Raw genomic sequence first — 288,358 nt, 5'->3', positions numbered from 1 at the left:
ATCAAACTTTCACAGGTCTTTCATACTAACTAAATGAATAAATAAATATACACCATAATTTATAGGTAGAAATGTAATGAGCAGTAGTTAGATATTAACTCTTTCCCTGCCATTTTCACAAAAGTTTAATTCCCCCCAGAATATTTTATTGTATTATTATCTGAATATGCAATATATCAAAAGAAAGAAAATGTGAGCAAGTTTCATAAAAAAGCAACATTTTGAGCAAAAAATGTGAAAATGTTTTTTTTTTTTTTTTTTTGGTCAAAGACTACATTCAGATCAATAATCAAAACACAGATGGACACCCCCAAAGCTTCACAGTCCTATAGCTCGTCCTGGGTCGACATTTCATTCTGTAACATTAGGCAGTTTTGATTTATGTGCTGTTTAATGTTGATCACGTTATTTTGCATATGCATTTGTTACATATGCTATTGCTTGTTTCTGCTTCTTCTTCTTCGCATGTCTTTTGATCAGGAGATTCAGTACTCTTTCAGAAGATGTGTAATAGCGCCCCCTACCGTATAACAGTGAAAACACAGAAAGCCGTAAATTTCGGTCGATGGCGGGGAAAGAGTTAAAAAGAAACCTAAATGCAGTATAGTTATTTTATTCAGTGAATCCTGATATTTTATGAACTGCTTCACTTGAATGAATCAGACTTTCCAGTGCCACATGTGAGAGGACTATTCATCAATAACAGTAGGCTACATGAAGCCATGTAAAATGGTTGTTTAAAAACAATTTGCAACACAATTTTAAAAGTTAAGTGACTAATGTTGTTAAGATGTTAGTGTTGCTACTTTTAGCTAGTTACTCCCTTACACTGCCAGTGTTGGTTTTGCATGCAGCTTTAAAATCACACAAGCTCTGGGTGTGTTGAGTTTATGGAATGTATCTGTGAACCACACCTGCTTCTGAGACTTATTTTCAGAAGAACCTGTAGGTTTAGCCATGATCATATATTCGTGCCTTAATCACCATGGGGACACCGAAGGATCACTGATTAGGGATCACCGTACTCACGCTAAGGTGTGGTGAAGTCTTTCCCCAGAGCGCTGGCGTCCTGAGGTTACACGGCTTGTTATTGTGAGCAGGTGAACCACTCCAGGAATAATACTCAGAGAGGTGTGCCTCTTTATCCATGAGGGACAGTGATGTTGTTAATGTCATTAGTGGTATAGTAGGTGTGCATGAGAAATAATCCAGAGCAACAGTGCTTGGCAACATCTAATCCACAGGAAACTAATTCCCTCAACCCTGAAAGTTCTTTTAAGGCCTTTTTCTGCTCCATGTTTCTCACACACACACACACACACACACTCACACACACTCACACACATACACAGAATTTCTGTAACCAGTAGAAACCGCTGTGCTTCCCTACTGTTACTTTTCTAAATGGATGCACTTGCTCTGGGCATGTGGAAGGTGTATTACTTGAAGCACATGTCCGGAATTTATAATGAGTCTTTCATCCGAGCCTGGCCATTACTGGGACATTGTTACTGAGTTCTGGCAAATTGGAACCCATTTTTCTATTCAGTGGGTTTAGACTTACATGTTTTTTCTTCAGTGGCGCTGGGTAAAGAATAATTGTGTGATTTTGAAACGCATTTTTGGCTCCTCTTCACAAAAGTTGCCAAGGCAGAAATATATAAAAAAGAAAACGTATAAAAGACAATGATTTGTAATTGAATTGGCAATGTATTTTCAGTCATATATGGGTTCGGTATGAGCATTTAACAAGTTTGCAGACAAGTATGGACAAGTATTTCTCCCACGGAATAAAAAAATAAAAAGGGTAATTACGACTTGATCTGACATCTCAATTGCAAGTTTATAGCTTACGATTCTGATAAAATAAATAAAGGCTTTATTTGTTAAAAATAGAGATCACGATTCTCCCACGATTCTGAATTGACAACTTACAAAATATCATGTCATTTACTAGAGGTTCTGACAAAACATTAACTGCAGCAGTCTATTTTTAAAAAAAAATATTTAATTAATATGAATAAAATGTTTTAAAATCTGATTTGAATGAATGATTCAATGACTCACTCAAAGACTTCACTTGTTTCATTACTAAATGAATCCGCATTTTTGAACAAATCTCTTGAATGAACGATACAATAGCAAATATATTTTTAACTAACTTGTCGCCACCTACTGGTGTAACTATGTAATTAATACAATCTTTATTTGAAACATCATGTTACTAACAAAAGGTGATTCACACTTTGTTGATCGCTTCCATAGACATCAGTGTTTAAACTTTTATCCAAGTACTTCTATGATCATTTGAATTACTTTAACAGAGAAATAATGATACTGTGTGTTTGAAAAGACGTTTGTGAAGCTTCTTTCATACTTGTACATGATAAGTGCTCTCTCTGGATCAGCGGCAGCGCCAATGCAGATCTGAATGTCCGCTGTAATTGTACTTGTCAAAGGTTTAGTAGACGTTTAGTTTAGCCGAATCATTGTAATTTTGGATGTTTGAATCGAGATCAGGATCTTTTAACAATTAATTGTGCAGCTCTTAAAATAAAGTCAGAATTATGAGATATAAACTTGAAATTGCAAGAAAAAAAAGTCAGAATTGCGAATTTATATCCGAGTGGGTTTATAACTCCGTTTTGACTTTTTTTTCCTCACAATTGCAAGTTTATGAAACAATGTCAAAGAATTGCAGTCATTATTTTTTTATCCTGTGTTGGTAATCCCTTTTGACACTGTGTGTTTTAACGTTTATTTCAGTGAAGTGCCTTGCTCATTGTACATGCATTTCTGCATATTTGCTGTTTTTACAAACTGAAGGACATGTCTAAATAATTTTCTGTAGTAATCAACCACATGCCGCAATGCTGTGGATGGAGCTTAAGTTGTATTGAACCCGAAACGTCCCTTTGAGGGGATGCGCTGTTCTCGCACCACTGAGTGACACTGATCCAGCCAACAGGACCATCAAATGCTCTGTTATCCCAGCAGGGAAACAGAGATTGCCTGCTTCGATTGACAGCATCTCTACTGTATTTTTTCTCCCTTTTTGCACCTTCAAAAATACCTGTTCACTTCCCACTTTCATCATATGGAGAGAGCAGCATGACTATGAGGGATCTAGTGATATATATAAAAATACAGATACAGACAAGCTGATAATTATGATAACCGATAACTAATTTTATGGCCTATTAAAATTAGATTATATTTTATCTGAAGAAATTGAAAATGACTTAAAATTAAAATAAATAGTTTCAAGTGAATTTCTGAATAAAAACACTATAATGTATAGTATGAACAATGGATATTTATTTTGACATTTACTAAAAGCATTTTAGGATTATTTATGAAAATTAGCCCTAAAATGAAAATTAGCCCATGTTTTTTTTTTTTTTCAATTTAGTTATAGTACTTTTAGTACTTCCAACTTATTTTATTTCAGTTAGTTGCCGAGGAAAAATGTAATGTTTATTTTTTTTACTTTATTTTAGCTTTATTTCAATTGACGAACATGATTGTTAATAGTTTTATTGTGGTAGTTGACAATAGCAACAGAATTTACCAGTGTTATTAAATTATTTGTATTTTATCTATATAATTATAATTATCTAAATATTTTTCTATAAATATGCGAATAGTGAATATTCCAGTTCTTCTTGTTTAATGTTCCACAGAAGAAAGGAAATCAAATGGTTTTGGAGTGACATAAGGGTGTGTAAATGATGACAGGATTTTCATCGTCTGTCTGTTGTTTTTTTCTCATTGCACGATTAGTCAAAAATGGCTCACTTAAAGACTGTTGTTGTTTCTTTTTTTAGCTATGCTTATTTTGAATACGGGTATAAGCACACATGAAGGTGTGGAATCATCCTCATTTAGGAAGTCACAAGAAGTAGAGAGAATTAAAGACCGGCAGAGAGACAAAGACAAAAAGAGCTTTAGTACGTTGTCGCCTGCCTGCCTGACTCGGGGTGTTATCATGGAGTCTGTTTCACACGTTGTGTTTGTTCTTGCTTTCAAGGCTGCTAGCTGCTCTCACCTCATGCATTATGCATGTAGCCGGACGCTGTTAGACAGGGAACGTGGCAGTAAATGTGATTCAATGAGTTTGCGTGATTCAGTGAGTTCGCCACAGGCACATTTCTGTATGTCGAAATTCCTAGGGGTAGCGCTTTCCTTTCAGGTATACGAGTCCATTTTTGGTGTTAATGGACAGAAAAGTGGACACTGGACCAAGATCGAAATTTTAGAGCTGTTAAGTAATATTTCACGGATCTTATTTGCCACGTAAGTGGATAAAAAGTGATGTTGGAGCTCTAGGGTTGATTCGCCCTCTACAAATCAAATAGCTCTATAAGATGCATTGGGCGCATAAAGATGTTTGAATGGCTGTCTGGGGACTGCTGTATAAAATATAGCTGTAATGCAACCCACAATAGGATGGCTGAAAATTGATGTGTGTGTGTGTGTGTGTGAGAGATGTTTTATTCTCATTAGTCTATTGGGTAGCAGATGGTCTGACATTTGTCTGTTACTTGCAAATCAGCACAGATGTTCAACACACAATTAACACATAATTACAGAAATTCATCACCAATATAATGTGTGTCATAATCAAAGATCTAAATCTTTTGTTTTGTATGTTTTGTATCATTTGTATTATAATGTGGAAGCGAACAATACCTTTAAATTATCCTTTAAAGTGTGCTATTACTTTTTAAATGATTGGCTCATGGATTTTCTCCAAGCAAACAAAAAAAATCACACAGACTTATACTCAAATTAATATTTAAGGTATGTTTACACATTTTTTACAGTTAATTTTGCACACAAATGGCAACGTTATCAAAATGGATCTGTGAAAACGACTAAAATCGCTGGACTATTCTTCAGCCAGGCCAGTAGTTGGCGTTGTCACTTTGTAACGCAACACTACGCTATAGACAGAACACGTAATATGCATGCATATGACAACACCGTTTTTACAAATTCGGCTTTTAGTCGATTAAACGGAGACGATAACAGTCTCGTTTTCAAAAATTTGCATTTTCGGGCCCCCAGAACGCCGTTGTCGTGTAAATGAACGGCAAACCTGCATAAAAAGTTATCATTTCTAAAGATTACATTTAACAGTGTTATTAATTATTGTTTATTGTATTATTATTGTTTTAATAGATTCATTTTAATTACGTGAATTTTAGATTACATTTTAGATTACATTACCAATGCTGATAGACGATAATATCTAATATCAACCAATAATTGATATGTTACTGATATATGCATCCTTAATGCAAATGGATGTTTTTGTGACATGATCTATGGGTGGGCGGCACACTGTATACAGAAACTGAATTTTCATATTAGGCAAACTGAAAACATTTTTTTTACTTCACATGCTATATATTACCTGTGGAGAACTTTATTATAGGTATACCCTATATTTAGTTTTCTGTGAGAGAGTGGTGACAAAAAAAATAGAAGGAGAGTGTAGGAAGAGAGCGAAAGCGACAGAAAGCCTGTCACCTCATCATATGCAGAGTTCATTAAGACCTACTTCTGCACATAAAGATGCTTCCTCTCTCCCTGTTCTGTCATCATTAAACTCCATCCTACAGAAGGGCTGGAGAGGTGAAGATGTGTGTGTGTGTGGCTTCACAGCTTCCCCTGGATGTGTGGATTAACTAGCCACTGCGACATCACTTCCTAGTTTGCGTGCGTGTGCTTGTCTTTGTGTGACTTTCCCTGCCTCTATCTGAGCGTGTGCGTGTCCTTGCCTTTCCTCCGCGTGTCCTGATTGATTTATCCTCGGTGGAGGGGCTTTGATGACTCCCTTCTGATCTATTTGGTTGAAAAATAAGAGAAATTGCGCCATTGCTCTTTATACTCGAGTAAAAGAGAGGGAAAATGGGCCACAGGGGGAACTGCGCACATGTACACACACACACACACTGTTCAGGGCCGAGCATGTGTGCTTTACTGCTGTTGTTGAAACTCATTTACTAATGTATGTTTCATCCTTAATGCATTGGTGGAATGTATTTTGTATCCGCATCCCTATTAAAATGCATATGATGTGATTCCAGACTCCTGTGTATAGAAATATAGACTGGATTCAGAATGTGTTAATTTAGTCTCAAGACCTCTTCTAACTTTCCAAGCATTGGTTAGCTTTCTGTCATCTGCCATCTGCAGAGGTGGTTTTACTTCACCTTGTGCTCTAGATGAGATCAGACTGCTCAATGATGATCTCAAATAGATGTTTATTTAATGAGAGTGGTGGTCTGAAGGTTGTTAGTGCCATGCTGTGCTGTTTGAGCTACAGGAACACCACATAATGCCTATGCCAGGGTGCCAGTATGAATGAACCAAAGGTTCACAGCTGAATCCATCATATCTTTCTACAGAGCATTATTTTACATTACTTATATTATGTTATTGTACATCATTTTGTACATCTTTTTTTTTTAATACATTAAAATAAGTAAATACTGTAGTTAACTCATGTTAACAATTGGAACCTTATTGTAAAGTGTTATTAACCTTTGATTTGATTTTTTACACCGCATATGACATGGAAACAAGATATTGTGGCCTCTTCATGACCATAATTGATCTAAAATAAGGGAATGAATAAAAAATAGTTGTGGGAGTTAATTATTAATTCATTGCAACCATATTTATTTTTTCTTCGACATATGATGTGCCTGGCTCCATAATGTTTCAAACTTAAGACACTTATTTAAAATCTAGTTGTCATTTGTGACTATCCAAAAAACTGTGTCCCTATGAGGGTTCATTAGATATTGTCTAATTGTATCTTTCAGAGTGTGCAACAACAAAGTTGTGATATCTATATTTTTAACAAATAACTTCACATATATGTATGTGTATGTATATGTATGTATGCATGTATATATGTGTGTGTGTATATATATATATATATATATATATATATATATATATATATATATATATATATATATATATATATATATATTTATATATATATATGAAAAGTCTCAAACTGGTTAGCAATTTGAAGCAGACTCAATCAGCAAGTCAATTGTTCAGAAGAGTTTTTAGGAACACCTCATTGAATCGTGAATCATGTCCATTTCAAATGTCCAAATCATGTCCGTTTTTGAATTTGGAATCATTACTTGTAATTAAAGAAATATATTCACAAAGAGTATGCTAGTATGCTGCTGAAAGTTGACACTGTTAAGCTTTCACAGACAGGCTAAAATTTCACAGACAGACTTTCTGTTCTGGGAAAATGGAGGAGAAATATTGATGACTCATCCCTCTCTACAAAGATTTTTGTTCAATCAGATTCCCTCTATAATGAGAGCACAGTGCTCTGTGATATAGACCTTATGCTCCAGAGAAACAAGCGTCTGTGTTTGAACTTCTGTTTTTGCGGTATATTTGTATTGCATCGCAGTCGAAGAGTGATTAGCTGGTGAAGCAGATTTACTTATTTTAGAGTTAACGAAAGTTATCATGAGCATTGCAGTGTTTGAAGCGGATGTCATATTTACTTGTTATTAAGGAAACATTTTCACGAGATTTATTTTTGTAATAAATGGTATTCTAAATAAAACGTTCCCAATTTATATTACTGGTTATTTGTTAGCATTGTAAGATCCAGTTGTAACTTAATCTATTTTAAGAGATGCTTGGCAGTTAGACTGTAAGGACAGTGAGTGACATGTTGAAACCATAATCAACACAATATTTGACTTTCTTCAATCCGGCAAAAATATTATTTAGAAACAACATGATCAATAGCCAATCATATTAATTCTGGATGCTAATGCAGATGCTAACTTTCAATTGTGTGTTGTCATTTCTCCTCAGTGTACGTATATGGTTTGTGCATCTCCACTGGTGTCTGGAGAAGAAATTATCTCATCTTTGTTAGGTAAGCAATCAAAGACTCTTCTCCATTGAGTTGTGGTCTCTCCATCTCTGCACAGCTTTCATCCTTTCATCCGAAACAGGAACTATCAAACGGACACTCACACACTTAGAGTATTTCTAACCGCATTGATAATCTCCTGTCTAGTACAGTCTCTAATGACTTGTAAGGCACCTGTGGGGCGTCTTGAGGTCTACTTTTCTCGCTCATTGATGACCCTTGTTGTGTCTTCAGGCTGTTGCCTGGATACTAGGGCCGTAGAGGTGGCCTTGACCGTGAGGGAAATGAAATGGCCAGTGCTAATGGCTATCGGGAGACAAGCTTCAAAGCCTCCAGGGCCCAATCTGATGAGTGTAAACAGCTTTCTCATAAACATGAAAAATGTCATCTCCTCACAAAACCATCCTCTTCTTCTAAGTGACAAAATTAGGCACAAACAAAGCTCTGAGTCTTTTGCAGAATCCAGAATCCAATGATCACAGCGATGAGCTGGAGATGTTGTATTGGTTGAAAGGGACTAGGTATATTTAGCACTGAAGTACTACACTTGCATATAATCAAATAGAGTAAAATTATTTGATATTTGTATATTTAGTTGTAGTTATTTGTACAGTAGATATTTCTATAGCATCACTGTTGAAGAGTATTTAGCTGGTGAAGTGGATTTACTTATTGTAGAGTAAACGAAAGTTATCATGAGCATTGTAATGTTTGAAGTGGATGTCATAACAAATGTCAGTATACTGGGAAGATTTTAAAACGAGCGGTTCATTCATAAATCCGTAAGATCTTACCTTCATGCTGTGGAAACACAAACTGGAAGACAGAACACAACAAGTGCAGCGCTGAAAAGTGACGGGGCAACACAAGGTTTGTGAAAAAGTAGAAATTCATGGCAGGCTTTTAACTAAAGTTTAAAAACAACAACAACAAAAGATGAGCCCTTCAGTATGACCTGCCCAAACTTCCTTCTTTTAAGAAGTGCTAGCATGTGAAAAGTTCTCAAGCGACTTACTGTATGCATTACTAATCAGTTTTTTTTCTCACTCCTGTTACTGTATTTATCTATCTCACTTAGTTTGTTTCACACATACAAGCACACCTGAGTCAGATGGCTGTGAGAAACTTAATCTCTTACAAAAGTTGCCCTCAGAGGGAATCAGTGTGAATCGTAAAGTGAGAAGAACCATCTTTATTTTAAAACCAAATGTATAAGCATTGCGTAGGTTGGTGACCTGATGTCTCATAAAGTAGGAGGCCTGTGAATTGCTTTAGGCGCACATCACACACTGAATTCGACAGAAAACATGTTGAAAATAGTTCTCCAGTAACCATTTTTGAATTTTTGGTCATTATTAATTGAAATAATCAGCGCAGTAGCCCAGAAATATTTTTTTTTGCATCGAGACACTGTTGGTTTGATATCACAAATCACCATGAGAGCCTGCTTATCTGAACTACACGGCAACCCTTGCGCAGTGTGTAATTTCAACACAGCTAATATAGCTTGACATCTTCCCTGGAAGATCAACAGAGATGTGGGCTTGTGTACATGGTTGCCTAAACCCTAATTACCATAATTACACGTATGAGGCACAGTTGCGGTTCTATTGTACAACAACCAGTGTAAATGGATGGGAAAATATAGGCTATTTGTTTTAATTCCCTCTTTTAAGATGCTTGCGTTTCTTGAACGGATGGCTGCACAAATCTTCGCCTCTAGTATTAGACCAAAGCCATTATTCAGCCATTAGTCTAAATGAGATAAGCTCTGCTCTTTGTTTTTCGTCTCTGTGCAAACCTTTGCAGAAAAATGGAGGGATCTTTTTGACAAGGCTGTGTTTTACGTCCAATCGGATTGGTTTGAAGGAAGCTGTTCAAAATTGCAAGCCATCTGTTTATTCAGATCTTAGCGCAATCATCAATTTTTTTATCTTATTCTGAAGCAGAGGGGAGACGAAGAGAAAGAGAGAAAAATAAATCACTCCATCCGTTTGCTCATAACCAGCCTCCCCTTCTGCATTATTAAACATCAGACCATCTGTTAATATTGATTCTTTATTAAAACAATACATCCCCTAAAGTCAATTGAGCATTAATAATCTGAATAATGGGCATAATGGTGTTTTTTTTTTTTTTTTGGTTTAATTCATAAAATTGCATGGCACACTGCACTCTGCATTCTCACATATGGTAATCCGCATCAGATCTCTGCGGCCGTTATATAAATTTCATAATCTCTTTCATAGTTTATGAAAGCAAGCGGGAGGTTGGCCAGATGCCCTATGGGCTGTTCTGAAACACAGGTTATGAAAATCCAAAAGCCAGGAGGTTTTACAAAGAAGAGAAAACGGACATCTGCAGATGAATTCAGTGCACATAGTGCTTTGGAGTTGTGTCGCATGTTGCGTTGGTCCGGATTTTGAGCATATCTGGATTTATGTCAAGTGTTCATCCTCCAAGGTGGTGGCGAGGTAAAGAAACTGAGGAGGAAGAAAGAGAAAAACAAGGGAAGTGGTAGGAAGTCGCTTGAATGACAGGAAGAACTTGAACCGTGTTGCACACCCTGGTAAAGACATCCATCAACAGATTTAATGCTGTGCTGTTGTTATTCTTGTCATTGTTTTCTTTTACATAATTTATCAGACGTCATGTTTAGCCCTGTAAGAGAAGTGACCTTCCCTCAAAACCACAGGGACGTGGAAACAATAGCCCTTTTTTTATTTCATGGACATTCTTGTTTAGTGGGAAACAAACCTACGTATTCAGGTGAAGATGTATATAAAGCAGCTTGCTCTCTGACCCTGAATTCCACCTCTGAGAGGGTTTTTTTGGTAATTGTTACTTAACCCTTTAAGTAGCCTAAGTGCCTTTTACACTTAACCATTTGAATCACACCAGTGTTTTTTGCTGTTATACGATATGGGGTACATCCTCTGAAAGACTACAGAATCTCTGGATCAAAACATAGGATAAAAAAGAAGCAGAAACAACTGATAAATGCATTGCTTATGCAGGTTTTATGCAAAAAAAATTAGTTTAAAAGTAGAGGCTCTGTTCTTTCTTTTCATATATTGCATGTTCAGATATTCACACAACTAAGTATTCTGGGGGCCTTGAAATTTTGTCCAAATCAAAAATGCTAGCGGTGACTAGCAACTTTTTTTTTTTAAAACACTGGCTCGGAAAGAATTAAATATCACATTGTGATATAATTTATCATGCAATGTAACGTTTTGTAGAAAGATTAACAGAAGATTCACAAGTGCATAAATGAAATGCTCTTTTTACAAAATTTCTCTTTTAAAAAAACTAATTTCACTGTTTATATGTGGTATGTTTAATTCTCTGATGTTTTTGTCTATCTTTACCTGTTGAAAGGAATAGCCTAATTCCACCATTTCGATCAATCGTTCATCCACTGTCCCCGCTGATAAAATATAGACAGAGAGCGAAAGCGAGAGTCATTGATTTTGTCACCTAACTCATTCTTAATGATTTGTCAGTGGGAGACACTAAGCTTTGTCAATAAAAGGCCACACACTGTTCAAGAAATGCCACCGTGGCGACATTCTAGATGATTACCGTGAATCTGTCCCTGCAGAAATGCATTATGGATCAGCCACGTGAGGCTTAATCCTTCTCATTTGTCTCCAGTGTTTGGCAGCTAGTTTAACTACATTTCTCTGTAGTGAGGTGGTAGTGCTGTTGTTTTTAAAACTATGTAGCTTTTCAATTTAGCAATTTTGATGATTTTTGAGTCAATTGTTTCATTTGAATAATTTTTCAATGAATTTGTCACTGGCTATGGTGGGGCCAATGTAGGCACAATATGGGCTTGAGATATGGGCCCTACATGGGTTTCTCTATGGTTTTTATGTCAACCCTATTTGCAATAGTCCCAGTATGGGCCCTACAGTACATGGGTTTGTCTATGGGTTCCATGGGGGCCCTATCTGAAATAGCCCCGGTATGGGTCCTACAATGGTTTGTCTATGAGTTTCGTGTCGGCCCTATCTAAATTATCCCCAGTATGGGCCCTACATGGGTTTGTCCTAATATGGGCCTTACATTGGTTTGTCTATGGGTTCCATGGGGGCCCTATCTGAAATAGCCCCGGTATGGGCACTAGTATTGGTTTATCCATTGGTTTCATGTCGGCCCTATCTTAAGTAGCCCCAGTATGGGTCCTACATTGGTTTGTCTATGAGTTTCGTGTTGGCCCTATCTAAATTATCCCCAGTATGGGCCCTACATGGGTTTGTCCCAGTATGGGCCCTACATTGGTTTGTCCATTGGTTCCATGTCGTCCCTATCTAAATAAGCCCAGGTATGGGCCATAAATGAGTTCCATGGACACTGAAGCTAAGAAGGGTTGTCCCTGGTGTGTACCTGGATGAGAGACCTCCTGAGAAAAACTAGGTTGCAGCTGGAAGAGGTGTCCGTGAAGCCAGAAGGGGGTGCTCACCCTGTGGTCTGTGTGGGTCATAATGCCCCATTATAGTGATGGGGACACAATACTTTAAATAGGTGCTGTCCTTCAGATGACACGTTAAACTATTGTCCTGGCTCTCTGTGGTCATCAAAATTCCTATGGCACTTCTCGTAAAGAGTATGGATGTAATCCTGCTGTCCTGGCCAAATTTCCATCATTGCACCTTATCAATCGTGGCCTCCTAATAATCCCAGTCCATTGAATTGGACACTCTCTCTCTCTCTCTCTCTCTCTCTCTCCACCTATAGCTGGTGTGTGGTGAACACAGTGGCATCATCCAAGTGGATGCTGCACACTGGTGATGGATGAGAAGAGACGATGGTATGATTGTAAAGCTCTTTGGGTGTTCAACAGTGTATAATAAATGCTTCCAATAAATGCTTCCTTCCATCCATCCATCCACCCACCCATGTCGACCCTATCTGAATTAGCCCCAGTATGGGCCCTAAATGGCTTTATTCATGTGCTCTGTGTTGGCCCTATCTGAATCAGCCCATTAGTATGGGCTTAACATTGCTTCTTCTCTCTGGTACTGCAGGTGATTGGATTCAATGTCCCAGTTACTGTAACAACAGTCATCTTAATACAGTCTAATTACACTAGTTATCCACTTACATGCATCTGACAGAGCGTAGGGGTGATGGCAGGGCCTGACGACATATGGCAAGTCCTAGACCCTGTGTGTTGGTCTTTTTTGTGTCTCGTCTTGTGTGTGCGCAGTGCCAATTAAGTTTGGAATATTCATTTAAGAAATTCTTCTCAGACTGTTCTGTTAATACAGCTTCATATTGACTCGAAGCCCAGGGGTTTTAGCGAGAGAAAGAAAGAGTGAGAAAACTGAGACAGGGGAAGTAACTGACAGAGGGCTGCATGAGCAGAATATGCTCTCTGTTGTCAAGGTACTAAATATAAGTCTTTCAAGTGTCTGTGAGTATGTGGGTGTTCATGAGTGCATATGCTCACAGGCAAAAATCTCCCACAAACCCCTTCTTTCACTCTCCTGCTGATAACCTAATTGTTTAATAGATTTAAGTAGCGATAAAGGGTCTCGACTGCAGGCTAATGAAGTAGCAAGGAACTTCAGTTAAGTGCCTGTAATCTTCTATGCCTGTTGCAGGAAATGCTAACCTCATCAGAGATTGCGCAGATAGGTGTGGGCTACTGTGATGGGTTGCTGATAGGCTGAGTTTAGCAACAATGTGTGTGGGAGTTGGAAAACATTTTTAAATGCAAGGTTACCGTGTCCGTGAATCAATTAACATTTTATGCTAAGTGTGAACTTATAAGCTTACTTGATTGGTACGGAAAAGGTTTTATAATGTAGCAAGAACTGTTTTGAAATAACTTGCGATTTGCCCAATGTGTTTTCAATAAGTGTGACCACTGATTTTATTGAGAAAGGTTGTGATGAAATCAGAATTTTCAATTTGTCTCAAAAGCTATGGTTGGTATTTTTTTGTATTGGATAATTGCAGAATTATATGGTCTAACATGCTATTAGTATTTCATTACAATGTTGTTCTCTATTCTGCGGCATTTACATGCGGCTCCAATAACATACAGCTGACACGCAAACACACTTCCCATTACTGTGCTGAGCTGTTTGAGGTGGACTTTGCTAGAGATTCGGCCAGATTTCATCCCTTTATGTCTTTTTCCTCAGTTCTATTGCTTTCGCCAACTTTCGTCACGTCATTTATTGTTCATCATAATGCCTCTGTTCTCCCTCTCAACTGCAAATATTGACAGATGGATGGATGAAGTGCTGAAAGAATTTACGGGTGAGCAAATAGATGTGTGGAGGAAACGGCACGTGTGTTGTGTTTCCCTGTATTTCACACTTACATCTTTGAATGTAATTCCACAAAAGGAGAGCAAAAGAGAAAGCTTCAGAATAATATTTTGAGGAAGACATCTCAGGATGGGAAGTTATAGAGAGAGAGATGTGGAAATATTCACACTTACAGTATATCTTAAATGGATGAATGGATGAATGAATGAATGAACGAATGAATGAATGAATGAATGAATGAATGAATGAATGAATGGATGAATGAATGAATGGATGAATGAATGAATGAATGAATGAATGAATAGAGGGATGGACGGACGGATGGACAGACAGGTGGATAGACAGACATACACTTGTTTTATCCTGCTTTTTATACACTCACAGAAGCACATATGGAATCGAGGAGAGGAAAAGTGTGCAAAATTATTCTGGGTTGGGCTGCTAAAAAACCGAGACCTTTAAATTGCCATTTGAAGTGCTCTCTTGCCATCCAGGAGAGAGTGATTGTGAAATCTAAGCAATGAACTGACCCAAAGCATAACGGCATGGCGGAGAATGAGATGTAATTATGGCTGGGCAATTTGCCGTGGTTAATGTGGGCCTCGGGCACAGGGGTGAGGGAGAGAGGGATGATGGGTAACAGGATGTGATCACAGCTTTGTGTCATGCAGGGGTCATAGAGTAGGCAGTGGCTGAATCACAGAGAGAGAGAGAGACAGACAGGCAGAGAGAGAGAGATTGCTGTGTGTGCACCTGTTGAGATTATTGAGCTCTTGTGTAACACCTCTCTATCTGTCCTGGTTCTTGCACTGTTAATCTTTCGGGTCAGTCATGAGAGTTCAGATCTAGTGCAACAGATCGCTGGAACAATGACAAAAAAAAGAGGATCACAACCGTTTTACCACTAGTTACATTCACCAAAATGTGAATTATGGGTATTAAATATAAACCCTTTCACCTTTTAATCTTGTGAATCTCACAGATCACAGCTCGTGTTTTATACAGAGCGATAAAACAAATCTTATCCCTGTTAAAAGAGGACTTAGTCTAAGCGCTACAGTCTCTCTTCATTTCCAATAAAACATGCTAGATTTCCGTGAACTGAGCGTAATCTCGTGTGAAACATCATTGTGCTCCATTATGCTTATATCACAGCAACATGTGTCACATTGTTTGCTTATTCTGAGGCAGTAGGAAGGCTGTGGGATCGTTGTGGGATAAAGAGAGTGTTTAGAGAGAATAGTTTGTACATGTTACTTTTTTAAATGAAAGGGAAATACTATATCTGTGTTTGAAATGGAATCCTAGCTAGGATTTGAAGTAGTTTGTAATATGCAGCAAGACATGTTTGTAATCTTTAAATTTAGTAGCATGCTAAACTTTTGTCACATGACCTCTAGTTAGCAACTCAACAATAAATTTGAGGGAAATTTTCGATTTTTATTTCAATTTGATGTAATGACCTCATTGAATTTTGGCAGTCCAAATAATACACTACAGTTTAAAAGTACTTTTATTCAGCAAATATGTATTAAATTGTTCAAATAAATGCTGTTTTTTAGCTTTTTAAAACATTTTGCTTTACCATCACAGGAATAAATTACATTTTGAAATAGAAAACAGTTATTTTAAATTGTAATAATATATTATAATATTACTGTTACTGTATTTCTGCCAAATAAATTCAGCCTTGGTGAGCATAAGAGGCTTCTTTCAAAAACATAAAAAAATCTCAATCCTTTGAAAGTTGAGCACATTGAGGCTACGTCTACATTAATCCGGATACGTTTGAAAACTATGTTTTCGTTTAAAAACGCTCTCCGTCCACACTAGCGTATTCACGCGTTTTCCGACGTTTCAGTGTGGATGAAACTTTTGGAAAACGCCTGAAAACGCTGAATTCACCTTACTGCACGTGCGTAAAACCTCACAAAAGCTCACTGATATGATACAGATGGAAAATAATAAATAATAAAGTTATCGCACAATTCTTCTGACAGGATAATTTTATTTAGCAAAATATCTCACCATTCACTGATGCGTGCGTCCAGGTCGCACTCAGTCACCATGTTTGGTCTAAACCGCAAAAAAGCTTTGTTTCCATTAATAAAAACACTGTCTCAGTGTGGATGGAAGGCCAAAACTGAGAGAAAAACATGTGTTTTCAACTGAAAACGTATCAGTGTGGACAAGGCCGGAATTATGAGGCAGAGTCCCACACGAGTGTGCGCTGCTGTTTTGCTCTGCATTTTGAATAATATACTGTAGTGTATCATGCGCGCATTTCATGCTCACAGAAAATCTGCATACTGTACGTGTTAATGTTTGCAAAGAGCACACTACTAAAGTAGAACAGAGAGCACTCATGTAAGAATGAAAGCGGAGGAATCATAGAAATCTTTTCATCTTTCAGGCCACACTTCTCCCTCTTTCCCTCTCTCTCTTTTCTTCCAGACTGTGATATAATTACACAATCTGTCCTGCCAAAATGGGGCATTATTTTCCGGGTTATAGCTACCTGATCCTGTAGGGAAAAAGTGTGTGTGTGTGTGTGTGTGTGTGTGTGTGTATGTGTGTGTTTTATAGGCAGACTATAGCCAGTTCTTGCCATATTGGGAAGCACTACATACAGACACACACAATCTTATATGAGCTCATATGATACCTGCATCACACTCTTGTATTTAAAGCTTGCTGCTATTATGGCATGGGCTTTTATATTTGAATTGAGTCATTCACTCTGCCTTTTAAAAATCAAAAGAGAAAATAAACAACGGAACAAAAATACCTTGAAATATGAGATCAAATAGAGTGTTGTTGAGATGCACAAGTGTGGCATGAATGTGAGGTAGTGTAATTGTGCTCTGATTGGCTGATTCCTCTGTCAGTTGAGCCTTTCCTCCTCGTTTCAGAAGTCCAGTGCATGCCACTGCTCTTAAATTCATCCTGCAAACTCTAGAGTGGGATGCTGGGAAATGTTTGTATCAATCATCGTGTTATTGTGTATGTTGTGTTCAAGAGCTTGTTTCTCTGCTTGTAGTACAGCTTGGCAGGTCTCCCATGAGGTGTGAATGTGTTCTTGAATGCCTGAGTGACCCTACAGTTACACACAAACACACTCATGAGTGTCGCCTGCTTCTGTGTGTCAGATCTGCTCTGTTTCCTGTGCCTTCCTGACACATACTCGCAACATTTACAGCACTATAGCTGTTGTTGTTTGTTTTGCTTAGTTTTCTGTTTTGGTTTTGTTTTGTTGTATTTGTTTTGTTTTTGTTTGCTTTGTATGATTTTTCGTTTGTTTGTTTGTTTTGAATGAATTTGTACGGTTGTTTGTTTTTGTTTTACGTTCTTTGTTTTCTATTTTGTTTTTGTTGTTTGTTTTTGTTTGCTATGTATGATTTGTTTGTTTTGTATGAATTTGTTTTGTTGTTTGTTTTTGTTTTGCATTGCTTTGTTTTCTTTTTTGTATTATTTTGTTGTGTTGAGTTTTGCTTTGTTTTCGGTTTTGGCATGGTTTTGTTGTGTTTGTTTTGCTTTTTGTTTGCTTTGTATGATTTTTTTTGTTTGTTTGTTTTGTATGAATTTGTTTAGTTTTTTTGTTTTTACTTTGCTTTTTTCAGTTTTGTTGTTTGTTTTTGTTTGCTTTGTATGTTTTTTTGTTTGTATGGTTTGTATGGAATTTTTTTTGCGTTGCTTTGTTTTCAATTTTGTTTTTGTTGTGTTTGTTTTTATTTGCATTCGTATGATTTTGTTGTTGTGTGTTTTGCTTTGTTTTCTGTTTTGGCATGGTTTTGTTGTGTTTGTTTTGCTTTTTGTTTGCTTTGTATGATATTTTGTTTGTTTGTTTTGTATGAATTTGTTTTGTTTTTTGTTTTTACTTTGCTTTGTTTTCTGTTTGTTTTGGTTTGTATGAATTTGTTTTGTTTTCTGTTTTAGTTTAGGTTGGTTTTTGTTGTTTGTTTTGCATTTTGTTTTGTTTTTATACTGTTCTGTGATGTGCCTTTTTTCTGCTTCCCACAATGAGGTTTTGTCAGGGTTTTCTGTTCCTCAGGGGACATTTTCAGAAATCCAGAAAGACATTTTTTTTTAAAGAGGGAAAACAAAACCTGCCCACACACAGATTTAGGGATGTTTACAGTGTCTCCTTCTTTCACTTCACTCTCTTTTCACTGGCACACAGGACTTTAAAGTTATTCAGTGATTTGTCTGAACTGATCTCAGAGCTGTGTAAAAGCTCAGTGCTGTATGTGTTTGTGCTGGACGGCTGCTCTGAGTGCAGTATTTGTTTTCCGGATAACATTTTTAGACTCACGACAGGATAAAAGGATCTGACCAGCTCTGCTGATGTTTCTTTGATGTCTGCCTTTGTTCTGCCCGCTGTGTGTGTGTGTTTGATGTGGGACTGATGTCTGTGTGTGTGTGCCTCCTACTGCACAGAAGAGGTAGAAAGCATCAGATTAGAAAAGTGTGTACCGTTTGTGTGTGAGTAGCGTGTGTTTGTGTAGGATAGTTTGAAATTGATCTGTGGTTTTCATTTTTCCGCCAAGGGCATAGCCGTGATGTCGGAAAACTGAGGCAATTTCAAACTAGAATACTATGAAAAGAAATCTGATTGATTTGTTCAAGGCTTGCACCAATATCATTTTTATTTTAGGACTTTTTGCCGCTTGTGTTCATAGTGGTTGTGTGGAGAGGACAGGAAATGATGGAGAGAGGCTAAGGGAATCAGATCAGGAAGCTGGACTTGAACCTGCATTGCCCACATGAGCACCACAGCTTAATGAGTCATGAACATATCAGGAAAAAATACTTACTGACCATTTAAACCTGTTACATTCAAAATGTTTCATTAGCAACAAAATTATTTATTTATTATTCACAATCAATTTGTACTTTGGGCCAAGAAAAAAAAAAAGAAAAAATCCCCATAAGTTAATACAGCTACCTAGTTTAACATGTGTAATCATAATGGGATTGTTTATAACATAACATAACCTCTTTATATTAATTGTTTTTATAATCAACATAATGAGATTAGCATAATAATATTTATCTAATTGTGGGATAATGTCACATTGTTGAACACTGCCTTTTTATTAAAATGCACAAAGCTTTTAAAAAACATATTTAAAGGGGTACTTTACTGCCGGCACAATCGGCTTTCAATAAAGCTTGGCTGATAAAATGCGAAAAGGCAAAAAATAGTTGTTTTTAAATCAGTGCTACCTGACTAGAAAACAGAGGGAAAAAAGGCTTTCCTTTTTCCAAATAGGTAGGAAAACTTAAACACCCATACTGCACTGTTGCCGTCCAAGGCCACTCCCACCAGTCTGCTGTCGATATACTTAATGATAATACTTATCAAACTTTGTCAAAATGGTGTCAACCTGTATTGTTCCCTGGTGCAAGAATTTAAAGAGAAAATGTTTAGCGAAAGAGAGTTATTTTCGGTTTCCAGTGAAGGATCCAGCACGTTGTAGGCAATGACTAAAGGCTGCAAAGAATCGTAAATACAGAGAGAAATTTTCAGTAAATCTGAAAAACATCTGTGTTATTAGTCAACATTTCAAACTGGACGACCACAAGCACAGTGTTTTAGGCGGAGGGGAAAAACTGAAAGAAACTGACTTGCTCGCTCTCCACAATATTGCCAGAATTACATTATACATCAATTACATTAATTGCATGAATTACATATGTAGACACAGCATGTATATAACATAATTTTTTCGCTGGAAATGGTCTGAGTGTTTCTATTTTACAATCACACCTCTTTCCGTCTTTGATTATCAAGAAACAACCCTGAATATTTCAATTAAAAAATCAATCAGGAATGCTCCACACATGTAGGCTATTTAATGTAAAATTGTTTAGTTGGTAATTAACAGCATGTTGCAGTTGTTGTCAGTAGAGGTTGAATAAATCTAAACCTGCAATGCTTCTTTAATACAGTCTATTGAAGGTCATTGTTACATGGCTTGGTTGAGAGGGGATTGACATCGCTGTTTCACATTCTGCCCCTCTACATGCGCTGATACGCTCTCTGGGACTCTATAATAAAAGTAATAAGACTTTCCCAGACACACAGACAGACTGCTGGGAGAAAGCGCTAACTCAGCGTGGCCTCTTCGATGTCTTTCTCCTGCTCCTAGACCTTTGAGCTGATGTGACGATCGCCCAGGGCACACACTGCTTCCTCTCTGTCTGTCTCATTCTGTCCTTCTCTGTCTCTCTCTCTCACACACACACACATGCTGTTGGCTTGAGTCAAGGCAGATTGCATAAAAACTGAATAAAGATAGATGTGAGAATTGGGAACGGGGAGAAAGGAATGGAAATGGTTTTGAGGAACCCCTTTAGGTTCTGAATGAATATATAATTGATTTTGCGCACTGACATTTTACAGACATATTAGTTTCATGTCTGTTTTGACCTTATTATCATGCCTAATCTGAAGACAGTAATGATCAATGTTTCTAGGTTAGATTTTACTAGTGGTGAATAAATGCACAGACTTCAAATGAGAGTAGAAAAAAAGGCTTGATAAAAGTCGACACTTTTAGGACAACTCCTCGCTCGCTCTCTCATTCTCTAGAGAGGAGGCGAAAACTCCCCTACGAGTCGACACTCTTTTCACAATCCAATTTCACCTCAAAATCAAATGAGAAGAAAACAAAATTATATTTTGCATAAAGAACATGAAGGTCTATTTTAGGACCATTGAGATTATTGCTTCTGGAATACTCCGCAGAATATATGCTATATAAATATTGGCAAATTAAAATGCTATGTGTGAGATCAGGACGTTGAAATAAGTAATAAAGTCTGCTGTATATGATATATTTTCTCCAAGGCCTTGCCAAGCTGTCAGTTTCGAATCAAGATCAAAGGCTGTCCAGGAAGGCAATGATCCTAAATCTAATTCATTGTGACACTTGAAAAACATTACAGGTGCAGGTTCACTGACGCAAGATATTAGCTGTCAGAGCTTTGATTGAACACAAACATACGTTTAGGGTAAAGGTTTCATTTACATGATATTTCACTGAAATGTATATGTGTAACTATTTAGTATTTGTTTTTTTTTTGTGTGTTTTTTTGCCCTCCAGAGCTGCTAGAGCTCAATGTGAGAATTCCTCAGAGGAAAGTGGTTTGGCTCAATAGAAGTCTAGACCATCTCCAAAACCACTTCTGTTCTCTAATAGAATCACAACCAGGTTTATTCAACATCAAGAGCCGCCCGTCAGATATGTTTAAGGCTATGTGTGAGATTCATGACAGCAGCTCTGTTTTTAGTGGAGTTTTTATGTTGTGTTTTCATGTTTTATTTGGACTTTCCATAGACATAAAGGTTTTTATACTGTACAAACTGTATATTCTCTCCCCTTTCACTAAGGCCCAATCCCAATTCTATTTTATACCCCTTCGCCTACCCCTTACCCTTGCCCCTTGGCAAGGCGTAGGGGTGAAAATATTCCCCTAAGAAATGGGACACCACTACTACACCGTTACACATCATTATACGTCGTTGCTAGCGCCTACGTCACAGGAGATGCGCCAATGTTTATCACAAACTTCCAAGATGCCGTTGTCAGCTATTTTTTTGCATTTTTCTTCTGAAGTTCGCAGAAAACAACGGAGATGACGATATCTTCGACGCCTAAAGCTGCGTTCACACCAAACGCGAATAGAGCGTCTGGGGCGAGTGATTTCAATGTTAAAGGAGAACTTGGTAACTTTTTTAACTTAATAAAACTGTCTAGAAATCATTTGGATGGTTAAACAACCTGTTCTGGTGATATTGGTGACTTTCCCCGCTCCCCCCAGCGTTCCCAGGCGGAAAACCAACCTTGCAACATGGGGACTACCGTCCCGGCAAAATAGAAATTGGAAGTCTCGTGAGAAGCGAGAACGAGAATGAGAACGAGCGCGAAACACGAATCGCTTTATGGCAATTCAACATAAACACACACGCATGTATGATGCATTACCAGATTACCCACCTCGGTAGATATAGCTCCACACGATTCAGTTGGGTTGCTCCGATCAAAACAAACGCACATGAGCAGTGGTAGAGAGGGGGAGGAGGCCGCCGCAAGTGAGTTTTTTACGACCGTGTTGTGACATATACGCCCCCCCACAGCTGTAGGGGGAGCTCGTGGGGAAAACATGCGACAACATAAGGGAAAATCAGCGAAGAAGTGACTAGAGTTCGCTAGAGTTGCCGAGTTCTCATTATAAGACGCGTTTACGCGCGTCTGGAGGTCTTGCGGCGCGAATGAGGCGTTTAGCGCGGCGCGGTGGACACGAATTCTCCTCATTCGCGCGTCCACTTTGCTTCAAACTTTTGCTTTTTACACGCGTCATATTGTTAACGAACTTTAGCGATTTTTTTGCAACCGTTTCTTTGAAGAACATGACCGTAAATATGAACACAAGATAGAATTTGACATAAAGAAAATGATTATTGGCAGTCATGTTGCCTCTGTAGCCGGTGTATGCAGGTACATTTCTCATAACCCTTCGTTTGAAGTGCGGTCCCGAAAAATCTTCGTTTCAAGGGCTATCTGGCCCTTCACCTTACCCCTACCCCTCCAACCAAAAGAGAATCGAGACAACCCTACCCCTTCACGGGAACGCGCAAAATGGAGGGGTAGGGCCAAGGGGTGAATTGGGATTGAGCCTAACCCTACCCCTAAACCTACCCATCACAGACAACTTTCTGCATTTTTACATTTTCAAAAAACATCACTAACAATGATGTATAAGCTTGTTTCCTTATTGGAACCAAAAATGTCCCGACAAGGACTTCGGATATTGCCATCTTTGTGGGGACATTTTGTCCCCATAAATGTAGGGCTGACCAGGCCACACAAACTACAGATTTAAGTTAATTTGTAAAATAAATTAACACTTTTGTTCTGCAAGGATGCATTAAGTTGATCTAAAATGACAGCGAAGACATTCATAATGTTACAAAAGATATATAGTGAGTGTAGCTTGTTTGTTTGCTCTAAACTTGCAAGTAGCTTCTCCAACACTGATGGGTTGTTTGTAATAACTAAACACAATGACTCCAACCGCATTGTTAGTGTGAGTGTGTTTGTGTGTGTATCATATTCATACAGCATGTAATTTGGCAGCTGAGGGCAGCCGCGGGGAGGTGAAAGGGGAGGGAAATGAATGAATGTGCTCCGCGACGGGAGTTTCATCCATAAGCTCCCCAAAGCGCTGTAACAGACATGATTTAGCACCTTTTACCTTCGCCTCTCTCCCCACCACAGGCCACTGCATTCATCCTACTGTCACCAGCCTGCTTCATCAGCACTATCCAGTGTCTGTGTGTGTGTGTGTGTGTGTTTCCATTGAGAAGGATATGAGCAAGCAAAGTGCAACAGTGTGTTAGGTGTAGTGACAGCTTAATAACAGAAGGATGAATAGCTGATATGTGTGTGTAGCATATGGATGAAACAGATTTCCCAGAATAGCTCAGTGGCTAATAGGGTGTCTGCCTCATCAGCGTACACCCTATGACAGTCTGTTAATGGTTTAAAAATAAAAATGACTTAAAAAGATAGAAAATCTGTAATAAAATCTAGTGTTTCTGCATGCAGTGTGTGTGTGTGTGTTTCAGAAAGAGTGGAGACTGTTGGGGAAGCTACATTGAAACTGTAGCTTCTCGAGCTACAAGCTAATGACAATATGAAGCTGTGAAGCTATGTTACAAGTTACTAACTGATAAAGCTACTAACTAAACAGCTAACTTAGCTAAACAGCTAACTGTAGCTACTAAAACCAGTCTTACATGTGAAAATGTTTGGGAGACCACATTTGATAATGTAGCATTATGCTACATCACTTGGAAACAGTAGCTTGATACTTTTGGTTAGTAAGACTGGCTTAGATTAATATGAATTTGGTTTTGTGAGAAAGCAATAGTGAATGGACAGAAAATAGAGACAGATAGGCTGAGTGAAGAGAGGGGAGCAGGTGGGTTTTTTCATTGCAGTTATTTCAGTTCGACAATATGACTCTCTCGAGCTCTCAATCTCGCATATGAGGTCGCAGCATACAGCTGTGCAGAAGCATTAAACTTTACTGTGGTTTTCAGGGAACATGTGGTTTTTGTACAAACATGTGTTCACATCACAGCAGAGGCATTATTCTTTTAATAATCTTGTGAATAGGAAGATCCTGCACTTAAGCATTCATTTTAAGAGTACAATTATTACTAAAATAATATACTTAAAGGGATAGTTCACCCAAAACTGAAAATTAGCCCCTGATTTACTCACCCTCAAGTCATCCTAGGTGAATATGACTTTCCTCTTTCAGACGAATACAATCAGAGTTATATTAAAAAATGTCCTGGCTCTTCCGAGCTTTATAATGGCAGTGAATGGTCGTTTCTGTTTTGAAGTCCATTTTGAAGTGAGATCCCTTAACTGGCTTTTTTTATTCATATTATATTATAAGCCAGTACAGTTAAAAAAAAAAAAACATACTTAAAATTGTAAAGGGATAGTTCACTTTGAAATTAAATTTTGGTATGTTTTAGCTTACCTCAAGGGCATCAAAGATGTAGGTGTTTGTTTACGCAGTAGTTTCAATTTTGATATTTTTAAGTCAAACCGTTCTTGTCTGTCAGTCATATAATGCAGGTCTATGGTCACTGTCTCAAAGAGCATGTACAGAGTCCAAATTAAACAAACGATATAAATACTGTTTGTTTTCTCACACAAACCGCTCGTTTCGTGTCTTAGGCCATCAATGTGTACTTTCCTTGAACAGCACAGTACAGTATATCTAACTCACACACTTACTTCATATCTGTTTCTCTCATCTGCATCCTGATTAAAAAAAATAATAGAGAAAACCCTGAAATCATTTTCTGTAAGATCTGGATGGATGAGCTCCTTACCACTGTCTCTCTCTTTCTATTTCTCTCTCTCCGTAGGGAGTGGATCTTGTTTCTGTGGCGCCTGGGAGACTCAGTGTTTGTCTCCACTCCGTCCTCGTGCTCTCTTCATCCCTTACTTCAATTTGCTGTCTTTACACTTTCTCATTCTCCTTAAAGGGATAGTTCGATCAAAACCGCACATCCTGTCATCATTTAGTCACCGGAATATCATTTCAAACCTGTGGAAGACAAAAGGAGAAATTTGTAAGAATTTACAGGTCGCTATTTTCCATACAATAACAGAATGCTGCTTTTAATCTTTTAAAAAGGACACAAAAGCCCTATTAAGTTTAAAACTTATGCATTTGGCTGGCGATTTATACACGGCGGAGGAGCGAGTTCTGTGATCCTCTGATCCCCTGAAGTGCGCTGCAAACGTGGTCCGCTATGAACAAAATATCTGTTATTGCTTGAACAATTGATAAATTCATGTTTAATTAAATAATAGGAGAATAATTCTGTAAATAATCCTGTCTGTTATTCGATTCATTAAAAATAGGAAAGTGTACGTTTAAATTGGGTAACACTTTATTGTATTGTCCTTGTTACACGTTACATGTAGTTACTGTATTAATAACTATAAATTATCCATAATCACATGCAGCTAAACCTAAACTGAACCATAATCATAAACCTAACCCTATAGTGAGTACATGTAGTTAATTATTTTTTATTCAGTACCTGAATGTATAATTAACACCTTAAAATAAAGTGAAACCACACAATTATTTGCATTTTATCTCTCAAAATTATTGGTCATTTAAAAAAATTGGAAATTAACAGAAATAAGTTACTAAAAAATTAATACAGACTCTCATTTACACAAGGTAAACATTTGACTCTGTTACATGTTTAGTAAAATGATTAGTAATGCAAGCCCTAATATATATATTAAACTTAAACTTAAACTTCTTCTTAACAGCTCCCAGTGGAGCGGTGATGTGATATTATTCCTGTAAACCGTTTACAGCATTTCAATTCGAGAACAAATTCCTAAATTATTCATTCAGACCAGTTTTGTAAATCACATCAACAGATTAATATCTTCCTCATAAGAAAGATTTTGCATGAATCAGACATACTTAAATCTCTCATTAACACAAAAATGAGAGCTAGTGTAGAGGTCAACAAGTTCACTCAATTAAAATTAAATTGTATGTTCTCTTTTTTGAAGCTTGACATCTCCACTACATGTTTATTGTAATTTCATGGAAAAAAAGCACAAAATAAATTTCTCAGAAGAAAGAAAGTCATATAGGTTTGGAACAACATGAGGATGAGTAAATCATTTTTATTTTTTGGGTGAACTGTCCCTATAAAAATTCACTTTCAGGAATTGAATTTCAGGGGTCTCATCTATATGTAATTAGTTTTATATCGAATAATGTCTATTCGTACCCTGTCGAAGTGTGTGCATACATGCGGAATGCCATTGACCTTCACATGTTAAATAGGCTTGGAAATGATTCATTACGAAATTACACATCCCACATTTTGTGTTTCATTTAAGTGTTTGTGTGTACGTGTTCTGTCGTGTGTGCCGCGTCCCTCGCTTTGGCTATGGATTTCACTTTAAACCCCTTCTCTGCTGGGAGCGACAAATCATGGCAATTAGGCTGATGCGGACGAGGTTACGCTATGCATTATTAATCAGTCTGGTCATTAGTGCTCCAGGAGCACACCCAGAAAGCAGATCTTATATCAATAGGCTAGCGCCAGGGCGTTTTGGCTTAGCGCTGGCTGTAGCAGCAGGGTTTAGAGGGAGACCTGGGGCCAAAAGTGGTTAACCCCCCGGTGGGCATTTGGGGGAGAGGGTTAAACCAGGGTAAAGTGTGTGTGATGGGCTCAATATGTTAGCACTTGTGTTTACATGTGCGCACCCTCAGGAATTTCTGCATACTGATAGAACCTCAAAACCTATGCTGTGTTGATACAAGTGTTGAGATGAACAATTTTTAATTTATTTTTTTACATATTTTGTAAGTGTAAGGAGAAAAAGTAAAGAGATTGTAATAGGTCAAATTCACAATCCTCTTCACATATCTATCTATCCATCTGTCCATCTATCTATCCATCCATCCATCCGTGTCTGTCTCTTTCTGTCTTTCTTCCTTTCTTTTTTCATTGTTCATTCACATTTGTTTTTATTGTTCATTTGTTTGTTCTTTTCATTCATTTGCTTCCATTAATCTTTCTGCTTTTTTATGCTTTTTTTGTCATAATTCTGTCATTTCTTTCTCAATTTCAGAATAAACTGGTCTCCTTACCTTCTCAAACTGGTGCTCAGCTTGTTTAATGGTCAGAAAGCAGCCTGACCAGCTGAAAAAGTGCCTAAAACCATAAGCATATTGTCACGTTTATGTTCAGTTAGTTTCACTTTCATGGACTGTTAGATTGTTTGTCTTCAGTCACGTTTCATTTGTTCTCATTTCCTGCCACTCATCAGTAACCGTGGACATTCGTTCATCACAGCTGTTCGTCGTTTAGTTCATCAGCGCGTGTATTTAAAGTCCAACTGAAATCAAAATTGACCCTATTCACTTTGTTAGCACATATTACTAGTCTTGTGGTGAAAAATTAATCCGTGCAAGTTAATAAACAGGAAAAAATTGTTTGCCGTCGTAATCTTTAATCAAAGTCTGATAAGTTACTTCTGGTCTGGAATGGCTGATGATGTAGGTTTGACGGCTTGGGTTGGGAAACGCTTAACCACTCCCCTCAAACCGTTAGTCTGTTATGAACGAGAGATGGAGAGGAGGAGCGCTAGAGTAAAACCCCTCCCTCTGTTCAATATTCCGTTTCACTGGGAAATACGTCACAACACTGGAGAAAAGTCGTTTGCAACTTCCGGTTCACGCGGACTTTAAATTCCTCACCTTCACCCAGTGTTTGTCCGGTCTTGTTTAAGTTACACAGTGTGTAGGTTGTGTTTTCTTCGTTTACATGTTCCTGGAATGTCCTCTAAAGCTTATTAAAGTACTATTTATCGTCGTCTTCGTGTGTTTTCCACAACTCCATGCTTACACATGTAAGGCATGTACAGCGACATCATCATGAGGCACAAATGTTCTTCACACATGCAAATACTTGAGTGATCAAAAGCACTCGCCTGTCAAACAGCGTGCGGGAAACATTATTAGGATCTGCTTTTTTAGAAATTTACAAAGGCAATAGATGTTTGGTAGTCTGTTTACAGATTTTAGCTGCATTTTCACACACAGATTATGTAATTATCACATGTATATTTGCAATTAATTAATGCTTGATTTGCATTCTTTTTGGCATGTAAACGCACATCAGTGAGCTGTTAGCACTGAATGTGTCAGCTCTGAGCTTGACCACCTGTTAGCAGTAGCACTGTTTCCAGATCATGTCTTTAATTCGAGTTTGCGCTGTATTATAATTGGCTACATGCCGCTCCACTGACCCCAGGTCAGCCGCTCACCGTCATGAGTCACAGCGCAGACAGGATTACAGCTGAGCACAGCCACCCTGGAGGGCCAATTACTGCTTGTTTAAACAGCCGCATTGACTGATCCAGGATCTGTGTAGGAGCACACGTAGAGGTAATTTAGTCCACTGGTGCTGGTTTGAATTTCGCCACTTTTCGCTGATCCAGGGACTGAGGTGGATTTTGCTAAGTTCGCGGAAGTGTTTGAGTGACTTGACAAAAAAGAAACACTCACTCCTGCACACACTAATCATTTCCCAGGTGTTGTCGTGCGGATGATGGGCGGCAGAGATGAGAGTGTAGGCTGGGAATTTTGCTGAGTTTGAGAGTGTGTGTGTGTGTGTGTGTGATGTAGTTAAAGACATGATAAATATGCAGTGCAGGCGGAGTGACAGTGGTGCATGTGTCATCAGAGCTGTGCTGTTAACAGGGGCCTCTATAATATTCTCTTATGTATTCTCATACAACCATAAACTACTGTTACCCAGGAGAAGTCTTTATCTCAGACTCTCAGACATTGTGTGAAAGCAGGTGTAAGATTTCTTAAGTCGTAGAGTTATACTTTATCTTTGTTTGTTCATTAATTCATTTTCATTCTTTTCATTGTGCATATTCAGTTTGTTTTGATCATTTGTTTGTTAGTTTGTTTTTTCTTTGTTAGTTTGTTTTTTCATTTGTTAGTCTTTTATTTTCTTTCTCAATGCATTTGTTTAATAATTGTCTTTCATAATTATTAATAATTTTGTTCATTCTGTCATTGTTTTTCTTTCTTTCATTCACTTCACTTTCTTTTGTTCTTTTTGTTTCATTCATGTATGTTTTTACATTGTTCATTTGTTATATTGTTATTTATTTTGCTTGTTTTTTGTTTTTATTTACATTTGTCAATATTTTAGTTCTTTTACTTTGTCTCTCGATTTATTGTTTGTTTATTTGTTCGTTCTTTCCTCCTTTCTTTTATTATTTTCTTTCCTTTTCTTTTTATTTGTTGGTTCTTTTGTTTTTCTTTCATTTGCTTTCTTTTGTTTTTTTTTCAGCGTTCATTAATACTTCCTGTTCATTAGTTTTTTTTCGCTTGTTTTTTGTTTTCATTTGCATTTGTTAATTCTTTTGTTCTTTTTCTTTTATAGATTTTTATTATTTATTCCTGCTTCTTTTTGCTCATTTGTTCGTTCTTTTTTCTTTCATTTGTTTTCACAAACATTTTTTATTTTTGTCTTTTATTTTTTCTCATTCATTTGCTTTCTGTCATTCCTTTTTTCTTAGTCTGTTAATTTTTTCCTCTTTTTAGTCTTTCTTTCTTAAATACAGTTTCATTTGTACTTATGGCATGTCCTTGCTGACATTTTTCTCTCTATACATCATAATCCAGTCTGTCATTTCACTGGCATTTCGGTGAGCCTCTGGAGACCAGCCAATCTCACCAACACTATCAGACTTAACTAACCACACACACACACCGAGAGAGAGAGAGAGAGAGAGAGAGAGAGAGAGCTCCATGCGGCACAGATTAAAGATGATGAATAGGTGTGTAATGGCAGAAGCGTTAACCCTACTGCTATGACTCTCAGATTCACGGCCCTCCATATAAATAATGACTACATCAATAGCCCAAGGACTATAGAAAGGCAGTGTTCAACAACACAGTTAGCCGTTAACCAATCGTGACTCAAATTCACCATGCATGGATCACCATACTATGAACACAGCACAACACTTTCCCCACATGAACCCAGACCTTTACCTAAAATATAAAAATATACTTAATGCAATCAGGCGCATGCCAGAAAAACTAGTTTGATTTTAATAATACCAAGCTTTTGACTGAAGAATCCCTAGCAGTGTTTCCAGTTGTGGTTTAATCTTCTTGTGATTGTTTAATATGTCTTCTGATTTTATTTAATTTGTTACTATGGTGAGGTGAGACACGCGACAGCACAATACATCTTAGACTCTGAAGATTAAACAATCTCTGGCTTATATTTTTAGCACAGCTATAGCACCTACGAGAAATTGAGTTTTTAGCATCAAGGATTAATAAGAAGCCACAATTCACATACCCATTAGTGTACCCTAAATCATATTTAAAATAATAATAAATCATAGCACCTGTAAGTATGTACACAGGTATGCATACCACTATGAGGTTTGTGGCAGTTCTCGACTTTATTAGTTGTCAAAAAGAAGAGGTGGTGAAAGATGCCACATGAATTCTTAAACCTATACGGGAAGTAATACAAATTAATTTTAAGATAATTGATTGGACTAGCTAATAAGGATAGATGCTAATGCAAATGTGCTGCTTGGGGTCTGTAGTGCAATTTTACAAAGTTGTACCATACTAATATTGTCCAACTACTGGTGAACTTTACATATAAACATGTGCTTACCATCACCAAAAAAGTACATCATTTTAGTGTTTATAATTATTCAAATTGGCCAGTGCAGCCATTCTAAGGAAACTTCACAACATCCTGACTAGCAGGTACCTCAACTCGCTGTGTAATGTGCTTGTAATGTGATGAAAGGGAGAATAAAAACAGACATGGTCTAAGACATACGGGAACACTGTTTGGGTTTGTGGCCATGTGTTAGTCTATGAGCTTCTGTCTCTTTCGTGACAGCATGATTAATGACTATTTAAGTGTGAACGCTGTGTATCCAGGTTGAATAGACGTTGTGCTTGGAGAGAAAATGAGAAAGAGTGAGAGATGGAATTAAAAAATCAAAACAGTACTGCATTGAGACACCTTTCTCTTTTATAACACTTAGGGCCCTATCTTACACCCAGCGCAACTGACTTTTTACACCGACGCATGTATCATTCCTATTTTGCACCCGACGCACAGCGGACTTTCCCTCCACAGAAACACGTCGGTAAATTAGGGAATGAACTTGCGCTCCCGGGGGCGGTTCAGCGCAAAGAGGAGGCGTGTTTCGGCGCAAACGTTCCCTGGTGCTATTTTGCAGTTTCAGAAAACAATTCCGCAACAGACCAGGAAAAACCTCGTCTAAAGTCAGTGCCGCGTTATTCATGTGCTATTTTAAGGGCGCATGCTTGGCCATAATGTAGCGTGTGCACAACGTGCATACACTTTGCTTCTCTCATCTACACAGACGCAGCAGTTCTCATTTTTGCAAACCATACATAATTACAAGGAAAATATTACCACACGAGGGAAATCATTGTTGTGTCCATGAAGATGTGAAAAAATAGGCATAAATCTAGCTTACACATTTACCCAAATTATCATACGCCTGTTTAACCGAAGTTAATTTGGGTGGGTTTCTCCATCCCCATACAATGTCACTTCTCTGTGTTTTACGGCCCTGACGAGAACGTCGGTCTCCTCCTCCTCCTATGAACCACTGCTGGCGTCCGCCTGTCAAATCCGCCGTTATAATAGCAATCCGCCATGGAACAAGTGCGCCTGCTTTTAAAGGGAATGTGAGATGACGCTCTGATTGGTTTATTTCACGTTATGCCCAAACCACACCCGTGAGTAATGTAGCTACTTCAGACCAACCCATTTTAGATTTGTGTCGGACGCAAGAGTCACTTATTCCGCCAGTATAATAGCAACAGCACCAATTTTTTTTTTTTTTTTTACAGTTTATTACTGTTAAAATAAGGTCTAATTAAAACTATTTTCATACAATGCATTTTCATACAATTTGTTTTTAATTTGTTGTATTTTGTCAGAAAATTATTGATTCTGCATTGACTTCACTTTAAAATTCTGAAATGATATTTCATTGTCTGTTATTTTATTAGAATTCCTGTTAGATCATATAAAATCCTGGCAGTTTTTCCTGTGTGTGTGTGTGTTCTCCTTCAGAGCTGAACCTCCCTGAACTTTCAAGACTGTTTCATGAGCAAGAGAAATGAAATAATGAAATATACAGAAATAATAAGATGAAAGGCTCTTTGTGCCGCCGCTGGATTAATATTTCACACTTTTGTGATTGAAGAGAACATAGAGTGTGTAGTAATTAGTTTTCTCCACAGCTCCTTGTAGTGGAGACTACCGGACTATGACAGATCATTAAAACACACGCACACACACACAGGGAGAGATGATGGGGGATGTGATTGAGTTTGACAGCTGACGATAAGAGAGACACTGCTTCAGTGGTCGGTCAGTAATGAAATCTCTTCACAGGATCCCATGACAGAGAGGGAAAGCTGTTACGTGATCTAAACAGCGCTGTCAGCTCAATATTCACACACAGTATGCATATGAGGTATGTGTGGTAGCTGTGCTTTGGGAAACATTTAAAGGAATATTTCATGCTGTAATGACAATTTTGTCATTATTTCCTCTGCCTTGTGTTGTAACAAACCTGTATGACTTTCTTTTTTCCACACTGTAAGAAAAAAATAATCTGTAGAAAAAAACCCGCAAGAGGTACTGGTAATTTTTATGGACAACCCTAAAGCAGAACACTATGTGTAATTCAAAATATGGCTGAGACACCTGTGAAAAATCAATACGGAAAATTCCTTCATATTAACACAGTGTCACAGCTATGTTCTGTCCGAGTTCTAGTCATTAATCTGTTGTCATGGTTTCTCATTAGTTAGCACCTGTTCCCTGTTCTGTTGATTACCTTCCTTAGTGTATTTAACCCTTCACTCTTCCTCAGTTCTTTGTCTTGTGTTAAGGTTACATTCCCATGTTTACAGTTCTCATTCCTAGTGTCTGTTAAGGCTGATTTATACTTCTGCGTCTGACCTACGCCGGAGCCTCTACGCTGTAGGCAACGCGTTGCTTTTCATTTATACTTCTGCGTCGTTGTCCGCGTTGACGCGCAATTACACTTGCAGAGGGAGCATGTGAAACCCGAGGGAGCGGTCCTAGCAGACCAATCACAGCGCTTGCGTCCGCGTAGAGTTGACGCGTTGTTAAATTTTTGGAGAGGTGCACGTCAGGGTATGCGCGCTACACACAGCCTACGACGTAGCTACGGCGTAAGTTTGACGCTGAAGTATAAATTGGGCTTTAAAGTTATATAATCATTCGTTCTGCGTCATGCATCGCCGTTGATACCCGTTACACACAGTACATTGGAGCCTTTTTTTTTTACTTTTCTTAGTGTGCAAGGCAATATTTTACCTACAGTTTTGGTTGACATCAGGGACATTTGGTAATAAGACACACAGAAACCAATGTCATTTGGCATCAGTTTTTGTAACTCAGAAAATATGACTTTACATTTTTAAGAATAGACCTGTCACTATATTTTCACTACATGATTATTGTGGTTGATAACGATATTATCACAATACCCTTGCATAAAAAAAATCACATGGATTTTGCACATGTGAAATTTAACATGTGAAAATGTTGTTTGTTTGGCCTATGAATCCTAAAGCCTTTGCCTTACAGATGCAAGTAAACACTCCAGCTCCAAATTTAATTTGGATGGAAAGGCTATAGTACGTGTTGAATGTGAAATACTTTAGGCTGTGGTCTATCATGAAGAGCTGCTAATCTGTTTATGGATAGTGGAAATAGTAATAATTTGTGAGTGGGGATTTCCACTTCCTCCCTCTCTGGGACAGAGAGATGGTCAGGGCTCTTACACACTAGAGAAAGCTCTGCTGGAGCATCAGACGGATAGGAACGTATTTGTACTAAACTGTCATGTCACACTCGCTTATAGTTGCAAGAATTTTTTGCTTCAGGATTCTTCTTGTAGCTCACCATCCTCAAAGTCAGTAGATTTGTAGCATGTGTAGGTGTCCTAAGGCTGAAATGAGTTGTGTTCCCTGTGCTATTTGGTAGTTTTGAGCTAACAGCTGCCAAACAAACATTCTACATACACATCTTTGTGTCCTCCATCAAATCCATCCTGTCTGGTTCCCACATCTCCACCCACACATGTACATCTCTCTCATTCTCACCCAGCGCCCAAACACACACACACACACACAGGCTACAGTAAACCACCGTTGTGGGCGGTTGTCCTTTTAATCACACATCTCTCAAGTGATTGACTGCTCCTTTGGTGATGTAATAAAATCCCTGATCCCAGTGCTGCCACAAGCCTCAGAACACACGTACAGACAGAGAACACGAGATGGAAAGAGCAAGCCTTGTCTTTCTCACTAAGCTAACCTTTGTGCTGGAAGAGGTGTAGAAACCTCCCTTAGTTTCTTCAAAGAGTTTGATTCTTTGCTAGGAGTAGAAAATATTTAATGAGATAAATCATAGATTTTAGCACATTGCCACAATGAGCGCTTTCAAAGACGGGTGTTGGATTCGTCAAAGTTTGCCAACTTAATGACTGCAAGTATTTGAAAGATAGTCCAAAGACTTTACATGCTGAATTATGGGTTACACTTTATTTTACAGTGCGTGCACTTAGAAGTACTTGCCTAAAAAGGTACTGGGTAATATAAGGTAACTACATGGGTTAAAGTTAGGTTTAGGGGTAGATTCACGGTTAGTACAGTTAGGGTTGGGCCGATAGACAATGCCATCATCCATCGCGATGGCTGACAGACCTCAACTTGATGTTGAGCCAGCATCGCGATTACCCCCCGCCCCTGCTTACCATGTCATCAACTATCTTCTGTTCTGATTCTCAAATACGTGTAAGTGAGTTTGTTTTGTCGTTTAAAAACCTTTATAACTTATCTTTATCTGTAACGGGAGAGGCGCCGCCATGTTTGTTTGGGCCACAGTTCAGAGATTCCTGTCTGTTGGATTTATTAAAGCACGTGAATTCATCTCCCATCTCACAGTTTCTCCCGAAATACAGGGCGATGGCCGGTGAACTGTGAGAAGAATAGAGTAAACTTTATAGTTATTACACTGTGTATCTGATATGAATAAAACACGTCGGCAAATATATTTGAATGGATTGTTATTTCTGCTTCCATAGACACCATCGTGTATTTTACGAACTATAAATGTATTGTTTATACTTTAAATCTTTAAATGATATGTATTTAAATGTCTGAAACCTAAAATAAACGTTATGTGGTTAAACACACTGAATAGTTGTGATATATTACAAGCGCTGAGCACGTCCGTCTTTGACTCAGTGCCAGCCATAGTGCGAAAGCACAGTTTGAATCTGTCTAGCAGTCATGTCACGTCACTGTACATTTGCTCCTTAGTGGTCAGCTCTCGGGTGCTGCAGAGTGTGCTAAAATCGAAATTGCTGATGAGATGTAGAGGAAAATATCTAGTGGAAAATGAGAATGTTACGTTACGCCCAACCCTAAGTCCAGTTATTGCAATTACTGTAATAAGTACATAGTATGTGCATGGGGAACAGGACTGTAAAATGAAGTGCTATGTTCATAAAAAAGTCTGTATGCGTTTTGAGTAGTAGAACAATCTAACCACAAAGTCAATGACAAATAAGAGTGTCAAAGATTAAGAATAATAATTTAAAGTAAAATAATAATATTGTTTTAAAAAGTTCTGAGGAATTACTCTTTATGCAATTTATACCATTTTCAAAAAAAAAGTTAAAATTTCACGACTCAAGTACCGTCAAGTAAAAAATAATGACATTTTAATTATTTTTATTTTTTATTTTTACAAATATCATAAATTGTTTTTTGGGGGGTGGGGTTAACCACAAAACCTTTTACAATCTGAACTAGCCTTGCCTTGTAATTTAAAAAAGTCAAATTATTTGATATTTTTATATATTGACCTTGTCTCGAGGGTCTGCAGGGGTCCTCAAGATGATATAATTTCCTGTTTTATGTTTTTTTCTGCATGTTTCTTTTTGACAGACAAAAGTTTTTCAAATATTAATAATTGTTTTTAACTGCTTCACTCCGTATTTTGTTTCTATGAAATAATAATGAAATATTATACAATTTTCTTTAAATTTCTTTCTTTTAAAGAAGCGTTTTCTTCTTCATGATATCAGGACAGGTGCATCACCCTGACGTTTTGACTTGATGCTCTAAAAATACCTAAATCAATTATAAATCAGAAATAAAGATGTGTTTCTCATAGATTAGGTGTATTTAACGCATTATGTGTGTTGAATTTTTGATGTATTTTTTAAATATTAGTGCTGGGCAACGATTAATAGTGATTAATCGCATCCAAAATAAAAGTTTGTGTTTACATAATATATGTGTGTATACTGTGTATAATTATTTTGTATGTGTTATTTATAAATAAAATATTTATATTTATATACAATATATGTATAAATATACAGTATATACATGCACATATTTCATAAATAAATAAATAAATGCATATGTGTGTATTTATATATACAAAATAATTATACACAGTACAGTATGTAAACACAAACTTTTATTTTGGATGTGATTAATCGCGATTAATCGTTGCCCAGCACTAATATTAATATATCCAAACAAAAAATTAGGGTCATGTTATTGACCCCTGTATGTACAGTTCCAGTCAATTCCAGATTGACCCACCACTTTTAGTCACTTAAAACAATAACTATGGTTGGTCAGATAGTCCCTTCTCTTCTAAATGCGTGATTCTTGCTCAGAATAAGCTTTTATTCCGAATAAGCTGTAGTAGACAAGCCTTGCTTTGAACAATCTGGTCTTGCAGAGCTAGACAATCCTTTATTCAGCATTCATACAACATTAAGCTGCTAGTAAATGTCACAAACAATTACAAAGAAAGGCAAGAGCACATTGAATTGAACATTAAATTTTGAAGTAGAAAAACTCAGATAGTATTTTCATGTAAAACGTCTTTTTTACAGTGTAAAAGCTGATATTCCATATGTACACTAAACTATACAGTACTCTGGGACCTGAGGAAGAATGTATGGAGTGAGAGAGGTGTGGGTAAGAGGAAGATGTCAAAACGGAGGGCGCTTTGATTCTCTCTGGCATCTGTTTCTCCTGTGTGGGAGGCAAAGGGCATCTGTCATGTCCAATCACAAAGAGAAAGAGCAAAAAGCATAATCGACTGAGAAGCTGTCTGACAGTATGTGTCCCTCTCAACACAGAGAAAGCGGTGTGTACTGAGACGTCTTTCTTTTAAATCATGACTTTGGTCTTGCTGTGGGCTTGTTGTGTGTTTGAGCCGTAGTAACACATTCTCACACGAGTTGTGTTTGAAAAGTTGTAACAATACTGTTACTATAGTACAAATAGTAACTAATTACTAGTTACTTGTAACTAGCCATCATTTGGATCTCCACCAGTTGGATCTATTAGATGTAGCTGCCTGTCTCAAGTCAGGATAAAGGAGGAGAGTTGGGCGTGGGGCTAGCAACCCCACATCTTAAAAACAAGCTTGCTACAGAAAAATCAACAACAGATATAACAGAGATCTTGGTCCTGGACGAGGAAGGTTCTTCAATTCGAAGACACTTGACGCAAGGTGGGGAGTCACCAAGCCGACTTCCCTTGTTTCGAACAGGATTATAAATATTGGTACGTGGAATGTACAGACCATGTACAAGCCAGGCAAGACCGCACAGGTTGCAGCAGACATGAGGAACAACAACCTGACCCTGCTAAGCATACAGTAAGTGAAACAAGATGGACACTGTCGGGCCAGAGGCGCCTGAAGACAGGGAGCTGCTACTGTACTCTGAGCATGAAAACAGCGATGCACCCCATACCCAGGGAGTAGGCTTCATGTTGTCCAAACAGGCGCAGAGGTCACTGACTGGTTGGCAGACGCATGGATCAAGAATAATTACAGCATCATTTAGGAGCAAGAAAATCAATTTAAACTTCATCTGATTCTACACTCCAACCAATGACAGTGAAGAGCAGGATAAAGACCAGTTCTACAGTAGACTGCAGAAGATCCTGGGAACATTCACAGACCGAGACATCACTATCGTTATGGGTGACTTCAATGCCAAGATTGGATCCGATAACATGGGATATGAGCAGGTCATGGGGACTCAATGACTGCGAACTATGAATGAGAAAGGAGAGAGATTTGCAGACGTGTGCAATCAACAACCTGGTCATTGGAGGTAGCATCTTTCCCCACAAACGCACCTGGGTATCTCCAGGCAGCAAGACAGAGAATCAGATAGATCATATCTGTATAAGTAAGAAGTTTAGGAGATCCCTGCAGGATGTTAGAGTTAGAAGAGGAGCAGATATGGCGTTCGACCATCACCTGGTGGTGGCCAGAATGAAGCTTAAATTGAAGAAGAACTAGACAGCCAAGGCTGATAAAAGAGTGACATATAACATCAGCCTTCTGAAGGACCCCAAAACTAGAGCAGAGTTCGGTCTGATGCTTAGGAACATGTTTGAAGTACTGAAGAACTGCATGAAGAAGACAACGACAAAATACTTGGTGGATGGCAGCCAGTGAAAGAGGCACTAAGATCAGTATGCCAGGAAGTAGACCTGTCAAGTAGACAGAAGACCTGTCAAGGACAAACAGGGAAAGACCATCAAAGAGATCGAAGAGCAGATGAAGAGATGGGCCGAGCACTTCGAAGAACTCTTGAATAGACCAGCTCCACCAAATCCACCAAACATCGACCCAGCCATCTCAGACTTACCCATCAACTATAACAAGCCAACCAGAGAGGAAATCAAGAAAGTCATCACTCGGTTGAAGAATGCGAATGGGGATGGACCTGATGACATCCCAGCAGAGGATCCCTGAAAGCAGACTTGAATGCATCAGTGGAGATGCAGTATCCTCTTTTTGAGATGATCTGGGAAGAAGGGGAGATTCTGACAAACTGGAAAGAGGGATACCTGGTAGAGATCCCTAGAAAAGGTGACCTCAGCAATTGTGCCAACTACAGAGGCATGACACTTCTGTCTGTACCAGGGAAGGTTTTTCAATCAGATCCTCCTGGAGAGAATGAAAGACATTGCTGACACACATCTTCGAGATCAACAAGCAGGCTTCCGGCAGAATAGATCATGCACGGACCAGATTGCAACATTCCACATTATAATCGAACAGTCCCTTGAGTGGAATTCCCTCCTGTTTATCAACTTTGTCGACAATGAGAAGGCATTTGACAGCTTGGATCGAGAGACCCTTTGGAAGCTCTTTTGACACTACGGCATCCCAGTTAAGTTGTTTAACCTCATACGAAAATCTTATTATGGAATGTCTTGTAGAGTCATTCATGGAAGGCAGCTCACTAACATCTTCCAGGTGAAAACTGGTGTGAGACAAGGATGCCTGCTTTCACCCTTCCTGTTCCTGTTTGCCATTGAATGGGTTAAGAAGGAAGCCACAAGAGAGCGAAAAAATGGAATTCTTGGAGGACTTGGATTTTGCTGATGACCTTGCACTTCTCTCCCACAACAAACAGCAGATGCAAGAGAAGACAGATGTAGTGTTAACTATCTCATCTCAGACTGGCCTCAACATAAACAGAGATAAGACCAAGATCCTAAAGATAAAATCTTCAATCAAGGAACCAGTCATGCTGAATGGAAGTCCCCTGGAATAAGTTCAGTCCTTCACCTACCTGGGCAGTGTCATTGACCAACAGGGCGGGAAAGACGCAGACATCAAGGCAAGGATTGGCAAAGCAAGAGCGGCCTACGTACAGCTCAGGAACATCTGGAACTCAAGAGACCTGTCCTTAACAACAAAGATCCACCCAACGTGATTTAACTCCAACGTGAAATCAGTGTTGCTGTATGGAGCTGAAACCTGGAGGAAGACCAAGATGACCATCAGGAAGGTTCAAACCTTCATCAAAAGCTGTCTTAGAAGAATTCTCTGGATCCGATGGCCTGACACCATCAGCAATATCAACCTTTGGGAAAGGACTCACCAACTCTGTGCAGAGGAAGAAATCAGGACGAGAAGATGGGGCTGGATAGGGCACACTCTTCATAAAGAATCAACCAACATCAACAGGCAGGTGTTGAAGTGGAACCCCCAAGGAAAGCAGAGAAGAGGCCATCCAAGAAACACCTGGCGACATGACCTCGAAGCTGACATCACCAAGATGGGCTACACCTGTAAACCAGCTGGAAAAAATGGTCAAAGACAGAATAATCTGGAGATCTATGGTTGGCGGCCCATACCCTGGCAAGGGTGACGGGCGTAAGTAAGTAAGTAAGCCAAAATTTTTAATTACCCTCATGTTGTTTTCAAAAGAAGATATTTAGAAAAATAGAAAAATTTTAGTATTTTTTTCCATACTGTAAAAGTCCAGTGTTGTTTTGGACCCCATTGACTTTCATTATATGGACAAAAACAGTTATTTTGTGTTCCACAATAAATGAGGGTGAGTAAATGATGACCATTTATTTTTTATTTTTTTATTAATAATCTTTAATATTATCCTATTTCTCCCAGAAAGGGGTGGATTTCAATTCTATTTTCCAGAGATGGGGGACTCGAGTCACATGACTTGACTCGAGTCAGACTCGAGTCGCAAATTTAAGGACTTGAGACTTGCTTGACTAAATTAAGAAAATGACTCGACTTGACTTTGACTTGAAATCCAATGACTCGAGACTTGACTTGACTTGAACTGTATGACTCGAGAATGACTTGATATAGGCCTACATTTTTATATAAATCATCGCAACATCAATTGATGAACAAAATGAAAGCAACGGAACCATTGACGCCAGTCATCAGATTCTGCGCGATTGCGTGACGCTGCACAAGCCCAGAAAAAAACACATTGCGGTGAGCGCGGTGAGCGCGCGCTAAATACAAAAACATCTCCCAGCATCGTTTCTTTTTGGATATAAAGACTAAAATTGACCATATTCATACAAGAAGATTTGCTGTAGGCTACGCATAATAACTGGCATGGTATATCGGACGACCATCACAACCTCGAACAGTCGAACTTCATTCACCACGTCTAAAAGTAAGCTATGGCTTGTTTAACCTGTTTGTTAATTTGACTTTCTTTAAAACTAAATCTTTAAATCTAGAGAAAATATTGGTAAAAACAGCATGCCTCTTTATACACAATTATTTTTTCAAATGTAGCTTAAAGTTGTCAATATTCAAATGATAATTAATGATGGCATATGTTTTGTATAACATTTGCCACATTTCTTTCCAATCATGCTTTAAAGCCAAATATGTTGTTCTTTCCAATGACAAAAAAACAACATCAAAAATGTTAATGTTTTGTCGTGTTTTATGTTAAACATAAAAACTCCTCTTATAGCAGGGTTAGATGTTATCAGGGGGTTGGGGGCAAAATGGCAGCAGAATTAATATGCACCCAAAATTCAAAAAGTGGTGGAAAAATTGCCCTAGTATGAGTTATTTTTATAATTAGCCTAGGCGGATTTAACTTCATATTTAAAAATATATAACTTATATAAAGGGGATGCCAGTTTGAAGAATACCATTTGGTGGCATAGGAACCATTATACTTTTTGTGAATTGTTTTAATACCTTTTAATGGTCTTCTGCAATGTTTGAGGCATATTTATTTTTTCATGCTTTAATGTTGGCCTAGTTTCAGTTACATTTACATTTTAGGCTATGTAGTTTGAAATTTTATTTTTTTGATTTTTATTGTAGTAATCACTCAGCTGTAGGCCTATGTGGAAATGCATATTTAAAAAAAAACGTTGCAAATAAAACCATAGTCCACAACTTCTGTCGTTTTAACTTATTTTAATATATAAATTCAGTGAAATCATCAAACGTTGACTTGCCAGTGACTTGTGACCCAAGCTACGACTTGACTTGACTTGCTTGACATAAAGCAATGACTTGACTTGACTTGACTTGCTTTTCTAAAAATTGACTTGGACTTGCTTGAGACTTGAAGGTTAAAGACTTGAGACTTGCTTGTGACTTGCACATGTGTGACTTACTCCCACCTCTGCTATTTTCGTTAAAACAAACATTTATTTAAAACTAAGTTTTCTTTCAGTTATCTACAATATTATAATATTTTTTTGCAAGCACTGCCTGAGATTTCTCACCCCTGCTATTCGGTTTTTAGCACAGCTTGCAGTGAAAGATGTGTGTGAAAGCGCTTGGTGTCTGAGGCCTGTCCTGCGGTCAGTGCTTGTCACATCCTCGTTCACTGGGAAAACACACTCACACTGGTTAATGATGTGTGACAGAAATTTAACACATCCCACTCTGTTTCACCGCTCACACACACACACCCATACCGTACACACAAACTTTTCAGGAAAGGAGATAAGTGTTTAATCGAGCTCATAACACACTGAAATAATTAAATAATAAATTAAAAAAAAAAATACCCATCACCCTCTCGTTACCCACTGCAGATATTCCCGTTTCCACGTCTATCCCACTAGAACACTGTTCAATCCAAACCCAAGCCTGAACTGCTTGGATGTGTCTGGCCCAGTTCAGCACAGATGTGCGTCTCATCTGCCAAACATGCCTCACTGCTCTTCCAGTGCCAGATTTCACCGATTTGTTTAACTTCATCCAGCCTGCCGCAGTGTTTCACGAGGCCCATATTTTTCAGTTATTAAATTGTTCTCATTTATGTTTTTGGTTCATCAGTGTGAGTGGTTTCCCAGTAAACTACTGACAGATGTTGGTGCTCATGTTTAGCTGCCACCATGAGCACAATCTACAGTATATTATTATAAGTTGCTTTCAACAGATTGCAGTAATTTAAAAAAATATACTGTTTGCGGCTCTCAACATGCTCACAATTGAATTACTGGTGATGTACAAGCTATCTCACTGCCTCAAAGATGCTGTTCCTCATTGTGCTGCACTATTACACGTCAAATAAGCTTGACTACCAGTACCATAAAGTAGATTGTAACAAAACAAAACTGTCTGGCTTTTTCCTTACAAGGCAGTTCTGTGATAAATAATACCATGGTATTACTTTTTGTTGCTGTTTATGCTTAAACCCATTGGGTAAAAACACTTTATTTCGATGGTCCACTTCAGACATTCTACTGACTATAAGTAACTTTGCAAGTACTGTACATGTCAGCCTATTCTACTAACTTGAAACCTAATCCAACCCTAACATAATCCTCTAACAGCCTACTAATATTCTAATGAAAGTTAGTTGCAAAGTTACTCATTGTAGTAGAATGTCTAAAGTGGACCATCGTAATAAAGTGTAACCGGAAATTGGTAAGTAGTGGTATTTGCTGAGGTACAACCATCTAGCATTGTCCTGGTGTTAGAATACTCCAACAACTGAATAACAATAGCAACACCCTGGCAACCAGCTAGAACACACTAGCATTGCCCTGGCAACCACACACACAATAACTGCATGGCAATACACTGAAAACATTTCAAACAGTAGCAACACCTTGACAACCACATAGAATACCCCATACACCACAGAGGAACACCCTGGCAACCACCTAGCATTGCCCTGGCAACAACCCAGAACACTCTACCAACTGCATAGCAATATCCTGATTTTTTTTTAAAACACAATAGCAACATCCTGGCAACCACCTAACAGGACCCTGGTACCCATCAGAACACTAACAACTGCCAAGCAATGCACGCAAATTAGAGACTGCATAGAATAAGATACTTAAAAAGCCCTAGCAACCACATAACAACACTCTGGCAACTGCATAGCCTCATATTGTAAAATATTCAAACACATTAGCAACTGCATGGCAACTATGGCATAGTGAAAGCAAATTTTGCACCACTTACATTTCTTCAGAAAATGTAGAAATTTGTTTTCAATTTGTCAGTATTTTAGCAACATTTCTGGTTAGATTGGTAATTTTTCTGGTGAGAGTCTGGAAGTAATTCTAAGCAATGAACCAAAGCTCTAGCCGAGTGCTTGAACCTGTTGTCAGGAGATGAGAGGATGGAGCGGATGAATGAAAACAGACAGGATGTATGAGAGCGAGAGTCATGCTTTCATCTATTAAACGCAGCGTCCATAAGCTGACTTACTGCGTCCTCTCTTTTGATCTTCCATGGATCTTTATTTATTCAAAAGACTGATGCTTTCTCTCTTTTTTGCTCTTGCCTTGTTCCCTCTCACATGTCACAACACCTTGCAAAATATAGTGCACAGCTATAACTCATGCTCACATGGTCAGATGAATGGAAAGAGTGGGCCGCACATGTGAAAAATATAATATGAAAGCTTTGAGTGGGTGCATGTGTCTGGAAGACACAAGCAAATGCCTCAAGCTTATTATGTGGTTCCATTGGATTTTAAAAGAATGGATCTTAAAAGCTTGGGAAAACCTAATGGTCTACATTTCAAACAAGCCGTATCAGTGCTAATATTTTCTATTATAGCAATAAGTACTCTTATTCAGCACTACAGGCAAATACAAATGTCTTTCCAGACTTCACATCAACAAAGTTCACTCACAGACAGTTATCTTCTATCTATCTGTCTGTCTGTCTGTCCATCGTTATATTGTTCTATCTGTCTATGGTTCTGCCAATCTTGTACTTGTGCACTGGAAGCTCGTGTTACTTGGACTCTAAGACAGATTCCTTGTTGTTGTTATTATTATTATAGATATATTCTACTAAATGAATTTTTTCAAATAAATAATATTTCAAAATGATCTCTTTGCTTTTGGAGGCAATGGATGGATTAGTACGGTCAGAATAGTGGATGTTGTTCTACGATCTCGTTTTTACAGTTTTCTTGGATTCTCCCTCTAGGGCAGCATTTGGTATTGATGATAAAACAGGTAGAGCGGTCAGAGTGAAGGAGGAGAGATGGCACTGGGGGGGAGAGAGTGATGGATGGAGTGTGTGGGTCAAAATGGGGTAATGGAACAATGACGGCAGCAAGGCTGGGTGAGAGCACACTTTGACACAGAGACCTAGAACTAACGTACTGTGACACACTCACAAAAATACAAATGAGAAAGACGAATGAGAATTTGTGATACAGCGCATTCACCCTGCTGAGAGTTTAGCCTCTTCTGAATGAGTCCATCACAGAGAGAGAGAGAGAGAGAGAGAGAGAGAGAGAGAGAGAGAGAGAGAGAGAGAGAGACCTGTGCAGTTGTACGAGCAGACGTGCGATGTTGCCATAGCAATGGATCTGGAAGTAGTGGAGGTCCATCTGAACTGTTACTGTGCGCATGATAATGAGTGTGGTTCACTTCAGGGTGTAAGCAAAGAGGGTCAGGGTTTATGTTTTGTGTGTTTATTTCTTCTGTGTATCCCTGATCAGGCCCACACAGAATCTGCACGCGCAGAATCAAAACGCCTGGTAAGATCTGCACATTGACCTCTTTGCGTATTCGTTTAGATACTTTGGTTTACTTCCAAAAACATGGCTGCATTCTCTACTGCATTGAACACATTTTACCATGATGAAATCCACTCTACAGTACATACAGCTTTGCTGCAAATTGTCCAAATATCAGTGCAAAGTACATGTATTTCATTATTCCATGCTGATTATTAGAAGTGTGCATAGTCAACATGACATCTAAATATCAATATGTTTTAAAGGAATACTAAATTGAATTGCTCAACCTTGTGTTGTTTCAAAACCCTCATTTATCATTCACGTGTCGTCATATTCAAATGAATACCAAATGAGCATCTTTTATGTTAAACCGGGAGTGATGCAACATTATTTTTGAATGCACACAAGCATTTTTATGTATTTTTGGGGGGTTTACAGCTTCAGTCTCCATTCACTTTCATTGTATGAACATCCTACAAATTTTGTTCTTTGTGTTCCATGGAAGATATAAAATCATATAAGTTTGAAGCAACATGAGGGTTAAAACATCAGTGTCACATGATTCATGATTCAGTGTCACATGATTGAACTGTACCCTACCATTCAAAAGTTTGAGGTTGGTAAGATTTTTTATGTTTTTGAAAGATGTCTCTCACCAAGGCTAAATTTTTTTGATCAAAATTACAGCGAAAACATTACTATTGCGAAATATTATTACAATTCAAAATAACTGTTTTCTATTTGAATATATTTACAAATGTAATTTATTCCTGTGATCAAAGCTGAATTTCCAGCATCATTACGCCAGTCTTCAGTGTCACATGATCCTTCAAAAATCAATCTAATATGATGATTTGATGCTCAATAAACACTTCTGATTATTATCAATAGTTGTGCTGTTTAATATTTTTGTGGAAATCGTGATACATTTTTTCCAAAATTCTCTAATTAATAGAAATTTTAAAAACACTGTAAAAAAAAATTACATCCCCAAGTCAAAAATTTCAAGTGACCGATAACATCTACATTTTTCAATTAGTCTGACGTATTATTTCTCATTGAGCCAATGTTAACAGACTATTGCAACAAGAATTTCACCTGGGCCAATTTAAAAATTTAGATGTTATCGGTCACTTGAAATTTTTGATTTGGGAGGGTTAGAAATTTTTTACAGTGAAAACTGTATTTGAATTAGAAATCTTTTAAATCTTTATAAATGTCTTTACTGTCCAAAAAAAAAAGCAAATGGAGTGTTATTTCATGGGATAATTCTTTTTGATTATTATTATTATTATTTAATATCCTTTTTATCCTGTTATTCTACCAGGGAAACCTATTGATACCCTAGTCTGTTTTATTTTTATCAAGCTCTCAGTGATATCAGCTAGCAGTGTGCGTAATCCAATGCCATAAGTGTTCAGTGTGCACACAAACACACGCATCACACTGGCGGAAACGACTGAGATTATTTAATGGGATTCTAATATGAGAGAAGGATAGAATACAACATCCCCTCTCCTCTCTCTCTCTCTCTCTCTCTCTCTCTCTCTCTCTCTCTCTCTCTCTCTCTCTCTCTCTCTCTCTTTCTCTCTCTCTCTCTCCCCCCATCTGCCTTTCTCCATTTTTAATGATACATCTGCAGGAGAAAAGAGGGGGGGAATGGTTATTGTCAGGGTAAATGGCTTGTCATGGAGCGATTTGAATCTGAAAGCATTTTTTTGTTGGTAAACTGAATGGAGTTCGGGAAGGAATGGAAGCAGCGCTGTAGAGTTTGGCGTCTCAGTGGTCTGATATACCCAGAAGGCTTCAGACTCCCTTTGCATGTCGAGACAAGCAGAGGCATATGTGGGAATATTCGTGAGGGCATCGCAAAAAGAGTATGTACAGTACATCACTGCCATATCCGTTCTAACACAAAATACAAGTGCTTTCTCCTCCCGTGTGGGACTTAAGTTTAAGTATAGCACACACTCATTCCTGCCTCATAATGTCTTTTTTTATTTTACATGCGCACTGAATCCAGGGGTCAAATTAGTGCATCTATATTCTGTAGGGTTCCTCCTTTCCTCGTTCCCTGCAGAAGCCCACAGGAAAGAGGCTTTGTGAAGTTTTTTAACTACCTTTCTCCATTAATATTCTGCAAGCTGAGATGAAGCGGGTGAGGAGGCAATGTGAAAAGAGAACATGAAAGTGCCGTGGCCCCGACGGAAAGCCAAAGACAAATGTTAGCTCAGGAGTTTGTGGGAGTCGGTTTGAAAATTGGCCCCCGCCAGGGTTACCGCAAGCTTTTTATTACCGTGCTCAACCGCAAGAGCTTCTCCCATCTTACCCTGAGAGCAGAAGGAAACTGTAACACACCAGTGGAATCGATCAGCTTGTGTTTTAGCCTTGAATTTTCAGCGGCAAAAGGGGGTGAACTGTGATCCTCAACTGCTCTGCTTAAAGATAAAGAGATTCTTTAGGGAAAAAGAGGTAAATTGGTTCAGAAGAAACTGCAGTGCTTAGAGCCTCACAGGCAAACTAAAATTCACTACTAGCAGCTAATAGTGAGCAGAATCTCAATAATAGAGCTACAACAAGGCAACTCTCTGTAAACTTTGCAAATGAAAGGTAAATTGAGTTAAATAATGACCCTCTTCACTGTAGAATAACCACTTTCCAAGCGTTTTAATTCATAAGGCGTATTGATTCATTGACTCAGGTAAGGGACTAATGAAGGGGTTGTTCATGCAATTTGACAGAAATTTTAATGACAAAGTGAGCGGAATGCATTCATTTTCAATGAGCGACAGAGACTGTTGGTGATGCAATAAAATTGGGCTGATTTCAGACTGATGCACATCTACAGCAATGCAGTGTGGCAACAACCAATCAGAGCGCACACTAAGAACTTTAACTATAATGATAACTTTTTAGTGTCCACACCAACGCACAATAACGCTCTGTTTAATATAAACGTCTGCCTCATTAATTGCTTGAGCTCTTGGATTCTGATTGGCTGTCAGTGTTTTTAGCGCTCATTAGCTGAAAAGAATCGTTCAGAACATGATTCCAATATCGTTCCCCTGTGTCGTGATCATTAGAGTTGTGATGAGGACTCTGCTATTCTTTTACATTTAGTTAGATTTTTATTTCTTTTTCATTATCGTTATAGTTATTGTCCTCGGTGTGAACAGACATTAAAGCTTCCCTTGCAAAGTGGAACAAGACATTGCGTCATGGAGTTGATGCTATCATTTTTGGCTATTAATGTATTTGTATTTTGGGATTAAAGTTACATTTCTGTAATGAGAGGTGAAAAGGATTGAGTTGTCGCTTAGTGAAGTATGCAGGTTTGAGTGGTCGACAACATACCCTCGAGCTTGGCTCCTGACTCCAGGTTCCTCCAGAGGGATTGTCATTTTACTTAGTGCACCATAAGTCGTTTTGGATTAGTTGGTGTCAGCTAAATGACTAATTAATTAGCAAAGCAGCAGCAGAAAAGCAGCACTGAAAACAGAAGGGAAAAGGTCACACTTCATTTAAGTCACTTTTATCTTTTTTTGCACATTGCCCAGTGAGACCTGGGAATGATTAGCAACACTGAATAATGTATAATAGAGCTTGACGTGTTAAACAGAAATCACACTAAAACCTTTACACAGTGTAGAGAGAACTCTTGGAATGGTGCATTTTATTTTACAAGAAGTCATGTGAATAAGGCAAGTGTTTTCATTCTTTCGGTGTATTCATGCACACACACTCACACGCAATTGCACACATTTGGTTAATGTGCAAATTAATTAGCAGCCCTGGCACATACTCAATGAGAGCATGTCAAGCACACACACACACACACACACACACACACACACAGGCTAATGGAGCAGTGATAAGTTGCAAAAATACGTTGGCGGGAGTTCTTGAACATAAGTTGTTGTTTTCCAAAGTGCTTCATCATTTCATTGCATGAGTGAATAAAGCATGTTCTTCCGTTTTATTTCTCTCTCTCTCTCTGTCAATCAGGCGTGCACACACACACACACACACACACACACACACACACACACACACACACACACACACACTTCTTCAGCCAAATCTGAATATCCTCTGACTGTTTATTCTAATAGTTGTAAATCACTAGATACACAAGAGGAAGCAAGATGTGTGTCATAATTACACAGCAAACATTAATTTATTGTTAACAAGCCAAATGTTTATGTTGGGTGTTGAATTTGACTGATGAAGAAGAATATATGCTGAGTTTTTTTCTCATTACCGCTTCTTTATAAAGCAAGGATCGTTATTACTGTTATTGATCATATTTGGTGTTTAGGGTTTTTTGTTGTGTTGGGTCCGAGTCCACCTTGTCGAGTCCAAGTCTTTAACCAATTGAGTTTTAGGGCCCTATTTTAACGATCTGAAACGTAAGTATCAAGTGCGAAACGCAAGTAACTTTGTGGGCGGGTCTTGGGCGCTGTTGCTATTATACCGGCGGGATAAATGACTCTTGCGTCCGACACAAATCTAAAATGGGTTGGTCTGAAGTAGCTTCATTATTCATAGGTGTGGTTTGGGCGTAATGTGAAATAAACCAATCAGAGCGATATCTCACATTCCCTTTAAGAGCAGGCGCGCTTGTTCCATGGCGGATTGCTATTATAACGGCGGATTTGCCAGACGCATGACAGGAGCGGTTCACAGCCGAGGAGACCGACGTTCTCGACAGGGCCGTAAAAGACAGAGAAGTGACATTGGGGATGGAGAAACCCACCCAAATTAGCTTCGGTTAAACAGGCGTATGATAATTTGGGTAAATGAGTAAGCTAGATTTATGCCTATTTTTTCGCATCTTCATGGACACAACAATGATTTCCCTCGTGTGTTAATATTTTTCCTTGTAATAATGTATGGTTTTCTAAAAATGAGAACTGCTGTGTCTGTGTAGATGAGAGAAGCAAAGTGTATGCGCGTTGTGCACACGCTACATTGATTATGTGCATGTGTCCAGGCATGTGCCCTTAAAATAGCATATGAATAACATGCGCAACGCGCCATTGACTTTAGACTAGCTTTTTCCTGGTCAGTGGCGGAATTGTTTTCTAAACCTGCAAAATAGCATCAGGGAACGTTTGCGCCGAAACACGCCTCCTCTTTTCGCTGAACCTGGGAGCGCAAGTTAATTTCCTAATTTACCGACATGCGTCTGTGGAGGGAAAAGTCCGCTGTGCGCGGGTGCATAATAGGAATGATATATGCGTCGGTGTACAAAGTCAGTTGCGCTGAGTGCAAGATAGGACCCTTAGTGTGAGATGTTTATTAATGTCTTGTCATCTTAATTTTATGTTGGTATTTTTCATATTACAACATGACGTAGATTAGACTGTAATCTGTAAAATAAAAAATCCAAAATGTCCAAGTCCATGTCAAGTCCACCCGAGAGCGCACAAGTCCGAGTTCATTGCAGTCTGAGTTCAAGTACCCCAACTCTATTTTTTTTGTGGTGATTTTTGGCAAAAAATAAAAATAAAGTATACGAGGAAAGACTTGGGCCAGTAATCAACTACCTAGCAACCATTCGTAACACCCTAGCAACCACACTGCAATCCACTCAACAACGTACTCCAGTCTTCAGTGTCACATGATCCTTCAGAAATCATTCTAATATGCTGATTTGCTGCTCAATATACATTTCTTATTATTTTCAATGTTAAGAAAATGGGTTTGCTGCTTTATTTTAGTGGAAATCTTAGTTTTTTCACTGTTTTTTTTAACAATAATTCAGCAGCATATATTTGAGAAAGAGAAGAATGAATTTTCTAACTAACCCCAAACTTTTGAAAGTTTTTTTGAAACACAGTCCCTTGATGCTGTTTTTTTTTTTTTTCATCAAAGTGTTTTCATACATCTCTTCAGTGGATTGTAATTACCTTACACAAACTCCAGCAAAAACAGAAGACTGTTGTGTGCTTGTTTACACAAACCATTTAGCCCACACTGCTTCTCTCCATTAAACAGTTTTACACCCTATTTCAACGCTCCCTGCCTCATAATTCACATAATTTAGTGCATTTGTAAACACAATTCATTTTAAATGACAAACCTTTCCCTTGACGACACTTTGGTCGGCAAATGCATCAAGTCTGCATGATGGCGATGCAATTCTGAAATGAGTTTAAAGAGTTTTTTGTCATATTTTTAAAATGGTGTAGGAGGAAAAGATACGTCAGCGCTCTAATGCAGAGCAGCGCGGAGAGAAAGCGAGAGATGAATTATAATTAGCAGGTGTAATTAGAGGATAGCAGACACTAATGAAGAAGGATTAATTGCTGTTATCATCAAGGACTCTGTATTAATGCCCTTATTTAATATTAGTTGTCCTCATGTTCGTGACGGCAATGAACTGCAGACCTGAAATAGCTCTCAAGTCTGTTTGGCTCAATGATGTTGAGATATTGAGCTTGTGCTGTTGTTCTGATATGTGTGCATCAGGTGTTTTGTTGAATTACTGCTGCTAATTACTGTCACCCTGTAAAGGCAGGTTTGTAATTTGAGGTTCATTTAGTTTAATTTTTCATAATTTATTTCTGCTTTATTGTTCTAGTGTGTTTTATTGGATATCTGAGGCCGGGACGTTTTTTATCCACTGGTTTTAGAGCTTTGTGTTTTATTTTATTGTTTTTTTATGATGTGTATTTTCTGTGTATTTGTATGCTATGTATAAAAAATATTCTTCTATTTCTTGTATTCATTAGTTCCTCTGACTGTTTTCAGTTGTTTTTATGTGAAATGTTTGTTTTTTTTTGTTTTGTTTTTCTCATTCATCGTCATCTTAATTTTTTCTTAAGAAATACACCTACAGTATATTAAAATTCTGCATATAGTTAAATGTGCTCTAAGTGATGTCACGCGTTTTTTAGGCCAAAACATTTTTTGTCACATCCAGCAAACATCTCCTCACTATACGCTAGCTGCCTGTCCTCTGAACACACTGTAAAAAAACGCAGTCTATGTAGACAGCCCAGGCTCCACAAACGGCAACAAAAACAAACTGGCCCAGCCTGGACCACGAAACATAACAAACAGTGTTCCAGCCAATAACCGACAAGAATGATTTAGGGGTGGGGGTTGGAGGGTTAGTGCGCGTGCACATGAAGGGGGGGGGGGGAGTGGAGGAGAGAGAAGCATGAAGAGGGAAGTTAGCTAGAGGAGAGATGTCCTAACAACAAGTAACGTTAAAATTGTATATTCTTGAGAATTTTGATATGGCCGACACACGACCAAAGAGACGACGTTCCGATGAACAAATAACAAAGAATAGGGAAAAGGAGAAGGAACGCGAAGTCCCGAATTTACATTGGAAAAGCATCCAAAAGGTGGCGAGAACTCCGCCGGCAGAAGGGCTTCAATCCGACATTCAGTGGGCTCTGTTTTTGCTGGACAGGGTAAATCCAGTTTGTTTAGTTTCAGGAAGCACAGAAGGGAGGGGGAGGGATAAGGAGGAGGGAGGGTCGTTTAGTTTAACAATACTTCGAACAACAACAAGAAGTGATGTCACCCGACATCGCTTAGAGCACCTTTAAGTTGATAATTATTTATTTCATATTCTATTATATTCTATATATTAGTGTAGTATATTCTATGCTATTTGATCTAAATAAATACTAAAAATAAAAAATGTTAAACTAAACATCACAACATTGTAATCTACAGTATGAAAAGTGAATATACACTTTCGCTGCAAATGTATAACTAACAGGGTTATTAAATTGTTAGCGTGATTAAATATCAACTTTAAGTAGGCCTATGTATAAAATTACAGCAAAGGTAACTTAAATGTAAACATAGGGGAATGAGCTGCAAATTAAATACTGAAAGAAAAAAAAGAATTAAATCTCTAATATCGGCTAATAATCAATATTGTACCGATATATCATACCGGTAAATAAATCTCCCGTCCCATGTTTTTGGTTGTACCTGGTTGACTAGTTTGTTTACTAGTTGCTATGTGCATCTGCCATGCAGTGAGTGACAATGGGTTCATTGGATCTTATAAGCGGCATGTTATTCATAAGAAACTTTTGTGCTTAACCACACACACACACACACACACACACACACACACACACACACACACACACACACACACACACACACACACACACACACACACACACACACACAATAGCATGATAAGAAGAGCAAATGGACAAAGTTAATTAAAAAAGGCACAGACAATTTGACAGTTCTTTTTTTCTTTCTCTCTTTCTGTCTCTCTGACAATAACAAAGCCACGGTCTGTTGAGCTCCTCACAGTGGAACTGTAGCAATTTTTTCTGGAAATTCATTGCAGAATAGTTGTGGAATTAGCTGGGAATAACGAAATTCCAGTTGGCTTTGTGGTCATAGACAGATGTCTGAAGTGCGTCTGGCCTGTCATCATTTCTGTGTGTGTGTGTTCATGTGTGCGTGTTCATGTGTGTGTGTGTTCAAGTACGCATGTTGAATCAATACCTCTCTGCCCCAGACGGCCATAGTCCATCAGTGTCTTTACACACAAAACCTCTTCTGTTATCTGGGCTTTATCTTGTATGGTTGTCTTTTACTCAGACCACTTTACAACACACATTTATCTCCTGTTCATGAACGGCAGTATTTAGCTAGTAGTAAATGTCATACTAGTAGTCAAACACATGAAATGCTTTTGGGATTTTAACACGTCCTGCGGTGTGGCAAGGTATACTTAATCTGAAACCATTTTATTTTTTTCTTTGTGCTTACATTAATAAAATAAAAAATAAAAAACTACATTTTTCAAACCACAAATCGATTTAAAATTAACTATGGAAATAAAACGAAAGTGCTTAAAAAAAGTGGACTAAAAAGATAAAACACACACACACACACACACACACACACACACACACACACACACATATACAGGTGCTGGTCATAAAATTAGAATATCATCAAAAAGTTGATTTATTTCAAGAATTCAACTTAACAGTTGAAACTAATATATTATATAGACTCATTACATGCAAAGTGAGATATTTCAAGCCTTTATTTGTTATTATAATAATTATGATGATTATGGCATACAGCTTATGAAACCCACGAAATCAAAATCCCAGAAAATTTGAATATTACATGAAATCACACAGTAATTACACAGTAATACCATGGTCATTGAACCAGGTTTTGGTTCTTTTGGCGGTGTGGGCAGGTGCAAATCCTGCTGGAAAATGAAGTCAGCATCTCCATAAAGCTTGTCTGCTGAAGGAAGCATGAAGTGCTCTGAAAATGTCCTGGTAGACGGCTGTGTTGAGTGGACAGCACAGTGGACCAACACCAGCCGATGACATGGCTCCCCAAACCAACACAGACTGTGGAAACTTCACACTGGGCTTCAAGCATCTTGGATTGTGTACCTCTCCATTCTTCCTCCAGACTCTGGGACCTTGGTTTCCAAATGAGATGCAAAATTTGCTCTCACCAGAAAAGAGGACTTTGGTCCACTGTGCTTTATTAAATCCAGAGTCAACGCAGCCGTCTACCAGGACATTTCCAGAGCACTTCATGCTTCCTTCATTTTCCAGCAGGATTTGCACCTGCCCACACTGCCAAAAGAACCAAAACCTGGTTCAATGACCATGGTATCACTGTGTAATTACTGTGTGATTTCATGTAATATTCAAATTTTCTGGGATTTTGATTTCGTGGGTTTCATAAACTGTAAGCCATAATCATCCAAATTATAACAAATAAAGGTTTGAAATATCTCACTTTGCATGTAATGAGTCTATATAATATGTTAGTTTCACCTAAGTTGAATTCTTAAAAATAAATCAACTTTTTGATGATATTCTAATTTAATGACCTGCACCTGTATACTGTATATATTTATATATATATATATATACACCTGTAATTTTGACTTGAAAAGACCATGAACATATTATAAATATGCAAATAATAATAATTAAATAATCCAAAAAATTTAATATACAAATATAATAAATTTTTATATACTTAGAATTGTATATATATATATTTTTTTTTTATGTTATTATTATTAATAAATGTAACTATTGAAGGAAGAACATGAAATTAAATTTTATGTATACATATGTAAAATATAAATAATTATAATATATATTATCAACAAATCTGTGCATAAATGCAACTTGCATGCTTTAAACACAGCTGGCACAGTGATTTTCAACACCAATTGCATACATTTGCATGCAGTTTGCACACACAAATCATTGGTAAGTTAATATAAGCGCCGTTTTTTTTTCTGCAAATGAAACTGCGGCTATTGCAGTAATTCATCTAAATTTAAATGTGGCGGGCTTTCATTTAGAACTCATGTAAATATAAATAGCGAGGGCTTTGGTTTGAGGTGCTTGTTAATATAATGTAATGTAAATTAATGTTCTTGTATGCAGAGCAGCGTGGTCGGCGGAGCATAAACGGGACGCAGATGGGACCCTCGTCCTCGGTTTTTGTTACGTCGCGATGCTCCGTTAACCCTTACAGAAGATGGGAGATGGGACGGGATGAGAGGGATAATAAATTGAAAGCAGCAGAGCTCAAGGTTACAACACATCAATCCTGAGAGAGTGGATGCCGGAGATGAGACGAGTGGGAAAGGAATTATAGCAGGGGAGAGAGAGAGAGAGAGAGAGAGGGTGCGATAAAGCTAGAATGAGAGAGCCTGGGTGGGGGGGGGAGAGAGAAGAGAAGTGCAGAGAGAAGAGAGCGCACACAGAGAGAGAGAGAGAGAGCGAGAGGGATATAGCTACAGCACAGTGACCTACAGTGAGACAGATGAGTAAGTGCTGTTTGTGGAGTGTTACCACTGTATCTTGTTATCGAGGATCACATTAAGATGGTCCCGTAGCCCTCGCGCTGCGTATCTGGATATTTCTTCTTCCATGTGGGATGAGCAGCTGTGCTGAGCGAGACCGAGGATCTGACATCAACACCATGAGGTACTCACGGAACAGGGGGATCGAGACGTGAGAGAGGTGTTTGAGAGTAGAAAGAGAGAGGGATGACAGTGACAACAAGCGGGAGATGCTGTGCAAGGTGGTGAGAGAAGAGGAAAGGAGATGTAGAGGGATGAAAGAAGTGGAGGAGAGGTGTTTTCCTGAAAAGTGAAGTTAGGGGTTTGTGCCTCTGTTGAGGGACGGACCCTACATTAACCCAGATTCTGCTCACTTCAGGCTAGTAAGTTGTCTATATTCTGCTCCTTTTCTATTTTCTTGTATTTTGTCCTCTTAAACACTTAAAGCTTTAAACTTAAATGTATGTTTAAACCCAAAACAATTTCAAATGTATAATTAAATGGAAATCTAGATGCAATTCTGATTTACATTTAAATCAAAGTCTGAATATAGTTCTGATTTGTATTTACGTGAAAAGACACGTCTTTTCTTAAATTCAGATTTAAGTCACTGTTCACATTTAAATCCAGATGTCATATTTACATTAAGTGCAAATTCAGACACAACTCAGATATATATTTAAATCAAAATCAGGATACAATTCGAATGCATATTTAAATCCAAATTCAAATACAATTTGAGTTCACTGTTCACATTTAAATCCAGATGTCAAATTTACATTAAATGCATATCCAGATACAATTCAGATTTATATTTAAATCAAAATCAGGATACAATTCGAATGCATATTTAAATCCAAATTCAAATACAATTTGAGTTCACTGTTCACATTTAAATCCAGATGTCAAATTTACATTAAGTGCAAATTCAGATACAACTCAGATATATATTTAAATCAAAATCAGGATACAATTCGAATGCATATTTAAATCCGAATTCTGATATTTTGAACTATTATGAGTTCACAGTTCACATTTAAATCCAGATTCAATTCAAATTTAAATTTAAATCCATATTCCAGATAAAATTCAATTGCACATTTAAATCTACAGTAGATCCAACTCACATAATATACAAGTACATAACAGTTTTTGTTTGTTAATTCCTTGAAACATATCTGTCAGTGCTACATTAAATTTGAATCGGAATTTGATGTGTATGAGGATATAAAGTCAAACATTTTCAAATTCAGAGCAGAATATAAAAACGGATATCCGACTCTAATTTCTGACTGTAAAAGCACTGTAATAAACACACTCCTATAAATGCACATTCTATATAAATGTGGCAATTTGCTGCTGCTTTGCAACCACAAACTATATTATTTGGCTGAATGGCAGATTATGTCAATAACAAATGTAACTCTTTACTGAACATAGATGTTTATAGCATATGCTGCTTTGTGTTGCCTGAGAACATGCCTTATTTTAACGCAATCTTCTCATAGCTTATTTTGACATTTTCCGCCTGTTTTGTAAATGGCAGAGTAAACGCTTCAAAAGTCTCTGCTCAAGCCGTAATAGCAATATTCGGTATATCCTGTTCTTTTGTATATAGTTATTTGAGTAAAACCCCTGTCTTTACTGTTCCTGTGAGAACTGGCAGTAAAAGAGACTGTCTCGGTCTTTCTCTCTCTAGTGGCTATGAGCTCAGTATCCATATATTGTGTTTTGGACAAAAGCAGCTGTAGTGTGAAATCTCTAGGAACGCAGAGACAGTGTACAGTATAATGTAAGAAAGCCAAGGGAAGAGCGAGAAATATCCAAGGGAATGAGAGTGTTTGAATGTGAAATGTGTTTTGCAATAGCATCAGATCTCTTGAATCGTGGATCTTCTCTGATTCATCTTATGTTAGACTCCAAATACACACGTAAGGGTCGGTCGTATCAGCTGGACGTTCCTCACGCTAATTTGATCTGTGCCGTAAAATAAGAGAAGCGCAGACCATGTCGAACGAAAATAGAACGTAATGACTGAACGCAAGCCACTTATTAGGCTCTATTATGTGCTTTATAATTTCCCAGAATCCTTTAAAAATCATGCTATGCTGTCATTGTGAGTATAATTATATTTAGTGGACCTTGACGACCCTGGTCCAACGTTTCAAACATCAGAAATCAATTGCCAGAAATCAATTCTCTCTTCTTCTGTTGGCCGTTCTCGCGGTGTTAAAGGGGCTTCGCAATCGGAGAACACCGGCGAGTAAGAGTTTTATCAAAGAGGAATCTTTCTATCAATACACTATTGGTTATGCAGAGAATAACACTGCTTTACGTTAAGTCCTGCATGGTTGCGTTTGACAGGAAATGTGTTGTATTTGATGGCAAACTCGTGAATCAGGCTGTTTGAATAGAGATGGAGGAGGTGTTTGTGTGGCTGTGTGATTTGGGGTTTGTGATTTGTCTCCTCAGAGACCAGTGTCTGTTTTCATCCCTCCTTTCTTTTTCTTTCTTTCCTTCCCTTCTTTTTAAATGTTTTTCTTGAGGCACACAGCTGCCTTGGCATGAAAAGCAAAAAAAGTCAGTTGATTACAAACAAGCGTAATTTGTACAGATTGATATGCAATTTTTGTGAAAATTATCCTATTTTGCATTTTTCCTAATTTAATACAATCTAATTCAAATTATAAAATCAGCATGGCAATCTGAGTGAAAAGTTGAATTTAAAATAATGTGAATATCAGAGTATTAATAATTAGTACTTCGCGCTTTTGCTTTAATGGCGGCAGAATCCACAAGTTTAAGTGTAAAACCTGATGATCACATGATTTGAGAAGTATCTTGTGCTTTAATGGAAGAACATCTGACCACATGATTAATATCACAAGTTTACTTAAAGGATTAGTAACCAAGGAAAAGAAGCTGAAATATTTCTATTCGTTTGGCATCATAATGTTTCTTTGTTTTATTTCCAGCTTTGAATTCAAATTTGAATCTCAGTGTTTTTGCAGGTTGGCACAGAGTGTATGGTTAATTAGTCATTTACCCTTTGGCCACATCAAATTAAAGGGGATAATTTGTTGTTCTCATTCAGTGTAAATGTGAGTCGGCTAACTTTTGAAAGTAAAGTCTGTCATGCAGTTCTGTGTTTGAGCGTAATTAAGGGAATAAATTCAGTTCTGCCATCTGTGTGTCAAAGCAACAAAGCTTTTAGTTTAGTCTGATTTAGCTTGAATTAAGCAGTTAATAAGTGTAGGCTGACATCTGTATGTTGAGTTCAGGATAAGAACTGGTACATGTTCAGACAGTCAGGAGCGAATTCACAAAAAAACGTGCCACTCAATTATATTTCAGTGCAAAAACCTGCGTCTTGTTCACAAACCATCCACAGTCCAGTTTAACCAGATGGTTTCTGCACTGCTTGGTGTATGATTCATTTTTTAAGTATCAAATTAAGTAAGGATACACAATATTTTGATACCATAGTGGTTTTCAGATTTTGGCGTTGGTAAATCAGTGTTAGATTTTTCATGCTCGTTTCCTCCTATGCTCGCATAGTCTTTGCCATCACCTAAAGCTCATTCAAAGTTAATTATTATAAAATATTTTAAAACAATAATTTAATCACACTGTTAAATGATCCAGCCTTTGTGATGATTTCAGGTGATTCAGATGATGGCAACTTTGGATTGACATACAAAATTATTAAATATTATTCTTATATTGTAATATTATGCTTATATTGTAATCATTACGAGCACAAGTTGTAAATGCTCTCCAACATGTTCACTATGTCTGCTTAACTGATATCTTTATCCAATTATTTCTCAGAATATCCATTTTTTCATTCTGTACAGTATAATGTTGCAATGCCTAAATTCACGCGTAGCCTTTAAAACAGTTGATTTTAGTTTTTAGTGTTTTATTTTTAATAAACTTTTTGACAAAATCAGATAGAATTTTTATATCAGGCCATTTATGGAATTATTAAAATCACTTTCACGGCCCTAACTTAACCCGAGCTGCCGAGTCTTTAGCCATATTTATTTATCATTATTATTGTTCTCCTCATTTGTAGGTTGCTTTGGATTGTAAGTGTCTGCTAAATTATTAAATGTAAATGTATCATAGTGGCCAGAATTCAAATTTTGGTACATCACTATGGGTAACTCTAGTTATTATATTTGTGCGTGACTGCCGGCTTCTCTTGTGTTCACCTGCACAACAGTATCAGAGGAGTATTACAATATTAAAGAGTCGCTGTGCGGGATAATTGTGTGAAAGTGAAGATCTCAGCATGGATTTGCTCTTTGACATCTTCACGTCCTCCACCTCTCACTACACCTCTTCAGCTCAGCCCGAGTCCTCGGGTTATTGCTCTCAGGCTTGTTCATGCTCTCCAAGTTTACCCCCCTCACACAGATTAGTCCCTGCTGTGTGCGCGGTGTGTGTATTTAGCTCATGGTGGGTAGCAGTGGGTGGGGTTTTATTTTCCAACACAGATTAGCAGCTGAGAAGGGGATTCCATCCTATTAAATTATTCATGCTCAAGAAATGATTACAGTGCATGAAACAGCATTGTGCATCAATAAAAGCCTTACCCTAGATAGTGTGTGTGTGTGTGTGTGTGCGTTCCTAATTCACTGGGTTCAAATTAGATGTCGACCATAATATAAATTCAGTGAGAGACGGCTTATTCCAAATACTGTTAATCATCTCTCATGGTGGAAAGACAGTGGACTGATATCTTTAAGTTAAAGGGATTGTTCACCCAAAAAAGAAAATTGTCATCATTTTCTCGTTCTCATGTTGTTCCAAACCTGTATGATTTTCTTTCTGTAAGATATTGTGAAGAATGTTGGTAAGCAGATAGTTGACTTCCATAGTATTTTTTTCCTACTATTAAAGTCAATGGGTGTTTGGTTACCAACATTCTTCAAAATATCTTCTATCTTTTGTGCTCAGCAGAAGAAAGAAACTCATACAGGTTTGGAACAATTTGAGGGAGAGTAAATGATGACACAAAGACTCGTTTTTTCTTGGTTATGCGAATGCTAAAGGAACATTCCATTTTGCAAACATTATGAGACTGTTACTTTTGAATGTTCTCTGGACATTCTGTAACAAGTAACATTTCAAAATGTTAGACAAACATTTTCAAACGAACGTTTCTGAGAGAGAGAAAAAAAAGAATCATGTATGGATAATGTTTTTATGCTAATGTTATGTTTATGGCTTGAACAATTAAGGTTATTAAAACTTTACCATAAATACAATCTTCAAACCGCGTGCGGTCACAACCCCAATGTTGAGAGTCTGAAATTTCTGCCTCATTTGGGGTTTAAAACTGAGTAAAATGAACTTGTCTGTTTCTCGTTTTCCCTACAGGTGTCACAAGGTGAAATCAGCATAGTGAGCGTGAGCCCTGAGAGGGTCCTGAGAGTTTCTGCCCATGGCGACGCAGGGGCTGGTGTCCCGGCTCCTGGTGTCCCGGCTCCTGGTGCTGCTGGTTGTGTTAGCGGTGGCTCATGCTTCCGTCTTCCAGTCCAATCAGAGACTGAAACCACGGTTCCAGCGAGACCGGCGCAACATCCGCCCCAACATCATCCTCATCCTCACCGATGACCAGGACATTGAATTGGGTGAGTGGAAAAAGAACATTCAGATACCTTTTTATGACAGACCTCCACAAGATTATTTATTTTTTTATATATATATTTTTTGGAGCTTCCTTAAACTCCCTTAACCATTATTAAACACTTTGGGCCTGATTTACTAACAACTTGCTTCAGCGCAAACCCTCTTTTAGCATTAAAAAACTACTGTCAGGATTTATTAAAGACACGCAGTAAAAAAAATGTGCTGAAAATGCGTGGACAGGGTTATTTTTGCGGCTGACCTTATTGCATATGCATTTGTCGGAGTTTCCCTTTCAGATGCAAAATTTATGGAAGGAGAGTTTTTGATTGAATCACGCAAGGTGATTTACCACATCTAAGCTCTTGGTAGATTGCGTTGGTCATTATTGAAATGATCCGGCTGAATCTTGTGTTCTTCAATTTGCGTGTCGTCAGTAGATCACGCACAGAACTTTCCACTCCCATCGGAGCTTTTATGGAATTGCGCTCTCACGCTAATTTGCCCTGTTTAGTAAATCTGGCCCTTTATATGGAAACCGCAATACAATAAATGACACCAATGTTCATGATTTTTTAAAATAATAATTGTATTTAGCTATTTTTCAACCATACAGTTACAGCTTAACTTTGCTATGCACCTTAAAGTGGAATTTAACTGGCATTTTTAAATGTGTATTTCAGCTTTTTAAACGCAGCTCATTCAATCATATTTTAAAGCCAGAATAATTTAAATATACACTTCTGTTAAAAACTTTGTTCAGTAAGATTCTTGAAAGAAATGAATACTTTTATTCAGCAAGGATGCATTGAATTGATCAAAAGTGACAGTAAACACATCATAGTTGCAAAATGCTTTCAAATAAATATTCTTTTAACATTTTTTGAAGGTCACTGAAGGATCATGTGACACTGAAGACTGGAGGAATGATGTTGAAAATTCAGCTTTGGATTGAATTACGTTTTACAATATATTACAATAGAAAACAGTTAGTTTAAATTGAAATAATATTTGGTTTTACTGTACTTTTACTGTATTTTTTAATCAAATTAATATTGCCTTGGTGAGCATAAGGGACATCTTTCAAAAACAACCTTTTGAACGATATTGTATTGCTACTCCTTTAGGTTTTTAATTCAATGCATGTTAACCAGTGTAATCTGAACTAACTGCTTGTAAAAAAAAAATTTTTTTCAATGTCACACATTCTTGTGCTCCAAAAACTGAGCAGTTCTTTAAGATCTCTAATGGTTTTAACAAATGAGATCTCTCAGTCCAAACAGGTTTTAGGTATGAGATGGAACTAATGCTGAAAGAGCATTTGGTTCTGTTGAATGCATTTGAGTACTGTATGTGAGAGCTCATTTATTTTTACATTTTTTACAAGCAACTGTGTCTATGTGATCAAAAAGAGACATTTTTGGCTTTGTCAAAGCGGAAGACGGTGATTCAATTAGGAAGGAAAGTCCCCACGGTTTATACCCACACACAATTTGTGTTTTCATATTTTATGGGGACTTTCCATAGACATAGTGATTTTTATACTGTACAAACTGTATATTCTCTCAACTTACACTAACCCTACCCCTAAACCTACCCATCACAGAAAACTTTCTGGATTTTTACATTTTCAATAAACATCACGTATGATTTATAAGCTGTTTTCCTCATGAGGACCAAAAAATGTCCCGACAAGAACAAGGATTTATAATATTGCCATCATTATGGGGACATTTTGTCTCCTATAAGTTATACCTGAACCACACAGACACACACTTGTGTAATCTTTAAAGATGAATGTGGCAGAGAGACGACTGTCCATATGACGCCTCGTCTCCTCTTGCACACTTGTCTGTGTGAACTCTGATTTGTGTTGCCCATCCATACTGACATTTGGGTGTAAAGTTCACAGAGGATTTTTGACGCCTGTATGTTTGTACTGTATGTGCTGACCTTTCTGCATGAATCTGTAGAGGTCTGGAGATCCTGTCTGAAAAGGTCAAACTGAACTAGACTTCCTGTCTCCGATTATCAATTGAGCCAATCAGGGTGTAGGTTGTGTGGGTTTACTTAGCTATACTTTGTTTCCAGACATCATTTATATTGTGTTAATCTATTAATAAAAATGAATTATTGTGCATTTTTTACTGTCAATTTTCAAAATTGTCTCTATTGTATATACCACTTTACATTTTTTTAATGTTTTGGAAAGAAGTCTCATGCTCATCAGTTATATTCATCGGTTTATTTGATGAAAAATATTGTAAAAACAGTAATATGTCATACATTTTATTTGAACAAGAGAAGGTCAAATAAATGCCGAGAAGGAGCAGAAACAAAGGTGTTTATATTCTGTAACTTTTAATAAATAGTGTGTGACTTGAATATAAAGCTTGTATCATATATCTCTAAACATACACATTCACACACACACCACTGGTATCGTATGATTTCCCATGTTGCAAACAATCAATACATTTCCTCTTAAAGGCTGGAATGTCACAAACAGAGAATTAATGAAAGAACTGGTATTTTTATCCTGTCGATTTCATAGTGTTTTGTAGAGGAAGAGAAAGAGAAGAAGCCAGTTCTCTTTGAACTAGGGCAGTTAGTAGAGCTATGTCACCTTTAGTAATAAATGATAGATCCTCTCTCTCTCTCGCTCTCTCTCGCTCTCTCTCTCTCTCTCTCTCATCCAGGCTCCATGCAGGTCATGAATAAGACCCGGCGGATCATGGAGCAAGGTGGAACGCACTTCACCAACGCGTTTGTCACCACACCCATGTGCTGTCCGTCACGCTCCTCCATGCTGACGGGGAAGTACGCCCACAACCACAACACCTACACCAACAACGAGAACTGCTCTTCACCCTCCTGGCAGGCCCAACATGAGCCGCGCACTTTTGGAGTTTACCTCAACAACACTGGCTACAGGACAGGTGGAGACCATACAAAACACACAATAAAAATAATTACTTGGTTAAATTGTCATGTTATTATCACATGTAAAATATAGTGGTGTGGAGTGCAGTATAGCAGAGTAATATAAGGCATTGTGATATAGAGAAAAGCATAGTGCATAGTATTTTAATAGAGTAGGGTATGAATGTAGAGGCATTGTCACATGAAACAGGGTAGCATACAGTATAGTAGTGTTTGAATGTTATTTTCACATGACAAAGTATAGCATAGAGTAGTGTAGACTAAAACAGTCGAGTTGAATGAAGTGGACTAGAATAGCATAGAGGTGAACAGAGTAGACTAGAGTGGAATAATGCTTAGTAGTAGCTTACTGGAGAAGAGCGGAAAAAGAATTGGTAGACTAAAGTGAAGGGAGATTGGCCTAGAGATGAATAGAATAATGTAGAATAGATTAAAATAGAGTGGCATAGATGGAAGTAAAGTAGAACTGAGTTTCGTAGACTAGATTAAAGTAAAGTAGAATTGCTTGGAGATAAGGTAGAATATAGACTATATTAAAGTAGAGTAGCATAGAATGAAACAGAGTAGAATAAAGTAAGGTAGACTAGAGATGAGTAGAATAATGTAGAGTAGCATAGAATGAAGTAGAGTAGAATAGTTAGGTAGACTAGAATAAATTAAAGGAGAATAGCCTAGAGATCAGTTGAATAATGTAGACTAGATTAAAGTAGAATAGCATAGAATGAAGTAGAGTAGAATGGAGTTGAGTAGAGTAGACTAAAGTAGAGGAGATTGGTCTAGAGATGAGTAGAATAATGTTGACTTGATTAAAGTAGAGTGGCATAGGCTGAAGTAGAGTAGAATAGAGTTGAGTAGAGTGGACTAAAGTAGAGGAGATTGGCCTAGAGATGAGTAAAATAATGTAAACTAGATTAGATTAGAGTAGCATAGACATTTTTGGACTAGACAAAATCACAGTGTGTCAGCAGTTTCTTTAAGATCACCCGTTCATATTCTTATACCCTTTGATGATTTCCATCTGAAAACCTCTAAAACATACACCAAAGCAGTGTGATGCATAATCTATTCCTAATAATAACAGCCTGACATGACTGTAGAATTAATTTAATAGATTGAGCTCTCATTCATCTGTGAGCTGTTTCATCAGTCAGAGTTGTCTGTTGGCCTTTTCACACACTTTCACCAGAGATTCAGTGTGGCAGGCCCCCAGGTCTCTCTCTCTCTCTCTCTCTCTCTCTCTCTCTCTCTCTGACACACACACACACACACACACACACACACACACACACACACAAAACAGTCAAACACACTCTCACAGGCTCTTGCACGAACATTGACATAATCTGTCTCTAACAGATGATTTTCATTAAACAATTCCTTTGGGCTGTAATAGCTGTGTGTGTGTGTGTGTGTGTGTGTGTGTGTGTGTGTGTGTGTGTGTGTGTGTGTGTGTGTGTGTGTGTGTGTGTGATGTGAGATGTAATGTGATCTGTTTGTGACACAGAGATTATCCACAACTACTCTGTGCATGTAAACATAGAATCACCAGCTGTGAATGGTATGCCTGTATACACACACACACACACACACCTGGCAGCAAGTCAGGCTTTTAGTGGTAACAGTGATCCATTAGAGCACACTTCCTCTTGGAGAGAGACCGGCTCTGACCAGAATCACCTCTAATGTAACATTTCCAACTCAAATCTTCATGCAGCTCTATGTCCTCGATTAATCTACATGCCTAATGTATTTTAAATGTTCAATGTATTTTTAGTATTAAAAGTTTCTCTATTCTATTCTATTCTATTCTATTCTATTCTTAATTCAACTCTGTTGTTCCCATCTCTTCTCAGCCATACTGTACTAAATTCTGTTCTTCTCTACTAAACTACACCATACACTATTCTACTATACTCTTCTAACCTCTTCTCTACCATACTCTACTGTGCTTTGCTATAATTTACTTTGTTTTACTATACTCTACTCAACTCAATTCAACTCTATTTCACTCTATTCTGTTTGATTCTATCCTGTTCTACAATATTTAATTATATTCTACCATACTCTACTATACTGTACTTCTGCTCTACTGAACTGTACCCTATGCTATTTTACTCTTTATTTTACTCTATTCTATTCTTCTTTACTCTGTTCTACTCTACTTAATTCTTCTCTACTGTGTTCTGTTCTGTTCTGCTCTACTCAACTGTACTATACGCTTTTCTACTCTTCTGTTTTGCTTTACTATATTTTACTCTTCTCTGTTCTACTCTACTCAACTCTGTTTTGCTCTGTAGTGTTCTACACTATGCACTATTCTACTCTAGCGTTCTCTGCTCTTCTCTGTTTTTCTCTATTCTGTTCTACTTTACTCTATTGAATTATTCTATTCTATTATGTTCTACTTTACTTAACTCTACATATACTCTACTGTGCTCTGCTCAACTGACTCAACTGTACTATATGCGTTTCTACTCTTCTGTGTTACTATACCATACTATTTTACTTTATTCAGTTCTACTCTACTCAACTTTATTCTGCTTTTCTGTATTTACTCTGCCTTGTCATACTCTACTGCACTCTGCACTCTTCTGTTTTACTCTATTCTACTCTAGTGTACTCTTTTCTGTTCTGCTCTTCTCTACTATATTTCTTTCGCTTGTACTCTACTGTTCTCTCTGAAACACTGAAATGATAACCATGCTCTCTTGTGTTTTCCCAGCATTCTTTGGGAAGTATCTGAACGAGTATAATGGTACGTACATTCCTCCGGGCTGGAGGGAGTGGGTCGCCATGGTGAAGAATTCCCGCTTCTACAACTACACCCTGTGCAGGAATGGTGTCCGAGAGAAACACGGATCTGAATACTCAAAGGTCTGTGTGCAAGGTGCTCAGTGATGTGGAACCCTGTCTTTTCTTATTGCATCTCCTCTATTCATTTCTTTCCATGTTTTCATCCTTTCTTGACCAGTTTGATTGATAGTCTTGTTAGTCTGATTTATAACAAAGTCAGACCTTTCCCTGTCTGTCTCTCCCACTCTTTCTCTCATTGGTTCTCCCTCAAAGGTCGGTCTCTTTTGTCAGGGTTCATCAGTCTCTCTTTTGCATAATCTAAGCTCCTTTTTTTTACCATTCATTGCAGTGACTGGCATTCAAGCTCTCTGGCAACAGAAATGTTTGCTTATGAGTGGGCTATATGTGTGTGTATTTTAAGCTTTTGATTAACTGATACTAAAATATTTTAAATCAGTAGATTAACGATCCGATCTCTGTATCCCTTGTAGGACTACCTGACAGATCTCATAACCAATGACAGCATCAGTTATTTCCGCATGTCAAAGAAGATCTACCCACACAGACCCATCCTGATGGTGATCAGTCACTCGGCCCCTCATGGCCCCGAGGACGCGGCTCCTCAGTACACCACTGCCTTCCCCAATGCATCACAGCACATGTGAGTCCAAAACGCTATTGCAGGGGTGTCCAAAACACTGTCCTGCAGAATTTAGCTCCAACTTGTTTCAACGCACCTGCCTTGAAGCTTATTCAGAGATGGTCTTATTATTGGGAGATACGAGGTTCCATGGCTCTACCATTGGAGAAAGCGTAACGGCTAAACTGGATCACGTGTGCCTTGATAACCAATCATATTACAGCCTTGACGTCATTGAATTTTTTGGGAGTTGTGCGACAGTCAATCTCTGTTTGCGGATACCATAGAAATGAAAGAGATGTGCCGTAAACTGAATCATACCTGTCGCTCAATCGGCCGTTACTTCTCTTATAAAACAGCATTATTTTCAGTGTAAACTCTAAAAATAGATCAATCCAAAATGAATGTTTAACAGCAAACATGTTGAGACTACAAGATCTACAAGATTAGCCAAAGGGCTCTCCTCACAAAAGCGGTTTATTCAGCGTGAAGGCTCTCCTCCAACATCCATTAAAAAACGGCCTCTTGTCTCCCTCCCTGGTTGCAGGCTTGTTTTCAAGTGGCTTTGTTCTAGTATGCCTAGTAAGACCCCGATTAGCTGGTTCAGGTGTGTTTAATTGGGGTTGGAGCTAAACTTTGCTGGACAGTGGCCTTCCAGGAGCAGGAGTGGACACCCCTGATCTATTGCATAACATTTATTTTAAAAAGGTCTGAAAAATTGCAGGATTTTAGAATGTCTTGGTATTTGCTTGCATGAACTCCACCGCTGAAACCTGACGATCATGTTCTCCAGCATGATTTGGGATGATCCAAAGACCAGCTTCAACAGAAGAACATCTGACTGACTGTACAAAGAGTCACATGATCAATGTCACAGATTTGTTTACTTATTTGATTATTAATCTCAGGTCTCAGACTTATGGAGAAAGACATGTAAAATGTCAGTGGTAGCTCAGATGAACAAGAAGAATCAGCTGAAAACTCATGGATAATGGAAATCTCATCCCACATTTCTGTCACTCAAGTGCTACTCAATAGAGTTGTTATAATGGAAACAGTCCTCTTTGGTTCACAGTAATGTAGCCACATACACACACACTTGTTTTTAGTTTTTTTGTCTTGCTAATTCCCCATCAGCTGCTATCAGACATTTTTTTCATTGTCTCTTTCTTTCCCTTCGTTCATCTCATCTCTCCACTTCTGTAGATAAATTCTCCTGTCTATGTTTTTCCCAAGGTCTGTAATCCCCCTTCCTGAGAGACACTGCTATTCTTCACACACATGCTGAATACATACATGATGATGAAAAGAATATTTGTGCACACTCACATAGTCTCGGTTAAATCCTGTCTACACGTGATGTTGTTTTTAGGTAGCTGGATCTCCTAAACCTCTATAACCCCACTCTCACTCTGTGTGTACACCAAGTAATCTCAAAATCTCATTTTATAGTTCTCAGTGTCTATTGTTTTACCTGCTAATCTTATAAATTCAGCCTCTGTACACCAGAAATCTCTGGCCAGGGGCTGAGTTAAATATTAAATTTAAGATGAATGATCTTTTTTTGCACTTTTTCTTAAGTTAATGCATCCAGTATCTGTGTGTCTGCGTTCAGTGTAATTTGCCGCTAGCCTCAAAAAACAGCAAAATTACTAAGATAATAATGAATTTTCCAGCACTCCTCTTGTCTGTCATTGGTTGGATAAAAAAAGATAGCCCCTCCCCAACCTCATGCAATTGGTTGAGCCAGTATCGCAACTTTCTGGGTGATAAACATACGAATGGCTTACGCTAGTAATGCGGGAAAAAAATACACACTTCTGATTTAATGTGTGTTTTTGCATTTCTGTGGTGGTGGTAATAAACTAAATCCCTCAAGAACAAAAATTATCTTTAAAATTCAGTGCCAATAAACCAGATGTTATTATTTACATAGCTCACTATAAACATATTAACAGTTAACTTAACTAGGTGAATAGAAAGAGAAAACTGACCAAAGAAGAAGAGAGTTTATGCTAATGTCTGCCGTAGCTCCTCTTATGGCAACTCCACTTGCACATACTTGCATTGCATTATAAATTGCACATTTCATACACATAAAACAAAACATAAAACAAGCTTAAAGGTTTACGTTTCTGTACTTGTATACTATATGTTACGTGTCATAGAAACACGGAAGCACACGCATAGATATATTATCTAGTTAACACACCACAAATGAGCAAACAAAAAGCCTGTAATGTACTAAATTCTCTCTCTCTCTCTCTCTCTCTCTCTCTCTCTCTCTCTCTCTCTCTCTCTCTCTCTCTCTCAGATTCGATTTGCTTTCAGGACATTGTGTCTCTAAGCACAAAACCACACAAACATGAGCTCCCATTTCTCTCGCCAGAAAAAAAAAAAAAAAAAAAAAAGAGAGAGAGAGAGAGAGAGAGAGAGGAAGAGAGAGCAAAGAGATACTGTCAATGAATATTACCATCTTTCCTGAAATATTGAGGCGTCAGGAATGAAATCAGACATTAAAGGGACAGAATGTCCACAAATGCGCATATTCGCTATCTCATACAGCCTGATAAAAACCCCTGATGAAAACAAAAACAGATGAATATTTTTTCATTAGTAGATGGGAAGCTCTTCAAATAAACTAATGCCGTGTGTGTGTGTGTGTGTGTGTGTGTGTGTGTGTGTGTGTGTGTGTGTGTGTGTGTGTGTGTGTGTGTGTGTGTGTGTGTGTGTGTGTGTGTGTGTGTGTGTGTGTGTGTGTGTGTGTGTGTGTGTGTGTGTGTGTGTGTGTGTGTGTGTGTGTGTGTGTGTGTGTGTGTGTGTGTGTGAGAGAGAGAGAGAGAGAAGATTTTGGGGGCTTTTATAGTTTAACAGGCGTTTCATTCAGCACTGGAGTAGATAAAATCCAAAGATGCAAACCTGCCCACTTTATGACTTAAATAAAATATCCATCATCCTTTCAAAGTGACTGCTCAAGGCAGCGTGTGTCTGGAATTCAACGTGCTTTTATTATTTTTCTCATGTCATCTCGCTTTCACCAATAAATACAAACAGCCTTGCTCCTGTTTTGCATATTAAGTCTTTTTTGCACACAACTCTTCGTAAAAGCATGTTTTATGATTCATATTCACCTATATTACATCTCCACCTGTCTGATTGTGCATACACTGCAATGAATTACGCCTTATTTTTCACCCCATAGCCATAAAAAATGTCTGCGCTCCACACACGCATTCATATGCATGTATCATTCGCCTGCTGTCAGGAGGGGAATGCCCCAGAATTCCTCTATCCTCTTTTAATTTTCCATGAAGAATTCCAGGGACCGCTCTCATTCTCTCCATTCAGTCCTCTGCAAACCACCCGTCACCGTCCACAATGGCCTCTCGCTAGTCCTGTATTTCTCTGCTCCTTGCCCTCGTACAGTGCTGTATGTGATTAACCCCTCGCTGCCCCTCGGACTGGCACAAGGCCACTGGAGAGATATTGTCCAAATCCTTACAGACAGTCCGAGAGCGTGTATTATTCGGTGGGAAAATCCCCATGTTCTCATCGCCGCGTGAGCCCGCTGCACCTGTTTCATCTCCAACACTACTGAGATGGAGGGAATAATGAAAATATGATCGGAAAAGAACAAGAGAGGGAGAGAAAGAGCGTCTGGAGAGGATTAAAAGGATTATATGTAGAGCAATAAAGAAGATAAAACCAGAGAGAGAGCCAAAATGCCGTTTACTGTCTACATAGGCAGCTGCCTTATGAGGCAGTGGTGTAACCGTGATGGAATCTCATGTGACTTATTTGGAACACTCGATATAGGCAGCAACTCACACCACACAAGAAGCATTACTCACGTCACGCACACCAGAGACTCAGTTTACAATTAATTCAACTTGAGTTTACATTAGCATGATGCTAAGCTAACTCTTTGATATTCTAATAAGCGTGAGAAATGCAGAGCGCGCACACACAGATAATATTGGGTAAAATAGTGTGTTGTTAATCAGATTAGAACTATTTTTACTCAGAACAGTTCTGTATTAAAATATTTATAGTCAAGCTTTCTGTTTACTCCGTTTACAGGTAATTCCACTTGAGTTTGATGTTAGCATGTTGCTAAGCTAATTCCTCGATTAGTCTAATAAACTAAGCACACACAAATATTGAGTGAAATAGTGTGTTGTGAATCAGATTAGAGCTATTTTTACTCAAAGCAGTGCAGCGTATGTGGATTACGAGAGTGAAAGGAAGCAAAAGAAACAGCTGCGATTTTGACCATAACCCATGTATTTCTGTATAAACCACTTTATAAACACAACATGTTTCCCACAATGATCACGCATTAGGTCAATATGTGGTATTTACTGGCTTTTCGTATGCATCCGACCACTTGAACGTCTACTCTAGAAAAGCAATCCTGTTTAATGCGTTTTCAACTACTTCTGAAAGTGGTCAAGCTCAAAAGTTTTAGACCCTTGTATTTAGCATCTTCAGCTTGTGATCGGATCGACGAAAACGCATCTTAATGCTGGGTGTAAACGGCCAGAGCGACACTGAATGAAGCATCATGTTTTGAGTGAATTGAATGAACTGGGAGGTGATAAAATGGAGGATAAACTATATATCGATATAACAAGGTGCAATGAGCGAATCAGTGATCAGTGTATGAATATTTTTAGTAAACTGATTGAAATCACCGAGATGAATTAAAATCCCTAACACTACTCCATTAGTAGGAAAATACTCATTAAAATGTCATGTTTTATTACCTTAAAATGCTTAGGTAGAAAGCACATTTAGAGCTATTGTACAGACAAACAAGTGACAAAAGAACAGCAGTACACATCTATTCCTCTCAGGTCCCAGTATAGACACAGAAATAGACAGATACACCAATGAGAGAGAGAGTGTGAGTTACATCCCTTGTTGTCACTAAGTTGTTATCAGTTTAAATATACGACACCCACAAAGCAAGGCCAGGCAGAAAGCAGATCAGCGCGATGATGTTCACATTGATTTGTCTGTAGATGGGCTTTAAGTAAAGGCTGTTAAACAATAGAGCTGGGGGCTTTTAATCACAACCGTAAAGGCTTCGAGTGCAAGTGCTGTTTGTTTCTAATAGGCCTCGATCTCACGCCTGTCACAGGAGGAGGAGCTACAAACACTTCTCGCTCTTTTTGTCCCTCAATAATGGTTGAACAACCATTACATTTACGGAGTGTCAGTCTGTCAGTCAGAGCCTAAGAAACCATGAGGCTGTTAAATTGCAATGTGTCATTTTCGAGGAGACGGGAGAGAGAGCGTGCAGTCGATTGCTGTCATTTGTAATTCTGACCATGCAAACACACACGCTCACACTTCACACATTCACACAGACACATCATCCCAGCTGTCAAAATCTGTCTGTGTGCTTTCCTCCAACATCAGCAGAACGCAGTCGACAAACAGTGTCTGGAGAAGCTCTGAAAACTTTCGATTTCTCAGTCATGCTCCAGCAGGTCCACTGACTGCCACTCTTTTCTTCTCCTTTCAGAACGCCCAGTTATAATTACGCCCCTAATCCAGACAAACACTGGATTATGCGTTACACCGGCCCCATGAAGCCCATTCACATGGAGTTCACCAACATGCTGCAGCGCAAGAGACTGCAAACGCTGCTGTCCGTGGATGACAGTGTGGAGAAGGTACATGATATGGAATGTTTATGAACCATCCTTACCCCTAAAATAAATGAGCATTTTTTTAAATGGGAGAGAAAATATATATTGTTTTATTTATTTTATTAGTATTTTTTTTAGTACCAGTTGAGGACAGCTCCAAATGTCCACAGAAGGAGATCTGTACACACTTCATTCCTTAGGCAAAAGTATGACAGTACCATAGTACATTTATGGTATCAGATTGCATTTCTATGGTAGTTCTATGGATAACATGTACCGAATAATTCTAATATTCTAAAATAATTCAAAACTTATGTTTCAATTTTACATTATGGTACTTCAAAGATGATCAAAACATACATTTTAGTGTTATTTTAGTATTCTTCATATAATATTATGCTGTTTGTTAATGTTTAGCTTTTATTTTTATATGTTAAGTTTAGATTTAATGTTAATTTTACTTTAAGTTTTAGTATTTTTATGTTTTGTATTTTTAATGTTTTTTTTAAAAGTAGCTTTATTTATTTAGTTTAAGCTTTATTTCATAAATTTATTTGAACAAAAAATATTTTTCATTGTTTTATTTTTAGTTAACAATAAGAACACAAATTAGAATGGTGCATTTTACAAAACAATATTTAAAAAATGGTTTTGTAAATTTACAATTTCCCCAGGAAAAATAAAATTTTAGCGAGCCATGACAGTGCATAATATAACATTCATATTCTGTATGTTTTGTCTTGCATTTCTGCAAAATACCACCCCAAAATGATCTATAATTTATTCTACCATTGTCATGTTTCTTTTGTTTGGATATAGATATATAACATGTTGGTGGACACTGGGGAGCTGGACAACACGTATGTAATCTACACGGCTGACCACGGATACCACATCGGTCAGTTCGGACTGGTCAAGGGGAAATCCATGCCCTACGAGTTTGACATCAGAGTTCCCTTTTACATCCGCGGCCCAAATGTGGAGGCAGGAGGCATGTAAGTGTTTGAGTTGTGTATCTGATGGTGCTATCCAAGAGAACAGAACCTGATTTCACCAAGTGTGACGTGTTCCTGGATCTACATTCCAATCAACCAATCAGATTTTTAGGGACAAGTTTACAGTTTATGTCAAGTTTAGGCTGACATCCAGGGTTAGGTGCTTCTACATCAGTGTTATTCACCTATCATTTCCATCTGATTTTAGGATAAGTTAGGGTAGCGGTAGGAATAGGGTTAGGACTACATTTTTGGACAAGAATGTTGTTCCAGGATCAACAAAATATGTTGACCCAGAAACGCGTATAACATCCAAGAGACATGCTAAATACATTGCTCACAAAAAAAATGTGTCAAATATATATGTGTATATATATATATTAGACAACATAACATTTTTCTAGTGTCCTGACTGATTTGCTGAAAGCTCTGCAGAGACTTTTGCTTGGTCTTAAAGCTTTTTACACGGTCGGCTTATTTTCAATGGACTGCATTGCAGAAAGGCTCTGAAAATATAACAATTATTTCCCAAAAGTATATATTTTTACTTTTTATGCAAATAATTAGGTAGCATGTAATTTAGTAACTGATTTATGTCTATAGCAATTGCTCTTTGTTTAATGTTTTTGTACAGAGGCTAATGTTACTTTTTAATGAGGTCTGAACTGTGCTTCTTGATTTATGGGCTTTTAATGACTTTCCAATGCCCTGGCACATATAGAGAGGGGGAATGAGATCAGCACTTGTTGCAGGCCATATTTGAACCTGCATCCCCAAGGGAGCACCAGACCAGACCTCTTTTTAAATGTAGAAAACTCAATCTCTCTTTCTCTCGCCAGTATTCAATATGGTATTCTTGTTTACCACTGCTGTGTGATCTGGCTTCGCTCCTTCTCAGAAAAGCTGATTAGCAGCAGTAAAGTCCACTCATGTGAAGACCACAAGACTTTTTACTGTGAGAGAAGGACTTAAAAGAGGATAAAGTGTTTGGCAAGAGACTCCGAGGGAGAGAGGCACAGCTGGGCTCAGTTCAGCATCAGATGAGCCTTTAGGCAATAAAATTAGAGCCAGATGAGGCTAATTTACTTTTGGAAATCAGTTTTGAATATTTTTTTTAAATCAAAATTAAAAGCCTCAGTAGGTCTAAATCACATTGAGGGTGTTTGGGTTTGATGTTTACTTCTGTGTCAGAAAGTGAAAATGTTTAATATATCAGGCAAAGAGGCGAGCTCTAGATCTGTTACAGTAGTTCACAGTGGTTCTCAAACAGGGAAGATGGTTTTCAGTTATTTAAAATAAGACAAAACAAGCTTTAAAATAAACTAAAACAGCTAAAAATCAAGATGTAAGATGATGTGATATTTCTTATTTTAATTAGTTCCCTCAACTGTCATTTTTATTTAATAACCAAAATCCTTTAAAAACCTGGATATTTGAGGAAATTGTAAATATACAATATAAATATACAATATAATACATATAAATATATATATGTATATATATACTTTTAAAATTCCCTCAAATATCCAGGTTTTTAAAGGATTTTGGTTATTAAATAATTTGGTTATTAAATAATTTCCAGGTCTATACTCTATATGTAGAGTATAGACCTGGAAAAGTCATGGATAATAATAAAATCCAAATAAGCCAAGAACATTTCTATAAAGAATGTACATTACTCTGGTTTTTACTCAAGATCTAAAATATTTTATCCAGTAGAAATTAATATTTGTGAGATAAAAAACATTTTTAAGAACCTTAATCACAAAGTGGAGAAGCCATTTAGATTAAATAATGAACCATGAATAGCATTCAGTTCTTGAATCTTCTGAATTGCCTAATTTAATTATAATTATTTATTTATTAATTATTTGTAATGTAATATAGTTTTTTATCATTATTTTCTAAGATTATTTTAACATATTGACACTCCTAGTCTCTTTAAATAAAAAGTAGCACCACAGCAGAAGTACCTGAAAATATATTTAGGGCCTTTGAATATGAGGGGTCTCGCTTGGAGTCAAAATGTTTGAGAACCACTGTGTTACCATTCACATTCTTCTCAATGACAGTTGCTTGAAATGCGAGTGCAGCCCTGTAAGTATGTGCCATCACATCTGATTTCCCAATACTTCAGTGGGTATTCAACCGTCCTATGTGACATCCCAAATCCTATGAGCCGTATATGTTTAGTCTAAAAAACACTGCAAACGACATAGGGAATAAGTGAACATCAATGTATAGTGGGTAAAATTAACCCACTTGTCATTGCATACCACCTCAGTGGATGATGAAATTTCAAATAAAAAGTATATTGTTGTATAATGCATACTGTTTCACATACTACTATTAAAAATAGTAAAGAGAATACAGTGTATATACTGTATTCAATAGAGTATTCAGTAGTAGTAGCTGAATTCCAAGCCCTGAATCTCTCTATTTCTCTCACTGTCCTTATCTTATTATCAGTCAGTGTTCATGTGCTGGTTTCTGACCATTATGTCAAATGGCGACCCCTTCTTCTGTTTCCATAGCAACCCACACATCGTGTTGAACATAGACTTGGCCCCCACCATCCTGGATATTGCAGGGATGGATGTTCCACCAGACATGGATGGCAAATCCGTCCTCAAGCTCCTGGACACAGACCGTGTCATGAACAGGTGAGATTGTCTCCTGAAGTGTGTCATTAAAACAAAAAAAGTTGAAAAAAAAGTGTATTTCCTACACTGAGTGGGCAATAATATAGAGCGGTACTTAATTTTTTTTTACCTGACTGTATTGTGGAAAGTGGAAGTACTGTATGAGTTTAGTGGTCAATGTTATTGTGTCTTTGGTTACATTAGTAGAATAGAAAGTCAGATCAGATTACTTTTTTCCAGTCACTAATAATAATAATAATACACTTTATTTATTTATTTGGATTGTGAAGAGCTCAGTCTGCGATTTGGGATTTAGGAATTTAACAATTTAGATAAATAATGTGAAGCCAAGCCATGCAATGCTTTATATGTCCGCATTATAATTTTAAAAATCAACACGAAACCTGACTGGGAGCCGGTGTAAGGACTCCAAAACTGGAGTAATATGATTGCATATCCTGGACCCAGTCAATAACCTGGCGGCCAAGTTTTGGACATATTGTAGTTTGTTAAGTGTGAATTTCGAAACTCCAGCTAAAAGGGCATTACAGTTATCTATCCGAGAGACAACGAATGAGTTTTCACCTTTTCAGCTACAGAGAAACTTAGCATAAGACGCAATCTTGCTATATTTCTGAGGTGAAAAAAGGACGTTTTAACTGTACTATGAACAAAAGAATCAAATAAAAGTCTAGCATCAAATATAACTTCAAGGTTCCTCTCTTCAAAACAGAACCATCAATAGTCAGAGACAGTGTACCAGCTTTGGAAATTTGATGAAGGGAACCAATGAGCATGAGACACAAGAAATTATTACTCATCCATGTTTTTATCTCAGAAATACAACCAGAGAGAAAACCAACATCAGGGTGACCACCAGATTTTGATTGTTTATCAACAAATGACCAAGTGGTGACAGATAAATATTAAAGAGTAAAGGGCCCAAGACTGAACCCTGGGGAACACCAGTGAAAACAGAGCTAATCTCAAACATGTAACCACTCGAAATGAACTGAGAACGGTCAGTAAAATAGGATTTAAACAACTTCCTTGAAAATCTTTTTCAAGGCGGATGAGTAATATACTATGATCAACAATATCAAAAGCGATGATATCTTAAATCAAAAAGGATCCGAATAAATATTGCTCCAGAGTCAGAAGTCATTGGTAACTTTGACCAAAGCCGTTTCAGTACTGTGGAATTTACAAAAACCTTACGAAAGGGGTTCAAAGAGGATATTAATTGTAAGATGGTTACACAAATGACAGACAACAACACACTCAAGTATTTTTGCAAATAACGGAAGATTAGAGATCGGTCGAAAATTGTTAAAATCATCCAGGGCAGCTTTTTCTTACTTGTAAAGTAATGCATTACTTTTAAATGTACAACAAAATATGGGAGCTACTTTTTCAAATAAGTAACACTAGTTACTTTGTTTTCTCATTTGTTGACTGACAGCTCTCCTGTCCCCATGTTGAGAGAAATGAGGAATAAGTGCAGAGGCGTTGTGTGTGCTGTGTTAACATGATGGTTATTGTAGTTTTAGAATAAATGTGAGCAGACATTTACTCATCTCACTTGCCGTGCAAACTCAGAGCATTACACAAACCTGCAATAATTAAATGTTAAATAACACAAATACACATATGTATTAAATCTTATTATCCAATGTCTTTGCTGCTGACCTTTGATGGCCCAAGTTAACCACACGAATAAGCAAAAATTACTTCAGTTAAACATAACATTTGTAGTAACTAACGCATTACTTTTAAAAGTAACCTTCCTCAACACTGATTTTGAAGTAAATACATGTATATTAAAACATGAACTGACAAACTGTGCATAGTATGGCCAGAGATTCACAGTATTCACAGCCAATGTTATCTTTTTAAGTAACCTTCAGAATCAACTTCGCTATATTACTTGATCCTATTTGTAATGCTGAGTTTCCTGAGGACAATGACACATTGCATTTAGCCTAATCCTGAGTCTGTCAGAGCTGCAGGAATAGCACCTCGCCTCACTTCATTGTCATTGAGTGGCAGCAGATGGCAGTCTGCCAGGCGTCCTCCTGGCACAGAACCCCTCATCACCATGACACCTGCTGAAATCTCATCTCTGCACTCTTCCGCTAGCCTGCGTACCTCTTTTATTTTAGATGAGAGGAAGAGATGCATATCTCAGCAGGAGGTGGGGGGACAGGAAATAAGAAATCCGGAGGGAAGAGGGTCTTTCAGGAAAACTGGCCGGGAGTTTGAGGGCTACATCTCTCAATCACCTCAGACACTAATTAAACAATTAGATATTTACATTTCATCTGCTTCCACATGTTCTAGCTGGTTTTTAAGGCATCTATAAGCAGTTGTTAGGGTCTTACTACTAATCAAAAGAAACAAGATCTTCTGGTCATAAATATGTCTAAAAATAGTGTTGAGCAATATGTCTAGAACGTCTCCACAATCTGCCTTTGGGAGATTGTTAGTATCATGCTACAGCGCACATTCTATCAGTTGCAGTTCAATGGATGTTTTAATTATTATTGTTTCTGCTTACCATCTCGATCGTGGTTATGCTAATGTGACATTGATTTTCTTTATCATCACAAAAGTTTTAAAGTCTTTGCCAGTTTAAACTTTCAAACGATTTTACTCGAGCGCTGTTCCTCAACTAACAGGAAAGGTTCTTGGCGAGGTTCTCTCAAAGTTATGAATAAACATCATTCCAGCAGTGTTAATAGAACGTTTCTTCAGGGTTATCTGTCCCCTTTAACATTCGCTGTAATCCAAGAAAAAAAGTTTTTTGATGTTTTTAATGTTCAGATAACATTCAGAAATAACATTTTCATAATTTAATGGGAATGTTAGCAAAATGTTCTTAGAACATATTTTTGTCAGCTGGGTCTGATGTACATTTGACATATTACGCTTGAACTGTCAAATACATACAAGTTTATGTCAAAAACATAAGTAAATGAATGCAAAGTGAATGTAAACAGTTTTGAATGCGAAAATATAATACGTGTCAGTATATCAGATCCATGCATTAACTCTGCATGCATTAAAGTGACAGCAGCCTAATATACAGCACATGCAGGAATTCACTCGCTGCTCTTGATTGAGGAACTTTTGTAGCTTTAATAAGAATTAATGCATATTTAATTCATACAGTGAAAACTATGAAGCGTTGAATTTTTACCACAAAAAAAAAAATAATAACAATTGAAACATTCCTTAAAAATGGTAGTTTTCAAAACCAAGTGAAACCAACATGAATGCAAGGAATACATTTCTAAGAACTTGGCACATGAGTTTAAAACTTTCTTTTATTGTGGACACTAATACATCATTGACCCAATAGCAAAACTTTCTTCAATAATCCCCATGATTTTAAAGTATAATTCGTCTTTTATGCAAATGGCATGGGGCAAAGTATGCATAACTTTAGGTTTGGGGTTTGTGTAATAATGCTACCTTAGTACCACTAACAAGTGCAGTGTGAATAGGAGAAAAGGCCAGCCAGAACACTCTTAAATCTGTCTAAAACTCCTGCGGAGATCAGAGAGTGTGTGTGAGAGCACAGATCAATAGCTCATATCTGTAGAGAAGGTCAAGAGGTGCACCTCCATACATCCTTCTGTTTTTCAGTAGAGGGGAGAAAAACACTTTAAATCGCAGGCTGGATTTCTGTTTAAGCCGTTTGTGAAAAAAAAATCTGGTTTGCTATTTTTTCATTCTTTTTCAATCTCGGGCTCAATTTGTCGCTTTTAGTCATCATTCAAAAACGCTGAGAGAAGGCCAATTTCTGGCCAATTTGCTGTTCCAGATGATCAGTAACAAAGCCGGTAAATCAATATTCACCTGTTTCTCCCAATTGCAGGTTCCAGCTCAACAAGAAGGGAAAAGTGTGGAGGGATTCGTTCCTGGTGGAGAGGGGGTGAGTCAGCACAAATGAAGCCTGAAAACAGCCTGAGAGCCTCTGGGTTCTTGGTGTGAAAGGTCAACAAATGTTTATTCAGGTTTTTCTTTTCTTCTCTGGTGACAGGAAACTGCTGCATAAAATACTGAATGACGAGAAAGATATGGCCCAGGAGGAGAACTACCTGCCCAAATACCAGCGCGTTAAAGACCTGTGCCAGCGCGCAGAGTACCAGACGCCGTGTGAACAGATCGGTCAGGTACAACAACATACACACAGGAGAATCTTTGTCTTTCCTTTTTATTTTTCCTGGCAATCACAATTAATATATATATATATATATATATATATATATATATATATATATATATATATATATATATATATATATATATATATTAAAAAAATACATTATTTTTTAAATATAATTTAAATATTATTATTGTGATATATTATTACAATTTGAAATAATTGGTTTTCAATTTATTATTCTTTAAATTATCATTTATTTCTGTGATGCAAAGCTGAATTTTCAGGATCATTACTCCAGTCTATCACATGATCCTTTAGAAATCATTCTAATGTGATGATTCATTATCAAAGTTGGAAACAGTTCTGCTGCTTAATATTTTTTTCATAACCTGTGATACTTTTTTTGGATACTTTGATGACTAAAAAGTAAAAAAATAAAAAGAAGCAAATTTTTTAAAAATATAAATCTTTTGAAACAGCAATATACACTACTGGTCAGTAATTTTTTTCTTTCTTTTTTTTTTAAATAAATCAATACTTTTATTCAGCAAGGATGTGTTAAATTGATAAAAAGTGATAGTAAAGAAAATTTATATTATTAGAAAATATTTTTTTATTTTGAATAAATGCAGTTCTTTTTAACCTTTTATTCATCAAATATATTAGGCAGCAGAACTGTTTCCAACACTCATAATAAATCAGAATATTAGAACGATTTCTAAATAATCATGTGATAGACTGGATATCACATGTGACACTGAAGACTGGAGTAATGATGCTGAAAATTGAGCTTTGCATCACAGGAATAAATTATTTTTTAAAGTATATTCAAATAGAAAACTATTATTTTAAGTTGTAATAATATATTTTACAATATTACTGTTTTTTTTTTCTTCTGTATTTTTGATCAAATAAACGCATCCTTGATAAGCATTAGAGACTTCTTTCAAAAATATAAAAAAAAATTGTAATGTTTCCAAACTTTTGACCTGTACTGTATATATACATATACAAATGGGTGCCCTAAGCAGAATTGTATTGTTGTAAGAAAATAAATTGTAATTATTTACATTTGTAACTCTACAGCATAAAATACAAACTAAAATTATTCGTATTTAATAGAAACTAAAGATTATTTTGCTAATCGAGTAAATAGTCGATTATTTTGACGATTAATCAAGTAATCGGAAAATATTTTTGTGGGTAATGAAGTGAACCAGTAAAATTACTTGAACACATCTATAATAACAATGAGGCAATAATAAATGCTTCAAAGAAAGTATCAAAAGCAAGTAGTTTTATGGTTTTATTGAACAACACATAATGTAATATACATAATATAAACAATTATCTTATGTACATTACGTATTATAACAAACATAAAGTATTAGTACTCAACACGGTTTAATTGCAATCGATTTAAAAAATAAATAAATCGAACATATAAAACATATTAAAAAATTTAAATCGAGGAATCATGATAACCCTACCAGTATCTTTACTGTGGCTCAAAATACATGGTGCCCTACGCAAACTGCGTACTCTGCATATGAGTGGCAGCTCTCTTGGAAAATTAGCAAAAACTCTATTGCTGACCTCAATATGTCATAAAGACTCTTTAAAACACTTTAAAACACATGTTCAATCGTTTGTGCATAATCTAATAAATATTCATGAGCCATGCCTTCACCAGTTAATGGGCATCACCAAGCACGTCTGTGAATCACACAACTTCCCGCCACCCATAAATATATCTATCTGTTATAAAAAATACATATATATATTATTATTAAAAATATAGTAATTTTTTTCATTATTAAAATACACAATTTTGCAGGGGGGATGCAGTGTTTCTTAAAAAACTTTAATACCATAAAACCATAATATTACCACGGCTCCTGGTAATACTAGCATGGTAATGCTTTTTGGCATATTCTGTCACTATAGGCCCTCACACAAGTACGGGTAGGTGTGTGTGTGAGCCGTCTGTTGAAACAGAAGTGAGAACAGAGAGATGTCTGGGCTGTCAGATCAGACACCTGAAATTTCATGCTCTCCCTTTCAGCCTAACCAGACTGGCCCACTGTTGCCCTCCAGGGACCCGCAGCCCATTCCTGCATTATCTATCCTCTCCATCTCTAGCTCTTTCTTTCTTTTTCATGTCAGTCAGGCATTATTCCTACATCTTCTTTTCAGTTTTGATCAAGGAGTTTGTCTTTAAGCACCTTCACAGTTTTTCAAAGCAAGAAAAAATTGAATTTTCAAAACAAGATAAAGGGGAAATTGCTCCCGCCGACAGTGTTGTTTATGTGCACATGCTTTCTGCATTGATTTAGCTCCTGATTTACTTAGAATTATGTGAATCAGGTAAAGGTTAAAACTCATCTAATTTGCACGGCACAGATAAGGAAGCACCTGGTACAGTTTGCTGGATTGGCCTTTATAAGTTCAAACCCACATTCTTTCATTTACCAGTCTTTTAAGTCAGCATGAAACAGAAGTTGCAATACTCGTTTCTTCCCTATTATTATGTATAATCAACTGAAATGTCTTCTGGAACGTGAAAAAAAGCAGGGCGGGACTTGATTATGTCCATGGGAAGCTGATTTGATTGTTGTGGTTTGCTATTGGTCGATCTCATGTGAGTGACAGGTTGCCCCGCCCTCACGCCAGGGACATCGTTAAAGAAGAGACGAGATGAGCTGCAAGAGGGAGGGAAGTTATTTTGATGAAAGTTTACGAGGGCATGCGAATTTAAAATAATAATGATGATGTGCACGGATAAATCATTCATAATAAATACTGCTATATTCCATAACAAAAGAATTGTTACTTTTGGTTTCATGGGGCCACCTCTGACCGTGTGCAGTTCAGAGCGCGGTGTAACTTGTGCTCCTCTTTAACAAAGCTTTTAACGAGGTGGATTTGTGATCATTTCAGCCGAGTAAGATTTCACACACTAGGCAGGGGTTTATTTTCACCTTTTACTTCCGGTGTATAAGCACACACACACACACTCATCAAGGTGAAAAGTTAATCGGTTGTGATGGTGTCAAACAAGTTGTCTTCATGAGCAGACACTGTCAAATACAGTTCAGTTACAGAGGAATGAGCTAAGATTATTTTATAAGAACAAGATTAAGATAATTTCCCTTGAGTCATATCAAGAGAGCTGGCTTGTTATATAAAAAATATGGTATGGTAATAGATGGCATTACTTTAATGTACCTTGGCATTTACACTTCAATCAAAAAAAAAACCACAATGTTATCAAAGGATCAATGCAACAACAAAAAAAGGTATTGATATACAAAAAAAAGGTATACATGGTATTACCATGGTACCATACCTAAACAGCTATGGCACTTTCTGTTATTGTTCTGTTAGTGTATGCATCATCTTTCAGAGTAAGAACGCATGAAGATGTCCTCCCCCCCCCCCCCCCCCCCTCTCTCTCTCTCTCTCTCTCTCTCTCTCTCTCTCTCTCTCTCTGCAGAAGTGGCAGTGTGTTGAAGACGCCACAGGGAAGCTGAGGTTGTCTAAATGCAAAGGCATGGCCAGTCTGTCTGCAGTGCGGAAGCCGTCTGTATCCAGCATCAAATCCCAGCTTTATCTTCAGAGCATGAGCGCTGATGTCAGCGTGAACTCTGAGCCTCAAGCCTGCGACTGTGAACCCAAAAGCTACAGCACCTTCTCCAAGAATAAACTCTTCTCCAAAAAGAGTGAGTACGACTAGATATACTGCACATCTACAGGCACACACAGCAACAAGTCCTCCACAAAAAAACAACACAAAAAAATTATTCAGGATGCATTCAGTCAATTATTCTGTGTGCCTCTGCTGCCCTCCAGTGGAGGTAAAACGCACACGTACACACACACACACACACACACACACACACACAAAAAAAAGACTTTTCTGTAATATTGTTATATATTAGGCTATATATATATATATATATATATATATATATATATATATTTGGTTTTTTTTTATTATTATTTTATTATTTGTTCTTCTGATTTGTATTAATATAAGTATTATTATTATCAGGATTACTCTACTTTGTTTACTAAATTTAAGGAAATTTGCTCTTAAAGGTATAGCGGAGGATCTTTCCGAATTTTAGATAAGAACCGCCCTCTCCACTTTTTGAAAAAATGCACATGCTCAACACTCTACCTGCTCCCGAGAGGGAACGCCTATTAAACGTGTGCGAGGTTCTCCTCGTGCACGCTCTGTTTACAAGTTGCTGTCGGCATCACTCATACAAGATTACTTTCCAAAAGAAGATTTGCACTTTTTCACCAAATAGCATGCCAAACTTTACCTGTCGAGTAGAAACTTCGCGACTGAGGCATCAGTGGGAAGCCCAACCTGTGTTTTCAGCGCACGCCATCGTGTGAAACAATCTCCCAAAAACACTCTGATCTTGTTTCTCTCTTCTGAGGCCTTTCTCTTCTTCTCATACAGTTCGTACAAACTTTTTCTCTTGCGACCCTCAGACATTTTCAAAGGACCCGGTGAAACGGCGAGCTTCAATGAATGGCTTAAACCGTAACTCTAGCTCACCACCACACATAAACACCTGAAAGTGCGCATGCGCAGAAAGCGAAAACTAAGGGACGAGCACGTACGACGGCCTTACGGAAACATATCACCAGAATGATTGACACTTAGGTGGACCAATAGTTTACACTACCCACCCGGAAAAAGAAAATCCTCCGCTATACCTTTAACTTGCAACAAATACTAGTGATTGAAATAGTTGTTCTATATTTGTCAATTTTATCAGTAAGATTTATTTAGTATAGTAAACTAAGTTACTGTTAAAATTATTAGTAGTAGTAGAAGTAGTTGTTTAATTATAATAAATCATGTATTATTTTTTATATATAATTATTATATTTTAATTATTAGAATCATTTATTGTTATTTCAAAAATGTATAATAATAATAATTAATAATGATTTATTTAATATTATTCTAACAATTATTTATTTTTATATATATATATATATATATATATATATATATATATATATATATATATTTCATAATGTATTTTAGATAATAATTATGTTTGTACGCTACCGTCCAAAAGATTTTGGTTGTTAAGATATAAAGTCTCTTCTGCTCATCAAGGCTGCATTAAATTGATCAAAAATACAGTAAGATCAATGATATAGTGAAATTTTAATTTAAAATAAATGTTTTCAGGAAATAACAAGAAAATAGATTTTTTGGGAATATTATATAATAATAATAATAATGTTAATAATGTTATTATCAGAGACACTTTATTTTCCATTTTGTGAAAAACACCATTACAATTTATAAAAGTATTTTTCCTTTTTATATGCATTAATATATATATATATATATATATATATATATATATATATATATATATATATATATATATATATATATATATATATATATAAATAAATAAATATATATATATATATATATATATATATATATATATATATATATGTGTGTGTGTGTGTGTGTGTGTGTTATATATGTTTTTGTCCTGGACAAGTGATAATGTCAAGCCCTGCGTTTGACTGACAGAGCTGAAGTCACTGAAGAGCTACTCCAGGAACCGCTTTGCCCGAGCTGTTTCCATGGAGATGGGAGGAGACCTGTACGCAGTGGACCTGGATCACGAACACAGACCCGCGGGCCACAGGAACCTCAGCCTCCAGCAGAACACAGCGGATGAGGACGAGTTCAGCGGGATGGGTCCCACTGCAGACGGCCAGACCAGCAACAGCCTGACTGTGCCCTCCTCCATTAAAGTCACTCACAGGTGTGTGCCTCACGAGAGACACGTGACTTGAGAAAAGAGGGACTGTAGTGTGCTGAGGATGTGTGTGTGTGTGTGTGTGTTTCAGATGTTCCATTTTGGCCAATGATACAGTGAAATGTGACGGTGGTCTGTACAAATCGCTGCAAGCATGGAAGGACCACAAGCTCCACATCGACCATGAAGTAAGACACGCTGCCACCCTTCTGTCGACATGTTGTCCCAAAAGGGGACGTTTAGCAGAATGTTCACGTTGCTTTTTTCCATACGATAAATATGAACGCTGACCAGCTGCAAGCTCAAAAAATCTACTTTTACATTTGAATGTAAAAAATTACAAAAAAGCATCAGTAAAAGTTCATAAAAGTTACTTATATTTCCAGTCTTACAACGTTAACATATGTACACTGTCATCTCTTTCCCAGATCGAAACACTCCAGACCAAGATTAAAAACCTGCGTGAGGTCAGAGGTCACCTGAAAAAAGCACGACCTGAAGAGTGTGACTGCAACAAATACTAGTGAGAGTGACATCTGTCAATCATCTCTGCATCACTAATGGACCATTTTTGTCAATATTTTTATGTCTACTGTTTACTCAGATTCATTCATTTTTAATACGTATTAATTAAATTAAAATAAATTATATACAAATTTATCTAATTATTATTAATCATTTTTTAATACATGTATAATTAAAGTATTTAATACAACATATACCTTCATTATACATTCCTTATATTAATTAGTGGTGCTTGCCAAAGGCAAGGCATATATTAAAAGGCATATATATATATATATATATATATATATATATATATATATATATATATATATATATTAGTGGTGGGCCGTTATCGGCGTTAACGCAGACTCTTATCGCGCGATAAAAAAAATATCGCCGTTAATCTATTCTCCAAGTTGGGTTGGGAGCTGGCTCTAACTACACAAGCTGATGACGCAATCTACCCGCGGCCGCAAGGAACACCCGGCTGTACCGCATCATATTCGTCGTCATCTTAAGTAAACACGGCTGAAAGTGAAAGCTGGTGTAAAAGATCGGTGCGTAGACTGTGTGGTGTAACAGTTCGGTAAGTTAACACACGACTAATCCGTTCTACCACCTCAAATTCAAAACGAAACATATCACTGAATACCAGCGCGCGCGTATTATTCCCAATATATCTTAGTGAGTGGTGTAGCACATAATCTCTTTTTATTAAAAGCGCCCGATTTTAAGAATCGTTGTTGTGTTTCTTTTTAACTGAAAAGACATCAGTTAGACAATATTCTAATTTTAAATTTGGGGTTTCATAAGCTCCAAGCCATAATAAACATTAGACCTACTTAAGTCTCTGCAGCTAGTGTACTTAAATCTTATTTATTAAAATTATGTTGTATACTTACAGTTTTGCACAATATTTGTTCTCAAAACTACATACATCCTTTCAAAAAAAAAAAAAAAATACATTTAGCAGTTGTTTAGCAGGGTCTGTGTAACCTGTTCTGAAATAGTTTTATTATAATATCGTTATCGCAAGAGGCTGCAATGTATATCACAATATGGATTTTAGGCCATATCGCCCATCCCTAATTGATAGCCTATAGTAGTTGATAATAATAAGGCCTACCTAATGTTACCTACGGACGGTAACAGTACAGTAGTAACCTTTTACAGTCTATGAGTAGAACAGCTTTCTCAAGCAGTTTGTGATGCATTTTGGAAACAGGAGATGAGCCCCTGGTCTAATGCGCCACCTGGCTTGAAGACTTACTTTTATAGTCATTATTTGGGTAGCACACATATTCTGAATGCCTTCGGCAGAATTCAAATGAACCATTTTAATCTAGATTAATTTAGATTAATTTCAAAATTAAAATTTAATGTGTGTGTGTGTGTGTGTGTGTGTGTGTGTGTGTGTGTGTGTGTGTGTGTGTGTGTGTGTGTGTGTGTGTGTGTGTGTGTGTGTGTGTGTGTGTGTGTGTGTGTGTGTGTGTGTGTGTGTGTGTGTGTGTGTGTGTGTGTGTGTGTGTGTGTGTGTAAACTGGATCTACAGGGTTTTTTTACGCTTTTTTTTTTTTTTGCGGTTCAGGGCTTCCGTATGAAATAAATATAAATAACTAATTTTAATATTTTACCAATAATAATTAAAATATAGTTGATATGTAACAAAATATATAAAATATATGTTTGATACAGTTGTATTAAAATATGCTTAATAAAGTTTTATTATATTTTTCTTCTCTTTAAGTTACAAATCAAAGTACAAGAGTAAACTGAGGAAATACAAAGCAGGAGGCGTCCATCCGTTCAGGTGGGTTTCTGTGTCTACTGTGTGTGTGAATGCATGTGTTGATTATGGTTTTGATTGTTCTTTCGTCCTCTGTAGGAAAGGAAAGGACAAGGATAAGAAGGCCTGGTTATTACTGGAGCAAAAGCGCAGGAAGAAGCTGAGGAAGTTACTGAAGCGCCTGCGTAACAATGACACCTGCAGCATGCCTGGCCTAACCTGCTTCACACACGACAACCAGCACTGGCAGACCGCCCCCTTCTGGACACGTAAGACACACACACACACACACACACACACACACACACACACACACACACACACCTGCTTCACACACGACAACCAGCACTGGCAGACCGCCCCCTTCTGGACACGTAAGACACACACACACACACACACACACACACACACACACCTGCTTCACACACGACAACCAGCACTGGCAGACCGCCCCCTTCTGGACACGTAAGACACACACACACACACACACACACACACACACACACCTGCTTCACACACGACAACCAGCACTGGCAGACCGCCCCCTTCTGGACACGTAAGACATACACACACACACACACACACACACACACACACACACACACACACACACACACACACACACCTGCTTCACACACGACAACCAGCACTGGCAGACCGCCCCCTTCTGGACACGTAAGACACACACACACACACACACACACACACACACACACACCTGCTTCACACACGACAACCAGCACTGGCAGACCGCCCCCTTCTGGACATGTAAGACACACACACACACACACACACACACACACACACCTGCTTCACACACGACAACCAGCACTGGCAGACCGCCCCCTTCTGGACACGTAAGACACACACACACACACACACACACACACACACCTGCTTCACACACGACAACCAGCACTGGCAGACCGCCCCCTTCTGGACACGTAAGACACACACACACACAGACACACACCTGCTTCACACACGACAACCAGCACTGGCAGACCGCCCCCTTCTGGACACGTAAGACACACACACACACAGACACACACCTGCTTCACACACGACAACCAGCACTGGCAGACCGCCCCCTTCTGGACACGTAAGACACACACACACACACACACCTGCTTCACACACGACAACCAGCACTGGCAGACCGCCCCCTTCTGGACATGTAAGACACACACACACACACACACCTGCTTCACACACGACAACCAGCACTGGCAGACCGCCCCCTTCTGGACATGTAAGACACACACACACACACACACACACACACACACACACACACACACCTGCTTCACACACGACAACCAGCACTGGCAGACCGCCCTCTTCTGGACATGTAAGACACACACACACACATTCTTGGCATTTCAATCCAGCGTTTTTTATCTAATATCCCAAAATGCTCATAAAATTGGTGGATGGACACTTACTGTCTGTAAGTTATGTCTTGATCTATGTCACTCTTTATTGTGTTTTTTTGTTTTCAGTGGGGCCGTTTTGTGCGTGCACTAGTGCCAATAACAACACCTACTGGTGCATGAGGACCATTAATGAGACGCACAACTTCCTGTTCTGTGAATTTGCCACTGGATTTCTGGAGTACTTTGATATCAACACAGATCCGTATCAGGTCAGTGGTCATATATAAAGACAACATAAAAACACCATGGATCGGGTTTACTATTACTATTACTCAGTCAAACTATTACATGTAATTATGCAAGTTGCATGTAATTATGTATGTACATAATTCATCAGTGCATTATACTATATGTATATATATATATATATATATATATAGCTACGTAACCTCATTTCAGTGTGATGAAAATGACACCAAGGGCCCTATTTTAATGATCTAAGCGCATGGTCTAAAGCGCAGGATGCACGTTCACTTAAGGTGTGTCCGAATCCACTTTTGCTAGTTTAACGATGGGAAAAATGGTCGGCGAGCTAGGCGCATGGTCTAAAAGGGTTGTCCCTATTCTCTTAATGAGGAATAGGTGTGTTTTGGGATTTACGTGCGTTAAACCAATCAGAGTCTCATCTCCCATTCCCTTTAAATGCCAGTTGCGCTGGCAGATTTGCTATTTACTGTACATGACGGAACAAGCCGGATTCCACCATATCTTTATGTACACAATAATAATCTTTTACTTTATAATCCTTTTATTTTAAATATCTGGCATGTTTGTGCTCTGCTGGGCGTCCCTGTGTGTTTAAGAAGCAGAGTGTGCGCACGTTGTGGACCCGCCTATAGGCGCACATTACTAACGCGCTCATTAAATAACAAAAAAAATACTGCGCCATTGACTTTAGACCAGGTTTCAGTTAGTCAATGGCACAGTCTATTTCAGTTGCCTCAAAATAACAACGTGCCATCAATGTACCAGAACACACCTCTTTTTCAGACCAGCACGCCCATGGGTGCACAAATGGGCGCAAATGCATTTGCTATTTAAACAACGTGGCGCAGGACATGAAAATGATAACTGCGTCAGGCTGAAACTAGCAAAACACACTTGCGTCGCGCTTGGCACTGCATTGCACCAGGTGTAAGATAGGGCCCCAAATCTTGAAATTGTTATGGAAGTAAAATTTTGAGGTAATATAATTTTATATTGTGAAAATATTTAGTAAAAAATTGTATCAGAAAGGAATATACTATATTAATTGCTGTGTCATGGTGCATCTCTCTCTGTATGTGTGTGTAGTTGGTGAATGCGGTGAACACACTGGACCGGTATGTTCTCAATCAACTGCATGTGCAGCTCATGGAGCTCAGAGGCTGTAAAGGACACAAGCAGTGTAACCCTCGCACACGCAGCCTCGACATGGGTGAGTCACACACACACTCATATAACACACACACTCTTATACTTATGCAAAGACACAGCTGCTAGGCATCCGGCCCAGAGGTTGCGATACACTGACTGATACGTGTGACTGAAACACAAACACACACACACACACACAAGGCAACGGGTGACATGGAATATCACATCTTCATCATCATCATCCTCACCTGATCCCTGGCCCTGCCTTGCTTCCTGTTTTCTCCTTGTTTTTATATGCAAACAGAAACTCGTACCGTCACCTCCTGAGCTGCTGTCCTGAAGGGTAAACATGATGTGCCACAGCATGCTGTCTGAAGATGTTACCGTGTCTTTAGTGGTCCCTGCTCTCAAAACTTGAAATTCATTTTCAGCAGAAGATCATTCCAGTGATAAAAACAAATTTATTGATTCACTTATTGATTTATTCGAAATGAACTCAAGGACAGCTCATGTCATGTTAAAACTCGCCAGTGCTTGCGATCGGATTAAATATGTCGAAAGGTCACATTAAAATATGATTTATATTAGCATAGAACTTCTTATCAGATTGGAAAGGAAATAATTAATTTTTTGATTATTTTTAAATACATTTTGTCCAAAAGTTTGGGTTCGGTGAGATTTTTTTTAACACTTTTCATTTTTAAAATGTAATTTATTCATGTGATGCTAAGCTGAATTTTTAGCAGCCAATAAATTTAGTTTAAAAAAAAAATCTATTTGACCCCACATTTTTGCGTTATGCAACCTGTCCACGTTTGCATCTGCATAATTTGGTACGATGACAGATAAATGTGTAGATTTTTTTTTTTTTTAACAGACCTGTTTGAGAACCGCTGTTTTACTGAACAGATAAAAAGTCAGTTGAGTATTTTATTATGTATAAAAATCATCTGAAAGTGATCAGAATAGCTCAAAATGAACAATAATACTCCGCATCTGCATATTGAGCCTGCAGATGTATTATTTTCCAAAAGATGACTTTTATCCGGTTCATTCATTGAAGCTCGCTTTGCCCGACCCTTGTGACTTCACTCATAACAATGAAAGATCTTATTTTGGCACTGCGACCCTTGGACAGAAGCCCAGTGATGCTTTCCTGAGGATCTTAAACATGATGGGGTTGTAACATCACATTGTTTTTAGACTCTCTAACTAATGATATTGTCTCTTCTTCAGGGGGTAAAGAGAGAAGCAGCTATGATGAATACAGGTATCACTGACAAATTAATTTAACCCCATTTTAGACTAGAAGGCTACTGTAAGATTATTTTGGATGAAGATACTAATCCACTTTTGCAGTTCTGTTGTAGACAGCTTGAAGCTTAAACGTGAATGTTGAAGTAGTCTGTTGAAGTAGTCACACACACACACACACACACACACACACACACACACACACACACACACACCTAAAGGCATCACGGGAATTCACTCCTCAATGTGAAATCAAGGAGAAGACCTCTCTGTCACAGAGAAACTAGAACTGATTTGATGTCAGTTTGCTGTTCAAAGCTCAACTGTAGAAATAAAAACGAGTTTATACACTTGCAATGCAAGTCTAGGAATTTAAAACAAAAATGGGCAGCTTGTATTTTTTAAAGATATTAATTCTTCTCTACAAAAATGTGTGTTGATTGAGCTGTAAAGCTGTCTAAAATGTCCTTTACTGGAGAGACTACTATATATAAGCTTAAATATAATACTATATAAAAGCTAAGTTTACTTCCTTGACATATCAGATGTCTTCTCCTTCAGATTCTGTACTCTCTCTCTCTCTGTGTCTTTGTCTCTCTTGTTATGTCTCCCTCTCTCTATCCCTATACTGTGCCTTGCATGTATTCAGCCTTGGGTTGTGTTGTGTGTATGTGAAAGTTCTCTGATTGGCTCTGCCTCTGTCACATGCTTGAGTTTGGGGGCGAGGTAACAGTTTGTCTTATCGTTGCTTGTCGCATTAGGCAGTTTCAGCGCCGGAAATGGCCTAAAGTGAGGAAGCCTGTCTCCAAATCGCTGTGAGTTTGGACAATAATTCTGCTTTTCGTCCATAGGATACAATGCCACCAAGCCACTACTTTGTCTGAATCACCGTTCTCTCGCTCTCTCTCTTTAATTTCCTTTCTCTTGAATGCATTACGTTCTGCCTGGCCTGCATGATAGCTTGATTAGTTTGTAGAGGCATGGAAACTGTTCAAAAACAGTTTTGTTTCTAAGCACGAGGGAAGATTCCCTCCACACACCCCCATCATCTTCACCTCATCTCACTCAATGCCTGAAACATTTACGTTCTTCCTGCCTTCACCATCCTTTTCAGGGTTTTTCGTTGTTTTTTTTTGGTTCTTCTTTTAACATGAAATCACAAGCATCCATCTCCATTTTGATGCATCCACTTTTAATCAGTGCCTTAAATCATTTTGTCGCTAGACGCAAATGTTTAATTGTTGTGGCCGTGCTTGTGTGTGCGATGTTCCCCCACAGAGGACAGATTTGGGAAGGATGGGAAGGATAAGGACGTCCCGGAAGACACCGACCTGTTTCCCGGCGAGTCGAACTGGTCCGAACTTGAACCTTTGTACAGACTTGATGAGCACGCCTACGATCTCAAACTCAACTTCACCCTCAGCCTCGAGGACTGGGCTCATTTCAGCCGCTCCGTGGAGCACATGTTCACGCTCCTCAGCAACGACAACCAGCCGTACTCTCCGCCCCGTCCCGAGGACAAACACACTGGGAGAGGACACGCCCTGGTGTCCTCCAGCCAATCCGCTTCAGCCATCTACTTGACCACTCTGGCCACCCCCGCGCTTTTACTGAAGGAAGCTGGCGCTGAGGTTTTGAGGGATGCTTTGGGGCTGAACCAACAGGAACGTCCCTCTTCGTCGTCTTCATCACGTCCCGTGGACAACGCGGGCTTGGACGCTCCTCTTGGAGAACTGAAAGGGGACAGACTGAGAGAAGGGAGGGACGGCGATGAGGAGGAAGAGGAGGAGTTTGTTCAGAGACGGACAGGAAAGTTAAGCTCCACCCACTGCGACTGCAATGACATTTTGCAGGAAACGGTTTGACTCTCATGTAATATTCCTCGCTCACACCGTCCCTCGTCAGAAAGACATCGCAAAATACTTCTACATTTGACGGGAGCGAAGAAAGAGGAGGGTTTATGCCAGCACACAGTCCTTCAGTTCATTTTTCTTCTCTCACATGTCCACTCGCTCCGTCATCGACTGGCCTCAGAAGCGCGGCGACATTTCCAGCTACAGACGGACCGTTTTCCCAACTTGTCCATAAGATAGGCTAGGCTTTGAACAGATCTTTTAATCTTTTAAGATTCTTCATCGTTTTTGTTTTTTTCATTTACCTTGTCTTGAATGGGTTTGGGAAGGTTGGGGGTTAAAATTCAAAGCAGTAAAACTTGGGAATGGGAATGAGATGTTGTGTCCGTTCATACTTGATTCAGTTTGAAACCGGTTTTGCACCACAATCTTTGATGGCTGCTTTTCTCTTGCTTGGAGTCTCTAGAAGGTGTCTCACTTTATGGGACATTGTCTTATACAGCCTTACAACTTCACTGAAAATCACCTCAGATAGGTCAATGGCGAATGTGTGTGTGTGTGTGTGTGTGTGTGAACATGCTGTACCTAAGTCAAAAGTGAATACGAGTGTGATAAATTGAAGCTTTCTGATTTAATTTGTTGCTCCCAGTGTATGTTATAGCATTATTTTGTTTATGCTTAAAATTAGTTTGACAAGTTGAAATTTCTTACACAGTTTCTTTGCTGCTTATTGAAGCATTATGAGTTGAACAACCTAACCACAAAAAAAAAAAAAAAAAAAAAGGTTAATTTGATGTATCGGTCATTATTTGTGTTTGACAAAAAAAATTTCCCCCAAGCACACTGAGAAAGACATTTTGCCACGCCATATTTGTAACAGCTTGTTCTTAAACTTTTTGCTATACACAGTGCTACTAATATCAGAGCAAATATATGAAATGGATGTATGTATTTTAATGTGTGTTTGCAATGTAAATGGTTAAAGGATATTTTTACTACACATTTGAAGCAAAACTGACCGCCAGACATAAACAGACATCCCTCCAGCTTCAGGTTTTATTATTTATGCTGCATTTTCTTTTAACAGTTCTTTAATACACATTCATTTTTTTATGGTGATGTATCTGAGATTGTTTAAATTATTAATCCGCCTTCCCGATGTGTTTCATCCCTGTTTTGAGATCAGTTCGGTTCTTAGATGATTGTGATTGAGATTATTATGTTCAAGAGGGTAATCTGATCCCTGATCAGTCCGCTTGCTCTGGGATACTACATCAGTACAGGTCATTGTGTTCACATATTACATATCAATGTACAACATCCACCCCTCACCTCTCGTGGCTGTACTTAAAGCTGTTTCGTCTGAGATTGTGTATGGTTGTTTCGAAAACCACCATGATTATTGTAAAGATGTACTGTGTAGAAACTGGAGGATAGGAGACAACTTGGAGAGGAGGAGAAATTTTCCTTTGGCACTTTCAAAGGGAGGGCTGTTTTTGAAATAGGAATTTAAAAGAGATGAGATGGTTTTAACAAAGTCTTGTACAGTTCTATAGATTTATCATACCTATATTTTTGTTTTGGTTTACCAGTGAACATTTGATAGTGCTCATTACTTTGTGAATAAATTGTTGAATGCCCAAATTGCTTTCTATTGTTGTTGTTTTTCATAACCCAACAAGTTTTTGCCATGTGGTATGATATCACACAAAAGGGATTGATAGATATATTTAAGTCAGTTAAATATATTTTAACATTATTGTAGTGCATCAGAATACATAGCTGCATAAGTTTATTATTATTATTAATCTTTGTCTGTGGGTTATGCCAGTAGTTGCCAATATTGTGTGTATTATGAGTGAATCACTTTAAAGACATTGATTCATTCAGAAACTCTACTGTGTGATGCTCAGTGACACATATTGTCTTCGTTTGGATCTATTTTCATTGATTTGCAAATACAGACAAAGTAACTCAATATTGTGTCTAAAATGTTAGTATTGAACTTCATAAAGTCAACATAAAATTAAATTGATGGCGACAATTATTATTTTTAATGGAATATAGCAATAATTATTGTAAATTATTTATCTGTGCTATTTATTATTATTATTAATAATAATAATTTTATAGAATTTATTAATGTGCCCTCTTAATCTTTAATCAAAATAACTTGATGATGACGTGTTTACTGGCGCGTGGGCGGGGCAACCTGTCACTCACATGAGGTCCACCAATAGCAAACCACAACCATCCAATCAATTCCCCATGGACAAAATCAAGTCCCGCCTCACAATTTTTCTTCTTCGAGAAGCCGTTTAACTCGGAGATGGTGCTTTTAAGTGATTTGAACATGAAAGAAACATGGCGGAATAGGTATTCAGCAGTGGCATTGCCAGGCTTTTTTTATTTACAACAAAATAAGATTATGCCTGCACAAAATATGATAACATTGTAGTAGGCTATGTAACGATCAAGTTTACAGTGGCATCTTAAATTGATTAAACACATTAAAAAACACCATTCTTTGTTTTCATTTTCTAGAAGTAGTATAGTGTGTAGTTAATTAAAAGGAGGTAGCCTACACCGCCATTGTTCCGATGATAGTGACTTGACGTCGTAAACACGACATCCCAAATCGGAAATACGAACTTCCTAGGAGGACTTGAACGCACTACAATCACTGATCTATATAATGTCATTCTATATAGATCAGTGACTACAATAGACTATCAAAACTTCATGCTAACTTTTTACTGTTTCGTTAATAAAAATAAAAATCTATGCCATGCTCGCAAATTATCACCGATATTATGAACAACACTCTTACTCATTACTTTGTATATCATTATCATAATAAATGAACAGCATTATCCTCTACAATGGAATAAAATGAACCTCCAACTACAACATTTACTGTACTGGAGATTCTGAACTATCACCATAGTAACACAGGTACAATGTAAAATTATATATTAAAAGACCAAAAACAAGCTTTTATTTCCATATATTTTATATCAAAACATTAACATATTCGCTAAATATGCCTCGACTCTCCACAAGATGGCGCCTCTCCTCTCCTCAAACGCTGAGCACCATAGACCGTGTGAGCGATCATTTCGTTTCAGCGACACTACAGCAGGCTGCAGTAGAGATCAGGTTACTCGAGCATGGCCCAAACTGAAGAGGGCGGGGGAATAACCCACTCCAATGTCTGCCCCAAACTCCAGAGGGACAGAAAGCCTGAAATCCACTTTCACAGGCTCAGTGCAGTCTGCTCGGTTTCTGCCAGAGGACACATCTCACTGCTTTCACTCTCATTCGTCCAAACAATGTGAGGAACATGGCTGACAGAAGGTAAGATGGATCATTTTGCTGAGTTGTGAATACATGTTGCAGTTGCACAGTGCAGTTCAGCCCTGTTTGCTGGATAACTTTGATATTTAAACAATGTTTGTTCATTTTAAACCGTGGCACGATACTGGGATGTAACTTCATCAAACGACACTGTTGCTGGATTGACAAGGTGTTATTCACGGGATGTGATGTTGCCACACAAGTGTTTGCATGAGCAAAGTTCACTAAAAGCTACTTTGAAACCAATTATGATGTTGTTCTCCGATTTGAAAGTGATTTAATTGATGTACAGTATTAGATAACTTAATAACTCTTAGTGTCATCATTCCATGAGAAGTATACTTTGTTTTGTGTCCCTCATGAACATGAAAACACTGACGCTACCAATGCAAAACTGACAGCAACTTTTACTACAGTATGTCCTAATGTGGGCATTTTGTTTCCTTGCTATTAGCACTTAATATGTTTTAGCGAATATGTTAATATTTTGATATAAAATATATGGAATAAAAGCTTTTAATATATAATTTTACACTATAGTGAGCATAATACTGTATTAAAAGGACGTCAATTTGGTTCCCCATGTTAAGTATCAACCTTGTCCTCATTATTATTAAATTGATCATCCATTGATGATAAAAATCTCCCTGACATCATTCTTCAAGGACATGTAATTGGCTTTTTGTTATTTTATCTTATTTTGATTATCAGTAGGGGGTGATTTTAAATACAATTTATGAAAACTGGATTTAAGTATTCTTAAACTGATATATCAGCATTAAATTGCATATTATCAGCATAATACACACTTTGTACAGTCTGGACCTTGAGCAAGTTGCTAATAATGATAAATTAACTGTAAAACTGTCAACTGTTACCTTCTACCTTGTTACTTTAAAGAAAAAACATTACTTTTTGTCATTTTTTTTGTTTAAAATTAGCTTCAGATGGCACAATGCAATTTATTAACATTTAAAGTCATTTTGTGTCTGATTAAATACTTTAATGCTTAATGTGGATCAAATGTAAACACCTGAATAGGGGTAGAGGATATACTCCGCACACATAAAGCCGCCGCTCATCACGAGTACTGAAATTAGTTATTTTTTTCGCCTTGAATAGTCAAATAATCGCACTTGCGTGACAAAATGGCCGTCGTTGCGAGCATCTTCGTAAACATAGAAATTGTTTATTCCGTAAGACATAAAATGTGTAAGACATAGCCTACAAATTATGTCTTAAGTGAGCGTAAACAGTCAAGAAAGAAAACGCATAATCATAAGACTCATATTGTGATATAGGCTAAGATTTGTCATTTCGCCCAGCCCTAGACCTGAACTATATTTTGATGGACGTTTTGAATGTCAAAAAAGCCTCTGTGATCCATATTAGATGTGCAGACCGATGATGGATTGATTAGTCTGGGCGATAGATGAACAGATGCGATGCGGCTGCTGAGGGCTGGTCCAGTGTCGGCTTCCAGGTGTCAGACTTAATGGAGTTAATAGGATGGATTTTGACATGTTTTATTAATCATGTTGCAATGCCATATCCCTTTGCATTCTCAGAAGACGTCTGAAGCCAGGACAAACACTGACAGCTTTTCTCAACTATTGAAATATTCACAAAGCCATATGGATGGAGTTACTATTAGACGGGACTCTGGGGACTGAAAGTTTAATAATGTGTCCCAAATTCCCAATTACTCGCACACTTAGTTGTCCATGCATCGACTAATTATGAATTAGTTAACTGAAGGATTATTTCAGCCAAAAGTGAAAAATGTTCTCTCTCATTTCATTCTAAAATGTTTTTCTTGATACAGAGATATTTTGAGGAATGTCCAAGTTGCTGTTTTTCCATACATTTAAAATGCATAAATATCCAAAAATGACCAAATTAGCAACATAAAAGTAGACCATACATCTTAAAGTGCTATATTACAAGTCTTCTTAAAGAGATAGTTCACCCAAAAATGAAAATGATCCCATGATTTACTCACCCTCAAGCCATCCTAGGTGTGTATGACTTTCTTCTTTCAGCCAAACACAATTTGAGTTATATTAAAAAATATCCTGGCTCTTCCAAGCTTTATAATGAGTGTGAATGGTACCCTATATTATGAAGCCCAAAAAAGTGCATCCATCCATCATAAAAGTAATCCATACAACTCAAGGGTGGTTAATAAAGGCCTTCTGGAGCAAAGCCATGTGTTTTTACAAGAAAGATATCCGTATTTGAGTCTATTTCCTCTAACCCAACGCATGACATATTGACAAATGCGGAAGCGTAGAGGTTTTGCTGAAAGAAGAAAGTCATATACACCTAGGATGGCTTGAGGGGTGAGTCAATTATGGGATCATTTACATTTTTGGGTGAACTATCCCTTTAATAAAGTAAGTTGTGTTGACGTTTAATGTCAGAAACGGAATATTTTTGGGTGAACTACTACTTTAAACTTGGATTTGGAAGTATTGAAGCTATGTAACCTTATCCACATGTTCATCAAAGATGTGATTGGGGTTGCTGTGTTAAATTGGATATAGTATGCATTGGTTTGCGTTACGTGCCACTTTAACACATCTTGCTTTCTGCTGTTTACTCTGCCCGCACATGGATGTTTCCCATCATCACCATCATCACCATGAAACACATGTTGGGCAGCAGTCAACGGGCTCAGCCTATCGTCTCTATGTTGCTATAGCAGCGTTTAACTAACTTTGTAGTTGCTTGAAAGAAATGGTGGAGCTCTTATTGGTTTGCGGTAAAGCCTTAATTACTAGTTGCTTTTTGGATCTCCTCGGATGAAATTACAAATTGGCTTGGCATGGAAAACATCTGAGGAACCCAAACCGAATTCCTCGTCCCTGATGGAAACATCAAGATGTTTCCCTGGTTCTGACCTCTATTAAGAGGTTTTGGCTTTCTGTATTTATTAATATGCACATTTTTATATGAAGTTGTAGTTTAGGAGTCAATCTTTTGGGCAGATGTTGGTTGTGTTTGCCGTTCCCGTGCTTTGAGACTTAATAGGGAATGGCAGAAAGATTGTTGAAAATGAAATGGCCATTTGTGATAGATGTGGGCCAGATCAGATGGAAAATGAGTTTGTGGGTGTGTGTTCAATCCAAACTTGGCTCAGCTGTAAACTGTAGGGTTTGTGTGTGAGATGATATATATTATCTTGGCCTCCTCCATTGACTTGTAGTGTTACTTAAACACAACACAAAGCTGCCTCTCCTGGTGGAGTCTTCCTGTTGGCCCGTTTGGGAAACTCTTCCCACTGTGTCTTGCTTTAGAAGACTTTAAATGTGCGACCTTTGTTGGTTTTACCAGAGAACTGGAAATGTGTGTTTCTCAATGTCAGGAGCACATCTCTAACCTGCATGACAATATCAGGCAAACACTGTTGTGTAATGATGATGATGATGATGATGATGATGATGATGATGATTGATATTTCTTTCACTCTTGTTTGATTTGGCTCGCTGTTTAAATATGAAACAAGATGTTTATTTGAATCTCTCAGCAACCACCTGCTCCTGCTCTTGAGTCCAGGCAATCAATAAAGAAATATCTAAATAAATAATAATAATAAAAAAAAAAAATATATATATATATATATATACAATTTTTTTTTTTTTTTTTTTTTGTAGTTAGGCTGGTTTTGAAAATGATAAAACAATTTTTTACCAACCTAAGTACCCTCTGGTTATCTGTAAAATACGCTGTATAAATAGTATGCATTTTTATTTTAGTATTAAAGTGTTTATTATGTGTAGCTTTTATTTTTATACTTTACGTTTTTATACTTTACGTTTTTTTGTTTTTTTTAGCTTAGCAATTTTGTTATACTTTTGTGATTTTTATTAGTTTTTGATTAGCATTTATTTATTTATTGTTTGTCAGTTTTAGTTTTTGCAATATTAGTGCTTAAACTACTTTATTGCCAAAGCACCATGTTTAAGTTTTTCATTTAATCTAGTATTTATATTTTATTTTATTTCAGCTTTATTTCAAAAGAACTAAATGTTTTTTAATAGCTTTAGTTTTAGTTAACAATAACAACACTGACAGTGTATATATAGTATTAAGTACACTTGCCTGGCCAAAAAAGAAAAAAAAAAGAAAAAAGAGTCTTATTGACTTAAAGGTCCCGTTATATGCCCCTTTTCACAAGATGTAAAATAAGTCTCTGATGTCCCCAGAGTGTGTATGTGAAGTGTGAGCTCAAAATACCCAACAGATCATTTTTTACAGCATGTTTAAAATGACATTTTTTGGGGCTCAGAAAAACGCGCTGTTTTAGTGTGTGCCCTTTAAATGCAAATGAGCTGCTGCTGGACGACACAGGGGGCGGAGCTTCATGAGCTTGCGCTCAGTCTGTCAGGACAAATTCATCTCACGCAATGATGATAATATCAGAAACTCTCAGTAACGGCGTTCATTTCGAGTCGGACAATAATGCCTACAGAGTCAGAGTGCTGTATAGAGATGAAACAGGTATGGTTTAGTAGTTTAATTACGGTTATTATAACGTATTTGTCATCTGCTTGTAGGCTATGTATCCATTATTTATTAATAGCCTACAAGTCTGCTGTCAGAATGATGATCAAACATGTACTGATGAGTTTAATAAAGTTTATTGTACATCACACAAAAGATGAAGCGTCAGTTTTACTTCAGAAAATCACCGTAAGAGCTGAGTAAACACAGTAAGTTATAAGAAGTGCGCAAGTAGCCAGTAGAGTTGAGGGAGCATTCCTGTGGGCGGAGGTTAGTCAAGAAACTGTTCTACTGACGTCATTAAAGAAGGAAGTAGAGGGATGTAGTCCAAACGAGCCGTTTTTTGTAGTCAACTTCTGTTAAATAAAATATCTCGCTTGGCATTGAACTTTGAGCTTTATAATTTTACAGATATTATTTATGCTCTAACAGCAACATTACACACAAACTAAAGTTTGAAACATGGGATCACGCAGAACGGGACCTTTAAGTATTTGCCTATTGAAATCCGAACAGCGACTTTTTTTGGGTCTGGGCAGTGTATATATACACAGTTTTGGATTTACAGGCGTTTTATAGATAACCACTTCATCCAGCAGCTGAATGTCTGCAAATACCTCTGTGTGTGTGTGTGTGTGTTTTTTTTGTTTTTTTTACAGCGTATTGTTGAACACATTATTCATAAAAGACTCCTTTTAATACCCATCGTAAATTAATGAAGAGCTCTGAGTATCACTTCACAAACAACAGTAACTCATATCACTCCTACAATCTGTGTGTGCGTGTGTGTAGATGGCTTCTTTGTCACATTATGCTCTCTGAGTCACGTTTTAAAGCAGCATTCCCAGAGTAGGTGGGAATCTGCTGAATATTAACCCAATAGCGTTGAAGTAAAAGCGTTTAGCCTGGAGTGGCAGTCATTAAGAGCACAGTAGGGCATGTCTGCGGTTGTCTGAAAATATCTCACAACCCCCACTGAGATGATAGGAAACTGAGCCAGGCAGCGCCGATCTAACCCCGCTCTCCCTCTAGCAAGGTGGGGTTTTCTATGCCAGTTAGAGTCTGCTGAAACTGGCGTCTTCAAAACGGACACGCATTGGCCTGGTAAAGAGAGAAAACGTAGTCATTTTACCAATTGTTTTACGATTTACAATTTGATTTGTACGACAATGTGCAATCTTAAGAAAAAAACATGAAGGTCAACCTCTAAACCTAACCTAGCCATGTTTCCATAACAGATTTGAACAAAACTTTTACAATATTTTCTAAATGTCGATAAAAAACTATTGCGAAATGACGGCGCTTCCATTAACCGATGTTATGCAACTAAAAGTCACTCCAAAAATCATGGCGACGGATTTTGGCAGGTTTGCTTGTATCCCAGCCACCGCGCTAGCCATTATTTTTAATGGAAGGAGACGTAGGTGTGTTCCATTAATGGCAAGGAAAGCCTCTTATACTTGGGTGTTTCTCCCTCATACAGTATCTGCTTCAAGGTCTTGATAAATTGTTGCATGTCTTTGTTGTTTAGAATCCAGTATTCCCACAATACTTTTGTCTTTTATGAGTTTAATAAAGAACTGTGTCTCTTCTTCTGTCCAAACATATGTGTCATCTTTAAAGAATGATTGACTTTTACATACGCCAGATGACCTGTAAATGTGAAAAAACTGTTTGCATTGCAGTTTTGCGAAATACTCATTTTTCAAATTGCCTGAAAAAAGTTTTTAGCAAAATTTCCATGTTTCAATTAGGCGTATTTTCAATTTGTGCAATTTAAAGGGTAATGGAAACGTGGCTAATGTGGCGTAAGCAGATCGCATGAAAACATAATGAGATTGTACCAGTTTGCCAAAACGGAAAATACGCATGTATTACCATTAGAGTGTGTGACGACATCACTGAAACAAATTGTGTAAGATTTACTTTAAAACCATTTTCACAGTGAATTCGACAAGTAATTACAAAGAAATGGCAAGTAACACATTGAATTATCTTTTTCCACACCATTGGCGGAATTTTCCATCATTTATGACAGAACGCTTCCTGTAATTTACGGAATTTTCCTGCAATCCATGTTTTCACTGTTATCTGGTATGGGGGCGCTGTTACACATCTTCTGAAAGAGTACAGAATCTCCGGATCCAAAAACAAGCATAGAAGACGCAGAAACAAAAACAGAAGCGCTGCTTACACACACGTAAGCTAACGCGACCATCAAGCATTCAACAGACTATAAATCAAAACTGCCTAACATTTACAAATGAAATGTCGACCCAGGACGAGTTGCAGGGCTGTGAAGCTTTGGGGGTTTTGATGGACTCGATTTACTCCATCTGTGTTTTGATAATCGTTCTGAATCCAATCCGGACGTAGTCTTTGACAAAAATGATATTTTTGCATGTTTTTGTTCAAAATGTTGTCAAAATGTAAACTTACCCACAATTTATTTCTTTATTTTTTTAAGCAGAGGCTTTGTTCTTTTTGATATATTGTATATTCAGATATTCATACAACAACATATTCTGGGGGCCGTCCAAGTTTTGTGAAAATGATAGAAAATGTTGTAAGTTAAAAGTGAAATTTTAAAATTGAAAGACTGAAATTGTATTTTCTTAAAAAAAAAAAAAAAAAAAAACTAATAATCTTTTATTTATAATACATTTTATTTACAAATTAAAAAAAAAGTTTACAGTGTAGAATCAAAATGGACCCTTTCTGCTGTTTTAATAAATGTCCCTGGTCCTATTGCGTAATTCAATGCTACTTCTGTCAAAATCTGATAACATTTGGGCCAACTCAATTTGTAACTAAACTTTGTACGGTCTTGTGCGTTTCTTTAGGCGTTTCGCTTTGCTCAAATACTTACAGTACACTTCACTGCACTATCATTGTGAATGCTACTTTATGCTGTCTGCATTGAATTTCATTCTGTCCTCTGCTGTGAATGCATTGAGTTGAGTTTACATTAGTTTAAGTTTGACTTGCTGCTGTGACCCTACATGTGAAGAGGCACCATGTGAGTTAAACCTCAAGTGACCACAACAAACCTACTGTAAGAGACATTAGCGTTAACCCGCTTCTGCCTTTCAGTTGTCAGTGGTCTTTGTGTTTCAGGAGAGCAATGTAGATACCAGTCAGTAATTCACCACATGCTCCTCTCCTCGGATGAGTGAGACTGCGGCCGCTCGGGGAAATACAACAGGAGGACAAGCACACACACACACACACACACACACACACACACACACACACACCTGCCCTGGAGGCTCATCTCTGTGCCTTAGTCTTTTAAGTCCCTTTTAAATGCCTGTTAGAAAGCTTTGTTTAATGAGAGTGGCAGAAATTAAGTGTGATTTTTCAGTATTCCCTAATGAACATGAGACGTCCCTCATCTGTGCTAATGCACTTTTCCGAATCCCCATCCGAAACACTCACACTTGTCCTCTCCACCCCTTACACCCGGCCAGCCCCGCCATGCTGAACTTCCTCATCTGCCTGATAAGAGGGGTCATGACCCCAGAGGACTGTGGGCCAGGCAATCCCAAACTATGTGTGTGTGTGTGTGTGTTCTCAGATTGAGGCATGTGCTCGGTCAGCTCGGTTTCAGTTACACTGTGATACAAAAACATGCACATATTTCTGGATGAGACATCTTTAACTAGTCAATAGAAGGCTCCTCATTTGGTTCATAGTCAATATCCCACTCGCTCCTAATACTTTGGCAACTGAAATCTCCTTGACAACTATTGGCTGGATGATGGACTGATGTTGTGATTGGCAGCTGGAAAATTGTTAATATGTTAGGCATTGTGCTGCACTGTTTGCTGAGTAAATATGTCACTGATGATATTCTGACCAATCAGTGAGCACTTCTGGCCAGGTGCATGATGGGGACAGTGAAGTCATAGAGGAAGTCATGGGAACAAGCCCTTGAGCAAATGAATTAGGTCACGCTTCTGCTCCTCAGGGTACAGTTTCATAAAGTCCAAGGGATTGTTCACAAAGGATGCGTTCTTACAAAAATAAATAAGTAAAATAAATTAACATTTTTCTTTTTCTAGACAGATATTTATTTATTTGTTAGTTAGTTAGCTACCCTGTAAAAAAGTGATCAGTTGACTTAACTTAAACAAAAGTGAGGAAACCTGTTGCCTTAAAATTAAGTAAATAAACTTCCTATAGCTTATTTTTTTCAATTCCACTTGAAGTTTATTTACTTAAAAAAGTGAGGAAACCATTGCCTTTAAAATTGTAAAATAAATAAACATAATGCGTAATTGAAAAAATGTAGTTATGTGAACTTGACAATTCCACATAACTTAATTTTTTCAATTACGCATGAAGTTTATTTACTTAATAATTAAGGCAACAGCTTTCCTCACTTTTTTAAGTTAAGTCAACTGATCACTTTTTTACAGAGTAGTTTGTTTAGAAGATGAACAGTTCCTTTAGGTAATCAACTTTAGGAGAAATATTAGCATCCGACACATTTTTTATTATTGAATATTTTGTTACTTTCGTGTTGTTTATTTGGTTTGGACTAAGCGAACAAACCTCTCTTGTCAGCTCACACACAGACTTGGCTGATATACTCGTTCTGAACGGGCGGACACATACATCTGCCACATCCACCTTTTGTGTCTCTTTTTTTGTTTTTCTTGAGGGTTTTTCCTTACGGATTGTGTCAGAGTTTAAATGGTCTCCAGTGACCTCAGCCTGTGTATGAACCAGGTCTCGGCAGTGGAGGATGGAGGACATGTCTGGCCTGTGCACTCACACACACCGTCCGTACCTCTTCCTTCCTGCCCGTCTCTTTTAGAAGAGCGGAGAGGCGTGGATTGAGTAAAAAAAAGGACAAAAAAAAAAGGACTCCCACAAATAGCTCAGTGGATGATATACTAAAATATAATTTCAAGCTGTTGAATGTCTCTTTTTTCACATCACACATTAGCAGGTCTAAAACTAAGACTACATCACAGATATATTTTGGAATATATCCTTTCTGGAATTATAAGCCATGCAGCATTTAATGTAGAAATCTAGACAAGTTTATGCCATGGTGCTCATGTAGGAAATTAAAGTTTGAATCCAGCTTTCAACATTTCCTGGTTAGGGCTTGGTTGACAATATCAATTTTAATCAACATTCATTTTGATAAACCAATATCGATTCTTAAATCCCAAGATCAGATTTTTTTTCTGATAATGCTGAGAATCACTACTGTTTTCTGTTGATGTGTGAACAAAACTTCACTTAACATTATTTGTAGCGCATCTGGCATCCGTTAATCGCAATAGGATTTGTGCTTTTGCTGCTTTAAAATGTCAAACTCTGTCCCATTCTGCTCAGTTCAAGTGAAGCGGCAGCGTGGAGCGCGTGTGAACCACTCTCTTCCTCTTTACTACTAGTTATAGCACAAAATAAACATGTCATGAATGAACATCAAAAGGTATGTTGAAAGAAACAGTACAACAATCCCAATCCATATCATGTCTCGTGTAATCGTTCAGTGTTTCAACCTCAGAAAGAGTGATTTTAAAAAATATGATTTAAAGACATTCGATGTCCATAGTGCATTAGTCAACGAGAAAAAATAAATGTATGCATCATATTAAATATTCATTGTATTTTTTACTTAACCTGTTAGATATGTTCATTATTTAAAGGAATAGTTCACTTTGAAATTAAATTTTGGTATGTTTTAGCTTACCTCAAGGGCATCCAAGATGTAGGTGTCTTTTTTTCCGCAGTAGTTTCAATTTTGATGTTTTTAGGTCAAACCGTTCTTGTCTGTCAGTAGGGCTGCAACAAACGATTATTTTGATAATCGATTAATCTAACGATTATTAGAATGATTAATCGACTAATCGTCGATTATTTCGCCGACTAATCAGTAAGTTTGGAACGATTATTCAGCCTTTTCAATTAGTTAAAACACTGAGTTATACATATTCTAACTATAATATAAAAAAAAGAAAATCACTTCAGCTTTTGAAATGGTTTGTTTAATGAATTTTGAGCCAACTAAACAGGTCATTCTCTTTAAGTTTTCAGATTTCTGTCCACTCAAATCACACACAAATGCTCTAAGCATTGGTTAAATATTCGGGTTCTCTTTCAATAGAAAAAAAAATAAACAAAAAAAAAATTATCAGCTGCATTACAGACAAACTTAAACTGCAAACAATTATTATAAGAACACAATTTTAAAAAAAATTGACTGCTGAGCTGACAGAGACATTCTCATTCACCTTTTAATTTACAGTATAAAAAAATAACTGACATGATATTCTTCATAACATCTCATCTAAGTCTTCATGAATATGGAACAAAATACAGGCAAGTGATAAGACTGTAATAAGTAGTTACAATAATAAAAACAGCCCTGACTCCTAAGCTCGATCAAGCTTTATTCTATGCAAAAATAATCATCACATTACTGTAATTATATTATTATTGTTAATATTATTGCTATTATTAGTAGTATTGCATTCTCTAAAAAGAGATTTACTGCTAGTTATTTAGCTTCAGCTGGAGAATATTCACCTCTCACTGGCTCGTCTCGTGCCGGGTTTTTCCTCTTTAAGTGCTTTAACATGCATGTTGTGCTCCCGTGAAAAGCAAGTTACGCCTTGCATGTATTGCACACGACAGCATTCTTGGTTTGAAGTTTTGTGAAACTTTCACACACCTTGCTAGTTCGGATTCGTTTGCACTCCGTCAGAATTCGCGCTGTGTTTTCTGCTACCGCATTTGTAACGGCTGCATTACACTCTAGCGCTACAGCGCCGTAGCAGTCAAATCGCGATATTGCAGGCCCTTACATTAGGTCACGTGGGATCAAACGACTACTCGACAACAAAGATATTTGTCGACAATTTTTTATTGTCGACGTTGTCGACAATGTCGACTAATCGTTTCAGCCCTATTAAGACACGAAACGAGCGGTTTGTGAGAAAACGAACAGTATTTATATCGTTTTTACCTCTTATACACAGCCACGTCCAAGTGATCTGAGGGCGCACGCACTTCCTGGTGTGTGACGTGTGCGCAGACTGGTGCATAGATATATACACTAGATGTCGCCTTAAAGACTCGTTCCGTGTCTTAGGTCATCAATGTGTACTTACGATGGGGAATTGTTTAATTTGGACGATGGGGAATTGTTTTAATTTGGACTCTGTGCATGCTCTTTGAGATAGTGACCATAGACCTGCATTATATGACTGACAGACAAGAACGGTTTGACCTAAAAATATCACAATTTAAACTACTGCGGAAAAAAAGACACCTACATCTTGGATGCCCTTGAGGTAAGCTAAAACATACCGAAATTTAATTTCAAAGTGAACTATCCCTTTAATGTAGGCTATGTTAGAAAAGTTATGAAAGCCACTGTCATTATTCATAATTTCATAAAAGTTTAAAAAAAACTGCCTTATGTGCAATTTAAATGTTTGTTTACATCATTTGAGAATTTATTTTTACTATATTTACTATATAGTAACATTTACTACATTTACTATAACTGATATATCCAAATTAATAAAAAAATCCTGGAAATGCCTTGAAAATTTCCATAGTTTCTGAAGATTTGTCTTGCTGTTCTCCGCATTAAAATATGTTTTAGGTGTTCAATCTCTAAAAAAAAACATAATAAAAAAATAATGGGAATTTATTTGTCAAAACGTGTGGGAACCCTCTTGTATATTAACCCTCATGTGGTCTCAATTTATAACGGCACAGAATAATGAAATATTAAAATGATGTACTTTTGGCTGATGACCTTGTAAAAGGGACATTCATGAAGTGATTCCACAGTTCTTTGCCATTTAGACTAACCCTGTGACTAGTTTGCTGTCTATCAAACCTACCGCTGAATTTCGCAACATAAGTATAACTGTTCCCCCTGCATTACCCTTTAACCTCAGGGGCAGGAATTTGTATCCCTGTCCCTCTGAGATCCCTAATCAGGCATCCCGCTCATTAACAGTGAATGGGAACCAGGCTAGTTTAAGTGACAAACACCGCCATTGTCCGTGGTCAGGGTGTGTGGCAAACACACACGCTAATGCGGGAATGCTAATTCCTTTAATTATGAGTGAGGCCGCATTAGCAATAGCGACCAGCTAATTGCTCGAGCATGACTCATCTCTCATAAATTGAGTGGAAATAATAACTAAGCAACTGAAATTGCTTGTAGTCAATATATTTGTGGGGGAAATGCATCAGTTCTACCACAAAATTGAGGTGTACGTTTATCCAATTTCAAGCATACTGGCCTGCTGTTACTCTGTGGGAGCTTAACAGAGATTGTTAATCCAGCTGCTGTTTTAAATTAGGAAAGGAAGACAGGGGGTGGGTGGTTGTCGGTTTTAGACCGTCCTATCAGTTACTATGTCCGTGAGGAGAGTGTGTGGTGTGAAGCTGTCTGGTGAAACTCTAGCCCTTCCTCTGGGAGCCGCGCTCATGGGATCTGACTCACCATTTCATGTTCCGTTGCAAGAGGCCCACCGTCACGTCTGCTCTAGAAGTCACCCTCATCTCTCTCCAAATGCGTTTGTTTGTGCCTGTTTCTTCAGATAATGAAGTTGAGTATCGAGCAAAACTGATGAACATGACATGTGTCGGGCAAGAAAATGTAAATATTACCAGATTGGACAAACGTATTCTAAAGCCATGTTAATTTACATTGCAAAAAGAAATATTCAGATTATTCAGTCTTTGACAAACACATTTTTCTAGGAATCTACATTTGGACATATAGACATTTAAGGAAGAGGCATTTACTCATCATTTTCACAGCTAAAAATTATTAAAGCTTATATTTGTGATAATTTTAACGGATAATTGTAATTGATTATTCAACAAATCGTGAATTTTTTTTTTTTTTTTTTTTAGTAGATTGTCAGCCCTACTAATGGACTGCGCATATTCCAAAAGGAAAACTGTAATTTTATTTTAATTTTGTTTTATTTTAAATTTTAGTATTTAATTTATTATGTAATATTAATGTCACCAGATGACCAAAAGGAGAGGTTTTATCAGATTTAAAACAATTTTGGCAATATCTGCGGACAGTTTTGTTCCCGGACTATATCCCAGTAAACCAAAACACATTCAACGCTGTAGTTCAATTTTTGAGTTATCATAATATACATGAGCAAACCACTAATTTAATAATGTTATTATTACTTAACTTTATTAATTGTAGTTATTACATTTTTAAATGCAGCAGAAATGATGTATTTAAGAAATGCTTTCTTTTGTGCAATCGTATAACATATCCACTGACACACAGTTTTATGTTTCACTTATTTTACATGTATTTCTTCCTTTGGTCTTTCCCCTCTGTTGCCCTCTTTTCCACCCAGTGCTTTGCAGACATGCATATGTAATTCCCATCTCTGAGAAACACAGGCACACGTGAGCGTGTCTAAAGCAGCATGTAGTTCTGCGAGATCGTTTAGTGGCGCTGAGTCCTGTGTTTTTCTGGACTGACCTATTCTTGGCAGGTCGTAGTCGCTGGAAATTGGGGTGATCCCGCTGTATGTTTTTCCCTGTGAATTAGACTGTGTGGACATGTACCTGTTTTAGAAAGTGTTCTATAAATATTGTCTTAGAGGAGGAAGAAGCACTGTGCATTTAATGTAGTTTATTTGTCTAGACTGGACAAGCCCATCTTTTCTTATCCCAGAGTCATTACGAGGTATTTTAAACCTAAGATCAGATTAAGACCGTATTAAATTAGGCGTTTAATTGCACGTCCTGGATGGATGGATTGACTAAAGTACTACTGAATGTCTCTTTTTGATCTCTCTCGTAAAATAGAACTGCCCCTCATGCCGTTTCAGCATTTACAAATGTGCAGCGAGGATAGCACAACGTCCTTTACCAAGAGCGTGTTTCTAATATATCTTCAAATTAGGGCTGAATGATATTGCATAACTGACATTGGGATAAATAATTTGGGGAAATTTGGGGTGTTCACACTTGGGTTTACCCTTTACAAGAACCAACTCAAACCTCTTTCTATAACATTTCAATAATGTACAGTAAAATAAAAAATGTGTTTACCAACAATATTTTTTTAAAGTACAACTAAGATTATAATACTATTGTTTTTTTATCATTTATTTTTTCATTTTCTAATGTTAAACCAACAAGCTTTTATTTTGGTGGCAAATAATATATGCGCTGGCGGTTTCAGAGTGAAGAGTAGCACTGAGTTCTTTTACACGCGCGTGTGCAGCTCGTGATATAGTGTTGCAGTGTCTCGGAGCGGAGTGACTGACAAGAAACTGTCAAGAAAATAGTGATCTAATTAAATTGCAGCCTTTGTGATGTAAATATTGCATGGAGCCATATCACAGTATTGATTTTATTTTGTGTAACAATGTTCAAGAAGGAAGGAAGGAGGCGGGAACCGGCAAACCTTCAACATGAATTTCAATCCAAAAATATACAAACAACAAAACAAAAGTAAAGCGACAGCCCCTCACAGAAGACTGCCGCTTATAAACATAAACATAACACAACATAAATGTCCCAGGCCTGGTCCTCTCTTGTCCTTCACTGTCGTCTATCCTGGTTTATGCTTCCGTAGCTCCTCTGTTAGACTTGAGACTGGTGTTAGCTCATTAGCACCGGCCCCGGTATGTTCATATTTCCTAGTTTCACCACACCTTCTCAGGGGTCTCGGTCCTCTTGTTTGATGCGCACCAGGGTTCACACTTATTCAAATGAACCGCACTAACAGAGCAATCGCACCAGAGTTTGTTTTAATCAAAGCAAACCTGCCAAGTGTGAACACACCCTAAGTCATGTATGGATGGAAAACTGTGGCTTGGACATTGTTCAAGAGTTTTACTTTTGTGGAACACAAAAGAAAGGAAGTATTACAGATTTGTAACGACATAAGTGTGAGAAAATGATGACAGGATTTTCATGTTTGCATGAACTATCCCTTTAAATCAAACCACACCGGATTCTAAAGATGCTGGTTTGGTAATGAATCATTATTTTGCTAGCTGTTCTCAGATGGGAGTTGTAGCAGCAGTGTGGTAATCCATCGTAATACGGCCCGGCTAAAACCCACCCATAGTCCCCTCATGATTAAATCATGACTGGGATGAACTACTGTGACCCGTTTTGCTTTTTTCCTCTGCTTTCTCTTTGATGGATACAGGCAGAAGAATGATGAGTGTGAGAAAATTTGCTAGACTCAAAACAAAACGTCCGGAGGCACAGCCATACTTCTGCAGCCAGGAGTGACTGAATGTTCTGGCAAGATCTAGACGTGCTCCTCAACTTCAGTCCCGACGCTTTCTCACTGTCTCTTTGTTTCTCATTCTTCACGATGTTTCTCTCTCTCTCTCACTCTGTTTATGGCTGTTTTCTCTCTCTCTCTCTCTCTCTCTCTCTCTCTTTTACTTCCTATCGCTCTCTCCTTTCATCCTCAAACTCTTGTATTGTACCTCATCCTCTTAAGGCCACACCATCAGCAGTTTGTGCTCATCTAGAGGAAACACATTTTGCATCAGAAGAATGCTCTAGAAGTTAGTCCCAATCTGCTCTGGTCTTTGTCCTCCTCTTTCCTGCTTTATACAGCCCCCTGCAGGGAGATATTCAGGTGTTTTTCTTCTTTATTCCTCCCATCTCTCTCTCTCTCTCTCTCTCTCTCTCTCTCTCTCTCTCTCTCAGCGTGTGGCCTTGAACTGTTGTCCAGGTTGGACGTGAGTCGGTGATCCTCCTCTGAGGTCTCGCTCTCTTTCCTGTCAGTGTGTTTTTGCTGTTATGATGAGTTTTACTTTCACAGGCATTTTACACTTCCATGAAAATGTTATACAAGCTGTTAAACTGTCAAATCACTATTAAGTCTAGTATTCTTTATACACATTTCTTTCTGTCTTGCCCTGTTTTTATTTTGGAAATCATCTTGGGGTGAATTTACTAAATTAAAAACCTGATCAATATCAAGGTAGATCGAATGATTGATTGATTGATTTATTCTTTTCAATCATAATCATCCATCATCCATCCATCCAGTCACATATCTGTTTCCATCCATCCATCCATCCATCCATCCATCCATCCATCCATCCATCCATCCATCCATCCATCCATCCATCCATCCATCCATCCATCCATCCATCCATCCATCCATCCATCCATCCATCCATCCATCCATCCATCCATCCATCCATCCATCCAATGATGGAGAAGGTCATTATAAAGATGCATGTACATGTAATCTAATGTCACCATGTCTTGGTGCCTCCAGTTCTCGTAATTATGCATTTTAAAAAGCTGTGATGAAAGTCATGGCTTTTCTCTGTATACACAGTCAGACATAACATACACTGTCGGACACGGATGCATTATACATAAAATGGCAACGGCAGGTGTGCCTTTTCGCTTTTTGATCAAGCCGGGCTCATAGGACACACAAGATTGTATTTCAGCTCTGAATAAGCAGAGAGAGAGGGTGGGTGGTGGTACAGGGACAGGAAGTTTCCTGAAGCAAGTTTAACCTCTGAGGTCCCCAGCTGGAGGCAGATGTGATATAAGTCAGATCGAGAGTTCACACCTGGCCCTCTTCATCAAACAGGCAGTAATTAACCTTCATCGTGACCTCTGTGTTTCTACAGCGATCTGTTTAATGCACATGAACTTGCACATGTGCATGAGAATGTTGGAGCATCAATCATCATGAACCTCATTCATGTGAGATTAAAGATAAATCTGTTTCAAGATTAGTATGAATACTCTTGATACTCTGCAATTGTATGATGTCATTTCGACTTAATTTGCATGTCCTTCAGCACGTATATGCATGCAAACACAGTCCATATGGTGCGTTCAGTCGAATGTAAACCCCAGTTGAATGATGCAATAAAAGATGTAGTATGGAAAACAGATGAGAGCCTTTTCATGTCATGGCATTATGTTCAATATGAAGCTCCAGAGTATCACAAATGCTGTTGTCCATCATCTCCAGGAAACGCATGCTTTGGCAGTGCACTGATGACCAGATACAGTCAAACACTGATATATTTAGACCCGACTGGAGGTCTCAGAGAGAGTATCTTGTGAATTGAGTATCATGTGAGCGTGCGTGGAAGAGATTGGAATATGTGAAGAGATCTTGGCTTCAAGGATACATTGGCTGTACATTTGGAGATGAAGAGTTGGGGAAAAAAGCCTTTTGATATGTACCTAAATCCTAATATAGTTTAAGTTTTGTGTAACTCCATGAAGTATTAACACTCGCCAATTTACTGAGTTTCCTGATTGAATAGGCCTGAGAGTTCGTGTCAATTTGCATTCACAGAGGGCTTCTAGAAGTTTCATATGTCACTCATGGCGGTAGTAATTATTACTCTTATTTCGTCAGTTCATCAGTTTTGTGTAGTTCTAGTCAGAATGTAAGAAAATATCAATGCACGTTAAAATCACAATATTATGTTTGGCCATACTGTATCGATTCTCAAAAACACATATCAGAGAGAGCGAGAAAGTGTAGCTGGTATCTCTCTAAAGAATCCTGCAAGTACCTTACTATTTTCCCTTTACTTAATGCAGATTGCACTGTTTTTATTCAATAAAATAAAGTTTATGCTCATGTGTTATGCATATGGTGGTGTATTCTTGTCTAAAAAAACAGGAAATATCGCAATATGTCGCCTTTCTTACAGTATCGTAATATATCGTATTGTAATCCCTGTATCGTGATACAGATCCTTGATTCTTGGCAATACACAGGCCTAAGTTATAGACCTTAACATTGCGTATATTACATTCTGCTATTGCCATTGCAGTTTCCCGTCTAGCTGCATACAAATCATTTACAAATGTAGTTTTAGAGGTTTATACACCTGTCAATCAAATACGACTGCTCTATATTACATGGATCAGAGATCCAGCTGAGTCTCGCCATATCTCGCTTAATCTGGATCACTCAAAAGATTATATACAGAATAAACATGTGGCATATGAACTTGTGAATGTTACAGTTATGTATGTTATATAAACAGTGTAAAAGAACATGGTGATAAAAGCAGCAGTACAGATGGCTTAGTAATGATGAATATAATAATCAACAGATGGTGTTATAGCAGTGTATATTTCAGCTTTTAAAATGTATTTGCGAGACGCACTGTGCAGTAAATGGCTAATATAATACTACAGAATGCAAATTAAGTTTATAAAGCAGTTAAAAATGGTTAGTCGTGCATATTGAATTATTTGATCAATAGTTTAATAATAAAATAGCATTTATCTAATATAATAAAATAGTATGTAAATTAAATGCAGAGTAAATAAGTAAATCAATTTACACATTTTATTTGTTGACAGTAATAAAAAATAAATTGCTGATTGGGTAAATAAAGCAATTAAAAAATATGTTGCTAGCATATTAAAGTATTTACATTTGATGAAAAATGCAATTATTAAATGAAATCAAATTAATGTTGTGTTTGTGTGTTCAGCTGCTGCCTGGACAGACAAACATAAGAACTTTAAGAGCTTCATTCCTTCTTTGTAAATGTGTAACAGTGAAGCATGTTAGATATTCCCAGATAAGTTTACTAACAGACAGAATGAATACTAATCACATACATGCACTTTGGGGTTTTGTGAAGGGGTCTCTGTATAGGCTTTGAAAGAAAAGAGTGTGAGTTTAGTTTTTATGAGGTTTATTTTAAGATTTGGCATTTATGATCCGAGCGTTAAACAGGCATGAGGTTTTGCTCTATAAAAAGGTGTTTCTGTTATGAGATCTGGGCCCGTGAGTGTATTCATGTGTAAGTGAACTGCAACAGCGTGGCATCGAGCAACACTTCGAACCCAACCCAACCACCCATTTGTTAGAGACAGGAGGCAGGTTGGTACTTGTAAACGGCTCCTCCTCCCTTTACAGAAAAACACACACAGTGGCCGTACAAATGGCTGGAGGTGAGAGAATGGCTGCCTGTGGAGACGTTTATTGACTTTCACAGTAGTGTGAATGAGCCAAGCCAGTTAGGGAGTGATGGAAGATTGACCAATCACAAAAGGCCAGTGTTCGGTCAGGACCAATCAGGCCGGTTCATAACCAACTGTTTGTCAGACTGTGGTGTCAGACAGGTTTTGTGAGTGATTGAATGACAGACTGATGAAATAGAAAAATGCATGCAAAAGTTTAATACTTAGGGTTAGGGGTTTCTTTAAATCTTTAAAGAGATAGTTTTAATCACTTTGTCATTATTTACACACCCTCATGACGTTATTTTCTCTATGAAACACAAAAAGAAGAATGTCTCTGTTTTTGTCCGTACAATTAAAGTCAATAGTTATGTTTACATGTTAGTAATGATCAGATTGATGGTTTAATCGAACTTCACGCCTTCATGCAAACACCTCAATCGATTCGAATGAAATATGAGCCAATCAACTGGAAAAAATCAAGCATGGAAATACATGAATCTGACTATTTTTTGCAATTGGATTATAACAAAAGCTTTTGCACACACGTGCAGTGCAGTGATACGTATTTATATGCGTTTTTCATAATACGAACGTGCATGTTTATTTACGTCTTACATTCTGGTCAGTGCTTTTGCTAAAAGTATTTGCTAAAAAAGCTCTTCTGACATGTAGGTCAGCTTTCTTTTTAGATACAGTATGTCTAGGAAAAAAATAACAATAGCATAACAGTTATGCATGAAGTAGACATTATCATGGTGGCTTTTTCCGGTTCTGGTTTCGCATACGCTGGAGTTTTGTTCAGAATACGTGTAATCTAAACAAATGTGTGAATCTGATTGCAACATTTAAGGGTTTCATATAAATTAAATTAAATCGGATTGGAATCATTCCGATTTACAAAAATGTGTGAATGTGAACACTCCTTATGGTGTCCAGTTTTGTTTTGGACCTTATTGACTTTTATTATATGGACAAAAACAGCTTTCAAAATATCTTCCTGTGTGATTCACAGAAAAAAAAAATGTCATACAGGTTTTAGAGTTCAACAAACTGTTGTTTTTGATCAATATTAATAGTGAAGCTTGCCTTAACAAGCACCATCATCCAAACTACCTAAAACCTGTTTCATCATGCCAGTAAAATTTATTTGCAAGTCACCAAGGTTGGAATAGAGGCGTGTCCATGTGCCTCAGGTCTCGTCTTAAAAGATTTCTACTTTCTGTTTGAACATGAGACACACACACACAGTTCTGGCAGTGACACAGTTCAAAGTGCTCTGGAATGGCATGCAGGTGTCCTTGGAGGTGAGTGGATAGAGATTGCCCTTCAGTCACACATATACAGCAGTAAGCATTCCTCTCCTCAAGACCACACACTGCGCTCAACTCTCTCTCTCTCTCTCACACACACACACACACACACACACTGCATAATCTGAAGCTATGTCGCTTTCCATAGCTCACGCTCTAAACAAAAGTTTGTTTGATCTCACCAATCAAAACACAAAGATAATTTCTTATATTGATTCCTCTTTATACTTGGACTCTTGAATTCAGCAGTTTATCTGTATCACTCTTATGGCTGTGTGTGTATGAATTCTGTTTACATAACTTTGAGATAGAGGAGTTTATGCTTGATTTGCACAACACAAAGTGTGTTAGTGTAGAGTTCACTGATAAAGCAGGGTGGTTTGATATTCCTCTTTCTTTGAAGACACACAATACGCCAGACAGAAATGTAAACACTCACGGTATTTCAAATATGGACCCACAGTGCACTGTGTCTTCACTTCACGTTATGGGCGAAATCACAGTGGGGAGACATTCAGGAATCCACCATTTTAACCTTTTTAACCCTAAAACAAGTCAAGTCAAGTCAAGTTTATTTATATAGCGCTTTTCACAACACAGGTTGTATCAAAGCAGCTTCACAGTAATAAATTAGAACAATACATCAATGTTTGTTTCTAGTGGAACGTCTACGTTTGGTAATGCTGATCAATAGTATCGTTGATTGATTAATTCAATTAAATATCCCCAAATATCCCCAACTGAGCAAGCCAAAGGCAACAGTGGCAAGGAACCGAAAAACTCCATCAGGTGACCTAATGGAGAAAAAAAAACCTTGGGAGAACCCGGGCTCAGTCGGGGGCCAGTTCTCCTCTGGCGTTTATGAACTAGAGGTCGGATTTAACTGTAGGATTAAAAGTATTATATGAATGCCTGGCTGAAGAGATGCGTCTTTAATCTAGTTTTAAACTGGGAGAGCGAGTCTGAGCAACGAACAGTATCAGGAAGACTATTCCAGAGTTTTGGTGCTAAATGTGAAAATGCTCTCCCTCCTTTGGTGGGCCTAGATATCCTAGGTATGACCAAAAGCCTCGAATTTAGTGACCTTAAAGAGCGCGATGGATTATAGGGCGATAGAAGATCCGTTAAATAGACTGGAGCTAAGCCGTTTAGGGCTTTATAAGTCAGTAGCAATACCTTGTAATTAATACGGGACTTTATAGGTAACCAATGTAGAGATGATAAAATCGGTGTTATATGATCATATTTTCTTGATCTAGTTAGAACTCTAGCGGCGGCATTTTGGACTAACTGTAGCTTGTTTATTGAGGATGCAGGACAACCGGCTAATAACGCATTACAGTAATCTAGTCTCGAGGTCATGAATGCATGAACTAACTTTTCTGCATCAGAAACAGATAGCATGTTACGTAGCTTAGCAATGTTTCTAAGGTGGAAAAAGGCTGTTCTTGTAACATATGAAATATGATTTTCAAAAGACAGGTTGCAGTCTAATATAACACCCAGGTCTTTTACTGTAGAGGATGAAGTAACAGGACATCCTACTATGTTAAAGTTGTATTGTGAGAGGTTTTGTGGGTGGTTTTTTGAACCGATAAGTAGTACCTCTGTCTTGTCTGGATTTAATAAAAGAAAATTATGCGTCATCCAATCTTTTATATCTTTAACACACTCTGTCAATTTGGATAATTTAGCGTTTTCATCTGGCCGTGATGAAATATAGATTTGAGTGTCATCAGCATAACAATGGAAACTAATTCCATGTTTCCTTATAATATTTCCAAGTGGCAGCATATATATTGAGAATAATAGAGGGCCTAACACAGATCCCTGCGGCACTCCATAGTTTACTGGAGTTATGATAGATTTTTCTCCATTTAAATAAACAAAATGGTAGCGGTCAGATAAATACGATCTAAACCAGCTTAATGCTTGTCCTTGAACACCAGTATAATTTTGTAGTCGATCTAAGAGTATTGTATGATCTATAGTATCGAACGCAGCACTAAGATCAAGTAAAACTAATATTGAGATACAGCCTTGGTCAGAAGCTAAAAGTAAATCATTTGTGATTTTAACGAGCGCAGTTTCAGTGCTATGATGCGGCCTGAACCCAGACTGAAACTTTTCATAGGTGTCATTTTCTTGTAAGAAAGAGCCCAGTAAAACAACTGTCCTATAAATTATCAACATGATCAAAACTTTGATGAAAAAACTTTTGTACATGTGACTCATGTTGGAGAAGGTATATTTGTTTCAGCAGTGATGAAGTCGGAAAAGTGAGGTCAGTGAATGTCATTCAAAACAGTGCGAGGGATAGGAAACCTCATTCAAAACAGAGACAGGTGGTCTAGTGTAAAGTGCTTTGAGTGTGTGTGTGTGTGTGTGTGTGAAGTGCTAGCTTGTGTTTATTTACATAATGTTAAGCAAGTAGTGATCACAAAAGTGAGTAGAACAGGTGTGCCTGTTTCAGTGACATCTCGCACGTACTGCTCTGCGCACCATACAGAAGAACGGACGCCGCAGTTTGTTTTGAGAAACGTAATAGCACACAAACTAGATATCCTACATTTCGCATTCATTTCCGCCAGCTGTATGTCAATCGGACAAGCCCTTCCTGTCTAAGTGGGCGGTTCTTGGCCAGAGTAAACTACTCTGTCTGCAAATTAAAGGTGCAGTCTGTAAGAATAACAGCTAGTGGTCGAAATAGGTACTGCAGTCCAAATTCAAAATATCAGAGATCGTTGTTCCCTCGACAACGCCTCCTCAGAATCGACGCTCACGCGGGTTGCCAGTTTGAGGACAATGAAAAGCCGAGGAAACTTACACACTGGGTTGATTTATCCGTATTTTAATTTGCTCTCGTTCATTAAGATTTTTAGATGGATATCGAGGCTTTTTAGGTCAGGTAGAATCTGCAATCTCTGACCCAGTTTGTTTGCTGGCTGCAATACGCTGTGGTTCCAGTCAACTGGCATCCCGGGGGTGTCGAAATACTATTGGGTGAACTGGCAGTGGGCGGAGCCACACAGACTAAAACAAAAACAGATATTCCAACACGGAGCACACATTTCAAAGTAAAATAACTGGATGTAGAAGTGTTTTTCAGAGAAACGAGTATGTGAACTCAGCATGTTTCCTTAATATCTGCAAACATATTATGCTATTTTTAAGTTAAAAAGTTACATATAGCACCTTAAGTTTACATACATTATTGTTCCTTCTAATTTTATCACATTTAAAAAAAATAATGTATGATAATGTATGAATACCATTGTTGGTATTTTGCTGTTTTTGCAGGGTTTTATTTGCTGTAAATTTGTTTAACCAATTATTATTTTGGCCATTTTTATAAACACTGAACAAAAGCAAGAGAGTAGCATTGTAGACCTAAACAACATGTAACAACACATTTACACTTTTTTTTTTTTTTTTATGCATACTCTGTGCGTAAGCACACAAAAGTGTTACGTGAGTCAGCTCATAGTGGGACGGTCTGTCTGGCTTTGACTCAAATTCACTCTGTGTCGTAGAGCAAAACAGACTTGATTTGAGATTTACACATCCCACTGGTAATGAATGGCCATCAGAAGGCACAAATAAATCACCTTTCAGAGCAGTGTTTGTTAGACTGAGCATCCTAATTCATGTAAACTGCTTTCCTCCCATGTGCCTCTGGGGCTTTCAGAGGTTGAAGCCAAAATGAGTACTTTGTCATGTATTGTCTGTTGTTTTCCACTGCTTCATTTTTATGAGAAGATGTAGCATTCAAGTACACACAAAGGAACCTGGAGAGAAATGCAATAAGTTTGATAACAGAGGTGTGTGTGCGTGTGTGCGTGTGCGTGTGCGTGTGCGTGTGTGTGTGTGTGTGTGTGTGTGTGTGTGTGTGTGTGTGTGTGTGTGTGTGTGTGTGTGTGTGTGTGTGTGTGTGTGTGTGTGTGTGTGTGTGTGTGTGTGTGTGTGTGTGTGTGTGTGTGTGTGTGTGTGTGTGAAGTGCCTTGGAACGCGCAGCTTTGTATGATGCGTTGACGTCATTTCCACTGAAACAGGAGGCTAAGGCGGGACATATTGAATGGCTCCTCCCCCTTTTCAAATAGCCAATAGCGTTTAGTTTACCTCGCAGACTGCAAGTCGTACTCGACAGCACTATGAAAGCGAATCCAGAGCTGATGATACGTTGGATTCAATAATAGAGGTGTGAATAAATTCTAGCCGTTCAGTTGGAAAACGTAATAAAACTCGAGCGTTTGAGCAACCGAACGCACATCTCCAGCCCATATTGCTCCGTGACGTATCAACGGTTGCTTTGGCCAGGTGGTATTTATAGCATGGGGCGGGAGTCGCGGGACGCTTCAGATTCTAGAGAGCATTTGATTGGACTGAAGATGTGATGAGAGGCTGAAATCCACAGTGATGTCATTAAAATCCATGATTCATTTTAGCGGAAGTGAGAGTCTGCAAGTTTTGAATTCTTATATCTCCTAAATGTGAATTTCGTCATTTGTTTTGGAGCACACCAGCTTATTCATAACCTAAGGCTAACATATTCATACTAAAAGCTAAAAAACTTAAATTTTGATTTCAGGGGGCCTTTAAATTCATAAATCATGAGCAAAAAAAAATGCTATTGACCTATAGATCAAAGTGTAAATCATTGTTCCTTAATAATCTCCCCCTCTGCTTAAAAATCTAATTCGCATACATGTTTGGATTCCCAAAAACTGAAACTGAAAAATTCACGTTGGTCTTTTCAGCCGGATGTGCTGTCGAATAAAGAAGCATGAATGAGTTCACAGGGAAATGAAAGCAGATGTACTCTGAAATATAGAATAAGAGAGCTGAACACGATAGCATCATGTTTACATGCGCACTCATACACATGCAATGCTCCCTTAGCGTGCAGCCTCCAACCGCGACCACAGCGTAAACAAATCAGATGCTAAACTCCTCTGATCCCGAACAGTCACGGGAGCCCGTCTGAGCGCTGCTCTCGATGGAGGATTAAAACAAGCTCTTACATCCTCAAACACAGCGGCCCGCAATCGTCCAGAGAGCCAGCCCGTTCCTCCCTCAGTGCACGGATAAACTTTTCAACAGATGACAAGTTGCCCTGGGAAGAGGCACAGCTGTGAAGCTGGAGGGGGATTTTGTGTGTGTGTGTGTGTGTTTGTATTTGCTATCGCTACATGCTGTTGGAGAGCATGTGTGTGTTCCCCACTCAAATTAGCATGGTGGCTTCCTTTGCTCTTTAGGAGAGAGAGATAGGGACAGAAATAGACTCATCACTTGCTTTAACGGGCTTAAACACACAATGAATTGTGGTGCGGGTTTCCCAGCAGTCACATACTGGAAGGTTTTACGATGCTGGATGTAATGAATGTGTTGGCCATGTCCTCATATCAGACCCTGAGAGCCTGCTGTTTGCTGCAGGCCACAGAAATTACAAAAACAAAACGGATAAAAGAAACAATCACATGAGGACGCAAAAATATTCACAGCAGGTGGTTTTTAAAGATTTACTTTTCAGCTTTAGATTTAAAAACATTAAATATAACAATTAAAGAAACTCATGAAATTGTACCAAAATGTATATTTATTTTATTAAAATTTAAATATATATTTTTTATTTTATGATGTATGTGCATGAAACAGGATGTTTGTACAATAAATTTGATTTATTTAGTTTTATGACGTTCTTTTCTGTATGAAACACAAAAAGAAGAATGTCTCTGTTTTTGTCCGTACAATTAAAGTCAATAGTTATGTTTACATGTATATATATATGTATGTGTGTGTATATATATATATATATATATATATATATATATATATATATATATATAACGTGTTATGTGCCAAAATAAATATTTTATTTTATCACATTTTAAAATAAAATATTTATTTGGACACATCACACATTTTACACATTTTTTTATTATTTGTTTTTAAATAAATTATATTTCATTTTACTTTTTCTTTCTGTTTCAATATAGCAAATGTCAGAAAATAGAAATAGAAAATGCCAAAATAAATGTTATTTTGTTGTAAATCTTCATTTTATTGCATCAAATATTTACATATTCATAATTTATTTTTTAATAATCTAGATTTATTCTTTTGTTATTTACATATTTGTTTCTATATACTGTATATTACATAATTACATTGCTTTATTTGCATATAAAAATACACCAATCTGCATTTTCCTTGCGTCAAGAACAGTCACACAACTGATCTCAGAATATAACATAAAAAGAGGAAATGGAGGAGGAAAGTTTCCCTGGTGGGCAGTTTAAACGTGTGTGCCTGTACAGTAAGAGCAGCTGGTCTTGCCACACTATCAGCATGTCTAGACACACACAACCACTGAATCTCATGTCCTAGAAAGCATTTAACACCGAAATGCTTCTCGAACAAGTTAAATGTTCATTAATGACGCTCTGACCTCTTCTCATGAAAGGCAAGCAGAGAAAAGCAAGTCTGGTTTATTTCCAGGCTGTTTGGGGGCCGTTTCTCCAAAAGCACAAGCATATTTTCCTTTGAAACACGCACCGACACAAAAGCGCTTGTGAAAGTTTATACAGAGATTTGATTCTCCAGCTCAATACTGTCTTTATCTAGTCAGAGAATCGGGGTGTATTCCTCAAACAATACGGCTCTGTTTTAATCTGTAAGATTTCTGTTGTGGAGAGGTTTTCAGAACCATGTTTTCTGTGAAGATTTTGCCTGTAAACATGCAAACAAACATAAGCCCAGCAATCAGGCATATTTCAGACGCCCATCCTAACAACAAATCCTGCCAATGCCTCTCTTGCTTGAAATAGTGTAATAGTTTCAGTATTTTACACTACTGGACAAAAGTTTGAATAATAAAGATGTTTCAATGTTTTTTTTTTTTTTTAAAGAGTCTCTTCTGCTCACCAAGGCTGCATTTATTTGATCAAAAGTACAGAAAAACAGTAATACTGTGAAATAGTTTTTTAAAGAACCGTTGTTGTGGTGGTTGTTGTCGTTGTTGTTGTTGTTTGTATTTCAATATATTTTAAAATGTAATTTATTCTTGTGATGGCAAAGCTGAATTTTCAGCAGCCATTGATTTGGTGATCAGTTATTAATAATAACTCTTATTATTATCAATTAAGAAAATGGTAATACAACTGTTTAATTTTGGTTTAGTTTTGGAAAACAATAAAAAAAAGCATGATTCTTTGATAAATAGAATATTCCAAAGAACAGCATTTATTTTAAATCTTTTGTAACATTATATATGTCTGTCACTTTTGATCAATTTAAAGCTACACTGTGTTATTTTTTAAGTTGATTCTTAGCAAAAAAACACTTTGTTCTTTCAAAATGATATGTACTCATTAATGTGTAATTACTTCTACCAACTAATCAAGTATTCTCGTAAGCGTAGAATCTGCCATTCAGAATACAGACGAGCGAGTCGCTCGAATGGCGGCAGCCATGTTGCGCCTCCATCTTGAAAGTACATGTGCCAAAGAGGGACATACCTGGAAATTCAAGCTTTGCCTTTCGCGTTTTTACACTCAGTGGCGCTGTGACGAATGAGAGGATTACTCGCGACTGCCGGCAGATTTGAAATAATACGGCCACCGTAGGAGTTAAAACGCCCTCGGGATGGGAGGGGCTAGAAAGTAATATTCAGTTGGTAGTCATAAACAATTTCACCGCTAGATGGGAGAAAATCCTACACCGTGTAGCTTTAATGGGTCCTTGCTGAATATATTATTAATACATTTTTTAAAATCGATCTTACCTAAAACTTTTGAATGGTCATGAATCATGGTTTCCACAAAAATAATAGTCAGCACAACTGTTTTACATTGATAATAATCATAAATGTTTCTTGAGATTTCTGAAGGAGCATGTGAATGGAGACTGGAGTAATGATGCTGAAAATTCAGCTTTGATTACTGGAATAAATTATATTTTTAAAATATATTTCAAATTGTAACAGAATTTGACAATATTACAGTTTTGATTAGCCTATATTATATTGGTGACATAGAGACTTATTTCAAAAACATTTAAAAAATCGTAATTATTCCAACTTTTGAGCAGAACCGTATATCATGATTATTGAAAATGCATCCGGTTTATTTTCAGATGCCTCATGATGACTTCGAGTGATCGGACAATAATAAAGTTTAATCACATGGAGAAAGACCCTTAGTCACAGAGGTCACAGTATCTTCTCACTCTCTTGTTCTGTTTCTATCTCCTCTCATCATCTCACAGACTCCTTTTCTCTTCTTCCGACACATGCCCTTTAGCTCAAAGGCTTTCTATTCCCGTCCCTCTGGTCATGTGAGTGTGGGGGGTCAGGGCTTGTGGTCGGGTTTACTGGGCCGCTGCTGACCCATTACACAGCAGATGGCCCTCTCTCTGCATGCTGGGATAGTGTAGGGCCGACTCACTGTCCTGGAAAGACCCTCACAGTGAAGGTAGATGTCTCTCTCACACACACACACACACTTCTTCTCACCGCCTACACACTCAGAGGGATTGTCCCTGCCTTCAGGCAGTGTAGTCTGTTGTGTGGATTTGATTTGGTTTCAGAACATTAACTTCATCATGACTTCAGAAGAGTGACACAGACGTGTGTGTGGGATCCTATACAGGTAGAGTCTAATGCTGTTTAGTGTTTTTGGTGTGTTTGGTGGGATAGTTTTAATATGAAAGTATGCTGGAACAGTTTGGGTTGTTGTTCTTATTGGATTGATGTTTTGATATGACGTTTTGGTGTGTAATGATATTATGTACTAAGCTGTAAATTGTCGTTGTCGGGCAGAAACCTTGTAATCGTATATTCATGTTTCATGCTAGTGTCTGACTTTAACAACACAGTGTTTAGTTTTTTTTTTTAAATACAGTGTTATTTAAAAGAGAAAATATAAAAATGAATGCATTTAATGTTTAAAGTTCAGTCACATTTACCATTGTTTGGTGAAATTTTGAGAGCGAATCCAGTCATTTCAATTGGAATCCGCATAGTCTGGAATTTTGCATAAGGGCGGAAGATTTCCCCTCACAGATTTCCTTTTTCTTGTGAATTCACAGTGTTGACCAATAGAAAGCTGCCTGGTATAAAATAGACTTTTTTGCAGTCTCTTCAATTTTCATAAAATTTTACTAATGCCTTTACAATGATTAAATGCTTGATAACTAACTGTAAGATTCTGTAAATGCCTTAAATGGTATTCTGTTACTGGTTAAATGTTTTAAGCAAAACCCAGTCAGCACGTGTAGTACCCGTGTAGTTCTGATGGCTTATTCTCATTGGGCAAAAACGTAAAGTGTTAAAAATGTAAAATGTAACGTTGTTTTCTTGTGTTGTGGGTATTTTATGAGCCGGTTAGGTTGATAGTTATCATAAAAAAAAAAAAAATCTAAAATTAATTTGTGAATGTTTTCCAGTTAACCTTAAGCTCCATTTGGTTACATTTAAATTAACTTGCTTTATTTTAGTCAAAGAAATGAAATAGAGGAAAATAGATAAATAGATTTGGTGACACCAAAATCAAATAGTTCATCATTTACTCATCATGATGTCGTTCCAAACCTGTATGACTTTATTTCTTCTGTGGAACGCAAAACAAGATATTTTGAGAAATGTCTTATTTTTGTCCATACAGTGGAAGTCAATGGTAACCAAATCTATTTAGTAACCAATATTCTTTAAAATGAAAATAATTGTGTCATACATGTTTGGAACAACTTGAGGGTGAGTGAATGATGACAACATTTTCATTTTTGGGTGAACTATCCCTCCAAGTCTTTTTTAAGGGTCAATCTGGTGGCATATTTGAGTGGGTTGTTGTTATATCTGTCAGATGACATCATACTCAAAGATGAAGAAAAAAAAAACCCTTCTTTTAGACCTTAAATGACTCCTTTCCAGTATGTGAAGAAAAGGCTTAAAACCAGACAAAAATAATAAGCTGCATAAAATACAGCAACAGGTGCACTTCAGGTTTTGACCTTTTGGTTTTGAACTGAACAGGTGTTTTGTTGTGGTTTTGTCGATGTTTCTCTGTAGCGTGTAATTCCTGAAACAGTATAACGTCTCCGACTGTGCTCTAAAGCAGTCTCAGTGCTCAGTGTTTCCTCTGTGTTCTGTCATCTGTTATTCTCAGGCCTCAGATCCTTTGTTGTAACTCTTGGTGAGAGAAGATCAGAGCAGTGCAGGACAGGCAAAGAGCCAGATCCCCTATCTTACCCACGATTCCATGCTCTTGTCTCCGGGCCGTGTGCCTGGTCGTCTCTAAATGACAGCTCTGGCTCTGAAAGCCCATTCGACCTCACATTGAGGGAAGAGGTTTCACTACATTTTCCAAAAACACACTGTGGGAAAACTTGCATGTGTGCATGTTTGTCTGAACATAACCGGTGACGAATCCCGCAAGATGAGTGATTGATGCTGCAGGTTTACCATGTGCGTGAGTGTGTGTTGAGTTTGAACCATGGTAAGTCATTGTGAGTTGAAGGTTTCCTGGCTCACACCTGCACACTCCTGTTGAAGTTGAAGTTGAGCTCTCCTCAGCTGTTACGAGTGAAGAGTCACACAGAAGCATGTTCTTATTTGTGCCGTCTTCTCTATAGTCTAAATAGGACTTCCTCATTTAAACCGTGAATATAAGGGGTAGTGCACTCCCAAATGAAAATACTGTCATGACTCTTTTGTTCTGTGGCTTTAGAAGATTTTATAAATAACGCATGAGTTGTATTGTTTTTGGAGCTTGACTGCTTCAGTTCCCATCCACTTTTAATGAATGGAAAATATCCTGACTACATCGCCCATGTGTCCTCTCTCTAGGTCTGACTGGGTGGAGATCGTGGAGCCGCGCACGAGGGAGCGCATGTATGTCAACCTGCTGACCGGCGAGTGCGGGTGGGAACCGCTGCCCGGCGCCCCTGTCCGTCAGTCGGACGGCAACCAGTGGTGGGAGCTTTTCGACAGCAATAACAATCGGTTCTACTACTACAACTGTACGAGCCAGCAGACGGTCTGGCACAGGCCTCAAAACTGCGACATAGTGCCTCTAGCGCAACTCCAAGCATTGAAGAGGAGCTCTGAGGTCGAGATGAGGGGTCAAGGGAGGATCCCTAGAGGAGCGGCGGATGGCAAACGGACCCCCGTGCCTGGACTGGTTTCATCCGCACAGTCCTCCTCACTGGAGCAGGAGAGTGGGAGGGAGACGCCATCGTCCAAGGGCAAAGAGGACAGTTTGGAGAGAAGCAACCAGGGAAAAAGGTGAGCAATTAAACTTGGACTTCTCATGGTGACAATTAAAGGAGTGGTTCACACCCGTCATTCATTCACCCTCATGTCATTCCAAACCTGCATGACTTTCTTTCATCTGTGGTCCCATGTTGTTTTGGACTGACTTCCATTGTATGGACAAAAAAATCATTGTTCAACATACTGTATCTTCTTTTGTATTCTGCAGAAGAAAGTCATGCAGGTTTGGTGACGTCAAACCCTTGAGCTCCACTCTCTGTGACACACACTTCCATGGCTGGGTTTAATGGGATTTCTTATTGCCAGGAATGGTGATTTAATCTGTCTCTTTGTTGGGCCGCAATCTCAGCATCTTGACTCATCGTGGTCTGGTTAACACATTAGTTCTGCACAGGCTGCTGTTCTTGTGGACCGGAGTCCATTTCACACTCTTTGAGTGGTTCATTTGGTTGTTGTGGAATCTGTTTTCAGGGCACCAGAGAACGACACTAGTCCTCTTGAACTTAAACCCCAAGTGTCTGCGGTATTAATGTTAATTACCTGCTAAAACTGCCTTTGCACTCATTTAGACTAGAGTATCCTGCTAGTATAGAGTTGCTAGTATACACACAAGTGCTTTGTCAACATGACCGTCTATTGTAGCTTCCTTAAAACAAGCTACTCATTCAGGCAACCTACCAACTAGTCTATTTTGAAAATAAGTAACTTAGTTTACCTTACATTTCCAGTTCTGCCCTGCAAGAAGAACTCTATCACCTGCCCTCCCTCTCTCACTGATTACACACAGTTATAGAAGCTGTTGTGTCTATATTTGGCTGGAAGGAGCTGAAGCCAAGTTGTTATGTGTATGTTAACAAGGGAGCATTTGATAATTAAAAAGAGACCAGTTTTAACACTTAAACGCAAACATTGTGCCTTTATTGACACGGGACGTCATTCACTACCCTCCCCCTCATTAATTTTTTAAACTTAGACATCAACCTACTCAGTGTTCCTCAATCTATTCATTATAAACAATATAACAAGAAATTTAATTCTAAAATACTGTTTCTAATGTCAGTTTTTTTGTAAAAACTGTATAGGGTCACTAGTGACCCAAGGTATGTAATGGCGCAAGTATATTTTTTTCTTGATGGTGGATCTTGAGAAGACACTGTCAGTGATCAAAATATTGATTTTGAAGACATTGAAAACAGTAGTTTTGAGAATATGGTGGAGATGATGAATATGAGCCAGATGCTGAATGTACTGGGGAATGAGCTCTGATGGTAAAACACATCTGCTCAAATTAAACCCTTCCAAGTTCCAAAAGGAAACAAAATATGCTTTATTTTATTAAAATATCAGGGGAGTTTTATACTATTGTGGCAGTGACAGATCCATCCGTGTTATATGAATTCCTTTTGTAATACATATCTGAACCCAGTAGTGCATGAATTGTTCTTGGACAGCTACAAGCATTTGCATTCCCTTAATTGTGCAGATGATCATCAGCATTTCAGACATTCTGTTTCATTGGAAACCAAGAGCCTCACTGTATGACTTAATGCTGGAAAAGCTCTCATCTGGTCTAACACGTGTATGATGTCACACTTTTGTCTCTCTGGGTCAGCCTCAGTCTTTTTGCTGGTAAAAATAACATGCTGGGTCTGTTCTCCTAATATTTTCTTCATTTGGGAATCTTGAAGCTGTTTTGGCACAGATACACTTTTCATTTGGTGGTGCGCCAGCTACTGAGAACACTGTGTATGAGAGTGAGAAAGGTGCCTAGCAGACTCCTCTAACAAAATCAGCCTTAAATGGTCACACGCTTTTCCTTGTTAACACACACCCGTAACACACCCTGGAATGCGCTTTCTCTGCGCCCTTAAACTGCTGTGTTAATACCTGTTTGCTAATTGTATAGCTTCTTGGGTGGCTCACACTCACACACAAACACACACACTCACACACTCACACACGCGCGTCTACCCTTTTAAACTTCTGACCTATTGGTTTTTTCAGCAGCTGATTTTAGGACGCACAGTTGTTTCTTTTTTAGGTTGACTACACAATTCTCATCCAGTGTCGTTATTGTTAACTAAAACTAAAGTGATTAAAAATAGCTATCAGTACTTGAAATAAAGCTGAAATAAAATGAAATATGATGAATAACTAAAACTTGAATTAGATATGTTGCTTTGCCAACTAAATTAAATCAGTTTAAGTTGACATAATAAAATTACTAAAACTTAAATACATTAAAGCCAAATAGAAATATTTTAAGAAAACAAAAATAAAAGCAAATATCAAAAAACTTAAACTGAAAATATAAAAATATATTCAAAATATGAATAAATACTATAATGGTATATTAATAATACTAAAATAACATGATTTTAATTTCTCAAGCATCTATTTCTTGCATATTTTCTCATTATTAGTGTCAGGTTTATCATTGCTAACTAAAACCATCACCATAAAAATAATTTGCTTTGCAAATTATGCAATTAAAATGAACACTGGGTTCATTGAAAACATGAAAGTAAAAACTAATTCAAAATATTGATAAGCACTAATAGTCAACCTGAGTGATAGTGAAGTAACACTGAGTCACACGCACTAGTTCTCAGGAAAGCACATTAGCAGCTCACACTCAATTAAAGTAGGGCAAGTGTTCCAGCTTGTACATATTTTTGGTGTGTGTGTGTGTGTGTGTGTGTGTGTGTGTGTGTGTGTGTGTGTGTGTGTGTGTGTGTGTGTGTGTGTGTGTGTGTGTGTGTGTGTGTGTGTGTGTGTGTGTGTGTGTGTGTGTGTGTGTGTGTGTGTGTGTGTGTGTGTGTGTGTGTGTGTGTGTGTGTGTGTGTGTGTGTGTGTGTGTGTGTGTGTGTGTGTGTGTGTGTGTGTGTGTGTGTGTGTGTGTGTGTGTGTGTGTGTGTGTGTGTGTGTGTGTGTGTGGTGCAGCAGCTAGAGGACGTCCAGCACAAGCTGCCGTAGCCCAGTAACACTGAGCTGTTTTTGGGTACAGTCACACCGCACGTCCCTGAGGTCATGGAGGAAACCTGGATCTCTATACTTATACATGTGTTGCGCGTCCTGTGGATGTCAGAGAGGGTAAGATGTCCACTCTTTAGGGGTTCTTGGGCTGTGTTTTAAAACCTGGAGAACTGCCTGTGTGGATTGCAGCCTTTGGGCATCATTAGGCACGTTCTAAATGTTGAAATGTTTCAAACAAACGTTTGATTTCATTTGAAACACGCATATGATGTCCAAAATGCTGTCTAGGTAGACAACTGTTTTGGTTCTTAAACACAGCCTTTGGTTAGAGTCATAGTTGGAGTTATGGAAATTTGCAATTTAAGCTGCTAGTGCACCCGTCTGACCGTATGAGCTGGAATATGGGGGTAGAGATGTGTGTGCATGTGTTTATCCTTTTTCTAATCGGGCATTGGCATCGTGAGGGCTCTTCCCCCTCTCCTTTAACATATGGGCCATCTCTCCAGCTTAAAGTCAATGTGTGTGAGTTGATTTTTTGCCAGAGATGGACAAAGAGCCCTCGTTTTGGCTCCGTACACACACTACAAATATGTATTAGTGTTCCAGATTTTGTGACTTTTGTGTACTCTGTTATGTGGGTGAGTAGAGCCATACTGTCATTTGGAATATGAGTAACATAACTGTAATATATAATATATTTTTGTTCTTCTATTCATAGACAATATGACTGGTTGGTTGACTGCAATGCTATAGTGTCTTTGTTGTTGTTACATTTTATATTTGATAATTGATCACGAGCTTGTGAAGTTTTGAATGCTGATCTCCACCATGCTTCTTAACTAGCGTAACCAGCAGGACTAGGTTGATTAGCTTGTGGTAAACAGCTGCCCATTCTGATTCACTAGCTTGACCAGTGAACCTATTGAGCTGCCTACCTAGACAGCATTTCTAGGCATCATTCACTAGGTTTTGAAACACAGCTATCTTTGCATATTCCAATTAAGATTTCACAAGACTATTTCAGATTTTTGCAGACCAAAACAATTGAATTTACTGTGGTAACTCTTAAATATTTGCAGTGATATTTGCGGCATATTTGTGTTGTTTTGCAGTGAAAACCCACCAATAATCATTATTACTAATTACATATTATTTATGTAATTATTACATTTACATGTACATTTATTTGTGCATATTTACTGAAATCCATGCATTCATTCTTAAAGGGCTAATAAATTGTTGCCATCCATTTCATTAATATTTATTATAATAAAAGAAATCACTGACTGCTTTTGAATGAATCACTTTTGTATCTTTAATATGTATCAATTTATATTTAGGCTAATTCATACACTGAAGACTATACAGTGTTTTATTTTTACATTTAAGTATTCAATTTCTGTAGTATTTCTTACTACATGATATGTTAAATAAACCTAGGCTACTGTACCTGAAAAACTTTGTTTGTTAAATTTGTATATTTTTCTTTCTATTGTATTTGTCCTGTTGTTTGTAATTTGCTTCTTTGTTCCTATTTTTAATTAGCCTGATGTCGTCGTACTCAGATTCTAGTCAGAATGTGAGTCTGATACTGCTCCATTGGGCTGTGATTAAGGGGCGTGTTTCAACCAAACCAGGTTGAAACTCAATTGGATAGACCTACAACCAATCAGAGCAACGGAGAAACCACACTGACCACAGGGTTTTCATTGCACCTCATCCTCTTAGCGACCATCGGGGCCAGCTAAACTTTTGCTGAATCCCGTAGAAAGGACGGCAAAAACATCTTTCCGTTCAACAAATGCCTTGATCGCGGTTCTCTGTTCCTCTTTCAAAATTAATGCGCTGTCGATATCTTCTATAACAGACGCGATGGTGGCATCTTTGTTGTAAACAAATTCAACCCAAGTGCTCTTTGGTGACGTGGATGATTTTTTACTGTTGATCATCTGTCCATCATCGTATAAAGCCCGCCCTGACAATTTGATTTGTCCAAACAGCTCTGGTTCGAGTATAGTTGTTCTACAACGGATCAAGTCCAGACCGAACTTCCCGACCTCAAATGTTGTGGGTGGGGCTAAGTTCGTCTGGTATCCAGGCTAATTTTTAATATCAAAAATAAAATAAAATTGCCTTGCTTCATTACAGAAGACTGCCAGTCGTGTGTGTAATGATTGTAGTCTGCTTAATGGCATTTGTTTTATAAAATTAGGTTGACTAAAATGGGAAGATTCACATTTAATTAAAAAGTAACACAAAAGCGTAAACTAGAATCAAATCTATAATATGGAATCGAAAATTTGATTCAAAATCGGATTTGAAAATCGATTTTTAATCGAATCGTGAGGTACCAAAAAACTCCCACCCCAATAAAGGGTGGAGTCCTGATGCCCAAATTCTCCACATGGCCGTTCAATCCCTGCTCGTTTTACGATGGAATACACTGCAATGAGTGATCAAGTTGTTTGGGCTTAGAATTATGGATTTTGATTAGCTAATATTGCTTTTCTTTTTTGTGGAAATAAGACAAAAACGCAAAGTGCCAATAATGTGACAGTTAGTAGATTTGCATTTATTCTTGAAATATGTGTTTAATGTATCTCTGTAGTGTTAGAGATTAGTCTCGGGATGGGGTCTTGTGACTCAACTGTCTCTTTCACTCCCTCTTTTGTTCCTTCCTTCCCTCTCGCTCGTTTTTCTGTTCTTGCTGTGAGGTTTCTCTGGTAAAGAGGATTGAGGTGGGCAGCAGTAATCTGTCTCATACATTCTTGCATCATGTCCTCCTGTAGAAGGCAGAAATCCCTTCAGATTAGAGCTGAGAACAAAGGGTGGGTTTAACCCCTCATCCCCCTTTACCAGCCTCATCCCAGCAGAGAAAGACGTGCACCCGAGGATCTCAGTTAAAGGGATGGTTCGGAGTAATTTCAACGTAGGGTCCTTTGCACCATGACCTCGAGCCAAACACTCGATTTTATACCGTAAGCAAAGATATTGTGGTAATTAGAGGTCGACCAGTTGATCGGTTTTGCTGATTGATCTGCAGTTTCTTATTTTTCTTATTTTCTGAAACAATCGGTTATCGGCAAAAATCCATTTCGGGTTGTGTCCGTCGCTGGAGTGGCTAGGAAGGGTCCGCCGTCATTATACAGGACTCTAGTGATAACATCACCAAATCGACCAGCCCTACTTCAGAAAAATGCAGTACACAAGTCAAATGGGCCACTTGTATAGCACTTTTACTAGTTGCATCAATGTTTCTTCACAATTTTCTACTCAACAGGAAAATAACAGCATATTGGTTTGGAACGGCGTAATAACGAAAAGGTTTCATGAGTAGCAAGGGGGGTCTGTGTGTGTTTGTTTTCATTGAATGTGTTTGAAGAACAGCATGACATCTGGTTTAATCTGTGGAGATCATCTCATGACAGACTACCTCATGTTGTTTTTGTATTGTTTTTATTTCTATCCCTGGATCCATCATCCTGCGTGCGGATGCTTTAATTGGACGTGTCCCTCTCAGATCTCACGCGTTATCTTTTCCTCTTTGGGGGCGACGTTATATCTGACATGCAGATATTTCAGTGGCACATGGTCTTTAGAGAAAAGGATCTGGTAAATTGTGTACTTTCACATGTGCCTTCACGTGCCTCAAACTTTTCATGAGTGTCGTTCGCCAAGACAGCATAACTTTCACTGGTGCTCATGTTCACAGGTTGGGGTTTGAACAAATTAGGCTGTATTTACACTGCAGATCTTGATGCCCAATTCTAACTTGTTGACTATATCCAATTATTTTGATGACCAGCTTACATCTTCTTTTAAAAGTGACCCATATCTGATATCTGCATTTACACTATACACTTGGAGACCCAATCAAAGGTAGCTGTACTGACCTGGAAAAGCTTAGGCTGAAAAGGAAGTAAAAACGGCGCGATTTTCAATGTACGCAGACGAATGATAATACAAGCTTTTGCTTTCCCCACAATGTTTAAAGGTCAGCAAAACATCTGGTTGACCCTTCGTCCTCACCTTAGGAAAGAGCCGTGTGATCGCGGTTGGTGTCCACCTGAGTTGACGTTATTCGCCTCCGTCGCTTTTTAATTATGTATGACTCGTTGCCAGGGGAATAAAATGCATTTATCTGATTCATATCAGACTTCTTTCCACATATGAATGAGGCCATTTTTCCTGCATATACATTAGTGGGTCATATCTGATCTGTGCCACATGGGAGGAAAAAAAATCGGAATTGGGTCACTTGAACCATGTAATGTTAATGCGGCCATAGAGACATATATATATATATATATATATATATAGATCAATTATCATAAAGCGATATTAACTCGCAATTTCCTTTTTATTTTTCATTCGGTGACAGAAACAAGCTTCCATAGAGCAGCACCATACTAGAAACAGCAGAGCGAAGTTTTGACCAAACCTAGACTGGCATTGTGCTACTTACATACACTCTCACACACACACACACACACACACACACACACACACACACACACACACACACACACACTCACACACAGACACGCACACACACAGACACGCAGTACTCAGAGAGGTATGCATATGCTTCCTGACCCAGAGGAGGAGACTTCCACCCCGTCCCCGTGAACACAGAAACGCTCTGTTCAGGTTCAAAACCAGCTTCACCAAATGCATAGCAGGCTTTTAGGTGGGATGACTGGTAATTACAGGAATACAGGTTAAGAAATGAAGGGAGGGAATAAACAACGAAGTACAATATCTTCTGCTTCTACTAAAATGAAGTTTAGTAACATCAAGTAGACACTAGTACTATTTACTCAGGTGTGTGTGTGTGTGTGTGTGTGTGTGTGTGTGTGTGTGTGTGTGTGTGTGTGTGTGTGTGTGTGTGTGTGTGTGTGTGTGTGTGATTATAGGGCTGCAAGGGATAAAGGAAGAATCAGAGACAGAGCGCGAGGGCGAGTGCTCAACTCAAGGGCCACCCAACGGGACACACACCCATGCTTTTTTCCCTTGAAAAGTCTCTTATGCTCGTCAAGGCATGCATTTTATGAAAAACCGTAATATTGTGAAATATTATTACAATTTAAAATAACCGTTATCTACAGTTTTCTATAATTTATTCTCGTCACTGTAAAGCTGAATTTTCGGCATCATTACTCCAGTCTTCAGTGTCACATGACCCTTCAGTGGTGTTCTGGATTCCTGCTTTAAAACACACATTACTTATTACATTTATTTTTTACAACTCTAGAAGAGCAGCAAATTACACGCTTCACAGTATCATTGTAAGTTAAGTCCCTATTCAAATATTACTAATTTCACGAGTACATAAGTGGCTGTGAAACTAATGGCTTACAAAAACATTAAAATGTTTGTACATTTTATATTTGCAACCAAATTGATCATAAATAGTCATTGTGTTTCCACATGTTTGTTGGTCTTGAGGAACATTAGGAGGGTTATTGAGTTCATAGAAGCCCTCTCACTCAGGACCCACGTGTTTTAGCAGTCTGTGTTTATGCCCGTCTAAATACTTGCCATATTTTCCTCTTCAGTGGCACGTAGCCATGAGAAATACACGTCGTCTTCACTATGGTACCTCTTCCCTGAGAGACAGAAATGAAGGGAGACATTACACTACCCCATTTCATTTTTTGATTAGGCATATGTGTGTGAGGTTTTGTTTTGGGTGTTATTTATTGTATGATGGGGTCGCTCCGCACGTAGCTCTCACATTCACAAAGGGCTGCGCCAGACTTTGGTCACATTTACACTCTAATCTGTTTGTCCTGTCACATCACTCCTGGCCTCACACAGAGAAAGTAGGGCATTATCAGGAGAGCTCTGCTGTATCACTGTCACACAGGCACAATGACTCACTTCCTGTCAGGAATTTGCTGATCCTAAATTTACATTAGTATTATTATGACTGCATGTGCAAAAAATGCCTAGTTTACACAGACAACAACTTTATTTCTGGAGGTCATCAAGTACTTATATTGTTATTATTATTTCGATTAATCAAATAGATGCTGGCCGGGATGCTTAAACAGACAGAGCAATGTTTTGATAGTGGCAGTGACTTTTTGGAGAAATCAAGCGACTAGTCAACATATAAATTTACTTGTAGTTGTCTGTGCATGTTAAGATGGTATATGTGAAAACATTTTAACATTTAACAAACAATTTAACTTTTTAACAGACTATACACTTCACCGTTATAACATTTGATGAATTTGGCTCCTCACTAAGTAAACATGAACACGACTGAGTTGATATATTGAGTAAACTAGCTGAATGAGTGCAATTTAAGCTTTCATTTCATCCCATGAAATTAAAATGAAAATATTAGCTTTTAGCTTTGAGGTCTTCTGTATGCTAGTGTGCTCTTAAAAGTTGACAATTCACTTTTAGCAGATGCATATGCTTGTAAGATTACAGTCTTTCTCTTTATTGAAAATGGACCAAAACTATGATGACTCATGTTCTGTCGGGAGTATAGAAATCTATATGTTGTTTACAAAAGAAATATACCGTACTGTTATGGAAAGAATATACTTATAATATGTTTTAAGCACTTTTTGACAGCCATTTTGCTCTGTCACAAAAGTTTTTGTGGCAGCTCATGCTAGTTCACACTTAAAATCGCAGCTATTAGCTTGCTGTTTTTCCGTAAGCTAAGAACCGAAAGCCTTACGATAACAAGCTTGTTTTTGTTCCTCAACTATTTCCTCCATCTCACGGTTCAGAGAAACTCTTCTCCTCATCTCGCCCTGTCACCGTTTCTGCCACGCTAATTAAAACGCCCTGACTGCTAACCCAATTTGACTCTCCATGACCAAATTGAGTTAGCTCACATTTCAAACGGATCTTAACTCTGTTTTTCTCTTCCTGCAAATTCAGCGGCTTCAAACATATTTTTCCTCTCAGAAGTTGTTGACGCAGCGACGGAGATGACAGAGAGCTCAGTATTTGAAACTAAACACTGCGACTGCCAAATCGATTCTCCCGCAGACACGCGTTGATCCGTGAGCTGAGCGAGTGTTATGGAGTGTGTTTGTCAAATGTAGTGAGCGGCCTGGGATGGATAAGGGTGTGTGAGTGCTGCCATATGGAATGTGGAGTATTTTGAGCTCGTGTTCCCCACATCAGGTCAATAAGGTCGGCCTGGAGGTCAGCGGTCAAAAGCTTTGACCTTGTGAAGTGAGATGAAGAAAGGATAGTGATATGCCCTTCGTGTTTGGCCACACACACACACTCTATCATTCTCATGTTTATAGCAGTAATTCAGTATTTTAGTTGTTTGCAGAGTCTTTGCAAACGTGCACACACTTTCACAAACAAGCGCATGCATAATTTTATATACTTTATTTTCACAGCATTCCAAAACCAGTGAATGCCGAAGTCTCTTCGGATTCCATGCTTGACTTTCCCATGACAAATCCCTTTAGGACAACCCACCCCGTCTCTCTCTCTCTCTCTCTCTCTCTCTCTCTCTCTCTCTCTCTCTCTCTCTCTCTCTCTCTCTCTCTCTCTCTCTCTCTCTGGCTCTCTCTCTCTCTGGCTCTCTCTCTGGCTCTGTCTGGCTCTTTCTCATTCTCCTTCCCAATGGATCTATTTTTTTCTGTGGTAAATTAAGTGTTTGTGTGCAGTTTGTTTGTTTGTTTGGGAATTGTGTGTTTCTGTGGTTCTGTGTGTGTCATGCTCACAGTCGGATATTCAGTTACACAATGACACAGATTTCACCACAACACAGCTGTAACTTAACCACTTAATATATCTATTTTACAACAGGTAGTTCCAGTCAATATTTGGCAAGCTAGTCTTCAAAATATCATATGTTCCATAGAAGAATGAATGTTTGCACTTAGTAATGGTAAGTAAATTATGACAGAATTAAAATGTTGGGGTGAAATTGGCAGTATAGTTTTTAATATATAACTATTTGATGATATATTGTGTTTTCTTGCACAAAGACAATGAGCGTATTTACAAGGGTGAACTTGTTTAGTTAGGTTTGCAACTAAAACCTTGAATGTGTTAATTCAATTAGCTACTTTTAAAATGCATATTCCACTATTAAAAAAAATCAACTTAACTTTATTTTACAGTACATGTACATACAGTGTACTTGCCTAAGAAAGTATTGGGCAATATAAGGTAAATGGGTTAAGGTTAGGTTTAGGGGTAGATTCAGGGTTAATACCTAGTCATTACCCAGCTACTGTAATTATTGTAATAAGTACAGGGTATAATTTAAAAAGTATAATAAAAAATGCAAAGATGCAATCTAATATTCGACACAGGGACTCATTTTTAATTTATCTTCATTGACATGAGTCATAGGAATGAAGCGATTCAGTAGAAACCGGTTCAATATGTCACATGTGAGAAAAAGAACCGATTTGTAAGAAATTTACTGGAATGAATTATAATTTGCAGATCTACATCTGTACCTCAGATGTCGGCAGTACAACCGCTATTTAGTCATGTTGTATTTTTTACAGCATTCTAATAAAAAAAACACATAAATTGCGATATTGTTTAATTATCTGTCATAACACTAACATATTTACTGTCCGAACATGTAAACATTTACTTACAGTCAGCTTACATGCTGACTGGATTTAAGATGGCTTCAGGTGTTGTATGCATGAACATGAAGTATGAAAGTAAGAACTGTATACGTGGGCCGGTGGTTTTAATGCAGATGTGATTTTTTTTGAGGAGGTAGGAAGAGGAGATGTTGGAACCCTATGAAACGCACTGCATGTTGTTTATCAATAAGAGCAAAACAGGATTGTCGTGAGAGGGAGAGATGTAGTTTGAAGAACAAAGGCACATATGACTGTCTTGCCCCCTCACACCCGCCCACTGAGTATCTCTGTGTGTTTGTTCATTAGCCTCTGAGCTCCACTGAGAGGTTAATCTCACATTTATCCTGACTCCATGTTGGCTGTATTCATATTCTCAGAAAATATATTTATCTCATAATCATAAGCAATGCTATATACAAAGTTGCCATTACTTCTCTTCACGAAGATGGATGGATGGATGGATGGATGGATGGATGGATGGATGGATGGATGGATGGATGGATGGATGGATGGATGGATGGGTGGATGGATAGATAGGTGGATGGATGGATAGGTAGATAGGTGGATGGATGGATAGGTAGATAGGTGGATGGATGGATAGGTAGATGGATGGATGGATGGATGGATGGATGGTAGATGGGTAGATGGATGTATAGGTAGATGGATGGATGGATAGGTAGATAGGTATGGATGGATGGATGGATGGATTGATAGGTGGATGGATGGATAGGTAGATATGGATGGATGGATGGATGGATGGATGGATGGGTAGATAGGTGGATGGATGGATGGATGGATAGGTAGATAGGTGGATGGATGGATGGATAGGTAGATAGGTGGATGGATGGATGGATGGATGGATGGATGGATAGGTAGATAGGTGGATGGATGGATGGATGGATAGGTAGATAGGTAGGTGGATGGATGGATAGGTGGATCGATAGGTGGATATGTGATGGATGGATGGATGGATGGATGGATGGATGGATAGGTAGAAGGATGGATGGATGGATGGATGGATGGATAGTTAGATATGAGAATGGATAGGAAGATATGTGGATGGATGGATGGATGGATGGATGGATGGTAGATGGGTAGATGGATGTATAGGTAGATGGATGGATGGATAGGTAGATAGGTATGGATGGATGGATGGATTGATAGGTGGATGGATGGATAGGTAGATATGGATGGATGGATGGATGGATGGATGGATGGATGGATGGATAGATGGATGGATAGGTAGATAGGTGGATGGATGGATGGATGGATTGATAGGTAGGTGGATGGATAGGTAGGTGGATGGATGGATGGATGGATGGATAGGTGGATGGATAGGTGGATATGTGGATGGATGGATGGATGGATGGATGGATGGATGGATGGATGGATGGATGGATGGATGGATGGATGGATGGATAGATATGAGAATGGATCGGTAGATATGTGGATGGATGGATGGATGGATGAATAGGTAGATATGTGGGTGGGTAGATAGGTAGGTGGATAGATGGATAGATGGATGGATGGATAGAACAAAAAGCATCCTGCTTTAACTGCCATTTAAAAGTAGCCATGTATTCTAATTAAATGCCATTTTTGCAAGCAATATTTATTTATGTATTTAGATTTTTTTTGTTCCTGTTTCCTGCATTGAGTTTTAATATAGTGATCGGTCACATGACATTTACATCTCAGATGATTGGCTGAAAAAATAAATTGGTTCATATACTCCCAGGGGTCCTGCACCAGCTGAACAAGTACCGTTGAGATGAATAGTAATACTATAGATCTTCAGGTATATTAGACCTTATTAGTATTCAAGAGGGAAAGAGCAGCGCGTGCTTTGGTTTGAGTTTCCTCCATCGCTATAACACAGCACACACATTACTCTCTCGGTTCCGCTCAGTGTGAACGCTGCGCTGGTATTTCCTGTTTATGCTGTTGGAGAAACGCCCTTTGAACTTCTCCAACATGCACTCCCTCAGGACACCCCCGTTCTGCACTCCGGCCCCCTGTCCAGCCTCTCTCAGCATCCCTTTGTGTTCACTGCGAATAACACAATCAGCATGGCCTGCACTCGCCAAGATGTTGGGAGTCTTTTGTGGTTGGGTTTGTGAATGAGTGTGTGTGTGAGAACCTCAACACCTGGCCATCACAGACGCATTCACCCGTCTGAAGATAAATGAGCTGATGCAGTAATCACAGCTTATGTCACGACTGCATGCTGAAAACTATGCCTCTCAGCTTATTTAAATAAGCAGAAACTATCAGAGAGTGCCGAGAACATATTAGATTCCCTTTTTACACCTGATAAGAGCATCTTAAAAGAGCATGGAGCAATGCAAGGAGCTGAGGTATTCCTTGTGAAAAATGATTTGTTTTTGGTTTAATTAAAAATGTTATCAGAGTGAAATGATATCATTATTAAAAAGCTACCAGCATTTAAAAATAATGTTTTCACTCTAAAACTATTTTCCATTTCGGTTTTCTAAAATTTCTTATATTTTTCGATTTTTGTTTTCCTGATCACATTTGTAGTGTAACATTTAATTATCCAGATATGGATGTCAATAAGAGATGTTTTTATTTTATGGAAATTAATACTTTTAATTGATCAAAAGTTATGGTAAAGATTTTTAAATTGATGCAAAAGATTTCTACTTTCTATTCATCAAAGAATCCTGAAATATCTTGGAATCTTGTGAATCACGGTTTCCACGAAAATATGAAGCAGCACAACTGTTTTCAACATTGATAATAATAAAAAAATGTTTAATCAAATCGGCATATTCACGTGACACTGAAGACTGGAGTAATGATGCTGAAAATTCAGCTGACAACAGAAGAAATTGCATTTAAAATATATTCAAATAGAAAACATCAATTTTAAATTGTAATAATATTTTACAATATTACTGTTAAAAAAATTCCCAGGGCATACAATCCCACTGTAACATAACTTTATCCTAATATTTATACCAAGAAATTAACTGAGACTGAACAGAATGATGTGGTTTGTTCTTTGTGTTGAGATTATTTACAAGCCTGCGACATTGTATTTACTCTCCACCGTGAATAGATTGTTGACATTTGGCCATGAGACTAGACACAATGAGTGGGAAAGACCACAGCGGACAGAGAAACAGAGAGAAGTTTGGGCTGTGAACTGCGTAGAAAGATTCTGATCAAGAGGTAGACAGCCACTTGAAGAAAACAAAGAGTGTGTTTTTATTAATGAGCTCAGAGTAGACAAGAACTTGAGGAATGGAGTGTATTGAAGTGTTTCTTTAGTTAATACAGGCCTCTCGGGGAGCTGAAGATGTATTGTTACACACACCGGGAGTCTGATCTGATCGAGTCAGGCGGGTTGAGAATGGTCCAGGGGAGTGGCGATCCAAGTTTATGTGTGTAAGTGTGTGTGTTACTATGGCAAGACTCGCATTACTGCTACTGTAACCCAGAGGAGGGCCGCCTTCCTCCTCCCTCCCTCCCTCCCTCTCTCCTTGTCCTTCTCACCCTCCCTTCCTCCTTTCCTCCCTCGCTCTCTCTTGCTGTCCCTCTCCGTACCACTCCATAATTAAACGATCACAGGATGATGGTAAGAATTTGAGCCGAAGTTGATAACCTGCAGGACTGCGGAAAGAGCTTGATTAGCTAAGAATAGGCGTTTAGAGCAGCGGGCACTTGCTTCTTCTCCTCGATTTGCCTGTTTTTTCCCCTGCGTTTCCAGCTGAGGGAGGTGTCCTCTACAATTCTCAGTCACCCCAAGCACCCTTACAGATTGCCGTGCCACCTTTCGGTATGCCAGGGGTAAGTTTGTTTGCTGACTGCATGCTCAAACATACGCTATGCATCTCTGTCTCAGGTGAGTTTAGATAGTCGTGCAACAGGTGTATCTTGAATGATGCAGTCAATTGTATTGAGAATATATTTTTGCTCATATTTGGATATAAATGGCTGATTTGTTTCTTGTAATGTTGTAATGCGAAAAGTTGCCGCCTTAGTGTGAACAAGGTGCACGAGGCTGCGTGTTACTGCACATGTTATATAAAGTGGTTAGAAGTTCTTAAACTGATCCGATTGAGTTGTTTATTGTTTCAGTTGTGGTGTGTGTGATTGGTCACCGAGGTCTGAGTGAAATGTACTTGTGCGTAGATGCCGTTTTGTTTTGATGGACTTGTGGTGGGAAGGAAACTGCAAGTCTGGCAGAGTTCAGATTAGCATGTACTGTACACACACAGAGTAACACTATAATCTGGATTAGTCGTCTGAAGGTGGTTTACACCATTAATCAGCGCAGACAAAGATCAGCTAATGTTGATTTTTACATTCTTTTTGTTTGCGTGCAGTGTGTTAATAGTTGTGTATTGTGGTGTGTGTGTGCGCGTGCAATCACACGTTGGTTGCAGGAGTTCACAGTGGCGTTCTACAGGCTGCTTTGGAATTCCAAGGGTTTGTCTGCATTTGCAGGAACATGTGCGTTTGACATCCATGTATGCTTGTGCAAAGGAACATGAGCAGTTTGTGTGTTTAAAACATACACAAACACAAACTGTATACGTACAACTAATTTGCGTACACATGTACTTTTATGCAAGTATACACCAAATGTAAACTTCAAAGTGTGTGAGTGTGTGTTTGTGTGTGTGTCTTGCATGCAGAATTGTGTTACAGGGGTTCAGCATGTATAGGTAAGAGATAAGGGAATGTAATTGTGTTACATGATTAGGTAACAACGCTCTGGTAATGTTGTTGTAACATTTCGATAGCGTCACTATATAAGTCCATAGTGGATTCCTGTTTTTCAACTCTGCTGGAACACACTGTCTGTTCAACCTTTCCTGTTGTGTTTCTCATACACACTCCACTGCGGTGGCCTGGATAGTGTGTGTGTGTGTGTGTGTGTGTGTGTGTGTGTGTGTGTGTGTGTGTGTGTGTGTGTGTGTGTGTGTGTGTGTGTGTGTGTGTGTGTGTGTGTGTGTGTGTGTGTGTGTGTGTGTGTGTGTGTGTGTGTGTGTGTGTGTGTGTGTGTGTGTGTGTGTGTGTGTGTGTGTGTGTGTGTGTGTCTGCCTGTGCATTGTTTGTGCTTTGATTGAAATCGTTATAAGCAGCTCTCTGATACTAAAGCAAACTCCTCAGACTAATAAATATTAATATTGTTATTGCTTAACATTTCTTTACTGAAGGCTAAACACATTTCTTAATTAGCTTTGTTTTGTGTTTGCATGTATGAGATATTCTTTAAAAGAAAATGAGGAAATAGTACTATGCCAGCCTTGGCATCGCAACCACATATTCTTCTCTATTAGATATGGATAGATTTGCAGAGAGTTTCATGTTTAGCTCTCCAAAACCCACAGGATATTGCCAGATATTATGCTCCATAGCAAGCATCCTAGTAACATGATAATGTTAATAACTTCAACATATTACGAATGAATTGAATTGTAAAATTGGATTTATTTGGTTTATTCACATTTAAATGTTTTTAAAAATGTTTTGATAAGTATGTTTCAATTGTATTTGCACAACTTTTCCAAATATCTGTTTGTGCCATATATTTTATTCATAGAGTTGTTAGCAGCATCTTAACGTCATACTCTATTGGAATCAATTGCAAGTTGAGTCTCCCTTATATTTCATGTGAAGAGAACTATTTTTGTGGCATGGATTTGCTACCTATGTAGAGCAGTTTTGTAATTGAGAACTTGGACCGAGATCATGTTTTGACTCAAACTCGACCCTCTTCTGGTCTTGGTCTTGACTCAAGACTCGAATGAGCTGGTCTTGACTACGACATTGATGTAGACTATTCCAAATCAGTCACTAACAAGGTTCCATTTCAGTTATAATGCTGTATTTAAAGGGAGCTCTAGGAAGTAGAGAACAACACAGTATGTGTTGACCATAACCTCTTTTTATGTGTTTCAGGGACTCCGCTCAAAGATGGCAGCCTGCTCCTGGATCCAAGGCTGCCATGTTGGTGAAAGTTAACAGCATTGGAAGAAACCAGTCTCTGGGACCAGCTACTGCCCACCACCTTCTCCATCATAACCCCACCAACACTAGCACTTCACCCAGACCAGGTTACACAGCGCAACTTGACATAACTGGTTTGTTCAACAAAATGGCCGTGCCTGGAGACTCCAAGCAGGGTTACCACCTCAAAAAGGGGGATGCCAACTTCTGTCTGGTTTTGCCCTCTTCTAGCTCTTCCTCTTGCTCGGCGCACCAGCGCTCTGGTGCAGGTACACCCCGCCCCTCCTCCCCTCAATATGGAGCTTTACCATCAGCACCCATCTATGATGAACCTCCACCCATGGATCCCCCCATTTACGATGAACCCCCATTGGAAATGGAAGTAGAAGGTGCTCACCACTTACGCAGAGGTCCCTACTCCACCAGTCACAGCCTGTCGAGAGGAACCCAGCCTCCTAAACTCCTCCAGTTCCCCCATTCCAAACAAGTCTGCAGCTCCTCAGCTAGTGAGTACAGTCCGGCCGGCCGGGAGTGCATCAAACACATGGTAAATGTGGATGCAGCTGTATCCAAGCACCAGCCCCAGATGTCTAATCCCATCGAGGGTCCTTCAAATCCAGCCAGCCCTCAAATCCAGCCCCAGTCTCCAGTCTCTGCACAGATTAAGAAAGAAATCTCTCTAGAGAAGAAGCAATCATGGAGGCTGTTGGAGCCTCGCCATAGTCGTCAAAGCAGCCTGGCCTCTCAGGAGTACCCAGGCCCTGTTGCCGTCACGTACCAGGATTCTGGCTACTCCACTGGACCATCCCCAAGTCTGCGAAGGAAAAACCGTCGGCGTGCAGCTCTGGGTGCTGGGTCTGGTCGGCCCGGGTCGGTGGGCAGCAGTAGTGAGTTAAACGCATTGAATGAGAAGCTGATGGCAGAAATGAGGGCGGTGGTGAACCGTTCTAATGCACTTCATGGCAGCAAGGCCAGTCTGGACACTGAGATGGGATCGGAGGCTTCTGGGAGTACCGCCCGCTCACCAGTCAGTTCATTGAAGATGAGTGCAAGAGGGTGTGGATCAAGGGAGGATGTGACATCAAGTAACCGATCACTGTACAAGGGCGGGGGCAGCAACCATGGTGACGTGCTGCTGTCGCCACTGGTGACAGATGGGCTCGGAAGCCGGCAAAAGAGGACGTACGAGAAAGTGGATTCGCTGGAGAAGAGCGTAACATCACAGACCAGCTTGTCCTCTCCAGAACCGCCTAGATCTCCCTCACAGGTATAAACACTTTTTGCAGCTGTCCACTTGCTTGAGTGTGTAAGTCTGGAAATGTTGTTATGGTTGGTCCAGTGAGGTAATCTGGCTGATTCCCTTTTCCTGTATTTCTTTTTCTTTTAATTACCCTTCTCTCTTTCATTACTCCTCACATTTGAGGGTCCGACTGTGTCTTATGGAGTGGAAAAGCAAAAAAAACACTTCCCATCCGGTTGCTGTAGATACTATGCAGGAGATGGCGAGGGTTTCCTGAGCTGGAGAGGGTGCGAATGTTACATTCTAAGGAGATTTGTGTATGTGTGTGTGTGTGTGTGTGTGTTTGTGTGTGTGTTGTGCTTAGATTAAGAGGACTGTACAAAGGCCAATGGTTGTTGGCTGAAACAGATTAAGGGGAAAATGTGAGATTATGAGACAGGTGAGTTTAGCATGAAAAGGATTGATGACGGAGAGATGCAAGAGTGGCAAAAGAAAAAGAATTTAAGGTTTTTTATTTTTATTTTTTTATTTTTTTTTGTGGGGTATGTACATATGGGAATTGGGTAGCAAGTAGGTCAGTGCAGAGCTTGAGAACCAATTACTTTTTCAGGCTGTGTGCATGCATGACTGTATGGAGAGTGTGTTTTTTGTGGATAGCGGATATTGGTTATAATAAAGGCAGATAACTTACTTCAGCAGAGTAAATACACAGTGAAACAATACTGCAACTACTGACACTGCAGACATTGGAACTCATGTAATCTGTTTCATGATCATACAGTTAAAGTCAAGCAAGAACCCTTACTATCAAGCAACAGTCCAGGGACTTGAGCAATTGTATCGCTGTCATTACGAACAGGCCGTCGGTATGAAACAGAAGTTGCAATAGTCTTTTCTTACCTGTTGTAACGTATATCCGAGTGAAACGGCTTCTCGGAGAATTTTTTTGGGGCAGGACCTAATTTTGTCCATGGGGAACTAATTGGATCGTTGGATTGTTGTTTGCTATTGCTGTGAACTCGTGTGATTGACAGGTTGTCCCACCCTCACGTCAGTAAACGCGTCATCAAAGAAGAGAAGAGATGTCATTGCAAGAGGGAGGGGAAGTTATTTTTATTAAAGCTTACAAGGGTATTTATAAAAAAAAATTGCATGGCTAAATCATTTATGATAAATACTGCAATATTCCATAAGAATAAGAATTGTCCATTTTGATTTCATGGTAACTAAGAAGGCAGCCGTCTATGTATGGTTTGGACTGCAGTGCATCTCAGCAGGGTTTGAAGTAAAGATCAAGTGTTTTGGATCCAGGCTCTGGATTCGGTAGCATTAGTGTGTGTGTTAATGCTGTTCATGAAGTCATTCCCACAGAAGTGCTGGAAATACTGGAACGTAAATTACCCTTTAGTCTGTGCTCCACCAGAAACAACCTGTCTGTTTTAAAACATAACAGAAATGCAAGCGCTGGTGCTATTGGCAGAATAATTGAGAAAGGAAAACAGACCAGGCTAGTCCCCTCATTCAATTAGCCAGGTGTTGTGGTCGTACAAGACAGTCGACTCTTACAGCTCATTGTGATTTGGCACATTTAGGTAATGTGTTTCGATGTGTGTGCTGACAGTTCCATTTGTCATTAGTGCAGTGCTCCACATGTGGTTTGGCTTCTCCTGGGGAGCATGTTAATATTATGGATCTTAATACACTAAGAGAGGTTTGTCATCAATCAAATGATCATAAACGATTAAAATAATCACACCAGTGCAACTTAATCAAAATTACCCTTTTCTTAAACATTATGCAGGTATGCCTATGTTAGTCTTTGTGAATGGATAATGATAATTTCATCCCTACAGTATTCAGCCTCCTCTATATGTCTGCTGGCACTTCATCTATTTTCTTGCCTTAACGTGCCTTATTAACTTCATCAATCTCTTTGTCTCTCTCTCATACTCTCACATCTGATTAAAATACAAAAATAAATGCAAAGGCAGAGTTGTGAGGTTGGAAACATTGACTCAGTGATTTGGTTCAAAGCAAGCTTATTACATCTTAATGGAGGTAGAACCGCACTAATGTCCACATGCACGGAGAAACACTTCATTCTTACAATTTAATATGACCACATTGTTAAATCTGTATCACTTAGGGCACAGTGTCACATTGACGTAATGCCAGGGGGCGCCAAGGCAGGAAAGGAAACCCTTATGTTACGGGAGTATATTGCAAATGTAACGTACTGGATATGCATGCCACTGCATACAGATGACATCATGCTCATAACCTGTCATCTCTCATTGACTCTTTTTGTAACCATAATAATGTCAGCATGATTGTGTCCAGTTGTATCGCATGTTTTGGCTGCCACTGTTGAAATACTAAAGAAACAAATATCTCAATTAAAATGTTGATGTTTTTATCGATTTTTTACTGCCTTTGGCAGTCATCCTGGACTTATACTGTGTCCTAACCAGTCACAACAGAACAAGTGCTGTAAAACTGCAGCGCAATGTGATACGATCACATTCACAAGCTTTCGCAAGTCAGCCATGATCAATTTCTTTAGGATCCCATTATCGGTCGAATATCAGTTATCACGGTTTATTGAGCTCTGTCCCAAATGGCACCCTACACACTTCCTTCGAATCCACACTTTTTCCTTTTCCAAAATCCTTTACACTTGGATGTACTCAATATGGACGAAAAGATATGTTGCTACTTCCGTTTCATCATGACTTTAAAGATATTTTCAAAAGTGTGTTTCATTTATATATGCACAAACATTTTGAAATGAGAGAAAAGTCGTTAAGTTGGACAGGGGTTTTTGGAGCATTAATGAGTTAGGAGAGAGGGAGAAAAGAAGAGAGAGAAGAGGGGAGGCAGTAATGTTTGATGTTGGGATGTGATTTCCATATTGGGTCACCTATTTAGGGAGCGAGCGTAATCCATGACAAAAAGCGTTTCCAGGTTTCTGCAGGGAGAGTGAGTAAGCCAATCGGCTGCAGCCTACGCAACACATGCACTCAGATTCAAGTTCCTGCGGCAGTCGTGATGATGCAAATAAGTGCCAGAGCAGCTGCATCCGTGCTGATATCTTTTTGTTTCTCAATCTCTTATTTTTGTCTCCAGACAGGAACACTGGAATCCAAAACTCAGCAGGACGTCTTGCCCCAGGATGACCATGACAGAGAGGGTCGTGGAACTGCCCACCTCACCTATAAAAACAACAACAACAATCCCCCTCCTCCTCATGCCAGCACGGGTTCGGGTTACCAGTACCCGTACACCACCCTCTGCAAACCTACAGCCGACGCCAACATGGAGGACTGGGCCAGCAAGAACCTGAACCAGCACACGCAAGGCCTGTTTCGCCGGCGCGTCTCCATCGCTAATATGCTGTCGTGGAACCGAGGCTCCATTAAGAAACCCATGCTGATCACCAGCGACCGCACTGTCAAGAAGGAAGCCTGCGAGATGTTCAAGCTGGTCCAGGCCTACATGGGCGACAGGCCGGCCAGATTGGACAAACGCCACGTGGCCCTTCAGGTGGTCACGAAGTGCTGGGGGATGCAAGGGTTGAGGGACGAGCTGTACGTGCAGCTGGTGCGACAGACCACCGATAACTTGAGTTTGAGGAGTTTGGAGGCAGGCTGGGAGTTGATGGCCATCAGCTTAGCGTTCTTCTCGCCTTCGCCCAAATTTAGACGCTATTTGGAAGGGTACATCCAACGACACCTTGAGCCCAGTAACGATAAGAAGAGTAAGTTTCAAATATTTAGTTTTTAGATAAATGCCACTTTTGATATTTTGTATCTAATGTAATGAAATTCATACATTTGTTAGTGTGGCTTAAGTGTCCAAATACTTATTTGGACATTCTTTTTGGGGCCAGTGTATGTCTTGGATAGTCCAGTGTTTTTGTTTGTAGGACAGGGAACGGACACACACAGGGGAGTGTTTATGTTTTAAGCCGTCCCATATGGATTCAAACCTGAAACACTCATATACATACAAACAGAGCAGGCCAATATTGGTTACACTGCTAAAATTATTATGGCATTGTGCCTACCCAAACAGGATATAACGCTGTGGAAGAGGGAAAAATAAAACGCAGGGGTTACAGCAGGTTAAACATCACACGGGTCATGGAACAATAAAGTCGGGTATTGTTCAGACGGACTGTTGGAGCGTATGAGTGTTCAAAATTAACAGTTTGTTGTATCTGACAGTACTTCAGCACATCATGGATCAGCAGGACATAAAAAACAAGAAGAATTCCAAGTCCAGAAAAAAGAGGAGACAGAACAATGAGGAAGAAGAGGATGAAGGTGAGTTTATGGTGAAATTAGTCATTTGGCACACACACACTCAGGGAAACATGCATACACACTTAAGAAATCATCATTTTTGATTTAAGCTGAATGGGCAATACCAAACAGTAACCTGACCATCCATCCATCCATCCGTCTACCCACCCATCGTCCTATCTATATCTATTTCCAGGGTTTGAAATTAGTTCCTGCCAACCCGCCAAATGCTAGTGAAATTCCACTGTGGCGGGTAACGCATATCAACACACTAGCCAATTTGCCGGGTTATAATTAATAAATTATGTTCTATCACTTTGCATGGCATCGTTATCAGAGCTCTTCCTCTAAAAGGAGCCTCAAACATAAGCAAAACAACATGTAAAGAGGGTCACACACAGTCTGAGAGAAATGCCACATCTTTAAAATTCAAACACATTGTTTTCCATGACTGTTCAAAATCATGCCGCACCACAACCTCACTCGCATAGTTTTACATCAAAATACAACGCTAGTAGAAGTTCTGGCTGGTGAGTAAAAATGTTGATTACAAACCGTCTATATCCGACCCATATACCTTCAAACATGACTATATATTTAAAACAAAGCATAGCCACATACATCTACTTTAGCTGCTTAAATATGATTTTAGTAATGTAATAGCATCTTTAATAGTCCAGTCAAATCCTGATGGATGAGTTACAAAACATTACATTACAGAAGTGATGTTGTGAATGATGTTTCATGTTGTTTTTCATGTGCTGTAAAGTAAGCCAATGCATCTTTTATCTTTAACTGAAAGACAGGCTCCCAAACACACCCACTCACACACAGTGTCAAGGGGGTTTGGTGTACAATAAGGGAATCTTCCCAGTAACACGTTTGGCTGAGGGAGAGTATTAATGATGCTTTGGGTCCGCTAGTGGAGGAGGACCACTCAAAGAAAGAGCAGCTGGCCCAGCACAGAAGAGGTGTATCCCCCTCCTCTCCCCCTTTCTCACTCTCTCTTTTAGAGGCAAGATTAAAGCTTTGAGCAACAAGACATACTACAACTCCCACGCTTCCCTGGCCCGCTTCCAGACTGCTCAGGCAGAGAGAGAGAGAGAGAGAGAGTTTAATGGTTGAGAGGCAACAAAGATCCTGAGAACGTCTTTCAGTCTCGAAGCGAGAGTGATAGGAGATGGAAAGAGAAAGAGGAACAGGCAGATTGAGACAAAAAACGGAGAGTGGGACATTTTTATCAGGTTACACCCTCAGTGGCTGGCATCCAACTTAACTCTGTTTGTTCTTTTATACCTCTTCTATACTCCTCGCACACACACTCCAAAACAAAGAGTTTGACGAGACAGCTCTGCGTGGGCTTTTAATGGTGCAGATCCTGCTCGGCCATGGTTAATTACACTGTGTGTTGTCTTCACAGGGGCAGTGCTACACCAGACATGTGCTCATTGCAAGTAATGGCCACTGTCATTGTTTGAGGAGGAAGTGCAAGGCTAAAATATACTCTCATTACCAAGATATTATTTAGTACTGTACACCTAGGGACAATCCATCAGGAGCCTTCATGAGATTGTGATGGTGATGGTGATGAGTTCATGGATCCACCTTTGGTGGGTTTGAACAAACTTTGCCACCAGAACAGCTCTGTATTCAGATCTTTTAGTTCTTTAACTTTTGTTTTACATGTGATTCTTTAGCGCAGGACTTTTCTTTCAGCAGCTCGCTGGCTGAATCCAGTCCATTTCATCATTTTATTGCTACTCTAAAATTGATTTTGATGAAATCGTTGCACTGCCTGGTACCTCACAGTGTGAAACTCAGCGGGGAGTTCAGAAACACTCAGCGGTCGACAGTTAGCAGACTACATTTTATATCTGGTTCTGGTGTCCACTTAAGTGATTTTAAAAAGCAGGGTATGTTATATATCCAAACCACCATGGTTGATAATCGTTGACCTTACTCGTAATTTTATGACTTTCCTCTGTTTATGTCATTGTGCTATTTATAACGTCATAAATTTAACATGACTGATGAAGCTTTACTGTAGTTCAGATATGCTAGAGTATTTGATTGCACATGAAAAAAAAAAATGCTTTTATTATCCCAGTGCTCATAATCTTAGCTTAAATGTTAAAGGTGTATTCGGTTGCTCTTTAGCAAGCATTAGCATTCCTGTTCTTTGCGTGTTTTATGTACCGGTACCTCTACATCACAGATTTGCTCCTTTAGTTTCAATGTTTGTTTTCTGTTGGATTGCAATAGACTTGGTTTCATGTGTCACTGGCCTACAGTCAACAAGATCACAATCTTTAACCTTTAAGGTCAAGGATATAGGATTTGTGGGAGGACTTATGGTGGCATCAGTGATTATAAGAGTGATAAGCTACGATTAAGCCAGAAAAACAGTGGATTTTCTAATTCCAGCATCATGTGTATGTGGAAGCCAAACATCAGGAATGTCATTGTGGTTCTAGATCAGGGGTGTCCAGTCCTGCTCATGTAGAGCCACTGTCCTGCAGAGTTTAGCTCCAACCCCAATTAAACACACCTGAACCAGCTAATCAAACTCTTTCTAGAAACTTCCAGGCAAGTGTGTCGAGTCAAGTTGGAGCTAAACTCTACAGGACAGGAGCCCTCCAGGGCCGAGTTTGGATGCCCCTGTTCTAGTGTATGGAAAGAACATGGGAAACAACTATGGAAAGTACAAAGGAAACAACATAACACTCATGCACTGACTAATGTGTTGCCGGTTTACTTTAGTCATCCGAAGCATTGTTTTGGCTGGATTGGAACATTCCAAGTGACACCTTAGCACCTTCCTGCTGTCTGACCGTGGCTCGCTCAGATGGATGCTGGGAATGTTTTAGCATGGCAGAAAGAATATGGCTTTATCATTCACTATTTGCATTTGTCGTTTTATTTGCATTTATGGTTCCATGAAGAACCTATAACATTCATGGAACCTTTTCATTGCTCTAAAGGTTCTTTATATTAAAAAAAAAGGTTATTTTAAGATCTGTTCACTGAATGGTTCTTCTGTGGCATTGCTGCGAAAAACCCCTTTATTTTTGAGCGTGTCGCAGGGCCTCACCAGCTGTGTAGCGCCGTGTGCCCCAGGAGATGGCATTGTGGGAAGGGCTGCAGTTCAGGGGCCCTTTTGAAAGAGAATAGACACTCTCAGAGGACTTTATTATATGATGTGGCACTGTTTTTCTATTTTAGTTATGCCCTTTTACTCTCTAACTGTTGTTTCAGGATGTGGGTTGTGGCCTCCTCCTGCCTCTTGTGGGACGGGGGAAAAAAACGCCCTTTGTGGGCTCAAAGAAGCGCCGTTACAACATTGGCTGTGTTTGTATGCAAAACGGCCCTCATATCAGCACATTTCCTTTCTCATGGGTTTTGCTGTAGTGTCCGAACTGTCATTCTTTATCTACAAGAGGCTGATGATAAAAGTGTGTTTAACTGAAGGATTAGACGCAGTACACATTCACAAAAGTACACTCATCACGGAGAGAAAGAGAGGATGTGAAGAGCAGAGTCCGAGAGGATGGGCGATAAAAAGAAAGGAATAACCCTGACAAATGTACAGTACAGTAGGTGGTCAGTGTCAAACAGTAGAGATCCGACTGTATGTACCTTGGTAGATATTTTTAGGAGTATATATGATGAGGCAGGTTATCTTTGTTATTTACACAAGTATGACAAAGAAACAAAGGGGAGGGGGGCCCTATTACACATCTTCTGAATGAGTACTGAATCTCCGGGTCAAAACGTGGGCAAAGAAGCAGCAGAAACAAGCGATAGAAGCACTGCTGCTTACGCACATGTAAAATAATATGATCATCAGACATTAAGCAGCATATAAATCAAAACTGCCTAACGTTACCAAATGAAATGTCGACCCAGGAAGAGGATAGGACTGTGAAGCTTTGGGGGTGTTGATGGACTCGATCTTCTCCATGCTTTGCTCACCGTTCTGAATGTGATCCGGATGTAGTCTTTGACAAAAATTGTTAAAAATTGTGCTTTTAAAAAAAAATATATATATATGAAAGAATACAAATTGTTGAAGGGGGAGAAGGGAAGAGCGGGAAAACAGAGGCTGTGTCACAGAGAGGTGAGACAGATTCTTGTGAAATACCTGACCCTCTTGTTTAACATGAGTTTACAGCTTCATACACACAAGAGTCATCAGAACAAGAGGCGTAAATCTCACCGACTTTGTGATTCACAGATTGTGGCTGATGGCAGTAGACAGACTCATCCAGACCCACCTGTTCCTGTCAAGTCTGATATCGGGAAACCTTGACTTTTACAACATTCTCACAGTCATTGTGCGTTTATCTGTTTTGTGAGGGTGTTCTTCAGACGTTTAACAGAAAGAAGCCTCATTTGCCTGAAGCCTCAAGATTTTAGTTAAAAGTTTAGTGTTTGATGATGAGTTAGTACAAAACACGTTCAGACCTTTTCTCCAGCACTTAAACATGCAAATATTATATCTTTCCTTGTTTCATTTGACAGCATAATCCAACGCTTCAACTGTCCTATCAGGGCATGTCCGTTGTGTGAGGTTTTAAACTTTGCATAGAGTTCAGTAGATGCTAGTTTTGTTTTCATGTAATGAGCTTGTTTGCCTGAGTATTGTCTTTTTCCCATATAAAACTGTTTCTCCCTTGTCCCCTCTGTGTGTTTCTGTGAGTAATGGCTGTGAAGAGCCCTGAAGCCTCTCTGTGTCTACCGTCTCTCAGGCTTCAGTTCAGCCCAGTCAAACCTCAGTCACCTGCTCGCTGTAAATCTGTTTCAGACCCACATAACCACGTAAGGTTGTTCAGCCAAAGAATGAGTCACGTTCCAAGGAGAAACAAGGGAGGGAACCGCTGTGAGAGAGTTCTTCTGTTTAATGAAACCCATAGCACCTCACTCTGTTGTGTAAATCATAAAGATCAGTACATATTAGCCAGCATCACTAGTAGCTGTATCGGTTTCACTTTAATATCAGTGTGAGCGATATTTCATCTGCCGTGGCCTGGATGGCAGATTCCATTAGTACATTAAACGCTGGTTTCCTGTAACAGTTAAACTTCACGGCTCATGTACCTTGAAGCTGTGAGGAAACGTTCACATCTCACTCGAGACGTTCACATCCAGCATTCGCTGAGCAGTCATGCTTAGCAAGAATGAGGGTTTCAGTTTTTAGCTGCTGGAAAACACTTATCCGCATATGAGTCACTGAAGCTGATCTTCACTGTTAGAGAAGAGGCTCTGCCGGGATCTGGATCGACTAGCAGCTACTTGCACAGCACTTATGCCTCATCAGTTTTCTCTGTCTGTCTGTCAAGTCACCTTTATCTACATAGCGCTTTATACAATACAGATTGTTTCAAAGCAGAATAACAGGGTTAAACTGGAAAATGACTCGATGCAAACAGTTAAATTATGTTGAAATGCAGTTCTCTGAGTGCCATCAGTGTGACAGTGAAAACGCCATGTTTTCTAATGATATCTCAAGGGTAGCATGTACAGGGTGAAAAGCGTCGGTCCTAGTACCGAGCCTTGTGGTACTCCATATTGAACTTGTGATTGATATGATCAATATCAAGAGGGATAAACCCTCTTCATTTACTGCTACAAACATGTATAAAGGTCAAATATGTATGATTTGAACCATGCTAATGCATTTCCACCAATGCCAACATCATTTTCGAGTCTATTCAAAAGAATGTTGGGGTCGATAGTATCAATATCATATCTGTGTGACCTTATTTGTTTGATCTTGTGTTTAACTTGACTGGTTGAGCATCTCCAATGTATTTTGGGAGGGGGGAGGCGGGGTTCTGACAGTGCTGTCAAAATGTTGTTTGTGTTATTTCAGTTTTTTTAATGGAACATTAAAATCATATTTAAGAAAATGTCTCAATTGTAAAACTGAAAACTATTGAAATGCCTGGTAAGCCATATGAAAGCCTTTCTCTGCCATGAACTCCAAACCTGTAGAAAATGAGAGGATTGGCATTTTTTCTAAAGACTTAATTTATAAATCCTTTAGTAAAGAATTTTATGCTCAGGACTTTGATACAAGTCCTACAAGAGGATTCATTCACAAGCCAAACTGCACAAAAACAACAACTTGCATTTGGTCATTGGTCAGTAATATTGCATATTCATTTTCTTTGACAGGTCTTCCCATCAGCATTTACGCCAAGTACTGCTACCGTAAGCTGCAAAAAGTGGCCATTACTGGGGGCAAGAAGGTAAGAGTTTTATTTTTATTTTTTATTAGTTAGTTTTTTAATTAATTATTATTTTATTGATATCAATAGATGTTGGATTTATTTAACTGATTATTAAATCATAACATAATAATAACAACTGATTATTATTATTAATTTAGCTCATTTCCCTATTTTTAGATTTAAATAACCTTTACCATCATCTAACACTCACTTAAAGTAAATCTTTTAAAGACCGTAATAATAATCTTTAGCAAATCTCCAAATCTAAATTTTTCATACAATACATTATAATGTTGTGATGCTTACATTCACTTGTAGCTTTTAAAATGATTGATTTTAGTTTTTAGTGTTTTGTTTTAATTGAGTTTTAATATTGGCCATGTATCGCTTATCGGCCATAACATGAAAATAATGATCAGTTTAACATAATGGCCAAAATTTGAACTCTAATTAACACACACTGCCCATCAGCCCTGATCTGCATCCAACGTCAAACATAATTTCAATTGGCAGGCAATGGTTCTCAATCAGTCCTTGATTGCAGCTTTGACTCACTGACTTCTAATATGGTTACACCAGACACATAGAAGTTGGATGATTCCATCATGTGATGTCGAATGATAATTGAAAACAGTTTTTCCTGGGAGTTTTGTTTATTTGTAGATGCCAGCACTGCTGTTAGATCGAACCCAGGAGTCTCCAAATGGTCAAAAGAAGCAGTATATGGCACAGCCGTCTAAAATTGGTCACATCTGTGAGCAATCACATCACCCGGCCTTTAGGAGCACACCATGAGAATTACTAATCCACTAACCCAAACTAAGAAGAAAAGGTTACAACAACCCCCCCAGGCCCTTTTATAAGCCTCATCCATGCACACGCTTCACTGGTACCGGCACTGGCACTAGCAGAAGCTGTTTCCCCAGCCTATGTGTCCTTTCACCAGTCCCACCCTGTAATCAGCCGTCCCACCTCAGTCTCCAACGCTTTTACTGGGTGGGCTATTTTTACCCCCGCACCGCACAGCTACGCATTATCCCGCTCGCCGCTGTTGTTCCATATTGTGTTACGGTTGAGATGGTGTCTGTCTGTTCCACATAGTTATGAGGGAAACAAAGTCTGATCAACAGATGCTTTTTGTCAGCGGCTGAACCTAATTCTGTTGTGATGCTGTTTTGTACTGGAATAGTTCAGCCAGTAATGAAGATCCTGTCATCATTAATCCTCATGCTGTTTCCCACACTTTCTTTCTTTCTTTTTCATGCAGTGAAAGCATATAGTGTCCACAGACTGCCAAGTTAAAAGAAATAACACAAAAGTACTGCAAAAGCACTATAAATGTAGTTTATATTAAGGATTCACTGATATTGAAATTTTGCCCAATAAATGTTATGTCCGATAACCAATAAATGACCAATATTAAAATGATGTGATGTGATAAATAAATAAAAATACATAATAAATAAATAATTTGATTAATTTTCAATTTTAAAAATCATAAAATGCATCACAACATTTATAGTGCATTAAAAATTAATATTCATTTTGAGATGTACTAAAGATTACATTTAACTGTGTTATTAAATTTTATTACATGGCTTGGCTGAATTCCAATGTAGAATGCGGTCTGTTATTTCTTGATAACAGACCGCTGCGAAGTATAACAGACCGTTGCCATGAAAAACAGCGCGTTGCTATGGACGCGGAACGGACTATTTTCTTTAGCGGAAGCAATACAATCGTTTTTAAATCGATAAACTCTTTTTTAAATAAATAATTTGTGTCAAATTATTTATTTATTTTGTAGGTAGCCATGTAATAAGCGGGATAATGTATAGTGAGCCGGTTGTTATAGTGAATAACAACCCCTTCAGGCTGATTCAAGATCCCTCCGCTTCGCGTCGGGATCCCGTTCAGCCTGTCGGGGTTGTTATTCACTATAACAACCGGCTCACTATACATTATCCCGCTTATTACATGGCTTGGTAGGGCTGGGCGATATGGCCAAAAAAAAATATCACGATAATTTTTTTATATCAGTCGATATCGATAATTATCACGATAAAAGTCAAATCTTTATTTATTTCAAGTTTAAAGGCAGATTTTTGGTCCTAAGTGAAAGTTGTAGAAACCAGAGCGTTAATTGTGGTTTTAAACTACTCTTTATTGTCAGAACATATCAGGACAAACACTTGCCAAACTGGTGAACATTTCACACATCTGAGGTAGAACATTCAACATTTGTCATTTTTCCTTTACAAAATAAATATCTTTATTGGACAATTAATTTCTTAGTTTCTGCATGTGCTAATTTTTATTTGGTAAAATGTAATATTCTGACTGTTTGAGTTTTATTAAACTTAACCATTGGTCATCCAGTATCATGCATTTAGATCATGATAACCTCACTATCATGGCAAAATGTAACTTTATGGTTTCTATGGTATTTGAATGAAAAACAGTAGCCTAAATACATGATTAAATACTGTAATTATTCCATCAGTCCTTTAATACATCGTCTACAATAATATAATACAATTCAATATGTATATCCCACATTTCATGGTGCGGTTAATATTACTAGGCTAACGTCACAGTAAATCCATGGTAAATGATGGGAATTTGTAGCCGGAAAAGCCTTCTGACTGTATTGTTGCGCACAGTGTTTCTCCTGTTTGTCAGCGCTGTTTCATCTGCCTTTAAACTGGTTTAAATCACGGAGACATTGTGTTTTTCGCTGAATTCAAGCGCTTCTCACTGGATCTCGTGACGAGAGCGATCAGAGTAAACGCATCGGCTCAGTTTGTATACTGTCTATGATCGGCTCTAGTGAACTCGCACTGCGCCGCCGTTTGGACTTAGTGCCGAGCGGATAAACGGTCCGTGTGGCGCGCGGTTCAAATGAGTTTTGTTCCGCTGTTGGCGCATAAACATTATCGAACATTTATCGAACTCTTGATATCGTTTTATCGAGAAAAATTATATCGCGATAATTATCGTTATCGTTTTATCGCCCAGCCCTATGGCTTGGCTGAATTCCAGTGTAGAATGCGGTTATTTCTTGATAACAGACCGCTGCGAGCTAAAACAGACCGTTGCCATGAAAAACAGCGCGTTGCTATGGACGCGGAACGCGGACTATTTTCTTTGGCGGAAGCAATACAATCGGTTTTAAATCAATAAACTCCTTTTTAAATCAATAATTTGTGTCAAATTAATAAATTATTTTGTAGGTAGCCATGTAATAAGCGGGATAATGTATAGAGAGGCGGTCGTTATAGCGAATAACAAGCCCTTCAGGCTGTCAAGACTCGTTCAGCCTGTCGGGCTTGTTATTCGCTATAACAACCGCCTCTCTATACATTATCCCTTACATAACTGTTTTCAAATATTAACTTTAAGTAAGAACTAGATGATTTAGATTTAAATGTAAAAATGAGCAATACGATTAAATATACAGTATTTGCTGATAATGAGAATATTTTATATCTCTAATATTTGTACTACAGTTCAAAAGTTTGGGGTCAGTAAGGTTTTTTTAAGAAAGAAATCAATATTTTTATTCAGCAAGGATGCAAACTGATCAAACGTGACAAGACTTTTACGTTGTTACAAAAAAAAATCCTATTTCAAATAAATGCTGTTCTTTTGAACTATTTATTGATCAAAGAATACTGGGGGGAAAAAGCAGCAAAATATCAGAATGATTTCTGAAGGATCATGTGACACTGAAGACTGGAGTAATGATGCTGAAAATTCAGCTTTGATCACAGGAATAAATTACATATTGAAATTGAAAAAGTAGAAAGCATAGAAAAGAAATCGTCAATATGACAGTTTTACTCTATTCCTGATCAAATAAAATAGTAAAAACATCTGACCCCAAACTCTTGAATAGTAGTGTATTTATAACCGTTACATTGTTTCATTCACAGTCTATATAATTTGAGGCCACTACATTTTCAAAGTAGTCAGATTGCAATATATTGTAGCTGTGATTGAAGCATGTGCCTTGTTCTGTGTGTAGGGTCTGAGGAAGCCCACTCTGGAGGAGCTCGACCACGGCCGGAACGCCATCGTGACTCCGTCTCTTTTCGGCAGCGCTCTGGAGGAGATCATGGAGAGGCAGAGCGAGCTGTTCCCCGACAGGAGACTGCCCTGGGTGCAGGTCCAGCTCTCCCAGTATGTGCTGGCCCTGAGTGGAGCCCAGACCGAGGGCATCTTCAGGTGAGACCTCAGAGGGTCAGGAAACAGGGCTTATCGTTCTCTCATTCCTTCAATATCCCTCTTCATCAGTGACGGAAGTCTATACTATTCCTGATGTTTTCTTTCTCCCCCCTGTAGCCATTATGTGTTCTCTGTTCTATAGGTTTTTCTTATGAATATGAGACATTTTCTGTACACACTTCAATTGTCTTGTGTTCCCTATCAAGTGTGAGGGTACTTCAGAGGAAAAGTGTGTGAAAGTACACACTCTCACACACTGTAACGGGGACATGTTTTCATTAAATCCTGTGTGTGTGACAGCTCTGTCATGCCATCATGAGTGTCAAATTGGCTCCACCTTGTGGTCAAGTGTTACAAGTTACAAAAACAGCCTGGTCCTAAATGGTTCACTTGATGTGTGTGTGTGTGTGTGTGTGTGTGTGTGTGTGTGTGTGTGTGTGTGTGTGTGTGTGTGTGTGTGTGTGTGTGTGTGTGTGTGTCCATAAGGTCTTCAGGATTTTAGGGTGTTCCATTTGTCATTTTATGATTTAGAAGGCCACATGGCTGCAATGTTGTCAAAGTGTAGAGAGCAAGGGCAGCATTTAGGATAATTATAAGGTTCCCAACCGGATGAGTAAGTGTATCATTAACTGTGGTGGTCTTCATCTTGTAGAGTTCCTGGGGATATAGACGAGGTGAACGCTCTCAAGCTGCAGGTGGAGCAGTGGAGAATTCCAGAAAGCCTCTCAGATCCCAATGTCCCAGGTGAGAACATATGAAACATTCACATGTGTGTCAATACATACATGTGACTCAGCATTTACTTGGAGAAAGTGAGTCTGTCAGACTTTTATAATGATATATTGAATTAATTAACCATGGTTCATTTTGTGATTCCTGAAGTTTCAACTTAGAACTGTATTTTTTTGGTATAAAACAAAACAAAAAAACAGAATAGACACAATATTAAATGTGTTAGTTTGGCGATTTTGGTTAGTTTAAATTTTCAGTTTCTGTCGGACTGTTGTTGCTGGGAAATTCAGTCTTTCCACACACTTTTAGTCGATAAAACACTATTGGCCGTTTAGTTCTTGTCTGCTTTTTAGCATCTACTGTAAATGTGTACTGCTAAAAGTTGTCTAAGTACATTTTTAGTAGATAGTATATGCATTAAACATACTGATTGTTTTCTGGAAAACAAACCAAAAATATTAGACACATTTTGTCCAATCAAACAAGTGTTGGAAGTGTTGGGAGTAATAGGCGCGACGCAGTAGCAAATTATGTTTCTGTAACAATTAGGAAATAAACCATTTCATTGGGTTTTAAAGGCAGGGCAGCGTGTCCAGGAACCCTTTCGCTTGCATCCATTGACATTGTTTACTTAAATGGTCTATACACTATAAAATTGCGTGTATCTTTTTATGTGAGTGTGAATATGCACATCTCTCCCTCTGTGTCAGCGTCTCTGCTGAAGTTGTGGTACAGGGAGCTGGAGGAGCCGGTGATTCCTCAGAGCTTCTATAAGCAGTGCATCAGTCACTATGAAGATCCTGACGCCGCCATCAGGGTGGTTCAGTCCCTCCCAGAGCTCAACAGGCTCGTGCTCTGCTACTTCATCAACTTCTTACAGGTACGGTCCTGCTACATGAGCACACCCCTGTGGTGTTCTACTCAATAACTGGATATTAACGGCGCGTCTCTCTCTCGTCCCAGGTCTTTGCTCAGCCGGTGAATGTGAGTAGGACTAAGATGGATGTGAATAATCTGGCGATGGTCATGGCTCCGAACTGCCTGCGCTGTCAGTCTGACGACCCTCGAATCATCTTTGAAAACACGCGGAAAGAGATGTCCTTCCTTCGCATACTCATCGTCCACTTGGACACCAGCTTCATCAAGGGCTTAATCTGACAGTCACGTTTAATGCATTGTTTTGTGGCATTGAGTGAATCATCCAGGAGATATCAGGACGTTCTTCTGCTCAGAGATCGCTCTCATCTTCAAACTTCACAACATTAGTTCGGGCAATGCCTAAAATCACAGCTTTGGCTCAATGTGAATCATCCGACTCTTCTTGAAGCCAGACTCGCTTTAAACACAAGGTTCACAAACAGGGTTGTGTTGTCACACGTTGAAACGAAACACATGCATGATCATCGTCTTCTCGGGTTTGATATTTCTTCTGTGTTTTATATTGATTTGTGGAGGAATGCATCATTTGGACAATCTTAATCGTAATAACACACAAGCAATATGATCTGCAGTGTATTTTCTTAATTTAATATGGTATGAGTGTTCTTATTATTTAATATCAAACAATTGTAAGCTCAAGTATGAGCGCAGGGAGATTTGCTGGCTTCGGTTTTGTGTTTAAGGCTAAGCGCTAGCAAGAAGAGGTCAATTAATATTGCAGAGCTGTGGACCACATAGACAGCTCTCAAATACTTTGCCAAGCTCGAGGTCTGGTGCCTTAAATGGAGAATGTTCGCTGATGTATAAGATGCACAAGTGCCCATGTACAAAAACACACCCTTCATCATTCAGTGTTATCAGAGGCTCCAAATCAATGGGTATCTCAGTAGTTTTCCCAGTTGTCCCATTTAAAAATAGAAAAATATATATCCAGATGTGGGTTGGCTACATCAGTGATGATTAAGCAGAACTAAACCGTAGCAAACTCAACCAGGAACCAGATCGGAAGATCTCGCAACTCTCACAAAATAACTGCTGCTCATTGGCCCACTGAAAGCTGACTGGGTTTCGGTTGATCCAGCAGCTCCAACATCAACTGATGGCTGATCAGAATCGGATTCGCCCGGGTTGAATACATGGTTTCCGAAGAGGTTTAGGCCAGAACCATACTCTAGGGAAGCATGGCCAACACCAGTCATGTCCTTCATGCAGAACTTAAAGCTGAAGTGAGATTTCTGTGCCACTAACATCACCAAATGCAATTACTGAAATATTAATAACTGTTTTATCAGTTACTTTTTCCATAAACACTTCTCAGAATCAGAAAGAGCTTTATTCCCAGGTATGTTTACGCATACGAGGAACCTGTCTGCCATTGGTCAAACAAACAGATACTACCCCCCCCCCCCCTCCTCCCCCATGATAGCCATGTCAGGCGAGTAGTCATAATGTTTACACTTTTTTTAGGAGAATCAATCTACAAGTGGCAGGGGAGCGCCATATTACATGAACTAGTACCTTTACAGTAAGGTATACTGTAAGTCTTTAAATTAAATATAGCGTCTGCCATTGACTAAGGTCTCTGCTCTCATTCACTATTCCCTACATTAGTCCACTAATATAGTCCACTTAAAGGAGTGAATGGAAAAATTGAGCGAAATACTGAAAATTCTACGGATTCCATCTTCTGGCGAGACGTGAGGAATCATTCGGTGCGACACTCATGTCGATGGTTTCAGACACCACTGCAAATGGCTGTCCCCTCAAATATGTACACAGTATAAGGATAAAGAGGGCGATTTCGGACACAGCCGGATGTCACCTTCATATATGTGTGCTATTAAACTGAGATGCTCAGAATCTCTTCAAACTTGCTGCCATGACGTGTGTTTACCTGACAGAGAAAACTGACCATAGAAGTTAATGCAAATTTTGGCTATAGCTTATAGTGCCCCTTGTGGCAAAGCTGAGAATGCAACGAGTATTTGTGTGAAATAAAAATCGAGCTTGCTTAGATAACAGTGTTTAGAAGAGTATGTTTCAGGCCTTGGCGTCATCACTGGTAACATCTGAACACGTGCAAACTGCAGTCCGTTCTTGATCGTTTACTTCAAATTGGAGTTCCACGATTCATCTCCGATATACAAAAAAACAATCACATTTGTTATTGATATAATGTGGGATCCGCCATCAACTCTGCCTGTGCTTGTGTAAATAGACCCTTCATCTGATGAATAGTTTTATAAAGCTGAATAGTGAAAGTAAGTGTTCCCCTGACTTGTTGCACTTCCCCCTCAGTTCATTTGGTGGCAGACCTGTGGGTCTGTGAGAACCCGGATACTCATCCTGCACTCTACTTGCTCCTTAAGGATTTTTGTCTTCTTTTGTTCTATCCGTGTGAGGATGTGTGTAGGAGTGAACAGCAGTGAATAATGATATGGATGATGTGTGTTTAATTTTGCGTAGTTTCATAAAGAACTCTGAAATAAAATTTGTAAATTTGTATAATTGTACAACAATGGCTCGGTTTCATTTCCTTGATTTGTCTAAGCAAAGGCCTTGAGAATACTGTGCCATCGAGATCATCTCTTCAGTTTCACCCCAAATCAACGATTGGCTCATCTGCTGCTCAGCTTCGAGTATAATAAAAATGGAGGGATATGCACTAGTTTTACCTACACTGTCACTTTATTACAAAAAAGAATGTCAAGACTGGATGAATAATACGCTTAAGAAGATTTACAAACCTTTCAAACAAAGGTATAGAATAAACGCTGAGCTCTCATGACCTCTTGTGGTGAAGTCAGGAATCTCCAGTGAATTAAAGGTTGATCGACTATCGCTGTGTCCCAATTCAGAGGCGGCATTCGAAGGTTGAATTCTTCACAGCGGTGCGACTAAGGCTGTCCCAATTCGAAGGCTCCTTCAAATGTGGCCTACAAATGCGTCCTTCGTTTCCCAAGGATAGAATGAGTGGATCCTTTGCAGCCGCCTATCCCACGATTCATTGCGCACCAGTGAACTGGCTAGACCGTCCCATTTAACAACGCTCTGTCTGACCTTCATGGACAGCCTCTGAGTTGGCACACAGCTTATGAATGCACTTTTGGCCCCATCCCAAATGCCACAATAAACACTCGCAGTCTTCCTACTAGTCCACACTTGTGTGACATAATGGCGCTGTGACTGTCCGGTAGCCTGAGTCTTGAGTGCGGGCTAGGCTAAATTGTGCATCGATGGTGCACATCGACTTTAAAGAAGACATGAGAACCCTTCTGATATCTAAAAAAACAAATTGGACACCTTGGGTGCTTCTCATTTCTTATTTGTGCATCCTGGTTTCCTTCCCTCGATTCCTTAGGAGGACTCCCTTAGGGTGTGAGGGAAGGATACACATGTGACTCCTCAGGAAGCTTCCTCACTCCTCGCAGTGCAACTAGAGAATTGCGATGCCCTTCGTATTGAGAAGAACCCCCTACTGTCTAGTGGACTTAACAGACAGGCGCACATGGCGGCCATCGTAAGTCCACAAGGACCGCAAGTGCATATGAACTATGAAGTGTGCCATTTGGGACAGGGCCTTAGTTGTGTTGATATGGCAGGTGTCTTTATAATGACATCTAGTGGAGTAAATGCAACCCCACAGCAAGTTTCGGTTACTGCCTGATGCCTTTGCAGAAATGCTCTATTCACAGTCCGTTTATATAGTTCATTAATGAAAGTGTCCAATAACGGGGATTATTGGGATAAAGTGATTAGTATTTAGCTAATCATTGATCTCAAAATGTCTTAACATGATGACTGGCTCTATAAGAATAATTAAAACTGAACCCTGAGGAGCTAGTGAGGTAATGGAGAGTTAATCATAAAAAATGTGAAATCATGTAAATTAAAAACTATCAAAATAAAACAGCCTACTAAAACGATTATATATTTTATAAGATTTTATATATAAATATATATATATATATATATATATATATATATATATATATATATATATATATATATATATATATATATATATATATATATATATATATTATATATATACATACACTGTAAAAAAAATTAAGGTGATAATTAAAAATAGTGTGTATATTTTATTAAGAAAAGTGTGGTTCAGTGTTGTATAGAAAATATTGAGAACATTTCACTAATAAAACCAAGCGATACGTACATTCTCCTATTTTTTTTAAGGAAACTTACAGTTTTGAGGCTTGAATTGAGGAACCGATTAAGCTGATAAAATTACCTGATATTTATTTCAAGAGAAGTAGTTATTATGTGGTTTTATTTAGAGACACCATTGTTAATTCCCAGCATGCTTTGCATATGGTTGGAAATGAAGAGTAAATATTGAAATGAAGTGTTATTTTTTGTGTTTCTGAGTAAAGGGAAACACCTGTTAATGTTTAATGTTCAGTTATTTTTTTACTATAGTTGTCCATGTCAAAAATGTCCATGCCAAAAAACTGTCGACAAAATTTGAAGGGGCAATTTTTGGTTGAAGTAAAAAAAATAAAAGTGAAAAAAAGTTAAACAAAAACGTTAAAGAGGTTTAAGTTTATGAAAATGATTTATGAACATTAAACATTATATAAAATATATAATTAATAAAACATGTTGAATTTAAAAACTGCTAGAAAATCAAAGCCATAAATCTAAACAAGTTGTGTTGCAAATTTGAGGTTGATATCACAAAAAAATAGCTTTCAATAAGATTTTGTTTGGCCGCAGGACCAAATTTTTCCCGTTATGCCAGCAAAACTCCATTGGTCCACACAGTGTTTGGATTTGTGATTTGCAGTAGAGTATTTCCCTCTCAAATATTACACACACACATTTTTATTATTATTATTACACATACAAACCACACTCTGACATCCATACCAACACAAACACACAATTATAGCTGCATAATTTACCCAGCTGGCTCTGTAATATGCCGAAGCAGAAAACAGGAATAAAGCAAGTATGCTTTACAGGCCAAACCTGAGAAAATAGCACCATCTGGTAAACAAATAAATAATAATAATTAAAAATTAAAATTGTAAAGTAATTTTTTTTGTTAAATGGCCTTGGGGATAAAAATTGCAGTTGTAATGGGTTTCAATTAGGACATTTTTTGTCCTTAAGGTCCTATTGTGGAACTATTTTGTGTACCTAGTGCAAAATATATTTATTAAAGGAAGTAGTAAACATCCAATAAAAATAAAACGTGTGGTGTGGCAAAATTTGTGCAGTTGGCATTAACACGGGCAAAATTATATTTATAGAAAAAAACTGAAAAAGACAAAAGGATGACTTAAATAATAGATAGATTAAAATAAATCCCGTATTTTCTTGTATTTCGTACACTATAATTCATCATCAGTGTTGTCGCGTGGTTAGAGTACAAATGAACCGCATCATTTTACTCGTTGAGTCAAGGAGGAAACATGCTTCTGTCTAGTCTAATAATAACATAAATATATTTAGAGAAGAAGCGCTAAAATGCTCTGAACTAAACAGCTCTTACAAGGACACGCCTTCTGTGCCGCAGTCATAAACTATTACCGTCGTTTTCATATGGGAAGTTTTCAAATGAAGGCGCAAAAAAAAATCTCCACGAAATGAGGAAACGAAACGAACAGCGAGGAGGAATGACTGGCTTCGCGCATGCGCAGACAGGCTCCACCTCGCGGACGCCGGCCTTGCTGCTCGCGCCGGAGAAAACAAACTGCGTGGATGCGCTCGCTCTCGAAGCATGCGACTTACAGCACTCCCCATGCATTTTGACTTGCTTTCTTTGCTGTCGGAGTACATTTATCAGCATTAAAGGTAAACGGCGCTGTGATTATATATTGCAAAACAATGAGCAGCTGTCTCGGTCGTTTATTTGATGTAATTGTACATTTTATAATTTGTGTGTGGTGGTGATGATGCTGTTGTGTTTAAACGAAACTTGCCTCCATGCATGCTCCCCTGTTTGATGCTAATGGGACCCATGGAATTGATTTTGTCAGATAGTGCATTGATGAAAATTGTCGGCGGTTACAGTCATAGTCGTTTTGTAGATCGGGATGAATGCACATTTAGGGCTTCTTAAATAGCTGGAAGACATTTGTTCGACTCATAGTTGAGGTAGTCCCATGCTGTAAGGAGTAGGCCGAGCGGAGGCCGCTGAGCGTAAGCGTTTGAATGACAGATGCGCGGTCCAATCAGAACGCCGGAGTCCGCGTCAGTCAGGGCTCTGAACCAATCAAATGGATTGCTGTTGTTGCGCATCACTCTTATCAACGGAACAATGTAATATCAATATAGCCATTTAAAATGCCAAGGTAATAAATACTTAAACTTTATTTTGAGGGCTTGACTCGTTTTTATGACGTACATATCGCAGAGCATTTTCTGTTCGCCTGCCATCTTAAACTACACACAGCAGTGAGCGTCAAGTTCGCAGACAACGTTGCACCCACGTTTTCCTCGCATGAGAAGTAGAGGAAGAGTCCAATGCATGAATCATATATTTCCGTTCATGTTTAGCTCTTTCTACCATAAAAACGTTTATCTTCAGTCTCTGTCGTTTGACGTACTGATTGCGACTTGTTATGACAGGCATGTAAAGATGAGCCGCCTTGCCTGACAATGTAAACAACGAGGAGGAAAGGTTTTGCGCGCCATATGCGTCACGCGCCTGTCGATGTGCGCGACCGTTCACTGGGAGAGCTGAGGAGTTTGTGTAAGCATTGATTTAACGTAGTGTGCCGGTTTCCCGCGATTGTGACGTATTGAAAATGTATGCAATCTGTAGGAACGTGTCTGTCCACGAGGACGAGCACGAGCCCGGCGGTTGCGCGCGCAGCACTGGCGGGTTGGATAAGCACGCGAGTCAGTTACGAAACTTATCTGACGCGCTTTCATGATGTGATTTAGCATGATGAAGACCTTTTTTGATAAAGGACGGTGGGTTTCAGTGTGAATGATGTCAGTCTTTCCTATTTGATTCAATAAGCGTAATAATGCATTAGGGTCTATGGTGCTTTCCTTTTCCTCTTCATTCTGTCGAAATTATATCTTACATTTTAATGTTTCCCTACACCCTACCAGCCTTGGAAAAGTGCTTAAACAGGGACACCCACAAATGAGAATTATGTCATAAATTTACCACAGTTTTCCCCCTGTGGTATAAACTATAATCATTAATGTCCAGTACACTGCACATCTGATCTGGTATTATTGTTGTAGACATTTATCTTGCGTTACAAGATAAGTACGGGACAAGCACATGGAAACAACTGGTTTTAGACCACAACAATTTATTAGTATGGTGTAGTAGGGCCTCCTTTTGCAGCCAATCCAGCATCAGTGCGTCCTTGGAATGACAGATACAAGTCCTTCACAGTGGACAGAGGGATTTAGAGCCATTCCTCTTCCAGAACATGCTGGAGGAGGAAAGGAAAACATGTTCTGAATCGCTCCTCCAAAATACCCCAAAGTGGCTCAAAAATATTTAGATCTGGTGACTGTGCAGGCCATGGGCGATGTTCAACTTCACTTTCAAACCATTCAGTTACAAGTCTTGCTGTGTGTATTGTTGCATTATCATGCTGATACACGGCAGGGCTAGGGTTGGGTATCATTTGGATTTTAAGGATTCCAGTTCTGCTTATCGATTCTGATTCTTATCAATTCCTAATTTCGATTCCAATGAGGTAAAAAAAGAAAAAAACATAGATATCATTCACATTTATTCTGAGTCTTATTGTAAAACATTTAATTGTAGCTAAACACCATGAAGAAAAATCGACAGGTTAAAGAACACTTAAACAAGGAACTTTTGCATAATGTTTTAAAAATACCATAGCAAAAACAGCTAGCCTATCTAATATAAACTAAGCATTATTAAAGACAAGTTAATGCTCAGTAATTAAAAAAGAACAAACAAACTGATCAAAGATAGGATTGAAATAAACATTATTTTAAGATTTTAAGAATTCAGGTACAGAGACTGATCAAATGTAATATAACACTGCACTTTGTAAATAAAATATACTTTACAATTGTAATTACAAAAGTTATTCAGTCAAGAACAGCGAGTGAATTTTCTCTTTGTCTTTTGTTGTTTGATTAACGTTACTATAGAGACGGTAGCAGGAATATTAGGCTGGTGTTCCCGAGAGCTTGCCTGGTGTGCATTTTATAATTGTTCTTGCTATTTGGGATAAGTTGGACCTAATAAGTATAATAACTAAAATTTGTTTTTGTACTGGAAGTAGTTTTTGCAGAAAATGATGTCCTCATGCGAGGACAGTGGGTCTATGTTTTACCATATGATGTCCTCATGCGAGGACAGTGGGTCTATAATTTACCATTTTACTAGCAATTATGTGAAGTGTCAGTACAAATGAAGTGATAAACACTTGACAAAATCTGATTTTTATAATAGTACTGGTAATGGCCAGCAGGGAGCAGTAGAAGGCCACTTATTGGCTCACTTTCATTTTGAAAGTCTTGATTTTTACCAGTTTTCTGCACTAAAGCAAACAGTGTTGCCAACTAATTTTCAGGGGAAGTTGCTAAAGGCAGATCGATTTGTTGCTAAAAGTTGCTAAATGACGTTGTGACGTCATAGCGTTATGACGTCATTACGTAATCGCAACGCAAAACTACGCCATTATGAAATACATAGATATTATTGTTTGTTAAATAAATTATATATATATATATATATAAACTTTTTTTTTTTTATTTTTTCAAAATCACTTGAAATCCTATTCCTTACCCACTTACAGCCACTGAGTTAGAAGCACTGAAATGAAAATTAAGCAATTTAATCATCTGTGGAACGGGCAGGACTCGAAAAACTCCAGCCAATCATTTCCAAGACCACCTAGAATCATTGGACAGTAAGTGCGTCAATCAAACGGTCGTACCATACCCCCCTCCCCCTATCCATGTCCATGTTCTTCGAATGGGTGGAGTCAAAGGAAAGAAGGACCATTTGAGTTGTGTATTTTCAAAATCTGCCGGCCGTTTTGCAAATCACATACCGTATTTTCCGGACTATAAGTCGCTCCCGAGTATAAGTCGCATCAGTCAAAAAATGCATCATGAAGAGGAAAAAAACATATATAAGTCGCACTGGACTATAAGTCGCATTTATTTAGAAATTTTTTTCAGAAAATCCAAGACCAAGAACAGACATTTAATCTGGAAAGGCAAGTTATTCAACTACACAGTAGCACACAGAACAACAGGCTGAGTAACGTTAGGTGTCCGGTATGTTAACGCAACACATTAACAGTTATTCAGCTACACAATAGCATAAAGAACATATACCTGGGAGGCTGAATAGGCTAAATTAACATAAGCCAGCGAGTCCAACAAGCAAGTTACCAGTAAACAAGTTCACAAGCTCCCGCGATCTCATTCCACATAATTTTCTTCATCCTTGGTGTCGCTTCTGAACAACTCCACCAACTAGAGCGCCCTCTCGCGGCTGTAGACGGTAATGTTTTCTTTTGGTTCATCTCAGTCTGAATTAATTTTGATATATAAGTCGCACCTGAATATAAGTCGCAGGACCAGCCAAACTATGAAAAAAGTGCGACTTATAGTCCGGAAAATACGGGTACCCCACCTTTAAAAAAAAAGACCTAAAACAACTTTTTTTAGTTAATGATCTGTAAGACTGGGGCTTTATTAATGCTGTTCATTTATTCAAGTAATTTATTTGACATTTGGGTATAAAGTGTTTTAATTCTACAATATATGCTGTAAAAAGGCTGTTCAACCTCTTCAGGTAGAACGGTGACTACTGCAGTTCAAATTTCCTATTGGAAGTTGTGGTGCCCTTACCAGCTCACCACGCCCTTGCGAGTGTTGTTTGGATTAGAGTCACTTTCCAAAAGTTGCTAAAAGTTGCCAAATAAACTTTAAAAATTGCTAAATTTGTTGCTAGGTGCTTTTTGAAAAAAAAGTTGCTAGGGTAGTCTGAAAAGTTGCTAAATCTAGCAACAAAATTGCTAAGTTGGTAACACTGAAAGCAAACCAGTTTTTCCATGTTAACTCAATAATTCATGCTTACACACACACATACACACACAGACAAATGTTGTTTTTTCAATGCTATTGCGATCCGTCTAAAAATTCCCAAGTTTAGCTAACCACATGGTAGAATAAATAACGTAATATAGTCCCAATGTCCTCAAACGAGTGCTTCACATTTACTGATGTCCTGGAGTGATACTATTACTAAAATATGTCAAATTTTAATCCCCATATGATGATGGAGACAGTATTGTACATAAATACATTTGTTTCATTCATATAATTTGAATAGATTTTTTACCTGGGTCATTTTTCTTTCGGGAAGTGTTTTGCTGATATTTTGCTGATTTTCCAGCCATTTTCTTCTCACTGACATTGGTGTAATGTTGTTATATCACCACAAGATGGTGTGGGCAGTGTCCCTAAATGTGGCCAACATGTCTAAGATTTACAAATTTGACTATCATTGTGTCAAGAGGCAAAAATGTAATGTCCTCATATGAGGACACAGGGTCTCAGGAGGTTAAGAGCTGCACAGATCCAATATACTGTTACACATGCGTATGCTTTGTCAACTGTTCACGTTCACTTAAGACATAACCGACTGTGTTTACAAGGATATTATGACATATTTTTATGTATCTGTCCTAGGGCTGGCCGATAAAACAGTATCGGTATTTATCGACGGTACACCATTGTCGTTAACGATATAAAAAATGTTCGATATAGCGTTCGACGAAACTGCGCTACTCATTATTTTGTGCTTCACGCTCAGGTTGGACTCAGTTTGCTTCAAGTACGTCACACATCTTTTTCCAGCCCTTCAAAACTCAAATATTATCATGTTTAAAGGGTTCACCCAAAAATGAAAATTCTGTCAGTAATCACTCACCCTCATGTTGTTCCAACCCCGTAAGACTTTCGTTCATCTTCGGAACACAAATTAAGATATTTTTGATTAAATCTGAGTGCTGGATCACTCCTCCATAGGCTTATGGACACCTTAACTTGCTGGCCCAGAAAATGTATTAAAGACATTGTTAATATAGTCCAAGTGACTCCAGTGGCTCAATCTTAAGTTTATAAAGCGACGAGAATACTTTTTGTGCGCAAAAACAAACAAAAATAACGACTTTATTCAACTTTTCATTTCCTTCTCTCTGGACCTCGAGTCTTTTTACGTAGTGTTTAAGCGTAGCGCGTCTGTGTTTCACGTCACCACGTCGTTATTTTTTCTTCGTTTTTTAACCACAAAAAGTATTCTCGTCGCTTTATAAACTTAAGATTGAGCCACTGGAGTCACTTGGACTATATTAACGATGTCTTTAATACATTTTCTGGGCCAGCAAGTTAAGGTGTCCATAAGCCTGTGGAGGAGTGATCCAGCACTCAGATTTAATCAAAAATATCTTAATTTGTGTTCCGAAGATGAACGAAAGTCTTACGGGGTTGGAACAACATGAGGGTGAGTAATTACTGACAGAATTTTCATTTTTGGGTGAACTAACCCTTTAAATGTTATTTTTAATGTTATGACCAAAACATCATTTGTTCATCCTTCAAAGATTACCCACATTTATAAAACTAAAAGTTTCAAGATGTAGGAAAATTACACTTATTTATAAAAAAAACAAACATTATTTTAATAAATATATATATTTTTTAAATCAAGGAAATTTCTCTGGCTTTTCTTTCTTTTTGCCGTATTGAAAGCGTAGCCTACCTAACCGTGACACCGCTGTGTCGTATCGAACCGCACCGTGAATTTTGTGAACCGTTACACCCCTACATATTACAGATGTTGATCTACCTCAAAGTTTGCCTTGATTGTTCTACGTTTACACTTTTACATCGCACACATTTTGTAACATTTTCAAGTTCAAGAGTTTCTTTAACACTTACTTTTTTATCTTAATATAAGACATAAAGAAGACATTTTTGTTTACATTTTGTTTTTGACTGCTAAAACTGATTTAATTTGTTGTTTGCCTTAATAAAAAAAAGTGGTTTAAATTCACACTTTTTTACTTGTCTTTAAAAAAAAAGGTTATAAAAAAATGTCAATTATTGATATTAAACGATATGAAACATTATATCGTGATCAATTTTTTAGCTATATCGCACAGCCCTAATTTGTCCGTTCAAGTGCAAAAAAGCGAAGCAGAGAACTGTTCAGTATCACACACTATACAGTATGAGAGGCGTCTTTCTGTGTGCACGTTTTGGATGTGTGTGCAACACAGAAAACAGCACGCGAGTTAGGGCTGCATGATAATAAACTAATAATCACAATTATTTTGTTCGAATTTCAAATTAGCAGCAATTCAGGGGCAACATTTGCTTGAATGGTGAGTTCATTAATTATTCTTAATGAAAAACACAACTAACCCTTTGCAGGTTCCCTATTAGCATTGGGTTTAAATCTAAAATATTGCCAAATAGGTGCTTTTGCATTAGGCTTTGAAAGCAAATCTTGTTATCTTGTCAGTCAGCTCCTCACTCTTGTGATAAATGTAATCTGACTCCTGCTGCTGATCTGTGCTGCGACTCTTGTTCGGCTCACGCTGAATTGAGCAGCAGTTCAGTTTTTAATTGTTGTGTTTCTCTAACTGAACTAAATTATTGTTATTTCTATAAAAAATCGAAACGACTGTGGGGGGCGGTGGGCAAGTGATGTAACCTGTGTTTCGGCTGAACGCCTTATAACAGACTATCGCAGCAAGCCTAACGCGCGCTTTCTTTCTCAACTGTTTGCTCCACTTAAGACATGACTGTGTTTATGTGAATGCTCACCAAGACATGCATTGTGACATCATTTTGTGTGTTGGCCATATAAGCTGCGGAAGAGGACTGGAATCACGTATGTAACAGTCATGTGTCCAGTCTAATCTCTGCGTCGACCTAAAACTCAGAGACAAGGCTTAAGCCTATAGTCCCAGACTAAAGTGCATGTTTTCAGATGTTTTAACTGAAAGCAGCTTGCACTGACATGTCTTAAAATATGATTTTAAGATATGTCAGTGCAAACGTTTTGTCTCAGGATGCACACCAGTGATGTGTTTTTTCTAAGGCATGTTTATAAAAGCTTCTTAAATGCCCTAATTGAACTAAGGCCTAATCCTGGCTTAATCTCCTTAGCCCTGTCTGTGAAACCGGGCCTTTAAGTATTAAAATCATTCAGTTGTTGTAAGCCATATCATATACATTTGCAATATTTTGGTAATTTCGATATATTGTGCAGCCCTACTCAGTGGTGGTTGTATGATTCGTTTTGATAAATGTTTAAAAAAAATACACAAGTAGTGTTGCTTCAATAAATCAGCTGTTGTTCAAAACTGATAATCACTTCCTGTGACTTGTTCTGTGTTTTTTATTTGTTTTTAACTTGATCACATGCATAAATCACACTGAGGTTAAAGATGTGAGCCTACTGTAAACAAACCAGCTTGAGAGAGATGGTGAACAGCTCATGTAACCCATATGTTTAGCATCAAATAACAATAAAATGGTGGTCGTCATCTATGAGTATGACCAACATCCAACACAAGAGGAAATGGCCGAGAATGTAGAATTCTGAAATAAAATAATGAAATATCCACAAGTCACCATGAAATCAAAACAAAAAAAAAATCACAAAACATGTGTATATATATATATATATATATATATATATATATATATATATATATATATATATATATATATATATAAAAAATTATGGAATATTGCAGTATTTATGACAAATGATTTATCCGTGCACATATACATATATTTTAAATTCATGTGTATTCATAATATTTAATCAAAAATAACTTCCCCTCCCTCTTCCCCTCCATCCTGTCACTCACATGAGATCCACCAATAGCAAACCACAACCATCCAATAAATTTCCCATTGGACAAAATCAAGTCCTGCACTACATTTTTCTTGTTCGATAAGCCGTTTTGCTCAGATATATGTCACAATAGGAAAGAAAAGACTATTGTAACATCCATTTAATAGTGACTTTTAAAAATGTATTTAGCGATTATGGGACCAAGCACAAAAGAGGTAAAAATAGGATCGAAGCAAGCATGGCAGGGAGCAGTAGAACATGGTCGTGACTTGACTGTAAGCAGTAGAGTTGTAAAGACATTGCTTAAAATACTATCTGACTCCTTTAAATAAAATGTGAGGATTAGCCCAGCACTAATAATAATGGATTAAATAGTCAAGATATTGGTTGATTCAGATGACGAAATCCGTAATCTGTATCGGCTGCAAAAGCATAATAGAACTCATCAATTAGAAAATAATTATGCTCTGCCTAGTATATATGCAACTAGAAGTTTTGGCCAATATCAGTTACTATGACCAATATTATCAAAACTGTGTTGTCTTTACTGTTATGCCAACCTTTTGGAAATGACAGCGCCAATCATCCAAAAGTTTAGTAAATCACTGAAATTGCATTTTTAGGACATTAGAAAAGATGGATAACCGCTGGACAACCGAAACTGAAATATTGGAGACCAAATAAGCTCTGATATTGTAGCAGATAAAGTGCTGATGTGTTCTCTAATATTTTGGCATTGAAATACCGTAGGCTTAGGTGATGCTGTTCGTTTATGAGCACCTTGGTTCAGCTGTGCCGCCCATGACTGTAACATCCATTACCTCTGACCTCATGGTATGTTTTTCTGGTTTCATAGGTTGGTGACTGTGTGTGACCAGCATGACAAAGAGCCCTCCTCACAGGCGTGGGATCACGTTCGAGGTGGGAGCGCAGCTGGAGGCGAGGGACAGTCTGAAGAACTGGTCAGTGTCTCCCCTCTGCTTCCGTTCTTCCATCCGTTCATTCACTCGGCCTGATTGAAATTCAGATGCTTCGCTGGTGCTGATGCCACTAGTTCTGTTGCGTTCAAAGATTTTGAAAAAGTTCTAAATTTGCCAACTGGACAATCTAAAAATAAGCATTTTAAGTCATAGTGCACAAATTTTGAGCTGTACTATTTGAGATAGGAAGACATTAGGAAGCCAGGGGTTGCTACTACTGTAAATCAAAAACCGAGGATCTCAAACTCTTTCATGCACTATATTTGAGCTATTAGTTAAATAAGACCTATTTTTTCTTTCTTTTTTTTGTGAATACGCACATGCATATTTTATTTTACTTTATGATTTTTTAAATACTGTTATTAAAAGGTGCTATATAACTTGCTTATTAACCGTAAAAATAAAACTCCAGTCTAACATCTTTTTCAGCCTTTAGAAACCCAGATGTAATCGGTCAGCAATCTGAAGTAGGTCATTTAAAGTTAACTCTTTGTGTGTTCACAGGTATGCAGCTAGCATTGAGAAGATCGACTATGAGGACGAGAAGGTTCTGATCCACTACAGACAGTGGAGTCATCGTTACGATGAATGGTTTGACTGGAGCAGTCCGTACCTTAGACCTGTGGAACGAATTCAGCTTAGGAAACAAGGTCTCAATGAACGGCAGAGCGCTCCAGTGAGTACTTCTGTCAAACTGCTGAATCACTCAGAGTCTGCATGGGCAAAGTTACACTCTGACTCATAATGTTGCATGATTATATATAGATGTGTTTCTTCTCTCAGGGCTTTCATGTCAACCAGAAAGTTCTCGCCAGCTGGTCAGACTGTCGGTACTACCCTGCTAAGATCCTGTCCCGGGACAAAGATGGTGTGTACTCACAACCTTTACACAGTTAATCCTCAGCACATCATCTGACTGGTCCAGGTTCAAGCACTATCTTTGTTAGTTTTTACCAACTGGGAAATGAAACAGTATTGTACCATATATTTTGGCTGATGTTAAGTTTAAAAAAATAAATAAATAACAGTAATAATTTATAAATTTATAGTATTTGTTCATATAATTATTAAAAAGTCAAATAAAAAATCTATACTTCCATTATTATTTTTTTATAGAAATTTAAACTTTTAATTAAAAAGGACGCATTACAGTGGGGCTTTGTTAAAAATCGATTAATCGATTAGAATTTTGATTCATTTGTTCATTATGATGTTGTGATATCTAAATTCACATGTAGCATGTAAAACGATTTATGTATTTACATTTTTATATCAGCCATTGCATCAGTTATTTGCCTTAACTTGACAATAATTATCAGCTCATCAGTACCAGCAAGGATTTTAATATCGGTGCACCTTTCAAAGTTATATATATTTTTTACGTTAAGTGTTAAGCAGTACATTATGATAGTGTTACATTATGAATGTGCTGGGCATTACATTATGATAGTGGTACACTATAAATGTTTTGGCCATTTCATTATGATAGTGTTACATTATGAACGTGTTGGGCATTGCATTATGATATTGTTGGGCATAACATTATGATAGTGTTACACTTTAAATGTGTTGGCCATTTCATTATGATAGTGTTGGGCTTTACATTATGATAGTGCTACATTATGAAAGTGTTAGGCATTTCATTATAATAGTGTTAGATTATGAAAGTGTTTAGCATTACATTTTGATAGTTTAAATAGGTTCAAATAAAATGACGAAGTCAGGGCGGGAAGAGAGTGTCTTTATTTCTCAAAATCAAAATAATCCACAAGCCACCCCCCCACCCCCTGCTACAACCTTCTACTCATGGCCTGTGGACCAGCTTGAACTTAAAAGGCTGTAAAGCTAGATACCAACGGGTGATCCGCTCCATTGGAGGGGCGCGTGGTCCAAACAGAGGGTGAATTCCCGTCCCAGGAGGTGATAACGGAGGGTGAGGATGGCCCGACGGATGGCTAATCACTCCTTCTCAATGTTGCTGTATCTGTTCTTTCTTTTTGAGAGCTTTCGACTCAGATACAGCACCTGCTGTTCCTCTTCTCTGACCACCTGGGACAGGACTGCCGCTAGCCCATTGTCCGATGCGTTTGTCTGCAACACAAAGGGGAGATTAAAGTTAGGAGATTGCTAAAGCGGCCCTTCACACAGAGCAGCCTTCACTTTGGTTAGAGCCTGTTGGCACAGCTCCGTCCACTGAACCAGATCTAGAGCTTCCTTTTTTTAGTGAGATCAGTCAGCGGGCTGGTGAGCTCCTAATAATTAGGCACAAACCCAGGAACTGTCTCACCTTCTTTTTGGTCTTTGGACTTGGGCAGGTTGTGCTAACATAACTCCACACGCCCAATTGCACACTTCCTCTGGTTCGCTGTGAGTCCCGCCACCCTCAGCGATCTCAAGACGTAGTTCAAGCTGATTTTCCAGATGCCGCTACCAATCATTACTATAGATAATGATGTCATCCAGATAGGCAGCGACATGCGTGGAATGTGGCCCGGGGATTTAGTCCATGAGAAGCCCAAAAATCCCGAATGTAAGGGTAATAAATTGGTGTAATTCGAACAGCATTGTGAAGGCTGTTTTTTCTTTGGATAATGGCGACAAGGGGATCTGCCAATAACCGTTTGCTAAATCCAGTGTGGAATAAAAGTGAGCCGAACTTAACCTATCATGCAGCTCGTCAACCCGAGGCATTGCATAAGCGTCGAACTTGGACACCTTAGGCCTTCACCTTTCTGTAATAGACACAGAAACGGACCAAACTTATCGGGCTCGCCCAGTCTCTGTGAGACTTTCTATTCCACAGAGTACTCCCAACTCTAGCATTGCTTTTAACTCATCCTGTACCACCTTTTTCTTGTGTTCAGGTAAACGATAGGGTCGGCTGCGTGCCACCACCCCTTTGATCGTTTTAATATGGTGCTGTACGAGGTCCGTGCGACCAGACGGGCAAGCACGCGTCTACAAAATCTGCCTGCAATTTGGCTACAACGGTGAGCTAAGTCAGCGAGAGGTGATCTCCCTCAAGGACCAGGGCAATATCCCAGTGTAAATTGATGCCGCATATCCCTGTTGTACAGCCGACTTTGTTTGTCCTGAGTCTGGAGAAAATTCTTCATGGAGAGGCACCCCAACGTGTTGAGTTTTGCTCGGAGATCCAGGACATACTGAATTTCTCTATGGCTGTTTGAAGGCTCCTCCCAAGCCTCTCTAATGACGTCAAGCACCCAACAGGGCTGCCGTCCATAGGGAAAAACCCTGTGGAGGCTTGTGGGACCTCCAGCATGGTGAACAACAAGGGCTCGAGCTATTTATCCCAATTTTTCCCACATTTTTTTAAACCGCTCCACCAGTCTGTCCATTTTTGGGTGGTAAATGGTGGTGCGAATGGATTCAATGGCCAGCCAGTATTTCGTACAGTTTGCTTAATGTGCTTGACGTAAATGCTGTCTCTTGATCAGTGAGAATCTCTTTGGGGATTCTCACCCGGGAGATCATACGAAACAGCTCGTCCACCACACTCTTCGCAGAGATGGTTTATAATGGCACCTCTTCCGGATATCATGTTGCATAGTCCACCAGAACTAATGCTAAACGATGGCCGTGTGCTGAACGTTCTAATGGCCGGATGAGGTCCATACCAATTCAATCGAAGGGGACCTCCATGAGTGGTAATACGACAAGCCACACACCATCGGCGGAAGTTTTTGTGAATGCCCAGCCAAATAAATCAGGCCGTGAGATGTGCTAGCGTCTTTCCTTCCCCTAAGTGTCCTGCCATTGGACTACAATGATCTTTTTGGTACTAATAATTGGGTTGTATCTTCTTTGGTCTAGGCGTCTTGGGTCACCTGATACAACCTATCTCTTATTATGGAAAAATAGGAATAGGAGAGCAGTTGATCAGCTGGAGCAACTGTCCGTTGATGGTGCAGACCCAGTCAAACACGATTTTGAGCGTTTCTGCTCATCCAACTTAGGCTGCATTAGCTCCTCCTTCGTTCTCGTTTCCTCTGAGTCAGTCTGTGATGGTCCCGGAACAGCATCCCCAGCCTGAGCAATGACTTCTCCCGTCTCTAGCTCCATAAGACTTTCGTTCATTTTCGGAACACAAATGAAGATCTTTCTGATGAAATCTGAGAAAAAGATCTTCATTTGTGTTCCGAAGATGAACGAAAGTCTTACGGGTTTGGAACGACCTGGGAATGGGTATAGGATGAGACTGAGAGGGGAGAGGAGGAAAAAAGGATGAAGGGCTGGAGAGAGCAAGATATTAGAGAGTAACTCGCCGACCCCGGGGCTCGCCACCAGGTGGTCCTCCGCCAGCTAGATGGGTCCACGAATGCCTCTGGGTCATCCGTGGACCCATTTTTACCATAGGCATGTGAGAGATGGTGGGGGCGACCTCCTGGTCAAGCAAGCTCCGGATGACCCGCGGGTGGGCCTCCTGCGTCTGTACCAGCAGACGAAAGCATTCCTCTTGTTCCAGTCTGAGGTCCATAAGCGCTTGGTGTTGTGTTTGGTGGAGACCAGCAAGCGACTTGACCAACTTTGCAAATTCTTGGTCCCAGGTTTGGCAGGCACCAATGTAAAACGTTTCAAATAAAATGACGAAGTAGTCAGGGCGGTGAGAAAGTTTAAAAATCAATATAATCCACAAGCGTGCTTTAGTACATTTACAAAACAAAAGCAACTCAAAACAATAGCATCCACAGGGTTAGTCTCTCTCCCCTCCGCCAGTTTCTGGAATTAGAGATGGGTGTTAGTCAACATGCACTTCTTACCACCCGTCTCCACACTCGCTCTCCCATTGCAGACATCGCTTTACCATGCCCCCTCACCACAGATATTTTTATAGATTATAAAAGTGTTGGGCATTACATTATGATAGTGATACATTATGAATGTGTTGGGTATTACATTATGATAGTGTTAGATTATCAAAGTGTTGGGCATTACATAATGATAGTGTTACATTATAAATGTGTTGGGTATTACATTATGATAGTGTTACATTATGAATGTGTTGGGTATTACATTATGATAGTGTTACATTATGAATGTGTTGGGTATTACATTATGATAGTGTTAGATTATCAAAGTGTTGGGCATTACATTAATGATAGGTTCATTATGAAAGCTGTTCTTCTGTGATGTCTCAGGTGTCTACACAGTGAAGTTTTTTGATGGAGTCATAAAGACAGTGAAGGGGATTAAGGTGAAGCCGTTCCGCAAGCAGGTGAGAAGTTACTCCCTCAGCTCTAATATCTATTAAACCAGGCCATCCATGAAAGAAACCACTTTAATGAGTTGGTCTTTATCTACAGAGCTCTGATGGCAAGACTAATCAGCAAGCTCGAAAGCGGGGGGATCAGAACGGGAAAGAATGGAAGACTAAGGAGAACAGCAGAAGTAACAGCTCGAGACACAGCACTTCAGACCAGGATGAAGAGAGCGGTTCAGAGGGGGATGAAGAAGACGCCACAGTGATGGATGAGTCCAGAGATCTCCAGAATGACGGAGAGAGCGAAAGCACAGCAACTAAGATAGTTGGCGAATCAGAGCCGAGACCTGCTGAGCACAGCGATAAACAGCCCAGCGAAGACGACAAGACAGAAATGCTTGAGAATGGAGAAGGAGTGAACAAACCAGAGGAAACGGAGACTAATGGAGAACAGGAGGAGACCAAAGAACTTCAAAATGGTATTGACAAGAACGAAGAGGACAATAAAGAAAAGGAAGAAGCGTCGGATGAAAGTCCCAGTCTGCCCAGAAGGACACGGAGTAGGATGGCAGATGGTGAGTTTGGTTTGGGGGAACATGCTGGTGTTACATCTGAATATTTGATTTGATTATTTATGATACAATTCCAAGAGCCAGATTCAGCCTCACACACACGCCAATCAGCATTTGCTAAGTAGCAAATAGAGAGAGACATTATAAGGAGAGAAGACAAACCACTCAAATAAAAATGAATGGGAGAAATCGTAATGCTCAATGTGGCATCACAAAAATATTAAGCAGCACTAAGAGGAAATGTTTCCTGAGCAACAAATCAACATATAAGAATGGTTTTTGAAGGATCATGTGACACTGACGACTGGAGTACTGATGCTGAAAATTCAGATTTGTCATCACAGGAATAAATTACATTTTAAAATACATTCAAATTGTAATAATATTTCACAATATTACTGGTTTACTGTATTTTTGATCAGATAAATGCAGCCTTTAATGTTTCAAAAACATTTTTAAAAATCTTACCAAACTTTTGAACGGGAGTAGAAAATAACTGCCCCTTCCCTAGGCATTACCAAGATGGTCGCAGAGTGAAGTCATTTAGGGAATATTATTGTTAGTGATGCAATTTTAACCATGTCTAGCACAAGTAAGTAATTGTTGGGTGATTTACTAATGTATTTGGCTCAGGCTTGATGATTGAAATTCTTGGCTTGTCATTTTCAGCAAAAGATGTGGAAAGGCCCAATGGACCAGAACTGAGGAAGAGACGTGCATCAACAGGACAGATACCACCGTCCAAAAGAAGCAGAGCCAATTCAAGCACAGGTTAGTTCTCCATCTCCTATCATAAGGGCTTTCAACCGGAGGAATGTTTTCATAGTTTTTTTTTGGGTGGACTAAATTACCTCCTACTTTAGAGTAGGATTTAACCCAGCACAATAGGCACTACCAGTGACCCAAGTGTACGTTGATCGCCGAACGCATGCCATACAAAACATCGACACCTGCCATTTTTTTAAATTCACAGTTTACATATACTTACATAGAAAACAGCGATAAGAAATACACATACAGAAAGCTAATGTTAACTGCATTGACCTGTCGCCTTTGTCTGCGATGTTGTTATTTTCTCAGCCTTGATGATAAGTAGCCCTGCAAGTTGTCATGGGAGCTAGATAGGGTGCTAAAGCCCCTATTCCTCATGTTTGTTGTTGTTTTTTTCACTAGTTATTAATCCACATTGTGTCTCTGATCCCCTCATAGACAAAAACAGTCCATCTCAAATCAAACCACTTAAAACAGACTCTGTCCCAGAGACTTCAGAAAGTAAGGATGACCCGACCATTCCTGCAGGAAATGTAGCATCCGCAGAAGAGGCAGGATCTACACCTGAGCATGGTATACATCCTTCTGTCTTTCAGTTTAATAATCAGAGGTGTTTGCTAAGACTGCATCATTATTACTATTTCTCATACTGTGTGTGAGAGATTTGAACATAGCAACCACAAGACAATATACTAAAAGTCTTATAAATCTTTTGGTGTTGCATAGTTGCAATATATATTAATATTTGTGATAATTATTGTAAAAAGTCATCTACACTACTGCTACAGAGTTTGGGTTCAATAATATATATATATATATATATATATATATATATATATATATATATATATATATATATATATATATATATATATATATAATTTTTTTTTTTTTTTTTTTTTTATGTCTCTTCTGCTCACCAAGGCTGCATTTATTTGATCTAAAATACAGTAAGAACAACAATATTGTAAAATACTATTATTACTATTTAAAATAACTGTTGTCAATTTGAATGTATTTTAAAATGTAATATATACAATTTATTGGAAATAATAATTGATTTGGTGCTCAAGAAACATTTCTTATCATTAATGTTGAAAACAGTTGTGCTGCTTAATATTTGTGTGGAAACCACAACACATTTTCGCAGGATGTTTTGATGTATATAAAATTCAATAGAACAGCATTCACTTGAAATAGAAATCCTTTGTCACATTATATATGTCTTAACTGTCACTTTTGTTCAATTTAATGCATCCTTGCTGAATAAAGCTAATAATTTCTTTCAAAAAGAATAAAATCTTACTGACCCAAACTCTTGAAGGGTAGTGTGTATTGGTTGTAAGAAAATGGCGATACCCTGGCAAACAGCAACAACACCCTGCTATTGCAGGAGTGAATTTTGCACAAACAGGGACCTCTCACATTGTATTCAGAATATGTACAAATGATGTTAATTAAACGTATGCATGTATATGATGTGCTAACTGAGACATTGCTTTCTCAGCTGCAGCGCTCAAACGGCAAGTCCACCTTCCAACCACAAACAAGTACAGCAGAGAACCATGTGAGTACCCAAACCCTCAGTTTCTCTCTCTCACTCACCAGTCCAGTATAAAAACCTGCTGTTATGTGACCCCATTGCCCTTCTCCTCCCTCAGTGTACAGGGTCATCAAAAACCAGCCTCCTCCTATCCTGTCCATTGAGCTGGACCATAACCTCTTCAAATGCAAGATCGCAGGCTGCCTCAAGTCTTTCCGCAAGGCGTCTCTGCTGCACTACCACATGAAGTATTATCACGCGCAGAGCGACCCAAGCCCCCCTCGCTGCGTCCAGAAGCGCTCCTCAGACAAGCAGAACCACAGCCAGGAGACCCCTCGCAGGCGCCGCACGGTCTCGGCTTCCCACCGTTAGTGCACACTTTGTCTATTGGCTGTTTTTTTTGGGTTGATTTGTTCAGATGTGTGTGTGTTTGGCCTCATAATATTTAAAACATAATTAAAGTGTCCACATTATGCTCATTTATGAGCTTATAATTTTATTTTTGGGGTCTGTTAGAATACATTTATATGATTTAAAGTTCAGAAAACACATTTTTCTCATATTGCGCATTTCTGCGGCACTTCTTTTACCCGCTGCCTGAAACGCTCTGTTTTATTTCCTATTTCTTTAAAACACGCTTTTCTGATAAGCCCAGTCTGCTCTGATTGGTCAGCTGCCGCAGTCTGTTGTGATGGGTCTACTCTGCTGTGATTGGTCCGATGCCCCAGTCTGTTGTGATTGGTCTACTCTGCTGTGATTGGTCCGATGCCCCAGTCTGTTGTGATTGGTCTAGTGCTTAGAGCATATGTCGGAAATGCCCCTTATCATAATTGTGTTTCCGTTCCCAACGCCTAATGAGCAGCTGTAAACATCTATGGTAACTATGGCGTCGGTATAGAGTGCAACATTTCTGGCCAACTGTTTCTGCAGCACTGGGTCTGTTTTTTTTTTAACATAGGGGTCTAATTTTAATATCACCCATTGACTTCCATAATAATTTTTTTTTTCCATACTATGGAAGTCAATGGAGCCCATCAACTGTTTGGTTACCCATAAACAGTAAATGATGACAGAATTTTCATTTTTGGGTGGATTTTCCCTATAATGGTTTTAGTGAGGGAAAGAACTACAATCCCATGATGCATTGCGAACAGCATTATCAAATAAAAAATTATGTAGAAGTCAAGAACGTAGAGAGATTACATAATTTGCTGTGCATCATGGGAGTGGCCGGAAAGAGGGTTGGAGGGTTGCTTTGTTTCGACTCTCTAATTGGTGTAATTTTCCGTACAGCATCGTGGGTATTGAAGTTTTTCACCAGGAATTCCCCTGTAAAAACACTATTATTTTATTTCACGATTACATGTTTATTTCAGCATGAAAATATGCTAAAATGACGTTGGCTGTAATACCCTTCAGCAGAAGCAAATACCATAGATTAACAACCTCGTAGCTCACAGTATGTCTGTCTTTAAAGGTTTAGAAGTTTACATTTAAAATCAATTTCCTTTAGGAGAAAATGAACGAGTTTTTACTTCCAGAACCTGAGTGTTGCACTCTATTAGAAGTCCTTACAATGTTGTACTAAAAACAAAACAAAAACAGCGTCTCTTCAAGATTTGAGGACGGGACAAAGAAGCCAGTAGGCAGGCATTATGTGTCACATGGTGACATGGCTTAGTAACAGAAATAATAGCAGGGCTACAAACAAGGTGTTTCAGGCAAGAGTTTTCTGTTCAAGAGATTCACTTCCTTTGGAGTGGACTTTGTGCTTTGTAACTTTGCAGATTGTTTACATGCACAAACGGCTATACTAAACACTAAAGGAAAGGTAAAATCCAAAAGCATAATAGGTGTCCTTTTAATCTCCCACAGATACTCCCTCTCCTCTGAGTGACAGTAAGTCAGGTCACACTCTGTCGCCCCCTGCGGTTGGCAGCATGCACCGGCAGCGCTCGGCCACACTGGGCGCAGAAAGGAGCAAAGAGAACCAACACTTCAACCGCTCGCTGCATGACGACAGAGACTGGGTTGCCAAGGAAACAGGTATTTGAGAGCATCGTGATCATTCCATCTATTTCTGTGATCATGCTCTCGCTGATTTCTCTGCATGTTACCACAATCAGGCCATGACAGTAATGGAGATTTATTTTTCTCATCTGAAGCGGTGAAAGAACGGGAAAGGCTGAGAGAGAAGCGGCAGAGGGATTTCTTCCGCATCAAACTGAAGAAAAGGAAGAAGAAAAGGAAGTCTAAGTCAGGTGAGACGGCAGTTTTAGTGCAGCGGTGGCTCTGTCTTCGGCTCTCTGCTGTCCCCTCTGTGTGTCCGCTGTTGCTACAACTTTTCTCTAAATAGGCAGTTTCACTAAACTGAGCACATCAAATTATTTTGGACCCAGCAATATATTTTAGCAGGATATCATGTCACGCTCTAGGGTTTCTGTTTTGAATGCATAATAAACTATGCAAATCTATACATAATCTATTCAGAGTTATATATTTAAAATGTGAAAATTAGGCAGCTTTTTAAAGTAATGTTTTTTAAAACATATTACTTTAATGCAGAGCGTTCTTCCATGTTTTATTCTCAGTTGGTGACGTTTAGATACTCAACAAATTCACATAGCTTGAGACATATGATAAACAGAGCTGTCATAGGGGTGGGCGAAATGGCAAAAATATCATATCACGATTCTTTTTCATGTTGGTTTTTCTGTTTTGCAAGTGACTGAGCATTACAGCCAAACTAATGTCCCTATTTTAAAAACAAAGCATTGGGTAACAAAATATTAAATAAAAAAGAGTGGCAGACATTTAGGCCAAAGTGATTTGCTACGATATTTCTTCAAAAGCAGATCGTGGAGACATTTTAATCGTCCACGATCAGAAATCGTGATATCGCACACCGCTACTTTTGTACACAAAATAAATATGCACATGCTTTTTTAAATGCCTCACATAAGGTAGAAAAACATTCTGACTTATAATATGCCTGTTCATAAATTATTAAACTTATAAGCCTTAAAAGCCTATCCTTTGCATTTTTTCTATTTATAATTACTTACATTTTAATAATAAAAAAAATAAAATTGGAAATAAATCCCTTTTTAAATGGACAAAATAATGGACATATTTAGAACCGTTTATTTAAATAATAAAATAATGAATTGATTAAATCATTTTAAATGCACATTTTAAATTTGATATTTAACAAATATTTGAAAGTTGTTTTTCTTTGTTGTTTTGCCAATTTGTCAATGAAATAAAAAATGCCATTTTTATTTATATATATATATATATATATGTGTATGTATATATGTGTATATATATATATATATATATATATATATATATACACATATACACATATACACATATATATATATATACACATATATACATACATATATATATATATATAATGAATCAGGCACAGTTCACTGTTTCAAGACTCAAAGTTGTGGCAAGATGATGGTACAAATTGTCTTGGTACAAATTTTGAATACTGAGATTCTCAACCATTTTCTATCTGCATTGGGACACCAAATCTATGTGTCATTCTTCTTGAGTTATTAATAGACTCTCAAAGTGCACAGCCACCCACAAAAGGAACGTTTCAGTTACCAGTTCCTCTTGACAGCATCAAGAACTCACTGAATCAGATCTACAAGCCGCCTCGTCGGTGAGGAACTGCTCGGTCTGTGTTTAACCCTGTGTGGCGTCTGCTCTTCCTCCTCTGACAGACTGTTACAGCACTGAGGAGAGCATTGGCCTAAAGCCTTTCCCCTGCAATCTGAATTCGGCCCACAAATTGCCCCTCTCCCTCACACACCGATCCTACACGGGACACTGCCCCGAAAAGATGCTCAGCCAGGGTGGGTACCAGAGAACGCAGGTCCTCCGAACTCACAGCTGCCTGCTTTGTGTTCCTCTCCTGCATTGTTGTCTTTCAGTGTCTCGACTAGCTGTGTTTAGTCACTGCCGCTGTGTAGATTTACCTCTCTGGAGTTGTTTTTATCGTGCGTGTGCATGTGTGATTGGACTGGCTGATTATCTTGCATGGATGACTGTAGTATAAATATGTTGATTAAATCTTCTGCTTAAATTTGGGGTCCTTCTCGTTTCCGGCAGGCGAAGAAAGCAGCAGTGATTTGTCTTCAGACAGTCCTGTATGGAGTGAGGACGAGTCTGATGCTGAGCTGGATCTGAACATGCCCCTCTCTGAGCAGGGTGTGGAAACCGTCTCTCACGGCTCGGAGATCGTACGCTGTATTTGTGAAGTGCAGGAGGAGAACGACTTCATGATACAGGTAAACTACCACCTTCTGAAACTGCACCAGACAAGACCTCAAGCCTCTGACTTTGACATACAGGATCAGATTGTTTTGCTGCATCCATTGCTATGGTTCTCACTGTCAATCGGATTCAATCGCGCATTTAAATACGATTGTCAATCCAGAAACTTGGCAATGTGTAGTTAGCAGCATGAAAAATTTTTTTTTACCGTATATACCCGAATATAAGACGAGGTTTTTTGTCCTAAAAATAGGCTGAAAAATTGGGGGTCGTCTTATATTCGCGATATAGACAAAATCGCGGGGGGAAAGGGAGAAGGAACAACGGAATAAATATGAAATAGTGACAGAAACGCGACCCATTAAGACAAATGATTTCGGCTATACTTGCATGTAAAATTAGAGAAGCAACATAATATCTGTGTTTAACTGAATTAAAACGCTGCTCCCCTCTGCCATGCGAGACGCAGAACGAGAGAGAGACAGAGAGGTGCGTGCGCACACGCGCTGGAAGAGAGAGAATGAATTATCACTGGAATTTTCAAATACAATTATTTTCTGTTAAATCCAGATTTTTTTCCACAAAAATCTCCTTTTGTCCCAAAAATAAGTCTGGAAAATGGGGGGGTCGTCTTATATTCAGGGTCGTCTTATAGTCGGGTATATACGGTATGTACAGAATGCAAGAAAGGCGGCCATTATAATCATTGAATGCGCTGCGCTCTTGCAAAAACTCCCGTTATAATCAATGAAGCTGAGCAATCTCTTATTGACATCATGTTTATACGTTGTTGGTTCTAATAAAAATATTTGTTGAGTGGATTCTGACTAACTTAAACACATCTGATTGGGTGTTGCCTCCATATGCTCAACAGATATTTCGGTAACACTTTATTTTACATGTTGTTGTTGAGTCCTTGTTGCATGTATTTACTATAGTAATAACTATAAATTATGCATAATGACATGCAACTAACCCTAAACCAAACCCTAGTCCTCTTAACCCTATAGCAAGGACATGTAGTTAATTATTATTACTCGGTACTTAAATGTAGTATAATTACACTGAAACATGGACACCTTTAAATAAAGTGTAACAGATATTTCTGTGATTTGCTACAGAGCCAAGAGTGTTTAAAGCAGTCGGCTAGTTTGAGAATTTGGCGGGACAAAGATTCATTTTGACGGATGCCAAAATATTTTCAATGCAGGAAAAACCCTGATCATAAATAATTTATTTATGGTTGAGTATATATTTATTACAAATATAAATTGGATGCAAATAATTATACATTTATAAAATCAGCTATAAAAAATATAATCTATGAGTATATCTGACATACTTCGAGTTGTAGTATGAAAAAAAAAAAATCAGAACAAGGAATTTAAACCAGTTATGCACTGGCACATTAAGTTGAAGTGTATTATGAATTATTTCCTGTGCTCTCTGCAGTGTGATGAGTGTTTGTGCTGGCAGCATGGGACGTGTATGGGTCTGTATGAGGACAGTGTCCCAGACAGCTACAGCTGCTACATCTGCAGAGACCCACCAGGTGAGAGACTTGAACTTCCCCCCCAAAATCACCTCAGTTTAGTGGATATTTTCTTTCATTTTGAAATGAGTCTTTCTGGACTGTGTGTGTTGGCAAAACAAAACAAGGATTCCGATCAAAATATGACAACCACATCAATACATTTTGTTGTCTTTTTGTTTTTTGTTTTTTTTATGTTTACATGTGCTTTTGTCTGTATGCAGCCCAGAGACAGAGTCAAAGGTTCTGGTATGATAAAGACTGGCTGAGCAGCGGTCACATGTATGGCTTGTCTTTCCTGGAGGAGAACTACTCCCACCAGAACAGTAAGAAAGTGACAGCCGCCCATCAGCTTCTAGGGGACGTCCACCGTGTGTTTGAGGTCCTGAACGGTCTTCAGCTCAAGATGAGCATCTTACAGTAAGTAACTCCTTTTGTCTAATGCTCTTAATGTGACCGAGTATTAGGTAAATTTGTGAAAGTGCAGTAGGAGCTTCAGTTATAAATCAAAGCTGCCCCCTGTTTTAGGACACAAGCCCACCCAGACCTGAAACTCTGGCGGCAGCCCTGGAAACCTGTAGACGGCCTACGGAGGAAGGCGGCTAGTGATTCTGGCATTACTACTCCTTTTCCTCCATCACCCCCTGAAATGGGAGTGAGCGAATTTGAGACAATGAAAAGCGAAGTCCCGTCGCCCGTGGAGACGCATGTCTCTTTCCAAGACTCGTACATTAGCAGCGAGCACTGCTACCAGAAGCCCCGTACGTACTACCCAGCAGTGGAGAGAAGGCTTGTGGTGGAGACGCGGGGCGGTTCTGAGCTGGAGGACAGTCTCAGGAGCACTGAGGACCTACTAGAGATGGCCGAGCAGAGGTACAGCATGCCTCTGGACCACGACCAGCACAAGCTTCAGCTGGCCGACCGCTCTTTTAGTAAGGTAAGTTGCAAGCAACTTATTTCCTATTTGGCCAAGTGCACACTATAAGACAAAAGCTTGTCGGCCAATGCACATTTGCACGGCACATCTGTTTTCAAACCAGTTTGAGATCCGTTTCCAAACCAGTTTGAGATCTGTTTCCAAACCAGTTCAAAACCTATTTTGCGAAACGGTTCACAATGTATTTTCAAACCAGTTTGAGATCTGTTTCCAAACCGGTTTGAGATCTGTTTCCAAACCAGTTCAAAACCTATTTTGCGAAACGGTTCACAATCTATTTTCAAACCAGTTTGAGATCTGTTTTCAAACCAATTTTGATGTCTTTTGCCAAACCAGTTCAAAGTCTGTTTTGCAAAACGGTTCACAATCTATTTTCAAACCAGTTGGAGATCTGTTTCCAAACCGGTTTGAGATCTTTTGCCAAACCAATTTGAGATCTGTTTCCATACCAGTTTGATGTCTTTTGCCAAACCAGTTCAAAGCCTATTTTGCAAAACGGTTCACAATCTATTTTCAAACCAGTTTGAGATCTGTTTTTTTAAACCAATTCATCTGTTGTCAAATCAGTTCAGTCTGTTTTGCGAAACGGTTCATAATCTATTTTCAAACCAGTTTGAGATCTGTTTTTTTAAACCAATTCATCTGTTGTCAAATCAGTTCAAAGTCTGTTTTGCAAAACGGTTCCCAATCTATTTTCAAACCATTTTAAGATCTGTTTTTTAAACGGTTCAGAATTAGTTTTCAAACTAATTTGAAATGTTTTCAAACCAGTTCAACCAAATTCTGTCGTAGTATCCGCAAATAGTCACAGCATGTCTTACATTTGCGCACACTAGAAAATCATCACTGGATACCATGCATTTTGTTTTGCTCTGCATAAAACCTGAACTAATTAAATTGGCGTAAAGACATTTGGGATGCTAGGATGAACAACCATCTCATTTATTTCAAATTATTAATAATGCGAGAGCACCAGTACACGCCAAAGATACGACTCATTAGTTTCTGTTTTCAGGAGCTGGAGTGCCGTATGAAGCGACTGGTTTCCGCTGAGCAGGAAAAGAGCTGTGTGGTGGAAATCAAGGAGGAGGAGCCTGACCCTGTGACCCCTGACCCCAAGCCAGACCCTGATCTTGTGCTGCACCAGCAGTGGCAGCTGAACCTGCTGGAGCACATCGAAGCAGTGCAGGACGAAGTCACACACAGAATGGACCTTATTGAGAGAGAACTAGACGGTGAGACTCTACAATATCTTTTAAACATTTCTGGTTTAAAACTATTCAAACAATAAATGTAATTTCAGATGGGTGTGGTTAATTCTTTGCTCATATTAACATGTTGAATTCACTATGCAGTGCTGGAGAGTTGGCTAGACTTCACAGGTGAGCTGGAACCTCCAGATCCGCTTGCGCGCCTCCCTCAGCTGAAGCATCGCATCAGACAACTCCTGACTGACCTGGGAACAGTCCAGCAGATCGCACTCTGCTCCTCATCCTCTTGAGGGCGCCAGAGGACATACGAACGGCTCAAACTGAATCCAATGCACAATGGAGTCCCTTAAAGTCTGGCAAGAAACTGCGGAAATGATTATGTGTGCCTGGTTTTTGAGAGAAAACCCTTAAATGAATCAAGCTAACGTTGATGTGACCGTTTCTGTGGCACATGCATGTTGGAGTGACTGGTGTGGTCAACGGTTAGAAAAGACTGAGACGAAAGATATCTGATGCAAACAACAGTTTATTTTATTTTTTGTATTTGTGGAATTTAATGCTTAATTGTAGCACTTAGCTGTGTCTGTCATAGACTTAGGAGTTTTTTTGTTTTGTTTTTTTAATGTAATTTCCTCTGTATCCTGGACATGCTAAATAATCATTTTATGTTAATTCATAAGTGATCGTTTTGGACTCTCTCGGCACGCCTTTGCTCTGTGTATAGAGCTTAAGGACCCGGATGGTATTTTGCTGTAGTTAAGAGAAAAAATGTTAAATATGACTATAACAATATGAAAATATATTTTAATCTGAAAATACTTGCATTTTACTTCTATATTTGTACTTAAAAGTAATCTTGTAAATAACCCAAACATTTGCTTATTCAATTTTCTTTCTGTTTATTTCTGATTTAAACTTGTATTTACAGTAAAGACTTTCTGTAATCTTTGATCTGTTGTGAATACTGTAGTTTTGGGCTTTCTGCCTATAACCTTCGAATTTTTTGACACAATTGATGTTGCTTTCATTTCAGAACAGCGGGGCTTTGTTTCCACTGGTACTTTAAACAAGCACAGAATGTTGAAATCTTGCATACTGAACTTTTGTATGTATATTTTTCTTTCTTTGTATTTCTTGTTTTCCCAATGATTCTGAACTTGTTTCTGATTCTGTTTTTATTTTATTTTTGTCTGTTGCTTTCAAGTCTACAAGATTGTTTTTGATTAAGACATTAGATGCCTTTAAGTTATTGTAATTGTGAATTTAAGTTATTGATTCTGCCACCTTTTTACTTCTGTCCATTGGTTTTCTTTTATACAGTGCGAGTCTGAGTATTGTATGATCAGAGAGAGAACGAGAGAAAAGCTGGGGTCTTTTTAGTGTTCTCGCCCTTTGGTGTTTTTTCTTTTTTCGTTTCTTTAGACCCTAAAAAAAAAAAAAAAATTACCTGATATCTTATTTCAGGCCAATTCGAGTGTCATTCACCCTCAGATACACAAACTACATTTGATATAAATCTGTGAATTTATAAAATCCTGCCGATGGGTATTTGAAGGGTTTGTGTTTCTCTGTACAGCTAGTGAGCAGTCTATTGACTGTTACTCAGTATTGTCTATTGTATTTTTATATCTGCCCTGTTGCTTTCAAGGCACTGGAAATTTAGCTACGGATTAAGTATTGCAATCTTTTTTTTTTTTTTACATATAATTTTTCCATTGTTGGCATCTTTTTTGCATCGGGGTCCCCTGGGAATCTATAAGTTCTGCGAAATATTGACACATAATCCAAATGCCAGAAAATAAATGCAAACATTTAAACTTAAGTTGTTTGTTTTCACTTTGTTGATATAACAGAATGATAATTTTAGCACTTATGTATAAATAATGTAAATCTAATGTTTAAATTAACGTTAATTATTTTGGTAACACTTTACAATAAGGTTTTATTATAGTTAACTAACTTATTTAACATAAACTAAGAATGAACAATACTGCTACAGCAACTATTAATCTTATTTAATGTTAATTTCAACATTTGCTAATACATGATTAAAATTAAATGTATTAGTTAACATTAATTAATGCACTGTGAACTGACATGAACACAATGAACAGCTGTATATGTATTGATTAACATTAACAAAGATTAATAAATACTGTAGCAAATGTACTGCTCATTGTTAGTTCGTTAGTTAATACATTAACTAATGAACCTTATTGCAAAGTAGTACTATTATTTCAAACCCTATACATCTTCATAATTGTAAGAAATCCAACTTTTTATTCTATAGATAAAGAAAACTCTAAAAACGCACTTTAATTGACCGGTTATAGTATTATTATAATTATTATAACATATTATAAAGCTTTATTGCAGACACAGGTCCATATAGCACAACATACCACATAAAAAAGGAGATACAAAAATACATAAAAATATACACAAAGTACTTTGGTGGAAGTTTATTTAGGCCCTTTATCCCACGTCTGATACTTACTGGTGTGTGTGGTAAAAGAAGATTTTTAAATGTCTTTAATGTTTTAGCAACACGCTATTATATATATATATATATATATATATATATATATATATATATATATATATATATATATATATATATAAATATAAAGTAAGTAAAATGTGGGCTTTTGAAGTCATGATGATGACGACACCTGTCCTGTCCAGAGTGTGCGCGCGCGTGTTTGACTGGAGTGTCTCGTGAGCTCCTCCTCCGTCAGCGCGAGGAAGCAACTAGATCACTCTCTCTCACACACACACATACTCCAGTGACTACAACCACAACACGCTGAACAATTCACCCCGGGCAACGCGTTCAGGTCTTATCCAGCACATTTTGATCTTCGAGAACGGGTAAGCAGTGAGCTTTTCATTTTTCAAGTCCTGGCTTGAATGTATATCATAAAGTCAGTGAGTTGGTCAGTTCTTGCGCGAGCACTGCGTGCTGCACGCGAGCTAACAGCAGGCTAGCGCTAGACATCGAAAGAATGAGACTAACGGCTTTATTAACGGACGCTCTTAATAATAGAGCTATTCTGTCAATAATAGATATGGAGGAAGGTAGCGGTATCATTTTCGCCTCTTTCCTCGTTACTGCTTGAAGCGTGGATGTGTAAAGACTGATAACTGACAGCAGCTAGTCCTGTCATATCTAGACCGTACGTATTTGTTGTAAAATCAGACTATTCGATGGAATTGGGAACATTTGATTCATGATTTGATTGTTCTTTTTATTTAGTGTTTGTTTTGTTTGTTTGAGCGTGTTTAGCACTCAGAACTGTTAAGTTTAACTTCTTCCGAGCACTTCCAGGATCAATGCTGTTTGGACTTTAGTCTCTTCAGGGTGGGAGACTGTACGATTTTTGTGTTTGTTGATGAAATATATATGTTTTAGAAGCAGAGGGTGTAAAAAAATGGAGTCGAAACTCGTATCGTTGTTGCTGAAGTCAGTCGGTGTGCGTCATTCTATAATATTCTTTCTCAAATGTGTTATAACTTACAACTTAAGCCCTAGGATCAGTTGTAAATTGGTAATACATACTGTATTGCCGTAGATACCCCAGGGCAGATTGTGGGGCATCTCTGCCTGTGTTTTATAAAAGGTCTGCTAACCTAGTTACCCAAAATACTGCAAGAGAAACAACACCACACCAGCAAAGCTATTTGATTAGTGCCATCTGTCCAGATGCTCTAGAACAGGGCTGTTCACTAACAAGTGGGCCAAATAAAAAAAATTATTTGGACAGAGCCACATTCTTTTGCCAACAGAAGGATATTAGCTATAGATAGCAGTTGTATGATATATTTGACCTCTTAACTGTCAGTCAGTCCCATTTTTGGGGCATAGACCCCAAAATGACATTTCCAACTTAAATTAATTTTCAACATTCGCTGCAAGCAGTTGACCAATCAGAGCGGAGTACCACCAATCATAACAGACTGGGCCATCTGACCAATCAGAGTAGACCAATCATAACAGACTGGGCCATCTGACCAATCAGAGCGGAGTAGACCAATCATAACAGACTGGGCCATCTGACCAATCAGAGCAGAGTAGACCAATCACAACATCATCATCATCATCGGGCGGGCTTTTTAGGCGCGACGATATTTCTCCACAGTCCTCTTTCTTTTGACATGCTGGTCAGCTCTTCTTGCAGTCGTTCCTTATCTAGGTCTAGATGTTCGAAGTACCGATAAACGTAGTCCCTGTATGATATTCTTGGTCTACCCCGCCGGTTCGATGTGACTTCCGACTTGTAAAGAACAAATATCTGCGCTGGTTCATTGTTTCCCATGCGAAGGCAGTGTCCGATGAACTGGTGCTGCCTTCTCCTGATGGTATCACTAATTGGCTGTTGACCTGAGTTGTGCTGTAAAGTTGTTAATTTGTCATGTGAGATTCTGCTTGGTTGATTCCCAACATGATTCGGTAGCACTTCCTAGCAAAGATGGTTAGCTTTTCTTCAAGGGATTGAGTGAGCGCCCATGATTCGTATCCGTAAAGAAGCACTGATATGCACGATGCATTGAATTGGCGCATCTTGAACTTTCCATGCGGCTTGGGTGATCTCAAGATGGTCTTGAGTTTTGTAAATGCGACCCAAGCTAAAGCTATACGGTTGTTGACATCTTTTTTGGTCGACACTATGTATGATCCCAAGTACTTAAACTCGTCCGTGAATCACAACATACTGGGTAATTTTACCAATCAGAGCAGAGTAGACCAATCACAACAGTCTGGGCCATCTGACCAATCATAGCAGAGTAGACCAATCACAACAGACTGGCCCATCTGACCAATCAGAGCAGAGTAGACCAATCACAACAGACTGGGCCATCTGACCAATCAGAGCAGAGTAGACCAATCACAACAGACTGGGTCATCTGACCAATCAGAGCAGCAGGGTATGCTCTAGTCTAGAGTCTAGACAATGTGAGAAAAGAGGTAAAGCTGCAATGTATATTATGACAAAAATAAAGTGAACGTTTTTTTTTTTTTTTTTTTTTTTTTTTTTTTTTTCTCTCTTGGATGCATGTAAACCCTATTGTTGGAGACCTCCAAAACAAAATTAGGAACCTTTCTAAGGAACCACTTTAAGTTGTGGGGTCCTCTGCAATAATTCATAGCATTTAGGTTGATGGACATTCCTAAACATGTTTGATATAGCTTACATTCAATGTAAGCCGTGCCAATCAGTCTGGCACACTTTAAACGGCCACTGTCTCATGAAGTAGATCATGCATTCCATCAGTCCAAATCAGTGTGAGCTGTTACTTCAGGTGCCACAAGAGAAGGCAGGAATGGCATACCAGCGCACCTTCACAGACGTGTTTTAAAGAGCCTAATCATGCCTGTGCCCCCATGGAGATGATTCCCAGGAGGACTTGTGTTATCTGCCTAATCTCACTCCTGCAGGGGAGATGATTTACTGCCAGGGCTACAGGAGATGACAGCACATGGATGTTTTTAGGTTCTATGTTCATTTAAACGAATAGTCAATTACGTGAATGTTTACGATACTCATTTTATTATTAAAATAAATACAGTGGGGGGTAGTGCTGGGACAATAAATCGAGGCATCGTGTTTCTTCAAACGATTCTGGATCGATCATTGAGATTTTCATCGCGATTCTCTCTCTCCAATCAATGTAATGTATTTCACATTACAACAATTTCTCATTTTGTCTTAATTCATTTTCAAATGTTAAACCACCAACCTTTTGTTTTGACGGAAAACTGCTGGGAGCTTTAAGTAGGCCTTCGGTCTTTTTGCTGAGAATCTTTGGACCTTGTTTTGTTTATTAAAGGAGCCATAGTTTCTCGCACTGTTTGGATGTTTTAATGTTACCGTTTTCATTCTATAGATAGCACTATAGGAAGGGATACCAAGCACATTGCTGGACAGGTCGCACTTGTTGTTCTATTGATTGGGTTTCTCTCCTCCCATTGCTATGCCAACAACCTCCCCGGGTGACAGCTGTTGTGTGTTTACTCTGGTTCCTTAATTTCCATTGGCTGTGCTCCTCACAGGCCTCAATCAATCCACGCCTGCTTCTATTTCTGGTGGCGTCCCCCATGGGAGGACCGGAGCGCATGGCCTCCGCTGGATTCCTGGAGAGGTAGACTGGTGCAACCGAGGCTCCTCACGGGCAGAGCTGTTGTTTATCTGTCGCCACCTATCTGATCACTTCCAGATGAAAAAAGCAGCTGTCAGATCGCAATCCAGCTAGAAGTGGAAGTATTTGATGGAGTTTTCTTTCATAATCCTGATTGGATTATTAGGTTATGTTTTTTTTAGAGAGAAAACCCCATGATTTCTTTGTCTTGGCACTCAAGCCTGCCATCAGAATGCTGCTACACGCTTTGTCTAATGAATTTCATGTTCAGTTGTTTTAGTCTTTTAATTGATTTCAGAATCCTTTTTGTATAGACATACTCAGAGCTAACAACTCAAACCAGCTGGCAGGACAGGCCTGTGGATTAGGATCTGTCTGTAGCAGCATATCATTTCAGACACGAGTGTGTGTGTGTGTCACTAAGCCCTGTTTCTTTGATCTGGGAACGTCTGACTAGGTGGCACAGCGTGAAGAAGAAAAGTCTGTTCTCTCGCACCATTAGGACAAATTGTAGGTGTTGCCTATGACTTGCTTAGTTGGGGACACTTATATTCAACAATATTATTGATCTACCTGCATTGACACCATTGAATGAGAACTGAACTGAGCTGGGCGATGAAATCACTGTGTTCTCCAGAGAGGCTGTAGATAAATTAACTAAATGAATAACTTTTTTATAACAGAAATTAATCAATACTGAACGAACTTAAGCTGGACTATGACACTATTTTCTTCTAGAGCAGCTGTACAGCCGAAACAAACTTTGTTGCATTATTTTCCTGTTATCACTGTAAAGCTGCTTTGAAACAGTCTGTATTGTAAATAGCACTATGTAAATAAAGGTGACTAAATGAGAACCCCTTCACTGAACGCCTTGCAATAACAATAACTTTGTATTGTTAACAGTTGGATTACCTTAATATTGACATGCTACGCCACCCTTCATTTAGCTCCACTGGACATGCTTTAAGCTTTATGTGAAGAGAATGATTTATACTGATTGTCTAATTGTCCAATATTTCTCCTTTTTGACTCAATAATAACAAATAATCATTAGACTTAAACTACATAAAATATTAGCAATATCTAAATGGCTGAATTTATTTTCATCCTTTTAGGGGTTGTGTCAATGCAATAAATACATGAAATAAGTTACTTTAGCTGTAAATACCCAATGGTCCTGTTTGTCAGTAAGCACAGTATTAAAGAACTGATTAGGTCAAAGTAATAATATTTGTAAAAAAAAACAAATCCAGTCCAAGCAATTATCAGTCTGTCTGTACTTTTATGGTCAAAATGTTGGTTGGCCATATTTGTTAATGTGTAACCTGTAACTTATAAGAATTAAAGCTGTAAAGCTGTTTGGAAACACAGGCAAAAATTAATGTATAGAATAAAACTGGTATTGTTTTGCAATGAAGGCCTACTTGGTAAGAATTAGTTTCAAAGTGATTGGGTCTTTAAAATGGTATTGTGACTGACATCTGAGTGAAATGGTTAATTGAAAAAGAAAAAAATGCAGAATAGGGTTTTGTTTCAATTCATCGGTTACTGATTGGATGGAGGCAGGTCTGGATATGAACTTGCAGTCGTTTGTAAGAAAAAGTTTAAGCAGACTAAATGTTTGGAGAAGTCCTGCATACATTTTCAGAGAGAAATTTGTTTTACCAGAAGAAGAAAAAAGAAAAAAAAAGATTAATTGTATACATGGATGAATCGTTCACAATAAGATGAATAACATGCATTTAGAAAATAGAATAATAGTCTGCTTTTGTTAAACTCATGATTGCAAATCTGAAATTAGCTTTGCTGGAATGGGACCCCTCAGGACTGGGTCCCTTGACACTTTAGCTGTAACTACAATTAATGATAAAGTTAGTCAGGCACTAGGAGACGGAGTATAAAAAATGGAAAGCAAATATTAAAATTGCATCATAAAAAAGCATGTGGGAGTTTGTTTCCCATACAGTCTCTTTAAATATGCCCTATAACTAGTCTCCCATTCAGTAAATGTGACTGTTAAACCCTTGTTTGAGTGGAAGAGTGGAGCTCTTATATAAGTGGATATAAGAAGATATCCTCAGATCATCCAGAATTCTCTCTTATCTGAAACATGACAGCTGAACCGTTGTCTTGCCTTCCGATATCCATTGGGAGGCAATACAGTTGTTAACCAGATTACAACTCTACAGAGCTCATTTCTCAAGAAAAGGCTTCTGTCACGGCTGTAAAATTCTCATAATCTTAAGAGGCCATTTTGTTTGTGTTTGGCAACTGTTGAATTCTATATAACATACAGTCCTTTTGTCCTACCTTTTCCCCCCTCTCTCTCTCTGTGTGTGTCTTTCAGCTCGATTGTAATTGTAGATTCTGCTGTACTGTTTAGAAAGGGCTGGTTTTCTGAGGTCCAGTTACCTGATCCTGGAAATAAAGAAAGTAGACACTCACTGTCCAAGGGAGAGCTACTGTTATATTATGCTGCACATAGGTATTGCAGAAGTGTCCTTTCCTCTTCGTTCATACCCTGTAAACATTGATTTCCCATACCAGAGAAAAGTATAGGCTAGACTCATACAAAAATAATGCCTCTCAGTCATTTCTTATGATCCACTAGAAATGTGTGGTGATGATGAGTCACTGCCCTGTGCCTGTATTTTCTGTATTTTATTCTTCTATTGCTGTGTTTGGGAGGTTTTTGGGCTGCAACCTTTGGCCAGGAAGTGTGTCATCCCAGCCAATAACGATGTGTGGCACAGGTGAGGGCGGGAGTTTGAATGTTTTGCTTGCAAACAGTAACTGAAAATTTCTGCATAGTGCACCTTTAAGTCTCACTTGTTGTAGCAAATTAGTTCTAAAGAAATATTAACAACTTGTTATAGCCTAATTGATTATGAATATTTGGATCAGTTAATAGAATTAACTTAATGTAGTAAAATTAATATTACAATCAATTAACCTGTTTGTGCCGTGTTAATGGTTTATTAATTCTAAGAAATGTACATTTCCGGGATATGGGAAATGTCTTTCTTACTGTACAGTACTATTAAGAGCAAGTAATCAAAATCTGCATGATTAGGGACTCCAGTATATATGACCGTGAAACATGGACAACGTTACGTGTGACATGAACAAGATTTTATTAAGTAAACTAAACACTTAAACTACTCTAACATACACACACACATGCATGCATACAGTTTACCAAGGGAAAGAGAGCTGAAGCAGAATACAGGAAAGCAATAAGTTAAAGCATTGTTTGAAATTCACACGATCAACAGCCTTGAGCAAACCATCAGTTTAGTTCTAACATGCCCTTCTTTAAAAGGGGTAAGGATACTTAATGTATCAAATAATGAGACTTAAGTTTGGTACTTGCATGTCTCGCCCATTTGAATTAAACTGTCCTGATGCAATTTGTTGAGGCTCCAGTTGATCTTTGCTGATGTTGTCTTGATGAGAGAGAACCAGTGGGAGTCAGAGGATCTTTGGTGAATGGAAAGACAAGGCCGCAGCCTGGCACAAGCTTGGGGGTCCTTAGAAAGCTCGTAGTTCAGCATCTTCTTCATATCAGGATTTCAGAAAGGGACTAAAGCTAGGTTTATACTTGCTTTGTCCGCACGAGGGCGATGGTGCGCGCGGCAAAAATGCCTTCATTGCGGTGTGGGCGGTCGTGCGCTTTGGGTGCGCAAGACACCATTTCGCTTGGCGGTGTGCACGGCTTTTTTTTTTAACAGCACGCGCGGCTCCGCATCCGAAGATGCACGACTTCAAGCCGAATCTGGCCGAGCATGTACGTCTCACTGCACCGGCACCCAGTTTGTGCGTCTTAAATTAGTTGCTTACATTTACAAAATGAGCCTATTGTAGTAAGCAGACATAAGCCATTTTAATAAAAACAAAGGTGCATGTTTTAAAAATTGTTCACAAAACTTACTGAAATGTTTAGTGAAATTGGAAAATATTTAAGAGCTCGTTCATTTAGTTGTATAGCCTACCTACATACATGTTTTTATATCCACATATTTTGTTCTAATGTCACAAGTAGCCTAATAATCTCAGGGTTTACTGGATTTTACACGATTCTTTTTGTAGTGTGGTGTTGGTGGTGATGTACTAAAATAAACATTGTCACGTGTGGACCTTTCTTCTTCTCACCGTTGATTCCTGATGGTTAAGAGGACAATTACTTGAGTCGCCCCCTGTTGTTTCACAGAATAGTACAACGGCGAGTGCGTCGAGTATAACGCCTCGTCCGTTTGGGGAGGTATGGCCCAGTCTGCGGAGACTCGCGGTGCGGAGCCAGGCGAAAGTATAAAACAAGGCTTAAGAGACTAAGAGACGTGATCTTGTGATCAGTGATTTTTAAAGTGTGAAGATGTCACACCCTCTGGAGGGTTGTGAGCCAGTAAGAAGTTGTTCCCTTTGGAGGGAATTTCTTTACGACCTTTTGTTCAAGCAGGCCTTTACACATGTAATTTGATTGGGTGTTTAACAAAAGAATCTTCAAGATTCTTATAATACTAATGCGTCACAAAGTAAATTAACAAATGGGGGATGAAGATTGGAGTTTATAGAGACTAAACATGCTACACAAATGATTTTGGTTAACCATAGTATGCAAGTCTGAAACATTAATCCAAAAGAGTTTAAAAGAGAGAATGAATACATAGGCCAAACCACATAAAAGGAAAATCATGAGATGGGAAAATTAGATAAGCCTACATGTTTATACATTTATCAAGTGGTTATATAGAATATATAGGATTAAAAGGGTTTATTTCTCCTTCTCTGCAAGAATTAAGTGAGAGTCACAACTCTCTGCAAATTCCTTTTGGGGTCGTAAAAAGTCTTATCAGTCTTATGGCTTGTTTCCACTGAGCGGTACGGTTGGGGTCGGTAAACCATGAATCGGCTTGCGTTTCCACTGCCAACAGTACCCTTACTTGATAGGCGTGGTGTAGCCTATGCCGGAAAGAAGTGATCGACCTCATTTTCGCGTGAAGAAGAAAGTGACATAAACAACAATGGATGGCATACAGCAGATCTTGTTCTTGCTTCTCTGCGTGTTTGTTACAAGCGCCGACATTAGGCGTTTCTCAATACCAAGTATGCAAAGTTTGGACTTGCCAAGTCCGACTCAGGAGAATGACCCCCGAGGACGCGAGTCCGGTAATTCTGCAAATGGAACAGCACGTTCTTGAAAGCGCCACTCAGCTCGCTCTACTACTATCTCTGTATATTTTAGGCAACAATAAAATTAAATATGTTATAAAACGCCACTCTGCCTTTTTTCGTTTTCATTTAAAGAAATCTTAAACATTATAGCCACACAAATGTGGTTCAGGCAACACGTATTGATTATATTCACTGCATGTAACGTTAGCCTGTTTATAACAAAACGAAATATAAAACACAACCCTGCCTCTTTTCGTTTAAATATAATATAAAATATTAAACATTTTAATATAGTCCAGGCAATATGTGCATTTGTACTAAACAACAGATGTTTCAGTAAAGTAAAACAACATTACAAATGACAAAACTCAACCCAGTCTCTTTTTGTAAATTTCAGTTTTATCAATATTAGTCATTATAAAAGTATAAGTAAAAGGTACAAGAAGCTATACAATATGAAATAAAGCAAACAATTCAGTCAAACATACAAAGTCAGCGCTCTAGCCGTCTAACCTTACAACGGTAAAGTTAAATAGCTTAAATATATAAAGTTATGAAACTTCACTTAGCCCTCAACCAAAACGATTGGTCAGGGAACAAATTATAGATTCACGAGACCAAATATCGCCCGTTAGATATCCTACACAAGACCAATTATATCTCATGTTTAACCACTACAGAGACGTCAGAGTCAGCGGCAAACGTCAGAACGACTAGCCGAGGAAAGGCTGCTCCAGGCGGGGTACATGAGTGCCGAGCGCCTGGTGATCGCCTGAATCTCACAACCTGGATAAAATTTTCATAAATCTTTATAAATATACCACAGATTTGAGCTTTAAACAACTTAGCCTACATTCTCGCCTGAAAAACTCTTAAAACTACATTTCATGACACAGTAACAGTATTATATTTCAACTGTAATATATAAAAAATGGCGCTTCTGTTGTCATTCCCCTTGTAGCACACGCAAGTGACGATACTCTGTCAACCAATCAACGTTCTGCAGTGACTCTAGCTCCACCCTTTAGTACCGTACCACTGTGCTAGGTACCCCAACGGAAGGGTACCGAAAAAGTGACGGTTCGGCATTTTGGTACCATTCACAACTTTTGACAGTGGAAACGGAAATAATTACGTACCGTACCGTACTAGGGCTGTCACTTTTATGAAAAAATCCTTTTAAATTTTTAAGACATTAGTGTTCATTGAATCGATTGTAAAATCGATTTTGGATGTCTAAAGATGTTTCCATTTTCAATGCCAAATATAGGCAAATCCACGGACAACTAACAGGCATTAGGATGAACGTAAAGAGGGCGCTTGAGACGCGCACAAGTCAGCAATATTTCTGATGATTTACTGCCGTTAAGGTTCGTGCACAATGACAAACAGGAGTGCAACATTCTTGAAAAACAATAAGCCGAGTGGACTGCCATAACATCAATGAAAAACATTACTGCAGTTTTCAACATGGCTGTGTTATAGAAATGGCAAACAAATTTCGCCTATGTAGGCGACTCTAGCCCGAATCTGTATCTGTATGCATGAGACTGTCTGAATACCGGCAGAATTCACAGTTTTGTTGTAAAAAGAGACACATTATGCAGAAGTATAATTTGCTGTTATGTGTGTTTGTCAGAGCCTGCAGTTCGCTGCGGGCGTATCGTGACAAACTGGATACGCTCCGAGAGAAGGGCGTTAAAATCGATTCCCCATTTTCGTTTTAAGAAACTTGTGTTGGTTGGTCCGATCGATTGTGCAATCGATTTTCGAACGTAAAGTACCCTATACCGTACTGTACCGTACCGTACCGCTCAGTGGAAACGAGCCATTAATGTGTCCTGTAACAGGACACCAGGTTCTGACAGTGTGTTAGCTTCATTTGGGATGTTAGTTTTGGGGGGAAGTTTCATAGACCTTTGTTGGGAGAGTGAGTTTGCTGGATTATTAATTAAATATAGGCTAATGAATAATTTGTGTGTGTTTGATTGGTCCAGATGCTACACAGTGGAAGACAATTGTAAACAAAAATGTTTAGTTACTAACATTCATGAGGGTGAGTAGGCTAAATAATGACAGAATTTTCTTCTTTTTTGATCCAAGATTTAGTGGAAGATTTAGTCATTGTAGCATTCCTGGCACTTGTGAACATGACAAGAGTGCTGAAAGCTAATCACAGTTTAAGTGTTTTCACACAGTCAGCTCTGTTTACAGCCAGGTGCCTGCAGAATGAGTAATGCTGAATCCACCCAACAGCCAGGGGTGTCACCGCCTATCTTTATCATTGAATTACACTCTTTTCTAATAGCTTATGGCTTTTTGTATGTTTTAAGCTTGACAGCCGTAGTCTTCATTTACTTTGTCATATTGAAAAGAGCAGCCAGGATAATCTTAAAATATTGGTGTGAATTGGATGCGGAGAGCAGAGTACGTCTGTCAATGGACACGCACTAAACTACTTCTGCTGAACACAAAGAAAGATATTTTGAAGAATGTCAGTAATAGGGATGGCGAAAACTAAAAATATTCTTGACCGACCACCGAGCCTCATTAGCCGGTTGAAACCGGTTAACCGTTTCGAGCCGCGCCTGCAATTTCGCAACTCTGTCGCGTCGCATCTCACTGCCGCTCTACCTCCCGCTCACACACACACTCACACTCATGTCACTTTTTTTAAATCCCCTACAGCGCGAAACATGAGTCCCGCAAACGCGGCGCCGAGGAGCTTGTATGTAATCGGAGGACAAATGGCTCCTTAGTTTTGAAATGGTTTGGGTACAAGGTGATCGCGTTGAAAATAAAGGTGTTTGTCTAGCCTTAGAAGCTCATTTGAAACATTGCCGCAGCTCATTGAAGAAAATGACAGCTCCGAAGAGACGCCGCTTTAACCTTGAGTGTTTTAGCCTGTAGCCTTTACTTTTCGCAAACCTTGTGAGCGCGCGAACCCAAACGCTGTGACCTCGCGCCAAATGTTTTTATTGGTTTATTAAGTACAAACAGGCGAGTTATGAAAAATTGAGTGTGAGGGATTTGTTCACTTCACACAAAAAGATCTTGGAATGAGATGGCTAACTGTAGTAGCGTTTAGTCCACTGTCTATAATAGCCTAATTTAGAGATCACATTTTTTTTAACCGACTACCGACAACTTTGATCGGTTAACGTTGATACGGTCAACCATCGGTCATCGGTTAACATCCCTAGTCTGTAACCAAACAGTTGATGGATCCCATTGACTTCCATAGTTTGGAGGGGAAAAAATTCTATGGAAGCCAGTGGGATCTGTTTGGTTACTCATATTCTTCACAATATCATCTTTTGTGTTCAGCAGAAGAAAGAAACTCATACAGGTTTGGAACAACTTGAGGGAGAGCAAATTATGACAGAATTTTCATTTTTGGGTGAGCTATCCCTTTTAAGAGCCTAGACCAATCAATGTGTGAGAGATGAAAATAGTAATGTGGAGAGTGGTCGATATTTTGTCTGCAATAAAACTTGATTGGTGGCTTTGGTGGAGCCGTAATAGAGAACCATTTGTTGAGAGGGTCTGTAAATCAAAGGTTGCGGGCTAACCTCAATCTGTGGTCTCACCACTAATGCTGCACAGTCTCACACTGAGTAATAATTCAGAAGCTTTGTCTTCAAGAAATCATTGGTAATTAGCTTCACTGCAGTGTCTCTTTTGTCTCTGATCTCAAGCAGTAACGCAACAGCATTTCCAGCATCGTTTCTGTTGATCTATTGTAATAAGTGCCCTAAATCGGCCCAAGTGGCCCAGTTTATGCAGGTGTCAGGAGACGGCCACACACTCTGCTTCAAAGGTTTGGTAAGTCCACAGGGCATCACATCTGCTTGTTCTCGGCCCATGTTGTCTCTGCTTAGAGGGGCAGGCCGTCTCACAGCAGCTGCTCCATTCTGCCACTGGCAGGAAGCCACTAATGAGATCGCTAACAGAATGACGCCAGAGACCTTAATGAACAACAACACGCAGAGGAGACAAATAAAGGGGCAGTTGTAGAGGAACTGTACTTCGGTTCGGAGCAGAGCACAATGAGACTGCAGTCTTAAAACATGACTTTGTTTTCGCCAACATTTCTGTTCCTCGCAGTCTTAACTGAATTGCCAGTACGTGAGGAAACTCTTGACAGGCAGTGATGCTTCATGAAATATTGAGTAGATGGGAGTAGATGTTGACATATTTTCAGAAGCTTTGCAGTCATCATTTAAGGCCAGCATGAGTTTAGGACTTTGCTGGTTAATTCCTGCCACATAGTCTGCTTGTCCCTACCAGTTCTGTGGAGTCGGTGTACTGTCTCCGTGTGTGTCCAGTGCTGAAGGCAGTGTGGATGCTGGTGTAGAACATTTTAAATCAAGGTTTTATTTGAGTTTGGACGCTGTTCTAGAAGCTTGTAAGCAGCAAAGCAACTCAGTAGATTTTGTAACTGAGCTGCAGTTTGCTAAAATGAAATAGCTGACTCATATTTCATAACCCTCATCTAATTCATATGAAAATAGACCTTTGCATGTCAAGTCTAGGTCAGCTTTTTTTCTGCACCCGGTAAACAACTAGAAAAGGGCCTCAGTTTTTCTGATGAAGAGCGTGTTGACGTGACTCACGGCAAGCCTCCTGATAAATGTGGTGGATGGTGGTGATGGTAATTTTTGCAATGACGGATCACAGTGATAGTCATAATGATAATGTTGGTGTGTTTAGAGATACTTTGGCAGAAGGATGGGGTAATTACTGCCATTCTCTCTCCTCTTGATGAATTATCAGCTGGTTGTGGCTAATAATCAAATGGGTGGAGCTGATGGACAATGGACATGGACTTGAGAAAAAAGGCAGATGTTCAAACCAATTTTCTCTCTCATCCTCAAGATTTCATCCCCCCTTTCTTTACTCTGGAGTGAAGTGATTTTTTTATTTGAAGAGTATTCTGGCTACCTTTTCAGTAGAGCTGGGGTTAAGTCAGTCATATGGAAAGTCATGCATATTTGGAACAACATGAGAGAGTAAATAGTTACTTAATTTAGATTTTGTGTGTGTGTGTGTGTGTGTGTGTGTGTGTGTCCTAGGCCTATTCCTAATGTGGAGAGAGTGGGTGAAAATGCCTTTCTTTCTGATTAAGCTGGCTCAAATTAAAACGGAGTCAGGTCCACTTAAATTCAAATCTTGCGTAAAATCCCAAAGCATGTTAAACTCCCATCAACTCAAATCCACTGTTGAAGGGTTAGATTTCCGTTTGTCCCATGAGCTGATTAGAGCACAGACAGATTAGTGCGCTGCTGGTCAGTGTGTTTTGTTTGCTTTAGTTTATTTGGATGCATTAATCAGGCTTTGCATTTCTCAGCATCATACTATGTAGAATATGGGTCAACACGTTCTTTTATTTCTTTGTTCCATGAGCTGCCGTTTATTACCAAACCAGCTGAATTAATTACCGGATGCATAGGTTAGTTTTGCACTTGCCTTTAAATGGATCTCTTGCATAAGTCGATTCCATGTTTTGAAGCTCCTTATTTGTATCTGATTCTGCCCATGAATAACCTCTGCTCACTTGTTGATGTGAAACATTCGTAGTAGAGCTGCACGATTCTGGATGAATTGAGAATCATGAATTTCTTCTTCTTTTTTTCGCGACTCTCACTCAATTCTGAACAGACAAGAGACAACTAAACAAGATAAGGACCCATTATATATAAAAATGACATATTTTAGGATTTGACTGTTCATATATTAAGTAGTCTATTTCAAATGGATCACATATACAGACTATCTCAAAAAATGCAAAATTTCCATTTAAACTGTAATGAAATTAGACGTTCGCACATCCCTACTTTTATTATTTAGTAGGCACTGATTTGTTGAGCGAAATTCAAATTCTTCAAATCAAGTCAATTATCTGATCTATCACTGCTGCGTATGGGTAAAGTTACACACAACACAACTTATGGAGAGCTTATTTTATGTATAATCAAGTGCGTAGAAACCATTAGTCCGCGTTTTAAAACACTTTGAGCGAATCATTTATGAACGGCCATCACTACTACTCGTACGCCACAGCCTCTTTCGCTTCTCTGCATTGCATTGGTCATCGAATAATTTCTTCTTTGCAGAGTTTAAAAGGTAATGGTACAATAAATTACTTTTTTCATCACTACTACCACAGGAAAACTCCTGTGAAAACTAGGTGAACACATTGACACATTGCACCTAGTTTCAGAAAATTTGGTGCAATTACAATTACAAATGTCATTTTTGTAGAATGATTGTGGTGATTCTGTTGGGGGAGTGCATCTGCAGAGATAAAGCTATTGAAGATTAAAAAATCTGAATTCATTTTACCACGATTTTGGGGGAAACCTGAAAACTTGGGTATTCACACTTGGTTTTTCTCTTTAAAAGAACCAACTCAAACTTCTTTCAGTAACCATAAAGTCTACAGAGGTTGACCCGGTCAGTATCGCTATAAATAATATAAAATAATAATTGTTTTTTATTATAATTTTAGCAAATAGAATATTAAACAAATTAAGAAATATATTCATTTATGTTTCACACGAGCAACTCATGATGTATTCTTTCAGTTCTTTCTTTAATGGTCAGAGCGGCTCGGGTCAATTTCTGTGAAATACCAGATCATGAGCTTGACGTGTGTGAATAAACACAGTGTTGCTCTACACTCTGAAATGCACAGCTCATACAGTAATTATTTATTAATAATCAGCCCTCTTGATTTGATAATCACACTAGGCCATAACACAATATCATATTTCCTAATAGCTTAGTTGATAGCTGTATAAAGGTGTCTTTTACTTAAAGTGAAAAGGTTTACTTTTCTGCATCTTTACACTTTTTATTCTCTACTGTAGTCTTACCTGTCTGTCATCTGTCATGGGACATCGGTCTGGACCCTGACATCAGGACTAGGGCTGCACGATTAATCGAAAAAAAATCACGATCTCGATTCAAACATAAATGCGATCTCATTTCTTAATGATGGCGATTCACTTCCGTGTATTTCCTTTTCCGTGTATTATTTTATTTTATGATAATAATAATAATAATAATAATAATATTCAAGTTGTACCGGTAAAAGTGCGTGTTCAGTGCTGTTTGCGAGTGTCACGAGTCACCACAGCAATCAACTAACCGCTTACGTTTCTGTGGTAAATTGTAACCTACAGCTCCTGCACTGGGATTCAAGCAGCTTGTTTAAGGTAATGGCGAAAATCATTTTAGAACAGCAGCGAAAATGTAAAAGTAGGCTATATAAACTTTAATATATCCTTTTATTGAACCGGGTGCTTTGCTGTGCTTTTACTTTCACTTTTGCCGCAGAGACCCTTATGTCCTATAAATGTGTCGTATTTTTGATAATCCGCGCAGATTTCAGTTGATGATTCTGTTTAAAGTTATTAATAACAAATCATGAATGAAAGATAAAGAAAAGAGCAGAATGTGCTTTATATTGAAAAGAAATATTAAAAGCGCGATAAGTCGCAAAAGAGAACTGAATTATACTGACAGGATGCTGACGCTGTGCGCGCGCTCCGAGCGCAACGCGGACAAGCATAGTAGCCTTTGTCTTCAGTTGCGCGCCTAAACGGCCAAATAAACACAGAAATGCCATAAAACTGCCAAGTCGAGTATTCCCGTATACACACAGTAGATGTAAGTACTATGTACATCAAACCCCCCCGCAAGGTAACACCACTAATCTCTACAATCACCTCAAACGTCACCACAAAATACAGTACGAGTTAGCCATGAAAGACAAGGGAGCCACACCTCAAAATACCACTAGTGTTCTTGGCCAAGAACCTTTAAGGTTCTGTGCCAATTGGAGCAAAAAGCACAGGTTCTTTATTATTGTAATGTTCCCTTATGTTCAACAACATAAAGCTTTAAAATTATTCACTTTAAGGAGTCTAAAATAAAGAAAAGAGACAATTTTTTGTTACTCCTGCACTTTATTATACTGAATGTCCTGTGTTTTTTTGTTGTTGTTGTTTTTTTTGTACTTGAGTGCAATAAATTTTAGTTAGAAAAAAGAGAATCGTGTAAGAGAATCGTGATCTCAATTCCCATGGAGAAAAACCGTGATTCACATTTTAGCAAGAATCGTGCAGCCCTAGGACATAATCACAGTGCACCTTATATGGCATGACGGGAATCATAACCCATTACCTCAATCTCGTTTTAAAAATGCCAGCTGGGCAATTCCGCGTAAAACTGTCACATCCATAACACCAACACAATGCCATGGTATTTAGTTGCCGTTATGGATGTGACAGTTTTGTGTGGAATTGCCCAGCTCTACTTCAGAGCTGCACATCTCCAAAGTAAAGTTTCTATCACATGCTCATATTGACTTCAGACTGGACTGAAATGAATGGAGAGTGGGCTCTTTCTCTGAAGCTGGTTTTTCCTCCTCCCTTATTTGAACTAGCCTACCTACTATCTCTTTGAAGCTACTCTCAAATCTGCAATTATCTTTCTACTTCACAAGCCTATAGCACCATTACTACTAATAAAGGAAGCTTACGGAGGCCTGAAAGGTCTCTCTTGAATGAAACCGAGAGGAAGGATATTTTTTGCTTCCTGCTGATTACGTGATTTATTCAGAGAGGCGTGATTTGAACAGTTAAGCAAGAAAGGAGCCCTTCGGTTGTTTTTTTATGACCTGAACCCACACGCATTCACCAACGCCCTGTAATTAGCGTTCCACACACAGCCTGTAGAACATAATTAGTATTATTCTGCTGGAAAGTACAACTTCAGCAAATAATCAGTCCAAATTGGCTGGAATAAAATAGTTACTAGTGAAGATGTGCATGCTGTAATCGGATTTAAACTAACAGGCTTAGCTAATGTGTAATGCTAGTAAGTGTTCAGACTTTTGTGCTCTCTCAGTATTGTAGGATGTACATGATAATGTTTCAGAAAATAAACCATTTGAAATGGAGATTTGGGAGAAAGGAGAAAGGGAGATTTGAAGTGATCTAGAAACTAAATTAAACCATTTTGTCTTGATTTTGGCAGTGCACATAATGAAGGGGAAAATGGGCAATATGGCTAATCAAGATATGAGTAATTTTATTTAACAATAACAATACTAGGGCTGCACGATTTGGGGAAAATGTCATATTGCGATAATTGAGGTCAATATTGCGATTGCGATATAATAAACAAATGGTTTCATGAGTCCACTTGCTTGGTTCTCAAGGAAAATAAATGCACACACAGATTAGTGATAATCTGCCTAAAGAAAAAAAGTTCTTTAGTCAAGAGCAGTGAGTGTTTTTCTCTGTTCCCTTTGTTCTTTGATTAACTTTAGCGACAGATATAATTAGTGGCTACTGTGTACTGTCCCTTTAAGACCAGCCGCTGCTGTCAGAGACGCGGATCTCACACGCGCCTCATTCTCTCATGAGTCTTCACGTTCATCATAAGACTACTCTTATGTTATGAAGATACTCGACAAAAAGACATTTTGGTATAATTGTGTGTGTTATTGTTCGTTCAAGCTCGAAAGAGAGCTGTATTCTGGCATGCTGTTTTGTGCGCACGCGCGATATTAGCGTGAGTCTTTCTGTGTTTCACAGTCAGGACATTCACAGGCAGCGCGTTCATTTTTGTCTTATCGTGCATGAATGGTATAAGAGCGGGATCATGTAACACTAGCCAAAGGATGCCAAAAATTAACAGATGCTGCGTTAATTGCGTTAACAGCGCTAATTTGTTTATTTAATATAAAATCGCAGCATCATGTGTGTGTTTCGGGTGTGTGTCAGTCAGCATTCCAACAAGCTCTTTTTCACGCCTTAATGCGCTCATTGATATTTCTGTATCACTTCAACATGTCAAAAGCTTTAAGCAGTGAATATTGAAAAATGATCAAATATTTTCTGGGATTTTTGTCAATAATGATAATTAATATTTTGCTGAGTGTGTTGTTTTACTGGTGTTATATCCAGAGCTTTTCTTTTTCTACATATTCTGTTAATTCACAGCAGTGACACAAATTAAGTTCCCTATCAAGGCTACGGAACTTCGACATTACGGATGTCGTATATGGGAACTCCTCTCATCCTTCACTTCCGCTGAAATCTTATAGGCTAACGCCAGCAGAGCTGGCCAATTGACGCAAAATATGCAAATACTGAACCTTGTGCAGTATAAAGCAAGTGCAGCGTCAATTCCATTTCAGAATCTCTCTCTTCACGCTCAAATCGTGTGCTAGAAAGCTGATACTACAAACTTGGATTTTTAGCCGTCGTCGAAGGTGCGCCAGAGATACTACACTGTCTCCTGCATCCGATGGCGACTATTTGCAACCTATGCAAGGGCTCCATCGTGCCCCCGGATACGCACCTGTTTTGTGTTGCGTGCTTGGGGCTGGCCCATGCTGAGTCAGCCCTCTCAGATGAAGGGTCCTGCGACCACTGCGCAGACATGTCCCTGCGAGCCCTCAAGGCCAGGCGGGACCAAGCTCGCGCAGCAGCGGGGGTTGGGCCTACCGCCGCCTTCGAGCCGCTGGTAGCCCCCCCCAACCGCAGAGTCGAGGTTCGATCTCCGGTGAGTTTTCCCGACCCCACCTTTCACCCCCCCCGCGAGGTCGCCGACTTCGTGTCCTTCGGGGCAAGTGAGGAAGATGACTCCATGTCTCTGTCTGCCTCCGAGAACGAGTGGGGTGCGGAGCAGGCCGCACCGCTAGCGGCCGCGGAGCAAGAGGCCCCGGCGGACCTACAGGACGAGCTGTTTCGCATCCTCTCTAAGGCCGTTGAGGAATTGGACCTCTCGTGGAAAGCTCCCGATGAGCCGTCGAAGAGCAAACTCGACGCGTGGTTCCTCCAATCGAGCCGCCGTCAGGCCGCTTCGAGAAGAGGAACCCCATTTTTTCCTGATGTGCATGAGCACGTGGTGAAGTCGTGGGTGGCCCCGCAATCGGCGCGTACCCTCACTTCCACCCAGGCCATGTTTGCCCCCGTGGACGAGGCGGGGGACCACGGCTACCTCCGCATCCCCCCCGTCGAGGAGACCGTCGCCGCGCATCTCTGCCCGTCGGCTCCCGCTCTGGGCTCGGACCGCAACCTGCCGTCCTGAGCTTGCAGAAATTGGCCCACCAAGCTAACAAAGCCTACGGTGCGGCGGGGGAGGCGGTGTCTGCACTACACGCCATGGCCGTACTACAAGTGCTGCAGGCAAAGCAGCTGAAGTCCCTGGATGGCGCCGCCTCTATCGATGCTGACGCCATTCGGGATCTTCGTTCGGCCACAGACCTCGCGCTCCTGGCCACGAAGCGTTCGGCCCAGGCTATTGGCCGTTCGATGGGGTTCTTGGTGGTGCTCCACAGACACCTGTGGCTCACCCTGTCGGACGTGCAGGAAGCTGACAGGAAAACGCTGTTGAACGCGCCTATCTCCCCTGCAGGCCTGTTCGGAGACGCCGTCGAGAAAGTCACTGAGCGTTTTTCTGAGACCCAGAAAAAGGCAAAGGCTATGAGCCACGTTATTCCGCGGAGGGCGCCCCCGCCGCCGCAGCAGCCTCGCTCTCGCTCGTCTTGCGCCTCGGGCCGTCGACCCCAGGCTGCGGCCAGACAGCAGTCAGCGCCCCGCCCGGGACCGGATGCCAGTAGAGGCCGAAGAGGCCAGTGGCAGGGAGCGGGTAGCAAGAGAACGGCTCGGAGGAGCCCGCGCAGAAGACCCACCGCGTCCCCCGCGAGGCCCAAGCAGTCCTCCTGACCGCTCGGGCAAGAGGAGAAGAGAGCGCCAGGTTGGCCCCGCGCCCAAGCGACGCGCTCGAATGCACTCTGTCCCTCAATGTTCTGTGAGCGACACGAGCAGTTATGTTGTGAATGTTGTAAATGTTTCTTGTTCAATAAAGCAAATTACCACTTCACAAACAGAGCTCTTTTCCCCTCTTGCACCTCACACTGTGTTACCCGCCCTGCCCTCGAGCAGCGCAGAGTCACGGTCAATAGACATGAATGTTCCCAGCCCTTATATAGCGGCAATGACCGCAGAGGTGAATACCGCAGGTTTAGATCAGCCCACGCTCAGTCGTTTTCAGGCAGCGTGGGAAGCTATTCCGGGCATTTCACCATGGGTGTTAAATATAGTTCGTCACGGGTACACACTTCAGTTCAAACGCAGACCACCCCGCTTCCGCGGTGTAATCCAGTCGTTAACTCTGCCCCAAAACGCTCATGTGCTGAGGCAAGAAGTGTGCAGCTTGCTCGAGAAGAAAGCGATAGAGCCGGTTCCCCCGAGCGAGAGGGAGAGCGGGTTCTACAGCCGCTACTTCGTTGTCCCGAAGAAGGGAGGGGGTCTCCGCCCCATACTGGATCTGAGACCCGTCAACAGAGCGCTTCACAAACGCGCCTTCAGGATGACTACTCTGAAACAGATCCTCGCGCAAATTCGCCCCGGGGATTGGTTCGCTTCAGTAGATCTGAAGGACGCTTACTTTCACATTCAGATAGTAAAGCGTCACAGGAGATTCCTGAGGTTTGCGTTCAAAAATTCGGTGTACCAATACACGGTGCTTCCGTTTGGACTAGCCCTGGCTCCCCGAACATTTTCGAAATGTGTAGACGCAGCACTTTACCCTCAGGTCGAGCGGGATGCGCGTCTTGAACTATCTGGACGACTGGCTGGTTCTCGCGCAGTCGAGAGAGACACTGGTCAGCCATGTGGAAGCCCTCCTTCGACACTTGGAGAGGCTTGGGTTGAGGGTGAACGTTCAGAAAAGTGTGCTCACGCCGAGTCAGACTACCACATTCCTGGGAGTATGCTTGGATTCGGTGAAAATGAGAGCGCGCCTCACCCCCGAGCGAGCGGAGGCTCTGAGTTCTTCTCTCGGTCGCTTCAGACCTGGCAGGCTCGTCCCACTGAAAGAGTTTCAGAGACTGCTGGGTCGCATGGCAGCGGCTTCTTCAGTGTGTCATCTGGGGTTACTGCATATGAGACCGCTTCAGCACTGGCTGAAAGTGCGCGTCCCCCCGAGTGCGTGGTATTCCGGCCACAAGCGCATTATGGTCACTCACGGATGCGCCCGCGCCCTGGCCCCGTGGAAGAACCCGGATCTTTTCAGCTCGGGTGTTCCTATCGGTGTAGTGACACGGCGTGTGGAGGTCCTGACGGATGCTTTGTCCACCGGATGGGGAGCGGTCTGCTTGGGCAAGCCTGCCTCGGGTCGGTGGTCAGAGAAGCAAATGGAGTGGCACATAAATCGCTTAGAGTTGGAAGCGGTCTCTCTAGCTCTAAAAGCTTTCCGGTCTCGGCTGGAGCAGCGGCATGTGTTGATTCGGACCGACAACACGTCTGTGGTCTCGTACATAAATCGCCAAGGCGGTGTACATTCCAGAGCCCTATTCAAGCAGGCGGAATCCCTGCTGCTGTGGGCAGACCGGTTTTTCCTCGAGATGAGAGCGGCACATATCCCCGGTGTTCTAAATCGCGGGGCGGATATGCTCTCGAGGAACGGGATTCCTCAAGGGGAATGGAGGCTTCACCCCGGGACGGTTCAGCTGATATGGAATCGTTTCGGCAGAGCGGAGGTCGACCTCTTTGCAACGAGCGAGAACACGCATTGTCAGATGTTCTTCTCACTGTCCCGTTCCCCCTGGGAGATGGACGCGCTAACTGCACGATGGCCGAAAGTCTGTCTCTATGCCTTTCCACCGGTGAAAATTTTGCCCATGGTGTTGTGCAAAATCAGGGAGGAGAAGGCGGCAGTGACTCTGATAGCCCCGTACTGGCCGAATCAGCCTTGGTTCGCGGATTTGATAGAGTTACTGTCAGGGCAGCCATGGGAGATTCCGCTCAGGAAGGACTTGCTGTCTCAGGCGAGCGGATCGATCTGGCATCCCAGCCCCGAGCTGTGGAGCTTACATGTGTGGCCGCTGCAGGGTCGCTGAGCGGGCTGGATGCGCTGCATTCGCAGGTTTTGAATACCATCGCGGAAGCACGAGCCCCGTCCACTAGGCGCCTGTATGCTCTGAAATGGGGTGTTTTTTCAAAATGGTGTAAGGATGTCGATATAGACCCAGCGAGCTGCTTTGTGTCGGATATTCTACGCTTCCTTCAGTACAGGATGGATGAAGGGAGCCTGCCATCCACTCTGAAGGTATATGTGGCCGCTATTGCCGCTTTTCACGCCCCTGTTGACGGTCAGTCTATCGGTAGACATGCGTCGGTGACACGGTTCCTCAAGGGAGCTAGGAGATTGTGCCCTGCACGGCCGCCTTCGGTGCCGCCGTGGGATTTGGCTTTGGTCTTGGAGGCTTTGTCACGGCCGCCTTTTGAACCCTTGGCTTCGATTGCCATTAAGGAGCTTTCGGTTAAAACGGCGCTGCTTCTCGCTCTCGCCTCGGCGAAGCGGGTTGGGGATTTACAGGCTTTCTCTGTAAGTGAAGAGTGTATTCGCTTTGGACCGGGAAACTGTAATGTGAAGCTCAGGCCGAGGCCGGGTTACGTCCCTAAATCGCTCAATACCCCGTTCAGAGCGCAGATTGTTTCTCTGCCTGCCCTGTCCGCTGAGCCATCAACCTCTCAGGGTTCGGATGCTCAGAGTGCTGTTTGCCCAGTCTGAGCGCTCCGGGAATACATTTCTCGCTCGGCCGCTTTTCGTCAATCGGACCAGCTATTTGTGTGCTTTGGTGGGTGCAGTAAGGGACGGGGGGTCTCTAAACAGAGGCTTGCTCACTGGATTGTGGACGCTATTGTTTTGGCTTATGAATGCCTGGGGCAGGAATGCCCCCTTAACGTCAAGGCCCATTCGACTAGGGCAATCGCCTCCTCGTGGGCCTGGACTAAGGGTATGTCTATTCAGGATTTATGTCTTGCGGCTGGCTGGTCTTCTCAGAACACATTCGCCAGGTTTTACAAGTTGGATTTGCCCTCTGTAGCGTCTCGAGTGCTTTCGGTGAGTTGATTGTTTTACACATGCATTGAGAGAGCTGCTCTGCGCTTTGCCCAAGAGATGTTCTATGTGCTATTATGTGTGTTTTTAGAATGTGTCACCGCTATGCGTTGGCCTTCTCTTACTGTTGTTGCCCTGTTGTGCTAAACAGTGCTAACTTCCCCAGTTTACACTGCTCGGGATATGCAAATTATGGCAGTGTTTTGTGAGCTTGTGATTGGTTCCTTTGGACCTATCAGAGGTTAGAGGTTCGCCTTGGTCGATCTCGGCGTATCAGATGCTCGCATGCTGGGGGGGCGGTGTCGGTATTGGGTTCTGTGTTCTGTGGTTGTTATGCGGCCACGGCGGGATTCTATACAGTTCCCATATACGACATCCGTAATGTCGAAGTTCCGTAGCCTTGATAGGGAACGTCTCCGGTTACTTTCGTAACCTCGGTTCCCTGAAAGGCAAGGAACGAGACATTACACTCGCCGCCGTGTTCGCTTGATTTAAGCGTTTCTGTTCGATTCTGAAATGGAATTGACGCTGCACTTGCTTTATACTGCACAAGGTTCAGTATTTGCATATTTTGCGTCAATTGGCCAGCTCTGCTGGCGTTAGCCTATAAGATTTCAGCGGAAGTGAAGGATGAGAGGAGTTCCCATATACGACATCCGTAATGTCTCGTTCCTTGCCTTTCAGGGAACCGAGGTTACGAAAGTAACTGGAGACGTTTTCCACTAAAAAGCAATATTTGCCTCTTTAAACTGATTTAATAATAAAAATAAAAATATGAATCTAAAACCACCAGTCACGGTCTTAATCAGTTGTGTCAATGATTTGCTCAAACAGCTCATTCATTCAGTCATTAAATCATTCATTTAAAATTCATTCCAAGTGTGGATTCATACAGTACAGAAGCACCACTCTGTGTTTTGCTCAGAGACGCAAAACGGCTATGCTGTGGTTTCATTTGAACATTTTCATTGAAAATTGTAAAAATACAGCACTGTGCAAGATCAATTTATTAGCAAGCTTTCGGTCTTGCGACCTTCTTCAGGCATACAAACAAAGTGAATGTGGCCATACAAAAGGGCTCTTGCCAATCACCTCTCCTAATTGCATAATACCAGACACCTGTGTTAACATGGCTAAGGCTACAGGGATAGGGAACATGGGAAATGTAGTTCAACATAGCCTATATCAAGTATAGCCTTATAGGCACAGGGTCTACTGAAAACAAAAAACATAAATTACATCAAAACTTCAAATAGATTAAAACATTACAAGATTACATTGCATCGACACAAATAGAAAGAAACCACTATTATATGCAAATATCAGGCTATGACCATCATAGAGCATAGAATAGTCTATAGTGATGAGATTAAAGAAACACGCTCATATCAAACTCCTCATTGAGACCCAGTGGTTGTAGAGCTTCTAACATATAGATCCAATACAACTCTCTCTGACATAGTCGCCTGTCAACATCACCTCCTCTCTGAGAAGTAACCTGTTCTATTCCCTGAAACCTGAGGGAGGATAAAGGATGCGAGTGGTTATTATTTAAAATGGCGGGCAACAGGATAATTCATATAATTTCGTCTTATTGAATTTTTGTGTTCGCTAATTCTTTGCTTCAGAGGGCGAGTAGTTTTTCATTTTCATTGAACATTTTCATTGAAAAAGCAGAAACAGAAAATATTGAATATTAACTCAATGTTAACTTGTTTATTGAACAGGTTTATTGAACTGTTTTATTAAATCAATATGACATTCGCAATCATGCAGGTATTTATGATAAACAGCCCTCTTGTTCATGTGATATTGCAAAACTAGCCTATATAATTTGATATAAGACAGAACTTTGTGAGGGAAAAATTACCCTAAATATCTTGAATTTCAGAGCATTCTACCGGCATTGAACTAGGCTACGTCACACAGTGAAAGCGGCTATTCTCAATGCGTGATTTTGTTTGTTTTTTGCAAAGTGTGTGACATACTTTACAATGTCAGCTGACATATTGTTAAAGCTATTATTACGATATTATTATTGTTGTAGTAGATTTGCACACCCCTAACCTTGATATACACCAAATAGCAAAATTTGCATTGATTGAAATGATTGGGGGGCTTTTGGTCAACATTTAGAAACTTATAAATAGGCAAAAGCCTGTGTCTCTTGTCTCTCAAGCTGTGTCTTTTGACAGATCACTGACCCTACACACTGTGACAGATCGACATTTTCCCTCTGAGTGACTCCACTAATCCATCTACCACACACACACATGGCTTTCTGTCTCTGACTGTGACCTTGTCAACACTTGTCAGCCCTCCCGTGGACGCCATCCGAAGCCCCGTGTTCACCTTGGATCCTTTTGTTCATCTTCTCTCGCATCCTCAACCCGATAGATAGTCAGTCAAGGTCCAAGGGAACTTACTGAAGGCAATAGTTAACGTGACCTGGCATGTGTGTGATTTAAGACAACCGAGAAATTTTACTAAATGCCAAGTCATTACGTATGTGGATAAAGCCTTTAAACAGGGAAACAGAGACCTGGGCATAGTAGCTCAAGGTGTACAGAACAGTTATACAATCATGTTGGGACAGCAAGTCCATCCTTTTGTATCAAAAAGTTTAAGTGGTTTCAGATCAGAAACTAAAGCATACAGCAAACATATGAGTGCAAGCATGATTTAATGTTTCATTGTCTTCCAGAATATGTGCTTTGAGTTTTTCAGGCTTAATATGCAATACACTACCGTTCAAATGTTTGGGGTCAGTGCAATATTTATTTAATTAATTAATTAATTATATTCAGCAAGGACACATTCAATTGATTAAAAGTGTCAAAGACATTTATCATAAAATATTTCTATTTCAAATAAATGCTGTTCTTTTGACTTTCTATTCATCAAAGAACGCTGAATAAAGTGATTCAGTTTCCACAAAAATATTAAGCAGCATAAGCCATAACCATTTTCAACATTGATAATAATAAATGTATTATTGTAGTGTTATTGTTTTAATTAGAGGATATTTATTTATCGAAATCTGGAATGTTCCTCAAGAGTCTCAAACTCGGGTCGCCTGAAGCACAACTGCACTACATCGAAGCACTGCCTTCAAGGCTATCGGCTTCGACAATTAGAAATATTTTTTTATGAAGTTATAGTTCTTAAATGATAGCTATAAAGGGAACGGAATTTCATTTAAAACTGCCTTCTCAAGTAAGTTTACTAACTTCTGGTTAAAGCCCCGCCCACTTCCAGTTTCATCCAAATACAGATACGATCAATTTTGAGATTGTTACAAATACAGATTCAAATATTGGCTCTGCTGCACACCCCTAGTAATGATGCTGAACATTCAGCTTTGCCATCACAGGAAGAAATTACATTTTAAAATATGTTCAAACAGAAAACAGTTATTTTAAATTGTAATAATATTTCACAATATTACTGTTTTTGCTGAATTTTTGATCAAATAAATGCCTTGGTGAACATAATTTCTCATAATTTCTTCTTTCTCAAATTTTTGAATGGTACTGTGCTGGCCTGTACTAGAAGAGTTTGTCCACTTCTCATGATCCAGTTAATTCCTGATGGATAATATAGTCACCCAACATGTTTTTTTTTTCTTTTTCTGAATATACGAGTGTGACTAAGAAATGAGTCACGTTACAGTAGTAAAATCAGTTGCCAATGCCGTTTCATCTCTTCCAGTTTGCCCAAATGGTCCATGTGCTTTTAGTGTATTGGCCAAGAATTCACATTTGCATGCTTGCATTCTGCAGCAGCACATTTCATCCCTGATGGAGAGGAACATAAAACCTTTATTTCACCCCAGCGCCATTGTAAGGTTGACATAAGCCTACATAATGCCCATACTGAGACAGTAGCATGCATTGACCTTCAGGACTGACACAGGGAGTTAAACCATGAATTCAACATGAGCTCATCTGAATTCTGCTAGCAAGGACAATGGGGGTTTTGTGGTGGTTATTAGGCGGGATGTTAAACATCATCTCTCGCTCTCTCTCTCTCTCTCTCTCTCTCTCTCTCTCTCTCTCTCTCTCTCTCTCTCTCTCTCTCTCTCTCTCTCTCTCTCTCTCTCTCTCTCTCTCTCTCTCTCTCTCTTTCTCTCTCTCTCTCTCTCTCTCTCTCTGTGCCCTCTTTACTGTAATTCTGTATTCATGAGCATTTGGCATGCTGAGCCCTGTTCCCTGTTGGTCAATAAGTCATTGCTGGCTGTAATGATGTACTAATCCATTTCTATCCTGTCTCTCTCTCTGCAGTGACGGGCAGCTGTCAGGATTGAGGATGGATGAGTTACAGGATGTGCAGTTGACTGAGATCAAACCCCTCCTGACAGACAAGGTAAGTTCACTCACACACACACACATTGTTACAAATGTTATTGATACAAATGTCTGATTGTGAATGTCAGCGCATCCCCTCTCTATCTTTAACTAAATCTCACCCCTCTACTCCAGTTCTCTCACTCTAAATAGCACGACTCGATCCCAGGCTCCTCAAGGCGCTCTTCTAAGGGCCGGTTTCCCTTGGATACCAAGCTTTACCGGAGCAATGAGATCAGAGAGATGATGTATGAGTCTCATCGGATCCTGATCTCAAAGCCTCTGAAATCACCAGCTTCAAATAGAGCCAAAAATGAGCTGGTGTTGTATGTGTGTGTGTACTGTCTAAAGGATGCATACTGGTACTTCCTTTTGTTTGTTCCGTATGGCTCTCTGAACTGTCTCGGATTAACCCTGTAAAGCCTGACATTTGAAGTAATAGTCCGAAAAAAAATCTTTATTTAACAGAATCCAATTTCCAAGAACTACAACAAAGGCTCATTGCAAACGGCTAAAACGAACGTGATTTTTCCGGGTCTTATGAAGTCACAATGTTACTCATTTAAATAATCCCTGCCCACAGAAAACACAAAAAAGGGGATGAGGCTTGGTTGAGCTGCATTAGAGAAGACGGTGGTGTTGCTATTTTTTTTTTCCACACCCCAGTTCCAAACCCTTTTGTTTGGTGGATAACATTGTATCTATAATGTATAAGAAAATTACAAAAAACACACCGCTCTGAAACGTCCTGTGAAATCCGTTCTGCATGATCCTCTTCTTCGTTAACATTGTCAGGGTCTGAATCAGGCTCGAATTGGTTTGAAATTGACGCCATCCTTAATATTTACACTAGAGCAGAACTTAGTTATGGAGGGGTGGGACATTTCCCAAACACTCACTAAGCGCTGCCAATCACAACAGACTGAGCCAGCTAACCAATCACAGCACATTTCGTATTTCGGAAGGATTGGCTTCATCGAAACAGGAACTAATGACACGTTCAAGACAGACCGGGAAAAGAGTTGCTGTAATGTAAAATATGTGGGAAAAAAATTGTTTTTTGAACAATCAAGCATGAAAACAGCCCAAGCATTCTAGTACACCCCAAAAACAAAATCAAGACTTCGTAAAAGGGCATAATAGGACCCCTTTAATGTTAATGTTATGTACATTAATGGCATGTGGAAGTGGAAAGCTTTGTCTGTGGTCTGCTTGTAATTAGCTCATCTGTGACTGATGTTAATGCCAGGTGTAACATGGGACATTGTGTCTTACATGATCTGACGTTTTAACGTCACATGCTTAACCCTTCAGACCAGCACAGCTGATCTCTTTCTCTCTCTTCTCTTCTCTGTCGTTCTTTCCACACAGAATGGACAGAACTTCCAGGACTTTGATTGTCAGGTAAGAGTCTCTTGTGATCATTAGGCCTTCATGTACTCCATATAACCTCCTGAAGCATTCACCCACAGTCATTAATCTACTCCTCCAGCACTATTGCTTGAATTCCCAGCACTGTGTGATGGTGGTGAAAGATTCTTGACCTGTACTTCACTCTAGAGCAGTGAAATTCACTCTTGTGTCTCTTTGTTTTTCTGTGGGTGTGTGGGAGTGTTTGTGGGTGGTGAGTTGAGCTGCTGTGTGTTATCTGCTGAAGAGCAGGATTGGACTCAGGATCTTAGCACGCTTCATCATCATGCTTATTCCATTATAATTTCTCGCTTAATTTTTTTTAATTATTAATTTCTCCAGTGGCAATCATTCAGTCATTCAGTATACAACAAAATAGTACCAATAAGAATGCAGTAACAATTTTCAGATTTTAATGCAATGCACGAAAGTGGTGGAAACTTCCATGTTATCAACACAATTTAAAATTTGTAATTACTAAAAACTATAATAAAACCATAAAAAAATTAAAACAGATTTTAAACTGGGCCAACTTTGTTTCTTTAACTGTGTGCAAATTAGTTAAAACAAATCAGTAGTTACTTAAGTAGTTAAATTACAATCAGTTATACAATATTTTTTATTACTATATCATTTCATGAGGATTAGGCAAATATATTTTGTGTATGGTTTGTGAATAGCATGTTTTTTTGTTTTTTGTTACCAGTTCACTTACCATTACATCTGAAGTTGAGTCTTTAAAGGGGAACTTGGCAACTATTTCAACTTAATAAAACCGTTTAGAAATCATTTGGATGGTTAAATAACCTGTTCTGGTGAAAATGGTGACTTTCCCCGCTCCCCCTAGTGTTCCCAGGTGGAAAACCAACCTTGCAACATGGGGACTAACGTCCCGGTAAGCTGGAAATAGGAAGTCTCGTGAGAAGCGAGAACGAGAGAGAAACACGAACTGCTTTACGGCAATTCGACATAAACAAGCACGTTCTATGATCCTGTGTATGATGTATTACCCACCTCGGTAGACATAGCTCCACACGATAAAGTTGGCCGGCTCCGATAATAACAATTGAAAATGAGCAGCGGTAGAAAGGGGAGGAGGGTGGCGCAAGTGAGTTTTTTTTACGACAGTGTTGTGAAATATACGCCCCACAGAAGAAATGGCTAGAGTTGCCAAGTTCCCCTTTAAGGGAAACCCCTTTCTCCAACCAATCCTGAAGCCCTTATAGAATCACAACATTTAGCCTATGGCCTAATTGGCCAATGGTGTTGAAGCCCGGTGGTGCAGAACACCATTTACCCAGAATCGCTCTCCTTCAAGACTCCGGCCTTCCCTTGTCCTGATATTAACAATTTTTATTTTTTTAGGGTTTTGTCACAATTGACTGCTCATTTCGGTTGTGTTTATTCTCCTACCCTAGGCTCTATCTTTTCCAGATAGCAGCACATTGCTGTCAGTGCTGCTCACCAGCTCTTCATTATTCATTGTCCTCTGCATTCTCCATTGTCTTAAACCTGATCAGATTGACATTTGAGCCCTAGCAGGTGTAGGGCAGTTGTAGTCCAATTTCACCCAGGAAAAAGCAAGTCCTAAAGGCCATGGTACACCAAGCCAACGACAAATAACCACTGGCTACGAAAGCCGACTTTGTTGTCGCCTCGCGTCAGCTGCATCTGGCAAAAATCTGCTCTTGAACAAACCAAAAGGACTAGGGCTGACTGTCAACTAGTTCTGCGTCTGCGTGTGAGGAAATAACTGTCTATAGCAGCAGGTATCAGTAGTCTATTATCATCATTGAAAGATATACAAACTGTAAACAAACCGGCGCTTGCTTACCATTTTGAATATCAATCATACTGATCACTTTCTTCATAGCAGGCGGCTCATGTTGTTATGAAATATTTGAATGCTCAGGTAAGATGACATAAAATAAAAAAAGCCTTATGTCTGTGCCATCTGGACTTTGCTCGCTTTCATCACTTTTGCTTTTATTCTCGTGTACTGACTCGTTCGCTAAACTGAACAGCCAATCAGAGTGATCTCTCTTGCGTGTTTGCTGAATCGGGCGAACTACCCCTGACGCGAGTCGACGTGTGGAACACACTGCAAAACCAGCCCGACAGATGCTTGGTGTGTCACGGCTCTAAGTGACGTGGGTTTTCTCAAGACAAGTAAAAGTGTTCTCCGTCCCCCTTTAAGAGGCGATGCCAGACCAAGTGATTTTAGCTAGATTTAACCATTTTGACTTTCCACAGCATTTAGCAAATTCCAGAAAATGACCAAACAAGCCACCAATGTGTTTTTGTTTGTTTAATTTTTATGGTTTTTACATAGTAAATTAGCATAAGTGTCATTTTAATGCCCATTTTCTTAAAGTGATGTTTTGCTCATAAAACAATGATTATTGATTGACTGATTTATTTGCTTTTTTTTCATTGAATACAACATATTTTGCTGGTTGTTGTGTTTTAAAAAAAATGTTATTACCATTTCACAGGAATTTCTTTGTATCATTTCTTAGTTATATAATGCATGATTTGCATATTTTTTAACTGAAATGGCTGATGCCACCAATATTAAAAAATATTTTCAGATATAAAAAATCATTTTATGAATTTTCTTTTTTTCAACAAAAGGAAATCGATTTCTATTTTTATTTTTAGCCTAAACACCTACTGTTGTAGAACTTGCCCTTATCCGTTGACTATCAGAATTTCAGATCTTTCAACTCCCTGAAAAGACTCATTTATCTGAGGTTCAGCACTCGTAGTGAGTCTCATTTGGAGTATTTTTAGAGTGTGGTGAATTACACCGTAATTTGTCATAATGTGCACCAGCGAGGATCATGCCAACGTTCACAGGTTTAAATTTAACCTCGCCAGGTACTTTAGATCGGCATCTCAGGCGAGAATTACATCATCATCACACATTCACAAACCTGAGAGGATGCTTGAGTGTGTTACTAGACATACAAATGGAATATAGACAAGGATGATGAGGAGAGATGGGTAAATGGAGTCGTAAACCATAGTGTTTGTACATGGAAAAGTTCATCTTTTTTTCTATCGGGTTTCTACTGGAGCTGGTAACTATGCAACAGGAGGACTTGAACTATTACATAACAAAACATCTCTGAACTCCTCCGAAGAGAGAAAGAGGAAACTACTATAAAAATGGACCAAAGTAAATCTTTAGCATCTAAACTCTGCCTGAAGAGTCTAGGCTGAACGGTTCCCTGAAGCCCCATAATGCCTGATCTTTTCCTTAGCTTTTATAGTTGCCAGCGTTTTGAAGAGCAGTTGCTATGGTGACGGTGTGGCTGTGGAGTGTGAGATGTGAATGGGTCTCTGTGGATGATGTAAGCTGACACCTGTTGGGCTTCTCCAGAAGAGGGCAGTGTAAATACATGGAACAGACGAGCTGTTCTCACACAACGCATTGTTTGGTTCTGTGCTTGATTTGTACAGTGTGTTTCAGATTTTTTTTTTTAATGAGATACTTAAATGAGCCTAAATGACATCTGTTTTGTTAATGCCGTTTGGTCTTCTAGCCAAACAAATAGCAAACAGCATCATTAGCTGTGCGAGCTTGTTTTTCTCTCCCAGTGTCTAGCTGATAACACAGCATTGGTTGTGAAGGGATGTGGCATTGGGTCAGATGGCACACGGGGCAGCGGATGTGTGTAGTCAGGCGTGACGCTCACTCTACCGGAAAAGGCCAGGCACAAGAGATGACCCTTTACTTTCATTATTACCATCGTATCTGCTGTATGCTACAGGTTTTTTCTTCCTCTATTGCTCGTAAACAAAAACATGTTTACGGGTTATGAGTTTAATCTCTAGCTGCAGTTATGTAATTCACAAAGCTGGTGATATAAGGTATGAGAGACTGCACCCTATGCCATTTCCCCCCACAATAACAATCTCGAGTGCCTTTTGAAAGACTGTTACAACTATACATAACACCCCAGGTGAATACGGTAAAAAAAGTAAGTACTATATCAGCATACTTCCTCCCCAGTTGTTTGATCACATTAAGAATTGCAAACATTTGGCAAAACGAGGCATTATCTAATTAAATCTGCATTAATTTGCATACTTTTCTAGAACAAAATTTTGAACATTGGATGAAGTCAGGTTCAAAATCTTGTATTTTTTGTTGTCGACATATTGGATTTACAGGTTTTTACAGAAGGTAGATTGGATATCTCTTTTTATCCCTCCATAACTCAGAAGATACTGTCTGAAAGAGCCTGACATTTTTTTTCATTATTCTTTTTTAGGAATAAAATGTTATGTGTATAAAACAAACCACTCAGTAAAAACCTTCAGAATATAGATAGGAATAAAACTGTAAAGTTTGGTGTATGTACGTGTTACTGAAACTCATTTTGAGAAAACGGCCTTTAAAGGTATGTACTGTAAGTGAAATCTACAAACGCAAATAGATAAAGTGCTATAAAAGATACACTTAAAAGTGTATTTTGGATGTTTTCCTTCCACTAGTGACTAGTCTGAAAAAATAATCAATGTAAAGCCAAAAAAGCCCAAAATCTCAAAAATGACAGATGCATGAAAAAAGTGTTTTTGCCCGTAGCGTCTCGCATAAAACATTTTTTATAAAGTTTAAAAAATGCATTAAGTTAATGAGTAATTGTTTTTAAATAACTCGGTGTTGACTAAAATGAACGTGAATTAAGATTTTTGCCATAATTGATCATCCCTGCTTCCTTCAGAAGATATAGTCCCTGAAAGAGTCATTAAACTACAGTTAATAAGTGACAAGGTATTTCAATACTGTGTATTTTAGCATGATCTTTCCATGGCATTGATTTTGGCCAGTGAGTATTATAATATCTATTTTATAATGATGTTTAGGCCTATGCAGTCTTTTGGCCAGAGCATAGCAAAAGCATTTTTTTAGTCTTAGTTCATGATACTTATATTAACAAAACGAACCTTTTTGTGTTGCCAAGTGCGCTTGCCGCAATAGACATTTTGTGATGGAAATAAAGGCAAGTAGTGTGGTGATGCATGCTGCCCTCTGTGGGTCATCAAGAGTATTGCGTTCTCTTTTAAAATCACGCTTTGTAGTTGTCAGACACTGAAGAGACAGAGCTGACATTTTAATGTCTGAGATCAAACATCCCTGGCTCTCTCATCTCTGTCTGACAGCGTGTCAGATTTGGAGCATGCTCAACTGCTGCTGTGCAGGATACACCTGCTGCTTGATGTGGCCGCTCTCAAGCACACACTCCTGCGTACAGTTACACTGATCAGGGGTGTGTTCCAGCACTGGGGTGTGCACGCGTGGGCCGCTGCACGGGGGGCTTTCTTTGCACTTTGGAGGGAAATCCTTGTTCTCCCCACTCACTCATCCATCAGAGCCTCAGGTGCATCCTGGGACAAGGTTACACCGGCTGAAATGTCAAGGGTTAACCCATCTTTTTGGGTTATGCTCATATGTGATCATTTACATTCTTGATCATCATGCAGGTTTTATTCCTCATGTGCTTGTGATCCTCATGGCCTTTGTTGCAGCTCGCAGGCTTTTTGTTGTGAGTTTTTATTGTTCAAACGCGGTGATTGGAAATTTGCATCACAGAATGTTGATGTGATTTCATTACAGGAACAAAAGGAATGATGATATAATATTTACTTATGGTGGTTTGTGTTTGACTGTCTTCAAGGTCTGTTTCCATCAGAGGTCATGGTTTTGTGGTTAGTTAGGTGTAAGGGTGGGTTAAGGCAGGGCTCGACATTAAGGCTTGTCCGCTTGTCCGGGACAAGTGGATTTTTTTTGTAGGACAAGTGGAAGAGAAAATTAGTTGTCCCACTGGACAAGTTAAATTTCAAACAAAATAAAATGCCATGTTACTTCACGTCATGTGCCGCTCATTACGTCTATAATTTTACAGATTTAATTTTACCGATTTGAGACGTCGCATAACTGCCAGATTCAAACTGTGCTTTCGCGCGTTGGCTGGCGCTGAGCCAGAGTCGGACGCGTTCAGCGCTGTCATATATCACAACTAAGCAGTGTTTTCAACCTCATAATGTTTATTTTAGGTTTCAGATATTTAAATACACATAAGCACGAGTAAAACAATACATTTTGAGTTTGTAAAATACACACTGATGTCTGTGGAAGCAGCAATAACAATCTATTCAAATATAATTTGCCGACATGTGTTATTATCAGACAAACATAGTGGAAGTAACTATAAAGTTTACTCTATTCTTCTCAGTTCACCGGCCACTTTCTTGCATTTATTTCGGGAGAAACTGATGAATTTCACGTGCTGTAAATCCAACTGACAGGACAACATTGTGGCGCCCATCTCATGTTATAGATCGATTATTTATAAAGGTTTTTAAACAACCAAACACACTCACTCACACGTATTTGAGAATCGGAATATCAGATTGGATGATTGATGACATGGTAAGCAAGTTTGTGAATATTTTGAATAAAAAAGGAAAAGCGAAATAAAAGCGACACATCAGTCATTCATACAGTGACTGCGGTGTATCGCGTGACGCGTCGCCATGGAAACATTAAAGGGAACGTTCGCCTTGAAAAAACTCACTCGGGGGGAGGGGGGTGTCGTGTGTCAGTTAGAATATTTTAAACTTACGCGTGAAAGGGTTAAAGAAAAGATCAAACATAAATATTTGTGTGTGCTGTAAAGTGGTTAGAAAAAAAATAAATCGGAATCGGCAGGTCAAACTCAATGAAAAACTGGAATCGGCCTAGAAAATTGTAATCGGTGCATCTCTATGTTTACAAAATTATTTTAGGTATAGTATACAGAAAGTCTAGCTAGCTTGCAAATACTGAGGATACCTACAAGAGTCACCACTTCCTCTGGTTGATACACTGCACACCAGCGTGCAAAGTATTACTTTGTATTATGGAGTCTGGCGATCCTTATTTCTTGTTGAAGGGGAACTCTGTTCTTGGGACACGTTCCTTTCTACTGTTTCAACTGAATTTTATTAATATTGATAGTGTTTGGATGCTTTCAATGGTTTGTTCGAATTCTGCATTAACAAAACACACACAAAAAAAAAAATAAACGATAAAATTATAACCCGGACAAGTGACTTTTGTGCATGGACAAGTAAAACATAAATTTACTTGTCCGAAGGACAAGTGCCTCAAAAAGTTAATGTCAAGCCCTGGTTAAGGGATAAGGAAAAGGTCAACAGATCATTTATAGATGTAATTACCGAAATTAATTACAGCTGTAATATATGTAGGTATTTTAAAATATAAGTACAATGTAATAATATACATGTGCACATTAAAGTTTAACCACCGATTTTCAACCTGCTTTGTATTGTTACAGTATCAGTAGTAAATGTACACGTAAATGAACAATGTTTACTCATTTTCTATGTTTCTTGGACCGAGAAATTCATATTTATTTGTCACCAAAAAGTATTTTGAAAGCTCCAGGGCTTTCATGAAAACTATATTATTCCTCATTTTTGTATCCCGCCCACAGACAGTCGGATCAACAGAGGGTTATTAACAGAACAGGAATTGTATCAATGAAAATCATCATTTATCTACTCTTTAAACAGCATTATGGTAAAAATGGAACAATACGGCAACAGTTTTAATTCTTACCTGTACATGACTGTGTTTTGCTTCGGGAGGCTGGACATAACTGGCAGAACGGTTTCTTTTAGTTAACCTCCGTTTGGCCTAAATTTAGTGCACATAAACTTTGTGGTGCTTATTAATGTTTTTGTGCCTCTTGTTGGGCTTGACAATAACACAGAATAGTATACGCACAATATTGGATTTGGATTGGTCTTGTCTGACCGATACCCGATCCAGGCAAAAGTGGAAGTATATGGGAGCCACGAGCACTGTGTTTTAGACCAGGGTTTCTCAACCTTTTGCCTGAAACACTGCACTATATTATACGGGGTCTAGAGCCATTCCATGGTTTAAGGTACAGGTGAATATCTAAGTCGGCAAATTCAAGTTCACATAAACTCTTCTCCAAGCTGAGGCTGTCTGTCATTCTCCATTCAGCATTCGATGAAACTCTCTCCAAGATTATTCAATGTTTCTATTATTAGGCCTATACTTGATCTGTAGATAAAGGTCTATGGTTTTGCATAAAAGGACTTTATCTTGCTGGAGTTTATTGCTGTTTCTAAATCTAAATAATATTATATTACCTGGGAAAAGTTATTTTTTTGTTGTTTTAAATATACCTTTGACGCTTTGCAGACTCTGCTGTGTGCGTTTGTGTTTTGGAGGAGGCGTGGAGACACTGAAGGAAGAGTGGGATCTCATGATTTCAAAGCTAGCTTGCTATTGCTATTGCTATTGCTCTATGAAATTGCCTTCCCTACCTTTAACTTATTGCTCTCCTAAATGTGTTGGGAACTTCAACATTGTAGGGAGTGAAATAGTGCCTAAAAATGTCATTGAAACTTCTTGATGCAAGCCAGAAATGGTTTTGTATCATAATGCTAAACATTTGAAAACCTCATACCTGTAGGAAAGTGTCATCTTATTTCCACTAGAAAATTGCAGTTGGAAACACCGCCTCCTCATTGCTCAGCACAGTTCCCCAGCGCTGCAGCCAGGCTGCGCTCTCCGGACGGGAAAACCAGAGGAGGTTAAGCTCAGGATTAACCAACCCTGCACTGTGGAAGACAAACACATTTCCCACACCAGTACCTTTAATATATTCTCCTTTTACATTTTCTGTCTTGAAACACAATAGCGTAGACATTTGGCGATATTCGTGCATGCATTGTCGCCATATGGAGTTCCCGTCCATTCCCGTCACTATGGCAACAGCAGCTTGGATGTTACCACTTGTTCTGTTCACTTGACGTTTTCACTTTTGGACGGAGTTATCCTCCTCTATTAATTACATTTCCTAGTAATCACCCTTATCAACTTGCACATTCGCACATTGAAACAGAAGCTGAGATTTACACAGCCCACCCCCTCCACCTGACCCTGTAAATCCAATTAGAGCCGCTTGAGTGCCCTCCATATCTAACACTCATCGCTCTCAAACACACTCTCCGGGCATTTAAGCGTCTGCTTTGCTTTGGATCCCTCTCTTATCCTGCAACGTCGGCTGCAATTGAGGGGGAAAAGACCTTTTATTTGTTATCGGTGGGTGCTCAAAGCAACGGGCTGCCCTGTTGTCTTGTTCCTATCTCTCTTGTTTCTCTTAATCGCGACTGCCCCCTCCCTTACCTCCTGCCACCGCCCCTCTCTCTGTGGAGAGTGAGAAGAGGGAACAGGAGAAAGCGTCTGTTCTGTGATCGCTGGATGAAACATGACAGCAGAGCTGGACATCGACCAGGTTTCCTGTGCAGTGACTGCCGTGGTGAGTGTTAACGGAAAGAGTGTGTTTTGTCACGGAGTAGCCTGTTGCGCTCCCTCTGAAGCACCAGCGGGAACTTTGCAGATGAGAACAGTTCAAGTTTGAGTCGTGTCTGTCGTAGGTAGTGTGGGTGAACGATGGGCGTTATCTGCCTTTTGTCTGACGGTTGTTTACGTGTGGTGTGTGTGCTTTATCTTGTGCTTTCATGTGTCTGTAGTGTCAAAGGGAGGCCTTTGAGTGTGAGTGTGTGTGTGTGATGCTGTAGTGTTACTTAAACAGTGGAGCATGGTGATCGCAATGGGTTCAATTGTCAGGGAATGCAACTGATAAAAATTTATTGATTGAATGTAATGCAAGTCGTTGTGGATAAAAGCATCTGTCAAATGCATAAATGTAAAGAAATGTATATGTTATGTGAATAGTATAATATAATTAATAACAATTAAATGATTTACTTAACACATATTCCAGGTGTTATTATGCACGCACTGTATACATGATATTCATTAGTAATTTTCTGTAAAATAACTGCAATAATTTGTTCTACGTTTTTAAAGCCACTTTTTGGCTGCCGTCAGCAATCCCTCTTCTTCCCTTCAAAATTTTAATTAAGTGCTGCTTATTACTGCATACTGCCACTTGAGATGCAGCATGGATAATCAAATGATGACACCTACTTAAATCAAATTTTGGTCATCTTATTGGCAAGCTGAAAGGAATAAAATTTAACTATTCATGCCTCTCCAGTATCAATGTAATGCATTTTCCATCAGTATAAGTAATTGCATTGGGATTGTCAGTTTGCCCATTTAGATCACATTCTTACTGTTTTACGCTTGAACAGACACAAATAAAATCTGTGTCTTGTAGAAGCTATGCACAGGTTTACTAACCTCCCTAATTTAATAACTGCTTTTAAATTCACATTTATTTGTATAGCACTTTTCACAATGCATATCATTTCAAAGCAGCTTTACAAAAAGTGCATGTTTCTACATTACAATTTAGAGTAATTTGTTATCAGAGGGGACTGTGTCCAAGTAAAGACAATATGTCCAGAAATGTACAGTTCTAAGATAATACAAATCATGCAGTTAGCTAACATGTATTAATTTAGGCAGAAACAATGATCTCATTAAAGCAGTTATAACAAGTTGTGATCATAATGATTACAATATAGAAAATTTGTCAGTGGTGCATGTTGATTCAGAGATTTTCCTCCTTTAGTGTTCTTAGATATTCTAGGTACTACCGAAAGTCCAGAGTTGTGTAACCTTAAAGAGTGTGATGGATTGAAGCACAATAGAAGATCGGTTAAATACACAGAAGCTAAACCATGATGACATGGTGTGAACGCAACACAAGCTCATTGTTTTGGTTCAGGAGGAACTGTTAAAGCGGCTGCTGTTTGTGGCGCTCGGTGACTGTCTAACTCTGCATAGCCTCAAGAAATGCGCTGATGATGTGCGATGTCTGGAAAGGCATATGTTGACAGGCAAGTAGGACACATAATATCATTACATTTGGACCAAATGCAATGACTGGATGAACATTTATTGGTCCTGAGATTTCCACAGAAGAGATATGTAATTTAAAAAAATATTTAGACCACTTCTATTATTGATTGCTATCAGGATGTAAAGGGAATTTCAACCAGAATAACAAAGTGTTTATGAAAAAAGAAGTGCCTACCCAACCTTTAAATAAACAAAATACAATCTAATACAATCTGATAGGTACGATCTAAACCACCTTAATGCCTGTCTCTGAATACCAGTGTAGTTTTGTAGTTGATCTAAAAGTATGTCATGATCTAAAGAGTTTTCGTGGTTTACAGACCAACAAGAGACAGCTCCTTGTGATTGGAGGAGATTTGGACTCTCTCTGCAACAGATACGACACTGACAGCTGCCCAATCTCTTTGTCAAGTTCTCTTTCTACCATCTTATCAGAGTGCTGGTCTTTGACAGATCCCTGACACATGTCTGAGCTGCCCTCAGGCGCAACCACATCTACACTTCTGTGAAAAAAAATAATGCAGCAAGCAAAAAGTGGCAAAATATTTAGGCCTAGTGGTCTTTTAATGGTCTTAACCATTTTATTAACAATCACTGGTCAGGAAATTAGCAAGAATTTCAGAAATACTTTAGATAAAGTAATTTGACATGAAATAGCCTTCCTCTTTGCTTTCTTTAAATATTTAAGCCATGAAGGTAAACTTGCAGACAGCTTTTTACAGGAAGAAGAATCAGTGTTCTTCCTCTAAGTGTTAATGGCTTCAAACAGTTCATGAGTAGTTGAAAATGTCTCCCAGTTCGTTTGAGTTTAATGTGAGACCAAATATTCACTATAGGGTTCAAATCTGGATTCTGACCAGGCCAAACATGAGCCTGATGGACTTGTTCTCAAAACACTTCTGGGTTGTCTTTGCAATTTGGACAGGGGCATTATCTAGCTGATAAATCACTTCTGATCATTCCTCTTTAGATAACAGCTTTTCAATTGTGGGAAGCAAATCATTCTGCAATATTCTCCTGTACTCCAAAGCATGAGGTAGCTCAGTAATACCAGCAGCTCCTCACACAACGGCACAGTCTCTTCCTTCAGGCCTCATTGTGGTGGAGATGTATTTATTATTATGTTTTTCAGCAGATTTTCAAAGACACTGCTCTGGAGCATCACCATAAAACTCGTGTTTCATTGATTCATCACTCCACAGTCCACACACAACTCTGCTAAACCACTCTGAATCAAACTTCCCATAATCTGCCAAAAACTTCTTCTGTTTTTGATGTTTTTCTGAGACAACAATGGCTTTTTAAGTAGTGCATTTGCTTAAATTGAGCTAATTTCCTGATCAATGATTTGTGGTTAAAACAATTAAAAGCTTAGTGTTTAGCCATTTTTGTACCTTCAGCTTCATACAAACCGCTTACTTTTCCATGTCTGCCCTGCTGCTTGTGGTCGACTGTTGTGGTGTAATGTTGTCTTAGTAACTGAGTCTATTTGTTGCAATATGTTCTTGAATTGACTAAATAAATTAAAATAGCAACTTAGCAAGTGTCAACACAACAGAAGTGATCATGTTGTTGCTGGTTGAAGTACTTATGACTTATGTAATACCAGTATCCATTAATTAAAAACAAATTTAAACAGTATGTTTATTGCATGTATGCATGTATGTGTATATATACATTTTAAAATATATTTATAATTTATTTATTTTTTATTTATTTTTTTACAAATTAATACTTTTATTCAGCAAGGATGCAATGCATAGTTCAAGTAAAGACATTTATAATGTTACAAAAGATTCTATTTAAAATTAATGCTGTTCTTTTGAACTTTCCATTCATCAAAAAATTTAGAAAAAAAAATGCATCACTGTTTCCAGTAAAATAATAAGTAGGACAATTGTTTTTAAACATTAATAATACTAATCAGAAATGTTTCTTTCTGAAAATTCATTACCATCTTTACCATTACAGGAATAAATTACATTTTAAAGTATACTAAAATACAAAATTATTGTTGTAAATTGTAGTTATATTTCACAATATTACATTTTTACAGGTTTTTTTAATCAATTAAATAATCATTGTTACGCATAATAGACTTCATTAAAACGTAAAAAAACACACAAGTTGTTGTTGTTGTTATTATTATTATTATTATTATTATTATTATTATTATTATTATAAGCATACAAAATGCATACGGTAGCAATCAATTTAGACTTGCTTTTTCTTTAGATACATTTTTATTTCCGATGGACGAGTAGCTGTGCAGCACGTCAAAAATAAACTGGGTGTCCACCAACCATTGGCAGGTTGCAACAGCCGTTTCCATTGTGCACAGCTTTGATTATAAAGGGGAGTGATCACATTTTGTCATGTCACAACGGGCTGCTCACGTCCAGTGTAGAAATGGTGCCACTGTAGAAACACCTGTTTCTGAAGACTGTTTGAATGATGCATCAAGAGATCAGACAAACAATCACCGAACATGAGATGTCACGGAGAGCAATAGGTGTGTGTGCACACTCAAACATAACCGCCTTGTCTATTTTTAAATCTGCTGCCTTCAGTCGGTGCGGCTGTGGTTTGCTACAGGTGTCAGCTGCTAGCATGATTTCTAGATCTCCTGCTTAAGACATCACTATCAGAGACATTACCTGTGTCTGTTAACATCAACTATGAGTAGAGAAATTATTTAGCTTTCTCTTCTTGCCTTTTATTAACGAACACGCCTGCGCATAATGACCTTCAGTTAAGGTCATTGAGGTCTTGTGTGTTTCTGTATTTAGTGTGTGTGCAGTCTGCAGGTTTCCATCGAAATAATGTCAGACTCCTATGGCGCGTTTCAGAGCTGCTTTTGGTGAACCTGCAGGCAGATATATCCAGAATAATGAAACCTCACGCTGTGTGTGGAATGAGATTAGAGCCGGACCTGCTGCTCTCCTGTTCTTAGGAGTCTAAATTGTGCTGCTAGCCTCTCGCCTCAGTCTTGTGGTTCAAACCTCATCCTGTTTGTGTGATCTTGTAGCTGAGGTGTCCATTTTGTCCGAGGCGGCAGGTTTTTTTTTACTTTGACGTATAATGCAGTGGTAGTTGTGGTGATGTGCAACAACAAACAACATCAACGGTGGGCCGAAACCTACACCACAATGAAACACAAGAGGGTGACTAACGTTGACATTCATTTGTTTGGAAACAGGCTTGAAAAAACATTGTTAATTGTGAGCCTGCGCCTGATAGGCTTTCTGTGGTAGACGGTGTTACCTGTGTTACTCTGTGTTCCTGTGTTCAGCCATACACCGATTACATTACTTGGCCACCAAGGCACTGCTTTTTTATAGAAATAAAAACCATTTAGTTCAGTTGGACAATGGACGTAACAACTATATACTGTAAGTGTTTGCTCTGCTCCATATAGCACGAGCTGTCAGATTTCACTTATCACGTGACTAGATTAAAGGCCCGGGTATAGTTAATTTTCCGCGTAAACAGTTGACGTTTTTGTGCTTTTATTGGTAATTCACATGTCATCATCTGATTGGTTGCAGGAGCACGACATTGAGAATCCTAACGGTGTCCTTCACGTGACTTTGAGAGGGACCCCTAAAGGCAACCGGCCGGTCATTCTCACCTATCATGACATCGGACTCAACCGTAAGTTGTCACGTATATTCAATTTTCCTGTGTTTCCAGTCTCAGAACGTGCCATTTGAGTTCACCTAATTGATGAATACAGGGACGGGGGGTCTAGATCAGTGTTTCTCAGCCCTCTTCCTGGAGGTCATAAACTGACATTGTGTATACATAGCAAAGAGTATAGAAGCCCAAGAGGCGAAACTCAATAGAACGCTCCATAGCAACAGTTGCCCCCATGACGTGACGGCGCGGCCGCCATTATGGACTGAAAACTGAAGGAAAACGCCGAAAAATAATGGGAGTCAATGGCACTGAAAAACTTAACATAACAAAAACTTAACATAACTTAATTTTTTCTGGCCGTCATATCTCAATATGAAAACAATTTAAAATACATTAATGAGGATGACCGACGTTAAATGACGTTAAATGACAGAAAATATACGTCTATGTGTTGGTTATGCATGGCCTAATTACCCTTAGGAAAATAGTATTTTGGGACAAAATATTACTATAGAAGTACTATAAGACTACTATAGAAATACTATAGCGGCTCTAGGATATTATAGAGGTATTACAGAACATAACATACTTCTGTGATTTTCTGTAATACCTCTATAATATTTTAAAGCTGCTACAGTATTTATATAGTAGTCTTATCGTACTTCTGTAGTATGTCCCAAATTACTATAGTATTCCTATAAGATTACTATAATATTTTGTCCCAAAATACTATAAGATTCCTATAGTACTTTTTAGTAAGGGTATGTCCCCCACCGAATCGGCTTCATTAGCCTACCACTTACGGTTTGCAAAGATAAAATTATAAAATTACTGCAAAACTTTAATCTATCAATATTTATGTTCTATTATGCATTTTCCTAGTTATATGACTAACAGAAATTCATGAAATAATATAGGCTATAGGCAGACACACAGTAATAAGATATAAGTAATAAGATGTTTATTCAAATGTTGATTTTGAAATTAGTGAACATCACCATATATATGATTTGGAAAAATAAATAAATAAATAAAATTATAAATGAACATTTCTAAAGACAGTTAATATTTTACATAGAATATCACAAAAATATTAACTTGTTTTTTCAACATCTTCAGTGAAAGTGCACACAGTAAACGTTTCAATGGGAAGAACAAAAACAATCTGTGAATGTCCTATTACAGGCGGAAAGGTACAAAAAAGATGTGCAATCTAGCAAGTGCACACATGAACTATAAACGCCTATTAAAATGGATTTTGCCATTGACTGGCGCTAACGATTTCAGCAGCTTTCAGTCCATAATGGCGGACGCGCCTCCGCAGCGCCATCTACAGACTGTTACCCATAACACAACAGAGTTTCGCCTCTTGGGCTTCTATACTCTTTGTACATAGTACTAGGGATGGGACGAAATATCGTTTGACGAAATATCGCGATACAAAACGTGACGAAACGCATCGAGGTCGAAAAAAATGGATCGCGAAATAAAGATAGATGGCACTGCTGCATGATTTGCGTAGTATATGTAATAAAATATGTATATTTTATTGACACTGGAACAGTATGCATTCAAAAAGAATGCTTATTTAATTCAATAATAAATATTACAAAAAGTTGGCTTTAGCTGGATTCGAACCCCAGTCTCAGTGAGCACCTGCAATAGAAAACAGTGTAATATAAATGCGTGATTTTCCCACACGAAGAAACCGGAAATTGTATCATAAGACCTATGCTGAGGAAGACATATCTCTGAACGTCACATTTCACCTTTTCTTTTCGATTTTCTGCGTTTTTCGCATCCACAGCCTGTATTTTGAATGGTGTTTGACAATTCAGAGCCACCGTGCAAGCGAACTACAAAATCCAGCTGTTCGGTTCTGTCTGCCCAGCGCTTCCGCCGGCCGTGTGTGTGTGTGTGTGTGTGTGTGTGTGTGTGTGTGTGTGTGGGTGTGTCCATACCTTAGACATACTGCCAGTCTCTGTTCAGGATCGATTGGTTCACGGAAATTGGTCGTCTTCTTTTTAATATGTGGCTCCAGTATCGCTAGCAAAGCATCAAACTGTTCCACTGACATTCTGAGGTAAATTTTGAATTGCTCGGGATAATTTCGCAACTCCTTGATTCGGAGGTGAAACTCTCCTTCCTCTCGGCGCAATCTCAGGATTGGATGGACCCAATATTTTCCTCTTTCTTTTTCTCTTTTTAAGAAGAAAGAGGGCAACGAAATCATCCTCACTGCTTGACGAATCCATTTAGTATTTTTTTGCGCTAAGGTTTAATAAATACGCATCGGACTCAGTGTGCAAGGTTTCCGTGCGTGACGAATTTTAAGGCTGACGAACACGAAAAAACGCATACGAAAATTTCGGACTCAGTGTGCAATGGACTGTCTGTAAGCTATGCCATGCTGTCATTCCGTACACCACATCCAACACATCCAACATGAACCACCACCTTCAACGTCACCATAATAAAGTTGTTGTTATACAGTAATATTTTTTTCTTTTTTGATATCGTATCGTGACGTATCGTATCGTGACCCTGGCATATCGAGGTGCATCGTATCGTGAGTTTAAGTGTATCGTCCCATCCCTACATAGTACATGACAAATGTAGTACATCCGGATTTTACACTATGTAGAACATTAGTTTTTAATGGTTGCAAAGTTAATTCCTCATCAAATATAGTACCTACTCAGACAGAATGTGATTTCATGTATATACAACATTATAATGGCAAACTGAAAGCCAGAAAACTGATTTACAGGGCACTGACGATGGTAGTAAATTGGATTTAGTAAAAACAGTTGTTCAAAAATGTCTTGTTGAACCCAAAGGATCTTTTCTTTTGGTCTGATATTGATTTATGAAAACGTGTTTGAGAAGTGTCTGATGATAAACAAGTGTTTTGTTCTCTTGCAACGCAGATAAGTCATGTTTCAACACACTCTTCAACTTCGAGGACATGCAGGAGATCACCCAGCACTTTGCTGTGGTCCATGTTGATGCTCCAGGCCAGCAAGAATCTGCACCTCCTTTCCCCACCGGGTAAGACAGACTGTCTCAAAACCATAATATATCCAAGCCTAACGTCACAAAACTGGTCTGTGCTAATGCATGCTACAGGGTACCCGCGGGGTCTTAAAAGCATTGAAAAAGTCTTAAATTTGATCATCTCAAATTAAGGCCTTAAAAGCCTTGAATTTGGTATACAAGTCTTGAATTTCGTTACAAAGGTCTTAATTTTTTTTTTTTGCCTTTTCTATGATTAAATTCATACCGTAACAAAATTAGCTGTTGTTACTAATGTAGACTTATTAAAAATTAGTCGCGTAACGTTGAGTGCACCTCGCGCTTCACGTCATAGAAGAACGCGCGAAAGCGCGCGCACCCGTTACGATGGTTACTAATCAGAGCTTTTCTGTTAAAAGAGCATGTTTTCTACCCGGTCTTTTCAGTAGTATCTGGCCACAACCATCCACGCGCGCTCTCTCTACATTGTTGAAGAAGCGCGGATGATCTGAAAACACAGACAAGCTGGAGTTCAGCGATCTTCATTTGAGAATATCTGTCACGAGCCGCTTGTGCTGTTTGTGCGACTAAATCTGCGATCAAAATGCAGGCTTATATACAGCAGTGTTTTTAATGTTGATCATTATGCGAGCAAGAATGCAATGTTTCCCAACTATCCACACGATTTCAAATGTGACATTGATTTTATACAACAGTAAAAAAAAAAAAAAGGGTAACATTAAGTGATGTACTAAATTTTAAACAGGCTTATTGCTCTATTTTGCAACAAAATCTGTGGCTTTGACAAAGACAATGAGTTACCGCCACCTACTGGCGATTTTAATATCATATTTGTATTAATATTAAACGTTTTTTAACATTGAATATTTATTGAACATTGTTTTATTCAAAGCATTATTTATTTTTAAAAGTATTATAAAGGTGAAAAATGAAATGGAAAAATCAAATATTATTTGATTGGCAAATAATATGACAAATATTGTCCCTTAATGGAAAGATGTGACTGCAGTCGTGGAAGAGTACAGCACGCTAAAAAATTGAAGAACTAAGGAAAAGGGATAGGCCTATGTAGAATTGCACAAGTGCTACTGCTAAAGAGTGCAATGTTAATACAAGTGCAATGTTAGCTTAATTTTAATTTCTCATAAGCTTAATCGAATTGGCCTAGAGAGAATAATTATGACATTTTCTGTCTAAAGACTACATATAAAATAGTTACCAAAATTAAAGTAACTGCAGTTTGACTAAAAGTAATGACTAAAAGTTGACAAAAAATGCAAACACATTTCGTCAACTAAAACTATGAAAGGCAGAATGACTCAAATGTGACTGACCAATAAGCATTTTCGTCTGAAGATGAAGAGTAAGACTAAATCAAAAATGGCTGCCAAAATTAACATTGGCCTACACACGTGCACGCTACAACGCTGCCACGTATGTATTAAATATGACTGATAATTCAAATAAAATGTTTTATTTAATTCAAATAGTCTACTTGTACATAATTATTTTTTTGGGTTTAAAATGTATACAGATTTGACATTTTCCCCTCATACTTCTGTCGGAATTGGTACGAAGTTGGCATTGAATTTCATTTGAAGTGGTATTAAAAAGGTCTTAAAAAGCCTTGAATTTAAGTTGGAGGATCCTGGGGGTACCCTGATGCTAATCGTAAAATGTTCTACCATGAAAACTCACTCATCTGTTGTACTAATTGCTTTTATGACCAGTGTCTGCAACCTGAAAGTCACACCCTGGCAGTGTCGGCCCAACTCTATGTTAGTTTTTAAGGCAAATGATTTTCCCGTGCAGATTTTGCAACACTTCTGTGTGAGCTCTGCTTCATGCAAGGCTATGCTATCAACAATAGACAAACCTTTTGCCCACTAAAGTTTGCTAATGTAACCACACCTTAACTGCTGATACAGTTCTTTCACATTCTCTTGAGAACAATTAAAGCTGGAACAATTTTTTCATTCTTGCCTCTATCTTCTTTCCCTCAGGTACCAGTACCCCACCATGGATGAGCTTGCTGAAATGCTGCCCTCAGTCCTGACTCAGCTAAAGTGAGTCCGAACCTCACATGTCCTCAATCCAGTACAATCAGATGACAATAAATCCCATATGTTCACAAAATTTAAGTCTTAAATCATTTGTGGGTTTGTAGTAAGATATGCCAGTTAATGGATGATTTAAATGCCTTAACAGAATCAACAGTGTGATTGGTATCGGCGTGGGCGCAGGAGCTTATATCCTCTCTAGACTCGCTGTAAGTAAAATATCTTCCATTTTGTTTTGTTATAATGACCAAATAGTCATTGTATGTTTGGAGTAGCTTGTGGTAACGAGCCATTAGATGTTTAATTGAGCAGCTGAATGAAGTTGAGTTCATCAGAGGTGAAGATCATTGAAGTATGTCTGCAGTAAAACCATCTGTCCTCAGGCTTTAATAAGAAACTCACAGTTCACACATGCATTTACACTCTCACCCTACACAAAGCCCTCATTCACCATCTATTCAGAAACATTCACGCTGGAGGTGGATGCCCTCATAAACGCATTCATTACGACGTCATACGCACTCGCTCATGTTTCCTGCTGGTTATTATCAACGTATAAAGGGTATTTTTCCTATGTAAGTTTATCTGAAATTTCCATGGCCTTCTTTCACTACTTCATTATTTCAGCCCAGCATATCACACTCTCATACTTATAACAGCTTGCGGTGCACATTTTCGTATTTCTGCTGCATACGTGCTTGCTCGTCGAGCCCTGTGAAATCAGACGGCCAATTGGAACAAACACACACCTACGCAGTCCAGCAGATTAACTGCAGCACATGTAAACTATTTAAAATCATTTGAATTACCTTGGTTATCACATGTTTGTCTGCAGACATGTGGTCATGCATGAGAACTGCCTAGAATACTTGCGTTTCTCTGCATGTCTTTCTAGCTCTAGTGATAGGCCTTATTCAGAGACGAAAGCTAAGAGGTGTGAAACCTGAATCATTTTCCATTACCATCACGGTCACAAGACGTTTGATATATTTCGGCTTCCTATAGGCTAGCTGAATTTCTTCTTTAAAACCAAGTGTGAGCCCTTGCAGTAAGTCAGCGCTCTGACATACTGAGAACTTGGTTAAGGTGTCAATGGCAGGTTAGGTCACGTCAATAAAAGGTTAAATAAGAGGTTAAAGCTGCACGGCTTTACTTTGTTGCATTCTCACTTCTGTAATGTGACGTATTTTGGGGGTGAAACAGAATATTAAACAAGACAATGTAGGCCAGAACATCATCAGCACCCACTTTATAGTCTACTGGCTGAGTTAATCCCTGAGAGGATCTATACATCCCAATTACCCCAACACCAGCCCTGTAATATTTATTAAATTAAGGTTAAGGCTAGGGCTGTGACGGTCGCAGTTTTTTACCACCGTGGTGGTAATGGACCATCTACCGGCAGTGGCGCGTGGTTGGGGGGTTATAAAAAAAACATTTGTTTTATATTTGCACACATACCGCTCTGCGCATTGAGAGGGATGTGGGACACGAGCAGGAAAGAGACCATCGATCTCTTTTCTGATATCTTCATTTTTTCCACTTGTTGTAGAAGGTCTGAAGAGCGAACTTTATCTTCCACAAGGACAAGACATTTAGGCTATGTTTGATTTTGCGCTGCCAGAGAAAGCGAAACTTAAAATCTCAAAAAAACTTAAACTTGACGCACCTTAACATATCTAATGATAAGCACAAACTGTTAAAAATAATTTGAAGTGCAAGTAAAAATGTAGGCTATCTGTCCTACTGCGTTTTTCTACCTTACCATAGTAAAGAATGCGAATTTAATAGACGTAATTAAAAGCAAAAATGAATGAGGCGTGAGTGAAGATTTGGGAAAAGAAACGAGATTCCATGTCCAGTGGAATAACTAATGGAATATTGTTAAATTCGCTGATAATCGGGTGACCAGATCGCAAACCATACAAAGCTTAAATTTATGGGCTCATGCACAACTCTCTCATTCATCATGATGTTTCCATGGCTGCGATGTAACATTTAATTGCTAACCTATTATTTATTTTATAAACAAAGCTTTGTGCTTTCCTCGTGTCATAATATTCATGTAAAGCAGCATTCTCATTAGGGATGTCAACGATTAATCGACGATCGATTAATTGTCGATAATACATTTAATCGATAGAACTTATCGATCATCGATTAATCAGGTCTTCGTGCGCGGCGCGCTGCTCAACCGCGAAACATGTAAAGCGAGCGCGCCGGAGTTATGTTTGGGACCATTTTACACCTTCATCATCATGTAAGTTTGCGTGTGCATTCGCAGCCTTTTGTTTTGTTCAAATGTAAGTTGTAATACTGTTTATTTTGTGTATGCCTATCTATATCTGATTTATCTCATATTGGATGCATTTGGTTAAGAACACTGTAGTAAAGCGTCAGCTTCAGCGCGCGCAGCTCAAACGGCAGTGCACGACTAATAATGACTATTGGGACTGTAATATTACATAACATTATAAAGAGAACAATACTGTAATAAAACATTGTGAATTATTTGGGTTTAGTTGCCGTGTCGCGTTGCTCCAGGAAGAGCGCGTCCACAACATGAGTAGTTCTGAATGAATGGCACGTAACTTAGTTCAAGTTCACTTGTGCATGAATTTGCGTCATTTTGTGCAGATATAATTTGTAATATTATGTTTATTTTAAATATATCTGATTAATCTCATATAGGATGCGTTTCTTTTAGATAAATAACGTGCTAGCAAAGTGCTCCAGTTTAACGGTAGCAGATTCATTCAGCGCGTGCAGTTGTTCCAGGAAGAGCGCGTCCACAACAGTCACACATTCTAGCGCATATGAGGCGGCGTTGGTGACGCGTTGTATTAGTAGTTATATTTGATTATTAAATAATTAATTTAATTATCAATCACATCGAAACATTTTACAATCCTACTAGCCCTTTATTTACATTTAAAGCCATTCTAATTGATTTGGTGAGGAACATGAGCATTTGCAGACCCTGTCATGCTGTTGGCCACATGCCACTGCAGTTGATGCATATCGCAGTATTAAGGCTAACGATTAATCGATTAATTGATCGTTAATTTAAACGACGATCGATCATGGGAATTTGTGAAAATTGACATCCCTAATTCTCATACAAAAAATATGTTCTGGCGGACCACCGCTGGTGCTAATCAGCCACCGCGGTGGTGCCGTTGTCAAGTTTACCAGTGTTGTGTCGAATTTCGACTCCCTGACAAATTATTACCCCCCTCATTGAAGTCAGCATCTGATTGCCTAATCCTAACCCCACCCCTAATCCTGACCCCTCCCCCACAACTAATCCTAAACCTACCGATATTAGGGGGGTAATATTTTGACGGGGGTCAGAATTTGGCACAATTTGTTCAGAATTTGGCACAGCCCTAGTTAAGGCCAATTCACACTGCACCGACAGATGAAGACCAATGCCGACAGTCACCAGATTACAGCGCGTCACTTCTCAGACATTCTAACGCCGATTCAGCGATTGGCAAAAACAAGCTCCGACAGATGGCAACATATTCACACCAATCCGACAAATAAAAAAAGGGCAAAAAAAGGGTGACAATGATAAAATCTACATTTTGGGGGTGAAATGTTTCTTCAAACAACTACTTGGCTAGTAACATGATTCAACATTAACCAGTAACCATCAGAATTGGTCATGTTCACCAAAAAGAAAACATGTTGCAGATTGTTTACATGCTTTTGATGATAATTCTTGAAGGCAAACCTTTTTTACCCTTTAGAATAATATGCTTGAATGCACAATAAGACTGGGAATGAGAATTCAGGATGTAAATGGAATCAGTTTTGATTTTATGTTGACTATTGACACCTTTTTAAATTAATGTGATATTTTTGTGGTCCCAGTTCTATAACAATGTGTAAGACCCAGACAGGTCTATAGATAGCAATACCACAAAAAAAGTAAAGAATCTGTCTCATTAGTCTGTTCAGTCATGCGCCTAATCCTCCCAGTCAGTAGGTGCCCTGAGGGTTAAGATCAGTATTAGCAGTAATGATGGACTGATCCATGTGTTGTCATTCTCTAGCTGAATGAGCCTGCTCTGGTGGAGGGATTGGTTCTCATCAATGTGGACCCCTGTGCTAAGGGCTGGATCGACTGGGCTGCCTCTAAGGTAAGATTATGAATGCACTGTCAAATTAAGTGCCGATAATTATTAAATTAATAATTATAAAATAACACAAAAATGTATTCTGGTATTATCCCAATGACAAGCTGCAATCTGTGGACTGTAGGCCAGTGATGGAATTACATTCAATAATATGGAAATAAAGCACACAAAATATTGGCTTTTTGTGTAACTGGTACATAATGGTTTACCCATCTGCCACAGTAGACTTATACAATAGTCTTTGCATTATCTTCTTTTAAAAGTTTTTTTTTTTTTTCAAAAAAAAAAAAGTGTTGATACTGGTGGTTATTTGCATTTTAATTTAATCAGAGTTTCATGTAATTAATTTATATATATATTTTGTGTCTTATTTGACTATTATGCACATTTATTCCCAGAAAATACTTTATTATACTTCCATTATTAGCTACAAACCAACTCTAATAATTCCTCCATACTTTAGATTTCTCAACAGATTAGTGTGCTTGATCTTCTTAAGATTTTCCCTGTTGTAAAGCACATAATAACCTTACAGGTCAGATTGCTACGATGATGAAAAGTGCTCAAGTCAGTGGATTGTGGATTGTGAACATTGGGTGGAGCTGCTGGGAACAAGATTTGTGTGATCTTCTCAAACATCTCATTTAAAGGTTGTGCTTTTGTTTTGCACTGTGTCTGTGTGTTTCTGCTTCAGCTGTCTGGATGGACCAGCAATCTAGTAGACATTGTGATGGCACACCATTTCAGCACGGTAGGTCTTAAATATGATACTGACCACAGCATCTGTGAGATAATTCTCTCTGAACATCTCTTAGAGTCTTGTTGATGAGCTGAGTTTTTGTACCTCAGGACGAGCTGACAGATAACCAGGAGATCATTCAAACATACCGTCTGCACATCGCTCAGGACATCAATCAGGACAACCTGGCTCTTTTCTGCCAGTCATACAACAGGTGACATCATCAAAACCCTGATCTAGGACCAATTCACACACTGATCCTTGTCATATGAGCTGATATTAAAAAGTTTTATTATTTTTTATTATTACAGTCGGCAAGATCTGGAGATTGAGAGGCCCGTCCTGGGACTTAATGAAAATACAGTCAAAACACTGAAGTATGTTAATTGGTTGTCTATTTTATGGCTATTGAATCATGGTGTCTCCTCTTCCTTTCACTTTTATGTCTCTCTTCTCTTGCTGTTTAGATGTCCTTCCCTGCTAATAGTTGGTGACACGTCACCAGCGGTAGATGCTGTGGTGAGTGACATCAAAAACACTGCCATTCTGTCTATGGAAGAGAACACCGTGTGCTTTCTAAACGGCTCAGTGTGTTTTATCTCATTGTTCCGTTTTTCTGTTCAGACTGTAACAGTGACATCACATCCTAAAAGGGGCTAATCATCATAACATCTTATGCACTTGTGCTTGTTGCAAAGCACCTCTGAATTACTGATTGCTTACACACTTGTCCATACATGTGCAGAAAGTGAATAAAATTTGATACAGATTGGCCAATAAAGCAATTCCATCTGTGCTAAAATCCTTAAGTAACAGCTTTTGTACTTAAAGTTTTGGCACCTCCTGAGTTTGCCTATTAAATAACACAAGGGTGGCACTTTAAACAGTTTGGTTTAGTGCAGAGTATCTGTCTTTTTCTTGTATTCTGTTTCTAAACTGACCATGTGGGATTTGATCTGTTTTTTTTCACAGGTTGAATGCAACTCGAGGTTAAATCCAACCAAGACTACTTTACTCAAGGCATGGCAGCTTTTCCCCCTTCTAGAACAATGTTTTGATTGAGGGATGCAAACTTGTCACCTTTCAGCTAAAATTTAAATTTTGGTTCAAATATATAATTTGTGTCATCAATCAGGGAGTGGCATTTTAAAGCCTTTAAATCTAATTTGTATTTAAATGCATAAGTTTCGTGTTTTTGTATTTTTTAAAATCCATAAAGTACTTTGTTCCAGTCAACCTCTTTATTAGGTTGCTGATTTCCTGTTTCAACTAGTTCAGACCCCCCAAACCCAACTTCCATGCATGTGAGCTGCAGCTGTACAACTATTTTCTGAATGAAGGGATTCACATAAAGAGATGTTGCTCACATTTTCATCCAAAAATACTTACTCACGCTCAAGTTGTTCCAAATCTGTATGAGTTTCTTTCTTCTGCTGAACACAAAAGATATTTAGATAATTTATTCATGGGTGAACTATCCAAGGAATAAGTGATACTTCACTGAATGGCCTGTATTTTGTGTATTTATGCATTTGAAAACCCAAAGCACTCAACTATTTTCACAAATTTGTAATATGAATCATTTTTAAATGTGTTGTCTCCTTGCAGTTTTCAAAATTAAAGCTCTATGATTTAATGTTTGACAGCAAAGAAATGAATGAATATTAATATTGTAATTTTACTTTTGTTCTGTAAAATAAAATTATTATTTTCATTTTACAGTACAATAGTATTATAACTATAGTAATATATTGATTTGTTTGCTTTTAATAATATAATACATTTATTATTATTATTATTATTATTATTTAGTCATATTAAATGGTTTCCATAAAAACAATAGTGTTACTGTAGCCTGAGACTATGAAGTTCTAGGGTGAGTTTTTTCCCTATATCCACATGACCGTAAATCCACATTTTAAAGATATTTAATCATTTTCTTCTCTGGGTCGTTTTTTGACACCTTTTTCACCCCTGATGAGTTTGCATCCCTGTTTTTTTTTTTTTTTTTTTTTATGTGTATATTTCTTTAATTATGACAGAATGTATTTATTATTGTATCCTCCTTTCTTCAGATGGCAGATTGTGGTGGACTTCCCCAAGTTGTCCAAGTAAGAATAAAAGACAACACCATTATGTCTGCCACAGAATCAGTTTGATGTAGTTTTGACTTGTATTAAATGTGGATGTTTTCTGTTTTTAGCCGGGTAAACTCGCTGAGGCCTTCAAGTACTTTGTCCAGGGAATGGGCTACAGTAAGTCTCTGACCTCTTTCTCTTCTCATAGGCCACTTTAATGTTGAGCGTTTGATCGTATCATCTTTCTCAGTTTATATTTATATTCACTGTTTGTATTAAATTTGTCTCTTGTTTGCATTTCGTGTCTGAAAGCATCTTGTTGTTAGAGAGATGTCAGCATCATCTCAACTTACATACTGTATGTCCCCAGTGCTTTAATAATGTATGTCATGAATATAGCAACGTCTAAAACAGCAGCAGGAATATGACACAGTCAAGGGTGAGAGAGCAAATCCCGGACCCTCAGATGTTATGAACATGATAATAACCATAATCTGCCTCAGTGGATCATTTATCCACTGCTGATCTGAGTCAGGCCCGTATTCTTGAGTAAAGCAGGTCTCAGATCAGCCCTCGGATGCACTAACACATGACTTGTCTTCCGTGTGGCCGTTCAGTGATGCGCTCTTCAGCGTGTAAGTACACTAGTCTTCCTCTAAGAGCATGATGTGTGGCATGAGCCTTGTGTGACTTCTCTGATCTTCAGGTTTTATATCTTTTGTGCCCTAAAAGATCCTTTGACTGCTCAGTGCTTTGCATAGCATGGAAACTTTATTGCTTTAAAACCTCAAGCGTTCAGACCTTGGCTTCATTCAGCTCTGTCTAATGTTTATATGGTTATGTCTAGAATATATTTCTATTCAGTAATATAAACATGAAATGAAGTTGTTTTTTTGCCATTTAAAGGTGAAGTGTGTGATTTCCGAAGGTTTTTTTCCAAGGTTTTGGCGAGTCTATAAAGAATCCCAAAAGTTCTCTTAAAATCCTCTGCCTTGTTAAACAATATAGATTGTTATTATGTTTTACGTACAGTTATGCAAATCATACCTGACACCTAGAAAATGAAATACCCTCAAATTTCCATAAGTTCCTACAGATATTTTCATATATGCATTCACTTTTAAGGGTTTGCAAGTGTTGAAACTTGGTTTTCAATTAGAGCCTGTCAACAGAATCAATATTTTAGGCTTTGTTTGCCATTATTGCCAATAAAAAATAGAAATTAACCGAACGGGCTCATTCATCTTAAAGGGTAACTCTCACCAAAATGCAACCTTGGGTCTTTTTGTTAATCTACTCGAGGCAAACTTTCATTTAAAAGCATAATTAGAATGGAAACTCCACTTTCAAGTTTGACTGTATTTTCGTTTTCGGTCAAATTGCCTTTTGAAAGGGAGGGCTTGGGGCACTACTATGATAGCATTAAAATCGCAATTTTTAAAACACTAATAAGGCTCGACACAAGTATCACCAGGGGCTCTACACATGAACTCGAGCATTGAGAACATTGTTTGTGTACACAGAGTTTACTAGAAAGAAAGATTTTGAACGAAAAAGTTTTCGAAAGTTCGAAAGATCAGCATTTATTTGAAATAAGTCTAACATTATAAATGTCACTTTTTGTTGATTTCATTGTCACTTTTGATTAATTAATGTATCCTTGCTTAATGAAAGTATGTATTACTTATTTATTAACCCAAACCTTTGAGTGCTAGTGCAGCCCTGGGAAGCTTTTGATTTGACCGTCCAGAGAGTGTTTCTGTGACTGTCTGACACGACTAGCAACAGTTATTAGTGGTTAGGTGTTCTGAGAGTGAGAGGAACGTGATCGCAAGCGGCCTGACTCATTTGAAAATGCCCACATTTTGACACAGTCACATTTCTCCTCCATAATCTCTAATCTAATCCTGAGATCGCTTGACCTTTTTGTAAGTCTATTTTTGTGTTTCTACTGAGAAACACAGCCCCCCATTAGGAAACAAGCACACTGTGAGAGATTTGTGAATTACTTTTATTTTAGATGTGTGAAGTGTACAACTTGCTCTGACTTCATTATTGTCAGTGATTCTGAAATTTGGTCAGTTCAATTCAATGATTTTGGAACAATTTATGATACTATTGATTAATGAAATAGTCAATAATGTCATAAATTGTTGGAAAAAATTCACTGCATATTGACCATAAAACAACAAACCAGCATTTACAGCTTACGCAGTTCATGAATATTAGATTTGAAAATAAAATAATAATAATAATAATATATGCAATAAAAATAAAATAATGTCTATACATTGTGAATTATTACAGTAATTGTCAACTATTAAAATCCATTATCAATGCATGGCATTTTCATTATTGAATGTGATGTATCGCAAAACACCAGTGCATTTTTACACTCCAGATGTTTGAAATGTTACTTTTATTTTTGTTTAAAAACCCAGCATACAGCAGTTCCTACTTGTTGACAAGGCATTTTAAGACCCGTAGATCATTTGCTTTGTTCCGAAACGGGGATTAAAATTGTTACGATGTTGCATTTTTTTCTTAGTTTTGTTGGCTTTCACAAGGCAGCATTTCTAAACTGACCAAAATTTGATTATACAAGTCATGTGCGAGTAAACGGTCCATTTATGTTTATGTTCTGAGATTCTGCTCATAGCGGTCATCCGTTAGCATTAAATGAGTCGATTAAAGACCTTCTCTTAGAGACGCTCACTAAACACCTTGTAAACTTCGACGATATTTTTGTGTGTTTTGGACAGTTGATCTGAAATATGTTTGACCAAATTTAAATTAGGCATTTCACTTCGTCTTTGCTCCATGTAAACCCACGATTTTGAGAAGCATTAGCAAAACAAACACTTTATACAAAACACCCATTATACATTGCGATACAGCCTGGATCATTGGTCCTTTGGGTCGGATTGCTTTCTCCCCACAAGCAAACCGCTCCAGAGTTTTCCAAACAGGCCGAGACCACCTCGTTCAGGCGATCTCGTACGGATTGTTCTGGTGTGGATCCGAGTGCGATTGCCAATTAGCCATGTTCATATATATGCCCAAACGAACCGAACTAAGGGGGAAAACATGCCAGGTTTCAAAACAAACACTCCAAACAAGTGAGGTGTGAAAATGCCCATGACACGCTATCATACACATTTGACCCTTCATACATGTGTAAACTTTTGATTCAGACAGGAAAAGTACCTAACATGCAACTGTATGGGTGTAATTCTTTTGTCTGTGGAAATATTAGTGTATGTAGAATGAGTCATTAAGAAAGCGTAATATTCACTGGCTGATTCTGTCATTTACATGTTTGTGTTGCAGTAGAGGGAGGGTATCACCGGTAAATTCCACTTTGTGTTTTGAGTCTGTTAAGTGTGTTTTTGTTCTTTTCTTGGTTACTGTTTCGGGTGTGATATTTATTTAGTACAAACCCGCACTCATGAGGGACTATCCCAGCTGAAGACAGTTTCCCTTCTGCAGAGCTTCTCTCACTTTCTCTTTTTGCACTTTCAGGGTTTAATTGTTCCTTTACCACAGTCTGAAAAAGTATATTAATCAAGAACAATATTTTCTTGTGTTTTCAAGTATGAATGATATAGTAATAGTCTTCTCTCACCACATTTAGTTTTTTGTTCAATTTGTAGTGAATATCCTTGACACCTGAAAGACACAATCGGATATGTGCAAAAGGGAATCATAACCATTCAGAAAAATGTCCCTGGCCTCTGGCTTTCACTTTTCTTGCATTTGAAATTTTAACAGTCTAACTGTCAAGGCTATTCCCATCACCCGATCTAACGTCCCCTACTTTCCTTGCGTCTTCTCCTGTAGCGTCTACTTAATCTTTCCTTTTCTCTATCCTCCCTCTTTCAAAAAGTACTACCAAATAATCTCTCCCTTTCCTCTGTCCCATCTTTTTCCTCCTCCTCCTCCTCCTCCTCCTCTTGCATTCCCTTTCCCTATCTTCTTTCTTGACCCCTACAACCAATGCCAACAGTCCCTCATGTGCTACTCAGCCACCTGAACAGCGAATCAGGTACCAGGAGATCAGCCAACACCTTTAGCTGCACCTAAGCCTGTCATCTTAACCTCCCGTGCCTCCTGTCCTCACTGTCTATCCGTCCATGTCCCAGTCATGTGCATACAAATGTCTTTGTGGCTCTGCATCATGACGTTTGAAGCATGGTAAATAGACATACGTGTTAATGTTTGTTTATTGTCATAAGCTGTCTGAGAGAATGTTTGTGCACACTATCTTATGTTCTTTTATGATTCTCCTAGAAACATGCCTTTACTTTGCATGCCGCATTCTGCATTGACTGAAGTTGACTATTCATTTTGCTGCAATGGTTTTGCAAAATGAATTTGAGCTTGATCCTGACACGAGATCTCTCTTTCCTTCATGGGAGAATAATGAATGCAGTGTCTAAACAGTGGTCGCGTCGCCTCAAGATTTTGATATTTATTTAAAGAGTGCTGCAGGAATGAGTCCTAAAACCTGGAAACAATTTATCGTCCCAAAGTCAATGGGTTTTTTGAATGGGTTTTTGGTTAAATGCTTGAAATGAGATCTCTAGTACATCAGTAATAGCCCACGTGGTTCTCTCAGGCTTTTAAGTGTCTACTGTAAGTGGGACTGGAGAGGTTGTTGGCCACGTCATCACGAGAAAAGCTTATCTACTCATTTTTACAGCCTTGTAGTGTTTATACTCGCACTCTTCCATTCTATTCCGACTCAAACTTTCCAACTTGTAAATTCTGAAGAAAGATTGAGCTACAGTAGTGATGTTGAAGTCATGCGACTGTGGTTTATTTCGTTTATAGTCTACATTTGTCTTTTTACTTCCGGGGATTATATTTAGTCTTCAAAATCAATTAAAGTTGTGTTCGTCTGTGAAGATTATATTGATGATCGGGTCACAGAGCTTCACAGAGCCTATTTTCTGTAACGATCCAAAAACCAATGGAAAAATCCTAGTTGAGGGAACCACTGATTCGAAGTTCCAGACTGGCCTATAAAAATGCATCATCCTTTCAGCACTCTATTTAGACCATGTATTCAGAAGAGACTTTGTTCTAAGTGGTTACCTTTGGGTTACCTACTGTAGGTCTGAATCCCAAATTTGCATACTATCCATCCTGTATAATATTAATTAAAGTTACTTTGTTCTGAATCGTAGTGTATTAAAAGTAGTTAGTCAAAGTGTTACTGATGGGTTTTTGAGATTTTCGTAATGTGTCCTGTTTACACATGCTCACTTCAAGCGTCTTCTGCGATCGGATGATCAGATCTGATCGTGAAAAGACCAGGGGTCTCATTTATAAAACGTACGCAAAAAAATATTCAGACTTATAAAACCGTTCGTACGCCAGAACCTGCGCAGAATTCACTTTATAAATCCCAGTCAGCGGAAGATTGTGCGTACATGCGTCTCCTCCTCGAAATAACCATATATGGAGCTTACAACGCCTTGTTTTACTATGCATATCCTCATCTGCATATCATTTGCATATGATTATTCATCCACGTGATAACGTTTAATGGTACAAGACACATTACATTAATAAAAATCGAGTAGTTGCCTATCCTTGCCTTGTTTTTGAATACATAAATCAAATAGTGTAAAATACATTTCAGAGAAAGTTTTTCTCAATCTTTTCCACTGGCCGAATTGTATTTTTAATTGATATTTTTAATGGAAACAGATAGGCCTTGGGCATTATTTGCACAAAACTATTTTCTCAGACAATCTGGTATTATCATGATAAGCAGTTATCTCTGTGGTTAAAACATTAAAACACAGCATGCCAGAGGAAAAGTGTTCAAAAACACCGCATCCACAACAAATATTTCTATTGACTGAATTTGAATATAACAATGTTGTAACTTCTCAGTAATGATTTCATGTTTAAGTGCTTAACTCCATTAATTTGAATGGCATATTTAATCTAAATGTTTATATCAGAAGTAAAACAGTTTAAATCATTATTTTATTTATTTAAACTGTTATTTGCGTCAGTTTCACTAAACGGCCCAACGCGCTCGCTGGTGCGGACATTTAAGAAGGGATGGATATTTACTTCAAGTGACAGGCTTGGTGAGTGAAATTATATTTGTATTATCTTTCTGTAGATGTTTAATTTTCTTTAGATTTTCTGTCTAAAAGTGACCAAAAAGACACTTAACTCCAGCTCACCATCAGTGTCGCCAATTCCCTTTGTCTCCAGAATGTGCGTACGCACGGCTCAAAGTTTGCTTAAAGGTGCGCACATTCTCCCGTCAAGTTTGTTTTTTATAGATCACAACCTTTGCGTGGGAACTGGCGTACATACGTTTCCAGCCCCATTTTGTGCGTACGCACGCTTTATAAATGAGACCCCAGGTGTAAATGCCCCTCGAAACACTTTCGGGATAGATTTAAATCCGATCAATCAAGCCACTTCAGGAGGTGGTCTGAGACACATTCCAGATGAAACTGGACAAGAATAAATGCATGCACCACTTTTGTAAATTTTATTCCTCCCAAAATGTTAAAACAAATGTGTGAGAGCGTGTTATAGGCTGTTATAGCCAGATATGACAGCGCTACTGCAACACTCAAGTAGCTCAAACTGCTGCAAATGAAACTGAAAGTAAGTTCAAAACACTCTCGTTTTCATTAAAAGTAGATTAAATGATTAAAGATTATATGAAATGCCCTTACCAGTGCTGATTGCCGCTCTTTCTCCTATTGCTGTCTTTAGATCTTGAAATTAGCTGATGATAAAATGCAGCTCATATCTTGCTTTTTTGTTAAATTTATCTGTTAAATTTGCATATAGTGTGAAAATCGAAGATCATATTTATGTTTGTTGTGTGGAGACACATTTATGTGTAAAGTGATAAGTGTAAATGGAACCATTTTAACAAATCAGATGCTTGAAGTGACCAGGTGTAAACAGCCCAAACATACAATGCAAATACTGTAGTCTGATTCATAAACAGCTCGTTTATTGTTGCCCAATTCCTAAAACAAAACGACTCTTACGAGCTCTTTTAATAGTTCTTGGTTTGAATCGATTTGAAACATTGCCAGACAGATACTGTATTTAATCAAAATGCACATTAATGAATTAAATTTAACCAGTTCGAAACCCAGTCCTGCTCCCATTTAGCTTTCCTGCTGCAAGTCTCTATCAATGGTGTATAAGTATATGAATTGGGATCAGCTTACTATTCTTATCAACCATAGTGGATTGTCATAGTATCTCAATCAGTCCAGCGTTAGTTGAGCAGTCAGCGATGTGTAGATGTGCGGGCGTTCATTCACTCTGAGGAGACTCATTATTCTCCCCTTCCTGGATCTCCATATGTTTGGATCCGGGTGTGAAACGGACTTTCCTGTGAAGCACACGCCCTTCACTCAGGATCCTGCAACTGTCATGCAGCAGCATTAGTCTGTACATGTTTTCAGCTCTGTTCGATTTCTCTCTCCTCTCTCTCAGTGCCCACTGTGGGTATGACCCGATTGGCCCGGTCCCGCACTCACTCTGCCTCCAGCATGGGCTCAGCGGACGGCACGCGCAGCCGCGCTCATACCAGTTCACAGATGGAGGGCGCCACTGCCGGCCCAGTCCACGACAACCAGACCAGACCGCAAACCATGGAGGTGTCCTGCTAAACTAAAGCACCCAGAACCAAGCCACCATTTGACCTGGGATCATTCGCGTGTTGCCCTTCTGCACCTCAGACCGCTTTCTGTCCGATTTTGGGTTTTTTCCCCCCACTCTGGCTTTGTCTTTCATTCTTTGTCTACTTGTCCCCTTGTGGCCGGAGAACAAGTATACAAAAAACTAAAGCGGGTCTAATGAAGGGATGCATTGTTTGATGTCTTGTAATCCATGTATTTAACATATTGGAATATTTCTCCACTGCATGGACGCACACTAACTTTTTCTGCTGATGTTTTTACCTTGATCTTGATTGGCCTACTACTTTATTACAAAAATTTTTTTTATATATATATATATTTGTGTCATCCTTCCAAGATTCATTTTCACACTGGATATGCTTCTTGTGTGTATATTTAGCTGGTGGCTGTTGTATATTGAACGTTCAGAGGGTATTCTCGTCTGTAGCTGGAGAGTTTTCGTTCCCTCTCTTGCTCTCTCTAAGGTCTTCCTGCCCCTTGTGTTTAGAGATGACCGAACCACTTCACTTCCTCTTTGTAGACGGTTTCTACTTCTGTCACCATACGGCATCATCTATTATGATTTGATTTTGATTGACGGTCTGCTATTTGTAGTGTTTCGAAAAAGCTACTGATTAGCATGCCCCTATTTAAAGTGTACAATAGACATTTATATTAGTATTAATTATGTTTAGATCTTTCTGCAATGGTTAATTCACTTTGGTTGAATTTAAGCAATCTGATTCTGTTTACATGGAGAACTGTACTGAGTTTTAGACTAGACTTTTAGACTCAATAGTGAAGACTTTGCTTAGGTTTGCACATAAGTTCATGTACAATATTTTTCACAATCTGTGCTTTGGAGATCAGCTGCACCAAAACAAGCCAATAGCTGAAGAGAAGATCTGTAGCTCGTTCAAAGAACAGTTATATGTACCATAAAGGGCATCTAGAGGTATGAAAACAGCATGGTTCCTCTGAATGCACTATAGTAACCTGTAGGCTTTTGGTAAAAATTCTCCATTCCTTCTGTACAGTGGACTGATATCCCAATAACCTCATATTGTTTTGACTACTCTCTTAGCTTCTGAAGTGTTATTGTTATTGGTCTTTGTTCTTTATTCTTTCAATGGATGTAAATTGTTGATTGCTGATTGTACCGCTGCCTTGATGCGTTGTGCTTTGTCCTCCAAGCATTTAGGGGGCGTTGTACTGCATACTGTCTGCTGAGTATATCAATTTGTACGAATATTGAAATAAAGTAGTTGTACATAAAACTTTTTTGTTTCTTCATTTGATTTATTGCTTTTATCAGTTTTTCACAGTTGCTAGGACACAATTCTCAGTACTTTGGTCACGTTTTCTCTTCACACAATTCCCTTTGCCAACTTTCAGCTTGGCACAGCAGTAAATTTCACATTCAAAATGCAGTAAAACTACCAAAACACACCATACATGTCTCTTTCAGAGCACTATAACAAACCCTAAAAACAATAGCAACAGGTAACAAAACTATTTTTTTCTCATCCTATGTCTAAGAAATATGAAGATGACATTCATGAGGGTCAGAAACAACAATTCATGGAATATCAAATAAATAAATGTTTTCATTGATAATATGTTTCAAAATTCACAGCATGCCGGGTCAATTTGACCCACTTTATACATTCTGAGGTTAAGTTAAACTTTTTTTTTTTTCAAATTTTTTTTTTAACATGCAAATTGACCTTTAGGTACATAGAGCTTTAGTAGTGTTTGTGTTTAAGTTTGAAGAGAATTCATGTATTTTGAAAGTAGTAGTCATTGAATGCAAGTGATCCATAGGCCACGTTGACTGCTGTTGCAATCACTATGTGAAGAGTTTTGGAAAAGTGAATATATTTTCTAGTGTGTTCTTCATAAGAAAGAAAGTTTGAAACAACCTGAGGTTAAGTTCAACAAAGTACAAAATTTACATTTTGGGGTACCTTTAAGGAGCTGGGAGAGTGTAGAAAATGGTCAGGGAAAACAATGTTTTTGGGGCAATAAAACCTTGACTAACATTATAATTAGACTTCAGGGAAAAACAAAGTATGATGTGACCCAAATCACTTCAAAGCACAACTTTATGCACTGAGTAATAGCACTCAATGTGCACTTCTATGCACAACCCATCTCAGTCAACTTTGTTTCTGTCATCTCAGCTGAGAAAGTTTCCGATCACTAGCAAGACAGGTTTTGTTGATTGCACGCGGTCAGAGATGACACATTTGGAAGCTATTTATAGAAACTGTGGCATACACACTTCAGGGACTTCAAGTACACATTTTGACCACAGCCGAAAGGATCAGTCGAAAACATCTATGCTGAGTCTTCTTTCCATCTGATATACATGATCACTCAGCTAGAGGAGATTTACTTCCTTTATGTTTGTCATTTTCAATTACCATATAGATTTGCTGATTCTCCTCCACTTTTTGTAACCAGGTAGGATGACATCCCACTACGACTTTAATTAACTCGCTCCATTTGTCATGGGAACTAGGGTTTGAACATCTTCAGCTGCATAATAAAAAACTCAACATTAAGTAAGAAGTGATGCTGAATTTAACAGGTCATGAGTGCAGATGATGCAATGCACATATTCAGAATTCATAGAAAGTTCAGTTTAAATTAAACTATGATATGTTAACGTGCTAAAATCCAACACTGGGCTTATGAATCCCAATGCAAACTGTGCATCAATTATCTTTTCTTTCTTTTTTTTCAGCTGGGGTTTAAAATGTGTAAATGAGCAGTAATTTGTAGCAAGACTTGTTTTGCATCTATGCTGATCTGGAGCCAAACTGATCATTTAGTTTCCATGGCAGTTATTGCTATGGAAATTGGCTTTGGTGCATTTGGGAATAATGAAATTAATATGTGCATAATATTTCTGAACCTATTAAGAATTTCGTAAGCCGCTTCCATCGGCATCTGTATTGTTGCGTCAATTAGCCCATGACATCATGACATTCAAAACCTTCCTCTCCACCAACATCTGTGTTGTGTTAGTGAAGGTTAAACATGATCAAACCAGCATCTTCTAGTCTGTTCTCACTGTCAGACATTGTGCGTCAGCAAAGGAGTGACAGTTAGACCTGTTCGTCACAGGAAACTACAAGTGTGTAGTAAATAAGTCTGCCTTCCACCGTGTGCTTGCTAAAACACAGAGACGACCACAGCAGCATCACACAGTAACACTTCACCTGAAGCCGAGCTCAACTACTGAGACAAGACAACTAGCCTCTGATCTGTGCCAAAATCACTCCAAATAGTTTCCTAACTCCGCGTTCTCAGTTTTCAGGCCTGTTGCATTCGCAGGTGAGGAGGTCTGTTTCCTCGAAAAGAAGGATTGTCACCAAAGCTATCTTGAAGACATGAGGTGAGTACGCAACTATGCTCACATTTTGGTCTATTTAAAGTTGTTTTTGCTGACCGCTATGAACTTTTATTCATTTAGCAGGGTTATCCAAAGCGCCTTACGTCAATTTAGATTCATAGAAATAAAATAGTTTTTGGTTGGGAGAAAGTCTGGCCATTTTAACACTTTTTTTTAATGTGTATAATAATGTGTAATGAGAATAATGTGTTTTGTGATTGGTCTAAAAGAATGTCTATGTTCATAATGTAAACACAAGAAGCTCAGACTTTAAAGTTATAATCTTAAATCTTGAATCATGAGTCAGAATCATCTTAAAAAGTGTGCGCTTGCACAGACGCCTTGCTTCAAAGGCATTTCAAAGAAATGTGCGGGTTTGTGTGCCATTTTGAAGTTGTTTGATACTTTCTAGTTCAGACTTGAGATCTCTTAAAGTCATGTTAAATGGCTTAAATGTTGTCTGCATTACCACAACAGGAAGTCAGTAACCGTGTTCTAATCTGTAACTAAATCTTTATCGCCATACCTATGAGATATAATGTTTTAATGATATAATTTTTTTTTATATATATGACACTGCCGTTAAGTTGTCGGTTGGTTGGTTTGTGTGTGATGGCTGTGTTGGTATGCAGCACATGTAATCAGTTACGCATGTGTTATTTCGGTGCCCAGGGTATGAGGTCTGTAATTTGGACCTGGAGACCCTGATGACCTAGTGAGACCCATCTGTGGTACCAGGTGACCATCTGCTCGGTAATGTGGGACCAGTGCCACCGCATTACAATATGATAAATAAGAATAGCCCTCAAAGATCACTAATGCTACAGTAGCCCTATGAGGGTGTTGAAATCATAGTGACATTGTGCAATCATTAAAATTATTAATAGCAGGAATTGAACTAGAAGGTTATTACAATGTAATAACATGTAATAAGACTAAATGATGTAGAAATACTGGAAAATGTATGTGTTGATGGTATTTTAGCCGAGGAAAAAAAGCTTTTTGAGCTTGTTTTTTATCATCAGATCATCCGATTCATTTTCCTTCAAAAGATTTACAGTGATCTTTCTTCACACCATGTGAAGGACACCGCAGTGGAAAATTGTACCCAGCACTTTACTGTCGCTTTATCATAACATAAGTCATATTAAGAGAATGAGTCACGTTATATTATGATTTTACCTCAGACTGTGATATTTTACCTGGTATTTGCATTCTGAATCATTTTAATCTGTTGGATTCGCTGTATGTTTCACATAGTTTGCATAAATAAATTCATCGTGTGCCGTTGTGATGTAACTGAGCGTGACAGAAAAAAGTAGAATGTTCTCAGCATTGCACCAGATCTATTTTTAGAATGGCAACCCTTATTTTTTTTTTAATCCAAGTTAAAAAAGTGTGTGATAGTGAAAGTGCTGATGGAAAGTTTTTTTTTTTTTTATCAAAGTACACAAGTGGTTTGTCGACATCCTTCCTCTTTACATTCAGAGCATGACATAAGAAAGCAATGGTCGAACTAAACTGATTTGTTGGTTCATTCGTGCGTGTCGTTTTAGTTTTTTATGCTTTTTTATGAATATCAAGAATCAATACAAATCATTCAGTGCTAAAAAAAAAATCTCGCTCTTCTGTCCTTAGATTTTGGTTCCTGTCAGCATTGTGCACCTAAACACTCCAGAGGAGCATGGGCAGTCGGCCCAGTAAAGACCGGCGCGGATCCAGCGCACATGCTGTTCTCTTGGACACGGAGGAAAGAGCTGACCCGCTAACCATGGGTGAGTTCAGCACTGCAATACACACTTCATATGTGCATGAGGCCCCACTGATCTCAGAAAGGCAACACTACATGTAGAACAGCAGTGTAGATATACATGTGGGGTTGTGGTAAATGCTGCAACTGCAGCTTTCAGTGGCGCTTTACAAGCACTCATTCGTAAGTTGAGGATTTTCAGTGTGTAAATTTTCCCGCGGCGTTACCAATGATAGACTACACAGTAAAAAGTGATGAGTTGACTCATCTTTAAAAAAAAGCGAGGAAACCCATTGCCTTAAAATTAAGTAAATAACCTTTATGCGTAATTGAAAAAATTAAGTTATGTGAAATTAAGTTCAAATAACTTAATTTTTTCAATTACATAAAGTTTATTTACTTTTAAAAAAGTGAGGAAACCTTAAAAATGTGAGGTTGCCTTAAAATTATTAAGTCAACTGATCACTTTTTACTGTGTATTTAAAAAAAAACATCTTGTTAATGTTATGGTAATAAACTGGGGGCTGAGGTTGCAAAAAATTCACGGTAAAAAATATATTGACAATGTTCAGGTATTACAGGATAACAGCTGTATATTTCATTAACCGAAGTAATATTAACAAATTAGTCTATCTGAACTACCAAAATATGATTTGTACATACTGATAACTGCCATAATAGCACAGGTGAACAAATAAAAAGCCGCAAGATTAATCAGAGTTCATCATAAGTGTCCTGTCCATAAAACATGACCAATAAGCGTATATAGATGAACACAATACAAAATGTGGCACAAAACACCCTAATCTACATAACTGATGATGAAAATAAAAACCAATGCTATATAAATAAAATATAATCAAATGCGATACACAGGTTTATTATCATTAGCTAAAACTAAAACCATAAAAACATTTTCATTACTCATAATAAAATAGTATTTAACAATTCAACAATTTTTGCTTATTTTATTTTAGATAGTTGCCAGAGCAACATTTCTCTTTTTCATTTATAGTTTAAGTACCAAAATAACTAAAAGTAAATAACTAAAACAAAACAAAAGAACTAAAACTTAATTAAAACTATACAGACAAAAAACAAAAACAAAAAAAAAATAGCTAAAGCTTCAACTAAATTTAAAATGAAATCCAGAAAATATATATATATAACTAATTCAAAATATGTGACCCTGGATCACAAAACCAGTCACAATTTTTTTTATTGAGATTTATAAATCAGTTCTTAAAGTTGAATAAATAAGCTTTCCATTGATGTAAGATTTGTTAGGATAGGACAATATTTGGCCGAGATACAACTATTTGGGGGGAAAAAATCGAAACATTGAGAAAATCGCCGTTAAAGTTGTCCATTTATGTTCGCGATTGTGCTGCATTCACTCACACAAATATATATTTTTTATATATTTACAGTAGGAAATTTACAAAATATCTTCATGGAACATGATCTTTAATTAATATCCTAATGATTTTTGGTATAAAAGAAAAATCAATTTAAATGAAATTGTATGGTAATTTACTTCCAAAAACCAGGAAAGATTGCATATAATACGATGTTTAACAATTTATAATTTTTCACTATAAATATTAGGGTAACTTTAACAGGTTTTTACTTTAGGTCATTTGTAAGCATGTGTTTTTGGAGGTGCTCTTATAATATGAGCACAGCAACAGGCCTAAAGGTGTTGTTTTGGTGTGTGTGTGTTCAGACACCGGTAGATTCGTGGTGGTGTCCCTGTACGACTATCCGTCCAGAGGTCCAGGAGACTGTGCCATCAGAGTGGGAGAGAGGCTCAACATTTTGTCAGAGTAAGTGTGCTGTTGCACAACCTCATAACAGACAAGCGCCTCAATCCTCCGTGCGAGAATCTGACGCTGTAATGTGTGTGTTACAGTGAAGGAGAGTGGTGGAAAGTAAGTTCGTCAGCCACAGGAAACGAGAGCTACATCCCCAGCAACTACACTGCCAAAGTGTACAACAGGTGAGCTGAACTCACACAAGTCAACATCTCCGTCTGTGTGTTCCTGCAGTGCATACCTCATGACGTCATCACCGCCATGGTCAGGCGGTCTGGGAGAGGCGGTGGTGATGATGTCAGCTGTAGTGGGGTTATCTTTGAGTGGGGTGTGGAGTGGGCACAGCTGGATACAGTGTGATCTGAGTCTCATGTTGGGGACGCACTGTACCCACAATCACCTTGCTTATCACTCGCTTACTCACATGACGAAAGATTCTACCTACTGCTTTTTCCTTCTGCTCTGTTGATTTTGACCTCACACTCATCAATCATCTGTGTGTTCGTGTAGGTGGCAGTTTTCGGGTCTCAGCAAACAGAAAGCAGAGGAGCTTCTGATGCTCCCCCATAATCAGCCCGGCTCCTTCCTTATCAGAGAGAGCGAGACCGTCCCAGGTAGAAAACACGCTAATGCTAGCTGGCTAATACTATCCTGTCAGTTTCACCTTCCCAACGATAAAACTAAACATTTTATTTTTGCTCATAGTGTATTATAAAGGGTACTATACGGTTATCCGGACCACATGTGATGACCTACCCCAACCCCGCCCCTAAACCTACCCGTCACTGGGGTTACGACCGACCAAGAGCGGTTGTGGTCACGTGTGGTTCGGATAACCGTATAGTACCTTATAAAGTGTATTTTTTCTTTAGAAAATGTCCAATCTAAGTTTGTACGAATTGCTCATGTTTGTTTGTTTGTTTTCCCCAGGTCACCACTCTCTGTCAGTGCGTAGGAACGGCTCTCAGCATCGCTCTACTGTCGGACACTACCGTATCAGCAGCCTCGAGAACGGCTGGGTCTACATCTCACCCGGACTCACCTTCAGGAGCCTCGCGGACCTGGTCGCACACTATTCAGGTACGCGGACTCACAGATACAGCCATTAAGGCCGTGTGTCCACCGAAGTGGGTTTTCCCAAGGCTAGCGTACGTGTCCGATTGTTTTCAATAGAAGCACTGCGTTTTTGTACCAGTCGGCGAGAGTTGAAGATTGTTCAGCGCTCATCACTGTCACTTTTAACTCAGCTGTCCAATCACAGTGGAGGAGGGGCGGGACAAACACAACACTGACCAACCGTCACATTTCTGCTTGTACAACGTACAAGTCTGTAGGTTTCTTGCGGTATTGGGCTACTTTTACACTGTTGCCGCAGGTTGAAGAGACCCCCCCCCCCCCACCCCATAACTCAATGTTACCCTCTGGAACGCAATTTTTACCGCCAAACCTCCAACCATATTTTTACCAAAAATAAAACAAACAAAAGAACATGGTTATTGTGGTTAAACCATGTGAACCACAAAATAACCATGGTTTTGCTACACTAACCATAGTTTAACCGTGGCAGTTATTCAAATTTTAATCAGTCTCCCAAAAAAACATGGTTACTATGCTTTTACTATAAAACAACCATGGTTCATTTTCGTAAGGGTCGGGCTAGTTTAAGCCTTTTTTTGGGTGTGTTAGCAACCCTGAACACATCTCACATTCAGCAAGCTAAGAACGCTTTGGTGAACACACGGCCTAACTCATTATTCTGTGGCATTGCTGGGTTTTATGGTTGATACATGACTTGGTTATGCACTAATAGTTCTGACGACATTCTATAGACATCATATAGACTCATATAGTACCTAGTTATTACCCAGTTATACTATAATAAGTATGTACATGGGGAACAGGACTGTAAAATAAAGTGCTACCCACTTTTGTGTAAGTGTTGTGGCCTGAGTTTAACTGTGAACTGTCCCTCAGAAGTATCGGACGGGTTATGCTGTACTCTCGGGGAGCCGTGCTTTATCCTTGGATCTAACAATGTTCCCGTTGTAACCGGCCCCCCTCCGATTGCCATGAAGAGGCCCACTATAAACTGGAAAGATGTGGACAGGTGAGTCAAACACATCATAACCAGTCGGAATAGTTCACTTCAAAATGATAATTCTGTCACCATTTACTCTCCCTCAAGTTGTTTCAAACCTGTATGAGTCTCTTTCTTCTGTTGAACACAAAGGAAGATATTTTGAAGAATGTTGGTGACCAGACAGTTGATGTAGCCTATTGACTTCCATAATAGGAGAAAAATACTATGGAAGTCAATGGGGTCCAAAAACTGTTTGGATTTTGACATTCTTCAAAATATCTTCCTTTGTGTTCAGCAGAAGAAAGAAACTCGTACAGGTTTGAAACAACTTGAGGGAGAGTAAATGATGACAGAGTTTTCATTTTGAAGTGAACTATCCCTTTAAGGGCTTCACAATGAGCCATGAAAACCTAGTAGAGCAGTGTGTAATCGAGCTCTCTTCACAGCTCCATGATCTTCGGGCAGAGTAAAGAGGGTGCGGAGGACTCTCTGGTGAGCGAAGGACTGAAGGAGGCCATCAACTCGTACCTCTACATGACGGAGGAATGCGAGGACTGCTGTCAGCTCTGGGAAACATGACAGGACGATCGCAGTGAGACTTTGAGGACGAGTGTTTGAATGACTTTGGATTCTTGATGCTGGGATCTGGGATGACACACTTTCATACATAAAGAAACTGACCCAGAAACGAAAAATAACCCCAAAAATGCATCTAAGCGTCTGTTTTCATTCGTGTATTTCTTTGAAGAGATGCGTAAAAATTGTTTAAGCGCGAAAGCGGCGTCGGGTGAAGCTCCCGGCCGATGAAGCGCACTGACTCATTGCTGTTCTTCCAGAGTGGGTGATGCTGGAGACAAAGCCGTCAGAGTTTCCTGTGTGCAATCGTTCCTGGCGGACATGAAAGAGAACATGACTGAAGGAAAGAACGAGAGGAGTGTGTGTGTGGGAGGGGGAACACAGCTGGGTGGCGTATGCATCCATTTCCACGCCTCTCACACTTTCTGGAACGTTATCATCCACTTGCATTTGTTACAAATATCATCGCAATCACAGAATGGCGAGATGCGTAACAAGAACTCCAGAGAAGCTTTATCCGTGATACCAAAGACACTGCGATATCGCTTTTTGTCGAAAATCCCAAATGGCATGAATGTTGTGAAACTTTGTAAATATATACAGTTCCTTAAAGGGATAGTTCACCCCAAAAATGCCATGATTTACCATCATGTCTTTCTTCTGAAATATATATTTTAAAGAAAAGTTTTGGTTCCTATTGACTTTCTTGATATTTATAAAAAACGTCTACAAAAAAAGAAAGGCATACAGCTTTTGAACGAGGGTGAGTAAATGATGACCATTTTAATTTCTTGCTGAACTATCCCTTTAATGGACTTAACATCAGTTATGCTCTTTTAAATAAACTCAAAAGAGAAAATCTGTTTATCGAGCATCTTGAATGAGGTGTTTCCTGTCAGTGTTTGCACCTATTGTTCAATAGAGAACCGCAGTCGAGCAGCAGGAAGTGAAGGTTTGTGCGTGCGGTCTGCAGCGGAATATTTATACCAAATAAGTTCTCTAGAAATGTTACAGAACACTTCAGAGAACAATCTTTAGAAATTAATTTGTCATCTTTTTATCCGTTACATCAAACCAGTTTCTCCTTCACATCACTGACGACAGAAGCATTTATGTGTTCACATAAAGATTTCCATTTTACATAACAACCTTGGCTGCGTTTCCCAAAAGCATCGTAGGCTTGAGTAGATAGTAGAACTATTGCCACCAATGGTCTCTATGATCAACTTAGGCTTGAAGCTTTTGGGAAACAGCCGTTGACAGGCTGTATGTTCCTCAACATGTGATCGTGAATGTTTGGCATGGTCACATGCATGATGAGACAGGTAGAGCTCAATTACACTGCAGTGCCACCTAGAGGAGGTAGTGTGTATTGGCACTAAATTAATATGTACAGTGGCCATAAGAGTTGTGAATATTGTGTAGGAGATATCAAACCAAGCAGTTTATTATAAAGAAAGTGATACACATGATTTTTAATTATAAAAACGTCCTTGTTGCAGTGCAGTTATACATACGGCGCAATATTAACTACATGCACTTACTATAGGGTTAGTTGTGTGTAAGGTTATTACTATAGTAATTACATGTAACAAGGGAAAATTGTTCCCTAAGCAAAAAAAGTTACATTTTATTTTAAGGTGCTTTTGTTACACTGTAATTATACATTTAAGTACTACATGTACTCACTATAGGGTTAGGATTTGGTTTGGTTTAGGGTTAGTTGCATATGATTATGCATAATTTATATATAGTGACTACATGTGACAAAGACACTGTAAAATAAAGTGTTACCCAAATAAAAGCAAGCACACACTCAAAGGCTTTCCGTTATAAAAGTATTGACACTGTGGTTGTCACATCAGTGGATCATAAGTGATGTGATTAACAGCTAATCTAACACATTTACATACAGCCACTAAAAGCAACTACACAACAATCCTTTATTTGATATAATTAAATAACTTTTGGCACTCCTAATTCATGTACTAAAATAAAAAACTATTCCAAAGACTCCAGAAGAAACACGAAGCATCTAAGACGACCTTCATAACTGTTTTAAAATCTCATTTTAATGAAGGAGAACGGATCAAATTACACAAAATAAGTATACAAGCACTGTCAGGACAAATTCAGTCTGCAGAACATGTAGGACGCTTTTAAAAAGGGGTGGCTTGTACTTCATCAGTTGAAGACTCCTATCTCTTGGGCCAGTTGTGGCGAAACCCTCTGCAAACAGAAACAAACATGACATATAAATGCCTTTTTAATCCAGCGATGACCGTTACAGTGAGAGCGTCACAGTACCTGTCAGATTTGGCGGGTAAGTAAGACATGCTCCTTCCTCCCCCAGTGTTTTTCTTCTGTCCTTTTTTTTTCTGAGAATCAAAATTGGTTAAAGATTAGATCAGAGATCATGCAAAGCTGAGAGAATTGTGGAAAGGTGAAAGCTTGCAGACTCCAAACCTTCTGCTTGGGTCCACGCGCTTGTCCGTTCGGATCGAACTGTGAACTCTCTTTCAATTTACCTGTGCGTTTAAAACACAAACAAATGAAGACAATACACTGAGGACACCAACAGGAAAAATAAATGACAGAAACTCTTACCGTCGAACATTTTGAAATTTGACTGGCTGTAGTCATAAGGTTGAAACTCTTGAGGAACTTCAGGCTCTTGAACGATTTTCTGCTTCTGTTTTTTCTGCGCAGGTTTTGCGGACTGATCGGCCACTGACGTCTCGCTTTCAGTCTTCGAGTCTTTAGGACTATCTTCAGCAACGTCACTGGCAGCTCTCTCTCTCTTCTGTCCAGCCTGCTTTGCTTCCTAAAAACACAAGATGTTAGTGTAAAACCAACAAGAAGCCGCTTGTCAAATTTGCGAGCCGAAGCTTCCTCACCATTACTTGCTGCCTGACGGTGTGAACCTTTTTCAGCGACTCCTGGTAGCTCACTTTGACTTTCTTTCGTTCCTCTGAAAGACAAACACAAGCAATCACGCACATATAGAATCGCTTTACACTTCACAGAGTTTCTTGTGTTGTTTGTACCTTGAGCTTTCTTGGCCTGTTCTCTAGCTTGCTGCTTGGCCTGAGCCTCCTTCTGCTGCTGCTCAATACTCTGTAATTTCCACCGGTTATGAATCTGTTTTCAACAGAACAATGAAAATAGTCAATAGAAGTCAGTAGTCAACACAACCAGAGCTCCTTCACTGCATCTAGAATCAATTTGGAATATCTGAGACTCCCTGAATCCAAACTAAACCATATATATCAAATACACTACAACACCAAGAAAAAAAGAAAAGAAAGAAACTATACCTCATAAATCTTTGAAGACGGGTCATATTTGGCATTCGTTGATATGTGAATGTCCTTTGATGGTAAATACTGAAAACAAGCATTGAAATATCAGTGCAAGTACATACTTTAGACAAAACCCATCAGCTAGACTGAAGTATTGTACCATTCGGAAGGGGTTGTCAAACGAGTCCATGATGCTGTGCGCTTTCTGCTGTGCCACTGTCAGATGAGCAGGAGCTGCTTCCTCCTCGTCATCCTCAAAAACACATGACAAAGAACATCCTCAACTCTCACAAACACTCCCAAATCAATACTAAGAGCATTACAACTACAACATGTTTTAACAAATTTAACTCCTAACTTCTGCTTGACACTATAACCGATCCTGTTAAGGCCCCGATATACTCACAGCGAAGTTCTTTTTCTTTCTTCATTTAGAGGTAAAGAAGTTTGAAATACCTTTGCAGTGATATACTGTTTGAAAACATCTCAACGCTGATGAATATGTACTGCACACTTTCCTCACAATCACAAAATGCACATAACAGCGTTGAGAAAACCGCAGTTAAGAAAGCATCTGATCATAGCGATGTGGATGTTTGCACAAGCTCGGCAATTCAGCACTCGTGTCACGTCACTTTTATTAATACAATAGATTGCTGTAAAGCAAGCAGCTTTATGGTATTACACATGAAAAACAGTGCCAGTGTCTGTCAATTACCATTACAACTACATTTTCTACTATAAAGCGGCTCTCCAGTGTGTTCACGTTTTCACTCACGGACGTCTGACCTCCTTCCACGTAAAAGGCGGAGCCTCAGTCTCACACCAAACTATTATGTAATCGCCACGGACCAATGGGAGTTCGAAGAGCCTTTACCAGCCATTTTTTTAGAAAGTTAGTTTTGGCAAGCGGGTTCGAACTCCTGAAATGAACACCAAACGAACCTCATTTTCGCCTGATTTTGTTCGAAATGACGTCACAGCGGCTCATTCTTTAATTTCGCATGAAATATATAGGGGCCTTTAACCACACTGCCTCTCTGTCGTCAGCACACCCAAACATGCAAAACGACACTTTTCTTTTCAAATGTCCTACCGCAAACAGTCGGATTTTTGCTGAAGCCATCAGCCCATGCGAGGATTGTCCCTCTCGGTCCACGCTTTCATTCTCCTCTTCTGAAAACAACACTCCTGGTTTGGTTGGGGTTTCTAAAGACACATGGAGAAAACAATTTAGCGATTTTCATGTCTAAATAGAAAGGCAAATTAAGGTATGGATAATATCTAGACCTACCAAAGGAAGAGAGGTCCAGGAAATCGCTTTCAGACGAGCGGGAGGTGTCATGCGGTCCGAATAAAGTCAACTGTGGCTAGAAGACGACAGCAAGAGCTACTCAATAATACAGCTTCTTATATGGCAGTTAGTTTCTCTCACACACACACACACCTACCTTTCTTTTAGGGGTCGTTGATTTCTTCTTTATAGAAGGTACCTCTGCCTGAAGAGAGACAACATTATTAGTAGTAGTCATGGTTTCATATTGATATTGCAAATTATAGGACTAATACATTTATACATCACATTAGTGATAGTCAATCAGTTAAGTGGTGTGTGTAACTGTGTATGAGCGCACACCTTGAGTAAAGGAATCTCTCGAGCTTCTTTGACCAGCTGATGAAGCTCATTGATCTGCTGGCGCACTAGTGGTGGAGTGGGGTTACAGCAAGCGATGATGCCCTGAGGCTCCCTGTAGGGGAAAACACATCCGTTTATACAGTTTCCTCTGAGAGAGAGAGAGCAGCCGCCTTACAGCTTACAATAGAATTAAATATTTAAAGGATATATCATAGGGGAAAAAAAACAGGATTCAAATACACTAGTCCACTCCATTTATTGAAACTAAACAGCTTGTTCAGAAATCACCATGGTTGTGACGTCACTCAACACCCATGTCTACATAACATCTGAAAAACAACCATTTGAAAAACGATCATTAGCAAATGCCTGCAAATTATGACACTGCTGGAGGTTAGCCAATCATAACAGAGGACATTTACATACACTACTGTTCGGTTAAAATAACTGTTTTCTATGTGAAAATATTGTAAAATGTAATTTATTCCTGTGATGCAAAGCTGAATTTTCAGCATCATTACTCCAGTCTTCAGTGTCACATGATCCTTCAGAAATCATTCTGATATGATGATTTGCTGCAAGAAACATTATTATCAATGTTGAAAACGGTTGTGCATGCTACCTTTTTTCAAGATTATTTTCTTTACTGTCACTAGTGATTCTAAGAGTCAGTAAGATGGTTGAAAATGCTCATTAAAGGCCAGTTCACACCAAGAATGATAACTATAACGGTTACTATATTAGGGACAGTTAATACAGTTATATTAGGGTCCTATGAAATCAGTACCATTCGAATTTTTCTGGATTATGTTTCAAATTCTGTGGTGTATTTTGATTTTTCTAGCTATCAAATTAAGGTATAAATCTACTTCAAATTAGCTTTTAATGATATGAAATTAAAAAAATTGTCAAAGTGCTTCACAAACTTTACAGTTAAAATTAAAACATGGAAGAAAAATTTGATTATTCCTTAAAGATAAAGTTTTAATAATTTATTATTGGTGTTCGTGTTATTATTACATTGAGATGTAGCTAAATTCTACAGTGCAACAGTAATATATTTGTCAATTTCTTCAAGTTAAACAACTTTTATTTTGACGGCTTTGAAGATCTTTGAGTTTCTGTGCGTTTAAGATATGATGATAGATTTTCTCAACTGAAACTGTAAACTGCTGATGAAGTGACTCTCAGAGTGGCTCTGGAGCTGAAGTTCATGCATTCAGAGGCTGAAAACACTGCGAACGTCACACTTGCTTCAGTGTTTGTGTGTGAAAAATACCATTCATTTATACCATTCACAGACACACGCAGAACATCCATGATTCATAATGAAACAGTCTCCATGCAGTTTAATATTCACAGACTACTCTTATTTCGTGACTTAATTTAGGTGTCCTGACCTGCTTTTTATTTCTTCATCAAATTTGACAAAATTCCATGAAATTACATGTTACACAGTAAATTATCGCCATCTTTATAGTTGTTGTGTGAATTATTTTATATTTACAATGATTTTTAGAACTACATCTTAATTGTTTTAGTCATTGGTGTGAACAGGCCTTAAAGTATGACTGTTTTCTGAGCAAGAAACCTTGAAGAACAGTGCACCTTATGGAGAGAAAATTAAAACAAATGAACTTTAGGGCCCTTTAAAACTTACTTTGGAAGCTCCTCTGCGATCTTCATCATCATGTGGTTTGGTAAGATATACCTGTGGAGAAACAACATGTTCATGATCACAGTAACTATTAATCAGTCAACAGACGCATTCGTGGAGACGGTCGGGGGCGTCACCCGGTGCTCTCGTCTTCCTGTCGTGCCAGTTTGTCTCTCCAGGCGTACAGCAGTCTGAACGCTGCCAGCTGCTGCGTGTTGAAGCTCTTCTTCTGCTTGCGGTACAGCTCCATGTACGAGTCCTCCGTAAAGATAGGCTTCACGTATTTCTAAAGAGAAAGTATTGAAAATATTCACGTCAAACAACGAATCACTATTTTGAACTTTTTTGAATTGATTCCATCCATCCACCCACTGTATCTCCATCCATCCATCCATCCATCCATCCATCTACTGTATCTCCATCCATCCATCTACTGTTTCTCCATCCATCCACCCACTGTATCTCCATCCATCCATCTACTGTATCTCTATCCATCCATCCATCTACTGTATCTCCATCCATCCATCCATCTACTGTTTCTCCATCCATCCACCCACTGTATCTCCATCCATCCATCTACTGTATCTCTATCCATCCATCCATCTACTGTATCTCCATCCATCCATCTACTGTATCTCTATCCATCCATCCATCTACTGTATCTCCATCCATCCATCTACTGTATCTCCATCCATCCATCTACTGTATCTCCATCCATCCATCCATCTACTGTATCTCCATCCATCCATCCATCTATTGTATCTCCATCCATCCATCCATCCATCCATCCACCCACTGTATCTCCATCAATCCAGCCATCCATCCATCTACTGTATCTCCATCCATCCATCCATCTACTGTATCTCCATCCATCCATCCATCTACTGTATCTCCATCCATCCATCTACTGTATCTCTATCCATCCATCCATCTACTGTATCTCCATCCATCCACCTACTGTATCTCCATCCATCCATCCATCTACTGTATCTCCATCCATCCATCCACCCACTGTATCTCCATCCATCCATCTACTGTATCTCCATCCATCCATCCATCCATCCATCCACCCACTGTATCTCCATCCATCCATCCACTGTATCTCCATCCATCCATCCATCCATCCACCCACCCACTGTATCTCCATCCATCCACCTACTGTATCTCCATCCATCCATCCATCTACTGTATCTCCATCTATGTATCTCCATCCATCAAACTACTGTATCTCCATCCATCAAACTACTGTATCTCCATCCATCAAACTACTGTATCTCCATCCATCCACCTACTGTATCTCCATCCATCCATCCATCCATCCATCTACTGTATCTCCATCCATCCATCCACCCACTGTATCTCCATCCATCCATCTACTGTATCTCCATCCATCCATCCATCCATCCATCCACCCACTGTATCTCCATCCATCCATCCACTGTATATCCATCCATCCATCCATCCATCCATCCACCCACCCACTGTATCTCCATCCATCCATCCACCTTATATCCATCATCCATCCATCCACCCACTGTATCTCCATCCATCCACCCACCCACTGTATCTCCATCCATCCATCTACTGTATCTCCATCCATCCATCTACTGTATCTCCATCCATCCATCTACTGTATCTCCATCCATCCATCTACTGTATCTCCATCCATCCATCTACTGTATCTCCGTCCATCCATCTACTGTATCTCCATCTATCTATCTCTCTATCTATCCATCTACTGTATCTCCATCTATCTATCCATCTACTGTATCTCCATCTTAATCAAATACACAAAAAGTGATCAAATGCACAGAAAATATGAAAGGAAGTGTTTAGAGTGTTTGCTATGAAGAAATTCGCCCACACCTTGAGTGAGAGGTCTCTGCTTTTCGCCCAGACCTGCTGAATGAGGGCAGGCTGCCCGTTGCCCATATCATACAGGTCAGCTCGGACTCGATCATACACGTACAGCAGGTAGTGTGTGTCAGCCTGAGCGTACTTCATCATCTCATCTGGCAACGGTCTACAGACACAACACACACCATATGAATGACCACAGCAGAAACACTGAGTTAATGCTGCCCTACATAATGAGTTTGGCTCAATAATAAAGGAGAGTTGTATTAATGTACAGAATGTATTACCGTATCCTCCAGTCTGCCAGCTGGTAGCGTTTATCAGAGTTCACGTTGCAGTAGACTTTCAGGAGATGGTCAAGGGAGTTTCGGCCGAGGTTTAGGCAACGCGCGGCATGATGGGTGTCAAACATGTTGACCACATAGAGACTGAAGTCCTTCTGTAGCCACTCAATGTCAGAGTCAGCGCCGTGAAACACCTGCAAGAGCGCCACGTGCAACATCAACAATATGAAGACATAAACACATGGCACTGAACATGCAGAACTTGACGTTTTATCCAACCGGATGCTGAATGTTCAGTTTCATGCAGATGCACGTCACAATAGGGAAGAACAGATTCTCACAGCTATGTTTCATGCTGAATTTAAGATATGAGTATGCAAACTTCATGACAAGCAACTGCCAACTATTAATTTACACCTTGCAGAAACACATACAATCTAAGTGGGAGACTTTATTAGAAAAGCATCACCTTCACAATGGTGGGGTCGGTGAAAGTCTCGTTTAGGATGTACATTTCACTGCGCAGCTCCAGCGTGTCTATGATGAAGTCCTCCTCCCGCGTCGATATCTGCATCAAACACGTGATTCCCAAAAAGCTTCTGTAGGAATGATGCTGTAGACGGAGAACTGGTGTGAATTAAAAACTTCCGTGATCAGCAAGCATCATAAAAACTGAACACGCTCATACCTCCAGGTCCACAGCGAACTCCGACATCTTGGCCAACTTCTCATTCATAGCAACAAGATCCTCTAAAGTATTGATGAACTGACAAGCGGACTCAGCAATAGGTGTATACATCTAAAAAACACAATAACTGATGTTAAATCCAAATGAAAACAGTCACAGTTCCTGAGAAGAACACAGATGATGAAGACGACATTGACCTGGGCATCAGGTTTACACTTCAGACTCTCTGGCATGACCAGATGGTCCAATTCATACTGGTAGGGGTGAGAAAACCTGGAAAACAGCATTTACAACAAGACCAGCATTAAACACTGATGGCAAATGACTAACATAAACACACTAGATGGCTTTACAGCGGATAAATGACAGAAACGTCTCTTACATGTCGTCCACATGCTCTTTCGTTCTCTGCTGATGGATAAAATCCGCCAGCGCAGCAGGAACATCTAAATCCTCCGGTCTCTCCTTACGAATGTGTTTGTCGGCAAAATCTAAATCACACATTTGGTTACATTGCTGGCCGCAAAGGCAGAGAAATTTACATTTAAAAAAAAAAGTATTTTTTAACACACTCACATGATGGCAGAGGTTTCTCCGCATTGGGTTTGATGAAGATTTTAGAGACGAAAGGAGTGTTGCTGTTATCCACTTTGTCCTTGAACTTGAGTTGCGGCCGCTGGATGTTTTTAGCATGCAGAAGGCGAAAGGTCTCGGTGTTGCGTTCTCCTCCCTGGAAAGAGAAGAAAAGCCGCCGTCATGCCTGAACCTGCCCCTCTACACGTCCTCAAATAACGACTCCTGATCAGAAATGTTGCCAGGTCAAAAGGAGGATGACGCGCTGAGAAAGTAACCTTGCGATTCCAGCTGGACACGACGATCTTGGGCGGCTGATATCCGGTGGGCATCACCGGCTGCTGGGAGCGACTCACACCAGAGGCCTCGTCCAGGAGAATACCCTGAACACAAGTCACAAATCAAACAGATATAGCCTATGAAAAGCAGTAAAGGAGGATAGATTCTGATTGGTTGTCAATGTTCTGTTGTTTATCAGCTGGAAAAAAACACGTTCTGAAAGTGATTCCTCTGTGTGGTGTGTGTTGTTGTCATGTGTCATGATTCTCAAAGGATTGTTATGGTTATTGTTCTTGGTGTGAACGGGTTAGGGTTATAGACCTATATGGACAGAAACAATAACACCAGAAGCTTGGATCTTAAAGCTGTTGTTAGAGTAACACTCGTACCACTTTCTCAAGGATGGCATCATTCGAGTCCACCACCAGGTCAAACCTGTCCTCCTGTCCAGTCAGTTTGTTCCTGTCTCTCATGTGAGATCTACAGCCATGATGCTGCATGATCCTGCTCATACTGTCAGAGAAACACACAGATATCAGTACAAAATGACATTCAGCCACCCCTCAGTTCTGTTGAGGTCCAACAGATGCTAATGTTGTATTAGAGCTGATCTCGCTTCAGACACCCACGAGATCTTATTCCTAATATATATATAGGACCGTGAGTGTCCACTGGGCCAGTGTTGAGTGGGGTGTTGTACCAGTGTAAGAGTCGGTCCCCCTGTGAGGCGCAGAAGTGCTGGAAGGCGGGGAAGCTTCGGTACAGGTCAAACTCATCTCCGGCTGCGGGAAGAGCTGCGGACGCCTTCGTGGAAGACACCACCGCTCCCAGGCCATGCTGGGGAAACAAACAACACTCCAATAGATTCACTGCAACTTCACATTTCGAAAATATAACACCCAAGCGTTACTGCGTATGCACGCATGGCCACTCTTTCCACGTTGCGCTTGTGTTTACAGTTAGTTACAGCGGGATTTACGCCCTGAAACGACCAACCGACCTTGACAAATGCATCGACATCCTTGAATCCGGGACAAAACTCTGTTTCTGCCTCTGGTTCTTCGGCTAATGAAGAATGATCAGTCTGATTAACGGTGGCAGCACTGCTCGAGGAGGCAGCCATATTGAAACATTAAATCGCGAGAAAACCTCTTCTTCTATGCCAACCGTGTGTGTGTGTCGACTTCAGCCAATGTCGCCACCTGAAGTACAGTTCTGGTTACTAGCAGCTCTTACAGTGACTAGCCGTGGAAAAAGTCAAACTAACGTTCAAAGGACTAATAAAAACTATTGAGTTTTATATCTGCATCTGCATCCGACTGAAGACATGGGCAAATGTTGACATGAAAAAGCGGAGCACTCTGAATCGGTGGATAATCAAATAAAGCCTACGTGCAGAGATGGGCATAAAGACATGGAAATTTATTTAAAATACAAATACAAAATACTGTGTGGAAAAATGTATTTAAATACAAACACATTATTTTGTATTTTGAAAATACACAAAATACATGTGAAATTTGCCATCGATCCAGTGCAGGGATAGGTCACAGTGAATGGAGAAACTACATAGGCCTACTGACTTTACATTCCTAACCTCATCTCTGCCCTTTCTTTCTTTCTTTCTTTCTTTCTTTCTTTCTTTCTTTCTTTCTTTCTTTCTTTCTTTCTTTCTTTCTTTCTTTCTTTCTTTCTTTCTTTCTTTCTTTCTTTCAATTACAAATAAACTTATACATAATAGCAGCCATTTATATACTTATTTCAGGTTACAATGTAGTCTACTTGTGGTGAACACTATTAAAAAATTCATACTGTATAACCTTTTTTGCTATCTAGCAAAGAATATGGATGGGCGATATGACCAAAATCTCAATTTTACTTCACAGTAACAATATCATAGTTTCACAATTCTCAATATCAGTTTTGATTCCACAGCATAAACTGAATTTCAAACTTTTTTTGCAGGAAGTGCAATGTATGTAAAGTTTATTTATTTTCTATAAGTTTATTAAATTAGAAAGTGTATCTTAAATTTATTAGAATTAATTTAGATTCATTTGCCACTATTTACCCCTTTTTGATTACTATTTTTTATGTGCAATAAAACTAAAAGCTGAAGATTTTTTGTGGAGTATCATTCATCAGTGCTTCTTTTTCCACTCCAACGTTCCAATAATTCCTAAAAGCTGCACGGATATATTTGCTTACCCCACAAATAGGCCCATCTATGTAAACGATTTCGAAAAAGTTCCATCAATTCACACTTTATATCAATGCTATGATATGTAGTGTCATATCACCCAGCCCTAACATGCAGTAGCCTAATGCTTTAAACACATGATAAAAATCAACTATTCTTTTTTTTTATTATTTCATGTTAACTAAAGTGAATAATGCACTATTTTACCTTTAATCAACAAGTAGAATTGATCATGACATTCTCACCTTATAAAAAAGAAGAAAAAAAATCGCTGATCCAGCTAGTGAATGTCTGAACTAGTTGATGCACAAAATCAATACCCTGATAAAGAGGTTGACTGGCAAAAAGTATTTTATGTATTTTGAAAATACAAAAATACTCATCTTAAATGTATTTAAATACAAATTACATTTGATTTTTTCCAAAGGCTTTAAAATACAAAATACAAAATAGTATTTTGTATTTCAGATACGTATTTTAAATACATGTATCTGAAATACTGCCCGGCCTACGTGATATTTTTGCATAGGCCGATCTATCAGGCTACAGCGACTTTCATTAATAGCATTAGGTGAAAATTTAAGCTACTATTATTTGTGTATTTTAGAAATATTATTTGATCGTTCTAAATATGTTTAATAACATATTAATCTATTAAACTCGATATAGCATATCTGTTCTATATCCATCCATCCACTGTATCTCCGTCCATCCATCCATCCATCCATCCATCTACCGTATCTCCATCTATCTATCTATCTATATTCATGGGCGAGGCTAGCCCCTTTTTAGGGGTGCTTCAGCACCCCTAAGAAGGAGCTCAGCACCCCTAAAACTTGGAGTAAGAAATGTTGTTATTCTAAAAATTTTGTTCGTCTTTGACAAGGTTAAATAATGTTCTTCATCTTCAATCCGCAGCAGCGCCAAGCAGAGCGCAGGTCAGAAACAGAGGCGTGTGTGTGTGTGTGTGTGTGTGTGTGTGTTTGTTCATCTGAGCCTCATTGGTCTTTCACTTCTCGTCAATGTCAGAATATTTGAGATGACCAATCAAATCAAAGTAGGCGGGCTTTATGTTCACAGAAGCTGCTGAGCGCGAATTTTACATGGAATTTTAGTAGCACGACGCTCGTGAGGCTTCAGTTTACGGTCAAGTGCGAGTTAAGAAGATATAATAGCTAAACTAAACATTTTATATTTGACAGTTTTTTAGGTCATAAATGTTAAACGAATGACAAAAATAATTAGAAAACTAATAAACTTTTGTCTAATTTCGCCATTTTGAGCTGAAAATAGGCCTATAACGTGTAATTATGTCATTGTGAGGGGACAAGAAACATTAACAAAGCCGTTTTCATAGGCACAAGATTAATAATGCACGTGTACATGTTGAGAATTAATATAATACAATTTGTAGCCTTCAGTAAATTAAAAAAGTTCAGCTTTAGGAGGGGAAGAGACAGGGCAAGATCAGGAGACTGAGAGAAAAAGACAGAGATGACGAAGTGATGGAGATGAGGAGAGAGCAGGTATTTCTTATCCTTTTTTTGGCCTTCAAACGTCTTGAAATGCACATATCAGAGAAATAAAAATGTTTAACCCCATAACAACTTCAAATTTATGACCTCTTTGATTATAAAGCCCTGTCTACGGCCATGTATGAGGCCTAGATCAATAATGAATGTGTACATATTGTGAATGAATTTAATAAACTTAGTTACAGCTTTCCTGGTAGCTTTGTCTAAGAAAATGATTCATAAATCAACCTATCAGTTGACCCTATGTTTACTTCACTGACAGACAAAAATGAAAAGCCTATATCAGTCAAAGCTCAGCTTTAGGAGGGGAAGAGACAGAGCAAGATAAAAACAAAGAGAAAAAGAGTGTGATGCTGATGAGGTGTGAAAAATAAACAGCTGCCCGCACATGGTTTTAAAGCTATTGTTATCCAATTTTTTTGGCCTTCAAAACATCTTAAAATGCACATATGTAGATCAGAGAAATCAAAATTTTCTCGGGGGAGCATGCCCCCGAACCCCCCTAAATACCTCACATTCGGTACCTCAGTGATTATAAAACCGTGCCATATATGCATGTTACTGGATGAATGAATGAAACTACTTAATAATGAGCATTAGACCATAAACTAACTTTCTTTTTTTTTTTTTTTTTTTTACATCATACCCTCATTGGGGGCTGAGCCCCCCTAAAATGAAAATCCTAGAATCGCCCCTGCTATCTATCTATCTATCTATCTATCTATCTATCTATCTATCTATCTATCTATCTATCTATCTATCTATATCCATCCATGTATCTATAGTATCTCCATCCATCCATCTATCCATTCATCCATCCATCTACTGTATC

At 38.8% G+C, this 288,358-nt stretch overlaps 6 protein-coding genes across 25 annotated transcripts in view; 5 read left to right on the top strand and 1 right to left on the bottom strand.

Annotated features, from left to right (window-relative positions):
- The window catches only part of sulf2b (sulfatase 2b), a 143,115-nt gene extending 45,417 nt beyond the window's left edge, over positions 1-97,698 (top strand). The window contains exons 3-23 of one of the 14 annotated variants that reach the window (XM_081386430.1): positions 7,873-7,936; positions 61,963-62,216; positions 64,911-65,150; positions 67,877-68,028; positions 68,439-68,608; positions 74,118-74,268; positions 75,064-75,239; positions 77,774-77,902; positions 81,762-81,818; positions 81,927-82,059; positions 85,549-85,774; positions 87,634-87,871; positions 87,957-88,053; positions 88,294-88,388; positions 90,120-90,182; positions 90,258-90,427; positions 91,661-91,803; positions 92,888-93,011; positions 94,187-94,220; positions 94,966-95,019; positions 95,483-96,890. In XM_081386430.1, coding sequence (XP_081242556.1) covers positions 62,027-62,216; positions 64,911-65,150; positions 67,877-68,028; positions 68,439-68,608; positions 74,118-74,268; positions 75,064-75,239; positions 77,774-77,902; positions 81,762-81,818; positions 81,927-82,059; positions 85,549-85,774; positions 87,634-87,871; positions 87,957-88,053; positions 88,294-88,388; positions 90,120-90,182; positions 90,258-90,427; positions 91,661-91,803; positions 92,888-93,011; positions 94,187-94,220; positions 94,966-95,019; positions 95,483-95,513 — 2,673 coding nt within the window. In that variant the 5' untranslated portion in view covers positions 7,873-7,936; positions 61,963-62,026 and the 3' untranslated portion in view covers positions 95,514-96,890. Of the gene's footprint in view, positions 1-7,872; positions 7,937-56,451; positions 56,958-61,962; positions 62,217-64,910; positions 65,151-67,876; positions 68,029-68,438; positions 68,609-74,117; positions 74,269-75,063; positions 75,240-77,773; positions 77,903-81,761; positions 81,819-81,926; positions 82,060-85,548; positions 85,775-87,633; positions 87,872-87,956; positions 88,054-88,293; positions 88,389-90,119; positions 90,183-90,257; positions 90,428-91,660; positions 91,804-92,887; positions 93,012-94,186; positions 94,221-94,965; positions 95,020-95,482 lie in introns of those variants that run through there. The other 13 variants (XM_081386431.1, XM_081386421.1, XM_081386432.1 and 10 more) reach the window with 13 other exon arrangements.
- Positions 97,699-99,186: 1,488 nt separating this feature from the next.
- On the top strand, positions 99,187-169,219 carry arhgap46b (Rho GTPase activating protein 46b). 4 transcript variants are annotated; one of them, XM_081387481.1, is made up of 10 exons: positions 99,187-99,414; positions 131,047-131,484; positions 148,983-150,297; positions 153,397-154,027; positions 154,497-154,595; positions 160,752-160,825; positions 164,835-165,034; positions 165,687-165,778; positions 166,477-166,646; positions 166,730-169,219. In XM_081387481.1, exons 1-10 carry the CDS (start codon positions 99,401-99,403, stop codon positions 166,922-166,924), a joined length of 3,228 nt encoding a protein of 1,075 aa, XP_081243607.1. In that variant the 5' UTR covers positions 99,187-99,400; the 3' UTR covers positions 166,925-169,219. The 4 variants fall into 4 exon arrangements, with proteins under 4 accessions (XP_081243607.1, XP_081243608.1, XP_081243609.1 ...); XM_081387482.1 differs by lacking the exon at positions 99,187-99,414 and adding an exon at positions 112,544-112,564; XM_081387483.1 differs by lacking the exon at positions 99,187-99,414 and adding an exon at positions 128,769-128,851.
- Positions 169,220-172,344: 3,125 nt separating this feature from the next.
- On the top strand, positions 172,345-199,457 carry phf20b (PHD finger protein 20, b). 2 transcript variants are annotated; one of them, XM_081385949.1, is made up of 19 exons: positions 172,345-172,528; positions 181,432-181,537; positions 182,060-182,231; positions 182,339-182,423; positions 186,715-186,791; positions 186,880-187,351; positions 188,018-188,119; positions 188,558-188,692; positions 189,627-189,686; positions 189,781-190,029; positions 191,538-191,708; positions 191,828-191,923; positions 193,406-193,537; positions 193,794-193,972; positions 195,411-195,510; positions 195,714-195,909; positions 196,018-196,426; positions 197,442-197,661; positions 197,782-199,457. In XM_081385949.1, exons 2-19 carry the CDS (start codon positions 181,455-181,457, stop codon positions 197,925-197,927), a joined length of 3,084 nt encoding a protein of 1,027 aa, XP_081242075.1. In that variant the 5' UTR covers positions 172,345-172,528; positions 181,432-181,454; the 3' UTR covers positions 197,928-199,457. The 2 variants fall into 2 exon arrangements, with proteins under 2 accessions (XP_081242075.1, XP_081242076.1); XM_081385950.1 differs by lacking the exon at positions 193,406-193,537.
- An 844-nt stretch (positions 199,458-200,301) lies between these two features.
- ndrg3b (ndrg family member 3b) lies at positions 200,302-265,168 on the top strand. 2 transcript variants are annotated; one of them, XM_081387372.1, is made up of 17 exons: positions 200,374-200,508; positions 228,162-228,243; positions 229,596-229,628; positions 244,068-244,173; positions 247,089-247,209; positions 249,198-249,260; positions 249,403-249,463; positions 253,316-253,402; positions 254,094-254,150; positions 254,249-254,352; positions 254,450-254,515; positions 254,606-254,657; positions 255,111-255,158; positions 256,214-256,249; positions 256,342-256,393; positions 260,223-260,261; positions 263,711-264,016. In XM_081387372.1, the coding sequence occupies exons 2-17, from the start codon at positions 228,187-228,189 to the stop codon at positions 263,884-263,886; spliced, it is 1,158 nt and encodes a 385-aa protein (XP_081243498.1). In that variant the 5' UTR covers positions 200,374-200,508; positions 228,162-228,186; the 3' UTR covers positions 263,887-264,016. The 2 variants fall into 2 exon arrangements, with proteins under 2 accessions (XP_081243499.1, XP_081243498.1); XM_081387373.1 differs by lacking the exon at positions 260,223-260,261 and having other exon boundaries at positions 200,302-200,508; positions 263,711-265,168.
- Positions 265,169-266,926: 1,758 nt separating this feature from the next.
- Positions 266,927-275,333, top strand: sla2b (Src like adaptor 2b). 2 transcript variants are annotated; one of them, XM_081386632.1, is made up of 8 exons: positions 266,927-267,298; positions 268,934-269,070; positions 270,772-270,871; positions 270,958-271,044; positions 271,370-271,473; positions 271,790-271,939; positions 272,837-272,966; positions 273,386-275,333. In XM_081386632.1, the coding sequence occupies exons 2-8, from the start codon at positions 268,980-268,982 to the stop codon at positions 273,516-273,518; spliced, it is 795 nt and encodes a 264-aa protein (XP_081242758.1). In that variant the 5' UTR covers positions 266,927-267,298; positions 268,934-268,979; the 3' UTR covers positions 273,519-275,333. The 2 variants fall into 2 exon arrangements, with proteins under 2 accessions (XP_081242758.1, XP_081242757.1); XM_081386631.1 differs by having other exon boundaries at positions 267,064-267,298; positions 272,834-272,966.
- A 232-nt stretch (positions 275,334-275,565) lies between these two features.
- exosc10 (exosome component 10) lies at positions 275,566-285,108 on the bottom strand. The gene is made up of 25 exons (XM_081386630.1): positions 284,792-285,108; positions 284,492-284,628; positions 284,181-284,304; positions 283,791-283,895; positions 283,516-283,669; positions 283,322-283,430; positions 283,137-283,212; positions 282,940-283,050; positions 282,721-282,864; positions 282,255-282,445; positions 281,977-282,133; positions 280,248-280,396; positions 280,114-280,164; positions 278,454-278,565; positions 278,269-278,316; positions 278,112-278,187; positions 277,914-278,026; positions 276,978-277,070; positions 276,833-276,901; positions 276,563-276,656; positions 276,413-276,486; positions 276,123-276,339; positions 275,982-276,043; positions 275,823-275,893; positions 275,566-275,744 (listed from the first exon to the last, which is right to left on the bottom strand). The coding sequence occupies exons 1-25, from the start codon at positions 284,912-284,914 to the stop codon at positions 275,714-275,716; spliced, it is 2,691 nt and encodes an 896-aa protein (XP_081242756.1). The 5' UTR covers positions 284,915-285,108; the 3' UTR covers positions 275,566-275,713.
- Positions 285,109-288,358: the final 3,250 nt, after the last annotated feature.

Source organism: Scardinius erythrophthalmus, assembly GCF_964197995.2.
Source record: "Scardinius erythrophthalmus genome assembly, chromosome: 15".
Taxonomy (NCBI): Eukaryota; Metazoa; Chordata; class Actinopteri; order Cypriniformes; family Leuciscidae; genus Scardinius; species Scardinius erythrophthalmus.
This window is presented reverse-complemented; position numbering and strand designations above follow the sequence as displayed.

What these genes read in the sequence shown, in the direction of transcription:
- ndrg3b (XM_081387372.1), top strand. Translation starts at nt 228,187, where the DNA reads ATGGATGAGTTACAGGATGTGCAGTTGACTGAGATCAAACCCCTCCTG. An exon ending in TGGCACACCATTTCAGCACG is followed by an intron (nt 254,151 to 254,248) that starts GTAGGTCTTAAA and finishes TTTGTACCTCAG; the next exon opens with GACGAGCTGACAGATAACCA. An exon ending in CCACCTGAACAGCGAATCAG is followed by an intron (nt 260,262 to 263,710) that starts GTACCAGGAGAT and finishes CCTCTCTCTCAG; the next exon opens with TGCCCACTGTGGGTATGACC.
- exosc10 (XM_081386630.1), bottom strand. Translation starts at nt 284,914, where the DNA reads ATGGCTGCCTCCTCGAGCAGTGCTGCCACCGTTAATCAGACTGATCAT. An exon ending in AGTGTAAACCTGATGCCCAG is followed by an intron (nt 283,051 to 283,136) that starts GTCAATGTCGTC and finishes TGTGTTTTTTAG; the next exon opens with ATGTATACACCTATTGCTGA. An exon ending in CTGGCAGACTGGAGGATACG is followed by an intron (nt 282,134 to 282,254) that starts GTAATACATTCT and finishes TTGTGTCTGTAG; the next exon opens with ACCGTTGCCAGATGAGATGA.
- phf20b (XM_081385949.1), top strand. Translation starts at nt 181,455, where the DNA reads ATGACAAAGAGCCCTCCTCACAGGCGTGGGATCACGTTCGAGGTGGGA. An exon ending in CCTGTCCCGGGACAAAGATG is followed by an intron (nt 182,424 to 186,714) that starts GTGTGTACTCAC and finishes GTGATGTCTCAG; the next exon opens with GTGTCTACACAGTGAAGTTT. An exon ending in CTCAAGATGAGCATCTTACA is followed by an intron (nt 195,910 to 196,017) that starts GTAAGTAACTCC and finishes CCCCTGTTTTAG; the next exon opens with GACACAAGCCCACCCAGACC.
- arhgap46b (XM_081387481.1), top strand. An exon ending in CCATTACTGGGGGCAAGAAG is followed by an intron (nt 160,826 to 164,834) that starts GTAAGAGTTTTA and finishes TTCTGTGTGTAG; the next exon opens with GGTCTGAGGAAGCCCACTCT. An exon ending in CTCAGATCCCAATGTCCCAG is followed by an intron (nt 165,779 to 166,476) that starts GTGAGAACATAT and finishes CCTCTGTGTCAG; the next exon opens with CGTCTCTGCTGAAGTTGTGG.
- sla2b (XM_081386631.1), top strand. Translation starts at nt 268,980, where the DNA reads ATGGGCAGTCGGCCCAGTAAAGACCGGCGCGGATCCAGCGCACATGCT. An exon ending in AGCTGACCCGCTAACCATGG is followed by an intron (nt 269,071 to 270,771) that starts GTGAGTTCAGCA and finishes GTGTGTGTTCAG; the next exon opens with ACACCGGTAGATTCGTGGTG. An exon ending in AACTGGAAAGATGTGGACAG is followed by an intron (nt 272,967 to 273,385) that starts GTGAGTCAAACA and finishes CTCTCTTCACAG; the next exon opens with CTCCATGATCTTCGGGCAGA.